The sequence below is a fragment of the Augochlora pura genome, chromosome 7 (assembly GCF_028453695.1).
Source record: "Augochlora pura isolate Apur16 chromosome 7, APUR_v2.2.1, whole genome shotgun sequence".
NCBI classification, from domain to species: Eukaryota; Metazoa; Arthropoda; class Insecta; order Hymenoptera; family Halictidae; genus Augochlora; species Augochlora pura.
Genome location: NC_135778.1, coordinates 20,055,672 through 20,297,464, shown reverse-complemented (window position 1 = coordinate 20,297,464; position 241,793 = coordinate 20,055,672). Strand labels below are relative to the sequence as shown.

The 241,793-nt window shown below is 37.9% G+C and overlaps 8 protein-coding genes across 19 annotated transcripts; 3 read left to right on the top strand and 5 right to left on the bottom strand.

Moving 5' to 3' along the window:
• Positions 1 to 28,957: 28,957 nt before the first annotated feature.
• On the bottom strand, positions 28,958 to 114,843 carry LOC144472471 (uncharacterized). Of its 2 annotated transcripts, XR_013494423.1 has the most exons (11): positions 114,398 to 114,843; positions 101,827 to 102,135; positions 73,447 to 73,508; positions 45,053 to 45,255; positions 40,039 to 40,298; positions 36,915 to 37,361; positions 35,968 to 36,180; positions 34,616 to 34,803; positions 32,685 to 32,809; positions 29,063 to 30,589; positions 28,958 to 29,011 (listed from the first exon to the last, which is right to left on the bottom strand). XR_013494423.1 is itself a non-coding variant. In XM_078185593.1 (10 exons), exons 2-10 carry the CDS (start codon positions 101,914 to 101,916, stop codon positions 29,595 to 29,597), a joined length of 2,583 nt encoding a protein of 860 aa, XP_078041719.1. In that variant the 5' UTR covers positions 101,917 to 102,135; positions 114,398 to 114,843; the 3' UTR covers positions 28,964 to 29,594. The 2 variants fall into 2 exon arrangements, 1 of the variants encoding a protein (XP_078041719.1); XM_078185593.1 differs by having other exon boundaries at positions 28,964 to 30,589.
• A 6,265-nt stretch (positions 114,844 to 121,108) lies between these two features.
• Positions 121,109 to 141,493, bottom strand: LOC144472954 (uncharacterized). The gene is made up of 5 exons (XM_078186432.1): positions 141,060 to 141,493; positions 125,377 to 125,602; positions 124,828 to 124,995; positions 124,600 to 124,753; positions 121,109 to 123,402 (listed from the first exon to the last, which is right to left on the bottom strand). The coding sequence occupies exons 2-5, from the start codon at positions 125,562 to 125,564 to the stop codon at positions 122,776 to 122,778; spliced, it is 1,137 nt and encodes a 378-aa protein (XP_078042558.1). The 5' UTR covers positions 125,565 to 125,602; positions 141,060 to 141,493; the 3' UTR covers positions 121,109 to 122,775.
• Positions 141,494 to 158,100: 16,607 nt separating this feature from the next.
• On the top strand, positions 158,101 to 175,516 carry Phyhd1 (Phytanoyl-CoA dioxygenase domain containing 1). Of its 2 annotated transcripts, none has more exons than XM_078184684.1 (5): positions 158,101 to 158,251; positions 174,035 to 174,178; positions 174,255 to 174,368; positions 174,435 to 174,585; positions 174,918 to 175,516. In XM_078184684.1, exons 1-5 carry the CDS (start codon positions 158,231 to 158,233, stop codon positions 175,334 to 175,336), a joined length of 849 nt encoding a protein of 282 aa, XP_078040810.1. In that variant the 5' UTR covers positions 158,101 to 158,230; the 3' UTR covers positions 175,337 to 175,516. The 2 variants fall into 2 exon arrangements, with proteins under 2 accessions (XP_078040810.1, XP_078040811.1); XM_078184685.1 differs by lacking the exon at positions 158,101 to 158,251 and adding an exon at positions 158,489 to 158,565.
• Positions 175,420 to 180,372, bottom strand: Swt1 (Swt1 RNA endoribonuclease). Of its 3 annotated transcripts, XM_078184675.1 has the most exons (13): positions 180,268 to 180,372; positions 179,936 to 180,163; positions 179,229 to 179,700; positions 178,950 to 179,138; positions 177,908 to 178,131; positions 177,590 to 177,826; positions 177,264 to 177,494; positions 176,935 to 177,192; positions 176,625 to 176,817; positions 176,431 to 176,546; positions 176,187 to 176,344; positions 175,970 to 176,110; positions 175,420 to 175,895 (listed from the first exon to the last, which is right to left on the bottom strand). In XM_078184675.1, the coding sequence occupies exons 2-13, from the start codon at positions 180,062 to 180,064 to the stop codon at positions 175,655 to 175,657; spliced, it is 2,589 nt and encodes an 862-aa protein (XP_078040801.1). In that variant the 5' UTR covers positions 180,065 to 180,163; positions 180,268 to 180,372; the 3' UTR covers positions 175,420 to 175,654. The 3 variants fall into 3 exon arrangements, with proteins under 3 accessions (XP_078040801.1, XP_078040802.1, XP_078040800.1); XM_078184676.1 differs by lacking the exon at positions 179,936 to 180,163 and having other exon boundaries at positions 180,268 to 180,347; XM_078184674.1 differs by lacking the exon at positions 180,268 to 180,372 and having other exon boundaries at positions 179,936 to 180,231.
• Positions 180,373 to 180,806: 434 nt separating this feature from the next.
• On the top strand, positions 180,807 to 186,406 carry Nbr (exonuclease mut-7 homolog). 3 transcript variants are annotated; one of them, XM_078184671.1, is made up of 14 exons: positions 180,807 to 180,823; positions 181,021 to 181,260; positions 181,349 to 181,489; positions 181,747 to 181,931; positions 182,002 to 182,234; positions 182,298 to 182,479; positions 182,553 to 182,744; positions 182,809 to 183,012; positions 183,095 to 183,244; positions 183,478 to 183,744; positions 183,818 to 183,966; positions 184,423 to 184,704; positions 184,793 to 184,974; positions 185,046 to 186,406. In XM_078184671.1, exons 2-14 carry the CDS (start codon positions 181,125 to 181,127, stop codon positions 185,344 to 185,346), a joined length of 2,604 nt encoding a protein of 867 aa, XP_078040797.1. In that variant the 5' UTR covers positions 180,807 to 180,823; positions 181,021 to 181,124; the 3' UTR covers positions 185,347 to 186,406. The 3 variants fall into 3 exon arrangements, with proteins under 3 accessions (XP_078040797.1, XP_078040796.1, XP_078040798.1); XM_078184670.1 differs by having other exon boundaries at positions 180,823 to 180,951; XM_078184672.1 differs by lacking the exon at positions 181,349 to 181,489 and having other exon boundaries at positions 180,823 to 180,951.
• Positions 186,124 to 189,876, bottom strand: Spg7 (SPG7 matrix AAA peptidase subunit, paraplegin). 6 transcript variants are annotated; one of them, XM_078184680.1, is made up of 10 exons: positions 189,720 to 189,876; positions 189,112 to 189,389; positions 188,743 to 189,039; positions 188,444 to 188,666; positions 188,059 to 188,364; positions 187,826 to 187,994; positions 187,389 to 187,744; positions 186,803 to 187,299; positions 186,410 to 186,535; positions 186,124 to 186,330 (listed from the first exon to the last, which is right to left on the bottom strand). In XM_078184680.1, the coding sequence occupies exons 2-10, from the start codon at positions 189,271 to 189,273 to the stop codon at positions 186,199 to 186,201; spliced, it is 2,268 nt and encodes a 755-aa protein (XP_078040806.1). In that variant the 5' UTR covers positions 189,274 to 189,389; positions 189,720 to 189,876; the 3' UTR covers positions 186,124 to 186,198. The 6 variants fall into 6 exon arrangements, with proteins under 6 accessions (XP_078040806.1, XP_078040804.1, XP_078040805.1 ...); XM_078184678.1 differs by lacking the exon at positions 189,720 to 189,876 and adding an exon at positions 189,548 to 189,712; XM_078184679.1 differs by lacking the exon at positions 189,720 to 189,876 and adding an exon at positions 189,576 to 189,704.
• Positions 189,877 to 209,420: 19,544 nt separating this feature from the next.
• LOC144472576 (uncharacterized) lies at positions 209,421 to 210,611 on the bottom strand. The gene is made up of 2 exons (XM_078185790.1): positions 210,374 to 210,611; positions 209,421 to 210,123 (listed from the first exon to the last, which is right to left on the bottom strand). Exon 2 carries the CDS (start codon positions 210,063 to 210,065, stop codon positions 209,466 to 209,468), a length of 600 nt encoding a protein of 199 aa, XP_078041916.1. The 5' UTR covers positions 210,066 to 210,123; positions 210,374 to 210,611; the 3' UTR covers positions 209,421 to 209,465.
• An 18,273-nt stretch (positions 210,612 to 228,884) lies between these two features.
• On the top strand, positions 228,885 to 230,881 carry Croc (forkhead box protein crocodile). The gene is made up of 2 exons (XM_078186263.1): positions 228,885 to 230,245; positions 230,755 to 230,881. The coding sequence occupies exons 1-2, from the start codon at positions 228,885 to 228,887 to the stop codon at positions 230,879 to 230,881; spliced, it is 1,488 nt and encodes a 495-aa protein (XP_078042389.1).
• The last annotated feature ends 10,912 nt before the right edge of the window (positions 230,882 to 241,793 follow it).

Below are 241,793 nucleotides of genomic sequence, written 5' to 3'. Positions count from 1 at the left end.
AACGCTACAATAATATCGTGGGAATACGGAATAAAGCTATATGATCGATATTTTTTCGGATGAAATAACAGGGAAATATACTTATGTTAATTACAAATTAAGGACAGCATTCTTCAACTTTCTATGACACTCGCACATGGTTTTCTCTTTTTTTTCTCCAATTTTCTTATATATTCATTCACATTTTTGTGATAAATCACGACACTGCTTTTTCTTACTTTATTGCAAGACAAACTTTTGAAAGCACTGAATACTTTAATTAAACCTTACGGAGTCAAGAAATGGAAGTATTTTTATAAACAAATTAATACCGGATACCCGTTAAATAATTAATGAAATGTAATACGAACACAACATTTTTATTTTTTCGAAATAAGTAACAAATGTTATCTTAACTTTATTATGATTTACATTCATTTTAAGATTTATTCTAGTAAACATAAATCGTGTAATAGACGTCTCGTCGCTCTTATCAACACCTCAGCAACTGTCCTATGCCCATTCGATGCATTTAATACATCGAATGCACTTCCTTCTAATGTAGAGTTACTAAGAAGTTATATCAGTCCAAGTTTTTGCATTTTTTAATTTAGCGTTGTTGCAGCCATAAAATCTCTTTCACGGGAAATATTTGAATCATTATCTTAGTCCAAACATACATTATGATAAAAATCTTAAAAGTTCTAAATACGTTCAGTCTGGTCATCGTTATGAAGAAATACACGTTAACCTGTTTTTGCTTTCGGTAGCTATAACGCTAACAAATATATTGAAAATTGTATGCATTCTTATTAAAAAAGAGACAAGATTTAAACCGATAAAACATTCAGAAATATAAATGTGTTCAAGAATTAGAAACTGTCGATAATCTGCTATCAAAATATTAAAATTTTTTAGAAAATTTAGATAATTTATCATTAGCTACCATTAATAAGATGAATATCTATTAAGTAGAATTTTGTCGTAAATATTACTGTCCGTTGCTAAGAAGAAGTCTGTGAAAAAAGTCTCACGTTAACGTCCTCGCAGAGATAGGGCAAACTTTTCTCGTATTGGCATAAACGATTTCTTTTTATTAACCCTTTCGCTACGGGTGCCGTATATATCCGGCATCCAAATGATGTGTATACAAGTGCCATCCATAGTCAAAAATACAAAAATAATTTTGTATTTTAATAATTGTGTAGGTTCTTTCATATTAAAAATGTAAATATAGTTGTTACATTAGAGCAATGATTGTTTTATTCAGCACAGTTGTTATTTAAAACTAAGAAAAACGTATGTACAGAAATCACACGCATTATGCATTTCTGGCGTGAACTTCCGTTCAGCAACAGTACTTCGGCGGACGACACTGCCGTAGTGAAAGGGTTAATTCAAAGGAAATACAACACGGAATTTCCATGAAACGAGGGACTTGAGTATGGCCGATTAAAAACAAACAATGCCTCCTGACTCCCGTCATCGTCCTGCTCCCCGGAGATCGCCATTTTCGGTTAGAAGTACATCACAGGTGTGTGCCAGTGCTTTGTTTATATGTGTATGCGTGTGTATTATTCACGCGACCAAGGCGAGCGAGACACACGACGGAAATAAAGAGGCATAAAACAGTCGAAACAAAGTAAAACAGATGAAACAATTACAAGATGCGAGAACGTTGACTTATCCATAAAACATTAACTTGAGTTCCTTAGGATGAACACATGATTATTTGTAATTACTAACTCCTAGTTAGAATTTGACAACTTTTCATTGCATTGTGCAGCAAACGTGCTATACACTATACCCATACTTTATGTTTATATTGTATCATATGATTTTTGTAAACGGTTCTCGAACGCGTCTTAAATATGTGTTTAATATTCGTGAAGTATAAGTGAAAGTAACCGTGTTTTGCTCGTACAATATTACTCTCATGTTCGCAAGTTTGCAAATGTATTATTCGAGCACAGTCAAACCTGTTTTTGTGCGGTAGATAAGGGCCGCAGAAAAAAAATCGCACAAAAAAGATATTCAGAAACTTCATAAATAGTTGTAAGAAATAATTTTTCACGACATATTAAAGAAAATTTTTTTATGCGGTAGGGTGGGACCGCATAAAAAAAGTCTCACTTAGAAAATATGTCAAAGCTTCACGAAATAGCAAGAAAGTGCTTTCCAAACAAAATAAATACTACTACAATACTACTCGTCGTAGTTCAAATCGCGCATGTTTTTGCGATGAACTGGTTCGTAATCGCTTTCGTCACTTGAAGATACTACTACTTTTTTTTTAAATTTATTTACAATTTATTTTTTAAATCTCGCACAATAAAATCATATACGAAATAGTAATTTTCATTAAAATTGAATACAAATTCAACTTCCTTTCAAATTTATTCTTACACCTTACATTTTTACAACACTTCCTGTATAGAATAATATAATATTCTCTAATAGAATAATATTGTACATAGAAAATTCAATTTGTATTACGAACTTTTTTCTCGTCGAATTTTTTTTTGTCGATATTCATATACCGCACAAAGAAACGCATAAAAAAAGAGCGCACAAAAACAGGTTTGACTGTATATAATTTTTACGAATAACTTACGCCCTCGCGTACAACGTTAGGGACTTGAAGGTAATGTCGGAAACGAGAAAATGAAACACTACGTATACACTAACTGACGCCAAAGGCAAGAGCAATTGGTTGTTCGCTCCACCTATTTTTTCCTAATTTGTTTTGATTCCAGACTTTTGATTATTATTAGCTAAATTAAGTTAAGTCGATTAGTTTATTGGTCTTCTCATTGTGTACGCGGTTGTTGATCCGGCTTGTAAGACAAGGTTGTGTGTACGCGTTTGGTACAATGCCGTAGTGATACAGACGCTTCGTTGCTTCTATTTACACTTTATTTACAACACTGTACAGGTATAATGTTCGCGATTTCCGAATGTGTTCTGATGAATGTTTGCTTTGATCTGTCTTTCGTGTGTTCTGTCTGTTGTCACCTCGGTTTTCCGTTGATTGGTGTAGGGTAGTTTTTGGTGGAGGAAATGAAGCGTTTTTGATTGGAGGCGGGTGTGTCGCAAAAAACTTGGAACGAGGAGTGGGAAATTTGGTAGAAAGTTCTGGTTTGTGTCGTCTTCTTTGTTACAGTAAAATTGATGAATGGTTGTCCGTACAACGGTACTGTAGGTATGTTGCACGCGTTGTCCGTTCGTCGAGTCGAGTTTCGTTAAGTACCGTGGTCGTCAGGTGATTTCGTTCCTATGATTTTTTACCTATTGCCGGTCTATTCGCATGTATATGACATAATGACTAAGGGGATGGCTAGGCTCTTTCGACCTTCGGTGTTGCCGTCGCAAAGTAGGTATTACGAACAAGCAGGTTAGAGCGGAATAACCTCTTTGCCACTCTGTCGAAACGACCGACTTCTTCTGAGCAACGGCAATACTTATATTGTCTCATGTATTTCACCAACAACAGATTATACTATAATTAAATCGAAGAACCTAATAACGATCGCACGACGTTGCAACGAAATTATCGCAACGCGTTCTTGATAATCAGATGCAAAAACTGCATGGCTGCGGTTCAGTGGCTAGAATCTTCAGTCAGTAACCAGACAAAACGAGTTCTTTGTCTGATCATCGCGGAAACAGATTAGCCAAAGCCCGAAACTTCGGTTAACGCGAAGCTTCGAGGAGGTCACGGTGGAAAGAGGATCCTTCTCAGAACATTCTCAAGGACTAGTCTCGGAGACAGTCTCGCGTCGTCGAAGATTAAGCTAAATCCTGTGGACAAAGTGGCTCGTTGTCCCGTCCTTATCATAGCAATCGACTTCCTCGTGTACAAACACTAAGTCTCACGTGAACGTTTACGCTAATTTTGTCCCATTTCCAACCGGAGAGTTTTTTGGGGGGCGCGTATCTAATTATGCCGAGGCGTTGCGGCTTAGAGCCCTTTACCTATAAAGATTCTCTGCGAGATTAAGTACCGCGAGGCCTGCGGTAAAGACAATTCTAAGAGTCCTCTCTGCTTATCTAGTTTCTAATTAAAATGCGACGTTATTTGTAAATAGATAAGAAATACTCATGCATGGTCGATTTTAAAAAAATAATACAATAGAATATAAAATTGGTTTCTTTTTGTTTATTTATTTATTTATTTTTGCGTCTGTTTAATAGCGATTAGCGGACACTGGTTGGATTACAGGCTAAGAGTTATATGCGAATGTAATGTAAATAATAGTTCTCACATTGTCACCTTAATCTAGGTTCCTTTAATTACGATATAATTTTACTCAACAATTTAGTTTCTTCTAAATACAGACATAACTTTTGTTGTGTGCTTCTGGCTGCTCAATTTAGCTTTCTCCTGATACTGTCGTACTGTAAAGTCAGTGTTACAATTGTTCGAAAATTATTTAACAATTCTTCAAACCAGGCGTTCAGGGATTATTGCACCATGCTTTATCCTTAGTCGAGTTAGTACAACTTTTCTTTCTTAATAAAAATACATATATTGATAGAGATTATTTTACTTGATCAAAATATAACTTGTCAACAATGTTGTTGTTCTTTGGAATTTATGTATTTCAGTGTTTGAATAACTCGCTTTATAAATCACTGATTAGAAAGCTAAAATTGTTGACAGAAATACAGAGGTTCTCTTGTGTTATTATAATATTTTTAATTGCGAGATGAACAACGTAGGTACCATGAGATTCCTCCGCGGAGTTCAATAGCGTGTGTCCTGAGGGAATAAACTTTAGCGTTAGATATTAGAGAATATCTTTAGCGTTATTTGGAAACATCGCGAAACAATGGTAACAAATTGTTTTTCCTCTCAGATGGGTACTATATGTAAATTTATAGCGTAGAAAAAAAATTCTCGCAGCACCGATAATGCGCGGCCCGTCTCTTTATCTGGTGCGTTCTGTGTGATGTTTTAAAACCTCTGGAGGCCGCGATAACGGACAGCTCATTTATTCATTCGGAATCTCGCAATAACATTTCAAAACGGCTGCGATAAGGATAATTTTTCGACACTTTCGGTATCCGCGAACAACTATTTCGAGATCCTCGATGTGATACAAAGAAATAATTAGAAACCTAGACTATATTCATTCAGATCAAGTAGGCATTTTAAGATTTCACTGAAATATTATTATACTGTATTTCAGAAATAATTTATTTAAAACACAGGTTTTTTAACCTTCGTACTTTGATGAGTCTAACTCGCGATGGAGATTGTTAGTAATACTCTATTACGTACAAATTTCATGCCATTCTTTTAAAACGCGATTTCTCTTGTCGTCAGTTAATAAGTATTCAAACAAATATAAATATACATCTTCTTGTTTACCTAAAGAAATAATTGCAATTAGAACATTTCTGGTCATTGTAACGATGACAGTTATTGTGTATATTGTATTTCATGAATAATCTCCTCTTTAAGAGACGAATTATTTAAACAATTTGTATAAAAGTAAATATATGTATACGAAATTATATAATAACTATTCGAATTGTTAGCTCTGCCGAGTCCTGTAAGTAACTAGCATTTGTTGCTTTTTATAAATAACAAAATAGTATTTATTTAAATCTTTCCTTTCTACGCAATAATTTTCGTAATTCCATCAGTTTTGAAACAAAAATATGAAATATTTCAAGCAAAATATGTGAAACCAGACATTTTGACCGGCTTGGTAGATTCAATGTTGAAACTTTAGTTTCATTAAATACAAAAAAATAAATTACGTGGAAAAATAATACATGAATGTTGACTCAACTGGCATATAGTAAAACTTTTCTGCCTGCTTGTATTTCGTTCCCATTCTAGTGCGAAAGTTGCTTCGAACTCGCGCTCGTTATAATCGGAATAAAATTGTCCGAAACGTTTGGAAAATTGCTGTGCTCGTGCACCGATTCGAGGAGATTTAACAACGCTTCGGCAATCTTTCAGAAGCAGTGATAATAAGATTTAGGAGAGACACGGTGAAATTCCGGGGGCCGATCGGGTCCGACCACACGGCCGGATTCGACGTTATACGCGTCTCGCCAGAAGGGAAAATCGAACGGGAAGAAAAGGGACGGCGACTTCCGTTTCTCCCCTTCCACGATACTAATAGGAGTGTCACGAGCAGGCCGAACCTGTAATCCGTTCGCGCTAATTTCAGAGAATGCCGGGACCGTTGGATTTTATAAGTTTATCGGCCTTGCAGTCGATTGCTACTTCCTCCCCTTCAAAACTTTCGATTCTGGTTCGGTATGACCGAGAAATTTTTATTACGTTCATCTTGCCAAGGACAAATTTTTTTCGGTTATAGTTCGTACAGTATGGTCCATTTAGAGTGCAAGAAAAAAATTGTCTGCATCAGTTAATGAGCCTCTTAGTTGACAAGTGATGCGAGTTCCGTCTCTCACTATCGCGAAAATTGGACATTTGTGTAATGCTTTATAGAAAATTCAGAACGGTGTGTACCTTTATTGAACACGATAAAGTGAAAGAGTAATAGTTGGCATAATTAGCATAATTCATGGGAAAACCTTTTATTTGTATAAAAAAAGTGACTTACTTCATATGACAATTAACGTAGAAGTACTGCACACATTTTGAGGGTAGTACAAGAAAAGTAGATAACACCTTTCAATAAGCATAGTGTATATTATTACGTTAAGAATCTCATTGGTTACAATTTACATTAACGAAACTCAATGGTTGCTCGATTCTTTATTACTTTCTACATCTGCAGTACTTTCTTTTACTTATAAATATGTATCATGAATTAAAGGAATAAATTCCAGCAAAACCAGCATACCCTTCCTTTTAGCTACAAAAACGGGAATTTATTTAATACAATTACTTAATAGGCGCAAATGCTGTGCAAGGGAGTTCTTTAGTTAAATTCAACGGTAGTCCAAGTTTGTGTTCGGTGACGTAATGAAGCAAGTCCAAAAATTGGACTTAAGCCGCTATTCCAGACAATGTTACAGTACATTTAAAACTCACCCTTAATCGATGTCAACATAAAAGAAAATGTACACAATTTCATTTAGAAAATAAAATAATCACACTTAACATTGTCTATTCCTACAAATAACTATATTACATAGTTTTCGTTCAACTCAAATAAATTGTCAATTACAAAAATTATAAAAATTTTTAAAACACTGTCAATAAAACAGTCGTGTTGTCTCTATTCGTTTCTGTCATACATGCGTAAGATACTAGTTATTAATTAACCATAAGATCTGTCAATTGCTTTTCTCTGTACGATGATATTATTTACAAGAATAAATATTCTAACCAAGTATAAACATCAAATAATAGAAGAGAATTTAGTATTAGATCGGACAAATCTTACATTCGATTAAGTTTACTTTAACAGAATGGATTCTACTGTTAAGCATTGAAATATAACGAAGGCTTTTATTTGTCGTGAAATATAACGAATTATTATTTTACGTCGCATGAGAAATATTATGTGCTTAGATAAAATTAAACATTTCTTACCTTAAATGATTTATAACTGATTATAAAATAGAGAAGAAAAATATATCTCTATAATCTGCTTTCGATACATTCTCTTTTTCTTCCTGAAAAGATCGGAACGAGAGTGGTTTCCTTCGATTTATTTGCGTTGCTTGATTCTCTGTCGTGCTTTGTTTTCTATCGCCCTCCCTCAATTTGATGCAGGGAAATGGTAGGGCGAACAAAAACCGTCCGTTCAGCGTTCCGCTTTTATTTTATTCATACAGCATCGGTCGTGTAACCGAATTCGCTCGCTTAATTCTATAAATATTGACTTTATCGAGAATTGTTGGAGATGGAAATGACTAGGTACCGTTTGTCGGAGATCTGTAATGGACTGTACAAACTTGTATTCCAACCCCTCAGCGTCGTCAATTTCAATACTTGATCGAATGTGTGTCTTCAAATAAAGTCTCGTGTTATTATCAGTCGTATAAATCTCAAATAAACTCTGGAAATAACGCTCAGGGAAACGTAAAATGTATCGCGCCATTGTTCACAAATATTTGGTCAGTTTTCGGCGATGGAACAAACAATTTTTGGGGTGAGCTATTAGATTAATGAATATTACAAATCAGAGCGGGCAAACAGAATTTTTGGGAAATAAAGTTTGCCAACCGAATCAGCACAATTGTAATCAACGGATTCCGTCAACGAATTGCAAGTTTTCCGATTACATTGCAGTAGAAAACGTTGGTCGTCCATGTTTGGAAAATCGTCAGCGTTTGAACGGTTATCTGCCCCCTAAAAATATTTGTTTTTCATTACAGATCACAAAATTGTATAAAATAAAAGCAAAGCGAACGACGCGTTACCATTTCTATATAAATGGAACAAGAGCTATTCCGTGGTCTGAAAAAGCTTGGAGATCTAAATAGAAACGTAAATATGGTATCCGTTCGCCTTTGTTAATTGAAAAGATGGGAACGCGTACGGTAACGATAACGTATGCCAATGAAACGTACGGTAACGTAACCAAAATTCGGACAAACGAAATGAAATGAAATTTAGTAATAAAAAACGTCCACCATCTTTAACCCTTTCGTTGCTGCAGTCCGCTCCGCTAGAGTGACGCCACAGAACGGATTATTTATACTCTTGTATTACATTATATTACATAATATCATATTGTATTGTATTCTATTATATTATATATATATATCATATTTAAATAATATCATATGCCGATTATAATCGGAATCCATAACGGAAAGGTTAATTGTTTGTAGCTCATTGTTTCACGCCGCCCAATTTGGATGAAATTTGCAACATGCATATAAGCCACTAATAACTAAAAAATGTATTGTTTCGTTCCGTGTCCAGATGAAAAAAAATTGAAAAACACGAATTTAAAATTACCTTTCGGCATTCTCAGCCAATTGCAATGTTTAAAAAGATCACTCTTTGTCTAGCAATTATATCTTTCCCGTGTCTAAAAACAAATCAAATCGCTTGATCCAATTTGAAAAAACGTTATTTGATTTAAAATTGTGTGCACGTACGATGACGAGCAAAAGTGTATGCACGCGTCGCATGTATCATGAAAATGAACGTATATTTACCCACGCGACAGACGTATCAATCACAAATGTACTGTCGCGTGAAAGAAATCGCAGGCATCTCGCAAAGCGAGTGTCACGATAATTCTATTACCTACACGTGTTACCGTGCGAAAGAGGTCTGACGATTGATCGTCGAAGATTCGGGAAGCGAGAAGCGATCAGGTTCGTTCTAATGACGCGAAGCTACGACTCGAGGACCGAATAATGATGCCCGGCCATTACCACGGTGGGGGGGGGGGGGGCAGCTATTCGAGCAATTTGCAAGTTGGGACTGCTCGACGATCGACTTTTGCGGGGCCATCGATATCCGGCGACTTCGTTAGCCGAAAATTTGACGTCCTACTTGCGAGCGGGGCGCAACTTGTTCTCGGCCGTTCGCGCCGAGCCGATGAAAGCCGTTCATAGAAACGGCAATAAATTGCAATACCGTGTCGATGATACCGCTGATAGACGTTCGCGCGAGATTAAAACCGCGACCGGATAATCGCAGCCGCATTGGGGACCCGTTCCTAAGAGACGGCGCATTTAATTAACGCCGCCGATCAGCGGATTCGCGGGATTCCCGGATAAAATTGACATTTCCGGCAGAGCGGTTTTAAGGCGACAGTTGAATTTCACGTTCGCCGCGTCTCTCTGTTGATACAATCGCGAGACGAACGATAGAAAGCAAATTGAAACATCCGGGGAACGGGGGATGTTTAAATAGGGTTGGCAATTTCACGAAAATTTTCGCTCGGATCGGTGTTTAATGGTTTTTGAAGAATTCAAACAATATGGGAATATTAGATTCTGACAAAAACGTATGATCCTTAACACGTTCGACCCAGCGTGTACCACCGGTGATGCACAGACATTGCATTTTATTTGTGCATATATTTCACAATTCGTTAATAAAGTTTTATAAGTACTTTATAACAATTTCATGCAACAATGTCTGACTTCGGACTCAAGCCACTGACAATAGAAAAAATAGCGAAACAAACACGCGCAGCCAGACGAATACACAACTGATAATATCGAGCACCCCGACCGTCCGGACTTCGAAAAAATGCGCCGGATTGAACGTGTTAATACAATCGATTTGTACAGTACGGCGAACCTAGTTCTTTTTTTACCTTTATCTTTTCTAATTTTATTACTCGAATTTGTAACACATTTTTTTGGCGTTTAAAGTCGCATCGACATTCTGGTCATTAGTGACATCTCGATCCTGTTTTTAATTCAAGGTGATTATATTTGGTGATAGATGTTGGTTTCTTTTAGGCAATTTAGGATATTGTGGACATGTTTCTGTAATGTCAGGATCGCCGATGATATTATTTTATATTTTTGCCTCGGGAAATGTGATTTTTTGCATTTGAGTAGTAGATGGTCGATTGATATGACTTCATTACAGTAAGTGCATATTAGTGGTTCGGTTTTTTAAAAAAAAGTATTTGTGTGTACGTCTACAGTGTCCTGTCCTAAGTCTTGTTACAATTATCCGGTCTCTATTTTTGATGTTGTTAGTAGTCTTGAGTTATATCATGTGTTTTCGTTTTCCTGGAGATATTCCATCTTTGGTTCCATGATTGTTTTTCAGCAGGATGATGTATTGCAATAACTAGGCCTCGATATGGAAATGGTCCAACGTTGGTAGTGTTGTCTTTTTATCTACTATATCAGCTTCTTCATTACCTTTGATTTCCTGCAGGATGGGAACCCAGGCAATTATTACACGTTTGTTATTATTGGTGAGTTTCGTAGTTTTTGTGATACTTGGGGCACGGATAATATGTACTTAATTGAGAAGTAATTGGATAATCGAGATCCCTGCGGAGTTCTGTTAAAGTTTATAAAAGGTAAGGGACTTGTTTCACTTTCAAACGTAATTCTATTTGCGATATCATGAGATGTTTGTATTACTTCTAAAAACATATACGAAATCTTTAGATCTAATTTATCATTAAATACGTCGTATGTTAGGGTAGTCCATATTTTACGATTTTCTATCTTATTTAGCCTTGCCACGCTAATTTGTGACGCTTCGAGAGAAAATGCTGTGCACTAAGTTGATACGTAGAACAGAGGATGCTTTAAAGAAATAATTACAACTATCTTACAGAATAATTAATTCATTGCGCATTAAATATAATCGCAAACTAATAAAAATTAGGGAGATGCGTTGCGCGCTCTATCGATACAGTTTTTTTTTCAGAATTGTCCTGCTGTATCGAAACCGTGTTAACCGAAGCTTAGAACGAATGCAAACCAGGGGGATTTGTTTCGCGTTGTTTCGAAACCGTGTTCTCGGAATAAAAACGAAAAAGCGAGCAGCTTAGGTGTGTCTGTGTGTGTATATTTCGATACCTACGAATGCGTCAGATATTTATGAACCTCTAACACTGTAATTTCTTTTACAACTACGTTAATTATCAGTTCTTGGCCTTTACTAATCGCACTAATAAAACGAGACAATTTTCGTTTCTTCAGTATATCTCAATTCACTTTTATTCCTAAATATTAATAACAGCAGAATCAAACTTTATCTAGATTCAGGAGAAATAAGTAATATTTATATTGTTCGGATAACTGCGTTAACCGTATAATTGTTAAATTTAACATGTTTTGTGAACATTTAGACCTCAACTTCATTTAGACCTCCATTCCACCTTCTTCTCTATTACAATAAGATTATTACAACTTACATCATTTACACAAGATTATACCTACAATGGGCATTTGTTATTTTGTTAGAAGTTCATTTAACACTTTACCAACCGGGAGCTCATAAATCGACTTTTTCTCTCGACCGGTAGCCGGTGAATCGGTTGCCATGGCAACCAATAATTTGATATCTATTATTGAGACAAGTTAGATTGTACTACCGTAAACGTGAATATTATTATACAATTTTTTTAATATTAAATGTCTTTCGCGATTAATGAAACAAATAGAATCAAAATAGATAGAAAAATTTAACATTGAGCTAAATTTTTACGGCCGGATAACCAATCGGTAAGGTGTTAATTGTTTAATATTTATTCATATGTTTTTGTTTTTCTACGTATTATTTGTAAGCATCAAAGCAATAAATGCAGAATTACACCAAGAAAAAATTAGCCACGTTGCTTGGGTATTGCCAGAGCACCTTAACTGCCCGAGTTAGGAGAAGCACCCGCCCGAGAGAACAAACGTGTTCCTGATCGCGGATCGAAACGGCGCGACAGTAGCAAAAGTAGATGTAAATTTTTATCGGCAGTCGGCGCCGGGACCCGGGATCGGGGACCCACGGGGGGGGATTTCGACTCGATTCCTAATCCGGCGTGGCGGAAGGTTTGATTTAACGGCGTCTCGGAAGAGCCCCTAAAAATAATTTCGTCGCCTGGTGAGAAGTTCCCCCGGCGCTACGGAACGATAGAACGACCGTTTCACAGCGTTATCGCGATCAGATACTCGCCGCGAATATATACGAGCCATGGAGGACGAGCCGACGTCGTCGATTCTTCGGGGTCAGCCTTTGGAATTCAGGAAGCAGCTTGTTCGAAGAAAAAGCGAAACGTGATTGGACCAGCAGGAAGACGAAGTTTCTCGCCGCCGTGGGATGGCTGACGTCGTGGGATGGTCGAAAGGTGGGAGTAGCGGGGGGCCTTTGGTCGAACCCTCGGGCGAGATTAATCTTGTTGTCGCTCGGAGAAGCTAAGTGCTCGTGACACGCCGCGCCTACAATCTTCCGACCACCGGAGGATGGCTTCTCTAATCATTCGTTGTCCGGCTGCCGAAAACTAAACGCATCGGGTATCCTTGAAAGCTGTTATGCTGTTGCGATACAACGGCAGAGTTTCCTAAATGAGGTTCGGTTTTTGCCCCAATCGCAGCCACTAACTCTTTGAGGCACGGTGGGATTAAAAATGTCCCACCTTTTTCATGTACGGTAATGCATGGTGGGACATTTTTAAACCCACCTCGTAGTATTATAATAGCTGCATTTTTACTATGTTCATTTATAAAACCACCGGACATGGTAGGACTATTGTTGGGGCGTCACGGCGTCGATCAGAAATAGCGACGAAGTATGACACTATAGGTGTGGACTGTATAAAATGTTGACTTGGAATTTCACTCACTTTTCTTATTTAGCCTACTATATTACACTTTGATCTTAGGTTTTAGAATTCTACTCTATTCGATTCTATATTCCATTTGATTCTATGGTTTTTGATTCTGTGGTCTACTCGATTCTGCTATTTTGATGTCGTACGAGCTTTTACGAAAGCTCGGTCGCAGGATGAATTTGGTGGAAGTGGAAAAAATGTCTAAAGTGGGGATCGGAAGAAACTCTGTGGTAGGGGGTGGTTTCGCAACGTTTGACAGGGATTTCCTCCAAGTCTGAATGAACCGTAAAAATAGTTGCTCGCGGAACGGTCGCGAGCCTGCCTTGGGCCTTCAGGCCTCTGTCCGCGGAGCCCTTTGGAAATCCCCGAGGTTTATGATGCCAGCGTTCGCTATTGAGACCGAGAACAAGAGATTGTAAACCGATTACCATTTACCATTACTAATGGTAAATGGTAAAATTAACCTTTTACCAATACTAACATCATAAACTGTAAATTGTCTTCATTGTTTGAAGATCGTCCTTGGGGCCCTATGCCCAGGACTCAACAACTATTTAAATCTCATTCTATAAGAAATTCAGTTGAATTTATTGGTATTATTTGTTTAAACTTTTATATGCTTTCAATAAGAATATACTAATTTTGTTTAATTAAAAACGCGACAAAATTCCTGTGCAATATGGATCTATTTATGCTTTGAAATCCTGTGCCTCGAAAAGTTAACATGTTAGTACATTCACGCTGGCGCGGCGCTGCTATTTGAGTCTATCGATACTGGGTAATTACTTTGAGTTTGTTTCCTTTATCTAGCGATTTTTAATCGATTTTGAAAATATGTATACCCTGGAAACGGATGTTAATAAACATTTTCAAAATAATCATTATTATTCACGACATGGCAATAAATAAATACATACTTGGTGGTACTCATTGTCTGATGAGAAATTTAACTGTGAGTGAAAAAAAAACAATTATTTTGAATACAGCGAAATATTATTTTGAATAACTGAAACAGTTATTCCGGATACAGTAATTCAATGGAACATTACAGATTTTAGTTTACGTCCAGGTTATTTGCATGTAACATGTTCAATGCCAGTTGTTTCGGCGCGAGGGAAATATGAGTTGCTCTAAGGCAACTTAATTGAAAGCTACTTTCGATTATCGCTGGCCTTCGTGTTGGGAAATTAATCACAAGTGAATATTTAATGAAATCAGTCAAGTTAAAATATAAATTGCTTTAATATAAATGTTGGACTAGCAAGGTAATTCTCCGATAGACAGCGGTTATGCCTTGTACAGTTGTAGTTGATCGAGTACCTGTTTCTTTTCCTTTTTTTTGGTTGTGTAGTGATATAGGGAGACCCGTGTCTGCCAGAAGTTACCGGTTTACCGGGAAAAATGAAGTAGGTGTTGTTAACTAAATAGGTAGGTTCTGTACAGATAAAGTATGTTCAAATAAAATTTTCAAAAAACTTTGACGGTTGATGAGGAATAATTAATATAATGATAGGGAATACAACATGCGTATCCACACAGCATAAAGGGATTGAAGTTAAAATTAACATAAGAAGTAAGAGTTAGAAATGACATTGAAGAGGTCTCCTTGCAAGTGCATGGGTGACATTTGTGTACAAGAAACATGAAGCTTCAAGGAGAAAAGGTGGATATGAGAGATACAGGTTGAAGCAAATTCTGTACGCCTTGCATTCGAGCCCTGCAACTAAAATGAGATAAGAGGTTAGTAATTATAACGGGGAATAGAATAAACCCATGCATAGGCCCAGGAAATAACACCAAACTACTGCTTGCCAGAACCCCATGGGGTAAAATGAAGCCAGCATGTCAGGCGCGGATGTTCTTAGTATTCTGCTTAAATGTGGGCTGTCCATTGATTTTCAATGGCAAACATCTTTTTTGCCTGTGGGTCCTGTAGGTGGGAGAAGGAAAACTCAACTTTGACTATGTAAAGCATTTTAAGGTGGTCAGAGGTTCCGGTGGCCGAGATCAGTGGGTTGGAGTGATGGAGCACTTGTATTCTTGATGTGGTTTCATAAAGAAAAACATGAATATTGCGTATTTTAGTAAATTTTAGGAGCTCTTCGGTCGGGTGACGCTTATCAAAACCGGTTATGATTTTTAAGATTTTGTTCTGGGTAGCAGTTAAAAGACTATAAAGACGCTTTTTGGGAAACGGGCTTCACCAAATGGCAGCGCCATATGCAAGAACAGGCCGAAGGTAGGTCTTATAAATAAGAAGTCTTAATTTGAGGGTCAGGTTGGATTTGGGACTTATCGCATGGAAGATCCCAAAGGCAGCCTTTAGCATTCTAGAGTTCCCATCTTTTGCTGTATCCAACCAGTTAAGTTTGTGATTCAGTGCCAAGCCTAGGTATGTAACTGTTTCTACCCAGGGAATCGATTGCTGTTGCAAGGTTAGGAGAGGTAAGCTCTTGAACTGGGTTAGTTTCCTAAGCGAGAATATGATGGCCTTAGTTTTGAAGGGATTCAGTTGAAGTCTCCAGTCAGCAAAGAATTCCTCAACCAGATTTAAGTAGCTCTGCATCCGATTCAGCAGAGTCCTGAGTTGCCACGACGAAGTTATTAGGGCAGTGGGAAGAGCGCTAAGTCACAGAATTCCATTGTTGGAATGTCATTGATGAATAAATTAAAGAAGACAGGCCCCAGGACAGAACCCTGGGAGATCCCAGCCACAACAGGATGCTCCTCCGAGTAGTGTCCGCCCAGAAAGGTAGGACCCGATCATTCTAGTCAGGTACGAATGAAATCCAAGGTGATGAAGTTTGTAGAGTAAGGCTCCATGCCAGACCGTGTCAAACGCCTTGGTAAGGTCGAGCAAAATCATGGCTGCATATCTGTTAGCTTTTACCTGGTGTGCAAGGCGCTGGGTGATTCCAATAACCTGGTGAACAGTCGAGTGGGGTCTCCTAAATCCAAATTGCTGGTTAATAATAATATTATGAGAATCAATAGTTTGTTGAAGCAATCTGAGGATGCATTTCTCCAATAATTTGCCACAAATAGGCAGAAGACTAATTGGTCGGTAAGCACTCAACTGGTTAGAAGGTTCTCCAGATTTGTGAATCGGTACCACCATAGCCACTTTCCATTGGGAGGAGAAGTAGCCAAGATGGAATGGGGATCTGAAAATGTAATATATAATAGTTTCAAGGCAACGTTGCGCGATGCATGCCTAAGCATCAGGACCGAGACCCGGTCTGGCCCTGGAGCCTTCCTTGGCTTCATCGCTCTAATATCAGATTCTATTTGTTGAGGGTTTACCTACATATAAGAAAGGCTATTGTTGGATTCAAGATCATGTAAATTTGAAAGGAAAGTATGAATCAGGGGCTTCCTGCCAGAAGACAGACTGAGGGTTTGCGAATGTCCCGTTCAAAAGCAGAAGCCAGAGCCTCTGCCTTGTCATGAGGATCAGAGTAGGTGACCGGGCCATCCACGAGCGGAGGCATCTGAATAGGTTTACCTCGGACCAGAGATGCGTAGGTGGCCCAGTAGGCAGGGTTTCCCGCTTGAAGGCACTCACGGTGTCCATCCAGTCCTTATTTCTGAGTCCGTAGATTCTAGCTTTAATTTTTGAAGTTAAAATCTCGATGGATTGCCTAGCACTCGTGCTACCAGAACTCTGCTAAATCTTTCGATGGGAACGACGAAGGCGAATCAACGCAACCAGGAGATGATCCCTCGAAAACTCAGAATTTCTTAGATTAGGCTTGGAGGAAGAGACTGTAGTCTCTCGCTGGCAAGAGAGCAAGTGGGCGTCTAACCTCATGATCGTATTATCAATGTCGTCGCGGGTGGTCAAGAATCTATCGAAAACCCAGTTATTCTTCTTCAACCCAGTTGACTACGGTATACAGGGGGGGGGGGCTGCTGCTATAGCACTGGGTGTGTTGGGTTTTAGGCATAAATTTACCCACTAGACCCGAGCACAGAATAAATATCTTATTTTATTTACCTGCGCAATGGAGGTACCCATTGGGAAGTTTACTCGATACATTGAAGTATCTTTGATTGAGTAACAGGCTAGAGGTGTCAATCCCTGTTGCTTGATTTCTTCTAAGACCTCCTCAGCAGAACACTGGGGGAGCCCTTTTAACACCATGGGAAGAGTTCTTTCATTTTTTACCGTGAAAAAAAGTGCTGGATACCACGGGTTTTGAGCTCTTCCTTGAAATGCTTGAAGTCACGAACCGAATTTAATTGTATCCTCATGTTATTTTTGATGAATTATGGTGTGAAATTTTTTCCAAAAGCAACCGTTAATTCTCGTTCGAATTTAGGCAAAGGATATTTATAATTATTGACATAAATGGGTGGCGGTTTGATTACCAGGGCTTCTTTGTGTGTGTTTACCGAGGAGTCAGTGGCCATGTAAAAGTAATTTAATTCATAAGACCGGAACTAAAAAGTTAACATTTATTGTAGTCGACTGTATTTTAACTCTTTAATGTCCTAAACATTCTAGTGTAACGTTCTGGTGTGTATTCTGGATCCCACGTTGAGTGCCGGTTCTAGGAGGGTAGTCCTGGGCTCCACTTAGAATGTTCGTTTGCACAGGAAGGGTTCGGTCAAGACGAACGTTTTGGCGCACAAGATGTTCTGCAGTCAGGTCGTCCTCATCGAAAGTCTGGCTTCTGTAGGAGTGTCACGTCGCAAGGACACGTCTTCTCCTGAGTTTTCCTTAGTACTCTCCATTTTTTATTTTTTTTATTTAAACTTATTAATAATGAGATGGGGGAGGCCCGTAGCTGCCAGAACAAACCGGCTTACCGGGCAAACAATGTAGTTGTCAACAACATGAAGTCATATTATCTATTAAGGATTGATGTCTTTGAAGAAAAGTTGCAAAAAACTTCGTGGTGGAGGGCATGTGGCTGGTATAATGCGAGAACAATACAACGAGGGACTTGTTTACAGAGGAGAAGGGGGTAATATTTTAAGCTATGTCAGCAGACATGAGGTTATTGTGATGAGCAGGAAGTAATGACCAATGAGGTAAACAGTACGAGACAAGTGTAGGGAAGGGGAACAGGAACGTTGACGTGTGGGGATTTGAACAAAGGAAAACATAAACACAGAACAGTTATCACGATTTTAATGCAGGGCAAAGTTCACAGTGACAAGAGGTTTCCAATTAAGGGGGCCAGACGTAACGGGCACAGTCCTCCAGGTGCCACCGCTATAAGGGTAATAATTGCTGCACAGTGAGGAATAGCTGAGGATGTGTGCGCGTCGAAGCAGCTATCACAACGTACAGGAGAGTCCCTAATATTGAGGGCCAAGCTGAAACATTTCCACATTTAGAGTCACTAGATCAAAAAATTAAGGTTTGCCAACCGCTGAGGAGGAGACAACACCATGGAAAAAAAAATTTGGTATCTACAATCCTGACCTCGGCAAGCTTCTGGGTTAAACATATGCAGCCCATTGATTATCCATTATTATCCATTATATTATAGGGCATTTTTAACCTATCGTAGGTGCTTGTTAGAGAAATGAGAGGGTTCCGATGACCCGTAATTTGCATTTTGTTTATACTATTGAATATATATATGTTAATATTTGGAACATTCGTGCGGCGATAGAGTTCGCTGGTAGGAAACCTTGCTCCACAACCAGTGATAATTTTAAGTATTTTATTCTGGGTAGCTTTTAGCCTTTGAAATAAGGCTTGTGAACTTGGATAAGCCGACCACCATACGGCTGCTCCATACAGTAGTATTGGGGGGAGACAGACTTTAAAAAGAGTAATTCTTAGGCTTTGTGAGAGGTGTGATTTAGGCGAAAGAATATGGTGAATGGCAAAAGCTGCCTTGAGAGTTTTTTGAATTCTATCCTCGGCCGATACGTTCCAATTCAGTCTGGTATTGAGTTTGATCCCGAGGTAGGTCTCCGAGTCAGACCACTGGATAGGTGATTGGTTAATGTGAAGTGGAGGAAGTTGGGTGTAAGGACATCCTACTCTGTGAGTGAATAAAATTGCTTGTGTTTTGGTTGGATTTAACTGGAGCTTCCAAGAGAGAAAGTATTGGACAATGATATTAAGGTACGCCTGTATTCTAGCCATGAGAGTACGAAGTTGCCATGAGGAGGATAGGAGAGCAGTATCATCGGCAAATAGGACTATGGTGCAACTAGGATGAGAAGGTATGTCATTAATGAAAATACCGAAAAGCACCGGACCAAGTACTGAGCCTTGGGGGACTCCTGCAGCTACGGGATGCATCTCAGAATGAGACTCATTAAGGTTGACGAAGAACTGACGTTTATGTAGGTAAGATTGTATTAGGCGTATGATATGGGAATGGAAGCCGTAGCTGTGCAGCTTGAAGAGGAGTGCATCATGCCACACCGAATCGAAGGCCTTGGCCAGATTGAGCAGAACCATGGCGGTGAGTCTCCTGGTGTTAATTTCCTGAGATATTTGTTGGGAGATGCGTTGGTTTTGGAGAGTGGTGGAGTGGCCCCTTCGACAACCAAACTGCTGATTAATAATTATGTCCCTTGATTCAATATGATTCAGTATAAGCAGTAAGAGACGCTTCTCCATGATCTTGCCACAGATCGGGAGGAGACTTATCGGCCTGTAACTGGTCGGGAGATCTGTTGGTTTACCAGTTTTGTGAATCCGGAACCACCTTAGCTATTTTCCAGTCTGCGGGAAAGTAGGAGAGGAAATAAGCTGATTTAATTATATGGAAAATTTGGAGAATGACCTTGGGAGCTGCGAATTTCAGCATAGGAACTGATACGCGATCCGGGCCAGGAGCCTTCTTATTTTTCATTCCCTTTATGCTGTTATAAATGAATTCGGGTTTTATGGCGGAAAAGAAGGATTTATCAACCTCGTTCATACCCTCGAAGCTGAGGACGTAACGGGAAATATCATTGTCTCTAGGAGAGTTGAGAGTCGAGGTGTGGGCGTGTATCCTTTCGAAGACGTTGGCTAGCGCCTCGGTATTGACACGATCATCATTAGTGTATGATGACCCGTCCACCTCGTCCAAATGTAGGATCCGCTTTTTTAAACTCGGCAATTTTTCTTTTCCAGGCGGAGTTTCTAAGTAAGTGAATCCGGGCTTTTATTTCTAAGGTCAGGTACTTGATTTGATTGCGGAAGGTGACGCATCCAGTGGTCTGCCAGCTTCTCTTACAGGCTCGTCGCTGTTTGATTAAAGCTTGTAGGAGCTAATCTGAGGACAAGTCAGGGTTGCGCCTACAAGGTTTTGTGAATGCCACCGTGGCCTTTTTGCGACAGGCGTGCAAGAAGGCGTTTAAGGCCTCTAGGGTCGAGCTCTATTGAAGGACGGGTGGTCAGAGCTGTTCCCAGGACCAATTTGGACGTAAGGCCGAGGTATAATTTCCAGTCGACCTCAGAGATGTAGGGGGTCGCATGTTGAGCTGCGGTGGGATAAATTATCATCGGTCTGTGGATAGTGGAGAAATGATCCGTAGTATAACTAGCCAAGTCAAGGCTGCAGTTAGTGAGCAGCATGTCGATGGTGGATGGTCTCGAACGGTTCGAGGCATAGCAGGTTGGATTAGGCGGGGTTATGATCCTGTAGGATGACCCAAGCATGTGCCTGAATAGGCTGTTTCCTGTAGGATTGGCCTTGAAGTTATTCCAAAAGCGGTGCCGGGCATTTAGGTCTCCGCCGATTGCGTAGGTTCCGCCGCGCCGGCCCCAATCGTGACTAGTCGATCCAAGTCAGCCGAATCTAGTTCAGTTGTGGAAGGTGGGCAGTAAACTGCACAGCAGGTAATATTTAAGTCAGGGATAGTAACAGCCACTGACTCTATATTATATATTTGGGACGTGTCCAAGACATGGTAGAAGTAAGGATGTTTTATAAGAATAGCTGCTCCCCCTCCCCGTGTGAGTCGATCTTTGCGAACTATATGGTAATCAGGAATAGAGAAGTTAATGTTCCTGTTCAGCCACGTTTCTGCTAAAAGGGCAATATGAATTCTTTCGGTTTGAAGAAGGTGAATTAGCTCAGCTCTTTTTTGGACAACTGGCCCTGCGCTCCAGACAAAGATCCTTGGGAAGGCTTAGTCAAGAGTGGACAGAACTTGAAGGTAAGCCTGAAATCTTTCCGAGTCAGATGTACAGGATCTGAGCGCTTTGTTCAACCTTAAGAAAGTTGAAATCATGAGTTGAATATTGGATAGCTGTTTGAGCTCCCAGATAGCAGATATTAAGCTGGTTAGGTAGGTCACCTAATTCGCTATTGCTCGGCTGTGGAGGCCGGGACAAGAGTTCGGCCTGAGATGAAGCGGCACGAGCGTATGACATCGCTCCAGGGGGAGGGATATTTAATGGTTCCTCGATACGTATGTTTGAGATTCGACCTGTGTTTAGACCAGCCCACCGTGTCTGGGGACGCCTGGGGAGCATGGTGTTGGGATGTAGTCAACGGAGAGTGGGTCCTTCAGGCCCGGACGGTTTACGTTGTTTCTGCGATTCAAATATCTTTTCAAAGCAGGGCAAGCATGGTAATTAGCTGTGTGCGAACCTTTACAGTTCGCACATTTAGGAGTGACATTGAAGGGCTTGGTGCAGTCACTGGAGCTGTGAGCCCCCGCGCATTTAACACAATTCGGAGGTAAATTGCAGTTTGCAGAGGAATGACCAAATGCCTGGCACCGGTAACACTGAGTGTGTCGAGTTCTCGACATGAACTTATCCCAGTATATTTTGGTATTAAATAAGAATCTGATTTTATTGACCTCAGATATGGTGGTACCTGAGGGAAAGTTTACGCTAAATAGACTAGTCTCCTTGATGGAGAAGCAGGAAACAGGATCCAGGCCGCACGCCCGGATCTCAGATAGGACTTCATCGGAAATAACCTGGACTAAGCCCTTAAGAACCATTGACAATGTCTTTTCCTCTTTAAGGGAAAAGCTGTAATGAGGTATGTTTTTGGCGACCAATTCAGCTTTGAGCTCCATAAAATCAGTTGAATTGAATAACTGAATCCGTACATAGTTATTGTTGAATTTAAGTTGGAAGCGGTTTCCATAGGTAGCTGCGAGTTCCCTTTGGAACTTAGGTAAGGAATATTTGAAGTGGTGAATGTATTTGATAGGCAATGGATCATTGACCTGTACGGTGTCAACGACCGGATTGTTTACACCAGCAGTGGGGACTATTTTACCCGTCGCGCTAATGCCTGGAGTGACCACGGGAGCGGTCTCTGGCAAGGGGACTTTTGTCTTGGTTGAGGGGTCAACGGTATCAACCGTGAAGGCCGAACAAAAATCAAAACGATTTCTTGTGGGAAGAACAGAAAGAGCCGGAAATTCGTTGGAATCATTTGTAGTAGCAATATCGGCTGCAGCCATTTTTGCAATCTTGGTGGATTTAAGAGATTTATTTTCAGGGCTAGCGGAAATTTTCGCTCGTTTGGCTTTTGGTTTCTTTTCTTGGACAACGTCGGACGTGATTTTAGGTTTCGCGCGAGTTTTACTTGACCCAGCTGGAGGTCCCAGTTTGGGAGTTTTTAACGGTTTTAACCCTAGCGAGACTGCAGGTCTTGCAGGCAAGGTAGCTGGGCCGAGGTCCGGCATGCTCATCCTAACCGGAAAATTTAAATTAAGCTCAGTGGACAAGCATGTCAGTCACGCTTGTCTCAGTCGTCACGCATGAACGCTTGACAGCGAATGTGAAACCCACTGAATATCTTGTCTTAGTATTCTCCTTTTTTTAGAGAAAGCGGCCCGTATTTATACCCCATGCAACTCGGTACCTGAGCGAGTTCTGTACCTAGCGTGTAGGGGGTTTACTCTAGCTCGCGGGCCACGACTACAACGTTTGTCCGAATACGTTGTTTTGCTTAAAATTATTATTATGCTACAACTAAAATTATTGTTACGCTACATTAGTGAATTTTAGTTTTTTTTAGTATGTTATAAGAAACTGTAAATTAGTCGCAAAGTGTCACTAATATTTACCATGTCGGACTCAACGTGATAAATACTTTAACCAATGTTTAAAGCTTAGTTACACAAAAATTAATTTAAGCTTTTAATAACGTTAATAAGTCAAAAATAGTACAGCATTATTCGTAATATTGCCTATTATCTTCACACTTTTGTATTGCACCTACTTACCTTTGTCATAAATGCATAGAGTTCGCAGTTTAGTAATTATGTTCTGGTGACGAAACAATGGACTTTTCAAAGAAATGTAGCAGCCAAATTACGTTGAAAGTAAAGTGCATTGTCCGGACTACCGCAATATGATGTCCTGGCGGCGATATGCGATACACTTTGTTGCATTATTGTTTGCTATCCACAATTTTAAGATAGAAGTAAAAAACTAAAGAAGTAAAAAAAGTAAGAAAGTAATAAAAGTAAAGAAGTAAAGTAAAAGATACCAAAAAGACCAAATTATTAATAGATTATGATAATATGGTTGGTATACAATTAGACAATTAGAATTTGGAAAGATTCTATTCAGGCACGATTATTGCTCAAACAAGACCACTCTTTATATTCTCATAATGCTCTTAAATGTTTCTATAAATTTGTCTTAGAAGATCGTGTTGATTTACAGTGTAAATATTTTTGAAATTTTAAATCTCTAAGATTTGTAGATAACCAGTAGGAACATTCTCTGTGAAGCAATAAGCACAATGAGAAACTCGTCTATGGTTTCTTGCAACTATATCAGACAATATTAACGTATAATACGACAACAAATAATACATCAATTACTATTTACACTTACTCATTTACGTATCCAGTAACAACATCGACAATTTGCCATTGAGAATGCAACAATTAAAAATTTCCATGAAAACTTTAAAATATACCTGAAAAATTGTTTCACAGAGGTGCGAAGACCATCACTGGTTGAAAAAAATAATTGAGCTCAATAATTAATTAACACGGAGTGCCGTAAGTGACTTGTTACCGCGGAAAAACTCGGTTGTAGCCATTTATCCGTGCGATCCGGTCATAAAGCAAGCTTAAGCGAGAGTTCCAACGAGGACCGGCGTATACCCCTCATTATAACCGAAACATGGTCGCCGGAACGTGTCGTTGAAGGCGGTTCGCGGCGGACAGGTTTCGGCTTACCCATTACTTTTTTAATTATCTCTCCCCGTTCTATCATTACAGGCTCAACGGGCCGATCTTAATCGCCTTAAGGGCCGGCGTAGCGACCAGGGAAAACGATCTGGACCCGTGGCTCCTCCGACTGGAATATAGCAATCCGCGAGAGAACGTGCGAGCGCGATCGCTATATAGAAGTTGCTCGGTCTAATTATTTCGTGTTTCATTAACCAGGCCCCCCTCTTTCTCTCTCTCTCTCTCTCTCTCTCTCTCTCTCTCTCTCTCTCACTCTCACTCTCACTCTCTATCTCTTTATCTCTCTCTCCCGTTCTCTGCCGTCTTCGGCGCGCGCGGCGATCGAGCCTGGAAAACTTTCGAGATTACAGGGCTGCCAAGCCATCCCGCGCCAACCCTTGTCAGCCGAGGACGGCGCGAGGTGACTCGTAGGAACCTCTGCGACTGGAGGTTGTTGTCCCACTTTCGAACTCGACCCTCGAAGACGCGGATATTTGGATAGGTAAATTAGAAACTCGGACATGGGCTCTTCGGTTGATGTATGGGGCCTGACAAGCTTGCCTGTATAACGGGTGCAGTAGAAAGTACGTGGCGCCATCAAAAAGAAACCAGGGTCCACCAATTTTCACGCGTCTCATAATATTCGAATTGTTTCGAATAAATATTTATCCAAGACAATTGAAATATTTATCTAATAAATGATAATTTAAATTTAAATATTTATCTAACGTAAGCATTAATAGATACGTGCTCTTTAAATTCTGCTCTAAAATGAGACGTTCCTTTGAACAATTTCATCCCTTATAAGGCAGTGACTGAGTTAATTTCGTCCCAGAATATAAAAATCGTTCACTTGATTATTTTATTACATTAAATGAAATAAAGTTAAATAAAATGCTATGAATAAATGAAATGAAATAAAATGTTGTGACATTAGAAGCAATAGAAAGAATATTAACACTTGTAGAAATATCTTTGTGAACACTGTCAACAGTAATGTCGTGAAAATGGTGCGCCAAACATGCTTATTTATTATTAATAGCATTTGTATTTTCTTCTTGCCACGAGTAGTCATTCAATTCAGAAAACAAATTTTTCTCTAATTCCAATTCGTATAAAAAGGCGTAATGACAATGGAAAAGAAGATCCGTAGAATTTTATTTCAGCTTGCAAAGAACGGAATATAATTCGTACTTAATTGGTTATTACTAATAATCTCCATCGCGAATCAGATCGTGAAAAATATGTTTCCAGAGGAACGCGATTGCAAAAATTATATCAATACAACTAATTAAAATTTCTGCCATAGAGTTCAAAATTATAGCTTCGCTTGTACAACTATTACCCTAGGTACTGAAATTGATTTTTTAAAGAGTATGTTCCTAACTAAAAAGTAGGAAATCAAAGAATGGAAACTAAATAGAACGAATATGGAAACAACCGAAATAATGGCGCATTCTTGTCGCCCTTTTCTCGTATCCAATGCAATTAATTCATACGTCTCTAATGACCAGGTCCCTTTTATTCGTTTTAATGTATTCTGTGTAGGGCGACGTGCTGAAGTAACGACCGGCGAAGCGTTTTACAATTTGTTTTAATAAACATCTCGTGGCACAGTTTCGTAGGGAATCGGTCTTTCGTACCGCTGCAACTATGCATTTCACGCCAGGGTCATTAACACCGGTGTTGCACGCGATTAATGTATATTTAGAGCATCAGATAAAATCGATTCAAGCTAGAAATTAATTAGCTCGAAATAGGTACTACGCGAAGTTTTAGAAAGTTATGAACTAATGATTTTTCCTGACATTAACAAGTTACGCAAACGACTCTGTATTTATATAGTATGATGGATTATGTTTGCTTTATTCAATTTTCGCGATTGCATATCTTTTTATAGCTTATTAAGTATGGAAACTGAGTGGCCATCCTTATAATTAATTTACCATTTTTAATCAAAGCAATCGTTTCTGCACGTTATATTCGTTCATTTTGTTATAGTCTACTTAACTAGAAAAAGGTGAATGTAAGAGTAATAAGAAAAGAGCTTCTTTCGACATAATAAATCATTTTCTTTACTGTAATTTAATAAATAATAAAGCAATGGTGAAGGGGTCATTTTGTGCACCTCACAGGACGCTTGTGAATTCCAAACCTGTAAAATTCTGAATTACAGCTCAAAAGAGTAATTTAATTATACTGTTACGTGAGCGCAGTCTCGGCATATTGAATAATAACGTCACAACTTTTGTAACAACAGAACTCTTTATTCGGGAAAGGGGGAACCTAATATTCGATCGTTTACCACGACATCTCTCCCAACTCTGAGTCGTTCTTGTTACATCGTTGCTCAGGAGATATTTACCAAGCAACGATGCCACAAGGAACTCTCGATATCTCGATATCAAAAGATATCGATCCATATTTGTAACAATACGTTATACAGTACATTCAAAGTTCCTTGTGAACACATTTGTAAATTTCATAAATATTGTCTACGTCAAAATGATTTTCACATATTCTACGCCTTCACCGCCAACATAAACGATTCCATAAAATCAAACTGATTTGCAATATCGTGATGTACGATGTTACATGTTTCGATGTCCATGTGTTCATGTATATTTCATTAAACGCTAACCGATATACTTAAACCTCCAACCGCGGGCAACGTGGTATTCGTGGTCTAAATATTTTATAACCTTTAGAAATATTCTGTAAATATTACAAAGATTTTCATAATTTTTGTTTCTCCTTTCATATCCTCTTTAATGTAATTCTCAGGAGGCATCTGCATAGCCAATGAAACTCACCTGCGTTATTAATTCCGCTCCTCAAACACGTTACACGGTAACGAACATGGTTTATTAGGATCAAGGTTGCCAAAGAGCTGTGTAAGACGGTTATTGGGCAGGGCCCGCGTCGAACAACAATTCCTGCCAGAAATTTGTATCGAGGTCAAACATCGTGACGCGCCATTGAACAAGAACGACGCGCGAACACCTGCGATCCGTTCGATCGGAAACTTTCCCAACGAAGTTCCGCGATTTTCGTAGGATGCGCGTCCTCCCTTCTCCAGGAGCAGCAAGTTCGTTAGGAAGTTCTTGCGCGCAGAAGAAAGCCTCGGTCGAGAGACGGAGAGATTCTCACGAGCACTCCGATATCCTTTCTAGTACTGCGGAACGAACTTAGCGTCGCACACTCGTCCAGAATTGTATGTAGCTTTGTATGTAGCCGAACGGAGAATAAAAAAAAAATTACAGCGGTTTAAAACGTTTAAGTTCTATTCCTTATTGGCACACGTGTTTCTAAAGACAATTCTGAAACAAAGACGCTCATATTTTGATTTTTATCTGCTTTTATATCCAGATTATTCTAACTCTAGCTCTGAGGACACGAAATAGAAAATCGTCTACTTTGATAAACGGTTTTAATTAAATAATTCCTTATCTGATTTATTTTGAGTTATAATTATTAGCCATCATTAACCCTTTGACTACTGTTGGCGCCTATTGGCGTCCGAAACATGTGGCTTCCCGGTACTGTAGGCGCCAATAGGCGTCAAGATCAAATTTCGCCCCCGGTTATTATTAAATTTGATTAATTATATATCGTGTAATATTTATGTTATATATTGTAGTTAAAGCTTAAAATTATTGTTCACTTCAAGTAATATCGGTTTAATGTAATAGAATTCATTATATTGAATATTTTAATATTCAAAAACAATATTCGGAAAACTACGGCTATGCCAAAGTCTGCCGTAGCCAAAGGGTTAATTGAAACGAAACAATGACATTGAAATGGATTTAATAACATTTTTGTTTTGTATCCAAATATTGTATCAAAATTGTGTCTTTTTGTCAGGTTATTTCAAATTGGACTTCGTCTGCTCTTTGGAAACACGTTGGCTATTTTTCAATCTGCGAGTCGCATTAATTTTTGAAAAATGTCTAAACATGTCTGGTTCATAGAATTTAAATGCTTTCAAAGCTGAAATGTAGTATGCAGAACATAGCACGAGGAATGCTTGAAATTCGGATCATCCTGCTTTATTCTAGTTCTATTAAAACGTGAACAACGGCGTACGTCTACATTGTATCCGTATTTAAATTCTTGATTAAAACAATGCAACTGAATGCTACGAGGTGGGAATTGCGTAAATGCATACTGTGCTTCATGAAATACTGTATTTAGTTCGTGAAATGGTATTCTTCTTACACGAAACGTTAGTTCCTTACAATGGTGTCCGGAAAGGTTATCTAGAGGTTACAACATGGCAGCCTCGTAACGTAGATAACGTGGAATAATTTATACGTTTCTTCTTGCGGATCTCGTTAACTGTATCTGTTAGTTACTGTGCATATTATTTGAATATCTAAATCGTTTAAGGATGGAATGATGAAGAGGTAGTGATAATGGAGATCACAATGAAGCTCTCGCGATTGATGCAACGGAGACACGAGTGAGGGCTTCCTTCTAATCTTATGTAAAACCTTGAAAACTACAAGTACATTAAATAAGACCTCATTTAGTGAACAAAAAGTCTGAACGTTATCTTATTTAAATTAATATATATTTCACCTCTAGTATTCTTTTCCTCCAAAAGCTCCTAGATACGTCACAAGCCGTTGCAAGCCTATGTGATCATCACCTTCCTTATTCGCTCTTAATTCTCTAAATCCTTTACCGATGAAAATCAGATTTTACACGCTCTGTATCGTAGCTCATGAAAATTACAATTGTAAAAAACATATGTATTGAACCTAGCGATACACCAAACAATGACAACGGTAGGCTGTACAAAGATTTTAACGACTGACTCTCGTAATAACAAATAAAATATATTGTCAGGTAACACATACCGGCACAACGACGTAAACGATAACCAAAATCGATCGCCTTCTCTCCGTTTCCCCTGCAATCCTATACAGTCCAAGATAACAAACAGACTGACAAACAAACATTTAACGTCTTCCAATCCCAACAAAAATTCTATCATTGAAAAAAAAGAGAAACCGTTCGAGCAATCAATGCGGACAATGTTTATTTCGCACAAAGCTTCGCAGTCTAGTCTAACAATGAACGAGCACGACCGGAAGCGCACCAAAGGCACAAGTGTCCATCAGGATCGAAGAAGTCGATCTTGGACCATTAAATTACACATTCCTCAGTCACTAGAAAGATCCATGGATCCCGAGGATCACAGAACGACGCTCGAAAACTGTGTCCAGAATTTTGGGTGAGACCAGGACGCAGCGTCTAAAGTACTTAGAGGATGGGGCTTGTAGAATACGATCAGATGAGTCTGTCGTTGAGGTAAGCTTCGGCTACCGCGGAGCCATTTCGTGCGACTTCCTCCTCCCTCTTCCCTAGACTCCTGTGTCTCCTGCGGGGCGGTGTGGGTACGTTTTCCGAGTCCTCCATCAAGTCCTCGAGGCTCCTGTTCAGCCTGGTGGGCTTCTCGGGCGGTTGATCGGTGGGACACGCCATCGTCCCCTCCCCGGTGTCCCTGTGGCGGCCCTCGTTCCGATGAGAAACGGTGTTCTTATCTAAATCCGTCGGACGTTCAGTGAATTCCCGATCGTCCCGATCATCCGTCTCCAGCAGCGTCTCCTCCCAGGCGCAGAACGAGACCTTCCTGCTAGTAATCGGCTTCCTGTTCTCCAGGATCTGTCCGAGAGACACGGGAGCTTGGTCCGTGGATCCCTGGACTGGATGATCCGCGACATCGATCAACGGGTTCCGGTTTATATTCGCATCGTCAATCTTCGAGACCTGTGCGAGCTGCTTCGTCGGCCAGTTGTCCATCTTGGACTCGTCCTTCAGAAATTCCTGGGTCTCCTCTTTCTCCAGCATGTCGGACAGCGCAGCCTCCAGCTCGGTCAAGCTCGGCGTCATCGAGCTCAGGTTGCTCTCCTCCGGGTTTTCATCCTTGAGCACCTTTAGCAGTGCCGAGTGATCGTTGTCCAGCAGCTCCGACTTGATCCCGGGTTCGGGACTAGGCGGCGGCGTGATCGTCATTTGGCCCAGGTTTCTCCTCAGCTTGTTGTGCGTATCCTTCGCTAGCTTCTCGTCGAAGAAGTCCTCCAGTTCCTGCTGCTCCAGCATCTCGCGCGGCAACGACTCTTCGGAGATCGTTCTGATCAGGCTCGCAGGACGACCCGACAACTCCTTAGACTCGTATGTATCCTCCTCCGGCTCGCTCTCCGTCGTCAGGCTGCTCCGAAAGATCATCCCAGGCTGGTCCGATCGATCCGCCTCCATCTTGCCTCGGCTGCCAGCGATCGTATCTGCGAAATGGAACGTCCGCGGTTTAACTAGTCACGTACGGGGATAGTTGGGTCCTTTCTGCTCGACCGGGACGATTACCCGTGTCAGAAGCGAACCCCTCACGGGATATCTACTCGCCGTGTTGCCATGCTGCACCGATCGGCCCTTCCTAATTTCACTCCTCTAAGGATCGAATCGGGATTTATGAGCGATCGTGTACTGGTCGAGGAAAAGCTCGGAGGTAATGGAAGAAAACAACAACGCGGAAAATGTTCTGAAGCGTGACCTGCTTTATATAATCCTATTTTTTCCTTTTTTTGCGGCAATATTTTAATTAACCTTTCGTTGGTAAATGCTTGGTGCTCGAAATTAATCCTTTCGTTGGTTTTTACTTTTTGTTAAATAAATTAATCCTATCGTAGAATATACTTATATCACCGCAAATCAACGAATTCACCCTTTTGCAAATTAAATTCACTTACTCATAGTTATTGGTAATAGATCTCATCTTATACTTAAATGTGAATGACATTATGCAAATAATTACTTATCAGGAAATTTATACTACTTTATAAATAACAATAAATTCATATTAAATCTATTATCCGTGCAATGGCCAATTTGTATGGATATTATAAGAGAATCAACAAAAGGAAAGAATATTTGGAGAGTAAAATGTAAATATGATCTATCAAAATTATTAATTTCGAGTATAGAACTTGTATAGTGTATCACAAAGTTCTGAATAATATTCCAACAAATTTTGATCTTTATTCGAATAAGATTCGTACGTTTTAAATTTAACCTTTATCTGGAACAATAATTTTCGCAAAAATAACTGGTGTACTAGAGTCAAGATAAAATAATAAAAACATGGGGACGTGCATTTTTACTGCATAAAGAATTTTCACGTTCAGAAATGCTTTGCTTCTAAATATTTCATGTGCTTCCAAGCAGGGTTTCTTAAATTCTGACGAGAAAAGTGGCACAAGCTGTCCCAGTTGCGAGGACCGAACCGTAGGTATACTTAGCCGGATGGAATGATTAATCATAGCGAAAATAAGATGTTCGCGTGGTATAAACAGCAAAAAGGTGAGTACGCGTGAGGGAAGTGAATGTCTAGTTGAGGTCGTACCACAAGAATATCAGGCCGAAGTTATAGAAGCTGAACGTTGTAAAATGTGCCCCGGGAAACGTTAAAAAGGATTATATGATAGGAATATAGTAGATCCGCCTGACGTATTTATGATTGAATCTTTGATACATCTGAATACGTGAGTCTGCGTAACCGGAAGCGGCGATTTTTCTCTATTTTCCTTCCAATTTAGACTAAAAACATAATTTCCTTGACAATTGTAACGCGGATACTTGTTACTTGCGACATGTTATCATAATAAAGAAGCATTGCAAGAAAAACAATTGGAAATCGCGTTCATAACGCCGAATTTACCGAGAAGATTCCAACTTCTTTCTTTTGAAGTTGTTGAAATTATAAGAACTCTTTAAAAAATCATTGAATGAATTTCTTGATCCAAGCATGCATGTGGAAATGAGAACGGTGACAGGCGACTGAGCGCGACAGAAACGTATGCGGGGAGTGAGTGGGTGTGTGCATGTGCGTGTGTTTATTGAATGTGTCTGCGATATGGAAAAGATGAAGATCGGAAGGGCGAGGCCCAAACGATCGAGACGGAAAAAAGGCAGTCCTAGCCGTATCGTCGAGCACGTCACATGACTTTTCTTACATTCGTATTCACCATTGTTATATTTGTTCGTTATTAAATTCAATTTTCCGTTAAAGCGCGTCACTTATTTCCGCTTCCTGGTAACCCATCCTACATACATTACAATAAAAATTCTAAATAAATTCAATCTTGTCATCATTACGAAGTGACACACGTCAGTCACTCTTAGGACACGGTAAGTTATGCATTAATCGGTTCCACGGGTTTCGACGAATGAAAGTTAACGAAGGAAAATGGGTGACAACGCGACGACGTCGCACAAATGCGACAATGTTATTCAAGGTGAAACGGTGGTCTGGGAACGGAGGACGAAGGGAAACGTCAACGGCGACGAGAGCATTGAAGCATTCCGACTTTCGGATCTATTTACCAAGAGCTGAACGATGTTTCGCCTCGTCCAGGTAAAACGGCTCTTTGGAAGCGGAAGTCTCACAGGCGGTCGAATTTCTGCAGCTGTCCTCGAGCGTGGGTGGGTTGAAGTACCTCAAGTGAGTCCTATGGAAACAATGCATGCACCTAAACTAGAAAAAAGGTGAAGACGACAAACACGCGAACTAAAAACAAATATATATCACGCTCTCTATCCTCTTTCGAAAATACAATACAATACAATATTCATAAAATTCATTAGAATTTAACGCTCGTGATACTCCATAAATTGTATCAGGTAATAAGAGTCCAAAGACAGTACAAAAATTTAACAAACCTCATAAGGTCTTTTCTTCAATAAAGCAAATTTTATTCAATCTGTTTACAAACATTTATTGTAAATATTTCGAATCTATTAAATAAGAAAATGAAGCGCAAGGGGAGTTATAATTTTGAACCCTTAACGATCAAGATTTATTTTTATAGTAACCTATAGAATAGTATAATAATTTTATAATCACTAACGGAATGACTTGGTTTCGTTAAATTATTACGATATGCTTATAGTATGGATGAAAGTGAAATCCCTGCAAACTGCAGTAGCGTAGTAGTAGTAGTACCGCGATATTCGTTGTAGAACAAAATTGCGACATTCAATGAGACGTTACTATAGTCATAGTAGTTTTAATAAATTCTAAATATCTCGAAATGAAATATATCCTACTGTGATCAAAAAGTAAGATGAAACTGTCATTTAAAACCCCTGGGCATTAGGAAGGCAGGTAAATTTTTTTCCTAGGTTAGTAGGACTGTCTATAACATTTGCCAAGCGTCTGTGTGTCAAAAGGTTTAATTATTTCCAAGTTACACGTTTTTTTGTAAACAACCAAAAGTGAATTTTTCGATTTTTACAATGGGTGTTTTTGTTGAGCAAAGAACTTGCATCAAATTTTGTTTGCGGAACGAATATTCTTGTGCGGGCACATTGAAAATGTTGCGGAAGGCCTTTGGTAATCAAACTATGGCAGAAAAAACGTTTATAAGTAGTACAACGAGTTGAAAGCGGGCCGAAAACGCGTTGAAGACGAACCGCGCTCTGGACGACCATCAACGTCTACCGACGAGGGCCACGTCCAAAAAATCAAAGATTTGGTGCTTGAAAATCGTCGATTGACAATTAGAGACAATTAAGAATATTATTTGAGCGTTATGCGTCGTTTGCGTGAAGCTATTCGTCTGAAACAGCCGGAATTATGGGCGAACAACTCTTGGTTCCTTCATCACGATAGTGCACCATGTCATACTGCATTGGTTCTTCGCGATTTTTTTGCCAAAAACTCGACTCATATCGTTCCGCAACCACCGTATACACCTGATTTGGCTCCGTGCGACTTTTGGCTATTCAGCAAACTCGAAAGGCCAATGCGGGGACGCCGTTTTGACACGATTGACGAGATAAAAGACGAATCGAAGAAGGTCTTGAAGGCTATACCGAAAAAAGACTATTCCGACTGTTTCGAGGACTGGAAAAGCTTTGGCAAAAGTGTGTTTTATCGGACGGGGAATACTTTAAAGGGGATGAAATTGATTTGTAAGAATAAATAAAAAATTTACATTTTATAAACAAATTCACCTTACTTTTTGATCGCAGTAGTATATATATGATTTGCACCATTTTCAAAATCACCGGCACAAATGTCTCCATAGCGGATCCTTCCGATTTCTATAACGTTACCATATAAGGCAGCGAGGCATTTCGATCGTTAAGAGTTGATTAGGGGTATCATAAATTGTGCGGCATATTTAATAAAAATTCCTCGGGCAAGGGTCACCCTAAGCATCAGAATATGGGCTTACACCACTTGGCATCGGCGCGGCCCAATTAAATCCAGTTAATCTCCCGAACACCGACCGTGGATTATCTCTACCGACCTATTTGGATCCACTTCAGAATATTCAGGCTCGCCAACTGCCAGGGATGGTGTTTTTCCAAAAGACTCGGGTTTCTGCATGTACACCGGCGACGGAACATCCTCAGGATCGACCGGCGATCTCCGTCCGAAATCGATGACGTCCACGTCATCGCCGAAGTTGTTACCACTACCAATCCGCCGAGAATCCTGATAAAGAAAGTCGTTCACTCTTTAATCTCACCACTGGGGCATCGATCCATTTTAATTCGTGCAATCCCCAAGAAAGTCGCTAACGATAACGTGGCCATCATTCGAACGACGCGACGCTGTAAATACTGGATTGTCCGGAAAGCTTTAAACCCTTTTAAAGTGTCGCGCATTTTACGGTGTCGTCACAAACAGTAATGTGCGCTTACTTCGCGCTTTGATTACAAATCTTTACTCGATCTTCATCATTTCTGTCTCGTGTTTATGTGGCAGCGATTGCGGACCAATCGAAATCGAAACATGCATCTTAAGGATTGGTAACGCACGATATGTAAAAGAATGTTCGCATTTGAGGTTCAGCCTTGTGGGATGTTTCCTCAACCCTTAATTGATCAAGCTAAACTGAATATACAACTTGCTCTTTCTGTAGGTAATATCATTGCGATATTTTCATAAAAGAAGTCGGTTTAACAGTTGTACGTACAATAAGTATTGACAATATTTCAAGCTTGGTTATCTGATATATTTTACGTAAATTGTCTATCGTAAATTGTTGATTGACGTAATAGTGTACAGGGAATCGGGAATCGGCATGGTTATGCGATATTTTGTTAAATATTACTGAAAATTACTAGAGAAAAATAGTAACGAATACTTGGATACCGTTTGTACATAAAACAAACCTATATGTAAGAAAAAGAAAATAAATTAAATAATAAAATGCAAAAGAAAAAGTGGTGCTATTTCTACGAATGTAAAATTATTAACCACTATAAACTATATGTATTTACTAGATTAAAGAAATTTTGTATAATCTACTGTTATCTCATAGGATAAACATCGAAGTATTCGACTTCAATTTATTTTTATTGCGTATTCTTTTCCACTTATAACGCAATGTTATGTTACACAAGAGGCTGTAAGAACTCGCTCGAAAATTAAAAATATAACAGCTTAAACCAATAAAATACTAATTGAAACAATTATGTGATTCTGTTACAGTCTGGCTCGTGTAGCCCCGAAACACCGTAGAAGGGTTAATCAGAAACAAATTGAAGTCAAGTAGAATATTTGGGAAGGACAAAGTAGTAATGATGGGATCCGTTTTTGCCAGAATTATTTTCCATAGTATAAGAAACAAGGGAACAGAGATGGATCGCTTACCTCGATCGAGAGCCGGGGCTGGTGACTCAATTCGCAATTACCGATGCCACCACCGAGTTCCCAATCCTCCGATTTACTCGGGTCGTACTTCAGGAACCCGACGTCGACCACTGGCTCGCCCCCACACTCGAGTTTCTCCAGGTCCAGCTCCTCCGATAGGTTATCGGGGCTGCCGCGGCTCGGTATGTAGTCCTCGAGCCGCACGCTCGTTTTCTGGGGATTAGAATAAATTCGTCGTATATATCCGGACGCGATCAGGCTTCTTACGGCGGATTAATCCTTTCGCCAGGACTTCCGGCTCTAGCTGCATATACTAGGACCGTTTGCAGCCCCAGCAGTTTCTCATAGGCTGTCTTCGTGGATTCGCTGAACGTGTTTTCTAGATTTCGTGACGTCCACGGAAACTGACATTTTTCAGCACCAACGACTTTGGCTTTACACCATAATTGTATTATAGTTTATACGAAAGAAGTCGTTGCGCAACGATGATTATTTTAATTGAAACGTGTTTAATTATAAACGACTTTTTGCAAAATTTATGGAACAAGAAACTTCGTGTATTTGCGCACTATCGTATAGTTTATGTAATTTGTTTGCAAACAACAATATTAAATACGATCTTTTTCGATAGAATTACTTGCTCAGATTCGATAATTACTTTCTACACTAATCTATTTACATATTCCTAATTTCATTAGAATCTGTTGCACGCGAGAACGATGAAGAAGCAACAAATGCGATACGACTCACGTTTCAAATTTAAATTTGTTCACATAAATATTTAAATTTTATTAAACAAAATATTTATGTGAATATGATTACGTCTGCAGTTTAAAGCACTCGTTTATCAAATCTTGGTATCTACCATGAAGTATCAAGAAAACAGCATCGCCAGCATCGCCTCCGCAATTTCGAGTAGGCGAAAACAAAAAAGGGGGATCGTATACCTCGGAGAAGGGCGCGAGAAAGGATTCAGCCGGAAGCGAGCCAGTGCTGCTCCTGACGGGTCTCCGAGACTTTGTTCTGTCCCCAGCAGGCTGCTGTTCATTCATCCCCTTCGTTTGATGCCTGGCCACGTCCAGCTCGTCGTAATTTGGCAGACTGACGGTACTGTAGTTCTTGGTCCTCGCATGACCATTCGATTTCCCGGCGTCCCTCGAGGTATCCTTGATCTGCTTCTCGGGCTCCAGCAGCCCCCTTTTGTCCTCCCGATTAGGCGTCGATGAGTCCTTCCCCGTCCTGCTTCTCGCGAACCTCTCGTACTCGTCGGTCTCATGAGCCTTCCGATGATTCTGGTTGATCTCGTGTGTCTTGCCGGTTTTCCTGTCATCGGTGTACGATGTTCTCTTGCCAGACACCATGTCGCTCGATATTATCTTCCCGGTCCCGTTAACCTGCTCACGAAAATCGTTTGATTCGTTAAAACAATCGTGAAGTACGTTTAACACGTTCGTCGACCACAATTAGACACTAAAATCCCCACATAATTAAAACAATTTAATTAATTTAAATAAAACTAAAAAGTTCACATGTATCATAGATGATGGCATTAGAACTCTTTCGCATTCGAAAAATCATAGTCGAATTCATTTTGCTCGAATATATTGCAATAAAAATAAATTTTCAAAATTGATCAGAAACTAGTGTCGACCAGATATGGGTGATGCGGCGACGAACGTGTTAAGTATTATTTATTAAGTATTTTAAGTATTGTTTATGAGAACAAATTAATGTTTTACGTGATTACTATTTATTGAGCCTTTACTATACGAACTAAGAGTATATTCCTAGATATAAAATGCGTATTCTTACACGCATTTTAGATATTCGAGCATATAATTGAACAAAGGAATATAATTGCCGAAACAATTAACACTTTGTAACATAAAAATATAATTTTTAAGAACAACGGATGAATCGTTTTATCTTCATCTGTATCAGTTTTATCGCTTCTTAAACAAGCGAAAACAAATAAATGAAATGAAATTTGGAACTCTGTGAAGTACGCAGAATATAGTAGCTTTGCTTAAGACGTAAAAGGCATGTGATGTTCCAAATATTTTTAAATATTTTCGTTATCTGAATTAACTTGCATTTCGACCTATTTGCATAAACAAGGTTTTACTGGAATTGTTTTTCAGAAATCTGATGAATTTTGTTATCCGAAACCATTTAGTTGAATTCTTCCTAGCAATTCCCTTTGAAAAAGGGAAGTCATAATGTAGAGAGAACAGCGACTTGTTAAATAAGACAGTAGCTCTCGACGTGTTGTGTTTTCAAGATGAAGCTATTCAAGTTATTCGTTCTTAATTGTCGGAAATGTTTAATTACTTGTTTCTATCCGATAACTACATGTTCTACGACGAAATTCCATTCGATTCGAAGTTAATGAGCCCATAGAGCATAGCAGAACCTGTCAACTAGGGCGTAATTGTCTTGGAATTAACAATTATTTATTTAACAATATCCTCTTCCTTAATCCAGACCGGAGCACGAAAACCTCGCTGGATGCGCCAAGCAATTTGCATAGAAATGCATTTCCTCGGTTCCGTTCCGCCGGTCGAATTCAACACGCCCGCGCCGGCGCGGCGCGGCGGGGTGCAGCGTAATAGTTGAACAGCCGGCAACGATCGAACGGACAAACGAGCGAACGTTGCACAATGTTTAAACAGCTGGTAAACATTCTATTAAGCGGAACATCTATCAACATTGCCTTTCTTCGATGCAAAACGTCGCAACTTTCCGGAATCGTTCCCGGCAACGTTCAACCCTTGTATACTATTCCATACATTTATGCTTTGAAAATTATATTCAACCATGGCTGACATGTAATATTTTATAAGAGACCTTTCGTATAGATATAGTATAGTATAGATCTATATATTGATCTTAGTAGGCTATATAGAAAGTACTAATTTTAAATTAATTTTTTATTCCAGGACGTCGAATGAAAAACGAAAGTTTGTTGTTCGATGAATATTCTCGAACACACATGCTAGAGTTGGACATTATGCGAATTATTTCGAGTAAGTATTTATTTGTTTGTAATTATTTTCACTTATTTCAATAAATTATTCGAATAGAGATTTTATAATTATACATCAATATTTTTTTATAGTTCCTTAGTTTTTTAATCATTGTATACACGTTACATTTTCTGTACACACAATGAAACATGTTAAAATCTATTGTTTACTGACCAAACTTATTGTCAAGATAATTTAGAATTAAGTTACTTTATTGTAACTTTAAAATGTATTGCACTTCTCTTTAATATTTGGCATGTAGAGATTACATTCGAAGACAGTCAACATTATTGAAAACTATAATTCTGACCCACTCAATAGCCAGAAACTATTAGTTTTAGTGTTAACACTCTGTTCTGTAATTAGATTAGCAGTTTTGTGAATAGTTTCTGGCTATATATATATATATACTGGCTTAGTTTGTTTCATTCAGAATATTAACCCTTATCACTCTAAGATTTTACAGAACGCAGAAACGCTGAAACGCTGGCTTAGCCTCGACAGTATTTACTGCCGATTAGAATGGTAAGAGTTAAGGCTGAATTTATTTAGACATTTCATCATTTTTATTATATTGTATACTTGAATGGAAAAGTTTATTCAACTATTTCTTGCAAAGAGGTCTTTCTAATGCCATCAATCCCCTCCAACCCTAAAAAATATGAAACTGACAGCAAAAATGGGCGACATTGCAGAGTTTTGAAATTGCCAAGTTTTGCAACCTTTACCAAAAAGATTGTTCAGCAACAAGAAGAGTAGATGCCCAATAATAATACTAATCTCACTTTACCGCGAGCAACGGCAAACGAACAGCAATTCCGCGTCGGTATTCGCGCGCGGCGTACGTAGCGGATTCGTAAATAATTTTTAATGTCGCGGATATTTGTTTCGCAAATTCAGTCGCGGTCGTAACTTCTATTTGCCTAATCGGGGCGCGTTTTACACGAGTGTAAATATTCTCGTAAATATCGAATTCGAATTTACAATGGAAATACCGGCCCCCGCCGACGCCTCCGCCGTCGACGACGAACGTTGTTCCACTTGCCTTGTGTTCATAAATCTCCTTCGTCTTTTTCCCATCCCGATGTTTGTCGAGTTTCATCTCCTCTTCGGCATCCTGCTCGTCTCCGCTGCTTTTCGGCGATTTCACCGACGAGTACAAAGGCTCGTCCCCTGTCTCCGTACGCTTCAAATTCGCAGCTGCATTTTCGGTGACCTCGTCCGGCTTCGGTGGCAACGGTCTGCCTTTGTTCCTCTTCTTCCGACGCGGTGGAGGAACCGGCGCCGATTCCTTCAGGTTCGAACCTGTTCACATAGTTGACGAATTAATTTATCAATATGGAACGTTGACTATGTGGCATCGATTGCTATAAAGCTGATTAGTAAACTGTGGATCGTCCTGATCACTAAAAAACGTCGATCGCAATAGGAAAGAATGATATAACATGTGAAACAAGTCGAAAATAAGGGAACAGTATTGTTCAATTTATTTTCTCTAATTACTATTTCGTATTCCATCTAGCAATTTTTCCTATAAATTTAGGAGGCAATTATTAAGTGAATAATATGCGTTTTCTTATCAAAAATGGAGTTAGGCCACTTTCAAAATTGACATCCAGATTCGTTATAAAATTTGAAGGTACCCAAGTTCATTCAACATAATTAAAGATGCTTCAAATTGAAAAAACAATACTTAATTTATTTTACATATCTTCAAAACACGTCGGAAACTTAATTTATGCGATTCAAAACATTTTTTTAACTACATAACGTAGAAAACAAGAAAAACATAAATTTATTACAAAACAATTTACTACTCATCTATATTATGTGTGTGTGTGAAAGGGATTTGAAGAAATCATGATGTTCCGGTGGTATATATCGTAATAGATTAATTATGTCCTTGAATTTTGCTGTTGTAATTTATCTGATATTTTTATACAGTGGTGTCAATACAATATTTTCGAACTTTCTTGGTCTACCCCGACGTGGTAATAAATCCAGGACTTTAAAATTTGCATTCTCATTCATTCCTAACAAAACGCATCCAACATATTTTCAACCAGTTTATTGATTCTCCATCAGAATTCTTTACCCTTTTAAAAATTGTGTCTTCTAATAATTTTGTTGATACAAAATCTTCTTGTCTCATTTCATTTACAATAAAGTTATTACCTTTCCGACACTTTTTAATAATCTTGTAATAATCCTGGGAGACGAACAGTAAATTATTTTTTTTTAATGACATTTCTACTACGCCAAAATCTCTATCATTTGGTAAAAACGAATATCCTGATATTAAAAATTTGTGATCTATGATTTCCACATTATTCTCCAAAGTTTGGATAAAAATAAAAAGAAAGAAAAGTTTGGAAGACCAATATTGTTCTATTATTCTGTTCCTTTTCCGATTATTTTTTTAAATTATTAGTTACTATTTCTTCTTCAGTATCTGAACTAAAACGTGAACTTAAACGTACTGGTTATTCAACTAATGCAATTGTCCAAAAACAGAGGTTAACTTGTTAAATACTAATTAATTAAAACAGCTTTCATCACTGCCTTCAGACGTTAACAATTGTAAATATATTATCATGATTTAAGTATAAATGGAGTTATGCCACTTTCAAATTACACGGTTCAATTATTGAACTAACTCTGAAAACTTATGTGTCAAGAATTATCGTATTTGCTCGGAATATAAACAACCTGAAATGTTTTACTGATAAATAACATGAAGTTTTACATGTAACCATGGCATCCGGAAAAAATTGATAAATAGAGTTAGTCCACTTTCAAAATAAACGGCTCAAATACATTGGTAACATCTGCAGTCAACTGATGACACTGGTGAGAGGAAGGAAATTTTGTTAGGTCTTTAGGATACTGGAATTACCAAATCTACAATTTTGACGAATTTTAGAGCTTTCATATTATAGTTACTTAAATCATAAAGAGCTTTCATGATGACTATTCGTTCAGACTTATTAATTTGTAAAATTTCAATCACTAATTTTATATTTTGCACATGCAGATTGATATTCTTTTCTGTCAAAAAGTCTAATAACGCTATGATAAATAAATCCACTTTAATTATTTTTAAGCATAAACTTGGTAATTCTGTTATTTAAACCTTTCAGGGATGAATTTTATGGTGGGGAACAATCTGTTTGATTATTTCTTTTTTATTTATCATTCATTTCATTTAATTCGATGAGGTTTTGTTGGCATTGAAGAGCGATTCCGTAGCGAATAGTTTTTCAACTGATTCTCATTTTCTTTACACTTAGAATAATCATAATTTTACGAAAACTAAACGTGCACATACGTGACAGAATCCCTGAAGAGGTTAAATAATACGATTTTTAAAATGAATAAAATATTAAATACACTTTTAATATGGAATATCGATGTAATATTTTTAATTTACTAGAGTGACTGATATTGAATCCATGGAATACTAAAAGTGCGATATCTTGTTTTATAAACTTAGCGGATTGAGTTTGCAATTGTCGAAGAAGTAATTTACCAGTGCAGGCAGATTTTGCTTTGACAAGTGGAGCCTGACCAGTAAATTCCCAAACACATTTTAGATAGTCCTATGCTATGATCAGATCCGGTGCGATGCTAATAATCTGTCGATTAGGCTTCGAGAGGCTAGGGTTGTGTTGAACAACGTGGCTTGTGTTTGACAGTGTCTACATCAAGTATTGGGAATTTGAAGCGCTCTACGTGAGGTCTCGTGAACCTGAATCTTAGTTTGAAGTCGATCTACCCTAATTATCCAGAACCTGAACCGTTTAACATTGCCTACATTAAGATTCGAACTCTATGGAAGTGTCTAGTAATAACCTGTCAAATACGAACATTATTTCGTTCTTTTAAATCAGAATCAAACTGTGATATCCTCGCGTTAATAAATATTACACTCGCGTTAATAAATGTTACACTGGTGCATTATAAATTGACCATGAAATTGAATTCGCCTATATTCACAACAATATGACCGAAAAACCTTAACACCGAACCTACGGAAAACTAAAAGTGCGGAACAACGCAAATGCGCGTTGTTCTATAGGAATGACAATAGAATTAAAAAATTTATTTAAGCATATCCTATGCAACAGTCTTTTTTATGTCAACAATTTTAATATTAAAAACATGGAAGCGGTGAAAGTGACCGATATGGTAGGTTTAATGTTATTTACAAGCACAAAATGAATATAGATTTTCTGTTTCATTCAAGAAATGATTATAATTCAGAAAGAATATTATTATAATTATTGTAACTGTGAAGAAAATGGCACAGCACGAGGTTAAATAGCGTCCACTAAATATCGAAACCTTTAATTCGTCATTAAAATTAGACACGTTTATAATAAATACCTGTAAACATAACATGTATCACGAATGTCTGCGACACTAAAATTAGTTTGTCGTAGTTTTCCACATCTAGTAAGAAATTCCCAAAAATGACCCAACTTTCTATCTCTAAACCGGAAGGAAAAGGCATCATGGACACACGTGCTTGCCAAAAATGTCGCTCAACGGCCTATTTCGTGCAGCAATTATCCGAAACACGTAGTCGACGGATATAATAATCTAATGAGGTTGCGGTCTCGCGTTTCGCCGACGAGAAAACGTGCCAACTGAAGACATACAGTGCTGAACCCAAATATTAGCACAGTATAGTTTTACGGTATAAACGGTATAAGTATAAGTGGGGAGCAAAATTGAGTCAACACTTTTAGAATGGTATAACTTTTTTAAAACTGGTCTAAATAACTTGAATTTTTTTTGTAAATGTTAGAAGATTGAGATACTTTGTGAAATGTTACATGATTCAAATACTTTCTTTTCTTAAATTTTACTATTACTTCGAATAAAAAGAATGTTAAAGCCGACAGGTTTCTCACGTTTTTATCTGAGCCTATAATGAAAATTTAAAAAATGCATTTGATATTTCATGGTAACTCATATGCATGCTGAAAATTTCAAGAAGCAATCAGTGCGATGAGATCGAACCCTGCACGTCTTAAACGAAACTTTAGAAAATGGAAACACGGTCCACAGTATCCAAAAAAGTTTTACAATTATCCACGTGATCTGTTTATTTGTAAAAAGTTATCAGTATAGATCACTTATTCTATTTGCAGTGCGAGAAATACTTTATTAGCAAGTATTATTATGAGAAAGCATTATTTACTATTTTGTTATATTGTTTTGTAATTTTCTATGCGCTAGTATAAAGATGAGATCGATTACATATATCGTTATGCGTTCTTAATATTAATTGTGCTTGTTTACGCATACACCAGATGTATACTCAGATGTATAACCAAATAGCTACTTTTGACGACCATACATGTCATGTAAAAATATCAATATTTCCTGCCATGACGAGTATAGTATAGTTCCTTAAGGTGTTTCGAATATTTGATGACCAAGACAAAATGAAACGAACGAATAAAAAATATAAATAGTTATTATGAAAAAACTGGATATACTGTTTCAGTTAGCTAGTATATACCCCTAGTATATTATAGATGCACACTTTCGAAAAGATTGCAACAGCTAGCTAATTAATATAATTATTAATTTAGTGCATTGTGTTCATTCGATAATTCTTTCACTCACAATTCCTCCGAGTTGTCACTAGACTTCTACGCTCTACATACGACGTGATCGATATACTGTGAAGAAGACTGACAAAATCTATAGCAACGCTGAAACTTTGAAAAATTAACACGCAAATAGTTGTATCATAAAAATCCGCACGATGGGGAGCACCATAGATCTCCAGCCGCGTCAACTCGAAAGTTTTCCGGCTAGTTGACGATCCGGCCGCGTTTCCCGCTGCTCGTCTTTTTTTTTCCGGCTGCCGGTAAAGCCGTGGCAACCGCTTATTTACAAAACACGGACAAATACCGGGCTATCCTAGCGGTGGTGGCTCGCGCGAGTATCACGGCGGGTCCTTATCAGCTGGCACGTCGCGGCGAGGCATGTTCTCGTTAAGGATACAGCTTGCAGTACGAGCTAACGATAAATTGTGAGCTTACAGCTGGACGTCGGCGTGGTGGCTGGATAGAGGCTCGTGTCGACAGTTAAATTCGTGAGGGCCGAGCTCGGCCTCGGTGTGCTCGGTACTTCGAGGTTCACGTCAACCCAGTCGCTCGGATGAAAAGGCCTGTCCACGGAGTCTATGCTCCTGCCCCTCGTGAGCACCTCCCTTGGCGGCGAACCAGCGTACCCAATCTCCGAACTGAAAGTAAATCGGGAAAGGCCCGCATAAATAACCATCCCATAAACTCCACGGGAACCCTGTCCAGGAGCCCCCCAGATATCGCTCAACCATTTTTCATTCCCTTTTTTCCCGCACAGTCGTTACACGCTGCTGCGAATCATCGATCTAGCTAGACAAAATTCGATTTTTACCGTAATTAATCGCTGGCTTTCGAAGCTAGATAACTTCATGGCTGAAGCTTCTTTGAAATGCTGGAACGACTAATTTACTACATAACGGGTACAAACAAACTTAGGGGAAAACTACCATAAATGGGGCACGTATTGAATGAGATATTACCATTATCTCGAAGATTATGAATCTTTCTATTATAAAATTATATTTGTTTTATAACTATTATAAGGATTTAATAACACCCAAGACGATTATTTCTTTTTATTTTTGAAAGCAATATTTTTCCTTCTTTCTCGTAATGACGTATAATGTACTGTTCACTTTTGTTTGCGTCTTTTTATTTATCGCGTGAACTGCGAAGACGGTTTCCACTGTACTATTGACGTGGCACTTGAAGTTTTAATCTATTGCATTGAAAGAATAGATCGTGAATAGAATATCTACATTTTCTAAGGTTGCTTTTATTTCACTATAACGTTCCCAGAATTTGTTAATGCGAAAATTGCCGTGAAGTTAATCGACGTAAAAAAAATATGTGCACATGGTATGGAATTCTTATTTTCGAAATCCCACTTTTCCACAGTTACAAAATCGAGTTCGAGCATGTTCCGCGGAGATTTATGCAAACACAGATGTATTCGACAAATATTCAAATGAGATTTCCCCGAAAACAACGTTTGAAACGAAAAAATATTGCATTTTTTTATCTGTTCCAGCATGTAGAATAACCTACTGCCGCCGTATCACTTTCGAAATTGGTTTTCGTCGAAAACAGGGGGTTCAAAGGGAAAAGATTCTATGCTTTTCGCTCTCCTTTTTTTCTAAAGAATTTGAAACATCACCTGTCGACTGTTGTAATTCTATTCCATTTTCTCTTGAGTGTAGAAGGTGTATCGATAATATCTAAGATTGTACGCAGGATAAAGTTTACAGCGGATTTAAAAAAAGACGAAATCTTTCGATAGAGCATACATTTTAAAAATATAACATAAATATAGAATTACTTTTTTTTATTTAATCAGTTAGCTGCGTCGATCTATTTTTGAGATCAATTTTGTACGTGTTTTATCGATCATATTTGGTGCAATTTCTTTTGACAAGTTGTTCTAGAATTATCCTAAAAGATGCGAAATTTATGAATATGTTGCACAATATTGTTCGCTAAAGTTGTAAAGCGAAGTGTATTTTTTAGGAAGGCAATGACCTGGGAAATTCCTTTGTTGTTGTTGTTACGGTTATTCTGTAAGGTGTCTTTTAGTTGGAATTGTTCTCAACCTTATGAGTACTTTGTGCAGTGTAGGTGGATATGTTTTATTGTGATTAAGAAAATGCAGATAGTGCATATTTGTGGTTCAGTTTTGGAGATTAGCTAGGAGTGTGTTAGTTCCGGATGATCAATTCTGAGTCTACTCACAACTACTTGTTGTTTTCGATCGTATTAACATCTATTAAAAATAAAAAATGAATAACATAAATAATGACATTAAAGACAAATTTCTTTTTTAACATAAACATATCCATTCGCCATAACGTGTTTGCAGCACATAACCGCGAATTCAGATTAAAATAAATATGCAAAAAAATGACTGGAACAATGTATTTAAACGTTAATCAGTTGAACCACACAAATGCCACAGATATAAATATTTCAGCAATTGAACAGTTAATTTAATTATGACGCACGTACCCTTTGATCATGTTTAACTACCTCACTTTATTCTATTTATTTTGAAAACCGTTGGAGGATCCAGTTCGAATCGTAAAGTTCCCGTCTCTCATGAACCTCAGTTATGGGTTTGATACGCAACTTTTAATTGGCCTCGCTCGCAAAGAATCCTTCCGTTGACCCAATTCGCCGAACTTTTAAGATAAAAAGAGCCCTGCGAACCATGGAGTTCCGCGTGTTTTATTAACGTCGATAAAAGAAACGCTCCCATTGATCCTCCTAGAAAATGGTAGAGTAAAAGCAGAGAAGAGACAATTCTCAAGATCCTGTTACACACGCGCTCGGCACGACATCATAGCAAACTCGGAGCAATTTTCTTTCGGGTACGCTTTCATTACGTCCCCGGGGCGGGTTCACGGCTGCCACTTCCGGCTTGATTCAGACGCAATTTCTGTGTTTCGAAAATTTCGGCTTGACCCACCGAAAATTATTTGGCATCGCTACAATGCAGCTCTATTATACGGTTACTCGCAAATGCATGCCGTGTTTCTTCGTGTCCCCCGAGCCATAACTCTTCGGGGACGCGGAACGTTGCTGGAATTTCTCCCGCTACCGTGCAGTCTCCTCCTTTTATACGAAAGTTCCTTTTAGCTTCTTGCAGAACGCTCTGACGCACGCGAACGATTCGGGAATATCGACGAAAATCGTGGAATTCCATCGATTAACTCTTTTTTCGTCTTTTATCTATCCTCGGGCCCGTGTCCTGCCATTCTGTCCTTCCGCGCTCGAGAAATTCTCTTTCCATCCGTAGGATCGGATTGTGCCGCGAAAAAGACGATCAAAATAAAAACCCGGCTAAATTCCTTGTCTTTGTGCTCCTCCCTCCCTCCCCTCCCTCCCTCCTTCCTCTCTCTATCTCTTCCGCCACGTTGTCTCTCCGTCACACCTTTTTTCCCACCTCTTCGACCCTTCTTCTTTCCGCGGCCCATTCATCTTTTAATCCTCCGCGTTTTATTATTTATTTCTTCCGCGAATTGTTTAACACGCTGAACCGTCGCCCATAAACGTCCCATAAAACCCGTGTAATTTATTTAACCCCTTGCATCGTGATTTATCCACGGACTTGCCTCGCGGGAGTTTCTTCATTGGTGATAATTCCACAGTACTGGAAAAAATTGTATACATAGTATGTGCTCTCGTTAGCACATCACTGCCGTGAAGCTATAGTATTTCGTGTTCAGAGGACGCGTATTTTCCGACATTAACGTCAATTTGTCTTTACTTCTTCCTTACAGAAGAAGTTGAAATCGATATAAAGGTAATTCCTTATCTCACTTCTTAAACAAGTATCAAGTTGTTTTGACTCTATTGCGTTGTAGGCAATGTCAAGGCGATCTCCATGACCTCAGATGAATTTGAGTCGACATTTATCTTTCTATAAGGTGTTCGTAGCAACGCTGCCTAAGAAATGAGAACTAAAAATGTATAGACAGTCCCATAAGTATTCGTACCCTCATTGCTTATAAGAGAAATTAGTTGAAAACAAGGGACGCATTTAAGATTTTGCAATAAACTTTTTATTATCAATGAATACATGTATAAATTTTATTTATACCAAGTTATAACAAAATTTATTAATTAATTACAAAAATATATTGATTCTAATCCTCGCAGTAAGTATTAACAGTCCACAAAAGTATTCGTACCAGTGTAGATTTTGTCAGAAAATCGCATATTAGAGTAGCTTTTTTACTTTATATTAATTTTCTAGTACTTAGTGGGTCCACCTTTATGCCTTATTATATCGTTTAATCGATTTGGCATATTTTATACCAGTTTTAATGTGATATTTGGTTCAATGCTATTCCAAACTTCCAAAATTTTAAAAACGGGGATTGTGGTAAAGTATTCACTCACGAACAATCTGAGCAGTATGCTTCGGGTCATTGTCATGTTGAAAATAGTAGTCATCTTGCAGACCAAGCTTAATCGCAGTTGAGTGCAGATTTTCTTCGAGTATATTTTTATACTTCATTTGATCCAAAATTCCATCGATAAAGACAAGTTTGCCCACTCCGGATGCCACCATACAGCCCCACACCATCGCGGAGCCTCCGCTGTGCATTACAGTTGATTATAGATTTTTTAATTTTAGTTCTGTATTAGGCTTTCTGCAAACATTTCCTCCTCCGTCACATTCAGAAATATTAAATTTCGACTCATCTGAGAAAAAAAACTTTCTTCCAAAAGGTATTACTTTAATTTCTGTACTCCTTCGCAAATGCTAATCTCTTTGTCTTATTAATTTTACTAATGAAAGGCTTCTTCCTCGGTGTTCGACCATGAAAATTTTCACTTCTCAATATTCTTCGACAAGTTTCAGCAGAGACCTTCTTATTGAACATGTCGTTACACATTGTAGCTAACTTAGACGCACTAATTCGAGGATTTTTTTGCACTTCACGTATAACAGTATTTCTTTCTCGAACTGTTAAAATCTTTAATCTTTCAGTACGATTGTTATTTAACAAACTATCACTTGTTTTTATCTGTTTAATGATAAATTAAATCGTCGATTTACTTCTATCTACTACTTTTGCTATCTCAACATAACTTTTACCTTCTTGGTAAAATTTAAAAATTATTTTACGCTCTTCTAGAGTAGTCTCGAACTTTTTCGACTGATTTCGGATTATTTATGTTATTCTGACAAAGTTTTGAACTAGACTGCTTTGTTGGCATTCAACCAACCAACTGTCAACTGTGGAAATATTATTACGTTTCGTGGACTGTTATTACGTACTACGAGAAGTGAAATCAATATATTTTTGTTACTAGTTAATTAATTTTGTTCTAATTTGGTATAAATAAACTTTATGCATGTGTTCATTGATAATAAAAAGTTTATTGCAAAATCTGACATGCATCCCTTGATTTCAGCAGATTTCTTTTATAAGAAATGTATATTTCTATCAACTCGACATGCTTTGTTGTCCGAATCACGCATCTTAAAATGTACTATAAAAGTTCTAAAGAAGAAACTAAATATTACTCTATGTTATATTGGCGATTATTATTATTACATCAAGGACTTAAATTGTACGTAGATCTATACTGTACATAAATAATAGAAAATACAAGGTGTCTCATAATTCATGGTACAAATTGGATCTAATCGAGGACCTAATCTAATCAAGAATAACAAAATTGTGTGGTCTCCTTTTTTGAGAAAATTGAATTTGCATGCATTTTGTACAATATCTTGACCAAAAATAACGAACCAAATTCAATAAAAAATACACTTATTTTTGAGTAATAAATATTACAGTAGCGCGTACTCGATTGTTATTTGAATTTATTTTTCTCGAAACTTAAAGTCTCGTCGTAAGATTTCCGTTTCACTTTCAGCCATAGAATCTACCTGGTAAAATTAGTATCATGTACCATGAGACACCCTGTGTTTGAGAACAGTATATCAGTCGCATTTTATTGAAATTGTTGTAGAGTTTTCGAGTTATCAGAATCCTTAAACGAAGTAGTACTGTTATCACGAGTTTCCGCGACTGGAATTCGGGGGTTTTGTTCAGTCAGCGTGCAGCATTTAGAGCACTGTGAGACGGTTGCACCTGGTTGCATCGGCTGTCGGTGCAACGAAATAGTTTGACAGTTCCCCAGTGTCCCGGTCCGTGCGACTCGGAGAGGACAACAGGAATGATGCACCGCCGGTGATCCTATGTAGGGGTGGGCCTCCGCCTCCGCGCATTGCATCGCTTCGCGACGCACAGTGATCTCTTTTCCGGAAAAATTGGCCAAATTCCATAATTTAGCACGGTATTTTTATGAATATCGGCATTCTTATATTTCCGAGATTGCCAAGTTTCAATATGTCATCAGTAATCTACGGATTTTATGAATCTACGGCAAAATTGGGTAGATGCAATTTAAAATGGTAAAACGATTACAAGAATTTTTAAATTACAATGTGTTATACTCGTGGGACTAATTTATTATTCAGTTTCTATATCTTGTCAATTGATGTAGACAATTTTTATTTTGCGTAAAAATTTTCAGTCTGGTTATCACCAGGCAAAATTAAAACTGAAAAATCATGCACTGTTGACATAAGCACTGTTTTGAATTTACTTCTGTGAAAATCAATAATTTTTTTAATTTGACCACAATATTAAATATGATGGGCTTAGTTGTTAATGTGACCAATTATTCACAATATGACTATAAATAATGTAATAATAAACAACATAATCAATCCTAAATAAACTACACATTTCATACGTTTACGGCAAAAATAAGAGACTGAAATATAAAATTGTATTTCATTACTTTCTATTTCTTACAATCGTCTTCGAATAAATATTGTTTCAATTTCGAAATACTATCCCATCATTCGCGGCTAAGCTGATTATACCATAAAGTCTTAAATCACAAAATCCGCAATGTAATTACAAGATATTATCATAAAAAAATAGGGGACTCTAATTTTGTTTAACGGAGTTGTATTTTCTAGATAATTTGTTGTGCCAGTGGTTTAATTTCAGAAGAAGCTGCTCAGTCCTGCTCCAATTATTATGAAAGCGATACATTAAATCATAATCCCTTTTCGCAGTGTTTCATCGTTTCGTGTTAAAGGTAGCAGTATATTTTTCACGACTTCACCGATAATTACCCAGTTTTTTTACGCTTCCATAACCGCATTTCAATGAACAATTTACTCTGACATGCTAGCTCTTTTTGCTGGATTCAAGCGATAACAAGTTTCGAGGGATTGCGAAATTGAAATGACGACCGGCATTTTCGTTCGGTTCCGGATCTTGTACGAGATTGCAATGGAAAATGAATAGACCGGTCGGAAAACGGCAATATGGTAACTGTTGCCCCAAATCCTGCGCATGATACACCGTTGATCCCGGTAATGCCTCCTAACCGATTATTATGCTGCCCCATGCGCATAAACGATCCCTGTTTGGTGTATCAATATGTAGAAGGCTCTGATTGGTGGATCGACGCCTACACAGATGCGCAACAACCGCCGTCGACATGTGCGCTCTATTTATGCACTCCGTTAAGTCGGGCTCATACGGACCGTCGCGACCTAATTTACATGGCATCTGCACAGTAGTCCCTTTCCCCAAAAACCTGGCCGAATTGCAACTCACGAGAACAGTTTCTATAGCACCTCTGTTAATATTACGTTGTCCCATAAGTTTCTTCCGCGCTACGCTATGAGTGACTCTACGTGGCTGTATTTATATAAATATGCAGATTTATCTCTTAGTCGTTTATGTCATCGGTGTCAGTCGTCCCAGAGTTCTTTCAAAGTACGTTTCGTTGCTGTCGAAAGCCTCTTTTAAAATTTGTTCTGCACCGTTCAACATGGAGAGCCAAAAGAAGCATTTGCGACATGTTATGCTTCATTGCTTTAAAAATGGCAATAGTGCAAAGGACACTGCCGACGAGATTTGCACCGTTTACGGGACTGGTACACTACGACTATTAGGATCCTCCGCAATTGGTTTAACAAATTTAGAGCTGGCAATTTCGAGGTGAAAGATGAAGACTGCAGTGGCCACCTAGCAACGACGGATACGGACATTATCAAGACTGTGCTCACTGAAAATCCGCGATACAGTGGATGCCACTAATATTCCAAAGACAACGGTACATAATCATTTAATCAAGATGGGATATACGAATCGATATGAAGTTTCGGTTCCACACCTATTAACGAAGACCGGCCTTATGAACCGCATCTCTACGTGCGATTTGCTTCGCCAGCGACATGAAAGGGATCCTTTCTTAAAGAAGCTTGTCACTGTAGATGATACGTGGATTTTACACCAAATTGTGCATCGAAAACGCACTTGGTCTAAGGAAAATAGACCTTGAACTGTTGCGAAGCCTGGTCTTCGTCCGAAGAAGATTTTTTTGTACATTTGGTGGGGCTGAAAAGGTGTAGCGTACTACGAGCTCCTTCCTCAAGGTGATACGATCAATGCTGACAAATATTGCAATCAACTGAATCAATTTAAAGCCGCCATAGCAGAAAAACGGCCAAAATTGACGAACCGACGAGGCGTCGCTTTCCATCGCGACAACGCAAGACCGCATGTTGCGTTGGTCCTAAGGCAAAAATTATTATAGTTTGATTGGGACGTTCTACCTCATCCTCCGTACTCCCGAGACCTTGCTCCATCCGATTGTCACTTGTACCTCTTCTTAAAAAATTCTCTCCGTGGTAAATCTTTCAAATCCATAAACGAAATAAAAACGCACCTAGATGAATATTTTGCAAACAGGCTTCAACAATTTTGGAAAGAGGGCATAATGAGGCTTCCTGAGAGATGGAAGAAGGTTACAGAACAAAACGGTTCATATATAACATAATAAATCCACCTTAAACAACAAATATCGTGTATTCATTTCGCATCAAAAAAAGGGACGAAACTTTTGGGACAGTCTAATACATTATGTAAAAATAATTTTCCGGGCTTTCACATTTCAAAATGCCGCAGTGCACATATTGTAACGTTTTTGTACGTAGTTACGTGTCACTATAGTCATTGTCAATTGTGATGCTGAGTTCGAAAGCGATGCTTCATCCATTGTGTTAACAGCAGCTGTTTTTGTCAGTCGACCTCAAGTGTGCTCTGCTGCTTTTACTATGAAGAAAGCTGACGAACAAAGAATTTGTTTTAATATTCGAACACTTTCTATTGAATACTGATTTTAGGAGTAAATTTGAACAACATTAACACGTTCTGCGATCGAATAATTTGACAGATCTTCTCATTCGATATTTTAAAGGTACTTTTGGATGTGAGTAGTGATGAATATTTCGAAAATGTTTATTGAAGTCTGCTTTTAGGGTTTATGTACTGCTAAAACTGATTGAAAATCGTCTGATAAAAAAACGCGGTCAAAGCAATCAATCAATGCCGAAAAACTCAAATAGCTACACCGATGTGATTGTGTTAAAGTGTTAAGTAATGCGTATGACATTCCCCCTGAACAATGTTATAAAAATACTATTTATTGCCAAATTGTATACAATTGATTATATTCTTTAATATTACATTAGAGACCATATTTGCAGAAATTTTCAGAGAGATTTGGCTAAAAAAACATTTTCACCAGGTTCACAAAATTCATTCGAAATTAATTTGAATTATAAATCGAGTTATGTTAAATTCGATATTTTAATTATTATAAATACCAAATGTTGGAAAATTATTAATATTCGCAAGAAATAAGAACAAGTACAATGCTTCTGTCATTATATCTGATTTAAAAGAATGATAAAAATTGTTTCCATCAGTTACAAAAGGCATTAGCCAAATACAGATTTCATTCTCCCTTTAACAATCTTAGTAAGCTTCAACCAAAATATCAATGTTCTGAACACTTATATGACCGTTCACGAGATTTCTCGTTTTTCGATGCATAAGGGAACTTACTTTAAAAAATATCATACCCTGTGGAATTGCTAAACTTATTTTAAAAGCTACCTTTATAATATATTAGTTACAAGGTTTAAAAAAAAGGGAATCTTTAATTTCCTATATATAATTGTTTTTTTTTCTCAGTCAAGAAAATCACCGCTCTTAGAATAAGCTTACGGGGAATAATATGCGGTCATTTAAGTGTTAAATTCGTTTAATCTGTTTACTACTTTAAAAGCACTTAACAACATAAAAGTACCGACTATCCCAAAAATTGTAAAAAACTACCACAATTTTCAACCACTTGAGAAAAGTGCGCAAACACAAGAACTTTTGGCATCACTGCGCAACGGGTCATCTGAGTAAAAGTTCGGAAAATCCTAGAGTGGCTTCGGATCCGTGAAATTGATCGGAGCACCCGGTTGGTTATGAACCTGTCTCGCCTGGAGAGCTTTCAAAAATTACGGTGCCCTATAAACACGGGTGCGTCGCAACAATTTCAATTCCGCGGTAGACGGAGCGTTCATTCGAGGCGTAACGTTACTCTCCTGCATATCGTGACACGTAACGAGACACCGGAGGAATGTCGGTGTAATAACTGCGCGAAAGATCTATGCGAAGATAACAGCTTGCTTGTAGATCGTTTTCTGGCCGCACACGCGAGCGTGCCGTTCGCGAGCGAGATTATTCGACATGCGTCGAAAATCCATACACGGCTTTAACGGGGGATTAACGGCGGAGACCGGAAACGAGGATATACCTTCCGCGAAATGCGAGCCGAAGGTGTTCAATGCCGACGTGACACACCATCGTGCTCGGTTTCATAATATTTCGACGTACGCATCGATCGCGCGAAAATTCCTGTCTACTTCTTTCACTATTGATCTCGGTGACTTCGTCTTTCTCGTTTTTTCAACCGATGTTGTTGAACATTTTTAACCGTGGCTTCACGCCAAATTAAGGGGGTGTTTCGATTTAGAATTTCAAAAGAACCGGTTTCGTTCCATTTCACTTTTATTCGAGAGAAAGCCTTCTAGATACCAAATATAATCGACACCAATAGCTTGAAACACGTTTTTCTCGAATCCATATTTCTTTAGCTCGCTGGTATAATACTTGAAGATATATTAGGAATATAAATAAGTTTCCGCCGTTTCACAATAAATAGCGCCACTAGTACGTTACGGTTGAAATTGTATTTTGTAAAACGTTACACATATCGTAAGGTTGGACATCTGGCAACAACATAACCTTAAAATATTAGCGATTTTGTATCAGCATCATATAACTTTTTTCGTGCGAAAATGTCGAGTTTTGAGCCGAATAAGCGTCATTTGCGGGAGCTTTCGATTTACTTCTTTAATTTGAAGAAATCTGCAGCCGAGGTGCATCGATTGCTTGTAGAAGCATATGACGAGGCTGCCTTAAGTGAGAGATGTTGCCGTGATTGGTTTCACAAGTTTAAGAACGGTGAATTTGTCGTCGAAGACAAAGAACGTAGCGGAATAATCACTGGTGATTGAAAAAGGATCCATTACGATAACCCAAAGAAGAAGAAATCATGGGGACCACCTGGCTATGCTTCAACATCGACAGCCAAGCCGAACATTCATGGAAAAAAGCTCATGTTGTGTATTTGGTGGGATCAGCTTGGTGTCGCGTATTATGAATTGCTCAAACCGAATGAAACCATTACTGGGGCTCTCTACCGAACACAATTGATGAGATTGAGCCGAGTACTCAAGGAAAAACGTGCCCACTACTACTCCAGACACGACAAAGTTATTCTTCTGCATGATAATGCTTGTCCACATGTTGCGGCGCCGGTCAAAACCTACCTGGAAACACTCAATTGGGAAGTTTTACCCCACCCGCTGTATTCACCAGACATTGCTCCTTCTGATTACTACCTGTTTCATTTGATGGCGCATGGTCTGTCTGAGCAACACTTCACATCATATGAAGATACAAAAAATTGGGTCGATTTGTGGATAGCTTCAAAAGACGAAGCCTTCTTCCGACGCGGTATCCGTATGCTGCCAGAAAGATGGGAAAAAGTAGTGGCTAGCGATGGACAATACTTCGAGTAAAACATTCGGTACCGTTCTTTCACAATAAATGCCCAATTTTTTATCAAAAACGGTGGAAACTTATTTATACTCCTAATAGTTAATTGATCGACCTTGAATTTACAAAGAATGTTGATCAAACATACTTTTATAGTCCAAACCAGAAGAATAAGAAATATTGATCTTTGCTATTTTATTAACTTTGCACTTGAAGTTACTTCAACTCTAAATTCGAGCATTTTTAGTGATCTATAATATTTTCGTTTGACATGATTTATTGTACATTATGCGTATTAAATTGAGACTATTGACTTGCGCAATAATTACTCTTTTAACAGTTTTTGAAATGCGAACAAATTGGAAATTTTTAGTGGCGCCCCGGAGCAATTATTCGAGTACAGATGGTTAACACCCTAAACGTGGAAATAGTGCTTTGAAGTGCTGCCATCTGCCTTTCTTCGTTATTCTAGTTATAACTACATACTTTGTAATATGCGCACATATTTCCCTGTCTTTTCAAATTAACCCCTTGCCGTACCATTCTCTTCACAGTTACTACGATTAGGAATTTTTCAGTTGATATAATTTTTTAGAAGCGACGAACACTTAAATATTAATAACAAGGGATTAGAATTTTATTCCAATTTTAAAGAACAGAATAACATCCATACTTAATAATTTATTACTAGCAATTTCCATCGCGAGTCGGACTCGTAAAAATACGGTAAGGGGTTAAATGAACGACTGGAACCATGAAATATGAAAGAAATATAAGTAAATATGAAACAGTCTACGGTTTGTTAAAAAAAAATCAGAAAAATGCTTTAAAAACGCGTGTCTAAATACGCGATCGGTTAAAAAAGTGAAAGATGAAAACAGTGAAAAATTGTAATATTGGTCTCGCTATAATATAATAATAATAAAAAAGTATTTTTTTAATAAGAGAAAATGGTTTTTAGTCTCACTGACAAGGAAAAATAATTAATAAACCTGTATAAGGCATTTGAATATAATGTGAGCGAAATGTTGCAGAATTTGTTATAAACTGAACTAACACGTTCATTTATCTTGTATTGACAGTCTAAAAGTCGTTCAAAAATTCCATAAATGACCAGGAAACTTGTCAATGAAATAGTCTTGCATGCTACTGGCGAAACTTTATTTATTCACTTATTTATTCATTTATATTGGTGCTATAAATTCCAGTCTTAGTGCCCAGTTCCATTCATAAAATATTTCCCTTGTACCCAATAAGACAAACGTTCATTTCGTTGTAGTATGTGCGTGTAATATAAAAATATGTCGGACAACATCGTACTGCGTAAAAGTTGAAATCACATGGAAGTAAATTAAGTGTGCGCGTGCAGTAATACCGCGTAATTAAATTCGTAGTCTTAAACAGCGTAACGGATAATCACGCTGGAGCAACAAATAACGCTTAGCTGCCGTGGAAGCGTAAGAAACGCCGGAAAGCCTCGATAACAGAAGTCCTTTCTTTTCTCTCCGAAGGGAAACACGCAAATCGTATTGGCGGCAATCGAATAAAACGACGGCTAGGCAAAAAGAAGTACGGCAAAATAAAATGCGGAGGCAAAGAGAAAGTCGAGCGTGGGCGAGGCATAGCGATCGATGGAATTAGAAAAATCGAGGTTTTCCTCGAAGGGGAAAACGACGGTGAAAAATTGAAAGGTGTCGATCAAAGAAAAACGTCCGCGACTTGCTTATGCGTGCGAACGAAACGTCGAATGTTTCACGCGAGAGTTCGAATTTTTGGAATTCACCAGCGCAGAGGCACGAGCTCGACTTTTCCCATGGCAGCGAAAACGGATTTGAATGTTCGAAACTCTATTCGGAGTTGTGCTGATTCGATTTTGCAATTTAATTACATTTTGTTTCAATTATATTATGTTTTAATTTCACTGTATTTCAATTGCATTATATTTTCATTACATTGTATTTTAATTACATAGTAATTCAACTACACCGTAACTCAATGACGTAATTCAAGGGTTCATTCAATTGCTAATTGTTTTAATTACTATTGCGATTGAAGTGAAATGTAATTGAAGTACGGTTCTTCAAATTACAGCCGAGAACTCTGCCGAAGTGAGACACATTTTCATGTTTTTCTTTCGTATACTCGTTTCTTGTCTCTTCTGCGCATTTTATTTTTTTATTAGCTATTAATACATTATTCTGTAATTCGTAATTTTAAATCCATTGTATTTCGTAGTTAATGCAACTTAATTACTTAGTATTTTATAATTGTAGTCCAATTACAATTACGAATGATATTAAATGAAGATCTGAATTACGAACTATAAAGTGTTCGAAATGTAATGTATTTTACCTATTTCGATTGTCTTTTATAAAGTTTTTAAGGCGGATTACAATCTAGAGAAGGCAAAAACAGTCGAGAGATTCTAGAATGCCATTAATTAATTTCGAAAGTGATTGCAATTCCCGAAGACGCTCCAAGACACCACTTAATTTGCGATCTACGAATTAAGCAGAGAAAATAATTGCTTAATTGCTAATTCGCGCGAGTACTTTGCCCGTTCGGGCAGTAATTCTCAACTTTCGTCGCGTTGCAGAGGCAAATTGCCAGTTTGTTGCAAACGCGAAAGAAAGATGACAGCCTCTTACGAGAAAAAAAACCGGGAAACGTTCTCCACTTGTACCGGTGCAACGAGGTTAACGCGTTTTTAAATACACCGTCATCTTTCTAACGAGCGTGGAATGAAAATTACACCTGGTTCCTACAATCGGATAGCGAGACATGACGAAGGGTAACGCGTTCCGACACTTTTCCATTAGAAAAAGAAATATTTTATTTATTAGAAATATTTGAAACGCACCGTGATCTTTCTAACGAGCGTCGAATGAAAATTACGCCTGATTCCTGCAATCGGATAGCGAGGCATAACAAAGGGTAACGCGTTCCGACGCTTTTCGATCGGAAAAAAGAAAGAATCGCCATTTCCGCAACAAAAATAAAGTAAAAATTGTAGATTCCTGTAAGAGAAACGAAAACACGCGGTCGCGCTTCGGGAATCGTTTTCGTCGAATGCTAAATAAAACGCCATGGAGAAAGAAGATGGCGGCCGAGGATTGCCGTTCGGCAAAGGTCGTCGACAAAAAACGAGAAAGGTGGAAAGTTCACCGAAAATAGCTCGATGGTCGTAACGTTCGTGTATAAACATGTTACTGTACACCTGTGCTTACACGAGATGAGATTCGCGTTCGGAATATAAAACAACTGCATCGTAAATGCGCGTACGCGGAGACGAGGCAGATTACCAAGCAGCCCGATACGCTTTGAATCCGAAAGCGTATCATTTATAATGCGCGGATTTCCAAATCGAATTACATCGTTTCGACAAATCCTCGGATAGAAGAAAATCCTGCCTCACAGTCGGTCGTTATTCGCATTTTCGAACCGCCTCGTCGCCAATTTTCTTCTGCAATCAGTTCAGTTCGCGCTACTCTCTATTCGCAGAACCTGATTTTTATTGTAAGCAATTCCATTAATTCTTAATAAATTCGTATCGTTATTTAATTTTACTTTGCAATACTCTTGTTCTCTTTCTTGAATTTTCAATGGAATTTTCAAATTGAACAAAATATATGTATATATATCTCGAACTGTTTTTAAAAACTGTAACCAGAATGCGGCATTGTTAGAATTGTTCCGAATAAATATTTATCTAAGATAATTAATGCCCGAATAATTAACATTCATTAAACGTTATCAATTATTCTATCTATTTGTTCGAATAAATTCTTATTCGCATCAAATTTCATTCGGATAAATCTTTATCCAGATAAATTTGTATTCGTCTGGACATTTATTCAATAGCGCCGTATAAAATTTTACATTTTATTCTTTAGCTGTTATCCGTCGTCAAAATAAAATTATTATATTTAAAAAACTTGGATGATATTGAAATCGCGAAAGATATGACTTTGTTTCGTCCATCATAGTATTTACTCCTCTGAACCAACCTATGTTTTTCTCTGACATTTTTTTCTGCAATAACAAAGAGAGATATTTTAGATGCCCGAGTTAGGTGGGAAATCCTGTATGTATGAACGCGCTATAGTTTATATTTATTTAATATGATGTTTTCAATTCATTTTTATATTTAACAATAATGTGGAAAAAGTATACTGTACTATGTATTGCATTCGTAAAAATCGTGAATTCGTCGCTAGCTTACATTTAGAAATTGACATATTCTAGTTTCGATTTTATATAAATGTAAATTTATACGAAAAAGCTTTTCGAAATTAGTCCAAGTGGCACGAACGTTTGTAAGCTATTAGTTTTTAATTTAAATCAATTTTAACTTAATTTTATTTCATTTCATTTCATTCCACTTAATTTCATTCAACTTGATTTAATTTAATTTTAATTCAACGTTAATTGATTATTAATCCTACAAGTGAATTTAACAAGAAATTATCTAATAATAAGTATCGCTAAATGAAGCATGGAAAAAAACAGTCGCCGCAGCGTGTACAATTTTTTCAATCCTTGTTTAACCTCATTGGAATGGAAAAGACAATCGCTGATTGTTCGTGCGCAGTGTACGGAGCTGAAGAACCGCGAGCTGTTACGTCAGAGAAATTACTGGCGCAAAAGTATAAATCAGAATTGTCGACCGCAAGGATAAAGGCGCCAGTAAAGGATAAGAGCCGGGACAGGTCCGCGTTATCGTGAATGAAGATCTCGATCGCGTGACAGCTTTTGTTGCCATATAGAGACGTGTTTTAGGTCTGGCTGCTCCGAATCCGCGGCACGGTTGCTGCGTGGGCCATGTTTAGGCTGGGTTTTACGCCCACGCCGCGCGGTCCCAAGGCGATTCCTTTTTAAGGTCAGTGAAACGAGTGTGCGCCCGCAGGTGTTCAAAAATAAGGTGGTCGCGAGAAGCTACTGTTCTCCATTTCGGGAGTTCCTGTTTCCATCGTGATCATTGTATTTATTGCCAAATGTATTCCCAAAATTCTATCATACAGTGTGTTTGCTTGAAAACTTAATAAATATTTCGAAAGCAACGCATGTTTGGGAAAAATGTGAAATACAAAAGTTACTCGACTTCAAGGGAGCAATAAAATTACTTTATTTAGCTTTTTTTATTGACTATTTTCAAGGTTATTTGAACGGTAATTATTTTAATTTTAATTATTTATTTAAATGGAAACCAGTTTCTTGATTTACAGATTTTCATTCCACGCGAGAAAAAGAATAAGCTTTTATATAAAACATTATTCAATCAGATTTTATCTTATAAGGATGTTTAATGACATGAAAGATAGTCTACATATGTACCTTTTCTATTCTTTTCTATAAAAAATACGATCCAAGTATCGACTAAATAACCTCCAAAGCAATTTACAAAAGCAATTAATGATTAAAAAATAGTGGTATTTTCTCTTCGAAATAGGAAATCTTTTCTACTTAACATTTACTTGAGAAATGTGTTGTTTTCCTAATATTTAGATTTATAGTTTTCAAAAGAACATACTGTTTAATATAATGTAACCGGTCCATTTTGTATGTTTAATATTTTGTGGCTTTTGTAAGTTCTTAACGTGTTTTAATAACTCTCTGTTTATTAATAAATCTAAAAAAGAAAACTAAAAGAAAAAATAGTTCTCTAATTTGAATTTACATCTAGTTGATAGTTCCAATATTTTAATACAGTGGAAATTATTGTTTGAATACGTGAATAATCTTCCTATTTATCATCCGAATTTGTACAACATAAAGATCTAATAGTATTTATATTTTCGATTTAGATAAAATTTTTATTTTATTTCACATAAAAAATTGCTATAAGTAGTAGAATATATAGACAACTCAGAATCTAATCAGTGTAAGTCCACTTTTATTTGAAAGTTAACTACTAATTATTTACTTAATTGCTGTACAAATTAGACAAATGAATATATTCGATTTATTCATAAACAAAGAATAGATAACAGCAATTACATCGTCAAAGGAATTCATAAACAAAATTGTTCAGAAGGAACTGTTTTTCCTAAAAAGAACATTCACATTTTTCTTGGGCTTCTCTTTTGGTTATGTTCATTTCTATGTCATCTTATAATAAAAATTATGCTTTGCAGCGTTTGTTTTTAAAGCTAGTTCGCAAAATCCTTATATATCTCATTATTAAAGAAAATTGACTAAATACTGGCTTCTACGGCGTCGATATATGAGCCGTTTATTTTGAAAGTGGCCTAACTCCATTTGTCAGTTTTTTCCTGTTTTCATGGTTACATGTGCAACTTCGTGTTATTTATCCGTAAAGCATTTCAGGTTGCTCATATTCCGAACTAATACGATCATTCTTGACACATAAGTTTTCAGAGTTAGTTCAATAATTGAACCGTGTAGTTTGAAAGTGGCCTAACTCCATTTATACTTAAATCAAGATAATATATTTGCTATTGATAATGTCTGACGGCAGTGATGAAAGCCGTTTTAATTAATTAGTATTTAACAAGCTAACCTCTGTTTTTGGACAAATGCGTTAGTTGAATAACCAGTACATTTAATTAATATAAAACTTAAAATTTAATATTAAATTTTAGAAATTATTTCGCCCATGGGGAAGAACAGAACAAGACCATTTAGTACAGATAGTGAAGAAGAGAATAATAGAACAATATTCGTCTTCCAAACTTTTCTTTTTATTTTTGTCCAAACTTTGGAGAATAATGTGGAAATCATAGATCACAAATTTTTAATATCAGGACATTTGTTTCTACCAAATGATAGAGATTTTGGCATGGTAGAAATATCATTAAAAAAAAATAATTTACTGTTCGTTCCCCGAGATTATTACAAGATTATTAAAAAGTGTCGGAAAGGTAATAACTTTATTGTAAATGAAATGAGACAAGAAGATTTTGTATCAACAAAATTATTAGAAGACACAATTTTTAAAAGGATATAGAATTCTGATGGAGAATCAATAAACTGGTTGAAAATATGTTGGATGCGTTTTGTTAGTAATGAATGAGAATGCAAATTTTAAAGTCCTGGATTTATTATCACGTCGGGGTAGACCAAGAAAGTTCGAAAATATTGTATTGACACCACTGTATAAAAATATCAGATAAATTACAACAGCAAAATTCAAGGACATAATTAATCTATTACGATATATACCACCGGTACATCATGATTTCTTCAAATTCCTATCACACATAAAATGTAGACGAGTACATTGTTTTGTAATAAATTTATGTTTCTTATGTTTGGTACGTTATGTAATTAAAAAAATGTTTTGAATCGCATAAATTAAGTTTCCGACGTGTTTTGAAGATATGTAAAATAAATTAAGTATTGTTTTTTCAGTTTGAAGCATCTTTAATTATGTTGAATGAACTTGGGTACCTTCAAATTTTATAACGAATCTGGATGTTAATTTTGAAAGTGGCCTAACTCCATTTTTGATAAGTAACTTCATACTTGCCTCTATTTGAATGATAGGTACTATAAATTGAACACCCTTAACTACACTTAAGCAGTATGACTCATTAGTATCCTATACGTATATTTTTAAATTCATTGAAACGCAAACCCTTAAATATCTCGATTTGAAGGTAAATGGAGTTAGGCGATTTTCAAAATAAACGGCTCATATACTCCCAAGCAAGTTAGTTGTTTAAACGAAAGGTTTATCAATATTTTCAAAAAGGAATTGCTAAATACAGCATAATTCGTAATATATTCTGGAAGCTGAGTGGTTCCTGAAGCTATCTCTCAAGCTTGTCAGGCTGATTTTCCTCAGGCGTTCTCGCCGCAAAAAAACAATACGTCGCCGAGCTCTTAAGATTTCGACGGGCGATGACGTTTCGCTATCGGTTCGCACGGCGGGGCTCTTAGCGCTCCATTCAAATTTGCTCGGTGTTATTCTAGTTTCCCGGGGAAACATCAAATATTGACCAATTAGCCGCGCTCGGCGCTACATCTTAAATTAGCTTCCACTCGGCGTGGTGCAACCCGGAGAAATTACATGCTCGCGAGGAGCGCCACACGTTTTCGCGTAATTGGGACCGCGGCGGTGGTTCTTATCGATCGGACCGGATGATAATTCGCGTGCGGAACTAATTCGTGTCTGGCAAAAGGAGAGCCGCCCACCGCTCCGTCGGAACGTTTTCTTCGTTAGCTCGAGTGTCCTTTCGTCCCGGAAAGAAACTCGAAACGCGCGGCGGATCGGTTCGTTGCCGTTCCGAGCAAAATCGCAAATGAGGCTAATGGTCGCCGTTTCACGGCTGTCTGGCTCCTGCCAGCTCGGCGAAATGTGCAACAATTATGGATCCACGGCGAAACGGAGACAATTTTTGCTAAAATACTAAGTTTCTCTTTTATTTCGTGCAATAATTCGTTCCCGTTCAGATTTCATATGGACTACTGATTGCTACTCTCAACGGGACATTCTTCGTTCTTTTTCCTAATTATTCTTCTACCAGTGGTGATATTAACGGTAGTGTCCCTTTAAATCGACTGATCTAGATCTTTCCATAAATATATTTTAATATCGTTAAATTTAAACAGTTTATTAATAGTTCTCTTAAAATCGAAGAACAAGTTATGAATTTCTTCGAAAATTATTCAGAAACTAAAATAAACTGATAGGTGATTAATTAGATTATTAGACGATAACAAATTTGTTTACAATTATTGCATGAAAAAAAATTTTCGATTTTCTTAATCTTCCGGTAGGTACAGCGTTATTATCTAGTTGAATTAGATAGAGATTTAGATACATTTCTTTATTCTCTAGTTTTGTAAAGGGCTATTAGAGCACAGTAAGAAATTTTGTTACAATTGATATCAACGACGATGGTCAAAGGTTGCCTACATAATAGAATAATAATTTTCTACCTTATTATTTGTAGAAACATTTGATCTGTAGTTTAGAGAATTCATGGCACGTGAAACAGTAGAATGAGGTTTTCTTGCAAGAGAAAGAATAACAGAAGCTGACACTCAAGATTCATGATACGCTAGACATGTTATGGCCCAAAATGGCTTCCACGTACCATCTTTATTTTAGACAAAATACGTATTAAACGCTTATAATAAAGAATTTAACCGTGAACTCGTTATTCAAACAATTCCATGACTGGAATCTTCGATCACACATTTTTAACCTCCATCAAAATTTTTCCAACGTAAAATCCTCCTCGCATTTATAAATCTGTATACAATTCCATTCATTCCTGCTGCGCAGAAAAGTACGACAAAGGCTCGGGAGGTGGTCTAAAATTGCATTGATATTTCTCGCTGATTGTACGGAAAAGGTAGTTATCGTGTCCAGCAAAAAGTCCGCGCGGAAAGAGGCCAAATATCCTAAAAATTAAACGCGCCGCGATAATAGCGCGGTCTGCGCAGGATTGTGCATAAATGGAAGCGGGATTTCCGTGTAGCCCGCGGACAGATTAAATATATAAAACGAAAGCTTTCGTTCCGATTGAGAATCCTCGTTTTCCCGGCGGATCGAAGCTCGTGGGAATTTTTGCGCAGGCAAAGGGACCGCTCTGATTGGATCTGTTTCCCTATTGTTTCCGGACGCAGGCTCCGTGAGGTCTCGCAGCCGGAAACCGAAGGGATCCTTTAAGGAGTATCCTTGTCCGGGATCTCCTCGTACGTGAATCCAATCTAAACAATGACTCGAGGTCGGCGAACGTCGGCGAACGTCGGTCAGCCGCGAAGTCGACCTTAAATGGTCACATTCTGGTGCGGCTAGGTGCGACGTGCCACACGGACCACGTAATTTCTGCCGCGTTTCGGTCATTCGTGTCCTCGTCGCCACGAATTCGATCGCCGTAGGACTAATGGCGTTTCGTGGCGACACGCGAAATAACTTTTGATCAACGGGCATGACGAGACATCCTATCGGTTCTACGATATTGGCCGTGCTCCACACCGACATCCGTAATTAGAGCGCCGGGCACGGTCAAAGAAGTCGATGCGCTCACGCTCCGATCGGCGAACAATTTCGTAATTGACCTCTCGCCGCGGCTTTTCAATACCAACTAGGGCAAGCGGATTTTTAAAATCCTGGATAGACTCGCAAAATTCGATAATCGACTTTTAAGTTCTTAAAATCGATCATAAACATTGGCGCTTTTGATTAGAAACGCATTTCCAAGAATCCTATCCGCTTTAACACGTTCGTCGCCCACAATTAGACACTAAAATGCCCACATAATTAAAGCAATTTAATTAATTGAAATAAAAGTAAAAAGTTCACCTTTATCATAGGGGATGACATTAGAACTCTTTCGCATTCGAAAAATCATAGTCGAATTCATTTTGTTCAAATATATTGCAATCAAAATAAATTTTTAAAATTCATCAGAAATTAGTGTCACCCAGATATGCGTGACGCGGCGACGAACGTGTTAATATATTTACCGCATATCTCTATGGTATTTACAATTTTATATGGTATTTACACTATACTATAGTGTATTTATAATATATATTTGTTGTATGCATATATGTATATTACATTTATAAAGAAGATTTATATTAAACACATATTTATAGGATGCATTTATAGCAAACTTTCCCAAGTGCTGTCACCTTCTACAGTAATAAACCTATTAAAAATAATCAACAATGTTTCGGCTCTTGTTGCCTACAATTTGTACATATAATTTTTACTCCGTACAATGACTCGCAATCTGGTTACCAAAAATCAGACAGATCTATCACTTTAATCCTCTCGAGGTTTAAAAAGGGTGTCGCGAAATATCTTGGGATTTTTATACCATCATATTCACAGAACAGTAGATTTTTATGTAATATAAGTTTCGTTTGCAATAAGTCGTGATTTTCAAAATTATTTTACAACATATTTATCATATAATTTTTCAACAGGTAGAGAACATGTGTTCATAGTTTGTTTATAAATATCGCTTTTTTATACTGAATTTATATTTATAATAATGTCACACCGAGATTGTTTTCAATATGAATTACAAAGCCAATTTCGTTTCATGTCATTATCACAAACAAAACAGAACATTTTCTCTGAAAATTAAAATTAATCAATAAATTGGATTTCCTCACAAAGATGGGAATTTCGATGCACCAGTGGGCCGAGGCGCGCTGACGGAGCTCATTAAGTTGCGCCCCGAAAAGACGTTTCAGAAAGACTTCGGCCGAAATCATTCCTTGGTGCCGAGAAAATAATGGCTCGATGACAAGCCGAGCACCGACGCCGAGAGGACCGTTTCCCCGAGAAAGCCATCCGCGCGTTTCAAGAATTTCAGAGCTGGACGGCTCTCTTTTTTCCATCGGCGCGTCAACTTTTTCGTGAAAATCGCTGGCGAACGAACCCCCGCGCAAGTCGCTCGTGGGATTTCAAATCCCCGTGTCGCCGGTTACGTCGTGAACGTCGCTTCCTCTTTTCAGCCTTTCTATTTCACCGCTTGTTCCACGTCCCGCCCGCGCTCGATAGGGGTGTCTTCCGTGACATCCTCAAAAAAATCAAATTTCTAGCCGCAACTTCGTTTGGCAATCCCAAAGTATTGCAAACAAATCTGCCAGTATTATTCGAATACTTCGAACGAGTCTCCAGGAATGAAAATCCTCAATCAAACTCAATGTTTAAGAAACAAGAAATGTTCGTATGAATTCTTGTCTCCCGGTGATTATTTATTAAAATGGAAATGAAGACCTAGTGATGCTTTATAATATTATGAATATACACTCATACACGAAAGTATTCGAGCACTTACATTTCTATCATTCAACTAATGAAATACATATGTTAAGCTGAAGCATTTGAGATCGTATTATACACATAACAAGAGATGAATTTTAAAATTGCATAAGTGAAAGCAGAAAATAATTCAACAACATATACCGTTTATACAGTGTATTTATCGTAAACACGTACCAGAAGTGGCTCACAAAAGTATTAGGTCTACCGGAAAATTCTATCTGTTCTTAATCAGAAAGAAAACAATAAATCTTGTATGCACCTAATATTTATTGTATTATTATAATAATTTAATATAATCGTAACTTGTGTCCTGTTGCCAGCTTGATGGCGATTTATGAACATTGAGAAGTATATGTCGCAAATATAATAAAATGACATTAATTTTCCGGTAGACCTAATATTTGAACGGAACATTTTAATAGTCATTTAAATGAAACGATTAAAGATTTTAATAGGAAGTTGATTTATCGTTTACTTTTATAAAGACCCTAAGCCTGTTTTTCATTCAGTGAACTAACTTAACCCTTTGCACTCGGAGCCATTTTAACTGTAAATGTGAAATAATTTTTCTGGTTCGTGGTATTTCCATTCTATTTAATAAAATAAATTTGTATGCATACAAAATTTATTCTTGTGACTCCTGCCAACAATTTTACTACTTGATAATTTCTTAAATCTAAACCTTATTGTTACAAAAATTATTTTGCAACGTAATAGAATAATTTTAGTGGTGCCTCAGAGTCACCACTCGAGTGCAAAGGGTTAAAAGTAACATTTGCATCTATTGATTGCCATATTTCAATAATATTTCGTTTTAACGCTTCTTTCGAAGTAATAACCGAAGTAATAACAACGGTGGATGTGATAACACGCGTGGAACATTATATAGTATACATTCTTTGACTATTTCAGCGGAACCCTTCGGATCATTGTCCGATTGAAATCAATAATTGTTTGGTAAATTCAATTTTGATACACTGTTTCTTTCCCTGCAAAATTTGTATGTACCTCTGTTTGTCCATTATGTCAGCGATAAACACAAAATTTCAACATTCCACTAGATACCGCGCAGTCCCAAACCAGTATAAATCCATCATTATGTTTTATAGTCAGTCGTAGATTTCGCGGTTCTATTTCTGTGGTTTGTTACCTCCAGAAACTTTTACGTCCATCGCTATAAAGATGTTAAATTTACTCTATTCTTATCTTCTTATCTTCATTACCCAGAACGAATTATTTTTATAAATCAATTTTTCGACGAATCTTAAGCGTACAATTTTATTTTTAGTTGAATTTTAGAAGCGTAAGCGTTTGAATACTTTCGTGTACGAGTGTCTATAATTCAAGAAATCTTCCTGGATTTTCTCTCGAATATAACAGAAACTGTTTCTTTACAATTTCCAAGTTAAACCTTTTTTATGCCATTTTCACAAAGAATGTAGTCTTCGATTTTTGTTTCTCAATCATTCTTTATTTAAGCTTGACTCTCCACATCAAATTCGACAAATCTTTCCGAGCTTGTGATTCTTTAACACGTTCGTCGCCGACAATTAGACACTATAATCCCCACATAATTATAGCAATTTAATTAATTGAAATAAAACTAAAAAGTTCACATTTATCATAGGGGATGACATTAGACCTCTTTCGCGTTCGAAAAATCATAGTCGAATTCATTTTGCTCGAATATATTGGAATAAAAATAAATTTTCAAAATTGGTCCGAAATTAATGTCACCCAGATGTGGGTGACGCGGCGACGAACGCGTTTAAAGACAAGCGAGTTTAAAACAAATTCGAGAAATCCGCTTGAATTTGCTGCTGCATAAAATTACGGTTGGTTCCCTCGAAACTTTTCAGCCGCGGCACAATAATCTTGGCCGCAACGAGTGCCGGCGCGTGCAAAGGTATTTCGGTTTTGTTTAAAGGGTAAAAGTAATTAGTTTCGTCTGACAAATTGTGAAAACTGGAATAATCTCTCCAGCATCAAAGTAAGGAGACCACTTAAAGCGGAACGAACCGAGCGTCGGCGGTCCGATTACGCGCGCGGAAATACTTGCGGAAATTATGATGGCCGGGAAAAGCCGACCTGTTAAACGCCGATGAAAAGCGATTTCCGAAGCTCGAACGAATTGCCTCCGTCGAGTACGTCCTCTGATTAGACCTCTCCGAGTTTCTTGCACACCGTGGAAAATCAATTTTGCGGATGGAAGAGTGTCTTTCAGATGTTGATTATACGTATTTTAATGCTCGCGTCTATTTTGCGAGAGCCCGATAAGAATTTTTCTGCAAAGTAAGCTGGTTCCTCGATGGAAGACACGGGAGCTGAGCAATTTTATAAGAACACGTTCACGAGATTTATAGATCATGAAGATTTTATACGCGAAAGAAGACTACGTATTGGAAAAGTGGCTCGCGTGGAACGGAATGAGTTCCGACATTTTTGTACACAGGAAATTTGATTCTTGTCTTTATAGAGAAGTCTCTGTGAAAGTTTTCGCTAAAATATTTTATGCTGTTATTTCGATTCCTGCATTCTACTATTTTTTTTTGTTACCGATTTTTCGAAGTAAAAATTCTTTCACGCAGTAATTTCTTTCTGTTCTTGTTCTTTGCACGATTTTATAATCAGAAATCTGCTTAATCTACCAATGAAATATAATTGGACATACAGTGATGGGCAAATGCATGTGGACACCCTTTAATATAGTGAAACTTTTTTAATAATTTTTGAGTTATTACGGGGACGAGTTTGTAGGAAGTCGCCGCCATAAATAAGACACTTTTATTTACATAACAATCTAAACGACTTATCTAATTCTAGATTGAAACGTTCGAAAGTTCAGTTCTTACACCATGAGAAATATAGTATTAATGATTTCTTTTATGTCTGCTTGCTCTATTTTTAATTCTTCTACAAAGTGCATCTTGTCCCGTTTATTAAGTGGTTGCATTGAATGGATTAGAATAATACAATAAAGTAATATTGATACTGATCTTATAAGTACTATCTTTTTATTCATACATTTCATTAATTTTATTCATCAATATTATATACTAATCTCAAATTACATAAATCTTCTGTACATCTTCGGATTAATATCATATTTTATTATTACATGACAAAAAATAAAAAGAATCCAAAAGAAATGAATAAAAATTTCTTCCTTAATAACATAATAATTTCGGTAAAATTTTCAGTATGCGTATCAGTTACAGAGATCTGCGTAACGCATGTTCGAAATTGTCGTTACAGGCTCGGATAAAACAGTTAAAGAACATGAGTTACAAAAAAAAAACACGATTTTGAAAAAGTTCTACTTTATACTATACATTTGAAAAGTTGTGAAAAAGGTGTTGACATGTATTTGTATACTAAAGTAAACGGGATAATTCTTCGAGGTTCCGATAGATTTTACGCGGCATCCGTCAGCGGTGATAAATCATGCATGCTAACGTTTTCAATCGAATTCTCCGTGTTGCATCTGTTGCACGAGAGACATAGAATCCGCTCTTTCAATCAAGTACGTACGTGTGAGGTATGCGACCAATTCTCACTCGACCAATTCCCTCCGACCATAAAATCTTCGACATCGATCGACGACAGAGGCAGAGCGAGACTCGCGGGAAGTAAACAATCGCGAGCGAAACGAACCTCTCAGTGGCCATAAAGAGGACCGAAAGCAGGAATAAAAGTGTGCAATTAATGGACAGCCGAGCCAAGCTATTTCGAATTCTTATTATCTCCGCTTGTACTCGTCCTCGGGTGTTATTAACAGCGGTGCAATTCCAGCACGGTGGTGCGGGCAACTTTCCAGCGGCGGGGCTCTTAAAAACGACACTTAAATCCTGTTTCGCGTCGCCGATAAAGCTCTCGTACAAGCCACCGATCCACTTAATTGTCTACGTATCCGCGATATTTTAAACGGACACGGGGAACGCGTGAGAAAACACCGGAGCCCCGAGTGATTCATATCGGGTGCGGGGGCGAGGGCCGGCGAAAACTGTATGTTAATAAAACGCTAAACCGACCGAATAAAAAGCGGGACGAGACTACGTCTGTCACAACACACGTTTCTCGGGCTCATTGTTCTTTTAAGCGCGCTAGCTATGCGCTGCGCGTCTCTCGGACACGGGCGTTTCGCCGTTAATTTTTAATCGTGTCGCTTAATTAAAAATTATACGTACGACGACGCTGCTCAGAAATGTTCAGACGTTCACTGTTCGCGCGGTTCTAAATTCGAAAAATAATGACGGGCAGCTCGTGTAACAAAATTTTGCGTCGATTGCAGGAGGTAGAAGTCGACTAGGATTTTCAATAATTGATGAATTGATTTCGACCTAGTTTTTTAATGTTTACAATCGTTTTAACTCGGCTATTTCTTGAATGGCGTTATACTTGATTTCAAGTATCCATTCCCACTCTGTTCGTGAATAAATAATTGAAGTGTGATAAAATACATTGTTCCTTATCTTTCCTTCACGTTAATGTATTTAATGATTAAGTTTTCAATTTACTTGCTAAATTAATGAAAGGGAAAAAGTAATGAAAATTATGAATTTCCAAACTTCACTGTAATTTTTAATACACACTTATTTGATGTTGATAAACTTTTATTTTACCACCTAAAAATGTAAGATGCGGTAAATAAAATAATATAGAAAGGAAACTGAATAAGAGCAATTGTAAAATCTTTGAATATATCATTACTATTTAATTATTGAATAATTAAGAAATTATGCTATAGCTGAGTCCCTGTATTAGTCCGTCCGATTTATAAGTATCAATATCCCTTTCAATACCATCGATTTATAAAAGTGACGTAGTATTGTACACTTCTTAGAAACTCGCATAGCTAAGGTGGAACTGTAGAAATGGGTTAATAGTTTATAGTTGTCCTTTCCAATGATACTGAGTAGTAGTAAAATGGTTATTTAGTTTATTTTATATAGTGTTCGATACGAAAGTGTTTCTCTTATGCCATCTCTCTCCCATCACACATTTATGACATGCAAAAGAATATTCAGAATAGAATCCTGACAGCATTTTTCAGAGAACGTTTCACTACATCATCGGCCATTACGTACCTAGTTACCCTTTGCGTTGCGCCCCCAAGGACTGACCCTTCTTCCTTCAGGCTTGGATAGATCTGAAACAAACGAGCAGACTGCGTCAGAACATTTGTTTTCAACGCCTCATCTACTGGTAGTTTTCTAATAGTACTTTTAATAGTATAGTTCTGCTACATCTACCAAGTTGGTCAAACTGGCCATTTCTTATTTTAAAAGTTGGAAAGCAGACGAATTAGTGTAACTCAGACATTGTGAAAAAAAAGTAAAAGGTTTTGTTGTAAGAAATGGCCCGACGCCGCTGACGAATTGTTAAACATGTTGAAATTATAACGACTTCTTCATAGAAACTAATTGAATAAAAGCAGGCATGTATTTTAAGTTAGTGACTTTTGGAACTCGGTAAGTTTAGTCTGAAATAGTTTATTTAAAACTTACAGCTAGACGGCGGATCTTTAAGCAAACACAAATATTGATTAGATATTTTACGGAAAGCAGAATGGAAAATACACTTTCTCTATTTAAAAATTGTACAGTAACCAATGTCGAGCATCAATCGATTCAAATGTATAATTCCATTACATAGTCGATGAAAAATTTTAATAAGTCTTAAATTTCTTTCCCTAGTTAATTTCGCTTAACGATTCTATTAAAATTTCAATCGTTAATTAGGATTAACAATTAAAATGAATGTAACCGTCAATTGGAATTAACGATTAACTATAATTAACAGTAATTAGTTATCAAATATATCTTTAGTCATTGTTATTATATTATTAACTATTTATAAAAGAGTTTAAGGTACGTTAGACTCTCTAAAACATTTCTCTACGCTGGCCTGCTAAAAGATCTGAAGCGCCATAAATCCGCTGACTATCCATAAAAGAATTGTTAAAGTTAGCAACGCCGACGAAAGGACGCGCTCTTGACAGGCTCCTGGAAAAATTCCGCAGCGGAATAATCGCGTGGAGAACGAGGGACGAAGCGTAGAATGAAACGAGGGGATGAAACGCAGTGGGAATGATAGTCACTGGCCAATTCCGCTCGAATTTCGCGACAGCCACGCGGGTCCACTTTAAAATTTAAATTATCCGTGTCCGTCCGTCAATGCCACCTGTAAGTCCAATTTAATTTGAGCGTGTGCCCGGGGATTCGGCCCCGGGGGATTTAATTTTTCATGTTTGTTAGGGGGTGGGTTGGGACACGCCGGCACGCGTGAAAGAATCAATTTTTGTGGAACAATACTTGGAATTATATTCATATCGGAGCGGAGACCGCGGCGATGCCGACCGCTGAATATTTCAAAGTTCCCAGACCGCGGCCAATAACCGTATCTTTTACGCAACGTCGACGGTGAACTATCGAACTGCTTTTTGTCTTTATGGCGACCGATCAACTTTATGATCGGCTTCGAATACTCGGCCGTCCTCTCCTGATGCGCTCCCACCGGTCATGTTTAATAAACGCGGCGATCGCTCCGCGCCGCTGTTCCGCGCTTGTGTTTATTATCAACTTGTTCATTCTGCCGCCGTTGTTCGTTTATAACTGCACCACGGATGTTTACGCGGAAGGCGGGAAAAAGAACAAAGCCCGAAGCTCCATGAATTCCATTTTACTTCGCACTCGCTTTCACGTGTAAGTCATTTTTGTGCCATAACTACGGATGTATATGCTTGGGTGGGAGTTCCGGTATATCGATTCTCAGCATCCGTCAGTTCGGGAACGATTAAAACGGTGCCCGATAGTTAATGTGTGATACGTATATGTTAAAACTTAGTAACTGTACAATGAAGAGATGCGTGGATGTAATATTGATGTTGCCGGTGGTACAAAAAGTCGTGTTTGCCTACGCGATGTCGAAGTATCGTGCTCATGGTTACTTTGTGATAATAATGCTCTCGCTCGCTCCCTTTCGGGCCTTTTATTTGTGATCTGGTAGGAAGGTGGAAAGAGAAGTGGCAGAGGAAGAGGAAAGTGAAAATGTAAAATAACAAGGAAGCATAAAATCTGTATACGGAAAATGGTTTGGCCTTAATGGCTGAAGGTTTTCGGTTCTAATTGCTTTATGAGCTCAGATGTGCTTCTCGCTAGGATGATCGAGGAATCGGGACCAGGCCCATAAAATGGTTGGACCATGTTGTGTCCAGACAACAGACTCGAATGTAAAATGGGAAATATTTAGCGGAAGTGCTCCATCGTAGCAGCGAATACATGAGCCGTTTATTTTGAAAGTGGCCTAACTCCATTCTTGATAAGAAAACGCATATTATTCACTTAGTAGTTGCCACTATTTTAATAGAAACTATAAATTAAACATCCTTACATACACTTAAGCAGTATGACTCATTAGTATCCTGTACGTATATTTTTAAATTCATTGAAACGCAAACCCTTAAATATCTCGATTTGAAAATAGATGGAGTTGGGCCACTTTCAAAATAAACGGCTCACATATATTAACACATTAAAGGCGGGGGATCTTGACGAAAGTATGCTAGGTAATGCTTCAAACCACAAAACATACTAAATACAAATGTAAAGTGAGCATGGATTGCGCATGGATTGTGCAATGAGGTTGCAAACCGTACTAATACGACTCCCGCCTTTAAGCTACAGTCGAGATAAATCGTATTACTACGACTCCCACCTTTAAGCTACAGTCGAGATAAATCGTATTACTACGACACCCACCTTTAAGCTACCGTCGAGATAAATCGTAGTACTACGACTCCCGCCTTTAATGTGTTAACGTGATCATTTGGTTCTTCGAACGAACAATTCTTCTTTCGGTTGCAATTTTTCTATTGTTTGCAAGTATTCAGTTGGAAACAAAATCTTCTCCGTTACTTTTCTCAATGCACTGATCGCACTGTGTGTGGAAAATCAATTTCATAACGGGTTTTCTGCGATGAATAGAAATCGTATAAATAACATTCCGAAACTTCAGGAATAGATGCAAAAATTAGTTTTCGGAACGAAAAAACAGATCCTTTTTATGCGGTGAAGAGAGACAGCACACGAAAAGCCCTCATACGAAGTAACTGATTAGAAATTGTTTTCCCTAGCAAAATACAAAAATTAATTTTCATTTTTAGTCACTTCATTTGCATACGCGCATACTTTTTCTACATATAGAAAATGTTCAAAATGTAATTTGGTCATGTATCGCGTACAAAAAATCGTACAAAAGGTATTTCAAAACAACGATATTTGAGTGTACTCTGAGAAATTTAATTCAGTAAAGGAAAAACTTTCACTATAATTATTCTAACTATCCTTTCATAACGGACTTCGTTGAGTTGAAACGGTTCTTATTATTATTTTGTACGCTCGATCGTCGATAAACAGGAGCATCAAACACGGCTGACATGTGGTAATTCATATATTACGGAATTAAGAAATTTATCCCATCAATTGCTACAAAAAGGTATTCATAATTTCGTCAATTTTAAAACGAAATTCACGAGTGCGGTCATTTCCATCGACGTTTAAACGAATAAATTACTTTGGACAAGCATTATGACAAAAGTTGCGTAAAATCTAAGTGGATGCAGTTTCGTCATTTTTGTGTGGCAATGCATGTTGTTAGTCGCTTTAGCTGGTCGGTGGGTTAAGTGTGAATGCAAATAGCTACACGGTCGTTCCTTCGATTCTTCGCGATAGAAACATTAACTCTGCGGTAAAGTTCGGCGAAACCGCGTGTACAGGAAGCAGAACATAGTTGCGTCTGATCCCCGACGGTCTTGTTGAAGGATTGCGCAATCACCGGCCACGTAGCCGGTGCAAGTTGCATAATTCCCTTTTGTATGTCCGCGAGCACGAAAACGCTGTTACACACGCGGACCGTAGCCGGCATGGTACCGAGTTCGCGTCGCTCTCGACTCGACAGGATTTCAGCGTCCTCGCGATCGACCTTTAAACCATTTTCACCTTCGATTACGCCGCGAGGAACGTGACTGTTCTCTCCCTAGTCGGGGCGCAACGAGAGACTTTAACAGAGGCGAAACTCCGGCGTCCCCGAGAAACCAATTTTCTAAAGCCGAATTTACACCTTTTCGGTTTCGATGATCGTCGCGGATTGTTCAGTCAAGCTTTGTGCGAATGGTAGGTCGAAAAGAATGGAATCGATGTATTGTTTAATCATCTCTACCTAGGGCTGATTCGTGCAACGCGATGCGACTATGTCTACCCTGTAGCAATTTCGAACTTAATATGATTGGTTAATTTACAGTCGATACTTCAAACTGTAAGTTGGAAAGATTTGCATGTTTATCCCCTTTGGTGTTGGGTGAACTCGAAAAGTATAGTAGAAGGAATAGCTGTTTTTTGTATTATTTTTCTAAACGCGTTGCATGAATGTCATTCGAATTATTCAGAGCGAGACATTTAGGTCTTTAATATCTATTTGTCAACTACGCATTGTATGAAAAAAATCTTTCAAACAAACATTGTTTGGTATAAGAAGAAACATGTATGCAACAATTAATTATTTGCTATTTTTCTTCTTTAGCCAAATTACATTGAATTACTTATACTTGTATTACAATAAATCATATAAATATTATAATATACATCAAATTTTTTTATAAATACCACAAATTACATAATGTGGACCTTTGTACAGGCTAAAATTAAAAGGGTTATATATAGACAGTGGATACTGTAAATCGGTCATCTACGGGTTTTAAACAGATGCTATCTAGATAAATATCGACAAGGTTAACAGTGAAGTAAAGATCTTCGTGCATTAAGGTATTACGAACATGTATCGTCGCCATCTTGAAGTCGCTGAAGGAAGTCTTTTCTGTTGTATACAAAGTACGTCACGGCTCAAGATTTCCCGCAATTATTGCTTAATTGGACCAGAGATACGCCGCAATTAAATCCATTTTTATTCTCGAGAACCGATGGAAAGATAACGGACTGGTTTATGGACAGGTTCAACGAAATTATGGCACCACATTGATGCGTGCAAACTGGCTTTCTTGGAAATCGCAGTCGTGAGAAAAACACGTTCTCCGAACCTTCTATTACAGATTTCGTATTTTCAGAATGTTCCTGTTGCCACTGAGTCGATCAAATTGTTTAAACAATCCGCTTTTTCATAGAAAAAAATCATGAAATAATACTTTACACTTCGTGATTCGAGTACCTAATAATTTATACTCAAAACGTCGTAGTGCTTTTTACTGGCTATCATTATTTCTTAAAGTTTAAGTGTGTATAATGTTATGTCAAAGCGATATTTCAAAATTCGAACATCTGGGAACTAAAGGAGAAGCTTTAAAAATATTTCTATATCAGAGAGAAGAGTTATCTTAAAACTGCTTTTATGTTTTCCTCGAAACTTGGCCAATAAGTCACTGCACTTTCTGTATTGCTTTTTATTGGAAAAAACACGATGACTTATTGGCAATACATTTTTCAACCCGAACGTCACAAAATCTCCGGAACTCAAGGTCCCAGTTTTTTCAGCCAAATGTTATCAGAATAACAAAAATAAGAAAAAATTATCATATAAACATAGACTCGAAAATGCTTCAATAAAAAACTATAAAAAAGTATGAAACAACAACGGGCTGATTGGAAATGTTTATCTACTGCTCGCCTCGTCTCTAAGTGTCTCTCGTTTTTAAAAATACAGCCCTGACACCTGCGAACATTTGAACTATTTAGTAAACATGGATAAATAAATACAGATAAAAAAATATCACCAATACATGTATTTTTTACATCGAACGGAAATCAACATTTTTGAACCTATGTTTATGTCATATTTTTCCCTTCGCTCGTAAAATATGCTGACACCATTTGCTCAAAAAAAAAAAAAAATCGGGGACACATTGTATACGGTCGATTTGCTTGAAATTTTACGGCGATATTCTGCATAGGATATTCAACAATGCAGGATACGATTTTTTTATGTGCCAATTATGTCAACAAATATGTCAAACATGCGACGGCTAGTAAACAATGTTTTATGTGAAGGGCTTTCGTACTTGCATCTATATTCTTTCAAAAAGCCTAAATCCTTTATTTGGTAGTTACTTATAAAGAAGATCCGCCAACTTTACCTATTTCTTAACATCTCAGGGTGGTATTTTCCCTCAAGAAGTTCAACAACTAAAAAGATTTATAAGAAAATAATCATTGCAGTTTTGACTTGGTGGAATATATGACAATTATGTGATCTAATCTCTTTAACAAAACTTCACTTAGTTTCTTTCAAACATCAACCTTTACTGTTCTACGTTGAACCAAACTCAAATGTCTTTCGCTCTGGCGGCTACCTCTTTTGCTGATTTAGATTGTATTCACGAGTAACGTCGCAATTACACGATACACAAAGTCGCATCAAATTACATATTATTACAACAAAAGCGTGGGATAATAGACAAATGAAGTTCAACGAAATACTGTATAAATTATCTCGTACGCAGGCGCGAATCTCGCCGCAGCTAAGAAACACTGCTGCAAACGCAGTCCCCGTAGATGCGAGAAATAAATCTTTCATGTTCTCATTAAACCGAACAACTTTTAATCAACAGAACCGGAAAGCCCAAGAACGCCGTTCCTCCGGTGGACTTTTCGGCGAGCTATAAAAACCGGACGATGCTCGTGTCGCGAGAGCATACTCCCACGACAAATCGTCCGTGACAAAATCCAGAGTGGAAAGTTCCCGAGGCGAAAGACAACGCACCAGAAGCTGGACAGACGCATTGAATCGTTCCCGTGGCGCAAGAATTTTTATCGACACCCCTGTACACATAATCGCGGGCCCTGTGTACGAACCTCCCCGTCGAATCGTACACGTGTCGCTCCGGAGAGCATACGGTTTACATTGCAAATTCGTCGGGAAAGTTGTCGTTGGCGACACGTTGTCCAGCGCAGAACGCAAAACTTGCTCCGTCGATTAAATTACCGCACCGGTTCCGGCTGCGCCCAGATTAGAGACATTGTTTTGATACGTTGCTGGGAATTCTCATTCTTACCCTTCTCGGTATGATCGATCAGTCGACTGTCCGCGAAGTTGAAGGAAGCCGAGCACAAAAGTTGTGCCGTTTCTATCTCATCGGTGGAAACTTTTGTCTGGCACTGTGGACTGCGGATCTCTGCCACAAGAATCACAGTTTAGTTCAATTCTACTGCAACGTATCTTTCGATCGAGGAGAATCGATTCATTTCAAACCGTTATGAATTTGTCTGTGATAAGTGTTATCGAATGAAAACAGAAACAAGTGTTATAGAATAGAAAATGGTGTCTTCCTTCTGTAGTTGTAATGAACAAGAAATTATTGAAGAAATGAAGTGATTTTAAATCGTTGTAAACTTGTCTATGCTAACTGGTGTGTGAATCTCATCGCGTACAATGACATTCGACAATCTCGTCGAAGTATAATGTATAACTTCTGTATCAGTTGGAGGAAACAAGTATTATAAAATAGAAAATGATGATTTCTTTCAATAATTGTAATAGACAAGAAATGATTGAAGAGAGGAACAGATTTTTACGAACATTTTGTTAACCAACTGTGTAAGGAACGAGGCTAAATCTTTACGGTATATACAGTACAAAAATAATTATTTTCATGAAACTAGTACGCAACCCTTACAATCCTCTTTGAAGATAAAATCATTCTTGGCGTATGACAGGGAGAATCATAACGACGTCAGACACATTTTTGACAATTTTTATGTATATCTAAAAATATATGCCAAAATGTTAAAAATGAAAATTATACAAATTACAAAGTTACTATCAATTACTATTTCCTCTAAATTATCTTAACGATAAACTTGATCAGTAAAGAATACACACGATAACGCTTCTTGTTTTTCTTTATCACGAAAGTCGTCTCTTAATTTTAACAAAAGATTAGCAACCTTATTATACGGGCCAAATACCGTAAGTACAATTTTATGCCAGAACCAGTCTGTTCTCTTGGACATCCTATAAATATTGGGTTGGGGAATAAGTTCGTAGCGTTTTTTTATTTTCTCTTATATTACAACGATTTGTTGCTGTTTGACAAAGTGCGTCATATTTATTCGATAGTGCTGTCTCTGCTCTACAAAACTGTGCTAATTTTTTTTTTGAGTCATATAATTTGTTATTATTTTTGAGGCTGTAGAGGTACATGTTCGGCGAGCGAAATAACAATTCGAGCCGTACGCTTGCAGATGCCAAGGTTTTGGCGAACAAAAATATTCCTTGACGTTTGCTAGTAAGGAAATTACCTTATTCCTTTATTTATTTTTTTATTACTTTCACGTGCACTGCAGAACTAGCCGATGAATGTCGCCGGCCGCGTGCCGCTACCCGGCTCAGCAGACCAGGAGGATACCTTTCTCCCCCGCCAACACTGGACACAGAGTTAGAGAAAGTCACCATCCGCAAGTCGCAAAAGATCATACCATTTTGGGAAACAATCACTAAATAACCAAAAAACGAAAGATCTCCAGCTATTTTGCCATATATCAGAACCACGCGACAACGCTGTACCGACTGTACCGACTACATATACTGTTCTCTTATTTTACAACGATTTATTGCTATTTGACAAAATGTGTGAGCTCTACAGAACGATGCTAATAGTTATAACAATTAATTAATCCATTATGTATTCGCTGTTATGGTTTACGACCTCCTCCGACATCTCGACCAATTTGTTGATATGTGGAAAAATTAAAAATAAATTAAAAATAAATAGAGGAATAAGGTAATTCCCTCACTGACAAACGTCAATTTTTTTCGCCAAAAACCTTGGCATCTGCGAGCGCACGGCACGAATTGTTATTTCGCTCGCTGAACATGTACCGCTACAGCCTCAAAAATAATAACAAATTAAATGACTAAAAAAAAGATTAGCACAGTTTTGTAGAGCAGAAACAGCTCTATCGAATAAATATGACGCACTTTGTCAAACAGCAACAAATCGTTGTAAAATAAAAGAAAATAAAAAAACGCTACGAACTTATTCCCCAACCCAATAAATTGTTGGAGAAAACCGAGCCTGCAGAATGGCATCGCCCTGCATTTCGGTCACGAAGGAAAGAGTCGGACGCCGTGTCGAACGCGGAATATAATAAGATCGAGGTAATAACCAGTCGGGAAAGGTGTCGCGAAAAGACGGCAATAAAATGGCGGACGACATAGCGCCGGATTAACGTGGAACGTTTACGTTCGATGATCGTGGAGGGGTAGTTTCACGCGTTCCGACCGCGTTATTGTAGCAGCGCATGATCCCCGTTTGCCGACCGACCGGAAGCTGAATTCCTTCTCGAGCGTTATTCCACGTTTCACTTAGTGCTGTGCTGCACAATTCCGAGAGAACTGACAGTATTCTACGGCACGGTTCGATGGAATTCGAGTTCCCGCCCGGTGTGAAAGTACTTACACGACAGAATGCACAAAAGCGATAAGTCCCTCCACCATAAAACTTTATTATTTACCGGGGAACGTGAAGAAATTTCGAAGGACGTGAGAACACCGAGCTGTAAAATTTTCATAGAATGCCAGCTAGACGTTCCCCGATCATCGGAGTTTGCCCTTTAACGCGCCGCAGAATGTAGAAACACGGTGAGATGTGCTCTTATTAAACAACTTCGATGCTGGTTGAGAAACGGCTGATCGTTGATGTATGTATAGAATGCAAAAAAAGGATTGCGGTCATTATAAAGTATCAACGAAAGCACATACATACTACTGTGATCAAAAAGTACGGTGAAATTGTCATTTAAAACTCCTGGGCATTAGGAAGGCAAGTAAATTTTTTTCCTAGGTTGGTAGGACTGTCTATAACATTCGCCAAGCGTCTGTTTGTCAAAAGGTTTAATTATCTCCGAGTTACACGTGTTTTTGTAAACAAAAAAAAAGTTTGTAAGTGGTACAACGAGTTGGAAGCGGACTGAGAACGCGTTGAAGACGAACCGCGCTCTGGACGACTATCAACGTCTACCGACAAGGGCCACGTCCAAAAAATCAAAGATTTGGTGCTTGAAAATCGTCGATTGACAATTAGAGACAATTAAGAATATTATTTGAGCGTTATGCGTCGTTTGCGTGAAGCTATTCGTCTGAAACAGCCGGAATTATGGGCGAACAACTCTTGGTTCCTTCATCACGATAATGCACCATGTCATACTGTATTGGTTCATCGCGACTTTTTTGCCAAAAACTCGACTCATATCGTTCCGCAACCACCGTATTCGCCTAATTTGGCTCCGCGCAACTTCTGGCTATTCAGCAAACTCAAAAGGTCAATGCGGGGACGCCGTTTTGACACGATTGAGGAGATAAAAACCGAATCGAAGAAGGTCTTGAAGGCTATACCGGAAGAAGACTATTCCGACTGTTTCGAGGACTGGAAAAAGCGTTGGCAAAAGTACGTTTTATCGGACGGGGATTACTTTGAAGGGGATGAAATTCATTTGTAAGAATAAATAAAGAATTTACATTTTATAAAGAAATTCACCTTACTTTTTGATCACAGTACTATGTCTCTTTTTTCAAGTTTGCTCCTTTCGATTAGTAAAACAGGTATTAATTATCGACAAATTTAACTTTGAAGAAGATAGTGAAGGACAAACAGAGAGTCTGAAAAGAGTGATTTCCTTCTTCAGATACTTCTAAGTACAGTATGGTAAGGCATTCCTGACCATAATACCTTGCTAGGTTGCCTTATTGTTAAACATATTTATCTCTGCCATTTTATGGAGCATTCCAATATAGCGCATCTTGTCTCAGCAGTGAATCGTCTGCCAATAAGAAAAGAGCAATTTCTGTACGTGCCCCTATATTACTGAGGGTTTTTGGGCCCGTATGAAGGTACTATGACGAGTCATTACTGGATATTGAACATACTTCTCATATATCAAAGACATTTTTAACCCTCTATGGTCCGAATTTATTTCTTAAATATTTATCTGCAGACAACTTGAAAGGCATTTACTTTGATATTTCTGGTTGATGGCGCTGCAAACTGTCATGAATATTATAATTATTTACCTGGGAGACCTTATATAATCAAGAGGTACGCATCTTGTGAAAAATCTAAACTTATTTGGTGGGATGCCGATATATTATATTATGTAACCTGAAAGCTACATGGGCTCTTAGAGGGTTAAGTATGTCCAAGACAGTTTTAAATGTGTAAACGAGTCCTCAAAAAATCGGATAGTGTCAAATGTTTGTAACAGCGTCGGTAGATCGTTGATTGACAAGATGCTTCGATCAAATCGTAGAATGGTTCTCGTCGGATGGGTAATTGAATCGTTACCGAAAGGTGTAAAGTGCAGCAGACGCCGATGTAAGGAGTCCCTCGATCAACCCACGTCGCTGTATTATTAATAGCCAGTGAAAGTTCCATTGTAACTTTCCGTGGAAACACGGCGAACGGCTCGCCAACACGGAAGAACGTAAAAGCGTTAATGATTACCGAGCGGGTCGTAATACGCGAGATTGATTTAAGCTGCTTAGGTGGCTTTATTGATACTAAACACAGCATCCGGGAAGATCAGCTGCTTGTCGCAGGTTAAACATCACGGTAGAACGACGTAACTAGTGTCCCAAGGAACGTTCGTGCCGGTAATGTTCATAAGCGCTGGGCTCTTTCCATAAATAAACAAATACTTCCTCGAACACATTCGCTGAACGGTGTCATCTCTTTCGGTTTTGTAGCGTCACTGTTCGCAGGTTTCTATTTCCACCACTTGGAAATCGCTATGTTCGATAGTATTTCCCTCGATAAATAAAGATCTAAAACTCGCGGTGAGGAATCTTCTAATTTTCCTGTCGCACAACATTAGAAACGAAGCGTGATTTCATAAGTTTTATTGAAACATGTCAATTTCTTGTTCAAATCGAGCCGCGATTGCTTATCATAGTAATCGATACAATATAATGACAAATCGTTTATTTGGTCTCTATTAAAAATCCATTAACTTCGAAATAATTCTTTCCAAGTCTCTGTAAATTAGTTTTGGATGCCTTAAATTTTACGTTGACATCAAATTCAATCATCCGTACATACAACAGTTGTAATAATTGTCTCAACAATATTATTATCATTATAACAACAAATTATGTTAACAAAAATTTTCAAACAATTTTATATAACCATAGTTTATTTTTATAAAGTCATATTTCTTTTTGCACAACTCAATGCATCTTTTTATTTTTTTCTCGAAAAAGTATTATTATGATCACGTTTAAAATTCATTAGTTTAGAAATTAAAAAACTGTTTATCTCCCTTTTTATATAAAGATCAGTAGCTCACATACGCCTGCATTATCTCCTCCCGACTCTTTAAAAATATTTCAAATTAAAATGCTTACATTAAAATTTTTAATATCTACGTCGCGAGACTATAGTACTCCACGCTAAATTTCTGGTTCCGCCAATTTCGTTTAATTCTGCCGCGTCCGGCGGAAAAATGCGATCCACGCCAGAATTTACAGTACGTGATTTAATAGTGGTTAAAAGTTTAATGCAAGAGTAACGAGCATGCTAATGAGCCAACACACGCGTAACGATCGCCATTACGTAACCCGTCATGCGAAATGCAGAGCGGAATAATGGGCCCCGTTGCAAATGAAAAGTAATTAATTATCACGTGTATCGGTTTGATTAGCGGCTCTAAGGAGTTCGAGCACGCCTCGCTCTGTATACAGCGCATGCGATACACGCCGGCTGCCTCCCTTTACCGCGCCGCAACCCCCTCTTCTCCATCCATTACCGATCCATTTCGTTATTTTTCTGGTTCCACGTCGGGTAACGAGAGGGAAAAGGAGGGGGGAGGGTGTCGGACGATTTTTTGCCCGGTTACGTGAAATACAATTCGTGTACATTTTGCACAGTCCGCTGGTTGTTTCACGCCCGACTCGTTCCGATTCAATGGCATTCCGTTCGCGGTTTCTTTATCCGCCGTTAAATATATGCGCGCACACGATCGCGCGAATAGTAATCACGTTTTTATTCCCACACCCCCGGCGTATTTATTTTTGACAGCGGGGGTGCGTTCTGGTATTCGGGAATTTCGCCACTGTCCGAAAATTGGGGGTTCTCGCATAGCATAATCTTTGCCCATCCATAGGATAGAAACAGAGACCTTTTTGTGCAATATAGAGAGATATTTTGTAACGATTTTAAAAAATATTCGTAATTTTTAGTAAGTTGAAAGTGACGTATCGATTGCTCGTTGTATTGTTCGACTGTTTTAACATGTAACGTGCCGAAAATCAATACCCAAAAATCTCTCAAACTCAAAATTATTTCATTAACAAACTGCAATAATGTTAATGCAAATAAATATTTCTTTATAGAAAATAGATAGACCAGTGCGACCTCTCTACAGAGATTTATCAGGTGATTCTAAAAATATATTTTATATGTGGCGCATGTTTTGCATATTTATGTTTAAAAACGTATGCAATAATATATTGCATATGTTATTTCACGTGTACATTCATGTATCCGTTACAACGGAATCATCTATCTTGTTAAATTAATTTAGTCTATTAGTCAACATTTATAGTATAACCGTTCTGGTAACAGTCATATATCAATATCATACTGAAGACACGTCATAGCAAATTTTCAAAACGCTGAGTTGATAATTGAACATTACGCGCAGCTATTAATATTTCGATATCGAACAGTTCAGTCTTATTATTGAAACAGCAAGATGAATTTTGTGCGAATGCGTTGTAATATATTTAAAATATCGAAATTTCGTGAATGTAGAATTTCATAAATGCAAAGCTGAGTCGAGGAAGATCACGGTTTCATCACTGATGAAAATAATAATGAAAATATTTATTATCAAACATACAGTAAACGCATAAAGTCCAACCGTAAATTACAATTAGTCCAATGCATGTGCTACAATGGTAGTCGAGTAAATAAATTGTAATATTATGCGATGTAGAGCGGTAATTTTCGGTATTTTAATTCATTTTTACCAACAAATGTCATGTAATATACTATAGTTCGAAGTATAATACATCAGTATAATTCTAACTTCGAAATACATGAAAATAAATAAATTACATTTCGAACTCTATTGTACAAAAGTATTGTATTTAAACAAGATATGAAGGAAGACGAACATATACAGTATAATTACAGAAACTTGCACCCTTGTCACAGAGATTGCAACAGTTATAAAATATTGATAGCTAAAAGATTTTAACTAAGAACTACTGTACCCACATGAAACTGAAACTAAAAAGTTAAAATTTATTGTAGTGGATAGTATTCTAATCCTTATGCATCCTAAATATCCTAAAAAAATTCAGTTTTTTAATGTATATTACAGTAAAAATGAATTCTAAGAACAAGACATAAGTTAGTATGACTAATATCAGTGTTGCTATCGAATTAGGTATAAGATGGCTGGATTAACGGAACAAAAATGATTCGCTTGTGGTTTTAACGTGAACGAGATTGTAATTGCACAATATTTCCTGCTTGTGTATTCACCCATAATACGGTTCCACCGTATCAGGGACTAATTAACGATAGTTGGATCCTCTTTCATTTCTGACAAAGGGAGCCGGGGAAGCAGAAGCTGACCGGCCAATGGAACGATGCATAATCGCATCTCTAATTGCATTACCGGTATTATATCGTATATCATATTCGATCAACGGGACTTCGGGGATTTGTACGAGGAACGTTGTTGTGACGTGAAGAATTGGGAGAAATATTACAGAAGGTAACAATACATTTCAAGATTATTGCAATTGTCGCGTAGATTGTTAATTTTGTGAATTCGTGACAAAAAGTATTGTGAACTCTTTCGTAGTTAAAGAAATAATGCCTGTGACAAATCGTAATTTTCCGGTTTCGATTTTACGTGGTACAGTTAGCGGATGAATGATTGAAGCAAAAAAGGGAAGGAGAGAAAGTGATAAAATGCTCTGTGGTTGCGGATCTTCTCCAGTACGATGTATCACTTACCGCTGTCCATCAGAGGATATCTGTGTTCATAACTTTCATAAGTTTGGACTTATGTAACAATGTCTCAATACTCTCTCGATGTTTCTATCGTTTCTTATTTGATGCATTATCTTCATTACACGGTTCTATAATCAATGTCTTCCGACCAATATATTAAAATTGTGAAAATATGTAACGATCGAAATGACTGATTACACGTTTTATTTGAAAGTTGTTAAAATTAGAGAAGCTTTCTTAGAAAATGGTTGAATAAATTTCTTGACCCAAACATGCATTACAATAAAAATGACGAGACATCTACTTTGAAGGCTCGGTAGTGTTGGCAAAACTAAATGAACTAAATAAATGAGTAACAACAGATCCGCAATACGCGTACAATTCAAATTAATATCCATCGTCTTCGTTTATGGCCGTTACTGTACTTTCGGGCGACAGTAAACGCGTTAATTAAACCATTAGGCTGCCGTCGCTACGTTGAAGAGAACGCTGGAAAAAATGTTTGTAACAGCCGGTGATCGATAGATCGCGGTTCGAACGGCAAAGGTAAACTCGTGTTCCGCAGGTTGGGCGCAGGATCAATTAGACGCGGCGCGATAAGTTCGCTGCTAAATGAGAAAACGCGGCAGCGCGCCGCGTCAAGGATTTACGATTGTGCAAGACCCGACGAAGGAGGAAAAATCGAGCCCGAGGCCGGCACATGTTTATTAACTGTTCAACCCCTTCCCCTTCTCGTCCTTTTTATCTTGCCATGCAGGAAAACACGGCAGCAACCGCGCGCGATTTTTCTTCACGGCGATACGTTTATTTACGGGTTTGCATTCCCCGTTGGCTAATTCAGTGAATTTTACGGTTCCGCGATTCCACGCCGCCGCCGGCTTACTCTGGATGCAGAAGTATCGGGCTGTTCTATAAATAATTTCGTTCCTTGTTTATCGCCCTCGGCGAGCACGCTTGTCGCGTTTCTTAATATTATCTATCGCTCCGCTAGACAACTGGCAACCCTTGAGCCGTCTTATCCTTACCTAATCAACAATGCGTCCGTGAATATGCAATCTTTCATTCCGCTGTTCTCATTTCACAGATTTATATGCATTTTGAATTTCTGCTCTGTCCATGTTATTGATTCAAATTTTTAAAACTGGCATTTATGATTTATAGTCATTATTTTATTTATGGTCAATATCTTTTTACCTCCTATTGGACTTTTATTTGAAGGAGGCATTGATGATAAAATATAAACTTTACCGTAATGCTTTGACACATATCAAACGTAAAGCCAGAATGAACACAAAAGCATACAGGCTGGTTCACTTAACACATTTGTCGCCGACAATTAGACACTAAAATCCCCACATAATCAAAGCAATTTAATTAATTGAAATAAAACTAAAAAGTTCACCTTTACCATAGGGGATGACATTAGAACTCTTTCGCATTCGAAAAATCATAGTCGAATTCATTTTGCTCGAATATATAGTATTGCAATCAAAATAAATTTTCAAAATTGATCAGAAATTAATGTTACCCAGATATGGGTATGCTTTTGTGGGGGCCCCGTCACCCAAATATGGGTGACGCTCTCCTTACTCAAGATTTTATTTATTTAATTTATGAAAATCCCATTTGTAGCCCAGAAATTTAATGGAATAAGCACCGACAAATGCGACATATACAAAATAAAAATACTAAAAATTCATACATTATTATATTTTTTATTCGTTAATTTATATTTAATGTGTAAAATATAACGTTTTCATATGCGTTCTAACTACCGAATTTGGGCCTGGTAAAAAACTGGAGCGATTCGCACTGGGCGACGAACGTGTTAAATAAGAGCACCTACATTTCAACAGCGATGTTGGAGAAGAATAGTTAACATGAAATTTCATTGGTATTCCGAGAGAAATACGATGCAAAAATATAATAGTTTCTTGCTAAAATAAATTTTTTCGGAGAATCGACGCTAATTTGTATATAGGATGTGTCAAAATAATGGTAACTCCGGGAAAGAAGGGGTTCCTCAGGTGATTTGAAGTAACTTTTTCCTCAGGAAAAATGCAATAAATGCATATTGTTCTTATTGCATTGTACAAGTCACGTTAAAATGCATTGAGACAAATATACAAGTAAATCTTTGGATACTGTCAGGCAATAAATAAGTCAAGTTTTAATTATTGCATGAATAAAAGAAGAAGAAATTATTGCATGTATAATGTGTGGGCCATTGTATTTACCTATTGAGTGTTTCCCTTATTTGCTTTGATTATGAGTGCAGTTTGCAACCGATAATAAAGAGCATCGAAGCATTTCAAGTGCAGAGCGCATCGCGTCGTTTGGCCGGCGATTAATCAAATTTACAATCGCGTATTTTGACCGCGTATCGGCTCCCGTCTGCGAGTCGCCACAAGCTGCCGCGGCCATTACTCATTCTTATATAATTCGCACTTAACGCCACTCGCAGATGTTGTGAGGAGAGCGTAGGAAAAAGTGCTCGCCGCGTTAAAGGTTAATTACGCGTTGATGCGCGCTACAAAACAAACTTTAATGTTGCAGTTTTTAATCGGATTTCGCGACGCTTTTCCAGCCGGTGTCCGGGAATTCTCGTCGCGGGAAATGCGGAGTAGGGGGTAACCGTGGCGGTAGGGTGAGAGAGGAAAGGGAGGATTGCGCGCGAGCTTCTTAGGCGATTTATGGAGCGTTCATTAACGCAATTCGTTGCAGCTCAGAAAATGTTGCGCGAACTTAAGCCAGGCGAATACTTCGCCGCCGGGACACTCTTCGAACCGTCCTTCTTCTTTCGTTCGCTTAAATCATTTTCGCTGCGATTCCTGCTCCGCTGCCGAGAACTGTCCCCCGATGTATAGTCTTAATGGGGACAGCGACGCGATGTAAACGAAGGGGAAATGGGCGCCGTAAAATTCCTCCTGTCTGTTCGACTAATTTTCTTAATTACGTGTTCGAGGAACTGGAACGAACTGGTGTCCCTGTAATTCATTGTTTCTTAGTTTCTTTGATCCTGTTTCGTGATTAAGAGGCGCTTTCCATTTGGGAAATGAATTTAACGGACTCGCGGAATATTCTTCTCGATCATCTTTTTCTGTTTGATCGCGAGTTTCGCTGTTTCGTCGATTCGAGGAGTTTTCTTTTCCGATTCTCTCCCTAGAAGCTCCGCTCCTTTGTCGTTGACTGGTTTATTAGCTATCGACTTGCCGATATAATAACTATATATTATTACTATGATGTAACAAAGTAGTCGGACGCGAATAATGGAACCGGTTTGGAGACTGGGACAGCTCAACTGGTATTTTGCAATGGCCAGAGTTGATTCACTTTTCCGAGAGGAAATTGCGGCGACGCGTAATGAACCTCAAACCCGATTTATAATGATGTATTTCAGTATGTACGCAGTAGTATGTATTTAGATGTGATTCGGTTCGTAAGCATGCACATTTTCCTCTAAGTTCGAAGAATTCTGAATAAATCGCGTAAACAAACAATACAAACATGATTGATAATGACATTTAAAATGATATTTAACGTTCAAACCCAATCCCACTCGCAAGCGTATCCACTGATTTACATTGCGAAGTTACCAACGACTCTTCATACTGATACATAAATAAAGCGTTTCAAAGAATCGACGATTAAACAGAAAATCACATTGCACGAACATGAGAATATCATAATTAATGGATAAAATTACAACGAGTGAGATGCATGCGGAGCACGTTTAAAAAATAACGAAACTTTTCGTATATAATTAATCTTCTTTGACTGGATAAAATCAGCTTTAGTGCTCATAAAGCTTATGGGCACCTATTATTAGAATTGTTTTCCTGAAGGATAATACTGAAATTACTGATCATTTTCAGTAATTAACCAGTATGACAGAATTACATTTAGTCAATATTTAGCGATCCTATAAATATTTTCCTAGTGATTTCCTGCGGTATTTTCGCAAGTAAGATAAAAATATTTGAAATGATTGCATGCATTTTATGCCTTGGCCCAGAAGACACGCGAAATTTATCGCAGGAAGTAGAGGACGACACAAAAGGCGTTAGTTCATCAAACATGCCTCAATTGTCCGGGATAGATACCACTTATCGACGCTGTTGTCGTGGCCGGCTTTAATTCTCCGTTATCTTCGCCGAGGACGCTTTCAGATTACTCGAAATCTACAACCGCTGATCGCTCCAGGGCGCGGCCATTTCCGGTCTTCGCCAACCATCTTATCGCGTCCGCACTTTACTGACACAGGTTACGCGCAAGAAACATTGCACGCTCTACGCCCTACGCGACGCTGATTCACGCGAGCAAATCGCGATGTGGGTCAAAGAATAAGTATAAATCTCTTGGAATTTATCTCCGGCGTTCCTCGCACTCGTCAGAGGCAACTGCACCGAATGTCCCGCAGTTTTCACTTTACCGCTAAATCTACTGTGCCAGTCACAGAGCCCAGTTACGCGTTTTTCTCTATTAGAGTTGTTGCAAATTTTAAAAACACTTTAAACTATTCAATACATTTTCTCATTTGAGCACGTATTATGATAACAATGGTGGCAATCTTGTCGATCATATAAAAAAATACACGTTAGTCATTTTTTAGAGCTCGTTTTTATCGCAAAATTTATCGCTTTATTTTTTATTACAAGAACGCTTGCTCGATATGCAAAGTGAATCTTGGTAATCATTTTTCATCGAAAATCGTAACACTTTGTTCAAGAAAAGCCTTCGAACTCTTTCCGTGCTTTATTCCCGCGAAAATAAAGCAAACCGTATAAAAGCAGATGCATACAATTTTAAAATTACGAAAAAAGTTTTCAAGCTTTACGAGAGAAAGCAGAACAGCAAAAAGATCGAATTTACAATTTTAAATTACTGGCAAATTAGACAAAACTTAGGAATAATCAAAATCACAGCCATTAAAAATACTCAAGACAGAGTCACCATAGGGAGTCGACTATTTCCAACAATTCGATCAATAGGCGTAGATCAATCTGTAATAATCTCTCTCACTTGCTGAAATAGGTATTACAATTGACGGTAAATATTATTCGTTATTCGAAAGTCATAACCACTCTCATCAAAAAATTATATTAAAATACGACTGATTTTCCGGAGACATTCACTGCTGTGAAGAACTTTCTCGTCCGAAATGAAAAATTTGGCTTTCGAATTTGCAACAGAAACTGTCGCCTTGAATGTCAATTATTTCAGGGTATACATATTTATGAGAAAGCCTAGGTTTTCTAACGACAAGAATCAATAGCGAGGAACTCTGAACCTGCACGACAGTCCGAACGATTGAGACATGTCGCAAACCTGCATCACTTAACGCTGACAAGATTCAGTGTCAATTGCAGGCCTCCGAGCAATTGTTCCATCGGACTGTGCATACAGTCAGGTAGCTATATTTACATTCAATCGAACACAATAGAATAGTATACATTTTGAATATTTATAGGAACGCAAGTGGTCTCTGTTCGCGCGCCACAATGCATTTACGATTGTTCCGTTGATTGCGTGCAACTTTTTCCGCGTTGTTCTTTCTTTCGCTGCCATCAGGCTATCGTTGATCTATCCATCGATTGACATTAATAGACTGCGGAGATTTGTGCAATCTCCAGCTCCGTAAAGCTGGAACATTGTTTTCGCGTTACGCGGTTACAATACCTTCGAAGTTGCGTCTACAACAGCATACCTCTGTGGAAGGGTATTTGCGAATAACGGTTACGTAAAATCTCCTAAACGTTCGAGGATGTTTTGAACGTTATCTAGTGTATAATTGATAGGTGCCAAAGCGTCGCCAATATGTCGGACGCTAAATAATAACATTTGCAACTGCACAACGCGTTAACGTGTTAACATAGCACCGCTAATCAGCTTCGAAGAAGGTCGGATCTAGATAGATCTTCCACTGACGATGAGAGTTTCATGCCGTTCGACAGGTGCGTTACACTACATGGAAACGGCGGTGACATCAGCGAACTATTCACACCGAAGTTTATAATCGTAAAAGTCTGGCTCTAAAGATGAATTGACGGAATTTCAACTGCTGAAGCGAAGCTTCAAACTAAGAAGATTTAAATTTATATACCAGTTCAGTGGTAATTACTGTCTGATTGTTAACCAGTTATCTGTTACAATCTCTTTGGAAAGTGTACAAGTTAATGTAATTGTACTCTATACGTTTAATTTTCTTCACATACAACACTTTTATCAAATATACAAATCAAGAATATGATAGTACATATGCGTGTTCTTAGCCAGATAGCTGTTTTTGGCGAGTCTTCTCGTTATGGCGGAATGGCAACACTTTGTGTCATGACGAACATACTCGCCGAAAAGATTAAACGTAGAAAGACCTTTGGGAACGGAAATATTAGAAACTAAAGCACAAACTAAGCATATTGTCACGACAAAAAAGCCCAAGGATGTAACGCGTATTAGGTTATGGCTGTTTCCTTTCTAGTTCCCTAACTTTGTCAACAGCTGTTAAACGAAACAAGAATATTAGCGTGGTAAGTTGTACATGTCCTTAACGTGGCCACAACCGGCACGTCTACCCTAATACGAGTTATAAAAACTTCAAAAAAACTCCAGCTCTTTTGACATCGTCTGTATAAGGATTGAAATCGTAAGGATTCCAAGATTGAAGCGATTTCCAAAGTTTCGACAAGGATCCGGTGCAAAGGACACGATAACAATAACAATGGCGATGTCTTTCTCAACGTCGCCTTGACATCGGCGTTCCGGCACCAATTTTCTAAGAAGGCCCGTCGCAGCAAGTGTAAGAAACGAATCAGCTATGGGCATACGTTTCAAGAACGAGCTTCTTGTTACACAAGAGCGTGTGCCGTAAGCGACGTCTTGACCCAGGCCTAGCCTCAAAGACCGCTCCAGAGGTGCAACGCAGTGGAAAACATAGGAGATGCCTTCATTCAAATTTAATTCGTCATACCCGACGAACGGGAACTGATTAGGATCGGATAGCTGAAGGAAATGTTTCTGCCAGCTGCTTGTACTCGACATAATATAGTGGACAGACATCCTGCACCATGCATTTTAATGCGTTAATATGGATATTAGAAGCTAACATGTGGACAAGATTCTTTCTGAAACTTGTTCTTGAAGACCCTCGTTGCTCGATTGAACTGTCTTTGACGTACTGTCGACTCTTGCAGCATCCGTTGATATTTAACAGTATTTTTACATTCTCCAAATTTATTTATTATGTCATAAGCAATGGATCTCCATGTATTTACGATAAAGTCATTGTCTTAAAATGTAAAAGAATGTATAAATTGACTAGGTGTAATAGCAGCTCTATTTCCTCTTTACAATGATCTTTTACTTGTCGAAAAATGCTGTTCCTATGTCCTGATACATATTTGTAGAATCATGATTGAGAACAAGAATTTGCTTATTAATTTATAAATCCATATCACTGAACGGGAAAGTGACCTAACGTTGCGATCATCCAAGACTTTGCACAGGCATTGTCATTTCAATTGAAATACTATGTATATAGGGTGTCACAAAAGTCGAAAATACAATCCGCGGCTTTGTTCGAGAGTTATTAACGAAAAATAGTGGCCAATGAGAGGCGAGCTCGGCAAGTGCCAGATGCCTGAGCGGAACTATGCTCTGACCGCTGCGACTGCCTAGCACCAGTCGTGCTCGCCTCTCATTTGTCAACGTTTTGTCATTAATAACTCTGGAACAAAGCCGTGGATTGTATTTTCGCTAAGGAAAAAATTGCTTAAAATGACCTCAGGAATCCACCGTTTCTCAACTGCAAGTGACTTTTGGAATACCTTATCTAAATGACAATACCAATGCATGCTGGTGCATTGTATAAACTTCTCCCACGCATTTAAAAAAACAATACCAACTCCTTTGTTCGAAAGAACCAAAAGGAATAGAAGTAAACATCGAGTTATTCAAAATGGCGGCGGCAATGTTGGTTATATTGAGGACTACGAACAGTTCGCTGCTCATTCTTTTTTATGGAATATTTCGCATTGGGAACCCGTTAAGTACACACGACGGCCGGAAACATGTTAATATATCTCGAGACCAGGACACCGGGTCGAAGAGGAGAGGATTGCAGAGAGAAAGAGAAGAGAAACGCGTGCACGCGTGCGACTGACGTGTCCTCTGCTTATTGCCCAGTTACATAGAGATTGCGTAAACACGTACGCCAGGTATCTCTGGACAGGTAAGTAACGAGACTCTTTTTTTTATGCCGAGGAGACACGGCAGTGCATCTTTTCTATCGGCGACTGTTTGCCGCGAGTTAAAATTTCCGTCTCGTTCGTACGTGACGTAGGATCTCCGTAATATGGTATCGGATACTAAAATTAATCGGTTCCAGAGAAATTCGCTGAGAAGAATTGATGGGATTGAGGAAACATTAGCCCGAGGCCAACTACAACGAAAAGTACTATAAATTGTGAATGTTCATGCTAATTCACAGCATCAAAGGTGGACTTTCTTTTCTGTTCTATTTTCGGACGTGCCTGACTTTCATTACGAACATCTGCATACCGTATTTGTTGTTATTAGACTGCGGATTTTTATGCGAAATAAAAATTGTCTGCGCCAATTACGAAGCGCAGGTACTGCATATATATTTATTTCGTTTCTTTACCATTCAGGTCAACAGTACTTGGAAGTTTTTTCAATGTTTTTACAGTTTTGTATTTGATCAATTCGTTTTTGTTATAAATGCACGCAGTCCCCAATCTCGCTATTATAAATTATGTTTATTATCATTTTTGTGTTTAACCTTTTGAATACCATAAAAATGTTATTCAACTTTTGAACACCGAAAATGCTTGAGATTTCTAATACGACTTCAGATCATATTGTAGTTGAAACTGCCTTTTTACATATTTAAATGTATGTAATTTCCTATATGTCGAATACTATAAATATTTTTATCAGAAGTTCTTGTAACTTGGAATGTTTTTTTTTTAACAAAGTAAACGACGAATCGCTTTTGTCACTTTATATTGAAATAGCGTTTCTTGAACATTTGTAATGAATAACTTCCTGAAAAAAATCAGAGGAATTCATATTTGTAATTACATATTTTACAATACATTACTCGTGAACAATGTACCAAAAATATTCGGATATAATTAGTGAATCCCAAGGGGAATGAAAGTTGTTCTGTAAGATCTGGCATCGGTTTCACCGAACCCAACAGCGATTAATTAAATGAAACGACTATCCAAGACACGACCGCGTAACAAATTTTCATTTTCTGCCGTTTGGCCCTGTCCATAATGGTAATAGATGATTGTTGATCGACAAATTTTCAATTTCCACGGTTATTAATATTCGCAAGCCAGTTTGCGAGACAGCCGGTAGCTTCGTATGTATACCTTCCGTTAAATGGCGATTACGTAACGTGAAAATTATACGCTCGCAGAAACATAGAGAGGTCGGTAAATGTTCTTTCCGTTGCTAATAAGAAAATTGTTCACTGCGCAATGAACAAGCGCATACTATAATAAAAATCGCGGAAAATCTAGACGCAACTCCATTATTTTTATAAGACCCATATCAACTTGGTAGTTTTATTGTTGGTGATTTTAAAAATTCGTATCCTCTGCAAATATTTTATGTTCTCCTACAAATATTTCATGTTCTCCTACAAATATATCACGTTCCTTTACAAATGTTAATTGCACCAGCTACACAACTTTTTGTCTGCAATTAATTAATACAATATATAGCGCCCGCTGAAAAATAACCGGTCGGTGTGTTCAAACCTCGACCGATGACACATGTTTTCGCGAGTTCGGCTACTTTTTGCGGACGGTCGCGTCACGCGCTCGTGTGCATCATGCAACGGCCGAGGGGACCCCGTCACTTGGTTAATTAGCAATTACACGCATATCTGCGTGTCTCGGATTCCAAATTAGAGCGGCGTTCGTGTCCGATGCACAATGATAAATCCATGGGACACGAACGCGCACGCGCACACGCGCGTAAGTGCCCGACGAGTGTACAATAATGAGTTATTTAAATTTTCCTTGCAACACGCGACGCTAATATGCAGAATTGCTCGGTAAATTCCGGCTTTTGTGGCGCGACGACGGGATATAACTGATAAAATCGATGATAATGTGGTAATCGATGTAAATGTTGTCCGCCAACGCGCGCACCTACTTGATATTTGTGCCGCATTCGCGTATAAAACGCAACGAAAAGTTCCATAGAAACGTTGTTTAAAATTCGAAATATTGTAGACGATTCATTCGTTACATCGGTTCGAAACCCGTTCTACGATCTGTACCAAGTATCGTAAACTGGTACGCCAACGAGGAAACTATTTATTTATACCCATTTGGTATACCGAGGCGTCAGCCTTTATTTTTACGCCGATGTGTCAGCCGTGCTGCTGCATAATGTTTCTATTCACAAAACAAAACGTTTTACAGCGATACAAATTATTTGCATTAATAATGAGGAGACCTAGTCAATGATTCAAAGAACAAAACTAATTGTAAATATAATTTATAATTTTTAATGCCTATCGCTGATTCAGCAATTTCAGAAATCTTTAATTTCATTAGTTCAATTTATATATTCATTAAAGAGTACAAGTCAATTACACAGAATTAACAAAAGACTGTTATTTAACCGGTTTTTCAAGATTTTGAACGTCAGATGTATATTTAAAAAAAGAGTACACTAGTTTTTTCAGGAAAAGTTCCTGAAACATAGTTTCGAAGTAAACAACTTCAAAGTTTTTAATAATGATTTCTATAATTTAGATAGTATGCAATATGATATGTAATTCATACGATTTAATTAATTACATCATTGCAATCCAAAGAGTTTAACCCTCTGCACTCGAAGCAGTTTTAATATAAAAACTTAAAAACAGGACCCAAAAATTTAAATCAGTTCAAAACATTTTACACGCAAAATAAATGATAATGACATACATTTTCAACAATTTGCTACATACGAATAAATTTTACTATGTCAAAGTTTTTTTCAAATTGTAATTATTTTTACTAACAGGTGAGAATTTCCATTGAAGTGCCAAAATGTATTTCAAAAAGAGTGCTCGAAAAGAATGCAATTTTAAAACCAAATCGTCAACCTGCAGCATCCTTTCGAATTAAAATAATCGGATCCACCTAAATAATCCACATCTTAATTAATCAAATGTAAACTACACTAAAAAATTGCACAGACTCCGGATAGATTCAATTTTATTACAGAAGAACCTCGATTATTCGACCCAATCAAAGTAATACAACAATACAATGGAAAGGGTATAAATATTTCTAAATTTCAAATGTAATAGAATAAATAACAGATTAGTTACTTAAACACAATCCTCTAATCAAATCCAACTTTAAACTTATATTCCGCTATTTACATTTAACACGATAACTGCAAAAAAATCAAGTCGAAAACTCCCGCAAAATCTGACTTCGATTAACAAAACTGAAACTGGAAAGTTAAAATTAACCACAGAAAAACCTAGGGGAATTCAGTTTCTTCAAATATATTACAATAAAAATAAACGTTGATAGCTGGTTATAAAGCGCCATAAACTGTGTCTCTCATTATTGACAAAACATTACAACGTACGATGTACTGACTCGTTCTAACCGGAATCGTAATTATTGGGAAACATGTAGATGAAGGTGTTTGATCTCTGCAGGTCAATAAAATACAGGAGAAATAAAAAGCAGCAATCGACGTCTCTCGTTATTCATGCTCAAAGAATGAGTAACACCTTGTTGCATTATTTACTGATGATATTCTAATCCAAAGAATTCTAATTGCAACAGTGTTATAAAATCTGTTCGTAAATATTAGGTCTACCGGAAAATTCTATCTCTTCTTAAAAAGAAAGAAAACATTAAATTTTGTATGCACCTAATATTTATTGTATTATTATAATGATTAACATAATCGTAACTTATGCCTGTTGCCAGCGTGATGGCGATTTATGAACATCATTTTTGAGAAATACATGTCACAAATAAAATGACAGTAGCGGACATAATATTCCCGTAGACCTAATACAATAGCGAATTCAAATATCAGAGGTTCGGATAATCGGAGTTCTATTAGATTGTCCCATAAGTTCCTTCCGCGCCACGTTATAAATGACTCTAAGTGTCTGTGTTTATATAAACATTGCAGGCTTCTCTCTTAGCCAAAGAGCCAAAAGAAGCATCTTATACATGTTATGCTTCATTGCTTTAAAAAAGACAATAGTGCAAAGGACACTGCAGACGAGATTTGCACCGTTTACGGGACTGGTACTACGACTATTATGATCATCCGCAATTGGTTTAAAAAATTTAGAGCTGGCAATTTCGAGGTGAAAGATGAAGACTGCAGCGACCGCCTAGCAACGACGGATACGGACATTATCAGGACTGTACTCACTGAAAATTCGCGATATAGTGGATGCCACTAATATTCCCAAGACAACGGTACATAATCATTTAATCAAGATGGGATATGCGAATCGATATGAAGTTTGGGTTCCACATCTATCGACGGAGACCGGCCTTATGAACCGCGTCTCTAAGTGCAATTTGCTTCTCCAGCGACATGAAAGGGATCCTTTCTTAAAGAGGTTTGTCACTGAAGACGAGACTTGGATTTTATACCAAAATATGCACTGAAAACGCACTTGGTCTAAGGAAAATAGACCTTCAACTGTTGCGAAGCCTGGTCTTCGTCCGAAGAAGGTTTTTTTGTGCATTTGGTGGGGCTGAAAAGGTGTAGTGTACTACGAGCTCCTTCCTCAAAGTGATACGATCAATGCTGACAAATATTGCAATCAACTGGATCAATTAAAAAGCCGCCATAGCAAAAAAACGGCCAGAATTGGCGAACCGACAAGGCGTCGTTTTCCATCGCGACAACGCAAGACCGTATGTTGCGTTGGCCGTAATGCAAAAATTATTCCAGTTTGATTGGGACGTTCTACCTCATCCTCCTAGCTCCCCAGACCTTGCTCCATCCGATTATCACTTGTACCACTCCTTAAAAAATTCTCTCCGTGGTAAATCTTTCAAATCCATAAGCGAAATAAAAACGCACCTAGATGAATATTTTGCAAATAAGCTTCAACAATTTTGGAAAGAGGGGATAATGAGGCTTCCTAAGAGTTGGAAGAAGGTTATAGAACAGAACGGTTCTTATATAACATAATAAATCCACCTTAAACAACAAATATCGTGTATTCATTTCGCATCAAGAAAATGGAAGGAACTTATGGGACACCCTAATAGCTCCCTATGATAAAGGAATACGAATTAACCACTTTTAGTACGCGATAGGTTCCATTGGCGAACGCGACAGAGAAGTAGTGCATCAACCGAGTCGAATCCCGGTTCTCGATCGCAGATAAAGAAAGACAAGATGAGTGTTCGCATACCCGGTGTGCACATCGCACGAAGACCCGGTCCAAGGGGGACTTGGAGTCCTCAGCCTTCGTGGTCTTCTCCTTGCACCAGGCTTGCCCCATTTTTCTTCCTGTCCCGCTATTATCTCGGCCGGTCCTCTCACCTCTTTGTTACCTCCTCTCCTCTCCTCGCCGAGTTCTCTCACCGATAAGACCGGATAATGTAGGCCATTCTGAATACCCGTTCCTCGTGACCTGCCGCAACCGGAGCAACTCTGTTCTCCACTGCTCGAAAACAACCGACCGAATGTTCGCCGTTGACCTCTTCACGGCCACCTGGTGCTGAGGACGCAAAACAAAAAGAAGAATTTCAGAAAGATCGACGACAACTCGATGCGATAAATCGATAGATAGACAGGAAACCCACCCGGTCGCCCTTCGCGTGATTTAGGGAACCGGGGGATTCCAAAGGACAGGTATCGAACGCCACTCCAGGTTTTATGGTCCTACAGAATAGCCACTATTTGAAGCGAACTGTCGGACATTCGTTTATTACCCGTGAGTATTTATGGATTTTGATTGTGGAACTTATGCGAGTTATAGTAGAATGTATTCGATCATTCTTGACCCAGGGGGATGAAATAGATTTCGATGCACGCCGCGCGAGGTGTGGAAGTTTAATCGCTGTCTGTGCTGTGAATGATGACTGTTTTCCTTGACGTGCATTTCTCAGAATAGTCTAAACTCTGAATTGTATTACGTTACGTTAGCTAAATTCTGCTACGTACGGCCGCTGCAATCACTTCTGCTAAGCCGCCGATAGTTTTCGCGGAGCAATGTAACGTCAGCCTCTCACGTGCACACGTCAACCGAACTCTGCGATGACAGGTGGAAAAGTGGAGTAAAAGTAAATATTCAAAACTGTATACGTCACTCATTTCTTTCTAACATAGTGTACCTTTCGAATGTAGGATCGTTGGAATTTATTAACGTTAAATAGGCATTCCTGTCGCGTGAATCACATATTTGAAAACATTTTTAGGCCATTGAATTAATTATTAGAAATATCGTCGAAAAACTTTTTGGGGGTCTAGTAAAAATAAAAAATATTATTGCTGAAATTGTTGTAATTAGAGGACGTTGTAATTACCTATATGTAAGAATTAATGCCGGTCATGTATTATTAGTAATAACTTGTGAATGTTATCGGACGACATTAAACTACTCGTTAAAGCATCGTCGATAACAGAGGTGCTATAAATGCGCACGCTCATGTATATTTCATACATTCGCGTCAAATTATGCATATCCGTTAAAATAACGGTTTCCCAAATGCAATTAATATAAATCTTTGGCGCATTTACTAATCCTCACTTTTTCGAAACGATACAGAAATATATATATTTCCAATATATTCGAACTAAACATGATTAATTATTGACAACGTTGCGAAGAACAAATTTATTTGGAAATTCTACTATGTTCAACGTTTTAGTGTTTCATAGACTTGTTTCAGTAATATATTTTAATCATTTCGTCCAGTGACTCGATAATTTCATCGAAGAATTCTGAAAATGTTTGTACGATAAAACTAAAATTGCTCTTACACCTACGTTTTAGGCTGTCTTGAAAACTGTTTTTAAGAAGCGATTAGGCACGTTGTAAATGGTTAATCGACTGTTTAAGTGCGCGTTATGTTGGAAGAGGAGCAATAAATCGATGAGTCCTCCATTTAAGGGGAGAACGTTCTCGAACGTCTTATCAGAGTTTGACCAGTCAATTAGTCGCAGACCCTGGCACACAGTATTAATCGGAAACATATCGTTTCTACACCGAACTGTAGTGTTTCGCAACAAGCAACACCTTGTCGAGAAGTCGATTTAGCACTTAGAGACAATAAAATAAATTGTTCCGAACGTATGGTCCGTTCGTCCTTGCCTCTGAGTTATTGCTGCTTTTCTGCTATAGCGAACTATGCCGTAACCTTCTCAAGGGTTACAATGGCTACCTTGACATCGTCTATCTCTTAGTCTTTCACAGTATTAATCAACATGTTGCAGGCAGACCATAGACATTTATGCATAAGACAACGGTCAGACATTTATTTCCCACTGACATCAATAATTCAAGAAAAATTACCGTTTGTTCTCTGATCAAATTATATGCCTAGCAATTGGGTATATCAATTAGTAATTTAAACAAGAAGCAAATTATGTTACACAAAAATATCAATTGTATAAAAAATAGTGCACTATTTTGTAGAATACATTTTTCAAGCACTTGAAATCACAAGTGCAATTTACGGATTGCTCCGATTTCGATTTGTAACGAGTGTACACGGATAACGGACTGTACGAGAAATGAAATCATTTATTAAATCATGTTTATGCAGAGTAAAATAAATCTTTGCGCAAAATAAAGAATATCCTCGTCGACTGTAATAAACATGAATTAAATAGTTTCGTTATTTCCTCAATAATTTCAGCGAGTTGGAACTAGTACATAGTCGTGCTTAAATTATGCTAATATTCTCATCGTTTTAAACTTCGTCTATTCATTTTTATTGTACATGCATAAAATCTGCGGTCTAGTTATTGCGCTCGTTCCATTGGCAGGCTAAGGAGAGCTTCTTATCGGCGTTAACACTATTGCCATGAATTTCCACATAGCACACTCCCAGTTATTCAACCATGCCGCACGTCATATCTTTTCCTCGGGCAGGTGACCTTCTATCCAATGATCATCCAAAGAATGCCGGGAACACACCCTTTAACGGTGCATTGCGCGTAACGTCATCGCTCGCCCACAGTATCCAACGATTTCCGCATCGAACGACCGCAAGCGAATTAATGGGTCTCTTCCTTAGCCGCTTATACGCAAAGTATTAGCAGCATAACTTCGATAAAAATAATATTCGATATTTAATAAAATCCAATATTCAACACGAATTTTCAAGTTTTAATCAACTATTATTAGACTGCGAATCTTTATTGCAAAATAAAAATTTCCCGAATCAGTAGCACAGGACAGATCAAAATGTATTTTTTCTTTCGAAGATTTTAATCAATTGAGGAGAATGTATTGAATCATTAAGTACGAAATGCATACTTTATAAATTTATAAAATAATAATATATTATGTTATATATATATTGTTATATATTATGATAAAGTTATAAATTTATATAATAATAAATAATAACTTTATAAATCTATCTATTTCGTGCCTACTGATCTAACAAGAATGTGCTTAATTTCTTCTTCTTTGCTTGCCATATTACCTAATCGTTTTTATCAGAAATACATGAAAAGCCAATTATTACAAGATCGGTAACTGCAGTTTTTTCATATTCCAATTTTTATGAATATTCGTCCTATGCAAAACTAGAATTAGCATAATGGTGGTCTAATAATAGGTATTCGTTCATGCACATTTTCCTCGGTTCGCGGAAAAAGGTGTCCAGATTATTCCACTTTTTTCATGAATCCTTTAATCCGTTGATCATTTATTCGTGATTGCGCGAGCATGTATTACTTCCGCGACACTTTTTTAATTGAAGCATCGCGTACCGTGCCGCTTCAGTTTAAATTCGTAGACGGGATTCGAAATTTGAAATAATCTTGGCAAAAATCGGGAGAGGGCGATTTAACCGGAACAACAACCGTAAAATCACAACGGCGATGCTCTGTCGATCGAACGGTGTAAATCATCCGAGCGCATTTGAAAGTCGTACTCTCGTTACCGTGAACCGTGTTCCACCGCGACGAAACGGAACGCGAATTTGCAATGCCAGATCCGAAGCGTAACACTGAAAAATATGCGAGCCCGCGAGTTAAGCTATTCCTGCATCGCGATAAGACGTTCGCTGACGCCGATCTCTGCTGCTGCATCCGGAATAGCCAGGTTGCGGATTTCGATGAATTCAAAACGTGATTCCCCGGTGCTCGCGAGAACCGTGATATTTTTTCTCGGTCCGCGCGTATCTGCGCGACTGTGGGTCCTAAATAAACCCCGGAATATCTTTCTTGTGCTCAATCCGATCCGCGCTCCGAAACGTTGTTTTCAGTTGTGGACCTCGATGGAAAGAATGAGATAACTTCGTGCAATTTTATGCGAAGATTATCACGGATAATTCCAGAATATAACATTATCCACGTTTGCTTTACGCTTTAAATGAACAAACATCGTTTCATATACGATCTTTTAAATATTAGATACCATGGGAGGATTTATTAAGATTAGATTTATTTATTTAGATTAAAGATTTATTTAGATTAAAACGACAGTAATTCAAATATGAAATTAAATTATCTCGGGTGTCGTCGTGAGACTACGTATTTGATACGTTTATGATAAAAATGAGCAGTTTCAGTTTAAAGTAGTAGCGAGATTAAAATAATTAAAGAACGCCACTGTATTCTTTTAAGTCTAATAACATTATTTTAAAAAGGAACAAATTTTTTACTTAGCTCCCATCTCTTGCAACGGATATAGATAGTTTTAATATTGCATAAAAATCTACCGTCTAGTCACAAATTAATAGTTTTTTGCTCGAAAGAATATTATTAAATTGTTACTGGAAACAGCAAAATTATTAAGCATTCTATTAACGGGATTCACAAATTCAAGATTCCAGTTTATTTTCGCAGTGATTTTTCAATATTTCAAATAACAAATTGCCTAGTACTTTAGGGATGAGTTATCGTTGTGAAGTTGACAGGAAATTTTGCAATAGCTTATGGAGCTTTAACGTTGCTAATAAAACTACGAAAAATATCGATCATACATTTTTATGAAGATACGGAGCTAGTGTTTCTGGGCTTCATAAGGCGGAACGAAGGAACAGAAATTTATGGGGTTCGATCTTTTCAGAGAAAAGGAAAAGTATGAAATAGGTTGGCAGAAATTTAAAAGCCAGAATTTCCCATTTTCTGCATGGAGATCCTTTTTTTCCCCTCGCACACAAATTGCCCAACTTGGTTGAAATTTAGGAGCACCGGATTTTTCTGTTCCGAGGCTGGCGTGCGAACAATTCGGATCGCGGTGATTTTTCATTTTCCGCACAATCGAGTTTACCATGCGCGAAATTTTTCGTTGAAGAGGGGCCAAGTGACACTGCAATATTTCCTCCGCTAAATTAATTAAACCGTGAGCATTCCACCGTCAAAAATGCAGATTACCTGTTGAAGCAGGTTTCGAAGATTTATTGTCGAATTTCTTAATCTCGCATTTGTGGCACTGGCGTGCTGCATGCTTGACATTTGAACCGCCCGTGCGCTGTTTCATACTGCGAATGTTTACTCGAATAACATAGAAAATTGCGTCGAATAAATTAAAGAGCTCTTTCAAGTTTGTCAAGTTTTTACGCCATACTCAACTTTCGAAAATTGTGCAACAGTTTTCTTGGTAAGTTGAGATTAGATTACAAATGCATCATGTATTATGCAGTATTTGGATATTTTTAAAACAATTTTAGCAGATTTTAGAAAATGTATTTTCTCGTTTCGGTCCACTCTGACGAGTCCGTTCTAATTTTGTACAGTCGTCTCCTTAGAAAAAATTTAGCATAAACCGGAAGGATTTCCGGCAAATTCGCGAGCTTTTAAATGGTTTGCTTAGTCACGAAAAATTTCGAAAAAACACCTAATTTTTGCGGCAAGACCCCCTGAAAACCGGAGAATAAATTCAGGATCGTGTGGTTCTGTCGTCGCAACGTCCTCGCCATGAATGGACAGGTATGTGAGCCCCCGGTATTCGTAATGGGAACGCACACGTGTAGCGGCACCTACGACAGTGTGGTCACGTCATCGCAGTCGCGGGAATTGGTGAACACACGCGATTGTGTGCAACGCATAATCATGTTATTACACGTGACTCTTGTTCATCGTGTACTTGCGTTGCTTTGTATATGAGCGGTTCTCTTCATCTGGCGTTTATCGATGCCACCGGATCTGCATAGACGCTTCTGTCACGTGAGAAGAACCTTCGCCAGTTGTCATTGGTCTATGTATAAATGTTTATACGAATAGAAATTCTCTCTAGCCATCGACAGGCATCGCGTAACTGTAGCATGCTGATTCCAATGAAGTCTACGTATGATATACAAAGCTAATGTTTCAAACGGGTTTTTCTACAAGCAGAATCTACAATGACTCTATCAAATATTCAAGCACTTTTTTTCTTTCAATTTCATCCATGACCTGGTCCCATTTTGGAGCGTCGAGACTATGTTAAATTATTGTTGGGTAATGCAGAAGTTCAAAACATTGCTTGAATATGGTACAAATTGAAACGTCTCTACAAACATTGGGACATCTACTGTATGTATGAAGCTTTCTCTTTTTAGAATGTCTACTTGAAAATTGATGTAGGATTTCGCAGTACTGTTTGTTTTTTGTTTCGCGTATTTGCAAACTCTACGTTATAGATTTCTCAGAAACTCCTGAGTAGAAGGGTGCAGCTGTTGTCAAAGTGTTAAGGGTAGACTCGTGCGAGTTTCATTCTAGAGTGTAGAAACGACAGCTATTGGATCACGGTACATGCCGAGTTGAAAGTGATTTGTTGTGTAGTGGGCACCGACTTGGAAATAATTCTTCGACAGATCGCACTTTAATCCACACACGCGCGTAAAAGCATCAAAATTTTATACTCACGACTCGCTTCTCGAGTATAAAAATAACTACATGTATTTCGGAGGCTGTTTTGTTAATAAATTCAGCTCTCTCGTATAGAGTCTTGAATGACCATCGCGATTCGTTAATAATGTGAAGAGTCGCTAAGCTTTTGTGAACTGAACTGTGTACTTAATTGTAAGCTGAAAGATTCAAACCATGTTGTTTGTCATTATAAACCTCGAGAGGCGAGGATGATTCGAATTTCATCGGATAGATATTTATCTAAGATAATTATCTGAAAGAATTCGTTTTAGTCTAATATTTTATTCGAATAACGATTATTCGTCACAAATTTTTCGAACAGAGATTACAATTTTGTAGAAATAATAATACCAATAATTATTCTTTGTATTCGTTTTTACGTTATTTTATAAAAAATATTTCATAAATAGTCAACTTGTGGAATTGTAAAATTTTCTTTCTCCGAACTCCTAAAAGATTATTTAATCATACATCAATGATCAACGTTTCTACAAATAACAATCTCTTAACTGATAAACTATAAAAATAGCACTATATATTCTATCATTTGTATTCAAAACGATGATATGATTAAAGTTTTATTCAATTGAATTCTTACTGGAACGAAACATTGCTCGAACGAATTCTTATTTAAATGGATTCGTAATCGAATGAATTTAGTTGTGTAAAATTCTACTCGCATAAAATTGAATTCCTTCATTATTTTTATTTTTGCGTTGGCCTTTATCTCTTATCCGTCGTCCGAATAATATTTTACCTAACTCTGGTTTCGATAGCTACAACTAAACTCGTTAGCACATATTTTAACATCCCAACGTCGTCGGCCGTTAACGATGGTTCCTCTATTCTGGAGGTCGTCAACGTCTTTAAATCTAACGACGAGCATCGCAACATTCTGGCTGACGTATATTACGTAATTTTCCTCGTTCCAGTTTTTCCAAGTCGGGTTTATTGTCGAGACCACGTGAAGTAACGTTCCAGCCAGTAAATAGAGAGCTCGAGGTTGCGTAAATAGTATGTTAGCTTAGCGTAGCTGGCAGCATGACCATGCAAATTATTCGGTATCACCTTGTCTACAGCCGTTGACAATTATTTCTGGATGTACTCTAGTTTTCAGAACAACGTGAAACACGTTTGTTTCACTCAATTGTAGCGATAATATTCGCTGAATGGCATTGGAGTTGCGTATCTAGTTCCTAAACATGTGCGTATCAGACGTTAATGAAATAACGGAGGATCAGTATTTTTTACAAATGATCTAATTTTTGTAGGAGATGTTTAACCCTTGACGATCTAACGCTGCCTTATACGATGCAGAAATAAATGCAACCGTGATAACTGCCAAGAAACTTTGAAAGAGTAGATGAAAATATATCACTGATTTTTTATAAAATAAATTTTGTTTTCTTACACTTGATTCACAAATCTTTAGTACGTAATTTCACTCAGTATGAAAAACAGTTCGGACTTGGTGGTATGTATTCATGAAATATATCTGGTATACTAAGAATTAATCTTTAATGTTTCAAAAAATACTCATTCGCAAAGCATCGCATGACGAACGAATTATATTAACCTCTACACTCGTGTATGTCTCTGAGACATCACTAAAATTGTTCTATCACGTTCCAAAATAATCTTTACATTAACATAGTTTAGGTTTAGAAAATTGTTAATTTTTCATTTTTGCATAAATTCATTTTGTCACATAAAGTGGAAATACTATAAGCCAGGACAATTATTTCAGATTTGCAGTTAAAATAGCTTCGAGTGCAAAGTGTTAACATGGTACACTGAAAAATACATCAAACAAAATTGGTAGGAAGGATTTTAAGTGTTTCTAGCCACGTATACCATAAAATCGTGAAAAGTATTCTCGCAAGGATCAGAATAATTTTCCCTAAAAGTATTTACAAGAATATGCGATTCACTTGCAAGTAATTAGAATGAACAATTAATTTTGGAAGCAATCGAACGGCGCAGCTAAACAAACCGAAGTTTAGGAAATAGTAACAAGCTAGCAAAAAGATAACAACGGCCGTTGCACATGCTCGTTTGCCCAACCCAAGATCACGCGTTACGAAATGAACTTTTGAAACAGCAAAATGCAAACGCTCGCGAACGGCGCGCGCCTTAGATTGAAAATTTCTAGGACCGCTTGAAGCAGCTTTGACTTTCTATAATCCCGTGCCGCGTTCACTCCAATTACGCTCTGTTCCCGCTTGGCCCATGATTCTAAAAGCAATTCCGTCCTCGATCTCTGTTCCGCGGGGAGATGACGGGCAAAAACAGAAAAACAAACAGACATTAACCGCACGCGAGCGGTTTAATCAAAAACACGCGTCGTTTCCGCCACACGTGGGTGCGCCCGCGGTGGAAACAAGGAGAAAAGACGAGAGAAACAACGAAGCACCGTCGCACTTTCTAACTCCTCTAAATCGTGCATCGAAAGTTGCACCTGCGAGAGCACCGCTTGGCCCCAACACTGCATCGAATCCTGCAGAGAGAGAGAGAGAGAGAGAGAGAGAGACAAAGAGAGAAAGAGAGAGAGAAAAATCGGGAATATTTTTGGCGTGCAACAATGGTCGGCTTATGCAATCGCAGCCCCAGAAGCGTTCAACCGTGATCTCGTGATCGGAGGATCTGTGAGAAAATCGTAAATCTTTTATGGAGGCTGTTCCAGAGGCCAGATGGCCGTCAAAGACGCTCCCGAGTATTTGAATGTGATTACGAGAAGACGTTATACCTTCGAGGTTGCACCCGGGCAAATTTACAGTCCAATATGGTGAAATTAAGATCACGAACGATAACGCCCCGCTAATTACATACAGAGTCGAAGATCGTTTTGTGTTCGAGGAACTATTTAACGTTGTCAGCAATCGCCGAAATGATGAATTCAACGCGGTTTGAAGAATCGATGCGCTCTCTCCGAATTTTAGGGCTCCTTGGAATTAACGGAGGGGATGATGAATCTTTCATGTGAAAATTTTTAGCGGGTTCAACAATTCGTTCCGTGGATAGACGGCGGATGTTTATACAAAATAAAAGTTGTCTACATCTAGGGCACTTAGCCACTTCGGTATAACGCAAGTGTCGATGCTTTTAAAGCCTTTTAATGTTTCTACTGTTTCCGATTGCAGGCATTCATTTTTATTATAATACTGGAAATCAGCAGTCTGCTTATGAGTCAGAGTAAAATTCGACTGTTTCTTCGTCGATGTACGCTTATCAGCAAAAGCTAAGAAACTTTACATATCGTTGATATTTTAAATTTAACTTGCTATTTCAACGAGAATGCATCTCGTTAATGTTAAGTGCGACGTCAGTCTATAAGAGCTGACAGTGAACTCTCTGTTCAGCGACGTTCTTGCGACCAGTTAGAAGAAGGCCATGCAAGTGTAAAAATTTGTTTGAGTTGACAGAATGTAGATTTTACAGTGATTATTTTCGAAAAGAGTGTAAAGTGCAAATGTAAAAGACCTATTTGAGTAGAAAGAATTTACATCATCATCAAAATGTTTAATTCTATTGCGCATTTCATTTAACAATAAAATCCGTTAATTTCCTTTAAGAAGAAAATATTTTTTAATTAAAATTACATTTAATTTTTAACCTTGATACTTCCAAAAGCTGAGCACTGACTTCGCTTGAACGAAGAATCAAGCAAAATTAGCTTCGCGCTTGAATGAATGAATATTATAGTGAAGCATAAACACATATTTTCTACTGTAAAATGATTTATTCAGTACATACATTCTACAAATGAACAAAATTTTAAAGAATTAAAAACAAGATTTTTTGAAATAAATGAAAATAAAGAGTTGAAAGGTTAAAAAAGAATATAGTCAATGTCTTCGTTGAAACAATACAAATCCTTATCCCATGCAAGAAGGTTTGTCGGCAAGTGTGTGTACATAGTCGTTTATTATAGGGGCACGGTAGTCTCCCCTTTCCTTGGAAGAAATTGTTCACGACAAAATGATTCTGTTCACGAAAGCTATGAAAGAAATTGTAGGGTGTCCGTGTCTGAAAAGTGAACGTTTGAGAAATAGAAAACTATTGTTCTGCTGGAAATAATTATAGAAAGTGCGGAAACTTATCAGACTGGAGGAACTCAACCAGAGTCGCATTTTAATGTCCTGATTACGAGAGTAAATAACTGTAAGTCTGAGTAACTCTGAGTAACTCTGAAGAAGTTAAACGGGTCGATAATCGAAAATACTGTTAAACTCTCTAGCAACACTTGTCTCGGCATGTTCTGCATGGTCATGCACGTTAGAAGCGTGCGGAGCTGACAGTTTTGTCATCTCATACCTGTATCATTTTCTTAGATACCGGCAATTATAGATATTGATAGAATGGAAGTTTTATGTCTCCGATGATAGGAGGGAAACTTGAGAAGCTCGCTCGTTTTTTCCACGAGTGTGAGTGCGTGAAGAAATTAATTTAAATTCAGTTTGTACGATTCGATATATGCGGATCATTCTACTTAATCTGTTGTCCCGAGAACTCGGTAAGAAATCGTCGTTCGCTTCGAATCAGTGATTTCATCTTCTAGCGAACTAACGCGCAACATTTTGTGACTCAGGTCTTGTTCATTTAGACTATTTTTAGCATTACTTTAGTAAGAGTTTTTCACATGATTTCCTTTTGCTGTTTTAGATGCGAATGATTGAATATCTTTGCAATAAGATTCTATTCGAAAGATATTCGAGACGCTGTCCCCAAAAGTCTTATTTACTGGCTTTATTTTATTTAAGTACCCTGTAGTTTATTTAAGTACCCTTTAGTTTATTTAAGTACTCTTTAATTTATTTAAGTACTATTTAGTTTATTTAACTATTCTTCTCTACCATAAACTTACATGAAAAGTTATAATTAGATTGCGGATTTAATGCATTTATGACTAAGAAGCCTAGATGTACTATAAATCAATAAAAAGATTAAATGAATTCAAGAATGTCGATGTATTACATTCACCTTAATAGAATCATTAAAGAGAGAACATAATTTCTACGTGATTTATGTTCCTATAAATGAAGACAATTTTTCCTTTGCATCAAACTCCGCGATCTAGTTATGATCATGTCTCCCTCTTCTCTAAAAATACTCGTTTGTATAAATCTATTCAATCCTTATCAATCATATTGTAATTTTTATTGGAAAATATTTAAAATAACAATGCCGAAAGAAATGGTAACTTTAGGTTGTCGATGACAACTTATTGGTTCAAGATTAATATCGAATGAGAAAATTAAAATCGAAAACCCAGCCTAACCTTCAAAGGTCAACTATAGCCCCTTCGAAAGATCTTGTACAGCCAAAAAAGACTATACATCTACAAAGTTCCATAATTGTTTGGAGATAACTTGTTGATTTACAATTACCATTAAACCACAAAATGAGACAGAGTCAAGTTTAAACCCTTGGAAAGTACTTTCAACTTTCTTTGGAAAGTTTCAAAATTCTATGTTACTGAGGATGATTTGTTGGTCCACAACTAATACTGGATCACAAAACGAAACCGAAGACTCGGCTCAACTTTCAAGGATCAATTTGGTGATGTATAGCAAAGAAAAATTACATATTCCTAAAAGTTCCACAATCCTCTAAGCTCTCCGATAGGAAATCTTCGATCACCGAGCAGACAGCGTACCCTCACAGAAACCCCGCACTTTTTTAACAATCCGCCGATCCAGAGGCGGTATCAGTCCCGCAGCATCCCGAGAGCAGCCTGTGGAGCAGCAGTTCACAGGTAAACAGTTCCTTGTCCACGGCAGCACAAGGCAGGAACCACGGGGAATGCGAGCCGGAATTCAAGTTCACCGGGTCGGTCGGGCATAAAATCGAGGAGGCGTCAACGTTGCTTGACGAGGCAGAAATTACGTCTCGGAAACGAGCTCGGAGCCGGCGCGAGACACCGGCTCTCTAGGTCTCTGACCACGTACCTCTAGCTGGACGTCCTTAGACGTCCCGCAGGAATCCTGGGAATGTCCCCGTCCGATCGGTCGGCCCGTTGGTTCGGCGAGTGGACCATTTGTCAGGAGATCAGTAACCGAGACGGAGACGATGAAACGTGCTGCGTTTTTCGACTATTTTCGAAGCGATTTCGGAGCGGACACGCACGCGGCTCACGCGGCAGCTGCCAGGTCTGGCAACTGGTACCGTACTGGTACCAGTCGGTCAAGCGTACGGCACTGTTAGTACGCGAGGACCGTGCATGCTGGACAGGTTGCGTGGTATCGTTCAGCGTAGACGGTCAGGTGGTATGCGGCCGTAGCGTCCCGCACCGTCGCGTCGCGTTCCGTCCCGACCCGTCCCTCCGTATCGTCACGGACATCGCCGCAACACTGTGCACACGGCTTAAGGCTTTCTAACCGCAGCCTCCGCACACGATATCCACCGCGGGCCCGTCCGCGTTCGTCCGGCTCGAAGAAATCGCTCCTCCACCTCCACCTCCAGGCCCCACGGCCTCCGTCCTCTCCTTCCACGGCCTCCCATCCTGTACCCTCCTCTTCGCTGCTTCTACCCCCTCTTCGCGCTCATCTTCGCGCTCTCTCTCTCTTCGTCTCTCTCTCTCCCTCTCTCTCCCTCTCTCTCTCCCTCTCTTGCTCTCCGAGGGCCCAGTTAATACCTAGCAAGAATCCAGCCTCTCCCGCGGCTTCTTTCTGGACACGACCGTTCACCAGCCGACCCTCTACGGGACTTGACGGTCTTCTGGGTGAATTGTCGAACTTTTGGCTGTACAGGGTGATTCAGCCAATTTAGGCAGTTTACATTAGACCTAAGAGATCGGTGGAGAGATTATAAATTCGTTGGTTAGCGATTGACGAGACCGTACAGATGCATTTACAGATACACTAAAATAATAGTTCGTTTCAGGTTCGTCAAGCTCCTGGGTGAGTAGCCAAATCTTTCGAAAATGACTTGATGGGCATGCATTCGATAAAAGAATAGTTCTCTTGAGACTTTGTCTGGTTCCCAAATTCCTTATTGCACAGAATATTCCATTCATCTTGGACAGTCTACGTGATCTATTGACATGATAAGTTTCAACTCTTCTATATTTCACTCTATATTTATATTTGAGACTGTGAAAGGCTTATTTAAAAGGACTTATTCGATATGCGTTTTGATTTATTCAAGATGGTAAAACATAGATTAATCGACTCATTAATTTCATTCGTAACAACATCCATTACTGCTCAGAAGAATTATGAGTTACCTGGTAATCAAATTCTCATCTAACACTTTAACCTAGTTAATTCCTGTATTCAAATAATTATATTCAGTGACATTCATTTTATCACTGCCACTTTCAAACAGTTTATAATATCAACAAGCAATCAAGAGATTTTATTGACAATACTTTAATCTTAAAATGCTTAACTTGACCTATGCCAGAGAGTATTTCATCATTCTTTTTATCTAGAAATATTTTTTAATTACAAAGTTGTAGCAAATTGCTGAGGCAGTCATCGAAAAACTCGTTGCTATTTCTACCGAGTTGATCCGAAATGAGAGCTTTGATAAGACAAGCAAGTATTTTATCTAGTGCTAATTAACGTGTCTCTCATCAGGCGAGTTTCTAGTATTTTTCCAGAGACTGTCCTGTCCCATCCTTTCCTGTTCGTTATTCCCAGTCGAGGCGATCGTTTTGTTCATATCGAGATTTTCGGTGACTCGGCCATCTCGGAAGTGTATAAAACCGGTTACTCCATGAGTGCATCGGGCTCTCATGGGGGGAATGGAGATTAGATGGAATTTAAATGGACCGGTTGCCGGTACCTTTTTCTTCGTTCGTATGGCTAGCCCCTTCCGTAGATGCAGTTTTCTACCTGCAATATATTTTTGTAATTATACTTTGGATTCGGCTAAGTCTGCAAGCTATGCTTTCGTATCTAATTTTCGACTGTCCTAAATCAAATGATAGCAGAGGTCGATCTTCAGCTTTCTATAACGGTGCACGCTTACACAAAAGAAGTAATTTATCGCAGTTGCACTTATCGAATCACGAGATAATTCGTGACCAAATTAATGATCAACAAAGAGTTATTTATATAATTTCATGGTAATCTACAATTAATTAACTCGGTTGTTATCGGCGCAAACACTCTGGATTATTTTAGAACGAATTCTTTCGGAATTTATGACCTCCAGCGTGCAATATTTTCTTAATATAAAAGAGACGTGATATTCTCATATGGTACTCTTTAAATAGAACATTTATGACATATCTGGGATGGCTCGTGTTACCTCATTTTAATTACTTCCATACACATCGCTCAAAACACGCAAAGCCGTCCTGAATATTAAAATGCTCGCAAGAATGTACCATCCAACAAGGCGTTATTATAAACTACAACGCTCTCAACATTTATTAACTAACATATAATTTTCAAATGCAGAAAACAGTTCTGATACTAAAAAAAACGATCGTTTTTATTGTACTGAAATTAGCGAGCGCAGATTTCGTAGCACCCTGGAAACACACAATGTGAAAGCACAAGGCTCGGCGGTGTTGCGTGCCAACAGGCACTTTGGCAGTAACGTTAACCATCGTAACATTACTTAATAGCATTAACACTTTCCTGTGACCCTGTTAAGATACTGCCCCAATTAATGAACCAAAAACCCGAACACGAATGCATGCGTTTCCGTAATCGCTCTTGCAAGTTATCTATACATTTGCAATAATTACCAGACTGATGAACTGAAACGTAGTCGTTACATATTGAACTTTATAACCGTGTATAATGATTTATCGAAATACTGAATACATGAACTAAAAAATGATGAAAACAAAATAGAGATTTAAAGAAGACTGTTTTATTATTTCGACTGTGTAAAAGTGATAAAACAATAAGTATCTATTTAACTTCTGCTCCTTGCAATCAACGAAGACAATCCTTATTTTGCAGAAGAAAAAATGTCGATGTTGAGTAAATTCATCGCAGAAAAATCATTTCCATTCCGTAGTTTACATTAAAATCTCAGTAAAGCCAAAATAGTTTTGTAAACTCTGGACACTTTAGAATACTTTGGAATAAATACGAAATGAATGGAACATGCAGTTGACTATCTTTAGCTGCTTCACAACTCTGACAAGATACTATTTATTTAAATCCCTCGCTATCGTTACGATTTATTCATTAATCTTCTACGAAGGAATCTATGAATTTCAACCGCTTCGAAATAAACATTGTGATACAAGTCATTTTGACTAGCTCGATAGGATTAGCGTTAAACAATGAAATGACAAAATGAAACAGCAAAGAGAATAAAGGCACCAACGAAAGGAGTAATTTCGGATCCTTTGAAGCATCGTTATCGGCAAAATCCTTCGAAAATGCAGTTTCGACAATTGTGTCGCCGCTCCGCGCCGCGTCGTCGGTCCAGTACATAAACGCTGCACCCCCCAAAGGGTAATTAACGCAACGCTAGCGGCGGCAGTTAAAGTGCCCTAAAATTGGTTTCAACTCGAACGTGTTCTCGGACTCGCCTAATCGGCGGCCAGGTTTTCGTCAGTCTCTGAAAAGGTGCTCGGTTTATCCAGCAGGGGAGCGAACCCCTCGAAATTCCACATATTTTCCACTCCAGCTAACGCTGGTCATTTTCCGACTATAAATGCACCTGCCTCTCTATGGATCCCTTTAGTCTGCCTCCCATCGTCTCCGAGATCTCCTCCGAAATCAGTAGAATTTTTAGAAGCAGGCTCGAACCATCGAACCTCGAAGTTTTCAATCGGAGCAAGAACGCGCAGAGATCTCTGACAAAATTACTCTTCGATCATGAAGATCGCGGGCAGCATCGTAATATTTCTGACGCTGGTTTCCAGCATATTAACGTTGGACCTGAGCAAATTCTGGCTTGCCAATCAGACACCGACGGTGACGGAACCTGCACGACCGATCGAAATTGTCAGGTGGCGTCAACCTGTCTGCCTGATGGCAGCTAAAGGCGTGAAACCTTGCTACTTAGCTCTTAGAAAACTTGAAAATGATTACGAAAGTGCGAGTGCTAAAGGTGTCTATCGGGAAACCAGTGATCACCACTTGCAACAAACAAACTTGAGATCGGCTGTTCCATCGCGAGAAGAAGAAGATGCATCAACATCCTTAACACCTCTCCTACAGTCGTCCGAAATCTCGGCAGAGGCTCCGGTAAGCAGATCGCTGAATACACCGGAGTTGACGAGAACCATGGAAGAGAACATCGAAGAAAGAATATACCTTGGCATAAGAGGCGAAACCACAGAGAAACCGCAGCAAATCTACTTCACGAAGGTCTTGAACGCGCCGATGACTGCCACCCTAGTGGCCCACAACTGCCTACCTGACATCGGGATCCCATTGTGCGACGACTACCAAGCCGTTCCACCCTCGGAACCAGTTTTCGAGCCGAAGCCGACCGTCCATCCGACAGAAACTGGGAAACCGAACAATAAACCAGGCAATTGTCAGAATCCCGTCAATCATGTACTCGACGGCAACCAGAATTCTGGGGGCAGCGCGAATCTGGGTTTCAACGAGCCAGCCGTCAGACCTATCCCGGCTAAGAAGCCAGTTGTGCTGGCGAAACCCGACTTCGACCAGACGGTCTGCCATTCCTGTGTCCAGAGTGCTCCCGCCAAGGAGAAACTCGAGCACATTGTGATATCGTTGAAACCGGGTGCTGGAGTTGTTGAAGAGAGGCCTTACCCCATTCCCAGTGGCTCTCCGTTCCACTATTTTGACTCGACTCAAAGACTGACACCGGATCAGCAGATAAAAACCGAGTTTGATATTCATCTGTCGAGGAACTCCGGATCCGAAATCGAGGGTCAAGGAACCGAAGAGGAGGCTTCGACGGTAAAGCCAAACAAAAATAGAATATTCCAAACGATTCATAATATTATGAACAAAACGGAGAAGTTGGCGATCGTGCAGAAGGTTCAAAGTTTTTTCCAGAGACCGAACATTAGTCATCAGGAGTCCGAGGGATCTACGAGTGTTCTAAGCAATCTTTTCAGACCTTTAAATTTATTTAATCGCAGAAAGGGTACCAGCACCACTACTAGGCCGGAAACTTCCATTCAAGATAGTTCGACGGTTTCTGCAACGGTTGCAGAAGCGTCCGAAAAAACAGCGGAGATAGAGGTCGCAGGGAAGCCGGCGATCATGGATATTCTACATAAGCCGGAGGACAATATATCAAACAGCTCGGGATTGCTTGATATTTTCGAGAGCGAGCGGGATAACCTGGACGCGGAATCCTTGGTAAAGCCCACGGAAAAGCTGGGATTGCCGGGTGACCTGTTCGCGAATCCTGTCAGGCCGATCGAAGCTGAAAATGGAAAAGTAGACTCTGGCCGGCGAGAGAAATTGACAGGGTGACGGCGCCCGGGTAAATGATTATGAGCGATGCAGATATCGATGTGCGAACAAAAAATGTTACGCCTCCAAACGGAGGAACTAATAATCTCTGTAATTTGTCACTGAAGCGCGAAACGTGTGAATAAACGCGCCAGCCTGAAGTTTGCGGCGCCTGTTGCTACCCATTCATCATTTTCTTTGCTAATTGAGTTTTCGCGAAAGGTCAATGCTCTCTGAGAATACATGTACTCGTGTCGTATTCGAGTTTCGCAGTATTCGCAATTTTTGTAAATATTTTAATCATTACAAATTATTTTGTTTAATTCATTACAATTACAAATTCATTGCAATCTTAATGTGTGAGTCTTCAAAAGTGTGCGTAATACAACAACTGAAGTAGTAATCAACAATCGTTACAACCAGATAGCAAATCTTTGGGTATTTTTGTTATCTGTGAATTTAACGCTTTGGGGACGAGTGTCGACAAATAGCCGCCCAATTCTCGCGCTGCTGCTGTACGTCTCGCGTATTAATTCTCGCGTACGTCTGTCATCCTAACCGATAAGATACGCATGGGGATACTAGCCTAAGAAGTATAGTTGCCTCTCAATGAAATTAGAGACTTTTAGCAATGAAGTCGTATCTTCCGTATAATGTAAACTTTCGATGCGAGACCATGGTAGGGTCAGAACGAATTTCAGTTTGTCAAGTCAGTCTTTCAGTGTCACTGCCAGAGAAATCAGCAAAGTTGTACACGTTTTTCATATTTTATAACATCCTACACACGACTAAATTTGTTTGTTTATGACTTTGTTGGACTTTATGAAAAAGTCATTTGAATAAAGCTTTAGTTTTTATAACGCAAACGTGCGACGTGAATATTTTCTTTACTGTGCGCACCAATACCTGTCGTCCACAGCGACGATCGCCCGTCGAGCGGCTCCGTCCCCAAAGGGTTAAGAAATACGAGTGATGCGATACGAATCCTGCGATAAATCAGCAAAACAGCTCTCATCTGGGTTCTTGTAAGCATTTCTGCTACTTTAACATTTGACAAATTACGTAGAATTAATTATATTAAATGCTAAACTAAACGCTCCTCCGTAGGAGTTTCTTCTTAATTCAAACACACGCTACAATAAATATAATAAATTGTAATAAATATAGTAAGATAGTATATACATTAAGCTTTTTTAGAAAGCAACATACCTTTAGTGTTCGATAGCTTAAAGGCTTTTGTTCCGCCACTTTAATTTTGTATAATAACGACGTGGGAATGATGGAACTATAGAAACGATTCCGAGATTTTGTAAAATAAGTTCAACATTTATTAAAATTTTAGCAGGAACGCAATCCGATGATATCGGCAGATGTATTCCAATAATCCTGAACTTAACATTACGCCTAATATACACCTAACAATAGTTATCTACAATCTAGCTACATCTTAACGTACGTATCACATATGGAATTTACGTTCGCGATTCAAATGAAGTCCCTCCAGACGACGCGAGTCTCGAAAGGAAAATCTTACGTCTATAAACGTTGAAATTCATGTAAACGTCCCTGCCTCCTATGATCAATGCAAACACCCGAGCTGAACGTTTCCGAGCATCGAGAACAGAAATTGTTGCCACAAGGCAACCGCATTTAATAACATTAACACGTCGACCATCGTTCCTCCAAGTCTAAAAGTTCATTTACCTAATTACTTCATGCTTCAAAGCTTAGAATCCGCGAGATGCAAGATTCTGATATGATTTGCGATAAAAAAAATCAAATTATCTCGTTAAAATATGTGACACATGTCCATATGATTGCCATTTTGTACAATTGACGCAGACAATTTTCAGTTTGCGTAACGATCCGTAATCTGGTTAGTATAAATACGTTAAGGGGCAATGTTAATATTATATTCATTCGGGAAGGAAGTTTGCACGATTTGTCAGAATAAAGTATCGGGTCTGACTGAATTTTCCGTGGCTCGGCAAGATTCGGTGACGAAGCGACGATGAAAAGAGGGGATACAGTGGGAGAAGAGGCGGGGAAGAAACGAACGCACCGGGTCCTCGCGATCGGTTCGAATCCCGCCACTTTTTAATCTGTCGGCTTCCCTCCGCTGACAAATTTCATTCCAAATTTCAAACGGGATTGATGTCGCCTCGAACCCGTACAAATTCTCCGGCTCTAGTCGCTACATTATTTCCGTGCATCGCGAAGGCACGTGCTATTAATTTTGTACGCGGTTTAGTCTCTAAATCGAAGTGAAAGAATCTTTTTATCGGCTGAGCGTTATTCAAACCTTAGATGTCAAACTAAATCTATGGGACGCAATTTTCTTTAGCATATATCATCTACCGTATTCTCGCCATAATCGTCAAAAAAGTCACTACCGTAATTGAGAACCCCCTCGGAACCAGTCTCACTACAACTTTTCTAACTTTTGATCCTTTTTTAGGAAACTTTAGTCATCGCAGTCACCTTGTTTTTCCGATGAAATTCACACAAACTGAATTTATTGCACGAGTGGTTACAATCGAGACAAATACGATGGTAAAAGTTTCATTGACGAGAAACCAAGGATAAGGAATCTTGATTTCTGAGTTTAAGAGACTGAGCTCGCACAAGTCCGTGGATATTTGTCGATCGCCTGGACTCTCGGTTCCTCTTTCTTTCTTCCATCGCTATTCTTCCCTACATTCGGATTACCGCAAAAATTGTAATATCACTGCGATAACTGTCGCTCGGCGGACACGAAGTTGGGGGAGTTACGGAGAGAACATCGTACTCTTCAAAATGAAAGATTGAAGCACTTCGATTTTAAAGGCGCGACTTTTTCTGACAGGGGCATTTACCTCAACGTTCCCTCGTCCGTCTTAATCGGAATCGGTATCGCATTCGCAAACCGGTGGAAGAAACGATCTCTCCAGCGGCGCCAATGAAAATTGTTCATCGGCGCCCACGAGAAATATCTAATGGCCGGTTACTTTGGCTCCCCCCTTCCTCCTCAACTTCTCCGCGATTATTTCCGGCAAGGTCAGCGGATCGTTCGGCTCTCTCGTAATCCCATTGATATTCTCCTCTCTTTGCGCAGCGGATCCAAGAAAATCGTTGGGATTGCCACGATTTGCCAGCTTGTTAGCCGAATTCCTTAAGACGAACTTTCCGGTCAATTTCGGCACATTCGGCGGGCTCGGCGTTGCCGGGAATGCGCGCGAAGCCTCTACTTCCTCTGGGATCCGCCTTCTTCTGTCGACAACGATCATTTTCCAGCGGCGACCCGCGGCGTCGAAAAATTTCAGGCTCAAACCAAGCGACGTTTCACCCCGCGATTCCGCTTTACGCCAATCTTGGACGCTCGTCCTGCGGACCGTATTTTCGGCACTCGCCGAGGCAGGAGGCGATTTCCGCTCGGTGGACGCCACGATTATTTGTCCCTCCGTGTCCATTGTTTCCGCAGGTTTCGTCCGACTGCGGGGAACGAGCGTGTTCGAGGACGAGACGATCGTGCCGGCAGCTATCGGCATCCTTTCCTTCGACAGTTTCGCAGGATCGTTCGCAGGGCTCTGATCCTTTTCTGCGGGGATGCGACGCCTCCTCTGAAACGGAAACGCAACGATGAAAAGAAAATTCTGGGAAAAGTTTCTGTTTGGTGGACAACTTCTTCTACCGGATCTTAGAGTCTGATTGTTTGGAAATGTATGATATTGATTTTTATGTGTTTCTGTTTTTAGAAAGATATTCAGGATAGTGGATGATCTTTCTTGATTTGCATGTATACATGATCCTTGAACCCTTTACAACGGACATCCGAATTTGTGACGTTTCAGGCACAGGATTTGTTAGACTTTCACTAAAATATATATATTGTTTATAAAATTAATTATAAAATTCAGTTTAATATTAATTAAATGAAATATGCATAATATACGCTGTTTTTATTGCAAAATATGTCATGTGCTCGTAGTTGAGGATTAAATTACAAGAAAATGTTTTGTAAGCTGCCTTTGTTTGCTTGTTTATTACACAAGCGTTATGGAAATTGAAGAAATGTTTATTTAACTCTTCGCACTATAACTTGTTCGACCAGTGTTGGAAAAGTTTCTTTTAAATAGAAAATGTCATTTCTCCTATTAAGGAAATTATTGAGGCTGAGAAAGTGCTAATCAATGCATATTATTATTTTCTCTATTATTGTAAAATTGTATAAGAATCATTTATAATTAAGCAAATTTTATATATAAATATAAATATAAACTATATATTACATATATAAATATCATAGGATAGTGTTGAATATATGTCAGGTTTTATTATTTATATTTATTATTTTTATTATTTATATATGTATGTTTTATATTAATATGTTTATATTAATATAAAATTTTATAAAAATTCTTTGCAGTTGAATAAATTTCATAGATGTATAATAGTTTATAATATCGTCACTTGCATCAAGTGTTTATTAAATAATATAAAGATTCTAGAAAATTTCTTTCACCAGCTCTGAAAGAAATCGTAGTGTAATGATCTAATATTATTATGCGTAGACATAAAAATATCATATATTTTATATGATATCATCATATAAAATTGTTATATAAAAATGAGTAGATCCTAGCCTGGGTATTTAAACATATTGTTATTTTCAATTTAGTATAACTGTTCAAAGAGAAGGGACATTTCCGTCTAACTTACGATTCGCAGAATTAGTATAGACAATTGAACAATTTGAATAAAAATCCGCAATCTACGTATGTGAAAAGAAAGGTTTATCCGACTGGATTCTTACATACGTTTGCCCTGGGACGCTTCGGTCGACGGGGGAATATGTACGGCGAGTCGTCCGTGCCCTCTATAACAAACGGTTCAAACAGCTCTACACGGTCGATTTGATCGAAGTCACGAGGTTGAATAACGTCCTGGCAGAACGGCATCAAGAAGCGCAATCTGTCGAAAAGTTCAACTATGTACATACATGAATTAAGATTTAATTGAACGGAATAGAAGAATTGGAAATGTACCTTTCAGGCTCCATGAGAAGACAATCTTTGAATGCGTAGACCACGATGCGCATGTCTGCTGTTATCTTGGTGACGCTTCTCTTCTGTATCACGTTATTTTTTTTAACGAATGATTCGAATTTGCTTTTTGTTCGATCGTTCTCAGAATTTGCATTCGAATTCGATCGCCTGTAGATAGAACACACAGTTGAGTAATTTATATAGGGTTGGTGATTCTATAATTTTGCAACTTGCAACGACTGATTTGTTAATCGATTTTGAATATATCAGTTTGCAAATTGCATCTAGTATCACGCTGCGACAATTCTTTTTGAAATTATTACTCAATTCTAAGTCGATACAAACAAAGATATACTTAATTATTAAATTGCTGCATATGGAACGTCTAATTTTTAAATAAATAGTAAAAACTTCATATTTAAGGAGAAATGTTTTATACAAATATAGTGAATATTTGTGTAAATTTTGATTTTGAAATATTTCTAAAAAAAATTGTACAAGCGTAACATTGACTTTTAAAGTATAAGAGGCTAGAGAGAATAGTGTTACCGTTCTGAACCGCAAATCGGTAGTTCATTGTCTACGAAAAGACAGTGGAACTCTTTGAATTCCGATTCGTCGGTCGAATTATTTCTATTCGAGGAATTTTCCTTATTGCGTGGGAAAGCTTGAGTTGTTGAGAGCATCAGGATAAACAGCACAAATGCCCCGACAAAGTGGCCCCTGCTCATTTCCATTGTCTGGTGAATGAGTGCCCTTACATCCACAAAAACGTCTGCAATAATGACGATCTTTCGTTAGATATTATGCTAGACCTGCGTCGAAAATTTTCGAACTGAAAATATTCTAAATAGTATTATTCTATCAAATGTGTTCCAAAAAGACTAAAATTTCAAGTACAGTTGTGTGCAAAATTATGGCCCCGGAAAAACTTTTACCTTGTCAATAACATGCAAATGAAACCTTAACAAAACACGATAGTTCTACATTTCTATGATTATGTCTAATACGATAATATACAAATATTTATTTATTTTTAAATGTCAAGGTGTCTCAGCTAAAAGAGATCACCTACAGTGTTATGAATAATTTGTAAGTTCAAAGTAATTTCACCATTTTTACTGTTATTCAAACAAAAAGAACTCTGTTTATACATTTCTATTTGATATTATTTCTAATATAGAGATATACAAACACGATCCTTTAATGTAATCCTAAAAAAAGGAAAAGTTACTTTCGCAATCTTCGTTAATTACAGTTACTCGAAGGCAGAGAGGTTCATTCGAACGAAGGAAATGAAAATTGTAATAGTTCACGAATCGTTAGAAACACGAAAAATTCAAAGGCTCCCAAAGATTCGGGGAAAACTGAACGCTCGCCGCGCTGATTACGAATTTAAGATCACTTCCTGCAGCAAGTTTCGCCGTCTTGACGCTTAATTTCACAGTTTCTTAATTGTAGTAAAATTACGGTACACTTTCATAACGAGAACAGTAATTGGAGCGTTTCCAGAGATGTTTCCATCAGTAATAATTCAGTTTTGTAATAAATTTCGTTATTAAGCAAGCGAATTTGAATCTTTGGAATTCGCGTGGAACTGCCGGGCTATAAATACGAATTAACATATCAAATACCAGATTTCTATAACGAGATTTTATCTTCTTTCGAAGCGAAGCTACTTTCTACAGTGCTCGGAAAAAAAAGAGCAACAATTTTACTACTTCAATAAGTACAATTTTCTTAAAATTTCTTGCGTTAAAACCAAAAACCGTGCAAAAGCTAATATTGTTATAGAAGATCATTTTCAATTAATACCTGCAGTTTGGCGCGTTACTTGTTGGATGCAAACTCCAAAAATACCCACAATATCAAACTATTTTAATTAATAAAACCGAAGTTAAGCGCGTAAGATTTACTATTATTAAACTGTGAATTTTATGACGAAAATGAATAAATCAAACACAAAACTGTAAAAGTATTTCAAGAATTCAAGAACGCGGGCTCATTATTTTCAACTCATTAAAACGATTAAGGAATCAAATAAATTTTTTATTGAACTCCAGTATCTTACAATCAATGAAAATAATTTCTATTTTGCATAAAAATGCACGGTTTAACGGTCTTCAGAATCTAATTAAAAGCTAGTATCACCCAGCGCGGTAAGAGCAAGTAATACAATCATGAAACAGCAAACTAAAAAAAACGCACCAGCACAAGATTCCGCGTCCGTTCCTTATTTTGAATTGTACTAGAATTTCGAAGCAGATTCTTCGCTCCGCGAGGACGAAGTTTCGCGAAGTCGTAGCACACGGAGTCGCGCGAGGACGAAGACTACACTGAGGAAAACTGTAACGCTGATTTTAATTCCATCTCGAAATTGAAAGGCGGAGTTTCTTCCGGTGACGGGGTCGGAGCCGGCAATCTTTTCGAGATCAAAGAACCTCGAAGATCCGAAAGGACCTCGTTACGGGAAGATGACGCGTTTCGCGAGAATTCCCTCATAAACCGTGACGGCCGAGTGAATGGTGACGAAGCCAGGGTCAAATGCAGGCCAACGAATTCCGAAGAAATCCACGGCGCTTGCCGCGACCCGACGACGGGAAACGTTTTTGAATGCCGGTAACACCCGGTCCTTTCAATGGCCTTTGCGCCACTTTCTTAGCCCAGTCCCGCACCAAGAAAATTCAAACTTTGCGCTCGCAATTCGCTTCTATTACCTGCACGCATCGGATCGCGGAAAAAAGAACTTATTTAATCCGCGACGACATTCTAATGAAAAGATTCTATAGACGATCAAACTGTAGATCGTCCAAATTTCACTTCGCATTTCCAATTTTGTATAAAACATCTGAAAAGCAGAGCTCGAACGTAACTGTAAACATTTTTTGATTGGTTCCGATGTACCAAGTGCTTTTTGACTATTAACTTTTCTGTTCTAAGAAAATAATTGTAAAAATTCTGGACTGTTTTCATAAGCTACATTGGAATTTACTTATTGCGTGTGTCAATGTTTGAAAAAGGTTTTCATATTACAAGCTTCAATGAGAACAGACACGAACAAATTCTTGAGATTAAAAGTTTCGTTTCGGCTGGGATTAATTAAAGTTTGGTTCGCTCGTAATTAATGAAGTTTAAAAATAAAAGTTCCTCTACATATCAGGAACAGATATTTCATTAGTTAAAATGAAAGAAGTTCTCAAACGATACTCCAAGTGCTAATTATTATTTAATGAACAGTGTTAAATCGTTATTCTGCTTATAAACCAAAAGTTATAATATTGTTGAAAAAATTGATATTGAATATGATAATTCAGTGGTCAATAGACCATTTGAAATAATAAATATATCGTACAGTGATCTTCTGAAAAAAAGATTCCAAAAGGATTCGTTCTCATGAAACTGTGTTAACGTGCGTAAAACATCTGTTCCACGAAAACATTTATTACTACCTAGAAAATTAACCTCTTAGAAACGAAACGTACATGTTCAAACAAACTTTTCTCCGCAACAGAAAGTAGACAAAACAAGTACAACTTCTTTCTGAAACTTTACGAAACTGCGTCGATATTGTTTGGTATTTCTCGTTTGGTCGACACTAAAAGGTTAAAAATCATTTAAACATACTGAAATGTTTTTGTCGCAACTTAAAAGTACACCGTTCTACTTGGGAGAGTCTACAGAATCGTTCTACACATGAATCATCCGCACAGCATTGCCGGCGAAAGCGGAAAAAATTGCCAAAGTTTGTAAAAATTGTCCGCCAGCTCGAATACCGAAAAGTATTCGACATGAATAGAATTGATGTTGGACAGCGCAATCTGAAATAATATCAAGCGAAATTCGGTCGCAACGGGATGTTCGGAGTCGCGAAAATGGATCTGTCAGTGTCCGGGCTACAAATCGTTAGATCGGGAGCCATTAATCAAACTTTCAAGCCTATAATGCAGCAAAAATTCACGAGCCGGTGGTCGCGGCTAATTCTCCATGGAAAATCGGTTAACCGTCGATTAAACGGCGCCGGATTACACACACGGGATTATTTAACGTTCCGCCGTTTATAATAAACAGAAATCGGGCGCGCAGAACCGGAAAATGAATTCAGGCTCGCGCCGCGCCACCGCGCCGATTAGTTTCGCCGGGCTGTTTGAGCGATTTTTAATCGACAGTTTGGCGAACGGGCCGCCGCGTCACCGCCGCTCCACTTATATAATAAATAATTAAAGTCGAGCGAGGCGGGGGCGTTGGAGGAGGGCAGCCGGGCCGTTCGTTCTGTACCGATGGTTTATTAATTCCGGCAATTAAACGACGCGACGGCCGGCCAGTGTTTAAATAAACGCGGGCTAGACGATACGGGAATGTAACGACACCGCTAATAGCGAGTTAACAATGATAATTCGCCCGTTATCGCGGCCAAAGTGGTACAGCGCAGATAGATCGTAGGAAAATGGGTGGAAAACAAACCGTTCCATCGACACGCAACGCTGACCCCTTTTAAATGTTAAATGGGGTAAATACGATTGATTTCGAGCGCGACCGACGCGATGGATAGAGAACAAATATATCAGCGTGGATCCGCGATTTTTCCAACCGTTGTACCATCGTTAAACTCCCGCTGTTTCGGCGACCTCCGATATTATTTGGTTGGCGCGAGGGTGATTTCCTTTTGGTCTACGTTCTATAAGCAACTTTACAAACACATTCGCTTGCCCTCGAACAGAGAGATCTTACAAAGATTTCAGTAGAAAACTCTTCGCAGTATATACAATGCTTCGTGGTATGTTTCTAATGGCATAATACACAACTGTCTGGTAATAATTACTGTCAAACAAGAAACATCAAACTACAGTAAAAATCTCATGTCATAAATCTATATAGCTCGTTCTAACTTTCTGTCATAGGTGACCGTACCAACAGGAATATTAACCCTTTCGCTACTACGGGCCACCATAGTGGCCTTTCATAAGATGTCACTGAGGTACTACGGGCCACTATAGTAGCTCTCCGCAAGATGTCACTGAGGTACTACGGGCCACTTTAGTGGCTCTCCGCAAGAGCGCATACTAAGACGTTAGAAATACCCTGGAATACTCTTTACTTATAAATACCCTTTGGAGTATTTGGATTCTCCGCCGCGGCATTCTCACTGACGATCGGAGTTGCGTAGCGTGCAGTGATGTCGCGGCGCTCCGTTCAGCAGAAGTACCGCGGCGGAGAACCCGCCCGTAGCGAAAGGGTTAATTACAATCTAGAATATATATATCTTTACATATAGTTCATTGTAAATTAATTTCATTAATTAACAGTTATCACAACGCAAAGAAAACATCAGCTGTTGAATTAACCTTCGCCAATAATAACAATTTTAGATTAAAAAGATATAAATTGTTTTAAATATAATAATTAGATTCCTTAAATGAATCTAATACTAATGTAAATAGTACGACAATTACGCACAAGTTATTACGCTATAATGTAAAATGGCCTAATATATCTATATAATTTGCAAATATTCTAAGTCAATAATATAAACAAAAAACATTTGATTGTTATGCATTTTACTGAGAAGATTATTATAATTGTTCTAATACACCATATACCACAAAATTGATTAGAAAAATTATTTATTGAACATCGCTTCCTGTGGAATTATGGATCTGCTTCAAGATCTCAAATTGCACATAAATATTTTACATTGATCAGTTCGAGAATACATGGTTGAATAATATATTATATTATACATATAAATTAGTAATTGCCCAATGGAGCAGACTGACAGACACGAAATTCCAACTCTAATTAGCTATTTGCTTTTACAACATGATAATTAGAAGTTAATTCGACCAAAAATTAAAGCGGTCATCTTGCTCGCAACATTGACTGAGCTACCGTAATTACCAATTACAGCGATCTATAATCAGGAATAACACTACAGTCAGCCATAAAACCACAACACCGTAGCAAATGGAACAATCTACATTCAATTACGATCGGCGATTTGCTGCTCACACGTCGTAATCGAATTCGGATCAATCTAGCCCGCAAAATCTATTGCATTGCAGCATTGCGCAGTTCCAATAATTTGTCAATTTTGAACTTTTATCATCGTCGACAATGTAAAGGTTTGAAAACATCATTCGTTTTTTCTTTCTTCTCCGTTCCGTCATATATTTCTCAACGTAAAAATTACTACATATTCCTCGAATACAAGAAAAACTATAGTTTCTTTCAAAAAAAAACATCGTGAACATCGCATAATTTTAATTAGGTGATTAATGTTAATAAAATTAATTTTTATTTTCAGTTGAATTATAATAAATTTTTATAGAAATTTTAGATTATAATGGACTGTTAAAAAGGATTTAGATTGTAATTAATTTGAAATCGGAAGGAAATTGATTGTTGCATATGTTTAATAAGGAAAATAATAATTAAATCATAAAAGCTCGTTATATTAATTTTAGTTAAACGATGTTTACCCCTTTTTCCATTTCTAATCTCGAATTTCGAAGAAATGTAACAAAACTACGCCGCGAGCTTACTGATATACAAGAATGTCGCAGTATCCGAGGGTAGAAAATCGTCGAATTTCAACGTTCGAGGGTTGCAAAAACTTTGCACATTCTACTTGCAGAATCGTCGCGGCGACGCGCTCGAAACACGAGCGCACAAGATATTTTGCATGAGCGATTTTATTGAAAGTCTGCGCGACGCCCATTCTTCATACTTTGCCCCTAAAAATGCGAGTTTGCATAAACACCCGCAGATACGGCTTGTCCCAGTTTCGTGGCTGTCGCTGTAACGCGATAATAAATTCAGGTTCAGGTTTCACCGAATCGCTCGCACATTTTCCGCATGTTCCTTCGTCGCGCGGAAATCCGCCACGATTTATTTACGGCAGAACGATGCCCGGCTTATTTATGAGCCGACGTCATGGACAACGGAGAAACCTGTTGACCGTCGACCTGTGCAGGAATAATTCGCACGTGACCAGGGAAACGCCGACACGTGACTCGGCCAACGGTATCGTTGTCACGCTGACTGTTCTAGATGACATAATGATTCTGCTCGCACGGCTGCCGGGCTGAACAATCCGCAGCTCCGATTACAAGTCGATCGGTTCCTTGTCAACAACTATAAAAACGAGCCACGAGACTCGAATCGTGACCTCTCCTCCCAAGTTGTCGGTGAGAATTATTTCACTTCATTTGTTATTTCGCTTACTTTATTTCGTGTTTCCAGACATTAGAACATCTTCGTTTACTTTTCGTTTAAACTATGAGAACTTTCGACTTTAAACTGTGGGATTACAAACAAAACTAGTTGACTCAAAGTGTGGATACCATCGTAGGATCTTTCAAGGTACAATTTCGAAAAACTGTACGAGAAAAAACGGAGGTCGCGTTTAGTACACTTGTTACAAGAAAAAGTTCATAAATGAATGAATGAATGAAAGCTCACAACACATGTAAAATGACAAATCTGTAAAAACGTTGAAAGAATTCAAGGATATCTTTTTATCATCTGTAACTTATGAAAATAACTACGAGAGAAATATTATTTACGGTTCTTACAATTGATTTGGACAATTTTTCTTTTGCATTAAAATCTATAATCTAGCTGTACAGCTGCCAGGAGGTATATTGGAGCGTTAATCGAAATTGTTGCCAGAAAAATTATCTAGCGGAGGCTGCGGGCACCAGTTTGAAACAATCGCTGTCGTGGGAATAACGGATAATGCAACCAAGTATTCCCGAAGGTTTATTCTTAACAACTGGTGGCAACGTAGAGAGTTGGTCGACAAGGGAATTAAAGCTAGCAAATTGTTTACAAAGTCCATTGAGTGGAAGGCTTTGCAGTAACACTGTAGCAATACTATAGAGAATTCAGGGGAGAATGTTGCAATTCAAAGGCAACCTTCGCACGCAATTTTGCCGAAAGTTTCACAATTTAATCACGAATTGTCCGACACGGTGCATGCTAGAGGAGCTGAGCCCTTCTAGTGAAAACGAGATGTTTTGGTCAAGCTTTGGGATTCTTTTTACTAGATAACTGCGAAACCTTTTACTGCTCAACTTCTGTGTACGCATATACCGGTGATTTAACAATATGCGCAAATTTTCTGTCGCAAATAATGCGAACATTACTTTAACCCTTTGCACTCGAGTGGCGACTCTAGGACACCACTAAGATTATTCTATCACGTCCCAAAATAATTTTTATGCTAACAAAGTTTAAATTAGAAAAATTCTTAATAGTAAAAGTATTAGTAAGAGTCACGAGAAACAATTTCGTATGTATAAAATATACATACTTTGTCACATAAAATGGAAATATTATAAGCCAGAAAATTTATTTTAGATTTAGAGTTAAAATAGCTTCGAGTGCAAAGGGTTAAACGTGCATCTCGTTCGCTAGAAAATACAATCAATTGTTACTAGTATTATAAGTTTATTTATTTTAGCTTGACCGCGTAAACTGCGTGGTCATTAACGACCACGTGTCACTCAACTGTAACATAAATAACATGTAACTTATTTTCTAGAATATAATCAACATTTATATTGACACGAGTAACTATAATAGAAAACTATCACGAGTTATATAGATCAATGGTTACCCAAGACTGATAACTATACAAAGTCCTCCCGAATGCATTTTATGCGACGAGCTAATCAGTATCAATCATAGATTACACGAATGCCACAGATTTTCCGTAGAACGAAGAATATAAATTTTAATGAGCTGCAGAAATAGACAGACGATTTATTCTTAAACCGATCGTGATATTGAAATTTAGATTGAATCGACTACGATCTGAATCGACGATCGGAGCCTATTCAAATCGAGGAAACCTTTTTCCCCGAGTAAAACAACGATGTAATTAACGCGGCGCCACGATCAATGGGAAAAATCGGCAACGACTCGGAAGAACGACCTGCCGTCCTATCTGACGGGGATATTCCTCGAATAACAAGCTCGTGTTTACCCGGGAGCTCGAGGAGGAAGCGTCGACGCCATGATAAAACGTGGAATCGTATTAATAGGTCTGCATTGTTTAGATACAAACGGTCCCCGATATGAACGCGGCCGCTGAAACGCTCGAATTCGATTCCGTTCTTAATTGTCGCGCTGCGCTGCCGCGAAATTTCGAAGCAACGGACCACCTCTTGAATGGACCACCTATTTTTAGCATTTACGGCAAAATTGGATAGCCGTGATTCGAAGCAGAACAAGAGCTACAAAAATCGAAAAGCATCTGCGATTTTACTTTCGACCTACTGAAACTATTAACATAGATTGAGTTTTACTCGCACGCCTAGTTCAAGAAAATCAGTGAAATTTGAAAGAGTCCACTTTTCGAAAAATATTGAACATTTTCAAAACTAATAAGATTTTGATAGCATGCAACGAGAATTTTTAGGATTGCAAAAGGAATTTCTTTCAAGTGGATAATTCCTTAAAAAATTAAATTTTTTAAAAGGTATTAACGTCTCGCCCACGTATAATGTGCTGAGAAGGAAAAGAATTAAGATTAAAAATTTAATACTCCTGAATACTTTCCACTGAATGCCGCACACTTCTAATTACCTTTTAAATTAGGTATATCATAAAGAAAAGCTTCGATGAATTACAAACACAATCAAGAAATAAATGTAAGATATATTTATTTATATATTTATTATAATATATATTTCTATGGAATAAGTGTTTCATTTAAGATTGCATATCCCTATACTATAAACTATACTATAAAGTCAGTTAAATAAAATAATCAGAAAACCTTACAAAACTGATTATTTAATTTATCATTTCTGACTGTTAAAATATTTCCAAGGTAGTTATTTACAACTAAGATAAAATCACATTACAAATTACTTTTCCTTGTCCGGACGTGCTACAAACTCGTGTAAATTTTTATTCGCTTAAAAACACAGTGTTATGGAACTAATTCATCCGTATTCAAAATGTGATGGTGATTTATATCTTCCCATTTTTCCGGAATAAAATGTCGAGCCGGCTTTACTTTGGATTTGCATTATGAAGATTGAATTGGTGAAAGGATTTTTAAAAAATCAGGTTCTCCCATTTAATAAAGATGAATTCGGGTTACGTTTCGAGTTTATTATGCCAATGGACTCGGAAGGCTTTGCTCGAACCGAGGAACACGCTCGAACGCGGTGGTCGCCATTGGAAATTGAAACTCGATCGATTACTTCCTCAAAGGTATACTCTGCGGGAGTATATTACTCGCGAACCCGTGAACCGAGATTGGTTCGCCATTTTTAACCCCGCTGTGATCCCTGGTTGGGCCATACGTTCGAAATAATATTGAAAATTTCAGACACCCTTCGTATCTCAATTTCTTATTTATTTCTTAACCTATCGCAAACTTTCGCTCTTTCTTAAACCGTTCATTTATCTTGAAAACCGCTAATTTTTCATACGCATAGACTATTATGTGTTCTTAACACTATTAAGAACATCGACACTGATCGTTCCAGATCTACCATTTTCAATTATTTGTATCGTAACAGTACTGATGCTATTCCACAAATAACAACAAACATACTCAAGTAATTTTCGCAAAAGATCGAAATAAATCGCTTTGACTGTCCGGTGCTTCTGGTGCTAAGAAATGGCCTCTGTTTCTATTGTACACTGTTGTAAAGCCGACGCCGTAAATGCGACACAATGTACCTACCCTCTGGTGACCATTGTAAACTCGAGGAAACATAACTTGGAAATAAAGACGCTTTTGAAACGAGAAAGCTCGTGATTATACCAGCAACACGTCATTAGTAGTATTCCAAAACGTTAAAAACCTTTACTGAACTGTGCCAGCTGTTTAGACGAAAAAAAAAATTTAGGTTGATCAAATAAACGTTTCATAGAAATATATGCTTCAAATAATTCTGTAAAACGACTTTTCAAATGATTCACTGGAACGATCTACGTTTACGCGTGCTACATCTTCGGAAATATCGAAAAGTAGAATATCAAAATTCAAATTCTTCATGAATTTTCATAGTGACCTTTCTATTCACCTAAAAACATAGATCCAGAAATCAGATGCATTAACAAATTAAGACAACAAATTATAGTTACACCTGTCTTATGCATAATTGTGAATCTTCATAATACAAGTTGCAACAAAAAGATACGTACTATAAATAAGTCACAAAATCGCAAAATGAAGAGATCAAACATCGATCGTATATAAATAATTGTTTGAAAAATGCCAAATTTCTTAGTTACCTTATGTTAATCCGAATAATTTGTTAGATTATAGATAAATATTTCTATTTTGAACAATGTTTTATAAGGATTGTCAATTGTTCTTCGATTTTAAAAGGATTACAAGAAAACTGTTAATAGATAAAGTGCTGGGATAACTTTTATAAAATTGAGTCAAACGATTTAATATCTTTGTTAATGCCAGAGGGACTAGTTTATTTGACAATGTCAAAATAAATTGTGAACGAGAAAAAAAATAAAAATCTCGCGTTTCCTACTATTTATAATCTGAGTTTGAGTGATTACAATTCTGATCGATCAAGGTTTGATTGATAACTCTAGAAAATCTCGAGATTTTGATATATTTTAATAAATTGACAAGATCTGCGTAACACATTCTTTAAATTATTTATTCTCGGCTCACTCCCGCTAATCTTAATATTCGTAAAAATTTGTTCAACCATTTTCTAAGAAACTAATGTGTCCAACATGTGAAAGAACTTTTGATTGTTCGACCGGATTATAAAATAGTCTCTTCGTTTTAAGAGATATTTTAACAGGCGCACATACGCACGCAGAAAAGTGAAACAAGATTGCTTGGAGTTCCCAAAATAGTAGCAAAGCAAAATTCGTGAGATGCTTATACATATATTTCCACAGTAAGCCATGCGAAGCTTCCGACGAAGTAAGTAAGTACACACAGACATCGGGAGCGCAATCATCTCGAAAAATCAATCATCCGTTGATCCGATACACTCTATCAAGCGGCGAACACCGTAAAAAAGGAGGATAGAACGCGGAGCGGAGATTCTCTCGGCAGACACCTACGATCCAAGCGATTCATCAAAGGGTGTCACCATTCCCGGTTGCATTATCTCGGGAAATCTCGGCTGGGTGCCGGTGCGGGAACAATATCACGGCATTCAAGCGCGTCGCGACGACGACAGATCCTCCTTAAATCAGTGCTTTCGGATTTCGTCAGCTGTTGAACGGGGCTGCCACCCTCCCTGTTCCCGTGGAATCGTCATCGTTTAATCGTTCAGCGTCTCAACGTGCCGACGTCTTCGTCGCCGTCGGTATGCCAAGCCTTCCGTGTACATACAACCATACTCGGAGGCGTTTTCGCTCGCTCGCTCGCTCGCTCGCTCACGGAATGGAACACATCCCGCGTCTCCTCTGACAGATTGCCACACGTCACCTTACATCATTGCCACCGTGTTACCGTAATAATGGCATTATTAACGGCGACAACTATATCGGGGGACCGGGCAACCTCCGTCGACGGATCGATTATTGTAATTGCGTTAATAATACGGCCACCACTTATTGGCAGCTCGGAGGACGTCGCCGCGAGCTCCGTTCGTCGCCGTTGTCGCCGCCTTCGTCGACGGAATTCCTAGCCATCCTCGGACTATTAATCACCTTTAATTATTAACCGTTGTCTATTAATCATCGCCGCCACGGCTAATTGATATTTTATCTGTTTTCGGGGGATTCGAAGAGGGTGGCTGCCATCAAGATAGAGGCTCGATGCGAGTTTTTGCCGCGGACCGACTAATTTGTTGTCTACGGAACCATTTGACACTTTGACTGGCTACCTCGGAAGTTCCATAAAATCCAAGTTATTTATTTGATGAAACTAGGAAGTTAAGATATACGCGTTTTCTTATGAAACGAGTAGGGATCCGTTACGTTCAGAATATTCGGAAACGTATTCATGTGTCCAATTTGTCGAACAGTACTTCAGTTCTCTATTGATTGAATTTTAATTCGCGAGAATATTTAGATTATAGAGACTAATTATTGTAGGATTTATCGATATTAGCAGCGCCGATGAATAATTCATCGGGTTTGTTAATAACGCTGAAATGTAGGTTGAATTTTGAATACAGATAACGGAGATTATTATCATGCTGGTTCTCCATTAATAGGAGGCAAATTAGGCGAGCTTTAATTGGAAGATTTGCGCGATGCGCGCTACTGTTTCTATAATTACAGAGTGTTTTGAGTATACTGTGGACATTAATGAATTCGATTTTTGTCTCCGAAGCTACGTTTTCTTTCAGCATCATAACAATATTGTATTTTAAAACAAACTTTGAAAGGTATAGGAATTGACTCGATCAAATTGTGTTCAACTATACAGTGAAGTATATAACATCATTTATAAGGATATTTAATGTTGATTGTGTAATGATAGTTAGAAATTATATTCCCTCGCTTAACCAAATGTCAATTTTAATCTAGCTCAATCACCAAAAAGTGAACATTATTTACGATTCTGTATACAAGGTGTCCTAAAACTATGTCAGCTTCGTTAAAGAGTTATTAATGAAAAACAATGACCAATGAAAGGCGAGATCGATTGGAGCAAGGCGCCAAGCAATCTTGCGATCGAAGCCCAGTTTCACACATTGGATCGGTCACCTAGCGTCAGCGGATCTCGTCTCTCATTAGTCACCGTTTTCTTATTAATAATTCGTAAACAAAGCCGCTGATTGCATTATCTCTACGGGAAAAATCAGTTCAAATTATCTCAGGTATCGATGATCAGAATTTCATTTCCTAAACGTAACATAATTTTGAAACAGCCTGTATATCGATGCTCCGAGTCATTTGGACAATTGTTTAGCGATCTTTTGAAAAATATTTCATCTAGATTCGATCACCTGATTAAACCCAATTGAAATAATCAGAAGCTGAGTCAGTAGACGATACCTTTGAGTCGTATGAAATCTTGTTGACTGTTACATTGTACTGACTGTTAACTATACCGATGATTTTAATCATTTTTACTCGAACCGATTGAAAAGTTCAGTTAGCTCGTCTATGTTTAAAGACCACGCATCGTCGTATTAAATTAAAGAGAATCGACACAGTCGAGAAAAGTGGTTTTAAAAGTGACTGGCATGCGTTGCTGTGTAAAAATAACAGGATTGAATTTAGTTGAACTAATTGCCAGTTTTATTACAATGCATATATAGCCGAAGAAATTCGTTATATCATTTCCTACGAAAGAGTGTTTATAACTTCAAGAATTTGAAAACAGAACTTCTGAAAATGTCGCAAGCGTCGAAGGTTGGATTTTCGGATCGCGAGTGGTAAGAAGCGGAGGATCTGGAATAGGGGTTAATAAGCAACCCCAGTAATAGCAACAAGACGAGTGAGTGGCGGTAGTAATAACACCGATAGGACGTAGTAGGGTCACGGGAGTGCGATCAGAACGCGGACAAGACGGCCGGCCCGAGAAAAGAGAAAGAGAGGACGGGTTATCGGCACGACATACTATTTATAAGCACGCCCACGGACCATTAAAAATACGTCGCGACGCGATGCAGCTATATCGGACGACCATTCGGATATAAACAATTAGTGGCCGCGAGCGCCGTGAGACCGGTAATCAGAGACCGGCCGGGCAATTAAGAAGAAAAAGATCGAATCGCGTGCGATTCTTTGCTTTCTCCGGCGGCCGATGAAAGATTGTATAATTTTGCAACGACGGATATCTTTCAAGCACCGATTATTCGCGAGGAGTTTCGAACGTGTTGGAAATGTCAAGCGAAGATCGACTTCGCGGCGTGAAGATCGATTACACGGCACGCGGATCGACGACGTCCGGCATCGGTAACCTTTCGAGACACCGGGATATTTTTCTGACCCCAAAGTGACAAGCTCCGATTAAAAAAAAGCACTCGATAAGACTCGTGGAAAAGTTCGTGTTCCTTAACCTCTCCACTCCGTTTCTATTAAGAGGTGCACCGGCGACGCCCCGCTGATCCAATTTAGTTCTCATTCATCGTGGAACCAAGAGCAATTTGAAAAAATTCCTGCAGCGCGGTCCGCGTTCAATCAAACAACAATTTACTCGGTTTCGTTCGCGCTCTCCACGCACCACATCCCCCTTCTCTTTTTCCCCCTTCGGTCGTTCGGTGTCTTTGAAAAATAATAAACGGACCCGATCGCGTAAAACGGAGAGCGTTTTGCGTTATGAAAATAATTCCATCGGGACCGATCGATGTTTACCGTAAATGTTGCGCGAGGTCATTCGTGAAACTTATTAACTTGTCGTGAAACATCGCGGAGATAAAAAGATTAACAATGATTTATAGTTTCTGCCGCGCTTTTCGTGTTACTTTGAAAAATTGTATGGGCGTTCTCCTTAATGCACTTTCGGTGTCACGTGAGTTTACACCTGCTCATCATAATACTCACTGGAATTATGATGATACAAAAATGTCGGCTAATTTCTTTCGCTGGTAGCTTTGAAAATTTATTGTGTACCATATATTTCTTTTCAAATGTAATTAATTCGTTCATCTACATAGGTTAAAATCATTTTTCCAAGCAGAGAAAATAAATAAGAATAATGTGAAATACAAAGCAAATAATTTCGGCCACCATTTTCGTATTAGGTTGTTATTGCCGTAAATGATAGAGAAACATGTCTGACGATTCGACTTATGATCTTTGTAATATAGTTCAGATACCGAACTAGCTTCCTGGAATTCAGAGTATCGGAATGTGTATGGTTGCTAGCAGAAGCGATATTGGAAACATGCTGCGAAAAATTGCTTCGGGGAAAAAAGACCGCTGTGCTTCGTAGGTAGAAACTTGTAAAATCCATTTATAGTGAAGCTTCTTCTTTGGACTCGACGCTCAACAATTTTCTAACATTTATTCCACAAGTATTACGAAAATTTTCGTAAAGATTTGAAACTTCTAACAAGCATGCATGACACATTTTTCAATCGTAAATAAAGTTATTAAATCTCAATTGAATTTTACGTAAATTCAACGTTGGCATACTCGTGCAATGCGCATCTTGAAATCACGTTTCACTTTCTCGCGATGCCTAATTTATTGTAATTTCTGAATAAAACTAACGTCGTTGAAATGAAACGCACCGTAGAATCTCTGGATTGAAAATCACAAAACGAACATCCGTGGTCTAGCAATTAAAAACGACCAAACAAACGAGGTATCACAGAGACATTTACCTTACGAGATCTTTCGGGAACACGCACAGACGATCACGTTAATTCACTGGACACAAACGTTCCTCCGCTTATTCGAGTCACTGTCCATGCTCGAGAGGTTTGGTTAAATCGTCCGACGGTACAGATTAATCGGGAAAACAATGCTTGTCCACCAGGTAAACAATGAAACACCAATTAACGGAAACGTTCCATACTTTCGCAATGTGCGTCGAACGTACGGTACGATCGGGAGCCGTGCGCGATTTACCAAAGGTTTCCGGTGTATCAAAGGGTTGCGTGGTGCAGAAGGGTGAAAAGAAAAGAGAACGGAAGTCAGAGGAAGAGGAGGTGGTGGCTGGGAAGACAACGTCGCACGTCCACGCTGTCATCGAGCGTACTACTACTGCGGTTGAACTCGCGATATGCCAATCGAAAGAGATTAGAACAACTGGTTCCAGTTCCCTACCACGAGGTTCCTCGGCTTTTGCACCGCGTCACGTCAACACCGTCGAAAATAACATACGTGCGTGTCGTAAATTTTCTTCGGCATTCTCGTTGCTTTGGTAGGAAACGAATCCGTTGATTTAGCATACAGCGGCCTGGGAAATTCGCTTTCTCTTGCCAAAATTTAATTTATTAAGTTGAATGTGTTGCGGTACAAAAGTTTGTTTTGCGATACACTGAGAAATCTTTAAGACTACCGAATGGAAAATATTATTCGTTTCGGATGATTCTGTGCCGAGATACGCCATTGTAAAATCAAACCTTTTAAACATCGGTTTGTAGGATATTAGAAAAAAGAATTTAACAATCGTAAAAGAAGATATAAATGTTGAATGTTGGATCCCAACAAATTGCAATTGTACGAAATTTTTTTTGAATCGCTGCAAGTGAAAATTTGTTAATGGTTGTAGTGATACCACATCTACTGAACAACAAATTGATTAATTTATATTACTTTATGGATGCCAAACGAATACATTTGTTGACGGCAATAAAATTGAATAATTGCTCTTGATTGCATCTATGCAGTCTCAATAATTGAAAATTTAATCCGTAGTTTAGTGCTACGTCCTTCTTTTAATTTAAAAGCTTGAAACGAGAACTCAAAAACAGCTACCTGGTTCATGCAAAAGCAACATCGAAATCCTCGTTTCGGATACTTTTCTGAGCGTCTTGCAATTTTTTCATCCAATAGACAGATTTTCCCCGAAATCATCGAAGAATGGTTGTTAAATCTCGATGCTGCAAATTGATTTTGAGAATCGGGGCATACAGCCTCGTGTAAAACATTGGACAAACATGTTTTTATTTTTTCAGTTTTCCGCTGCATTGCAGTTCGCCGCTTGTAAACAAGCTTCGCCTGACCGAATGTTGTTTTGCAGAGATTTTAAGAGGCAAGAAAAATATTTTGCGCGATCGTTTTTGCGGGCAGCACGGTTTCGTGAATCGCAACTGCGAAGTTTCGTGGAGTTCGCGCGGCATCGGGCTGAAATCGTTGATTACAATTAAGATGGATGCAGTTTTCTTATTGCTTCTATAGATACAGCTTCTATAGATAAAATGTTGGTACATAAGATAGACAGGTTTCATATCAGGAATAGTCTCGCAGCTGATTCTATGACGATGCGAATGTTTGAATACCAATATTTTGAACCGAAGGAAAAGGAAAACAACATTTAATTTGTAAATTTAATTATCTACTGCCAAGAATGTAATATATTTAATATATTATACATTAGAACATAATATGTTAACATAAAGTAGGCAAAGTAAAGTTTAACATTGCCAGAAAATATTTTCTAGCGAGCAATGAAAAATAAATGAACAAATACTTCATAGCTTGTTATAAACGATAGTCATGTCGATAATGTGTAAGGAGTGATTATTCAAGTGAAATGTCAACACCGTGACCTCTATTACCATGTAATTTCCTACATTAGATATTTTTAAAAAAATCTGCGCGTGTGAAGTTCGTTAGAATGTAAAGACTACCAGACAGCTAGAAGAAGTCATTTTATTATCGATGAATTTAATGGATCAGCAAAATCCCAAGGCTGCTAGCATAAATGTGATAATATGTAAATATTTAATGGTAAAATGGTGAAGATAGTGATAAAATGGGCGTGAACAGTTCTTTTTTGCAGCCCACTCTTCATATTATCTTTCATTAAGAACCTTCTTGCTGCGTAATGTTTTTAATATAAGCATTATATGCATATTTTTATAGAAACATGATGCGGAAGTCAGCAAGAAGTTTGATTCGTCATTAGACGATTAAAAAAAATAATGTTTTTATTCTATATATAGTGTATATTTCATATGTATAACCTTGACATAATAATATGACATTTCTTATTAATTTCATTCAAAAATGCATTGCATATATTTGTATCATGATTAAAATATTCAAATAGCATGGAATTTAGAATACATTTATCTTAAACACAAGTATGTCTAGGATAAAAGCATTATTTTTTTAATCGTTTAATGATGAATCAAAATTTTTTCTGACTTCCGCATCATGTTTCTGTAAAAATATGCATTTGTCGAAAAGTCCACGGTATATACAGGGTGTTTAAAAAATGTCTAACAATCTGGAAATGGTGCATTCCTACCTAAGGTTATTTGAAATAACCTTTTGCTTCGCAAAGATTCAATCCGCGGCTTTGTTTACGAGTTGTTAACAAGAAACATTGATCAGTCGGCGCCCGTGTACAATGAACAATGTTTGTCATTAATATCTTGTTAACGACAACGTGGAGAAAATGCTTATAAAAGAAAAAGTTGCTTCAAATGATCTCAGGAGTTCCTCATTTCCCGATTTCGAGTGAATTTCGGGACACTCTGTGTACAATAATTAAATCTGCTTCCGAATCTTAATTAGCTAACTGTTGTAAACTCTTTAAAAAGCATGAGGAATTATATTATATTATATATGTTCAACTTTCTTCATATTCTATTTAAATACAATACTTTTACAAAATATATAATTGAATAAAGAATATCGAAGTGCATATCCTTCTTAACCACCTAGCTATTTTCGACGAGTTTACTCGTCGTGATAAAATGGCAACATGTTGTATTATGACGAGTATGTTTATCAAAAACAGCTAACTAGTTAATAACGTCTGCGATTAAAATGACGAAGCGAAATTCTCGTGATCATTCGGCTACTGTTGAGGATTGCTGAGCCGGGGTTTTATGGCAGGGGGCCATGTGCTTGGGACCCTTGAAATCGGCTAGGGTATGGGCCTGTCACCCGCTCCGTTAGAAGATAGCTTTTCCGATCGTCCCAACCCTCTTGGCCATTGCCAGTATTACCCTGCCATAATCGCGAGACCCGAGACCGGGCAATTAAGGGAATGATATTCAGACGTCGGGGATTTTTCCAGGCCCATGCGCGGCCTAGTATGTACTCCCTTGCAAACGTTACGGTGCTGCCCCTTCTTAGGTCCCAGACGTTGTCTTTCGCGCTCGTCGCGATTGGCCGGCTTTCCCCAGCACCCACCCCTAATTTGTAAGACTAGGGAGGTGTCGTTATCGGCGAATTTTGGTCCTCAGCTCAGATACAATTCGGAACTATTATCAACAAGTCGGAACTCTTAGATATACTCGGAGCTACGTTCCATGTATCTCCACCGGAGAGTGTAAATATAATTGTTGATTCCATTTACGGTGTAAATTTGTTACTCCTGGTAGGGGAGGTGATCCATCGACCCTAAGTAACTAGTCGACACAACACGTGTAAATTTCACAAAGCTCGACCAATATGTTATAATCGACCGCGAGCATCAACAGCTACGTCACCGCGGATTTCCGCGATACTGTAAGAACGAAAAAGAAAAAGTTGCAAAAGACCGTGGTAAACGCGACAACGTAAAAGTAGTTTACACGTGCTCACCCGTATCGAAACAACGAACTCGAAGGTCAGTTTCAGCCGAGAAGAAGAGGCGTTGATTTAATCTGAGGTCAAGATAGACCGTGTAATGTTTTGATTTCGAAATTTTCAGCATCAGCAATGTATCATAAGACGCGTGTCACGAGCATTCCTAATGCATCGTTTTGTTGCAGACTGGCCTGAAATCGTTCACAAATGAAACCGCAAATTTTCTGTAGTTCGAAGTTCGATGAAATTTGCCGACGAGGTGGCAGAGTCGGATAATGTTAATCCGACACCGCCATTTCTCGTAATAAACGATCCGAGAACCAATCGCGGCGTTGCTCGATATGCAGGTGCAGGCTGCTGCATATTTAGCATGTCGTCCGGTAAAAAAAAAGACCTTCGAAGATCGGATCTTTTTTCTAGGCAGTTGCAAATTTTCTTGTTAATGCATTCATCGACCGATTCGAGCGTAATTTGCCTATTGCAGAATACTATAGCGTTTCCCGTGTAACCAGTTTGAAAAAGTGAAAGCATTGAAGCGACGAACAATCGTGAGCGTTCCGTTTTAGTAATATTTCTTACTTCAATTTTATTAATTTAATAGTTTGATTTTACTAATTTAAACGACCCAGCAAATTCATTGAACATAATGGAAGATGCCGCGGTACCAAATGTGATTTTTAATGTATAGAAAGTGGTTATTAAACTGAGGACTTATATGTAAAATAAGAAATTTCTAAATAAATCGTTTTGAACGTGAATTAAATAGAGATATGTTTCTTTTATTAATAACTTGAATAAATTTCGAAGGATATACGAGCATTCTTCCTCTGGCCATATTTACGCCTAAAATGCGGAGTGTAATTGTAGACAACAAAAAAGTAAGAAATTATAGTCTTTCTTTTAGTGAAATAAAGAAGTCAAATATTATGAGTTTGTTACGAATAAACTGCGGATTCGATGAGTCTACGATAAAAGAAATTTTTATTTTGACTCATGTGTGTTGCAATTGACGAGGATAAATTTTATTTTGCATACAAATATATAAAATCTAGTTGTGACTGCACAAAGCTTACAGGCTAGTGATTGTTACTTGATTAAGAGCTTTCTTAATCGAACTGATTAAACCACATGGAGAACATAATTAGGACAGAGTTATCGCTGCTTGGAAAGGCGTATTCTACTAAATAGAAATTCGTAAAGCGCAAACGTAATTTTAGAAACTAATTGGCCACGAGCTCGCGACAGAATATACCAGGGTATTTTATAGCGCGTCAACATAACTTTTGGAAACGTGTATAAGGCATCGATATGCGCACAGGTATAACGCCAGCACGCAGGCTATTTTATAATTCGTAATCAAAACCTTCGCGAACTGGTCGGCAACGCGGCTGCTGCGAATAAATTGATTATACAAATGTAATGAATTTACCGCGAGGAATTACGACCGCAAGTTACTTTACGACCGGCACAATTTATCGGAACGCAAGATACTGCCTGGATATCGATAAACTGCATCGAGAACTTACAATGCACTCCCGGAGTAGCGATTGCAAACAGAAACTGTCCGCGTGTTGCTAATAAATATTTGTGCAACTTTGGAAAATGGAAATAATGTTACTGGTGTACTTTAACTCGTTATTGGGGCGCCTTATTATTTTTCAGGAAGGGTTGTTGGTCCATTCATTCATTGACTTTTGCTATTATAATTCAGACGTGTCTGTCTCTAAATTGAATTACCACGTGAAAGTATTATTAGACTATGTCGACCGTGTATCTTGTACTTCCATCAATTTGACATTTTGATTCCTCTTATTATACATACGAATATTATCATGTAAATAGACAAACACTAAACCTATGATTATTATAGTACGTGTAGCACAACTTGCAATCTATATACAATTCACACACTTACGATTTCTTTCACAGCTACGTTAACTAACACCTTTTCTTACTAATTAATTTACCTGATGAGACAAGACAATTTTTGTTTGTTTTACGTTTCGATTCGCTATCATTTCCAAATTTTGATAACAAGAGAATCAAATTTTGTTTTCATTTCGAAGAAAGTCATATCTAGAGTACATTACCAATGGAAATGTTGCTTCCCAAGTGATGTTTTCCATTGTGGTAATTATCGAGGCTGTATATTGAACTACGATGTTATCAGAAATGCTTGTCAGATAATTATCGTTAGCGTGTACTGTAAAATCTCGGTGACTGATATTCTACCTGCTTTAATTCTGTCTAATTCTAGGTCTATGCCAATTGCGTAATTTCTCACGGAAACCTGCTTATCGAGGTTGATGCAATGTTTCCAGAATAGAGGAAGGGATAACAACCCTCGCTGGGAATAAATTTTTTAATCGCCGGGGCATCGTGATACCTCGGTTGACACAATTCCTCAAGATTATCAGGCTTAATCAGCCGGCTAACGAACAATCAGTGCCGCTTTTACTTCGCACGTGATCCACGGCGGGCGCACGTGCGTCCAGCACGTGGTTATGGATGCAAAAGCCCGGTTCACGTGTGTCAGACACGCAAGCGAGCCCAGAAAACCCCGGCAGGCTGCACACGGGAAATGAACGTCGCCATGCGACGCATAATCGTGATTAATCAACGGCCGACGGGATCGCGAATTATTACTTGGATCATTAACCCTCCGCCGCGACGAAGGAAATTGAAATTGTGTCGCTGCGGACACGACTTCCGCTCTCTCACCCTGCTCGGAACAATCTGATCATCCGAATCCAAGTAATATTTTAGCAAATCGTCGCACTTAAAAGCTCAGCAGTAAAACCACCGAACTCTGAAAGTAACTAATGTGCGTTGCTTTATATGTATTTATTTGTACACTTCGCCAATTTTATTATAACGTATGCTTGGAAGAATAATTTGATTAATGAAGGAATCTTTATTATTTCAGCAGCTTTAAAGCGAAACATGTGGTGGAACCTTTTCACCGGCTTGATAGGCTTAGTGTCAAGAAATACAGAAAAACGACAGACTTTCTGATTGCACATATGGTAATGTGATATATTTTATATTTGGTCAATAGATATTTTCCTCAATTTAAAATATACTGTTATAATAATTAATATTTATTACGGTGAGATATTTAGTAAAAAGGAAAAATTCAGTGTTTATTGGCAGCTTTATTAGATTGTTCGAAAATGTTGCATGAAATTAAATCGAACTTGTCATCTTTAACACTCGTACGACGAGGTTCAAGTTTATTTGTTATGAATTATCTCATATTGTTATTTGACTAACTGTTTTAATTGTTTACATATTTCATTAAAGTCGTTAAAAGAAATAATATATCTCTATGGAATTTAGAAGGTGATACTTCGAATTGAGAAATGAAATTATAGATGTTAGTAATTATTCTCGGTTATATATGTATGCTGCAGAACTGTCACAATACTTCACGAATCAAAGAATCATTTTTTAATCAAGATTCGCAGTCTATTAATAATTGTATTAATTATTTGACGATGTAGGATGATGCCCTGTCATTTAACCAATACAGTATTGGCAAGTGCAATTTCCAAGGAAAATTAAGTGATTTGTTAAGGGAATTGTTCAGGTCGACAGACGTCGGGCACTTTTATGTACACTTTTGGAACGATTAAGGAACGCCAGCTTTATCTCGCGCTCTCTCCACGATTGTTTCTATGGAAACTATAGCGACGACAGCTCTCAAAGACCTCATGTTTGTTCCGGCTGACTCGATTGTTTGAAGAAGATGCGGAAGGTCGGATTTTACCAGAGACAAGGAACCATCTTCCGCTTGAATAGCGACATTTCGGAGTAGCAAAGATAGCGGATGCAAATAACGTTAGCTATGTCACGTTTCCTTCAGCTAGTATGCCCGTCGACTCGCGCTGCCAACTGGCCGTTGTTTATTTTATGATGTGAAACAGAAGATAAATTTTCGACCCCGACATTGTGATAAATCCGGACGCGATGATGCACACACGGTGCTACCAGCGACGTTTCTCTTTATTTCCGTAATACACTGCTCCGAACCACGTTCCGTGACGTTTAACCATTTTTAAACGTCATTCTCGGAGCACGATTACATGCTAGATAATTATCCGCAAATACATTCTCGTGTTTCATTTAATAAGTTTGATTTAATGAATGCGCGTTATTCATTGATATATCCATCGTCGAAAGGAGTACCACACCTGAAACTGTTTGCTTTAAAAGTTACATTAACTTCCGTTCCTCTTCCTTGGATATAAATATCATTTTTAGATATAATATATAATTTTAAATAAATGAAATTCCACCCTGGTCTGTCCAAATGTTATTTTCATAAACTCTTTGGCGGCTAAAAAATTACTTGGGGCAATTTGAGGAAATTGAAAACACTGCAAAAATGAAAAGAAGCAAGATTGTTGGTGTACTAATTTCGAATTTATTAAAATAAAGAAAGAAGAAACGAAAATTATATTGAACTCGTCTTTCTTGTAATCAATGCAGTAAATGTTATTAAACTAATAATATATAAATATATTATTAAACTTCCTTCGTTTTCGATAGAAAAGTAACAAGTCACATGAAAGAAATCAGGGGCTTTACTCGTAGCTGAAAGTAATCCAAATGAAAATCTCTCCGTGACACGACTGCCTGTTTCCCATATAAATTGCTCAAAAATTTCCAGTGATTTCGTGCTGGCCTATACACACCGTATTCCGAAAAGCCTGCAAAATGGCAACCAACTGAGCTCACGACACACGTGTAAGCCGGTTGCCTGCGCGCAGGAGCATTTTTCAGCGGAATCGTGAATTTTTCGAGCACAATCAGTCGCCGATGTTCAATTCCATTGCCCGTGAAATGCGCCGGCCAGCAATTCCGCTCGGCGTGCAAACAAGGATCACTTCCGATCGCCAGCCATTAAATCCCGCCAAAATTTCACTCCGTCCCTCCCCCATCGTTCTCGATCCCGGCCGATTCAGCGAATCGCTCCCCAAAAATCGCAAATCTATTTACAGAAAAATTGCGAATGGAACCTCGTCAAATAAAAACTCGCGCGGCAACATGTAATTTGCTTAAGCTGCGACAGAACGCTTCCGCGCATTATATTTTCAGTGTCGATTTTAATTCGACGTCGTTTAATCCGTTTCCGGCGAATCTGCGTTGTCATCGTAGTAACACCGTTCACCGTGAAATACGATAGGTATCATTGAATTTATAGGGCAGTAAATATTATAATTCGGAGATCGTGTTATTAGCCGCTGCATTAATCCGCGTAATTATTTCAACGTCGCCGATTCGCACCCTCCGACACTCCCTTGTCGTAGGAAATTTATATTAGGCTATGTTATTGCCGCCTGTACGTAATGTTTCATAATCTGTACATGTATATTGCGCGTTGCATTATAATAATCATTCGCGTGCCGTAACAATTTATTCGGGACTCTCTTTTATTTATTTGCGACACATTTTTCACGCGTTAATTTGTACGAGAGATTAATACGTAGCTTTCGCGAAGTAATTGCATCGTGGTTCCGTTTCGCCTGCCATGTAAATAGGACGTAACAGCATAAATCATTGGATGATGTTCCAGAAACGTGGAAGAATATTCAAGAATTTTCTGGGGTTTCTTGACGCACCAAGAAATACGAATACGACATGCGTGTACTTGAAAGACCCAGGATGCAGATGACATCATGACCTAGAAAAATGAATGCAGATGGTATCGGTAAAAATAAAGATGGTGAGGCAAGATTTTCCGCATAAATTGTTATTTGTAACAGTAAATCTACCGAGCAGTGTAATCGAATTTATTTCGATTCTCTGTTATTTTTATTATATTAATTACTCGAATAATGTCATCCGTTCAATCATTTCGCACGAAAGGTCTCTTTAATTTATATATTTGTAAAATATGAAATCGATCAATTTTCCGTGCCAAATATTAGTGAAAATTATAACCAGACCGCGAATTTTCTGTATTTACAACAAAAATGTATAAATCAAATACAAAGTTTTAAAGCAATTAGCAGAATTTTAGGACGCTGATTATTTACAACTTATTACAACTATTAAAAGGGGGAAGACTAAAGCTATAACTTCAAGAACAATGTCTGCCAATCAGACGGCAAATAAAGACAAAGCCGTACTTTACTAATCGATGTCGATGAAACGAAGGCGTATTTTACTACTCGTAGCCGAAAAACCAATCGTCCCAGCGAAGAAAATAATTATTTTAAATGACTAGATTAAGATTCGCGTTGGGTGCGGCTGGCATTCCACCAAGAACAGATTTTACAGCGTCTATCGCGCGTCAGGTTATCCAGATTCGCCGGAAACACGCGCAACTTCCGGATGCATCATGAGGGAGGGTTGGTGGCGTTCCGTTTCGAGGCGCGTAGAGCAACGTCCGGAATTACTAGCGCAATAACGATGCACCGGGTAAGCCTTACAGTCTAAAAAGAAACTAAGTCGACGTCTGGTTTGGCCAGCAGTCAAATGGCAACCGAGCCACCATTCCCGCGGACTTTATTCCCGTCGATTCTCAGCCCGCGAGCGTCCGCCTAAACGGCCTTCCTCGTGTCGCAACGAGGCCCGTTCGTTTCTGGTGCGAGAGGTCACGGTGAGAAATGATTATAGTGATAGTCCGGCTGTACCGGACCTACCTCGGGCCGAGAGGTTGCCATTAGACGACCCAGGGGTTGGACTCGAACCTTCTTCGGCCGAGGAAACGTAATAAAGCCGAAAGACTTCAATTAGACCTTTGTATACTTCGGTATCAAAAAATAGAATACTTTAAAATTAACGTAATTTTTATTCATTTCACATTACAACAAGTTTTGTATATATTATTGTATGAGATCAATCGATTGCGATTTGCGAAAAGGGAGATTTAACTTATATGAAAGGTTTGCCAGATGTCCAATTAGTTTTGAGAAATTAACGATTAGGAGTTATCGTATCCCACCTTTTACTAAGTAATAGGACTGTCATAAAAATGTGATATTTGTTAGAAAAAGTCTATTTGGCTATGGTAAACTATCTTGTTTTCCTACATCGGTCAGAGAAATTGGAAATGCATTAACTTACATTTTAATATGTACGTGAAGTAACTGTTCAATGTAGTTTACATGCACATAACAATGTATATTAAAACTGTATAATGAGTAAGAAAATGATTTTTGTCCGTACCTACACAAGTGTATTATGTCCAAACGCAATTCGAACTCCAAGAGGGATAGAGGAAAAAATGTTCAATATACATCATTATAATCGAGACCCAAGCTTTCCTTCTAAAAAAAAACTCGAAAAATAAGCAAAATGTACGGAAAAATAGTAGTTTAAAACCATTTTCGCAGCTGCTTATGACGAATTTTAACTCCAATTTTTTTAATGAATATCGATATTTTTCAAAACTAGTTGGACATCTGAAAAATCTCCCTTTTTAGATGGACCTGATAGACTGAGTTACTATTTTCACAACATGCAGTTTGTCAGGCAATATTAAAATGTGTTATCTGTTTATGCCAAAATGTAGGATCAAAATCTACTAAACTATCCTAAACGACACTAGTCCAACTGCCATTAGTTTTAGAAACTCCTATTGGATCATCCAATAATTGAAAAACCTTGATTGGAGTGACCCTGAAATTAGAGACCTCATAACCTGAACTTTTTGAGTCTACAAGACGCAAATCGAATCAAACCAGTATACATAAATTCAAATCAGATCTTTCTGACACCAATTGAAATATTCCAAAACTAGAAGATTCGAATTTGCTCATCGCAAATATGAAAGAATTGATTTGGATCATAATAGGTACAATAAAGTCCAAATCTGGACTGTGTTAGAACCTGAACACTTAAAATGGACCAGTTTGAGCCGAGAGCTTCGGATCTTTCTACTATAAACGTATTACATTTCAATACATCTAAACTTAATACCCTATGAAATATTAGACCATTTGCTACACCATTTACTTAAAAAATCGCACTACTAATCCCTAAACCATTAAGTGTACCCAAAAAATTCAATAAGCGTACGTGCTCGAATCTTTAATCCTTTGCACTCAAAGTTATTTTCATTGCATTTTAGACATATTCTCTGGTCTCCTGTATTTTTATTTTATATAATTGATTGCGATTTATGCATATGAAATTGAGCTTATTTTCAAGTACAATACTTGTTACTTTAACAATTTCTAAATATAAACGAGAAATTTTGAGAAATAGTGTAACAATTTTTAGTGGCGCCTCAGAGTCGCCACTCGAATGCAAAGGGTTAATCTTGTGTTATATTCATAACTATTATAACCTGGCATGATTTATCCTGGTATCATTCTAATAGTGAAATGAATTTGAATGCGAAGAGACTGATCGAAATTGTTCGGACAACGTGGTCTTTCCTTAATCCAGGAATTGATCGATCGCAGGTTCCACAAGAAATCTGTTCGACTCAAGATAGTTCAATTAATTTAGACACGGTGCTTGCTTATCGGAATAACGATTAAAGCCCATCTAAAGGAGCTATGCGGCCTAATCGAATAAGATTCTATTAACCGTGTTGCAGCCCCGAGTTTTAGAGTATCCATTATACAAGATATATCGATGCTAAATATGCGAAATTCAATGGAATAGAATCACCTCCGCAGACGCTCCAACAATTCACGTCAGACTCGAAGTATTTTCGGAGCTGATTGCTCGAAGCGGATATTCGAGGATGCTCTCCCCATGATTGAGGCTCTCCTTTGAGATTCAAGCGAACTCGATGTTGATAATCGCGACGGTCGAATTGCGAGCCGATGACGACGACAAACCCACGCGAAAAAGTCCCGGCAAATGATTCGATCTTCCATCCGCATTCAGATCATCTTCAGGCTGATCGGTGAAGTACGCTAACTGGACGAGTGCTGTAAACAGAGTTTGAAAAACTAACGAGCAATCGCGAACATCCAGAATCGCTTTGCCTCAAAGAACAGCACACTTTACTGGTCAAATTGGAACCTCGTTTCTACAATCTATTTCAATGCGGCCATTTCTTATTTGACCTCTGTCGCTTTTTAATGGGCGATTATAATTTTATTGACAGACAAAGAACTTTCTTTTGCACAACATACAGCGATACACATTAATTTTCTTGCCACTTTTCAAACAGAATAACTTTATTAAAAATAGACTCTAGTTTGCTACAGAATAAGTAAACAACAATTTATTTATGTTGGTTGAAATGAGACAAAACTTAAAAAATTATGTTTTTCTAACTTTTTTATCCGAGCCTATAACGAAAATAAAAAATGCGTTTTATAGATCTCGAGAATTATTTGCAGGAAAATTTTATCCAAATCCAACGCCACAAGCATTGAGAAATGTAAAAATCTCTAGATTTCCCACAGGTTTCAGCTGAGTGTTGTGCAAAATTCCGATTTTCGCTATTTTTAATCGCTTGTAACAGATAACAACGTTAACCAATTTTAATAAAACTTCCAACATGTACATAAGTTACCGAGATCTATACAAGGCATTGTTTAAATTTTCCATTTTTAAAACATTTATTCTGTTCTAAAAGATGTCCGACTATTAATGCCAGTCACTGTATGCAAATTAAATTAACTCTTCTGAAATTAGCTTCTTTTAAATACGACTAGAAACCTGCTAACAATTAGTAACATTTAGATCTAATTAGACTGCTTTTTATTGATATTTATAAATGTAATACTTTACCTAAAATCTTCGGACTTTTTATCGAATTAATTTCAATAAATTTACATAAATATATATTAGAAACATATCACCGTAAAGTTTGAGCAGAAAAAGCCAGTCAAACAACATTGAACACTTTGCGAAAATCAGACAGATAGATTCATTAATGATGCCGAATGTTAAAAGTCCTCGGACTTGTGATGATAAAATGTTTTGTTAAATTCGTCAAATATTTTCTAAATGATACGAGGAAGAATGGAGAAGTTGAAAACCCGTGAGCTTTATGGTTCCCTGTCCTTGTCTTCTCGCAACAATCGTTTAGATTCGTCCTTCGAACGGCGTAACGTCCCGCTCGAATTTGCCAATAAAATAAGATTTTCTTTTCTGAGATTAACATATTAACGAGTTACGCGAAACAAAGTTTCTGGCTCGGTTTTCCTCCCTTCGCTCGCTCCCTACGGATTCTCATCGAAGAAATCGTAGACTGAAAGAACGCTCCCGGTATTATTTCCGTTCGCTGCGAGAAAGAAAAGTGGAAGCACACCATTAAATCAGTTTTTAATTAAAAACACATTCGCAGGAGTTAATGAAAACTCATTTCTCATCCTCCCTTTTGACAACGGGAAAAGTTGCAAATCACTTTATTCGAGTCCAATTACATTCATTTCTTTAATAGAACGAAGCTCCGCAGTTCCAATTAACATGAAATCCTTGCACTAGTCACGTGTAAAAAATTAATTGCGCGTCGTATTTTGAATTTATTCGAGTTCGTGACTCCGGCTGCATCCGTTACAAATTACGAATTACGAACACCAGTTTCTGTTTACAGGATTTCAATATTCTACTTTATTTAAACGCCACGCCGATTCGCTTTATATAGTAATTCGCGCGCGAAACAAATTAAACAAGATTACATTTACGAGACACCGGCAATCATTGCTGATATGCAACGGCTGCCAAAAATTTCCGACCGGACCAAGGCTATATCATGCTTTCATCGACTCGGCTTTTATTTAAAGTTTTAATCTAGATCAGATTTTCTTGTGAGAGCTACGGTAAACGTATCCATTACTGCGAGTGTACGATTGAGTAATTCTTTCTCTCTGAGATCAAAATGCATCAAAATGAATTCTTCGTTCTTAATAAATTCTGAGAGAACATTATTCGTAAGAGGTAAAAATAAAATAATTTTACGCTCATTAGATTGCTTTAAATTAGGTGAAAGTTTGTTTTCATTATTTAGACATCTATGTTGTTACTTAACGTAACTGATATATAATAATAATAATAATAATTAATAAAATATACAAATTCTTTCAAAACAGCTATTGACAATATGGAAATAAACTTTCTTTAATTGAATTTTTTCAATAGTTTTACAATATTTTTCAAATTTGTTGTTTCCACTTCAATTCACGGACGTTTTCCGCTCAGTTTCAGCGAAATGAAAATTTTCGACGTTTACGGATTAAATGTTTTTTGAGAATTGAATTCCCACGACTACCGTATATGTTGTAGACAGTTTTTTCTGTTTTTGGAAGAATTTTACGAAGTCGAGCCTGCAGTTGGTTTCCAAAGGTGAATTAGAACGTCCCGGCGGCGCGTGGCGCTGATTTCCCCGGAAGAAATAATTTATCCGAGTCAAATCGCGCAGAACGGCGATTTATCTATCCCCTGACGCGGACTTTCCGCGCCGGAAAAATATTACGTCGCTTATCGCGGTATTACTATATTGCCAGCGTGTAGTATATCAGTACAGGTGACGCGTCACTGCGCCCCTTATATCATCTACGTTCCTCCGACAACGCGAATATTCGCGCAGTCACGTCGGTTCGCGATTAATTAGGCACCATGAATCAACCCCTGCGAAAATGACGACTGAAGCAGCAGCCCCGCTGTCTAAAACTCGTTACGAATTTCTTCGGTTGTATCAGTGATGATTCGCACGCTCATACATCTATTCGTGGCATCGGGCGTAAAGTCAAATTTGTTTACAGTCATTTTCGGTGTAAAGAAGCGGCTCTTAAGAGAGAACGGGAACAATATCGAAACGTTGATGACGAATTGCTATAGAACTCGGCGATTATTGATCGCAATGTGTATAAATTCTAATAAACATGCTAGTGACACTTGTAAAAAGAAAATGAATTTCCTAATTTGTGTACGGGAAATACAAAAAAAATTGTTTTTGTATTAGAGAATTCACGGTGTCGCGATTAATTGCAATTCATTCCGAAACATTTTAATCTTTTTTTACGTAACTGTAATATCTACTGAAGTAAAGTAAAAATAAATTAACATCTGTTATATCGAACACGATATTAGAAATTAAATTCCAAGCATGTACGTCTCTCTGTTGACGTCGGTAAAGGATATTGCGATAAAACAGTATCATCATATCGTGGAATATTTTAAGAACACGTCAACGCATCCGAAATTGAATAAGACCTAAAAACCTACATTGTACGTTGTAAACCGAAGCGATATCCCAATCGTATTATGATAAATCATACCTGCTGGATTGGTTCCATCATCGCTTAACAACTTCGGCATCAAACTGTAATTAAGAATGGTGCACTTAAATTCTGTCAATTTGCACGAAAAAATGAATTTACCTCTAGATTACAGTAACCGCTTTCTTGTTCTTAATTCGTACTTTTCTCGGGAATTAATGTACGTTATTTGAAATTAAATATAGATATTATATAAGTTGAAGAAATGTTCTTGCTGTAAAATCATTTCGCATGTTACACGTCCAAGAAATTGTGGTCTCGTTCGGGAAAACAAGCATGTTACAAAATTCAAAAACGAAAAGATATTGAAAACTGTGTAACATATGAAACATTCGAAATAAGATTTGAGAAAAAGACCAAGCAATTTTCTCGGAAATAACTGCCGAAGATCAGATTTTTGTCGGCAGCTGAACACCTTACTTTCAACGAAGAGATTTCCTATGTAACGCCTATGCAACCCGTTGCAACCAAAGCGTGCAACGTCGTTTTGCCTGAGGACACAAAAAGAACTACTTATCGTCTCGGGAATCAGCTAATCGGGGTTAGTCAATTGAAGCAAATATCCGCAACCCGGCACGTCCGCACACGGTCGTAATGTCGCGATTTTTCTGACAATGCAACGCGCAAAAATCCGAATTTTTCCAGCTCTCGATAGCGATTATCTGTCTAAAAAAATCGTCCGTCGAGTGGCCGGCGAGGAGCACGCGGATCCATTCGGTCAGCTGACGGACGATTACTCAACGGTGTCGAAACTTTCCAACGAAGCCGAAAGCGAGACGGTTCCGAAGGCGCGGGAAAGTCGCGGGTGGGCAAGCAGGGCGAATCCCGCGGCTGCGCGTTACACGGACGACCCGACTTCTCGACCCTGTCCCGAACCTGACCCGCGTCCCGTCCCGGACCGTCCGACGCCGTACGACTCGGCTCGGCTCGGCCCGACCCGGCCCGGCCCGAGGTTTCGTGTACAGCTCGAGCCGGCTCACCTAGTCATTTCGTAGGAGCAGTCGTCGGCCACGGACGTATTCGCCGCAAGAAACTCGCTCGGCCAGCGTGCAACGGACCCAGAGACCAACAGAACGCGAAACCGGCTCTTCGACAGACGTAACAAGATGAAGGACATCCGGTCACAGGTGAGCCAGCTACCCACACTCATCCGCCGACCCCGTTACGTCGCGCCGCTCGCCGACCCCCTGTAAAGTCAAGGCCCACGGCCGTCATGCATCACCTGCCCTCGAGGTCCACGTGGAAACGCCGAAACCACGGAATCTTGACAGCCGAGACCCGGGCTCCCCGGTTTTCTTGGACCCGGACCAAGTCTGCCCGCTGCCCGCTTTCTGGCATTTCCCGACGCGAAGCTTTTCCGACGCAGTTCTCGTCAGATCTTCTTCGCGAGCCCGCGAGCTGCGCGAGCATCCGTTCGCGTTTCTCCTGAATGTTTGCTTTGGTCAGTTTGCTAAATGTTTCATAATTCTGCTAGTGAACGGCCCTTCTCGAGGTCACTTTCCGCGATTCCCAGTTTAATTTCAATATTCTGGACAAGTAATATATGTATGTTCGGTATTTAGGGAGTTGCGAGAGTGGATTTTTGTTAGCAGGATGAACGATATCTTCCTCGGCTACATTTTCGTTGAAAATGACTCAGACAAATTGATGACATAGTTTTCTGACGTTCTTCCAACAGTGGTTTGGACGATGTTCTTTTCAATTATGATTTATAATGATATTAAAGCTATTCTCTCCGAATCCATTTTCGTTACAAGTGTTAGAAAAATTCATAAAATTGCGGATTTCTATAGAAAATAAAAATTTCCTGCATAGATTGTGTTATACAGGAGCGACATAAGCGTTGATTTTTATTCCAAATAATTTTAGTCAGACTGAAATAAAACCACAGCATCTTCTGATTCCTTAAATGTTTGCCTATGCGTTCGAAAAACAGTGTTTTTCGTTATGAATGCATAAAGTTCGCTGTATAGTTATGGCATCAATAGCAAAAATTTCAGAGGTCGTCAAATTGTCTGATTGTCCTAGTAACAATGAATTTTTATGCTCATGCAACACGAAACTGTAAAGGGTTTATTTCTGTCACGATCAACGATATTTTCTCGTTGAAAAACAAATTGTTCACAGCGGTGATTTCGATCGTAGTCTGACTCAAAAATCAAGCATGATTTTTACTTGCAATTTCTTCCCATTCTAGAATAAATACGTTTCCAGAACGATTTACGCTACAGCAACAAATTGTTCACTTCAAATGCAACTATTATAGTTATCCGTATATAAGAAGCAATCTGAACTTAATTTCTTTGCATTTGCAATTTCTTCACCGCTTGAAAACAGTCCAACAAATATCACGCAATTCTGGAGTGCAGCGAGCGATCCATTGTAGTTCCTTGACCTTGTCACGGCCAAATAATTTCATTGCCAACGTTGTACGCACTGATTATCTTCTCTCTATTACAAAACTTTCATCGATCAATTTTTCAATGACTCTTCCGACCGTGTACTTTTGTTGCTGTGCGAAATATTTCACCGAGCCAAATGATCAATCTTTTGACGAAGCAATATTGATGAATATGGAGCGAATATCGTTCTGGTTGAAACCCTGTGCTTTTGTTGCAATCCGATTGAAATATGCTGCAGGGGATTACACTTGCAAGGCGTCGCTTCTCGTTGGCACCATAAATGAAAGTCCTAATTGCGATGCACCCGAAACAGCTAATTTTCTAGATGACCTAATAAGATACATTGTCGAGAACGCACGTACGTAGATAGACTCGAGTGTTCAAAGTTTTATCTATTGCACGCTGCTGCACGTTGACAACCGGCATTGCGATGTGGACGGTAAACAATATCGCTGTTATTCAAACTGTCGAATTTTTGAGTTATGAAAACGTTTTGTCAAAACTTGCGCGTGATTTATTTGATTTTTAAGTCATTCGTTTACGTTCGGAACGTGATTTGTCTTCACCGCGCAATATACCATTAGTCACGGCACTGTTGCTGTAATTCTCCTTCATGAGAAAATCGTTGCTGTCTTGTTAATTGATAACTAAAGCATACCCTCGTCGTATAGTTATCGCACGATTCAAAAACGTAATAAATTCCTTAATAGTTACACAAAGTATAACGTTCGTGCGTTTTAATAATTGTTCATTTCTCCATGTTGGAAGATTGGGATAAATAAACCATCGACAGCGATCATTCCTGACTTAATGATTCATTTAAAGCTGAAGTATCGCAGTAAATTGATTGTAGTATGGCAAAAGTAGAACAAGATTTTCGAAATGTTGGTTTGCAAGTGTCCCAATCGATGCAATAAATTGAGTCCACTTGTCACGTACATGACGGAATATCGAAACATGCAAATACAAACGAAACGTGATGAAACGATTCGCGAGCTGCAAAAACTTTGCGGATCACGGTGCAGTCGCTCATTGTATTTTTAATAAAGCACATATCAAGGCGATACGTGTTGACGCAAATACGAATATCGATGTCTAAGTGCACGACTAATTAAAGTTTCGCTTTGGAGTGTATTAATTCGAACAGTTCTGCGAACCCGGTAATTAAATTATACACCGTGAAAACAGTAATTGAATGGAAATTTGTTTTTTATTTCGAGTGGCACGAAAGCGAACGAAATTTATAAAATGATTTTGCTAAATCTCTATTAGGACCTCGTCAAATTAAATTAATTTCGCAATTACCTAACATCAATCGGTGCAACAGAATTTTCCTTTGCATTTATATAGTCAAACGTAAATATGTAATTGTTTGTATGAAAATGACAATCTGGAAATTATCATTATAAGATTGCGACATATATCCTCCCTTGCAAAATATTGATATTATTATTTAAAAGTAAGATCTCTTATCGAGATTGAAGCAAAACATTTGTTACATTATTTTTCGCATCCACTATCAAAATATTGATAACGTTATTTAAAAATAACAGCTCGATTGACGCAAACAGTGAGTATCTTATAAAATCTGTTTCCACCGTGTTCAAAATACTGATATTATGATTTAAAAATAGCATCTGTTATCATTAGATCGCGGATTTTTATGCGAAATAAAAATGTTCCATACCAATGTCAAGACAATTAAGCTAGAAATATAATTTCATTCGTTTCTGTAACACTTTGAACAAGTCAATTAGAATTTGTATACACATTTGTAGAACGTACTACGCAATTAATTAAATCATTGATTTCCTTTGCTTCAACATACTATTTTCTATGGAATACTCGCAGGATCACATCGCTATGCAAAGAAATACTGTCTCTGATAATTGGCTGATGTCACTATCAAAACATTGATATCTCTGTTTACAAAGAAAAGTTTGGCGGAAAAGTTTTGAAACTGAATGATCCAGTGGCATGATCGAGAAGGTCAGTTCTTCTGTAAACGTCTTTTATGCAATTTTCTCTAAGAATTATTTACTTAATTGTATATCCGTCGACGAATTCCAGCAAAAATGGCTTTGCTCGATTATGTCAAGGCGCGATTAAACCTCCGAACCTAAGTTAAAGCTGCGTTAAAACATTGTTAGAAGATTGCAATAACATTGATACAAAGCTGCTGAATACCGTCGTGGAAATTGTTAAATTTTGCAACGTTCACAAAAGGATGGCCCCCTTAAACGAGCCGAGGATCGATCGCGGCGCTATATACGGTCTCGCTAAAAGCGAATCGCGTCGAACAGTACGTCGCTCGAGCAGGTGACGAAATCAGAGACGAGAGAGACCAATGGACTGTTCGCCGTTCGATGCCCGACCGCGTCTGTGTCGTCATCGAAGAAGACTGACATAATCGAGCCCGACCTCACGATTCGTGGGGGTCAGCATCCTACCGTCGTGGACCGCTTCCCAAACATGTTTATATAGACGCCTAGCCACGTTAATTGCCTTTGAATTGTCTCGTGAGGATCGCTTAATTAACACCAGAACCACCTGACTGGTTACTATGTACCCGTTTCCATTCCGTGTCTTAACAAATGAGTGCATTTATACGAACGCTGAGCTCAAAGTCAATAGACGCGGCGACTTCTAGCTTGCCGCAATTTATGTTGAAGAATATGTGACTTGTTAGTTTAACTTTTTCAGTAGATCGAATTTTTAATCGAACTAGTAAACTTTGTCCTAATGGCATTAATTGCCTTGGAGTGGTCTGAAAATTAGTTACGTGACAACTGTTTAACTATTAGGTCATTAAGTATGAAATGTATTGATTTTATGGTAAAATTATAGAGCTAAGTTAATAACCTAATACTTTTCTTAATAGAAAGAAGAAATTCGTACTTAGGTTTCACGAATGTTTTATTAGGTCGTTCTGAAAGTTGTTTTACTCTTTTACTACGATTTTTTAATGTTCACAGTAAATAAAATAACTTTCCGGTACTTTTCTGAGCTTTAAAATCTTATACTTGTAGAAGTCCTGTTTCTTGTTGGAGAAAACGAAAAAGAAATAGCTCCCCGAACGACCGTGTAATTTAACCAAGTGTTGCAAGCTTACTGATAAACTGTCGACTGAAACTAAACTTTAAAGTCCTAAACGCGTCGATTACTTTGCCCAAGTCCATTGATTCGCGGAAACCGCAGAAATTATTATCGACTTACCGGGCCGAATTCAGCAGCAACGTCAGCTGTCGTCCGATGCAACATGTCGGCGATAACATTATCGCCATTTTATTTGCTCCTCTATTAAGCAAAGTGTTACTAATTCGCTCATTATCCGCGCACGATCCGATCACGGTATTTTCAATATTTGCGATACCTGCGGATCACTGTCATTTTATCCGTCGTTTTATTAACTGGAATTATCGACGGTCCGATTAGCATCTCATTAATTACACCCATATTTTCATACGACCGATACGTGCACCGATATAACACCGTCCTTTACCTTTATTCCATCGCGTCACAGTCAGCCAGGATTTTGCGAAATTGCAGAAGTTTCGAACTACAACATTCCGATCGAACGATCCGATAATTTCCTCGAACGATCTGATAATTTCCTCGAACGTCAATCCGTGTTTTGCAGAGCGGCAATAACGTGTTGTCGCGACACGAAAAGGAAGATAAAAATGCCATATCGATTTTTGGGAGTCGCGAAGAGGAGAAAGAAAGGCGATCGAGAAGAATGGCGACATCGAGATGTCGGAAATCGTTGATTTCATCGATGATCTGCCGGGATAGCAGGTCGAAAACGATGCAAGTAATCGGCTACACGTGGTACAACACAGGCTCATCTTTTCGACAGTGTCGGCGGCAGCGTGGTTCCATTTTTAGATTCCGGTTAAGGTGACGATTAGAAGGCCAAGGGAGGCCAACGCACATTATCTATATATTTCGACGGCAAAAGACAGTTTTGAACACTCCCACGCAACCTTAAAATAAACACGACCCTATGAGTCCCGCGAGAAAACGTATGAATTCGATTTCTTTTTACGGGGAACTGGGCCACTATCTGTGCGATAGATGCGATATGGCTGCTTTATATCCAGCATGCTCATTGGCCTCACATTTTATATTTTAATATAACATATTTAGTAGAACTGCTGACAATTACGATACTGTCGACATAAAACATTTTTATTTCCAGAGTTCGGTCGAAATTTCATTCGGATGACGGATAAGAGATAACGAATAAAATTTTATTTCACATTATCGAATAAATATCGAATCGAATAAAAGTTTATTATGGATATAAAAATATCCGAATAATGTTTTATTCGAATTTGAATTTATTCGTACAGAAATATTGTCAGTATTAATAAAAATGACAGAAGATAAAGTGTTTTTTCACAGCCTGTCGATTTATTTCTTCTTATTCCATTTGTTAACTTTTTTTTCTTGTCGAAAATTATGTCGAATTTTTATAAATTCCAAAATATTCGAATAAAATATTCGAATAATCATCTTATAATAATCGTGATATTCAGATAGTGATTTTAGATAAATATTTCTTCGAAGGCACTTGAATAGTGCCTAACTCGGTTTATTTTACAAAATATTTGTCGATACACTTTTACGCTAAATTCTACATAAATAGAGTAATCATTTCCAACATTGTATCACTTTATATTTAACTTGATACTTACTACTTCGCGATTGAATACGTATGACGTGCTGGCTTGATGATTTTTTTTTAAACTGGTGAAATGTTTGCTGTATTGAAACTGAATTATACTTAATTATATCCTTAGAATGATTTGTATTGGAATTGGGGAACATGTAATAATTTTTTCATTGACAAATGTGTGGTAGCAATGTTGCAATCAGCAATCCAAAAATCGAATGCTTTTTGTCAATCCTCTGTATTATAGTATTTAGCGAGAAAAAAAATGACGAAACGATATCTATATTTCTTTCTGCAGTCCCACTTTCTTTCAAATTTCACTCGGATGCAAACGAGAGACGAACGAACGGGAGACTAATTAAATTTCAATTCTTTTGATCCTTAATTGAAAAAGTTGTCTCGCACAACAAGCGAAGAAAGCGAACCAGCCCGATACCATAAAAGAGAAGTAACTTTTAATAAACCGAAAGAAGTTCGATATTTCTTGAAACTTCTCCTGGCCACGGAAGGAAACTGCTGTGTACGGTTTATTTGTGGCAACTATCGAATATACTTTAATGTAACCAGAGCTATCTGTTACAATCAGATAAAAACAATCTCCGTTTCTGTTTAATAAATCGAGCCTGCTACATTTAGGAATGAATTATCAGTCCACTCTAATTATCGCTAATTATCGACTACCTTTCTACTCGATTCTGTTTCATATGTGACTTTAGAACCAAGACGCACTAATCATTATAAAAAATAATACTATTTTCTGCTTGTTTCTTATGAAAATTCAGACAAAATTTCAAGTTGGCCGGCAACATTCCCTTCGTAACAGATTAACTACCACGCATTGAACATTTCATAAAATTAAAGTACCTGTTTAATTTAGTCAAATTAAAGTTGAAACGTTAGCAGTGTGAGAAGAGTTGAGCTTCGTTCGAATTATTTCCAATAAATATTAATCTAACATAATTATCTGAATGAATCCTTTTCAATAAAATATTTTGTTCGAATAATCTTTCATTCATTGTGCAATTCTTTATTCGAATAGAGATTGTAAAATTATTTGAACAATAATGCAAATAATAGTTAACTGTGTCGAATAAAATTTAATTTGTTAGTCTTTCTCTCTTATCCGTCATTCAAATAAAATTTGTCCCAATTTTGGTTGTACGATATTAATTATTGCACTTTGTCAACGTTCTTATGTTTCGCGAATCTTAATAAAATTATGAAGATATAACACTGTGAACAAAAAGTAAGGTGAATTTGTTTATAAAATGTCAATTCTTCATTATCTCAGAGAATAATTCGTTTGCCCACGTATGGCATTATAACTATATCAGATTCCTCTCTGTAGCTTTAGGAATACAATCTCCACGTACACTGTGATTAAACAGAATGAAAAGACTCCAACTTCCTGAAGTTGATATACCGAGCTCTGGTACTACGGTACCGACATGTCGATCGGCAAATTCCACATTCCGCCACAAAAAAAAAGCTCAACACTCCCATCCTTGGAAACATTTCTAATTATGATGCAGCATCGAGAAGCAATTAAAACGACGCGCACTTTCCACCGGGAAAGATTAATACGCGTATTCTCTGCACTACACACGGCTCTTCATTAAAAGTTCTCTCCCCGTCGTTGTAGCTCGCGTTCAAACACTTGCAGAGGCCCCCCTCGTTTCTCTTTTATTCACGCGAACATATAAAAATCCACTTGAGAGCGAGCGGAACAATGCGTTGTAACCCGATCTACACTGCAGTCTTTCTACCTACTACCCTCCCCCACCCTCGCCACTCTCCAGTAGAAGCAAATTTTCATGTAACGAGAACGAAGTCAGGTGCCGCGCGACACGATGGTTCGAGACACTTTTTATTGGAACAATCCCGCGGCCGTTTTGTAATAAACGAAATTAAAACGAAAAAGGCACGCAGCGGTTCGCTGCGTCGGCCCATTGTTGCTGCGAATATTTATTGACGGCTCGAAAAACTTTGATTACTCGAGATACATGCTGCCGCACGAAACGGTTCGCTCGGTGTATGGCGTGGTTATAGTGGATCACTTCCCCATAAATCGTGTTGGAATCGTTATTCGCTCTTCAACAAGATATCGACCAATTTTTTTCTTCCGTTCCTGATCCTCGTTCACCCTCTGAAAATGTATTTTTACAAAAGCGCCAGTGTTGCGTACCCTCTAAAGAGAAACGTTGACCTCAATTGCGTTTACAAAAGTACAAGTTTCCGTTCGTTCAAATTTGAATATATCGTTTATTAACCTTTTGTGTACGGCTGGATTTTGCGCAAATAAAGTTATTCATAACTAAATTACCATTTCTTCTTAATATATATTTTTTCCATATATGTATATATGTATAGTATTAATTACATACATTCTTTTCTTAGTGTATTGTACATACACACTTTCACTTTAATTGTTTGCTTTAATAATTAATAAAACAATTGAGTAAAGCACGAAACATTCGCGAAAGTTACTATAGTGGCGCGTCGTGCCTAAGAGGTTAATCATGTATTTGAAGGCAACGAATTTAGGTAGAGTAGATGTCGTGAATGGTCCGTTGATATAAGATTCCGTTCTTTAACCATAACATTCCCGACTTTTGAGAACAATGTCTGTAACAGCACATATGTTCCTGCAACGGGTAAATATTGTCCACTCGGCGATGGATAAATTAACACATGCGTCTCTTAATTTCAATATCTAATAAAAGGTAACGGGCGAAGAGAAACTCCGATTTCTTCAAATTCTGGACATTACTGATCCAGGATGAGCACTATATTGTTCGTTAATTGCGCATGACCGCAGTACATACATAGAGCGTATTCTATTCAGGTCTGTTCTACGATTAACCCCTTGCCGTACCATTTTCTTTACAATTGCTACGGACTAGTACTATTTCGATCGCACTAATTTTTTAGAAGAAAAAGGAATTTTATATTTATTGAATTTGATTTCTACTTAAAGGAACGGATAAACATTCCTATATAACTGCTTATTATTATAAATCTCCATCACGAGTCTGACTCGCTAAAGTACGGCAAGGGATTAACGTCACTACGGTGACCTTAAATCGGTTGCTAAATGAAACAATCGATTCGTTTTGAAATCAAATACCGAAAAAGCAATTTAAGGAAAGGTCGAATATCGCATTTAAAAAATCGATTCAGTATCGCCTATCCTTAGTTGAGCGGTTCCCGAACAGTGTGAAATGAGATCTGACTCGCTGATCCGGTTAAAGCGAATCTAGAATCGGCACTCCGCGTGCTGAATAAACAAGTATCCGACGGAGGAAAAGTCGAAGGAACGTAGATTATCGCGGGGCCATAGATCAGTGCGCGAAACGTTTCGTAGTGATAATATATCACCGGGTCCCCGTTCTTAGTAAACAGTGTTCGCCTAAAAATACAGCACGTCCTAGTCTCGTCGTCATCTTCACCGATTGCCTCCCAGGGGGTGTCGCGAGCCTCCCCGGTTTATCCATCGACTGGAATTCGTGGTCGTTTTCCGGGTTACTCGGCCGCCTTGCCATAAATACCTATTCCATTTCCGCAAACAGGACAATCGAAGAAATCCTGGGCGAAAAAATCTTACGCGACGCATATTCCGAGCAACTTATGTTTAATTCGCGTTTAATTCGCGGTCTACAAGTTCGATAATGTTGCGACTACGATCTTCGTGCGAAATAAAATTTATTACGTCAACAGCGAGAACCGAACGAAAATGTGTTCCTTTAACTATCTTGACGCTTGCGCAGTCATTGTCATAATATTATCAATCAAGGGAAAAAAGTGTATGGGCTAGATGATTTTAAGAAAACAAACAGTTTCAGTCTACTAATCGAATTTTCAATTACTGTGCTAAATTACGGCATAATTGACATTATATATATTTAGATTATTAAATTTTTTAAGTCGAAAATAAACAAAATAAAAGATTAAATTCTGTAAGAAAGATCTAAAGCATCCTTTTTTTAACAATCTGTTTTACAACAACAACAACATATTGTTATACGATTAAAATAGTTAATATCACTGAACAAATAATTAAACAGTTTTTAACTATAATTTATAGAATTTCGAAAATTATGAAATCGCCGACGCTAGATTGTGTTAATAAATAAATACCACCTAGGCATAATTCAATTCTTCGAACCTTCCCGAGATTGTTGGTCAAAAAAAAGTTCGTCAAAAATGCATAAAACACGCAGTCTAGTCACGACTGTAAAGAAATAAATGAAACGCCACGGTCACGTTATTTGTCGCGATTAAAGATTTCATTGTCGCGACGAAGATACTGCTCGGGTACGGTCCCTCGCGAAAGAACAATCGGTTCCGAGATCTGGTCGTTACTTTCTTCTAACGAGCACGTGAAACTCGGGCTCGCAGACCCATGAAAACGCGAAAGACGGCGCCGTGTCCATTCACGAAGAAGAATGAACGCCCACGCGCGCCTTTCTATTCTGGACCGGCCGATTCACACTCGCTTACCTGAGTCATCCACGAATATCGGGAGAATTTTTTCAAAAAGCCACCGTATACAGTGCCTATGGACGCCTTTGTGAATACACAGGAGCGTCAAATCGACGAACGTTGGCTATCTTTTGTTGTTTTACTAATGGAAAACAAGGAAAACTTCTTCTTCTACTTATATTCTTTTACTTCCACTTATTCGTATATCTCCAAGTTCTATCGAATTCAGGTGTCTATAAAAATATCCGCTACTAGGGTTCCAAATCTTTTCATTTCTGCAAATTCGTCAACGATTCGGGCTAAATTCCTAGCCTGCAATTATTAAACTCAGATATAAATATAATATATTCTCTACATCTCATTGTCTTTAAATTTTCCCTACAATTTTCATATCTGCATGCTATCGTAGGACCTCGGGGAAAAACAAAAAGCAGCACACGGGTATCAAACCCGGAACCTCTGCTCGGTAGCCGATCGACGATCCAATTGTCCCAATCTTCGTACACGTTGTTCTTGGAGGGTCCTGATCCCTACTCTCGGCCATCCTGACAGACCCATTTGCTCCGAAATGGTCTGCCGACAATGTCTCTCTGTCTGTGCAACGCGCACAGCGCATCCTCGTTTTGGAGACACCGCCTAAGGCAGAGCTGTTCAACAGCTTGCCCGTACGGACAGCGATTTTCGGTCCAGGGCAAACACCGATCGGCGGACTTCAGGTCCCACAAGCCAGGTCAACGGTGTCCCTTCCTCAGCTATTAGTAAATTATTTGGCTGAAGACGATGACAAAGATCGACCGTGCGTAGGCTACGTCGAGATTCAGCATATAATGGCAATACGTAAAAGTGGGAGAAAAAGGATGGCATGGAAACGCAAACACTTCGCTCTTTCTTTTCTCACTCCGCAAGGCGGTTGCCCGTAGCTTTTCCCTTGCTCGCCGCGAGGCCTGTTGAACAGCTCTAAAGATGCTGCCACACTCCCGGCATTCTCGCGTGTTTGAAGCTCCGTTGGTTTACTGAGGCGCGAGTGTTTATACAGTGATCAAAAATGGCTAAAAATGACAAAAAGAAAATTGAGAATAAGTCACTTGGGGAGTCGAAAATGAAATTCAAGTTTGAAACTGAACCTTTTCATACGGTCATAAAGATGGAACACAGAGATTAGCCCCTTCTATCTAAGAACTTCCATAAGTTACTAACACGAGCAAAACATTATTTTCCTTTAATGTGTGGTTCAACTTCTCTGAATAGGGATATATCAGAGTACATAAAATCCGAGTGTATTAACTTAGACAAACCATGCAATCCGTAGTCACATGAAGTTGTTTTGGCACATTGTACAGTAAAGTATTTGATTGCCTTATAGCGTACATTGACAAAGCAACAAGACTACCCAAATCACAATAATCAGCTGGTAAAAAATACGTTTCGGGTTTTAAGTTGCACTTTGCTCTTAAACGTGTACTAAAGGTACGCCAACCGGACGAGAGATTACAGAACGCATTGTTTCAATTTCTTCAAACTTGTTTAATTGTGACCCACGACTCTTCATTTCAATTGCGCACAATCTCTCTTTCAATTGTGCCAAACCACTGTTACCGTCCATCGACATTTAAACGCACCGCTCTCTCCCTTACACACTTACGCGCGCATTCGTACGACACCGTATGTTTGATAACGCGTGATTCTGATTTCCTAATGGACCTAACGGATTATTTTGATCACTGTAATTGTCTTCTGTATAATGTCCTTACCGGAATTACCTACTAATTAGATTTACCAGTCTCTGAGCTGCATGTAAAATCAGCTCGGTATTTTTCATTTATATTAATAACTTGGAAATATTGTTATATTATGTGAATTCAAAGTGATTATTAAACTATGACCGAAATGTCTGCTTGCTTTTAGTATTATTTAAACCAAGGACGCTTAAGATATTAGAAAGTTCAAGATCTGCTTAAGACACGGTGACTTTGTATTCATGTAATCAACACTATTATGAATATTATTTGTTCTATTCGAAGTATATTTATTCGTACAATATTGTTATCCTTCTTAGTGCCGAACTACGACACATCGTTGTTGGCTGCTCTTGAACAAATATTGTTTTCTTAATATTTTCACTAAATAACAATTTCATTTCTTATTTCTCTTCTCTTTTTGAATTTGATAAGTACCAGATTTTACAAAATTCTTGCAATTCCTTTCCGAAACTTTGCCAAACTACGTCAAACGAGTTTTCTATAGTTCGCTCGAGTACACACGACTCTTTTGATCAGCTCTAAGAGGGTTAAATAATATATGTAGGTACCTTAATGAATAAAATATAAAAAGTTTATAAAAGGACACCGTTAGAACAAAAATATATGTTTCATATTGTTTAACTATTAAATTTTAAGTTTAGAAAAAGGAATCGAATTTATGTTGTTTGGCCTAATAGTATTGTAGACAGGAGCATGATTTCCTTGACGGTTTAGGTTTTCGTTTATTTTGGCACCCGTGACTAAGTGTCTTTTCTACCCACCTGTCAAATGATTATGCGCTTATTTTCGGGGATGAAGTTACCAAACAAAAGCTTGTCCTCGGCCTTCAACTTCCGGTTCCGTTACAGACTCGTCTCTTATTTTGACATCTTGGAATAATCTTTTTTCCTCACCGCACATTGATTTCAGGAAGGAAAAATCATATTTTAAAAAATGATTAATGCTTGATTAGCATTGCTCACTTAGCGAACAAATAGATCAACATTAAAGATTCTTCGACAGTCATACACTCGGCCAACATCGGACGAGGTTCGGGATCAAAATCAATAATTAAAACGAGTTGAAGCCAAGTAAAATCTAATGTACAGTCGGGCTCGATGTATTTATAGCTCGATTCATTATATGCATCTTGTCAAATTCAGCAACCGTTCTTCGGATAACAATACGAATTTCGCACGCTGATGCTTTTAAAGAAGAAATGTTACCATTTGTTGAAACGGTGAATTCCTTTATTTAACATAAGTAGTTCAGTTTTTAAATCGAAATTTCCGATTAGAACAACTTTTATTAAAACTGAAATTTGTATTCTTTTACTATTTTATTTATATTTATATTTTATTATTTAAAGGAGAAACTAAAAATTGATACGAGAAATGGGTTCCTAATATAAGACCGAGTTTTGCTTTATGGGAAATCTATTTTCTTTCTTCACAAGTTGGATATAGGAAATTTCTTAATCATGAACTTTATTCAGTATTTACTATACATAAATACAATAACATTTTCTAAAGCAATTATACACTTACCACAAATTTGATCAATTTGCTAATTAATGGCTGAAAATGTCAAAATAGTCAAACCAAAATAACAGGTAGGGACCTTTCCGCAACTATAAAGATTTACAAAGGGATGTGTTCAAGTTCTCCATGATACAGATTCTCTATCATTCTGTCAATTTGACGCCAAGAGACAATTAAATTACGGAGAGGTGAGAGTTAGTAGAGTCTTTACTTTTCGGGAAACAGTACTCGGGCCATATTAACAACCGGTCAGGAAGATTTACCATCGAGCATTACCGTTACTCACTGTATCCTTATCTATCGTGTTTAATGATGGTCATGAACGAGGAATTAGACTTCATCGCGCAGTAAATACGAACGGCGACGGGCGTGTAATCAACTCTCACACCGACAGAAAGCATAAGTAGATAAACAGAAAAAAGCCATCATTCCATGAGTATTGTATTTAGATATTACTGTAACTTTTTAAGCAATATCATTATAACCACTCTTCACAACTTTCATCGACGAAACACAAATCCGTTTATATTATTTAGATATTCTTAAAAGATCTTCACTTCCGTGGTTACTGTGTTCATAAATGCCAATATATCCTCACAACATTTTACGCGGACTTACATTAGGACACACTCAGTAAATAAAGTCTGTGTACATCTATTTAAAGTAGAACAATAATCTGTTCAAATTGGACCAAACGACTTGAACTTAGTTTATTAAGCAATATAGAACATTTTTGTAAACATTACAAATGATTGACATGATAACAAAGTTAAATTAACTTTTTTATTTGACATTGAAATTGTTATGAGTTACAGGCATTGAAAGTTTTAACAAGTCTCCAGATTTCTTACAGATTTCTGGCTACTAGCGATATTTACACATACATTGTATGAATGAATTTTCGTTATAGGCTCAGATGAAATGTTGGGAAAACGTCGTTTTATTATTTCTTATTTGTCATCTCAACCAATTGCAATTATTGTAAAAATGTTACACTCATTGTCCAGTAAACTGGTGCTTTTAACATCCCAGATAGTTTCGAAGTTATTTTATTGTAAAAAGAGTGTACGAAAACTTTTACTACTGGGTATATGTACTATAAAGCGATTAAAAATATAATCTATGTAAGGTTCAATAACATTTTCAAAAATTCGCTAAAGGTTGTCTTTTCCTACCCTGGCTTTTCCCTCGATTAGCGTGGTAGCCAGCCCTTGCACGTGGTATTTTTACGATTCTGGGACAAAGTACTGTTCAAAGAGTGGACAAAGGGGGGGGGGGGGGAGAGAACTGCTCCGCCTCGAACTGGAGACGATAAGTATCGAGTTCCCATGACAATAGCATATAACTTTCCGTCTGTTTACGGCTGAACGTCGACGACGTGTTCGCTAAATACGTATACCACGTGTTCCGCACATTTTTCCAAACACGTAACCAGCATTAATTACAATCGGACTGAAACCTGTTCTGTCGTTCTTTTTCCACTGCAAGGCCAGGTTTCCGCGATCCATCCGCATGCGATTACTTGATTAGAGATCTTAATGCGATCGAAGAGTGGTCTAAATCAATCGCAGCAATCGCTTCGTTCAACAATTTCGATGAATTCCAGAAAACTTGACAATAGCTTTAGATTTATTCAATGGTCAGTCGATAAACTAATTGCATCCTCTTTACTGAAGATACATATGTACATAACATGCAAGATGGCTCTCGTATTGAGTTCGAAAACAAAGATTTGTTTATCACGCTCCGACAAACACGTGGCGCGGTATAAGCATAGTATATGTTCCGTGAAATTTTAATTAAACGACTTCTTGGTACGCTGGAAAAAGAGGATGAATATTATTCATCCCCGGAGATATTTCGTATATTAAGATTTCGGGTAAACAAGTTTTAATACGCTTCTACGGATAGGTACATAGAAAACAAAAAAAAAGAAGCTTCATGGATCCTGTTTATCCCACGAAGCATCTATTCTGATCAGAAATCAATATATAATTATAGTATTATTACCCAACCAATCGTGTACAATGTATTAATAATTCTAACAAGCAAATTCAATTTGGTACAGTACGAGCGAGATGGCTTCGTCGTCCTGGAAGATTTCTTCAAACCGGAAGAGATCGACGAAATGAAGACTTGCGTTCAACAATTCCCGAAAAATATGCCACCAGAAAATGAACGATGCATTTTCAACACGGAGACGTCGCAACAGGTATGAACCGATTACCACGAATTTCCTTTGTTGGTAGTTAATTCGAATACAAAATTGAAAATATTCATTATTTCAGAGTAAAGACAAGTATTTCCTCGAAAGCGCCAATATAGTCAGGATGTTCTATGAAAAGGATGCGTTAGACAATAACGGCAAGTTGAAGGTGGACCCTGAAATTGCTTTGCACAAGGTAACATAATCGAACATTGCCGCCTGATGATCTTAAACTTTAACTATTAATTTAAAATCAAAATAGGTTGGTCATGCGCTTCATTGGCTCAACCCCACGTTGAAGAAATATTCGTTCGACGAAAGGATAAAAGAATTAATGTTCCAATTGGATTACAAAGAACCAGCCATTTGTCAATCAATGATCCTTTACAAGAACCCGGAAATAGGAACAGAAAGTAAGACAAGACCAGTATGAATTCACAATTACTTGTACTACACTTATACTATACTATATGATATGTATACAAGATACTAACTTCCAAGAGCTATCAAAAAAATTTATGTATTAAATATTGAAGGCAGTTATGTTTTTACTTCATAAATTAGTGGATTTTGTACAATTTTTCATACTTGTATTTTCTCTAATATTTTATATGTATAATCATATAACGTAATATAATATAGAAAATTGTTCTGAACATTTCTGTAGCCTGAAAATATACTTTTAGCTCCTCGAATTGCATATGATAGCCCATTTTTCATATTGTATAAATTCATTTGTTAACAGTAAGCATGCACCAAGATGCGACGTACTTGTACACAGAACCAGTCTCGGTGGTCGGTGTATGGATCGCTTTGGACGATGCTACTCAGGAGAACGGGTGCCTATGGTTCGCAGCAGGGTCTCATAAAAGTGGTGTCCACCGTCGTTACATCAGGAACAAAGACCCAGACTCAAAAGAACTGTTGGTCTACGATGGCGGACTACCATGCTACCAACTGAGCAGTTTCCGACCAGTGCCAGTGAAGAAAGGCACGTGCGTCCTCATACATGGACAGGTGGTGCATTTCTCAACACCAAATAAGAGCGGGGAGTCGCGAAATGCTTACACTTTCCATGTCATCGAGACACAAGACACAGTCTATCCAAAAGAGAACTGGTTGCAACCACCACCGGAAGGATTTCCAAAATTATACAGGAACTGAACTTCTTTCGAACGATTCTTGATCAAAATAAACGCTGTTCGAGTGCTCGAAAATATCATGGGGGTATAACGATGAAGCATCACTTGTTACTGTGGCTGTGGCCATTTTTATTTTTCACATTATACAAAAGTTATTTCTTGTAATATATAGAACTGTTAATAAAAAAGCTGTTAATTTCAATATGCCGTTCCTGCCTCTTGTTACATGTACGCGGTTCTCTATGTACATAATCTATGTACACACATACACATGTATATACTGTTATTAAGATACGCGAAGCTTCAACATACCTTCATCAATTTTATATACAACTCACTCTTATATACATTTATAGCTTGCTAATCTACAGAAATGCGTGCTGAGTTCCTGCAACTGGCGTAAACCTGTTGTTAGCATTTCCTTCTTTTCCTTCAGGCAACAATATATGTCTAAAGGCAATAACTTTTCGTCAGGTAACTCAATTTTTATAGGCAACATATCCGGGAAAAACATCACCAATGCTTGATGCAGTCTATACAATGTTTCGTAATTGGAAGAATCTTCTGCTTGTTCTAGTACACTGTAATAAAACGTTGAATGTGTAGTAACATGCAGTAGGAGAGGTATCGAATAATTTTGATTTCAATTACATACGCGCTAAGAGTATGTAATAATCGGTTAACGTTTGCCGCGAGCTCCGGCTGTATCCGCTTAACATAATCCTCAGGTGGAAGTGGGTATGGAAAATTGTAGTTGAAACTACATGGCATTGCTACCGTACTGGCTGCCAACCCACTATATAAAAAAAATAAGCTCTGTACAAGTTGCATTACATAGTTGATAAGATATAATAATTAATTTTAAAACTTACCATATATCACGAGCAAAAGTGTATGCTGCTTCAAAATACTGGAAAGCTTTCTCCGCTTTTCTCTCTCGTAGTACTTTATCGGGATCCGATCCAATCGCGTGTTGTAAGTTTTGATAGTTTAACTGATTCTCGAAAATACGGCATTGTTGTTTCAACTCCTAAAAATATTACGTTCTGAATAATATTTGTTTCGACTTGGTTCGATTTAAAATTCGTAAAAATCATTTTGATGCAAAGTAATTACATCAATCTTCTGGATGGCACGTAACATTAAATCTGGATATTTGACTACATTAACCATCTGAATCAATTTGGTACATTCATTCAGGACATAATCAATTTGTGATAAATTTTTGTCGCCTAAAAAAATACGTTTTTATAATAATTTACTTTTATTTTATATTTTATTTTATTACTACAACAGAAATGGATTATTACCGGATTTATCTCGAAATATTTGCAATAGCTCCTTTAAAATAGTTTCTGCTTTCCTCATAAATGATTCGCTGACAGCAGCTATCCAATGTTTTATGGCACATTGTAAAACAGTTACAACGGTCCATGGTGGTTTCATAATAACATATTCCTCCCATGATGCTCCATATAATTCGTGCATTTCTTTGCTGACTATCTGGAGTAGAATAATTTGTAAATATTATATATGTTAATTAATAACTTATTTTTATTATATTATATTTTATTTTATTTTTTATTATATGTTAATTAAATATTCATATTATATACTCACCACTGTTAAAAAATCTCTCATAACATTTTTCGTCTCATCGAATATTTCATTTAGTATGTATTGTTTTGAATTTAAAGTTGAAACAGCATCTAAACTCAATCTATCCTTACTTTGTTCATTAAGACTGAAAGACAAATTGTTTGTATAATTTAATGCATTAAGATAATCGATTTTTTCAAAAGGATCGTTCCTTCCAAGCGCTGTTATGTCGTAAATCATTGCTTTGGTGCAAAGATTAGTATCATACGACAGTAACACCTACGTTTAAAGAGAAGAATTAACATTGAAACTGTTGTAAACAGATTTATAGTGTAAAATTGGGTACATACTACAGATTTTTCGAATTCACGAATTTGCAAACATGTTTGCAGAATTTCATCATCTGGACAATCAATAGAATATTTTTCTTTGTTTCTTGAAGCATCTTCTCGCGTTTGACCAATAATATATGGATATTTAGAAGAAAACAATGCATTAATGTATTTGACAGCTTTCCTTGCTTTCATGCTCAATGCAGCTGATTTGGTTTTACTATTGCTGTTTTTAATATAATCAAGTTCCTATCAAGAAAATGATCTCATAAAATTTTCAAGAAACAAATTTTATCATTTAATAGTGAAAGTATGTTAAATAGTATTAAAATCGTAATACTTACGCGTATAACGGTCCATGGAATTACAATGAATGGATGATCGAAAGTCTTAAACTTAGTTTCTTTCATTAATTCAATAGCATTAATGTTTGACAAAAACACGTTTGTATCGACGACGACGTACAACTGTTTTTTTTCTTGCATCTCTGATATTAGCGGATAACTTAAACTCTGATTTGGTACACTGCATGATACATCTTCGTTATTTACTGTACAAAGTTCTGTTCTAACAGCCTTGACCTAAGTAATGTCAATACAAAGTATCTTAAGAAACTACTTAAAACAAATTTTCAAAATGTTCAGCAAAATATGTAATATTACCTCAACTGTAATTTTATCATCTTCTAATGGCTCCCAATCCATTTCCTCGTAAACTGAATCATCATTGGATGGTTTTATCACACCAAACACTGTTTCTACAGACAATATTTTCGGTTTTTTGTTATTAGAAGCTGTATCACCTGGTTCCTTATTCTTTGGAACTTCGTCCCTTAAACGTGTCAGTCTAACTTCTATATTTTTGAAAATGCCAGCTAATTTATCTCCTACAAAAGTAATATTTTTAAAAAAATATATTAAATGTCACTGTCAAGAGGGTTATTTTGAATTTTGTCCTATACATGTACCCATCGCTCTGGTTTGATTGTATGTGAAGCGACTTTTTCAAAATAATGAACGAGTTTCTAGTTTATTCAGTATTTCATTGTTCTAACAGTTACCACAATCTCATTATATCAACAAAAACGACAATACAAACATGAAAATCGTATGTTTTTTTTTAAATAAAAATTCTACAATGTAATGAGTAAAATGCTAGTCGCAGATGCCAAATTGTGAGTCATGTAAATAATTTCAAATAATCGTATTTTCGAACTTCACGAAATACTTCGTTTTAGTCTTTCCTGATAAACTCTCAGATTACACAAAAAACTGCTTATTGCGATGAAATCGAATAATATTTAAAGTAAAAATCTCTACATAAGAAATAAAAAAAAATATGATTTGCATATAAATATTATGAGCAATATACAAGATTTTAATGAGAAGGTATAAATCAATTTGATTGGAGTTGTGTATGTATGGTAAAGACAACCTATCTGCTCCATCACTTAACTAACCCCAATCAACTCCAAATTAGTGAAATTGTAACTTTTTGACAAGTTAATTTTATATTACTTTATCAATAAAGTGTGCTCTATCTTTAAAAACTATTTTGCTGATAATTTTTTAAGAAACTTTTAGTGATAGCTAAAATCTTTCTTAATAACAACACGTGTCAAGAACATAATCATCAAAGCTGAATCCGTAAAACCTAATATTTGTCCATTAATTCATAACACTAGTAAGATAATAAAAGTATTACCATGTTTTTGAACCATACTTTGTTCAAGTGGTAAGGAATTATTAGTAGTATTTTCCATTGTTAAGCTTTTTCTTAATTTTTCCATACGTTCTTTCCCCATATTTTTTTTTAGAGATTTTCGATTTTTCTTTGTGGTTGTCAGTGCAATTAAACTTGGATCACACGTCTTTCTTCTTTGATCCTTTCTCCCTACAATTTAAAACAGAAATATATGAATATAACATTTACATTTAGTAAAAGAAATTAATTCATAAATTCGTTACAAATAAATAAAATTACTTTTGTTTCTTAATTGCTGCTTAGTTGGAAGATTCTCAGAGCTTTTATTATTATTATCTTCAATTACTTCAACTTTTTGTACTTTAGATTTACTTTTTGATTTTTTCATTCCTATTTTTTCTAATAAGATTTGCATTTGTGGTGTACAACTTGTCTTCGCACTTCCATCAATTTCATTCTGCGGAACTTTTTTATTTGTTAGTGTTGATGATCTTGTATTATTTTTTGGAGAATTTGAAGTTTGCGTTTTAGACGTTTTCTCTTTTCCTTTCTTTGCAAGAATCTTTTCACGAATAGCTTGCATTTGTGGAGTTTCTTTCTCTTCATTAGTTTTTTTTTCTGATTCTTTAAGCGATCTCTTAGCAACAAGTTTTCTCGGTTCTTTAATTTCTTGTCCAGGAACATTATGTTCAGGTGTGGTAGGTTGCACATTTTTGCGTCTCCTAGATGACCCTTCCATTTTTTTTGAAATCTAAAATTCGATGAATACATAATTACGTTTTTACTATTACAGCTCTTGAAAATACAACTCAGTTTTCAATTCAAATAAGGCAGTTAATCTTAAAGATTATTTCCCAATTATTTGAAATACGATGTATCAGACACAACCAAACATAACAATTTCGTAAGGTTATAACGTATATTCGTGTTGTAAAATACGAAAATTTTATATAATTAATACCAGCGATTAAAAGATTATGACATACTTCTTTGAACCGTTCTGATGCTGGATGCTCCCAAGAAGATTGTTTCGTTTTAATATTGAAATAATATACTCGATCCGGATTTGTTTTTGAATCAAGGATAATCCAATCTTTTGGTAAATTTTTTGCCATAATTTTCACAGTTTTTTCTCAGTTCTATCACAAATCAATTCAAATTCACAAAATATGACCTCCTTACTACGCGTCATCACAATTCAGATGTCATATTCTCTAAAATAAACAGTGCCATCACAAACAAAACATTTTTCTTACCACGCGTTCCGAAATACATTCGATTTCAATAAAAACAAAGAAATTGGCAAAATAATAATTACCTGAAGTTATCTGAATTTCATTTATTTGCTAAACATTTTATATTTAGGTACGTTTGTTTACTTCCTAAATATCCTATTCAAGAAAATGGTCAGTAATGGGTCCTATTCCTACGCATCTCCAGGTCACAAGTTGATTCGTTAGCGAGAGTCGATTTAGAAATTTTCTTTGCTCTGATCGGCTAATGTTTTACTGCTGAGGCAGGATCTACTTTGGATTGGATGCGCAATAAAGTGATGGGGATATGCACGTCAGCTTAGAGAGTAAGAAAAGCGTACAGAAGTGAGTCCCATTACTGTAGCAATGTTGAAGTAAATGAAAAATGTGAACTAGGATCTAGTCACTAGAAAATAGAGACATTTCTAGAGGATTTGAGACATTGTTTCTTGTCATATGATGTCTTAAATATTGCCAAATTTTGTAATTCCCTTACAATTAATCACTATTGAAATATCTCCAATCTTTCATGTACAGCTGCTTTTACCTATTTTATTTAGTGATACAAAGAAAGAGATGAGCATAGAAGACTTAGAGAAGTGGCAACATTGTCTGTATGTGGTAAGTTAAGGTCATCCAATTCAAGCGCATGTAGATTAAAAATTTCGACAAGAATTTCATCTCTAATATACTTCACGTCCTTGCTTTGAAAACACAAATCGATGGCTTTTTCTGTTTCCTTATGAAGAGTATGTACATATGTAGTATTGTATTTCGCCGAAAGATATTTACACTTATATGCTCTTTCATGTCCCCAGTAATCATCCAAAAAAAAACACGACCATTGGACATATGAAATCATAGGTGACGGCATTTCAATTGTTTTCAACATTCCTAGCATATACATATTATTATACAAGCGATGGAAAGTCAAGTAGAAAAACCAATGTACAAAATAGTAAATTATCATGACCAGGATGACGATTTAGTATTTTTTAGAACTATTGATGAAGCTACAAAAGAATGGATCCAACATTTGGAACAAATATGGACATTGTGTAAGTATAAAATGTGTACAAAAAAATGTTAATATTACAACATCATTCTAATATTTTTGGTTCCTATTCTTCATATAATTTTGTACAGGGAAAGCGTGTGATGGCATAAAAACAACACTGGTGGAGTATTTTTCAACTGCTCCTAATCCATACTTAAGTGCATTAAGAGTCGTAATAAATATCACAAACTTTAAAAAAGCAGCACGAAGACCATCTCTAGTATATACAGGTTCATTTTTGTATGAAATTAATTACATATATATATTCGTTTTGTATACATAAAATTTGCCATTTATCACTGTAATTAGACTACAGATATTTGTATGAATTTGAATATTATGGAACTAGTTTGGTTTCACATACGATAAAACATTCATCAAACTTTTATATATGTGTACATATGCACATCTATAGTCCAATAACTGCCATTAGATTATTTGAGTGTTATATAGAAATAATGGTAACAATTAATTTTTTGTATTATAGTTCTGGAAGAATTTGCAAGTTGGCTGAAACCTGAAAAGGAAAAATATAAAGAATTTTTAGTACCAGATTTAAAAATAGCTGCATTTCGACTAATAGTTGAGCAAACAAGTATAGAATTATTCCAATTGTTTGCAGATACATATGAATTTCCTGAGCATAAAGAAATTTTTATTACTTTTATTGAGGTACAATTGTAACATACATAATATACTTTGAATAATTAAACAATTATAACGTATTTATACATTCTTCTAGAAAATGATTGCAGAAAAAAAGTTCAAGACAGCTGCACAATATGTAACTGTACTAAAGTTACAGAAGAATTTTAAGGATATAGAGGTTTTACTGTTACCACTTATCTTACAAAATAAGTTATCACTTGTTGATGAATTTATAGCTGAGGAGCCAGAACTTCAAATATCTTTGGTCCAGTACTTGGACAGTTTAATCACTACAGATATGAATCTGAAACTAAATAAATTTATCTCGTAAGTATAAATTATTTAATATAAATTAGTATTAAGCACAATAATGTTTTTAATATATTACAGAGAATACAACATACCAGATATAAAAATATCAACTGTAAATACCAAACCAATAGTTAAGTTGGTCGCACGTTTTGTCAAATTACACAATTTGCCACAAAATATTTGTCAAAACGTAAATAATAAACGAAACGAAGGTGCTTTGCACTTTCTCATTCACAAACGTTATGATGATTATAGTTTAAGTATGTTCATTCTCTAAGAAATGTTAAGATTATTGGAAGATGTAAATATAATTTTGATCATTCTTAAATCAAGGTCAAGCAAGTTGGAGGGAAATGGCTCAAGAAGCAATAGGAGAGAACAAAAAGTTGCAGCTTGATCTATTGAGATTATTAATAAATGTAAAAGATGCTAGAGAAGGTTTATATTGGGCTAAAAAATTTGATATACCTAAACAACAATGGCCGTGGGCCATTGTATATGAAGCTGAACAAATGGAAGCTAATGGTAATCAGGTGTTTTGCTGTATTTTCCAAATAGAGTATCATAGTTATAGAATATTTCTCTTCAGAAATGAATAAAGGTGCTTCTACTAGCAAAGAAGAGACACGTGATTGGTATAACTTTGGTGATACTACAAATTATCACGAACTATGCTTAGCAAGGGACTGTATCACTCTGGTAGATAATTCACAAAAATTTGAAGACTTTCTTGATAATGGTTTAATAGGTGTTTCTGTAGTAGGAATTGATACTGAATGGAAACCAAATTTCGGTAATATACTAATATAAGCATTTAAGTTTCTGATTTGAGCATTCTGTGAAAAGAAGATTCTAACATTTTTACTGTTTGTCAGGTTCATCACAAACTGAGTTGGCACTCATACAAATTGCAACTGAGTCGAAGGTTTATATTTTAGACATAACTGTCATGGCAAATAATGCAAACGATTTGTGGTCAGAGCTGGAATTAACATTGTTTGGGAATCCAAATATAATTAAACTTGGTAAATGTCGTGTAATTGAAAACATTTCATTATGGTATCATTCTGAAAGTAAATTTTAAAGTAACATTCCTCGTTAACATATAAACTAATCATAAGTTGATTTTTTTTTAAATATGTTTTTATGCACAATATTGATTGATAGTATATAATTTTTTATTTAATTCGTATATTTCTCTCATATTTCTATACAATCACGATGTGTTACATATGGTATATATAATTACATGATACAGGTTTTGGCATAAATCATGATTTGGACATGATACGTACTCATTTGCCGTGTTGTACAAATGTACGAAGCTACCTCGACATCGTACACTTATGGCAAAAGTTAGTAGACGAGTATAAGTTTGTATTTCCGCACGAAACAGATGGTACATTATTCAGAAAAAGTCTTAGTAAGCTTGTAGAGCTCTGCTTTGGGCAAGGTCTGAATAAATCGGATCAATTCTCTAATTGGGAACAACGACCCTTAAGAGAAGGACAAATCATATATGCAGGTTATTTTATCATTTTATCTATTATTTAAGCATATAGCAATTAGTGATAATATAATTATATTTTTTATTACAGCACTTGATGCATACTGTTTATTGGAAGTATATAAGGTTTTCGAAACTCAATGTGCTCGACTAGATATACCATTTAAGAATATTTGCTTGGAAATACAAAACATTTCGTACAAACCTTTAAGAAAAAATGCAAAGTCACATACGGATAAGGCAAGTTTTAGTAAATTGTAACAGTTAATTATTTAAGAAGGTACAATACTACTGACATTAACCCATCAAGGATGACGCAAAAGCTGTGAACGCTTACCGTTTATTATTATTTTCTTCTTTCTTAACTATTTGTTTTTTATGCACTGCGATATATTCGGAGAGGCTTTACACAATTTGTGCCATTTGTTTAGCCAACTTTTATGAAATTTTATGGGTTATTATAAAAATTACATAGGGGGACAGCACGAGAGTTCACAAAAGTCGTCCTTTGAAGGGTTAAAAAAATTAATTCTCTTACTGTTCTTTCTGAAAAACTCTGCGAAATTTTAAAAACGCTATATAAAATTAAAATAATATTTTTGAGCCTAGAACGGGTTTTTAAAAGATAAGCTTCCTTTTTTAATGTACATGTAATAAGTAGAGGTTTTGTATATAATTGTATATATTTTAATGCAGCCGCGTGTACCATCAATTAAAATGGAGGAGTATAATTGTCGAGATTCTAGACAGAAATTTTCTATCAATAGTATGTTATCTGCACAAGCAAATCCGTCATGGAAGTTGAAGAAAACAAAAATATCAATCCACGAGTGGAAAGTGATATGTGATCCAACGTTATCTGCACTCTGTACTAAATTACGAACTTGTGGTTGTGACTGCATTCGTTTACCTATCGATACTGCCATACGTAAAGCACAAACTGGGCGCAGATTACTGTTACTAAGTAGTGCCAATAAGGTTCGATTTATTTGTTCAATGTTCTCTATAAACTTACTTTATGTAATATTCAAATATTAACATTCAAATAGAAAACTGTTTTATACAGGCTGTACTTCCATTACGTCATGTAAAATGTTTTGTTGTGAATGGTAATATGCAATTGCAACAATTATTATCTTATCATGGTGTTTTTGTTACACAAAGGGATATTTTTTCTCGTTGCAAAGTTTGCAATAGCTCTGAATTCACAAGAGTTTATGGCACTATAATGAAGCGACTTTTTGAAAGGTTCGTCGTAAATTTTCTTTTAAACATTTTTATAATTTCAATAATAATGCTAATAAATTTGATTTAACTAGGTATAATGGAAGGGATGGCGAGAGAATTAATAAAAATAATTGTGATACACCAATTTTGTCGAACTATTATGTCCATTGTATGATTAAAGAACGGCGATGGACATTAACTAACAATGACATACAAGAGAATATATGTGCGACCAAATATGACGTACCTATTAAGTTGAGAGAACTAACGGCGGATTTCTTGAAAACGGAACCATACTTTTACGTTTGTCAAAGATGTGGAAAAGTATACGATTTAGGAAAGGTTTTTGAAAAAACCCTACATTTCTTCAAAGATGTTATTGTTGAAACCTAAGTCTTATTTACATGTAACATACTGTCAAGACTGTACTCAAAATCGAAGAATGCACAAGTCAAAAATGATATTCAATGATTTGAGTCAGTGACAACTGTTCCTATCGTGTTAAGACGTTGATCATTAGCGTATTATCATATTTATTCATGATAATTACTACCTTTTTTAAAAACATTTTTGGTATTTACACTTCGTATAAATAGGAAACAAAATTCTTCAACTTTCTTCCTTTTTCGTATCTTTATTGTTACGGATAGTATTATTTTTTATGTTGTTCTTAACAAGAATTGTTTGTTTATTATATAATAGGATGTTAATATCGTACAAAAAAATTGATGTTGCGTAATAAGTGAAAGTGTAGTTAATACATTGTGTGAGAAATGATAAAATATGAATATACAAGGATGTTATTTGTTTATTTAATAATATATTTATTTATGTGCAGCTTTAAAATCTCTTTCGAAAATATTGAAATTATAATATAATTTATTGTTTACGCAACACATTCTTTTTGTATAATATATAGTAGTATTGTACAAAATACATAAATATATTCAACAAGTATAAAAACATATTACTAGTATTTTATATAATTTTTAATGAAAAAAATACTTAATTTTGTTATACGGAAGCAAACTAATTTATGCTTTCAAAATTTCTTGTTTTGTTTTTTTCACAAAGTACTTTGTCAAATTTTAATTTTTATTAAACCTGAAAATAATGTTGTAAGTCATTTTATCTTTTTAAAAATATGTTGTGGAAAATAATACAATTAGATCTGTGTTAAAATCATTTTTCTTTTAATGGATTCACAAATTATAAATATCTCTTCTAATATGTTACGTAGTTAGCTTAAGTGCTTGCAGTATCTGCAAGAAACTCCGCAGGCTCTACAAGTCGTTTCTTTCCGTATGGTGGAGGTCCTAGTAATTTTTCAACATCTTTGTATGTTAATGTTTCCTTTTTCAAAAGCTCTTCAGCTAACTATAAATATTTACAAGAGAAAAAAATCATTTAAAATAAGTACAAGTAAAAAATAAAATTACACAATGGTTGTACACACCAGTTTTAATTTATCTTCATTATCCATTAGCAGCTTCTCCGTTACTTTAACCGCTTCTCCAATTATCCTTCGTACTTCAGCGTCCATTAAATTTCCCAACTTTTTACTATACATCTTTTCAGTATTCTGTGAAAAAGTCACAAACCTTTACATATTATTACAAAATTAAAATATTGAAGCTAATAAGATATGAATAAGTTTATTCAATAGTAAATATTCTTGTATTAAATCATATGTTATAACATTAATATTTTTAATGAAGTTTATGTGTAACAGCTTGAACACCTTCTCCTTTTATGACTTGAAACATATTTTAACGCACAACATCTAATTTTTACGTAATTAGCAAAACCTAGTAACAATATATTTAGATATCACATATATCAATCTTACCGGGCTTGTTTCTTCTTTAGGAAAAGAAATTAAACCTACTACAGGACTCATGCCAAATTGCTGTACTTGTGAATATGCTATTTTCGTCACTTTTTTTAAATCGTTCTCTGCTCCGGTTGAAATTTTATTAAATTTCAAACGTTCTGCAATTCTACCACCCAACATCATACATATCTTTTGAAACAGTTCTTCTTTACTATGAAGTTTTTGATTCGACGGAGTATACTGAGCAAAACCTAAACTCATGTTTGTTCTTGGTATTATGGTTACTTTCAGTAGAGCATCAGTATGCTCCAATAACCAACCCACTAAGGCATGTCCCGCTTCATGATAAGCAACTACCTCCTTCATATCGGGTGTTAGCGTCTTGCTTTTCTTAGCAACGCCGCCTATTGTTCTATCAATTGCATATAGAAGATCTTTGCTATTGATTGAAGTTTTTTTGTATCTTGCTGCATGTAACGCTGCTTCATTACAAACGTTTGCAATATCAGCACCTGGAAATATATTACTTATTCAAAGAGGAGAAAGAGAGATGAAAGTACAGTAATATAAAATATATATTGATAATAATTCCATACAATACCACTAAAACCCGGTGAAAGATATGCTAAATATCCGGAATATTGATTTGGCTTCCCATCCAGAGATAATGATTTCAGATGATATTCAAAAATTTGTTTTCTTTCATCTGAAGTAGGAAGATCAATTAAAATATGTCTGTCAAATCTACCAGGTCTCAGTAATGCTTTATCTAGAACACCAGCTCTGTTTGTTGATGCTAAAATAATAACATCTTCTAAAGTTGTCATTCCATCCATTTCTACTAACAATTGATTTAATGTTCGTTCAGATTCATTATTGCCAAACTCGGCGCCCCTTCCTCCTGATCGTTTTTTGCCGATGGCATCTATTTCATCTATATATATAATGCTGGGAGCTCTATTAAAATAGGTAAAATCAAAATGAATTGGTAAGTACCTCTAAATATTTTACTAAACGCAAAATTGAGAACGGTCAAACCTTTTCTTGGCCTCTGCAAATAAATCTCTTACACGTGCAGCACCTAGTCCACCTAACATTTCAATAAATTCAGAACCATTCATCGACAAAAATGGAACATTTGATTCTGTTGCAACAGCTTTAGCTAAAAGTGTTTTGCCGCATCCTGGTGGTCCTAACAGCAGTGCACCTAACAATAACATCAATTAACGAAAGATAGTAGGAAGAAGTAGAGTTTGTAAAATTTGAAATACCTTTCGGTACCTTAGCACCAAGTTTCTTATACCGCTCAGGATGCTTAAGATAATCAACAAATTCCATAACTTCTGTCTTTGCTTCCTTCAATCCAGCTACATCTTTGAAATGTACACCTTTACTAGAAAATGGTTCTACTAGTGTATATTTTGCTCTTGTTTTTTGTGTAATAAAATCCATTGGATTTGGAAAGTTTTGAGAACGAATTAAACGTACTAAGAAATAGAAACATACTCCAAGGATGAGCAGAGAAATAACGGAGCTTTCAGTTTCTTTTCTAACATATCTGATTGGAACTCCATTTTCTAAATAATTAACATATAATTTCAATATCTACCCTAATAAATGTATAATATTAATATATAGGATATGTGTACATTATACCTGCTGAGATACCCATTTTCTTTTCCAAATCTCTAATTTTATCCTCCATAATTTTAGCGTAATTAGAATCAATCACAGTAAACATTCTATTCATTGCTATATTTCCTTTATACACAGCACCAGGGTGAAGGAATACAGTTATAACAGGCCCAGCAATCTGAATTTCTTTAACTTCCCCTTTTAGAAGCATCTCATTTACGAAATCATTCCAATCTAACTCATTCTGGTATGCATTAGTAAAACATGATTAAATGAATGACGATAAACAATTTTTAAATGTGTACATCATAAAAACACACCTTATAAGTTTGTGAGCCAAATTTGTACCCGAGGACTAATAGTGCACAAACAAACATTAGAAGCAACAGTTTGTTTGCCAACATATCAAAATTTGGATCTCTGTCGGGTTTTTCATTAGGATCTTTAGGAGGTTTGTCGGGAGGTCTTTCATCTGTTTTATTTTTATTCGACCATTTCGGAGATGTGCTAAAATACCTTGCACTACCCATCCATGGAAAACAATAAATTCTAACCGGTTCATTTTTATAAAGTAATAGTCGTATCGAATTGAATTCTCTACATGCACCTATGTAAAGCTGAAATAATAATTTCTTTATAATCATATTATGAAATCATGTCGAAAATAAGTCAACAAGTTAGTTACTTACCCGATGTGGTGCCGGAAAATATAACCTTTTCGCTCTATTATTGATATTTGATAACACAGCATTGCTAATGTCACGCTTCTTCCAATTGTATTTAAATATTGTGCTAACAAGTCTTTGCGAAACGACATATTGTCGTTTCGGACAGTTTATTAAATTTTGCATATCTTAATTGTATAAACTAAAATAGTATAAACGCATTGTTTAACTCAGTGAAACTAAAAGAGGTTACGCAGTTGTGTCATCTATTGCAATCAGATTACATACATATTTTGATGAATCTAGAATATAAATAATTATATATATATAGAGAGAGAGAGAGAGAAAGAGAGAGAGAGAGAGATGAATTCTATTGATAGATGAAAAGTAAAACAAATCGTATAAATGTAATCGTAAATTATGGTAATGAAAGACGAAGAAGTAAATGAAGAAAATTTACTATGCACGAATCATTCAAATGCACGAACTTATATATAATACATTTAAAACTTCCACTTGTCAAAATATGAAAATGAGCCTAATATTTTTTAAGTTCACGAACTGTGTTGAAGCTACAAATGTGCACAGCATTATGTATACGCCGTCGACGGTAGCGAGGCCGATAATCTCACCATATTACGCCTTTTTATCCCCACCGTTTTAAGGCGCATGCATTGGTTTAGAAAGAGAACGGTAGATGACCAATAGAGACAGAACGAAAGCAGCGGGTCTACGTGTAAGTGTCTACACGGACTAAACCTAGCTGTCTTATCCGTATTTGCGATTTCTTTAAAATATATATTTATATTATCCTTCAAAAAAAAGATATGAAGATATACTATATAATATTCTATAGAATAATAATACATGGTGTACGAACTCAGAGGCCAAGTTATCAAATATTCATCATTCTATCGTCGACGGCAGTTTTCTTCAAATCTAATAATACTGGTATACAGATGTGAAAATCTGATCCAAGATTTTGTCATGAACTTAAGAATAGATAGAAGGATGGTGCACAAATCAGAGGTCACGTACATAATCAGTGCAATCATGTAAAGTCGCCATGCATGGAGTGAGGTGGCGACGCCGGCTTCTACTAGATGAACATTATAATTAGGGGTGGGCGAGTGTCCGACATTTCAGGTTTGAGTCGAAACGAGAATTTTTCTCGGACTCGAGTCGGGACCCGAAAGTTTGATATTCGAAAATTTCGGGTAGCCGACTTCGAAATCGGGTCAAGTAGTGTGCGAAGTGTCGGTAACTTACCGACTTGTCCTAAGCACTACTTAATCTCATTTCGAGGTAGGGTATCCGAAATTTTCAACGCGATGCAAAGCCACTGTTCTTTTCGTGACTATACTGGTGTGGCCATTATTTCCATGCATTCTCTCAAATGTCGCGTGACTCTGTCCATCACGGATGAATAATATAATAATTTATGATTGGTTTCGTCGATCAACTACGCTGCATTCTATCTCTACTTTGCTGAACTGCTAATGTCATGGATGAAGTCATGTGACATTTGAAGAAATTCGCGGCAACGTTGGTTGTGACACAATGTTACAACTATCATTCATGAGTCTAAAGTCGAAGCACTCAAACTATTCCCCAAAATTATCTACAGATAGTAACTGTAAGAGCGCAGTATTGTGATTTTGGCACAAGTGGTGACACTGCAATCAACCTGTGACAGATGTAGATAATGAAATCTTCTATTTTATCAACAATTTTAATATTGATACAGATCACAGGCTTAGGATCCATACAGATATGGTATGTATAATGCTGTAAAAAAATGCTGTGGTATGATAGCAACTACGTCTGACTATAACAGAGAGAAATGCGCGTCTCAGATACCTGTGTGAAGCTAGTTCACCATATTAAACGATTTTAATGCAACATAGTTCAAAAAATTGTTCTTTAATTGTCCAAAATAGCTCGATAATTAGTTTTAATTGTTGACATATATCTTTCGAGAAATATTGAAACAAATTTTTGAAACATCTAGTGACTTTTAAAAATACGAAATTTTTTAAATAATGCATAATGTATGACCTAGCTGTATGACCTACTAAAAATTACTCTTTTCATCTAAACAATTGCTCAACCTTCCACGGACTATAATTTTATGAATAAACAATAAATGAGAAATATTAAATGCAATCATAAGTGAATTTAAAAACTATAATTAATTAGTTTATTCATACGAATTCCAACAAATTAAAAAAATTTTAATTTAGCGCCCTTGTATGTAGTGGCATAATATTGAAATAGCTATACAAGTGATCGACAGTCAATTTTGGATAACAGTTTGAATGTTTTGTCATCTGATATAGTGGCGCCACTTTTGCCTTTAAAGGAGGAAATGATTCGGATCTTACATTGTATCTTATGACAAAAGCAGCAAGATTATTTGTGAACAGTATTTAAAATAACAAATACACGTTTCTTGCATGATATAGATGCTGAAGAATCTTTTGAATATTTCTATACCTTCAAAATGTTTTTCCACCTTCGAAATGGGAAGTTTTGGAAAGAATCATCTATAACTGTAACAAATATTCAAATTTCGCTATATTTGCTTCAATAAGTTACATATTATATTATAGTAGTAGCTGTATATAAATTCTTCGAAGGGAACAGGTTTAATTTAAGTTTAATTTAAACAGATTTAATCAATTATAGATCATAATATACTTTCTTAAATTCAAAAGAAAAGACGAAAGAGAAGAGAAATAGAACTAGAGTAATATTGGAATCACATAGTGCCAAATAACCGAATCCCTACTGTCATTTAAAATTGGAATGTTAACGATTCTTGGATTTTTACTCTTTTTAAAATAATTTTATAAATGTCGAAAGAAATGTTTCTATATCTTTATTTAACCCCCTGCCGTACTTTAACGAGTCAAACTCGCGATGGAGATTTTTAGTAATAAATTGTTAGGTATGAATGTTCATCCGCTCCTTTAACACGTTGACGACGGCTTGACCCATCGGTAGGTCATACGTGTCAGATCTGTGAGCTGCGTACATTTGTTTATTTTGCTTGCAATTCACAAAATAGATACTACAAAATAGGTTTATGTTATTTTATCTGAACATTATAAACAGATATTCAATAGTAAAAAACATAGAAATTCAATAATATAAACTTAACATAATTATTTAATTTTTGTAAATTTCGGGCGCCGACTCACAGAGAAAATCGTGAATATCGGCGCCAGCGTCAAAGTGTTACGTAAGAATTAAATATTACTTTTTTGTTAGCGATATTTAAATATTAGAGCAGATGTAAGAAAATAATGAATATAAAATTCTTTTATCTTCGAAGAAATTAGTGTAATCAAGAAGATTCTAATCATAGTAATTGTAACGAAAATGGTACGACATGGGGTTAATCTACATAGACCTGATTTTCAAAAAGATTGTTCTAATGGAAATAAATATTATAATGGAAGAAGGAATGCAAGGTAGAAAGGGACTGAAAGGGTAATGGTGGGGGTGGTGATGACGAAGGCAGGGGTAGGGGGAGATGAAAGCTAGCGTGAATATTTTTACCCAAGCCTGTTAACTACACTCTGTTATTTTATCTCACATACACAGTTTTTCCAGCACTAGCACATCGCCGTGCAGGAATATAAGTTTTAAGGCGTGTTTTGATAGCGTCAGGGTGTGTCAGCTGGGGCTTCCTACCTAATGGATCACTTCTTCGTTTATTCGTACATACTTTTTGAAGTGTATGACCCCATGATACCTACAGTTTTTTCAGTACCATGAACAATTATACTGAACCATGAACAATTCGTTTTTATTACAACGAATACACGACTCTCTTCATCTTTGTTGTAGATTTCACTGCACCATTGTATTAATATTCGCTTCTAGTTGTTCTACATCTTTCCTAATTTGATATCTTCTCCTTAATTACCTTACCTCACCGCGCTCTTCGGAAGTACCCTCGAACGACAGAACGATGACAATTTCAGGTTTACCGCCTAAAAGGTGTGAAAACGACGAGATGAAAGTGGCTGGTCGCGGACGCGTATTTACGCGAAACAATATTTTTGTTGGCTTTAAAAAGGCGGCGACAGAGGACCAACCTCTGCCTCCGTTCCTCTTCCCGCGCAGTTCAACTACGCTGCGCGAGGAAAATACGTGAGGACACTGTCATTCGTCGTCTTCTTGTCTGCCGTCTCTTTCGACATAAGCCTGATATTACGGCGATCAGTCAATAAGTTACTTACGTTAGTTCTATTACTCAAAAAGTACGTTTATTTCTCAATCTTGGGACAATAGCGCAGCCCAGCGTTCCCTAAACTGCTTGCACTATCGAGTCAGACTCGCGATGGTGATTTTATATATAATTTATTGAACATGTATATTTCTTATTTTTTCGAAATAAATAAAATATGATTCTCTCGTTATGAAAATCTTAGAATGTAGATGAATGGAAATAAAAATATAAGAAACAAAAATAGCTGATTCAGAAAATTATTAACACTAAACTAAGACTTTTAGTAAAGACCTTTCGATAAAAAATGATTGTGTGAATTTCTCAATTCGTGTATACGTCGTAAAGAAAAAGCGACAAGCCTAAATAAATTCATTCTTATCTTTCTTACAAAACGGTACACAATAGTCGTTTCGGTAGGTTTAATGTCAAGGATGAACAATTACTAAAGGATAAAGAAATCCATTTTTCATACGTTCATTCTCACCTCATCCGATGTTATTGCAAACATACTGGTCACGAGAAGACGGTACTTAATCTTTCTGTTCCATGGAACGAAAGTTCAGGTTTGCTGTTCGATCGGCGTCGTTCCATTACAAGGCCCGACCAGTGACAATGGGAACCGCGTTGTTAACCCATTCGGGACTCTGACCCGAGATAAACAAACGAAATCGTATAATTTGTTTTTGTACGCCACCTAAGTAGTCAACTATCTGGCATGCGAGCCTTACATCGCGGCACATAGTAGTCGAAAGACAGCGAGTGAAAGAGAACGAACGGAGACAAGGCACACAGCGAGGATGAGCGAGACAAAGAACGAGGCAGAGGCCGCGAAAGAGGAAGGCAGAGGACTGCTGCGTAGTTCAAAGACTAGGCGACAAAATCAATTATTTTGTTAAACAACAAGTGATGTTGTGTTAGGTTTGCCAAAATAACCAAAACAATACCGTGGCTCATGGTGGGTCGTGCGTACGCCGCGCCTCACCGGTTTCATTCAGCTTGCACAGTTTCCATTCATTCGGTAAACGTGGGATTCATCGACGGTCATTAGGCTCCAGGACAAACTTAAACAGGGGGCTCGCCGTCTCGCGAGTCAATCTTTGAGTGCGCAAAACATTGACACAGCTACTACAACGGCGATACGTACCGTTCCTTCCATTGGGAACTTTAAGACTTTATTTATCGGGTGATTGAAGAAAACAGAACGAATCAGAATTATTAGTTGCGTAAAAAAGCACATTTAAAGCGAAATCTTAGTTTACAGATAGGTCCTTGTTTCTTGAAATCGGTGACTTACGTTTTTTTATTTGAAATTCGTCGTGTGTATTTATGACTGCAAAATCATCGGTTTCACTTTGTTCATTGTAAACTTATTGTAATTATGGAGACTCTCTGATAGCACGCAATTTGTAAACTGGTTAATTAAAGCATACACTATAATGAAAACAGCGAAAGGTTTTAATAAATTTTGATTGCAGTACGCGTAAGTCACAATTAGATTTCGGTAGGCTAAGTTTTAATGTAGCCATTCTGGATTTCAGATTTGCTTGGTTGACCACCAACAGGAGTGGTTCAGTCTGCTTTTATTATTGCTATTATTATTATTGACTTGTCTTCCTTCTAAAGGCAGACAATTGTAGAGCATCATATAGTTTCGAATCATTTAACTTACAGCACGTAAGATCGAATATTCTAAAATTTTCTTAATTAAGATTGCAACTTATATCAATGTTGCCGTGTTCACAGGCTATCGTCTGCAATAGATGTTCTCGATTACCAGCTGATCGGACTCTCGGAAGCCCATTGCACGTAGCGTTCACGTAGCAGCGAGTACACGTAGAGGGAGAGCCACAAGAGCGAACGTTGTTATTACAGATGCCACTCGTTCGGGATCCTGGCGTATATTTCAGGCACAAAGAAGCCTCCTTCCAATCCGGAAGAGTGACGCCTAATTTTCGAGATCGCGTGTTCACGATTTTCTGAAAACCGCCGAGGAATCTGCGGTACCGATGCGGCAACGGTTCCCATGTTGAGAAAGTCGCGACTTTGTGACGACGATTTTTCGGTATACAGATAAATGTAAGACGATTAATAAGAAACGCGATTGTCGTGCCCTCCGAAAGTCGCTGATCGCGAAACAAAAGTTTACGCGGCGTTATGACGAAAGAAAACTTGAGTAAGAAATTTAAAAAATTGTATAAAACCGGATAATTAAAAAATTCAAAAAGGAGGTAGCGTTATTAATTATAATAACTATATAATAATATTATAATTTCCTTAAGCGGCTGAGATAATGTTTGTAATATTTGTTTCTTATATGTTTCCATTCATTTCCATTTCTAGATTTAGATGTAGAAAGAATGAATAACATTTCTATTTTTAGTAGATTACGTCGTCAAATTACAACGAGAGGTAATTCTCTGCAAAAAAAGTCGGTCACCAATCTATGGAGCACTTAAAATGCTAATGTTAACCTTGCAAATTAGTTTTAAAGTTTCAAATTCAAACTAGCTAATTTCAGACTATTTTAAATGGCAAGAATTTCGTCGCTCCGCAGGATTCAATTAAAAATCTATGTCAAAAGTATCTGTGTACGTCTGCAGGACCAAAAGCAACGTCCTGGCGCGGAGGCGTTCTCCGTGCGATCGCGTGGGTGTACGAGGATTACCGGTGTCGGGAATCTCAGCGCGCCGGTGAATGGTCCCTCATTATTTATTCAACGCTTATTCCCGTAATTTTCTCCTGCCGGTGGACAATAAAAAGACAAACAGCGGACGGAGGTGGCGAACAGTTGTCAGCGCCATGAATGGTCGTCGAGAGGAGGGGCTTGGAGGGGAGGGATTTTTCACGAGCCGTAGAAACGAGACAGCCACTGAATCGGCCAATTGTTCGATCGTTTCGCACTGTTATTTTTATAATTCACTGTATCCTCGATCTTTCTGCCGGCGCTCTCGTGGCGTAGCGGTGCGGCGTGTTGTTTTTATTGGCCGCGTTTAGGGAACGGATCGGGAGACAGCGAGTTGAAGGGACCAAGCTAGAGTGTGACGGCACTGTACTGCTGGTCTGTCGAAGAGAAAGAGAGAGAAAGGAGAGATAGATGGAGAAAGAGAGAGAGAGAGAGAGAGAGAGAGAGAGAGAGAAAGAGAGAGAGAGAGATAGGGAGAGAAAGAGAGATATGAAACGGTGGGAACGGGGTGTTGTTTCATCCCTCCTGGCAGCTCCGTCTGTTCCGTCCCGGAGCACCTACATTCTAGCGCCTAAACTAAGCCAGAGCTAGGATAGGTCGGTCTAGGGGAAGAATGATACGATTTCGGCGGACGGAGAGGCGAAAGAGAAGCCGGAGAAGAAAGAGACACAGACACGGAGGTGCGCGAGTTAGGGGGTTGACAATACCACAGTCATCCAATGTTATTTCAGCACGAATTCCGTCCCTCCTCTTCTTCCCTCCCCCTTTATCTCGCTCCTTTTCTTATACTCTCCCTTTCCTTCTTCTCTACTCTCCCGCTTCCTTCTCTTCCCTTGCTGTCACCGTTCCATCTACATCGTTGTCTTTCTCCCTCTCTCTCTCTCTCTCTCTCTCTCTCTCTCTCTCTCTCTCTCCATGTATCTATCTATCTATCTATCTCTTTTCAGCAAGACGTCCCCGATACCGGCCTGTTTCGTCCAATGCGAAAGAAAACATCCCTGGCCCTGCAATTATTACTTTCCCGGATTCTCTGCGAGCATTATCGTCGCGCCACGATGACAACCATGGGGCCATCCCGAGCGATAGTTTGATAGACACGTCTGAACGACGGCTGACAACTCACAGCTGTATTCGTAGCCACCCTTATCGAAAGCGACGAGGCGGTGGCTATTAGCAGACTGCGGATCTCTATATGAGATAAAAAGTGTCTACGGTAGTAGAGTCGGTTATTGTGAGGTAGAGGTGAACTATCAATAATATTATCGAGAATATATTTATTGAAATACCTCCACTAAATAGTATATTTATAAATACAAGTGAATAGAATTAGCCGAAAGTCTTTGCAGGAGTTATACAGAAAATATATTTACGTAACATCTTCGGTCGAAAAAGAAAGAATATTTAGCAAAGCAAACTGAAGCCAAAAAATGTGGACACCCTTATTTTTTAAAATAGAAACCAGTGGTTGTTGTCATAACTTGTAAAGTCTATTACAGTCATTCTTATTATTATATAGCATTTCATTATTGTATTTTTACCATATTGTAGAAAGAGTATAGTATAAAACAAATATTTTTCAAACTGGTAGCTATCTTCAAATTCGCGTGTATCTGAAACTTTCTATTATACTTATTTCTCGCGGTACTTCGAAAGATATAGAATTATCGATAGTCATTGATCATTTTTGTGATTCATCAAAAACTATCGACAGTTCACCACTTTCACCAATGTTGCGATCAATTGCCGTGCCTTTGGTTTGTTTTCGAGTAAGGCTAACTTTATATTCTTAGTTACGATAGAATCTAATGCTCCGTGCAACACTGATGCCTCGGTTGTTAAAAGGTTGAGAGTCGACCCGACTCCGACGCATTACCAATCAGGCTACCAGAATTTAACGAAATTCCCCACCTCGGATCTCGATGTTTTCCTTCTTTACGACGGCATACCTCAAATTTCCTCCTGCTTTTCGCGGCATCCTCCCCGCCCTTTTCCCCGAGCCTCCCTTCGCGCTGCACGCGAGTACACGAACGCCTACTCGCCTCGGCGTTCAGTCAAAGAGAGATAAAATCTATAAATATGTGGGAGGCGCACGCGACCCATTCCAGTGTTTGTTCAACCAGGAATAACCTCCGTTTCTTCATCGTGCGCCGAACCCCGAGAAGAGGCTGGTTTTGTGGCTTGACGCAAGCCTAATCCGGGGTGATGTTTCGTTAACCACCTCCGGCCGAGCGGCTGTCGAATCTTCTCGCTCTACTTATTGGCCTTACCTCGCGAAATTCATTTCGTGTAACCAGTCAAAAATAAGGGGAAAATCGTCCTTGCAACTGCGTTTGGTTTCCGTCGATCGTATTCCTAATCGGCCAGCTCTGATATGAAATTTGAGAAGGTCGTTTCTTAAACGGTATAGTTTCTGATCATTGCAAAATCGATGCTAATTCGCAATTTTCAAGATCGAATTTCTGCGAGAATTTTATGGGATCAATTGAATAATAAAAGTAAAAGTTCATTCTAAAGAGGAGACATAGGTGGAGACCTCAAATGTCAAACATTGCAAAACGATGCTTACAGTGTCTACGTACAAGCATCGCATAGTGGAGTATCCAGCTTCGTAAACTGGTAAAAGATTGATTTAAAAAATCTTGTTAATTACAAATTAATTTTTACTCACTGTTCACTTGTTACTGCTTCTTTCACGGCGTAAAGGAATCTTACCAACTTGTTTCTTTGCAGAAACTTTTTAGACAAGCGTGCGTGTTACTTTCTATGAAATATTATGTTACGCGTTACCTGTATTTTTATGATTAAAAAAGTTGAAAAATTACCAATAATATAGAATTATATTATACTCCAGTTAGAAATATTATACCCCAGTTACTTTTCAGTTAAATCACAGGGACGTGGACACATGTAGAGACAGGGTAGACGTCTCAGGCGCAAATGAGATTTAAATCTATAATTACAAGAGAAGATTTACATTAAAGTGAAACAATATAAACAAGCAAATAATATTCGCAAACATTTATTAATTTATTTGTAACTTTGACATTTTGTGTATTTTTTGCCTGTCCTAGTTAGCAATGTCACTATGTCATTCCCAAGTATAGTCAATTCTCTTCAGTTATCCCCCAGCTTATAAACAGAAATGGACAATTTAGAAAGAGAAGATACAAATAGTCGAGCCTCGCGGTTCGTTTTTAATAACTGTTGATAATCGGCAACTGTAACAACGAGCCGCGAGACTTCTCCTCCCAAATCGTCCATATCTGTTTGCAAATTGCGGGATAATTTGAGAGAATTTACGTCTATTCTCATAAAGGGGAATAAAATAATTTCGGCCATCTTTTAGCTCCTTAGCTCCAAGTACTCTATTGCTGGTCGTTTAGCTAAAAATTGATAAACAAGATTTTGAAGTTAAATCTAGCATTTCATTTCTCGATAGTTTAGAATCGATACCGCATCAAGACCGCTAGTTTCCGACAAACGGAACATTATCCGCGCAGCTCGTCGCTGCTATAATTGTTTTCAACGAAGATTCGTTCATTCAGATTCGCGTTCGTCGGTGGTCGTTCTTCTCGGGTGCCCGCTCAGCCGTTCGCGTTTCACCGCCGTGAAATTCAAACAATTTGTCGGGTCCCGAGTTCGGGGTAAGTTGTCTCGCTCTTTCCCTCTCCGGCGAAGCTCGTTCCGCCGTTGGCAAAAGTTAGTTAGGTAGACGGGAGAAGCCGGGAGCAGACGGGAATTAGTTAGCGGTAAACACACCTCATCAATCTTCCTCGAACGTCGTCGTTCTCTTCATCATCGTGCCACCGACGATCTAAAATACCCGCGGACACGTGTCTCCATTAAAGTGGTGCTTGCTAGGAACCCCGGGCGTACGTCATTCCCCGGCCGAATCATCGTTTATACCGGGAACCTTGATCGCCGTCACGCTGAAAATATATTTTTTCGGAAAGACACGCGCGACCCGCTCCGCACGATGACCGGATTTCCGCGGCTCTTCGAGGAATACGCCCCGCCGTCCGCCTTCGACCGGCAGATACCACTTCCTAAAGAATCCTCGTGACAGTGGTGGAGGCACGCTGCTAGCAAATTCAGGGCGAACTCCGCAGGGGAGGGTGGAGTAATTGCGATTTGTCCTAATTTTTCATGTAGCTTCTGTAGCGAGATTCTGTAACAAGACTTTCGTGTTCGAAACTTGTTTGTTTCACGTTTCGAACATTTTCAAATTAATTATGCTTTATTCTTTACGAGTCGTGAGGTAATCTCGAATGGATTGGATAGAGAAATCTCGAAGTTTTCTATTATAATAAAACGTGTATCACTTTCTTGAGTGCCTTACTAATTTGTTTAGTTGCTTTTAGATGCCACGAAATTATACAAGAGAGACAGAAATGAAGTAGAAACTATAAAAAACATAAGAACACTGGAACAGAAAGATTAAGCAAGAAGGGAGTCAGAAATCTGAAATTCGATAATAATAATATAGGAAAAACGAAAGAGCTACTAAGGAAGATGAGAAAAAACACCGAAGCAAGTAATAAGGAAAATAAATATTATTGTATTTATTGCAATGAAAAGTACGAAAGCCTATGCGTCAAAAATGTAATTTCCGAGCACATGAAAACTGAAGTGGTAATGAAAGCACATCTAAGACAATATTAACTTGCTCGAGATTACCACATACACCGTTCGTAAAATTAACAGTTGGGTAAGTAATGAACTTTAACGATTTCCTTACAAATTACAGGTGAGCAGTCGGGTAATTACAAACACTAAAGCTTTTGTTTTTACTTTTAAAAGTACATTTTATAGTAAAGTTTCATCAATATTGATTATTGTAGTTTATAAGTGAATAGTTTAGCTATAATTATAAACAACAAATACACATCTTTCTTACACAGCTTTTGTTTCATCTGAATCCTTGTTTTAGTGTTGGCAATTAATAGATGCAATAAAATATTTTCCAAATGGAACCATGGCTATAAACAACTGCTTAAATGACGGTTGCTTCCAAAGTTATACAAACGAATGATAAGACAGGATTTATTTAAACTTTTCTACATTTTAATATCGAAGGCTGCGTTCACAAATTATAACCAACAGAACGAACAAATAAAATACTAGAAGATATAATATACGCGTGGCAATTAAGCTTTCAAACATAACAAAATATTTCGATTTCGTCGGAAAGTATAATTTGCGCACATATCTAGTTGGTCACGGCCAGAAAAATCTGAAAAATCGACGACGCGGCGGATTTTCTCGCGGCGCGAAAGAGTGGTCAAACTGTGCGGGACTTAGGCCAACGGTAGAATAAGCATGGGAATCGAGTGCGCGAGCAAGTTATCCTTTCGAGCGTACACGGGGACCCACTTTCGCCGGGTGTCGGTCGCGAAATCCGAAAGCGGCGATTCGCCACTCCCCGTCGCGGCGCAATTAAACAGAAAATCTTTCGCTGGCGCGCGGCTCCCAAGGAGCTGAAGTGCTGTTAAAAGCATAGGAGGGCCGACGCCAGAAAGATCCGCCATTCCCCGACACCTGGCAACAGCCAATGGTAGGATAAAGCAGACAGGAGGCGCAGAGAGAGTGGGATAGACAGCTTTTGGTCCTCGAATGCCACACCCTTCACTCTGACCACATATCGACCGAGTCTCTCACAGCTTCGGGCTGCGTTCGCTGTACTAATTGTAAGTACTCTTGTCGCACTTGTGCGCGCATGTGTGCAAGACCACGGTTCTCGTCGCACGCATACACCCTCTGCACCACTCTCTCTCTCTCTCTCTCTCTTTCTCTTTCTCTTTTTCTTTGTTATTGCCGAGTCTCGGCGCGAATCGACTATGTAGAACCGGTTACATCTTATTTTAGTCCATTTTGAAAGAGCCGAAGAGCTCGAATACTACAAACATGTTCCTTGAGTACTGATTTTTCGGATTTTGTTCTTTATTATTTTTGCTCAAAAAAAGCTACCGCGTTGCGTTCTTCGTTTCACGGATTTCTCTGTAGTACTTTATATATTATACTCGATTTACGGGAACGTTATTTAACAGGGTTACCATTTGACTTCGTTTTGGTGAGCAAGCCCTTCTTTTTTCATTTTGACCTCGTTTTTATAATGCCCATTTAGAAATAAATATTTTATATTTTATTCGGAGATTTTAAGAGAGCAGCGAACAATTTTCCTGCCAAGTATAATCGTAAAACATTGTTGCCCGGTGATTGAACAATGCCTAGGTATAAGAACACAGGTTGATTCGTGACCGGACGAATATGTGTTAAGCATTTCAGTTGCTTTGACTTTCATGAATATTTCATGTTTAACACGTTGAGCGACGCGTTACCCAAATATGGGTGTCACTAATTTTTGACCAATCTTGAACATTCATTTTTATTGTAATATATTTGAATGAATTGAATTTGACTAAAATGTTTCGAATGCGAAAGAGTTCTAATGCCAACCCTTATGATAAATATTAACTTTCTATGCTTCGCTTTAATTAATTAAATTGTTTTAACTGTGTGAGTATTTTAGTGGTCGATTGTCGGCAGTCAACGTGTTAAACCATATTTAGTAACAAAAGATATCTTCAAGCGAAAAGTATTCTGTTTAAAATGAATATGGAACGCCGGCGAATACAATTGATCAACTCAGACGTGCTAAAGATCAGGCAAACCTGTTCTAAATAATACATCATTGATTATTTGCAATAAATAATCATAAGAAATCAACATACTCTTGTTGTTATAAATAGCAATAAACATTTTGCAAACGTCCTCCCGTTTATACCACTCTCATCCTCTTTTGTAAGTGAACCTTTAGGAAGAAAAGTCGTCCTTTAATTCTGTATTTATGAACCTGAGAAAGAAAATGATATTCCGAGATGGGGTGACTTTTGTTATTGGGATAGTAACACTGAATGTTATTGGTCGCTTTGCGCACAGGAAACATATTTTCTTCTGCAGTGTAATGAGGGATCTGAGGATATTAAACGAAAAAGTATTGTATAAAATTACTGTAGGAACAAGTAACTTTTATCATACCTTCTTCGTATTAAAAACTATACGATATTACATCATACATATGCAGACATCTTGCAGATATTAATACACAAATGTACGCTCTTAATACACACTTTTGATACTAACAAGATATTTCTTATAAACTATTAACTTGCAAAAATAAAATAGTTTCTTTCGTGCGGTATACATCATGTTCACGTTTTACGATCTTCATTCACCGGTAACTTTCGGTCACGTTCGGGTCACCCTTTTTCTCACATATGTACATATACATATACAGAGATTAATTATTCTAATTCCGATTATAAAATAAAAGCGATTCATTTATTTTACCACTCGTGTTCCCCCGAGATCAGATTGCTTTTCCGGGGGTGGGTAGAACAATTTCGCCTTGCTTGTTCACTAACATTTAATAAAATATAAAATGGAATGATTTAAAATAAAATACTAAAAAAATAAAATATATACAGAAGCATTGGCTAATAATATTAATAATGAATGAAAATAATACTTGTAAAATAGTCGAATAATAATAAAGCGCTATAGGTTAAAATATATTGTAATAATAATAATAATAATAGATAATGCATTACTAAATTTACTAGGACTAGATTATTTAGGCAACGATTAAACATGCGTTTATATTTTTACGTGGAAGCCACTTTCGAAAGACTAAATTTTTCAATTCGTCATATTACCTCACATATGTTACAGATTTACAGGTTATTGCCTCATATTTGTAACTCTAGCATTAGGATAATTGACTTAAGGTCTGGTTTAAAAGGCAGCTAATAAATGCCAAAGGAAAAAAGGATTGTAATAGATTCCAGTATGCAACGTGTTCGTTCAAAGAATCCCTACTTACGCGGGGGTGGCGAGAGGGCAAGGTTTCTTTCTCTCCCTTCGGGAAGAACAACATTACAATTTCGAGGCAGCGGAGGCGAAGGATATGGGAGTGTGAAAAATAATTTCCTGCCGCTGATATGTGGCGGATCAGAGGAGGAGAAAAGTCTTCCGCGCGGGAGAAGGGGGATATCAAAATATTATTCGAGGGTTGCCTAGGGTAGCTCCGCATTTCTCGCGCCATATAGGAGCCATGTTGGAGCTAAAGTGAATGGTTATTGCCCTCAACCTGACCGCAGGAGGCTGGTACAATCGCATACCTCATGGCGGTACACGAGTTTCGTATTTACCGCCGACTTAATCCGGCGAGCGTATTTTATCAACCGGAATCATATAAATTCTATCTGTACACTACAGGTTCCGCACTAAAAATGGATTCTGTAGTAGATCAGATCTTATACATCATTTTATACTATAATCCTTTTGTAGATCATATTCAACTTTTTACAAAACAACTTTTTACAAGTTAATCCTATTATATTCACCTTTTGCAAATGAAATTCGCTTATTTGTAATTACGTGCAATAAAATTCATATAAAATTTAAAATTAATAGAAAAAGTATTATTTCTGTAAAAAGAATTTATTATTTGTATTATTGTATATATAAAGGCATGTTAAAATTAAAAGTTGAATAAAAAGCGACCAATTTTGATCTGTAAAAAGAATAATTTGATATGAAATAAGATGAACATAATCTACTAATATACTAAATTCTTAGTAAAGAACCTGCATTACAAATTCATCCACTAATGAATTAAAAGTAAAGTGAAACTCTATAATGCATTAAATAATAGTGAATTGAAGGGCACATTATTTTCTCCGATTTTTAAACTATAATTCATCGAATTCTATTTAATTGATGATTTCAAGATTTCTATTACACTTTTAAAGATTATGAGTCGTTGAAATATAAATGCCAAGAGATTGGAAGAATTGAAATATGTTATCGTAATTTCCCATGTATCAAAATTTTTGGGAGATTAATTCGTTGTTTATCCAACCAATAATTCCCACAATTGGGAATATTATGAATAGTATTAGTATTAACATTGGTATTGGTATTTGTACGTGTTTCATACCATCTAAAAAATGTTAGTACGTTACAAGGATTTGCATTCTAGCGATCTCTTCAATTGAAACATGAAAAAACGCAAGACTGATCCAGCAATGATATCCTACCTGATTAAGTCGATCTTCGAAGAAGAAATGGCGCAGCCACCCTAGAATCGGTACACCCTCAAATTTACAGCAATGGGTCGAGGTTATGTTCAAGGCTATTATAACCGCGTAACGCCGAGTTCAGGTAGAAACAGGGTTACGGTGGACCAAACAGACTGGCCTAAATGTTATTCCATGCGACAGAGATTGCTTCTTCAGGTAACACGCTCCCGCCGACCTAGAGGTTTGACCTGCGCGCGAGAGGAGTTCGTCAAATATGTATGCGGATAAACACGGGGAGGGTTGACAGAAATAATATCCGCAGGTGAAGGCGATCGCACCTGTCGGATGGGATACGAAAGGAATTTTTTTGTTAGCTCGCTAAGGATGGATAATTCACTTTCAATACTATCGGCGCTATCTGTCCTATCGTGGTGCGGAGGCTAATTAATGAAGAGTGTGCGGAAACGTTCTAAATACAAATGGCCGCGGTCAGAATTTTATATTATTTAAATACGTTTCACTTTTAATCAGTTGAATCGTAGGCGAAACATATGTGAAACGATTTACTGTACAAATTAACCCCTTGAAATATCATTCTCTACTTAGTTATAATAATTGGTTATAATAATCTTTTATACGGAGAAGAAAATGCATATTGATAAATATAATGCATCATATTAATAATCATATCAAATAATAATAATTAAATAAATAAATAATATGAAGCTTGTACAAAGAGTTAATTAAAATGAAATCATACAATTTATCATACACGTTACGATAGCAGCTATTATAAGTAACTGTTCTGTTATCGGAACATTCATGTCACTCTTCTTAGAAAAACGAAAGCAATGTATATAACAAGTGAATCACGTTGCATCCACCAAACTCTAATGAAACATTTGCTCAATTAGGATTAAGTTTGTTTTAGAAAATTAAGAAATAGCGTCCACGATGAAATACAAGGAAAGAAATCTTATTTCAGAAGAACCGATCACAAAGAACGAATCAATCTCTTTCGACCTACGAAGGGTAGAAGCAATTTAAGGAACTCGCGCGGAAAAGTCTCCGCACGGTTACACGAATTATCCACACCGATTCATCGGCATCGAAATCCACTGACCTGTTTACACAACCACGTCACTGGTCCGCGCCCGATCACAAAGGGAATCAAGCTCGTGTCGCGTTCACCGCATCGAATCGAGCAAATCCGACAGTGGAATTTCTTTGGGCGCCTACCATCGAAGGGAAAATTGCGTAGGCACAGGTAGCCTCTTGGGTTGTCTTTAGAACGCTCCTCAACTAATTTTTCAAACGCAAAGGTGGACACAGAAATTTGTTGTTTCTCTTCGACTTGAATCGACCCGAGAAACCTGCACACAGTACACGTATAACAATATTCTAATCTATTTACTCAACACTTTTTGCGCCGGTGATTTTTTAAATCGATAATTGTATGTAATCGACCGCTTTCTTGCATGTCCAATATTTTATAATCTTTGCGAGGTTATAACGTATAATGTATCAATTGTATACATTACGTGTTAAAGTTTTATATGAGATTTCAATGCTTAAGAAAAACAAGAATTAAAAGAAATTTTAAGAGAAAAATGTCGAGCTTTTTTTACATAGCATGCAGTCATTGAACCAATTGATAGATTAGTAAAATGATAAACAATAAAACAATAATTCTTCTTAGAACTGTAAAAATTGGGCACATAGTTTGTCAGCATTTCCACCATTTCTAATTTCAAACGCGAATGAACATAAACTTTGACTAATTCCTTGCCGTATAAATGTTATTTAATTCTTTTAAGTCGGAATTAAATTCTGTCATCTTGTAATCAATATTTAATAAGTGTTCGGTATATGTTGGCACACAATGATCACAAATCTTTTTCTCTTAACAAATTATTACAATCGAATATTTATTCGTTATGGCTGTAAATAATATATTATTCTGAACATATCAATATGATTATTAATATGACGTAATGTACTTATTAAAATGAAGTTTCTTTTCCAGCTAAGAGATTATTATATTGGAAACAGTTCGTATTATTGTAAATATGAAGAAAATGTCAAAACAAGGGGTAAAAATATTGAATAATCAGCTCCAATCTCAGGACCGACATATGGAATACAATAACTGCTATTATAAATCAGTTTTCGAATACAGTCCGCAAGAATTTGGTGGCCTATTCTATCCGGTAAATGGAATTGAATCAAGCCAAAGTCCTCGAAAAGATCTCGTAACCAAAATGGCCATCGTCTGGCACAAGGTGTCTCGATATTGGATCGAACCGAGATTTCCTTTTCTTGCGAAAGAACGATGAAATGACCGAGAAATCGTGGTCTGACGTCTCCTCACGGAATTTCGAGCATAATGCCGGGGATTTTGATCCTTTTCACCGAGATCGCGTGGATCCGACGCGAAGATTTCTTGTGTGGACCACCGGAAAGCTGGCCGATACTAGTCGATTCGAAACCGTCCGGCATTTACCACGCATTGTCGTGATCCTGAAAGGATATAGATCTTTCCGTCGAATTCTCCACCACGGTGGTCCTCCGGCTTTCTTTCCTCCTGTTACGATCTTGTAGCAATTTGAAGGAATTACACGGTGAACTCGCTAAAAGGAACAAATAGAACCCAATTTATGAGACTAGCTCAGAATCATTTCAACCCGGAATCTCATGAACATATGCGCGTAACAGATCAGTTAGGAAAAGGCTTATTGAATTTAGAAAATTTTGGTTTCCTTTATTATTTTCAAATATTATTGAAACAGGGTATAAACAATTCAAATCAATCTCAATTTCATTGTAGACTTTTATTCTCTGCTCGTTCCCTATACAATTTTCTTCGCAATTCTTCGCTCGACATGTGCGTTGCATTTTAGAATCATTTGCATAGTCTACAGATTGTAGATGGTTCAGGCACGCTGCTCTCATCGATTACCATTAAACTCGAATCAAGAATTTCTGTGCCAGATTCTGTGCTAAATCTACTTCTGGATTGTTCAGTACGTTTCTCTGCTAGATCTGCAGAATTTATTTTCGATTGATCTACGGTTAGCAGCAGACGTTATGAAACAAATTACACAAATGCTTATTGTTTGGTGCAGAAAACCTTAACATAGGATAACGATTTGTATTGTGTCAATGAAAATATTAATTTAACTTTACGATAACTATTTTTATTATTTTCTATTTGTCGTACCAATGGAATGAAACAATATTGCAACATGAACAACGCGTTATATGCTGCATTATAACATGTACTTTTACTTTAACACTAAACTTACCAAATCGGTCAGAATGATCGATTCCACACTATTTCTATTTTAAAATTGTTCAAAGTATAGAGTCTTTTACATACGAAATTATTAAATAGGTGTCACGTTTGAAGCATAAATTATAATATAAATGGCAGAAAGTCTACATAAATCCAGTCTTGCCATTCTTCTAAAGCAAAACGCGTAGCCACTGTTCGAGCTTGGTAGGTTTAGTGTTAACGAAACTTATATTTATTAAAATATCAAATTTTACACAAGTGTCAGCGATAAGTAAAGTTGCTTAATTTTTGTCGATAAATGTATGATTAATAAAAATTGGTCACCGATCATTTGTATTTTTCTCTTGTATATTTTTCTACTCGATTTGCAGATTTAAACAAAAAGATCTATGCAGACGGTGCGGTGATTGTTCCAATCTATCAGCACTGTTCCGATGAAGAATGCAGCCGCAAAACGGATCGCTTGCATTCGACGCGTCGGAGCAGGCGCGTCGCGAGCGATTTTAATAAATTTGGCGCAGGCTAAGCTGCAACAACACCGCGTATGAATTAAGAGGGCCGAAACACCGCTTGGATAAACATCTCGAATTAGGCACCGAATTCTTTTCCGTCCGTCCGCGTGCACGCTCTAGGCTTTACGACTTCGCCGTGTTTTTCGGAGCAGCGTGGCCCCCGTGATATGTATATGAGCGGTTAGCACCGCCGCAATGTTGCGGTAATGGACGGGCTATTTTACAGCTGAGGGATTCCGGTTCGATGTTCCGGGGATTAGCCTCGTCCTTAACTGCGCTCCTTAATCCGTGAAACGTGTCAGCTGATTGATCGTGTCAATAATGATCCCAGCTTCTTCTCGGAAAACTTTTGAGGAGCTCGTCGCACAGTGGGCCCAAGAGCGAATCTAGCTAATAAAAAATCATAATCACCAAGGACAGCTTCCTATGTCAATTTTTATGGTGTCGTTATAAAGAGGAGACTTCAATCTTCAAGTTCATGTTAATATTTATTATATTAACAATAATATTTATTATATTAATAATATTTATTATAGTAACAAAAAACTATTTATTATACTAACACTTAATAACAAAAAATAGAATATACAAATGCTGTTGATTCTGTGAATACAATAAGTTGACTGCGATACTGCGAATAACTAACAGAGTAGAGTAATGGATAGGCTAATGCTAACGCTTCTTCTGGCGTGTATTTTATTGGAGCTGTTACTATCGACGTTGAAAGCAGTTTTTTCATGTTATTAGCTGTCACTGAAGGTCCTGACGTAATAACTTTCACCATTGAAGCAGCATCCCTTTTGCCAGATTGTCGTAAACTCGTACTAACCGCAAACGACAATTCCTCTGGCGTGTAATTTTCTGTCAAAGGCAAAATTTTTTGCCTTTTGGATTGATCGGCAACTTCCGAAAAATCTTTTGACGGTCGGTCTTTCCCCTGTCCTTTTCGGAATTCGTGAGATATAAAAACTACAGACTCATTTAGCCATTTCTCATGTCGACATAGAAACAGTTCTACTGACCGGTTACAGTTCTTCCACTTATCGGCAAAATTGCTATTTAAGTTTTTCACCTTGATTTTTACACTTGCGTAAGCATTGTCCTCTTCACTTAATTGATACTTCTCCAAAACGTATGTTAAAACACCAGCATTTTTGCCTTCCATGTTATCTCCTTGACGCCAAATCTCGAAAAGCTCTTGTCTCGATCGACGGACATCGTAACTAAAAAATGCAGTATATTAGTTAATTGCAGGCCATTGCAGTTAATTTTAGTCAAAAACGAATTGATGTGAACTATAGAAGAAATGCTATGAAAAATTTTAGCAGATCCGCGCAGATCTGTGAATTGCGAGACTTTTATATTCTTAAAAATACTAGAATTGCTGCCACATGTCTGATGAAAATTAAGTTACTGCTACTCACAGCTTACAAAATTAATTTATAAATGAAATACAGTCAAATCTTTACGTACCTTTCGATAATTTCATTACCAAATTATTCCACAATATCTTGAATACGAATATATTTACTGAAATGCACAGCACGACGCACTACCGCAGGCAGGCAAATAATGCCGATTTTTCTTGACTTTCATGGTGCCTACGGAAAAACCCTTACGCCAGGTCACTATTTTATGATAGTCATGTAGTTGTCAACTCCCTGGGAGGCACGGGACACCAATATTTATCGATTCTGGCAACATTGGATTTTGAATTTTTATTAGCTAGAATCGCTGTTGGGCCCACTGTGCGTCGCGTCAAACACGCGAATCCAGAGCTGTTACTTACGCGGGAATGACTAAATAGACCTAGAACCTCGTAAAGTAAACTTATTAGCTTGTACGGTGGACGTACAAATTTTGGATCATGTTGTAATTTATGAACAGTTTCCATTTAACGAAGTATTTATAAGTACTCGGTTTATACAGCACTCGTTCAAAAATATCTTTGAAGTAATTGGGACATTTACCTTGCAGTGGATTTAGAAAATTGCAGCAATTATTGTCGCAATGGCGGTAGAATCGTTTACGATAAATTAAAAATTCCTGATTGTTCGTTGCTTAAGTAGAAACACCTTTCATTAAATTCAATATCTTCGTTTCGCTCGGGCATAATATTATTCATCTTGCAGACTTTGATGAAGACTGCAACTCTTTTCTTCCCCGTCTACGAATTTTTTTTGACCTCTTGCTTCATTCTCCTCCGTACCGTTTTATTGCCATCGTAAACGTTCTACCGTTAACAATTGTTGTTTCCTTTAACTCTCTCTGGCTCAACTTCCTCGTTTTCTCGCTGGGGATTTTTTTAGTGTACCTACTCTCTTCGTATACGGATGATAAAAGTCTATCTACAATCAACGGGTTAGAACAATTCGTTGTCTATTCTAAAAGCGTACAGCTGTCTATAAATCACTAATTTATATAAAAAAATTGTGAGAATCAATGAGATTTGTCTTTGAACCATGTTTGAACCTTGTCTTATCAGGATTGTGATCGTTTAATCAACTAATCTTCTCGTGAACACTGAAACTTTCTTCGTCTGCTAGAACCATACGAAGTTAAATATAATACTTTTATGTGTACTTATGTGTACTTATAATTAGACTACGGATCCTTGTGCTAAATAATTATTAATACGCGTATTTCTTTTCTCAATAAACGTAACGAACTGATAATAATGCAATAATATTTTCAAATTGTTTCAATGCTTTTGCTATATGCATTCTATCTATTTGCTTTTGTTATAAACGCATAATATCTACAGGTCAAATGATTGTAGTCCAAGGAACTGCAGACTTCGAGCTAAATTATTTCAACTGGAATGTCCAGAATAATTCGGTGAAAGATGTTCGAAACTGACAAAGTAGCACGTTGCTGGACCCCGGAAAGTCTCTCGCGAAGCCTCGGCTGTCTAGCGACGAAGAAAACGATTTAATGGCCGCCGACTGGTGTTCAGAGGGTGACGTGACGTCCGAATGCAAGCTGCACCGTGTCAGCGCGAAAGAGAAGCCTGCACTCAACTAGACGAGCAAATGAACCACTGCTTTCCCTGTTCGCGATGGAACACACACGGGTCGCCTGAATTTCGATGTTTCGTGAATGAAATATGTTTCGTTATTTCAATGCCTCTTGATGGATCCCGCGAGAGCTTGAACTTCGGCTAGAATACTCTCAGGACCTTCTGCGACAACGCGCGAATATGCTCGGCAACGCCCCAGGGTTCTTAACGCAAGACATATGTACATACCTTCAAGCCAGTAGACGTTGCTCTATTTAAAAAATATTGAAGCTCCGATTTTTCATTGGAGATTTAATTAACCCGATTTTGGCTTAATGGCGAGTGTAATAGATTACAGATTTTTATGCGAAATAGTAACTTTTTTGATTAATTAGAAGATACAGGAATTAAAAATATATCCCTTTTTACAGTGATTCCGATAAATTCAGGAGATTCTAATGATCACTCTGTAATTTTTCTACTACCATTATTGTTTGGTATCTTACCTGGTCAATTTTAGCATAAGTGCTAGAAATAAAAAGAAGTACATTGTTCCTCGTGGCTGACTCGTGTAAAACGTTTAAATAAAATCATTTCTTTTAATATTAACACGTTCGCGCCGGCTTGACAAAAAATAAAATAAAAAATAGATACTACAAAATAGGTCTATGTTATTTTATCTGAACATTATAAACATATATTCAATAGTAAAAACATAGAAATTCGATATTATAAACTTAACATAGTTATTTAATTTTTGTAACTTTCGGGCGCCGAATTGCAGAGAAAATCGTGAATATCGGCGCCGGCGTCAACGTGTTAATTTGAAATCACCGTTACAATTCCGTTGTATATAGTTTGAAAGTAACATTAGTTCGGAGACAATTAAACCAAAGCGAAAAGTGAACGGTAACTTATTTCTTGCATTAATGAAACTATTAGATCAGAGCGCGTCTTTAAACGATGCGTAAATCTGTAATACATGAAATCGTAGAACAAAGTACATATATATTTTCTTCCAGTTTTATCTTGGTAACTTGACATTACCTAATAAAATCGGCGAGGCAAGAATAGAATTTTCATTTAATTCTCGTTTCATTAACTCTGCCCCGAAAACTGCGATTTCGAACGCCGTACGATTAATCGGCAGTGAATAAATTCCAATCTATATTCTTTCGTATCTGAAGGGATGAAGGGGTTGGCGTAACGGAAAGCAGATCAGGCCAATATATTTGCGGGAAAGAGGAAAATACGTAAACGAGTGGGGTAGGACGGCGGCAGTGGCAGGCAGCAGCGGCAGCGGCAGCGTAAATACAGCCCTGTGAAATTGTCCGCTGTTCGAGGAATCGAGAGTGCATCCGATGTGCAAATCGGTTTAACGAGAGATCCCCCCGCTGGCCCGGTATTCCGCCCCCGTAAAATAACAACAGGCATCGTTTCCATGCGTCGCGTTTTCACCGCGACGCCATTATCTCTGTCGGCTGTCGCTCTCCGTGGCTTCTCTGGATCCATGGAACGCTGAAACTATTATTCAACCATACGCTGCAAATAATTACGAAAATTAATAGTTCGATCGTCACGCATTTATTATTCCACGTCGCTGACAGATACAATTTTAACATAATTCGTATACAGGTTCACGCTTTTTACACGAACACTTCAATTTATTCCGACAAAGTCTGCGGTACTTCCACGCATTTCAAATATTATTGACTAGAATTTCCTAAAATTTCCATTTTACTTTATTTTATAATTGTAATATAATTTTCATCTTCTGCTTATTATTACATTACTTTTATCATCTTATTATACATATTACTATTTTTCATTTCACACTAGATAATACGATATCACATTCTACGTTAACTAATGTTGCTCATAGAGAGAGAGACAATTTTTATTTCTTATATCAATTTCGTTTCGATTTAGACAAAACGAATAACATTCACATTTACGCACGTAGTAGATTGCAAATAAAATCATCATCTCGAGTCGATTTCGTTATTATAACGCAAGGGGTGAAATTATGCTAAAATAAATCCTGGATATTGTATTACATCAAACAAACTCAGTTTCCAGAAGAAATAAATAAATTGAAAAATTATTTAACAACTTCATACCATGCCCTCCATTTCGCTGCTGGTGTCTGAAGAATTTAACCACTCCAGAAGGATTTTGTTTAGTAAAGCGACTTGAAAAATTGCCCGATTTCCGGAACGCCGCGGGTGAAAAAGCTATCCGTTTCCATCGAGCCAAAAGCTCGCGGTACCTGAGCGCTCTGAGTAGACACATAGGTACCTCGGACACATATGTAACCGCGTGTACACGAGACAACCGCAACCCTCCGCTTGCTGCACAAAAGATTTAGAGAAGTTGCGGCTGAACAAACACCGTCGGCATCAGCGCACGTTCCTCCCTTCGGCTTTTCCTGGGCCGCCGTACTATAGCACCCGTAAATGCCTGCCGGTTCTGTACGAGGTTCCCTGATAACGCTTTTCTTAACAGCGAGCTACCCTCTCTGCACAGTAATTCGTCCGTCGCGTCGCTCGTTTCCGGTGTAATTCTTGCATGGACCAGCTACGACCGCCAAATAACTCGGATTTCGTTTATCCCGTCTTGTGTTCTTCCTTCACATTCCCAGGAAATTGGTTTCGTTCACGATCTTATTCGTATCTTTGTGAATTTATTGAGATTAGTTCGACATTCTAAACTGCCAGTAGAAATGAACTTTAAAATGATCGAGAATCACATTTCCACCTATGCACAGTGTCTTTTACCAAAAAATTAGAATAAATAGAAGCACTAATTTTGGGGTATTTATTTAGATCGATAGAAATAATTTATATATTGACAGACTGGCAGCAGCAATGTGTAAAACTAAAAATTATAATAAATAGGATTATGGCTATTTTAAGCTTGCAAGGGTGGGATCTTAGCTAAATGTAAAACAAGTTATTTTGCTTGTACATTAAAAACTATAATATAATCATTTAGCTTAATATTAATTGTACAGCAAGTGCGAAAGTTGTGCTGAATGTGGTAACATTGTCAGGTGAAGTTCATTTTCTTGGCTGCAGAAATAAAAAAATAAAGTTACTTAGCTCCTACATATACTAATGGATTTCTGCCCGCATTTCGAATAAATAAATAAATAAATAGTATAATTATTACGAACAATATTACAGAATGTGTTATTTGATAAAAATCGACGACATAAACATACACATTACACAGGATCTGCAAGTAAGCACCCTGATGTTTGCTTCACCTCTCGGTTACACAGCTGCCAAATTGAGGAACCGCGTAGCTCAACGGACAATCTAGCACGCGAAGATCGTCACGAGTCCGCGATAACAGCGGGAAACAGGCTTTCCCGATCTTCCGGAGCCGGGCCGACGGGAGACCGACGGATCCCTCGGACTCGATCGAGTTAATCAGACACGTCCGCGAAAGGAGCGGAACGCCGGACGACGAAGTCGTCGGCTCGTCACCTCGTCAGGAGCGTTTAGCTTCCGTTTCGTTTGGTCGGAACACAGATCGGCTGTCTAAAAGACACGAAGCAACAGCCAAGACAAACCTTAAATGCTTGCTAACCAAACAGTCGGAATTAGCCGCGTTACCCGCCCACGAGGAACCCGGTGCTCTCGCCGTTTACTCCTCTCTATGGCTATTATCTTCTTCGTTGCCGCGGCCCTATAGTTATTCCGACATCGTCTACTTTTCTAGAACGCCAGACACGAATAGTTGCTGCCAACGTTTCCGGCGACGCTGAATTTTAGGTGGTTTCCGTGATTCCTGGATCCTGCACTCTTGAATCGCACAGCTATGGGCGAGGCTGGCAATCGATGCATCCTCGATGATGATTGTTGCGTATGCGTAACTGTGAGACACGTGAACGAATTGTCTTTGTCGATAATATCGAGTAAGATGAGGAATAAATATGCACTTATTCAGATTTAAGGAAAATCTTCGATGTGCAAACGATTTCAGCTTGAGTGACGTTGATCTTGTAATCCATAATAAAAGTCTATGTGGAAGTGCGATCCACTGCACAGTAATATAACATATAACAATGATGGCACTGCAAGTGGTTCCTTGAAATCAAACGAAGTATTTTGAAACGTTTTGTTCTCCGTCTAGTGTTTTAAAACTGCAGGATTAAAAACGTGAAATGTGAAACTCGAAAGTGGGTGAATCTTTCGAAAATTTCTATCTCTTTAGTAGTGGATGCAATATCCTGTTAAACTCATTGCGAAGATTCACTTATTTCTTTCACTATTTCACTTCTTTTAAGTGAAAATAAAATTCCATTTTTGTGATAAAAATATTTAGCTTTAAAATGACTATATACAAATACAATAGATAGAGATTTTCTGCCTCGGGTTGAAATTGATTAGCGACAATGAAGTGCCGATCGATGTAGTCGTGAAAGAAACCATAGTGAAAGGGTTCACTTTTACACGAGTGTATGTACTGTTACTTGACTAATTGGGTACGTGAAAACTTAATCACTTTGTTGCCAATCTTCAAAATGATATTAAAACGTCTCGAATGATCTCAAAGAATTTCTATCATGACCGAATCTATCATATTATAGATGTAAGTCTCTTGTTTAGTAATTTCATTCATTAATGGAGGACTTATTTATTTTAATCAGACATTGAAAGATTAATATATCTTGAATACAAAACGGCGAAACGATTTAAAGACCGTCAGACATTGGTTACATTATTTTCAATTCTCTAAAGCTATCAAGAGAGGACACACGTTTCTATTTAACTCTTATTCCTTGTTATTAATACAGACAATTTCTATTTTCTTTAAGAATTTTAAATTAACCAAGTAAATTAATCAGATGAATATAAACCATGAGCAATTCTATTAATATATCCACCAAAAATTACCTATTTCATAAAATGATAATATACTTTTAATTAATACTGTCATTGTGTAATTGCTATCGAGGAATATGCCAAGAGTTTTATATTAAATTGTCGTAAACGTAATAATCCTATAATAGTACAATCGATTAATCCATAAACAATGAATTCTAAAGGATAATTATAGAAAATAATAGATACCTGTTTCGAATAAAATCGAAGGTAAAACTATTGAATTAGTGCAACCACTGTGCCACGTGTTCCAGGACTGAAAGAGTTAAGATTGCTGTGGTGGAAGAGAAACAATCGGAAGTATGATTGAATAGCAGGATTTCGGCGACTCGCCCCCATCGCATCGGTCGCGGAGCCATCAAGCTGATCAATAACCGCGTTCGAACGAATCGCGGTCCGCGGAATCGACGCGACGGTTTTCCTCGCTAAAACGAGAAACCTGTCTGGCGCCGATAGGATTGAATCTGGCCGGGACGAGGGTGAGAAGTTGAAAAGGGCCCAGCCGGAATTCAGCCGAACAATGCGTGCCGGGTGGCAATTTCACGCGACACGTCTCACCATCAGCATATCAATAGGCCACCGGGATTATCTGGATGTGCAGTGATATTCTGCGGTTGGCTCCGGTAGATAGGGTTGCGCAGTTTCGCCTGCTCGTACACGCGGAGTACCTACATACTCTGACAGTGTGTATTGGTAACCGCCACGGTTCTCCGCGTATTCCGTCCAGGATTTAGCCCCGCGCATTATGCGACCGTTTATGCGGGACGAGGAGCACTCCGGTTCATTATTGACTTGTTTGACACTAGTACTGCGGCGGTGCCGGGTCTTTTTGATCCCATCCTTCGCCGATACGTTCCGATTCTATCCAGAAAAAACAAACAAGCGATATCGCAGAACGACGATATCGATATTCTCTGATGGTGATGGATCGGATAGTTACGAGATAGGTATTGACGACGTTCACCATTCACCGATTACCAGTTCCCATATGATAATGCATATGGAATTGTACGCGTACTGTTCAGCTACTTACAGAGACAGGCATATGAACGTAACACACACGCTGAACCAAAGTGCAAAATCGAGTTTAAAGTCTGGCTTCAGGCGTGACCCGTTGGCCAATTTTGCTCTATCTGTGCAAGGATTACCTTTTCCAGCTTGCAATGTTCTTGTTAACAATATATGCTTTTATATTATTTTAATTATTGCTGGACTGCAAATTTTATAGATATTTGAGAAAAATGTGCGAAACGCACAACAGCGACTATAAATTTAAAGAATTTAAAAATGCTGTTGCATTATTTTCAGCTTTGTAAAATAATTAAAGAATGAAAGATGTGTCTATGTAGATTCTGTATCTTGCAGTTATACAAGTTATTTTTATTTTGCATAAAAATCCTCAGTCTTATTATTATAATTTTCTGGTGTTGCTGATTTAATCTCAACGCGAATGGTCTTCTTGCTCTTGGATATCTTCTTCTAGTGTCTTCGAAAATATTGTCAGAATTATTGTCGAAATTATTTGCACCGAGGTTACAGTTCATTTTTACGCAAATGTCGTATGATCTTTTAATTTTCTGAAAAAATAATCGATGTCATACAACTTTACAATTTTAATTTGATTCGATAATGCATTTTAATTTGACAAATTTGTTAAAGTTGTTGGCATGGCGGACACAGTGTTAACACGTTGAATGCCACGCCCATTTTACAGGAATTGTCCGTGGCGCCACGATGAATTTTCTATTATGACACATCGGAACGTACGCACATAATAAAACTATATTTCATGTAGAAATAAAACTATTTTCAGATGTTTTATAAGGCATTCATTTCCTCACACCACTACATCAACGAAGATAATAATAAAAAAATTATAAGTATTGTCATTTGTTTAAATTATATATATTTTCATCAATCTGAGCGCGCCGGTCACCGGTGGCCCCCATGGCGTCACTGCTAAGTTCAGTGCTGGTCACCGGTGACTCCCGTGGCATTCAACGTGTTAAAATAGCTTAGTGTGCAAACGATTAATGGTTTACGCGGGATAATTGCTGCCCAAGTGCAAAGTATCATGCCAAATAGAACGCGAGCGACAAGGATAGCATAAAAGTATTCAACGGCGGTGTCAAACAGGAAAATCCAGTTGTATCGAAAATAATTTCTCAAATGTAATTTTTTATTACTCTATTTGTATGATAATAATGTTATGCCGATGTTATAAAAGTAACGTCATAATGTTGATGTTATTAAGATTGTAACGTTATTTTTGTATCATTCTATAAAAGCTACAGGTTCGTATTTCGTGGGTATGCCGTCGTCGAGGGGTTAGAGTTTAGCAACATTATAATGCGACCAATAAGCCCGTGGTAAAAACAAACGCCGCGAAGTCCAAGTTTGTCCCCTTCCTCTCGGGCCCGGCCGCGAGACGTTTATTTTTCTTGAAAACGTATCAGCCGCATTTCCTTCCTCATTGTCTGCCTTAAGGAAATAAATCTACTGCCAGACTGTCCCGGGCCAGGTCGTTTCCTCTTTACCCCTGTCAGTCGACGCGCCACCATCTTCCTACGTTCGGATACGAATTCTGTGTAAATAATTTACTGGTATTTATCAAATGGGACCGAAGGACGGGCCGTGTTTAACAAAACGTAATCGTTTGTGCGAGACAAGAGATATGGAAGGATTTTCGAGCGTTACGTAAACGATTCTATTCTTACAATGCAGGAAAACAAATAGTGGAACGGAGAGCGACTGAAGTGGTTTAATTAGCAGAGAATGTTAATGCAATGAAATAGCTGCGTCCTGCGCAATGACGTTATTTGATTCCACGGCTGCCTTGGGCTAAACCTTTTCTAGATTGTCAATTTCTTTTTACATATTTTTTGCGAAGCTTGTTATTCGAGATAAACGTTGACCTCGTTAGATTTCATACAATAAATGACGACGGATTTCTATGCAAAATGAAAACCACCCGAACGATTAGGAACTATAATGAAACAAAAATCTATAACCTCTTTTCTTAATTTTAATAAATGGAAGAGAAGACAAGAATGGACTTAAATTTGTTCAACGTGATTACACTTTAGTGTCTCATTTAGTCATTTTGATCATAAATGTATCCGCAGTCTACATTGCCATTAAGATGAGACGTTTGTGTCTAAAGAGTAGATTTGAATGTCTCTGTAGAGAACTCTAACCTCGAAAAGATCAATAGAAAGAAGGTAAAGTGGACTGTACAATTAACACAGTAAAGATTAATCAAGTAATGATTAAAATTATAACTAGATAAGCAAAGGTTGAATATAAGCGAAATATAACAACAATGAACAGGATGATGGATATGGGATAAATCAGATCGAGCGATCAGTAGTACTTATAAGGTTGGTAACGGTAGCGCAAACACGGAGATTATTGATAACGTTAGCTGCAAGCGCAATTTTATCGCGAACACTAGCGCGATCATGAATTGAGGCCATGTTTATACGACCGTGGGCCATCGGACAGGATAGGGACAGGAGTCGGATTTTTTGAAAATTATACGGTTAGACAGCACCGAACGTTCAATACCGCTAAGGGAATGATACCCTAATGAAAGGTACTGCACGAGAAATGGAAAATAGAAAACTTATATTAGAATTATTGGAAAGATAGCCCAAGTGACAAGTACACAATGACTGTATAAACAGACGTCTGTTTGTTGTGTATTATGGCTGGTCGTTGATTTGCTAGAGTTGAGAGAAAAGTTATGTCATAATTTTAAACAATCTCATATTTATAGTTTTTTTATTAATCAGACAAGAGTATAAGAATTTTGTAAACGAAACTCAAATTGCATACTTCGAATTCGTGATACCTAATTAGTCTTTTAACTCCTCCAGATCGATAAAACTGTGACTACACTTTCAGTTCTTGTTACATAGGAGTCCTACGTCGCAGACGAATAACGCCTTAGATCTTTCTATCATTCTTTCAAACAAAGACGAGATATTCTTGCACGGATATTCTGCGAACGAGATTCTCGTCGGCCATTTTGGTGACCGAGAAGCCTAGCGAAAGGATCTCGCGGTTGCCGCGCAAATCGGCGACGACGGGTGTTCTGCCAAAAGTTCCCTCGCTGTTTGTCTTTGGAGGAGCCAGCAATTCTGCATCGTATCTCCTGCGTGCCTGTAATTCGTCCGCGTTTACGTAGCGCCGTTTCCACGCGTTTTCATGCAAGACTATGACGCGCTCGCCGCAGCCGATGCGATCCCGCATAAAGATAACAAACACGTCGATGCAGCCGGTCTGCTGTTTCTCAAATCTGCTAAGAGAAAAAGCTAATCTGGTTAGCATTACCACTTTCCCAAGGGATCCCGGGGGCCGGACTTTTTTCGCCCGTGCCCGAGTGACGTGGACGCGTCAACAATCGCCGCGCCGAAACCACAGGAACTGAAAATAAACTTCGTTACGGTGGTTCGTAATCGAGATCACCTTCGATTGACTCGGCCCTCGGTATAAAGTCGGCCGTTTAGTCAGCTTTTTTAAAACGGCGGACGGCGGACGGCGGACGGGACGCGCCGCCATTTTGGTGGCAGCGGAGGAGCTGTAAAAAAATGCATTGCCCAGAGATTCGGAGAACTAAGCAACGAAACTAATAAAGAACGGTCTACCAGTTCATGGTTTCAGAATGTTCAGATACTTTGCGATTGCATGGAAACAAATCCGACTTCGCCATTTTGATGAGCAAGCAGAAACTATGGATAATAGTTATTTTTAAGAGATTCGAAGATTCGACGCGTCCTTAAATAATTTTTCTTAGCAAAAATAGATTTGTAGATCAGAGTCCGAAATCGATGAGGGTGTAATCGAATAAATTGGAGGTGTGTCCGCCATTTTGGTGGGCAACGGGAAAGAACAGATGAACGTTATTTAATGTAACAATTTTCTTCTCTCTTAACGAGATGGCAAAGGGGAATTTGTCTACACGAAACCACAAAAATTTGAAACCTAATTGAATATTAGACACTCCTCAGTAGACTAAGCATTTTTGTACAAAGTAAAAATGATCTAACTTAATCATAAGAAGTATACACGCAAATATCTTTTTGCCTTCGGCAACGGCGGTGGATTGAAAATAATGTAAAAATATCCTCAAATTCGTCCAATGTATTTTATGTTTTACATTCGACCTAACCATTTTCGTCATAAATGCATAAAATCATCGGTCTACTCGTTGTACCCATTGTCTTATAATTTCCTTTATCACTATATGTACAAGAATTTCTTCGTTCTATGTCATTCTATACCATTAAATTTATTTATATTACAGGAATCGTTGAAAGCGTAAATGTTGTGGGAAAATATACTCAATATTACACGCACGAAATTGAAACAATTATCACAAAATGAAAATACTGTAGGTTATATTAAATTCGAGTACAAATGGCAAATACACGTGTCTAACAAAAATAGAATTTTGGAATTCGTGGTATTTTAATGTCTAATGTATTCATCAGCAGAAATTAGACAAAGATATGTAACATACAATTCGATGACTGCAAAGCTGTCTAATTCTGTATTTTTCCGGGGTAATCTCAAAGAAGAACTTGAAGATCTAGGACTTGGGGTTAGTAAAATCAAATGCCATCAGTCGTAGCTCTCATTAGGTTAATTAAGGTTCGATTAGTCGCCTTTGGGTTCCATCAGTCAAACTGTCAAACGAATCAGCACGCGTCCCGCGGGGACGGCGGCCGTGGATCCAAGATGATGGGACGTCGAACGATTTTCACTCGGTTTTTCTCTGGCGTTTTTGCGGCGGAACCGTCATTCCGACTGGCGGGCTACTCGTATTGGTTTACACGAGTTCCTCAGTTCGGTGGTCCCGAGAATTAAATTTCATCGTTGTGTAAACAGCGGGGCCGGGAGCAGACGAGAAGCATACGGAATCCGAAGAGACTTCCACGGGTTAATCCAATCGGGCGATACGGGTGCTCGACGTGGTCCCGTTTCTTTCACGCGAGCTTCTTCGCACGGTAAAAATATCTGCGTCCTCGTAGATATTTTACTACGGACCTGTGTTCGCGATTTCGGGGAAATTCGGCCGCCATTTTCACTATTGGACGCGATCAGTCGAAGATTACTCATAACTTATACCACCGATTTTATGCATATATCACACAAATCGGTGGCAGTGTTTAAAACAGTGGATATATTCAAAAAAACTAACCTGTTGTTGCGCTAATTAATAACATATAAAAATTGTTAAAGGAAATTATACTTCGCTCCTAAACCTGGCAATTGATGTAGACATTTTTAATTTGTAGTTCATTCTAATTACGTTGATTATTAAATTATTATGAAGAAATACAAATAATGTTCTCCTGTTTGTTATAAAAATTTACAGTAACAAATGCGATTAAGATTGATTAGAATATTGATTAATTACAACGAAGCTATTTCGCTGTTATAGTAAAAAATTGTACATATATTCTACAATCAATAAAATCTAGTTTCTTGGTTTTAATTGTATAATACATGATGTACATAAACATTTACTTTCACTTTTAATTATTTCTTTAATTATTTTAAAATTATTTGACGCTATCCATGGATTCTTTAAACATCTTTGCTGTCTCGGATTCAGTGTACAAAATAATTTATGCAACTTAAAATTCAATCTTCAGATATGGAGTCAACAACGAATTTATGATTTTTAAAAGAGAATGTATTTGCTCTGATGTGTGCAGTAAAACTATTAAGAATTGAAATGTATAACCTTCTTGATTATGAAGGAGAAACAGCATATGTAACAAGTAGGCAACAAGAATTAAAAACTGTAAATAACTCAAAAGAATCTGAAGATATTGTGACATTATCTTCAAGTTATTGCAATGATAAAAAATGGATTAATATTTTTGTCGAATTTAGATTCCAATAATACAAAATTAAATTATAAAACATCGATAAATCGAGACATCAAAATTTACAGATCTCTATCAAATGCATACAATTTTGCAACGACATCAAATATTGGTATACAATGTTGCGTTGACGCTTGGGTAATGGTATCCGACTCGGTTGGCGTAAATTCGCAGCGAGTGCATTCGAGCGGGAGATTTCAATTCCCGGCCTTGGCGCAGTAGCCTTTGAACGGCACTTAACGCAACGATTGTTTTCAGAAGCGAAGCACCACGTAACGGCCGCTTTTTCTGCGATTCGCGGACAGCATGCGTCAGAAAGAAAATCGACTTTCTTCTGCCGGTCGATTGACGCAACGCGTACCCCGCGGAGACCTCGAAATTCCGCGTTTATTGTTTCTGTCCGGCATAAAAGAGCGGTCCGCGTCCTATAGGATAGGTCAAGGCGGCCGTTTATTTGGAAACGGCTCCAAAATTTCTCGAACGACCCGCGAGGGAAGCTTGTCGGCGTGCCGATGTGTTGTGGCCCAGAAAACAAATGATTGAGAAAAATTTTGATCTGTCTGAATCGAGATTCAACTTTTGTGAAATAAATACTAAAAGAAGCATCTATCTTCGCAAAATTTGATATCGAAATGATTCACGTACTGTATTATTTAGATATGTTGTCGTTTATTAGAGGATTTGAATGAAATTTTTAGATGAGATGTTTTAGTACGAGAATATTTCTACTGTTCTACAATGTGGCAGGCATTCTAACATTTTTCTGAAGTTAATGATTATATCTGTATTTTTGGTTTTAATTGGTGAATATCAATATCAAAAATGCTCGCTACATCGATGTGTTATGACGAGTATACATGCCAAGAACAGTTGACTGGTTACGACGGATGTACACTTTGATGTTCTATATTAAATTATATGTTTTATAAAAGCTTTACATCTAAACAAAATATGAAGAGAATGAAATATATACAATTGAAGCTAACTGGTGAATTAATGAAACTGTAACACGAAAGTTCAACTTTAACATAGGAAATGATGGTTGAACCCTTTCGTATTCTAAAAATCCTAGTATCTGTTAATTTGTTCAATTTATTACAATAAAAATAAATTTTCAGAATAAGTTAAAAATTGTCGAAAGGTATTAAACTTTGTATTCGTTTTCTTTTAAAGAATACCGCAGATTGGTTGAGCGCCATCTTTTTTCCAATTTTTTTAGCGTAACAATTTTGTTAGGATTATTATACTACGTTTTCGAATTATATACGATTGTATACAACCGAGGGTGGTCCTTTCAATAAATATGCAAATCGTCTGTACGTATATAATATTAACACGCGCTCTGGTATCGGTCCTAATCCCGATTAAAAGGAAACTTCGCCTTGCCACTCGATCTTATTAAACCGAACACGGCTGCGTGTATCCTGTCTATGTAAGTGTCGCAGGAACAAGCGACTTATCAGATTTTATTAAACAATAAGCCTGCGGTGATGAGTCACTTCGCTAATACGTGGTCTCATTTCGTCCGGCGAGGTCGTGCGAACAGAATTATACAACAGAACGCTTCGTGCTCATCTTTAAAACTATGTTTAGAGAACAAAGTGTAATTCTTCGTCGAATTAATGAATATTTCAGATGCAAGAAATACAAGTAAAATGGAGGAAGCTGTATCGTCGGGGGATCGCGAAAAATTCGCGAACACGAGACGGTCTTATCAAATGGATTAGCCACTAGAGAAGCGTCGGTATTCCAGCCGACGACGAATTTGGATAGAACGCGAGCAGAAGCCAATTAAACTTTGGCCGGAAGTTCGAAAGCGTTTCGCGTAGCCCGCGGCTGCGGCGGCAGGTACGAAGGGACTGGAATAGAGAAATATCTACAGCGACGTCGTTTCATTTAAATGAAAATTAGACGTCGCGTACTCGCGTCATCGGCACTCCCTGTGCCTTTCGCGAAGCGGAAAATGAGCGACGATAGCGACCATTAACTTCGCCGAGCAGCATCAATAAATTGAAGCGTTGACCTTCTTATAGAAGGCGTTAAAAGGTTCCCCAACATTCGGTCTCTTCGCTCGAAATGTTCACTGAATTTACCTTCTATAATCAATTTCTTCGTTTTGAAAAGCGAATGATTTTTTATTTCAAAATTTCAACTCGTACGATGATTTTCACGAATTCGATACAAATCTATAAAATCTGATGCATCAAATTGTAAGAATATGACATGTAAATTCTTACTAGAAAAGAAGCACGGTAATTAAACAATCTTTTTGAAAAGTGTAGCTGTTATGAACTATAACTATGTTGTAATGAAAAGATTGTTTCATCTTTTTTCATTGATTTGCTTGACACGATTGTTTAGCTCTCTCTTGTACGAGTATACTAGTCAAATACAGGTGTTCATTTGATAAAATTAGAATTAACTTCCTATCATTCTTAACAGATTTGTTATCAGCGACGGGAATGGTGATAATGGTGAAATGTGCGCACATTTGAAAGAATATGTGCACTGAAACTGGCATAACGCGCTTTTCGTTAAATTCTAAAAGAACGGAACGTCTTGAAAGATCTTTACATTTTTAAAGGATCGCGAACTTATTAGAAATGAAATTTGACGTATGAAAAGGTGAAAAAAATTAGAAATATTTTAAATTAGATTTCATTTTCGACTGGATTCCAGTTCAATTGCTGGAACGGTAAACAATGACTAATGGCGGATAATGATAAGATTCGACGGTGCGAGCAAAGCGTCGGGGAATTGGAAACGGAAAAAGTGGAACATGCCTTCGATCGAAGATATTTTGAGAACCTGGATAGAAGTTCGGATGATTCGTGAGGTGCCGAGAAACGGCAAGATGGAAGCCGAGGTGTCCTCTCGAGTGTTTTCGCAAGGCTGGAGTCGAACCCTTGGAAAAACAGACGCCAAATTGAATCCCTCGTCTATAAGAACGTGATGTCTCCCCCCTTATCTATATAACTCTACCACTCGAGCCTTTTCCGTCAGGGTTTCTCGAGTTTCTTCGGCAACGGATTACACACCTATCCGTATTCCTCGGGTGAAAAGTATTGCCGCGTTTTCCTAGACGCCTTCCGGCGAATAATTTCTGCACCTTAATTGCGTGCGCCATTGTCGGGGCCATTACTGTTCCGAAGCGACCAACGACAGTCGACTATGACGATATACACGGTGTTTATCAAGTGTGAATATCCGTGACCGAATAAGATATCGATAACTGGATTGCTGGTCTTTTTATGCAAATGCCCATTTTACGTGAATAAGAGTAAAATGGAAGTATCTTCGTGCGATCGAAAGTTTAACGATGGAACGATTCTTTAAAAACAACGTTAGTGATATTCATCAGGCTGTTTAGTCATTTCTGGTCCGTATTTATGAATACTATAAAGTTAGAAACTAGAATTTGGTTATTTCCAAATTTATGTAATAATTATACCGTACGTTTTGTGCAGTGATGACAAAAATGATTAGGTGAAATAGAAAACTGTAAAGACATTACAAGATTATGAGAATATTTTTATAGTATATAAAAATAATTGAAATTATTAAAAGATAAAAAGACACTTTGAACAGGCTTACCTACATTTCTTACGATTAAATCATAATTTAATTTCCGAAGAGTAATTAGATAATTGTTAAATTACACAATTAGACTATTGTTAAACAATGGTATATTTAAAATACTTACGTAAAACTATTTAGTTTACAAACGAAAATAGCTGTAACGATGAGGAATTGTCTTACAGAACGATTTTGTAATATTTACAGAAACCATGAAATATTGTTAAAGAAAATCGAACAATTATTTATTTGATTAAACAACGAAGCTAAATTGGTTTCCAATGTATTTCCAATTTACGCAAAAAGTGAAACCAATAAACCAAGCCGATGGTTTAAAGTCGATGCATAATCTGACACAGCCTGTCAGGGGTGGGGATGACTCTACACTGTTTTTCTTCCAACAAGATAAGTATCCACCCACCGCCAGCAATAAAACGTACGAAAGCAAATAAATTACCACAACAGCGTCCGTGTAACTCCAAAATTGCACCGTGAGAACAAGAGACCTGTCACTGGACCCCCGAAAGCGAGCACTGCGATGGTCATAACCGGCGGAAACGCGAATCGATCGGTTCGTAAGTAGCACCACGTGGTCGCGACACTTCCTGATTCCCTGGATCCTGGATCACCGGGGTCCTTCGACCCGAATTTTCTGATCTCAAGGTCTCCGGTACGCATTCGAAGCGCGCGAAAAATCCTTGGGATCGAAATCGTTGCGTAGAAAAGTGTCCGACGGTAGCGTCGGCGTCGACACACGCGCGCGTAAAAATTTCGCGAGCTCTCACACCACGCGGGGCGACGCTCGTTGTCTCGCTTTTGTTGCGTCGGCCCTGTGGTGGCCGCGAGGGCGTGACTAGATTAGGGTCGTCGCTCGGTCGTTGGCAACGCGGGCCACATAGGCGTCCACGCCGGCCGGGACGAGGCCAGCGGTCCTATTGGTTGGCCGCCGTGGGGTGGAGTCACATGATCCGCATCAGGGCGCGCCGATTGGCTGTTTGAGCGACGGTCGGCAGGTCCCGAGTCGCTCTTGTGATTTTTCGACGAGAGGCGCCACGCCACGAGCCGCGCAGCCGTGCTCAGCCGACTCGGGACACTTCGGTCGCTCGCGAGGCCGAGGCCCCAGTGTGTTTTTACTCGGGGTTGAGTAAACTCCGGCCTGTTGTGTATCATAATACGCGTGCACGCGGGTTTACGGGTTAGCCTGGCATCGACCACCGGATCGCAGCCTCGATTCGCGCCACGCCGCCTGATCTTCGGCCGCGTCGTGACAAACTTCCTAACCGGACACAGAGAGTCGTCAACAAAACACCAAACGAACGAACGACGGCGTTCCGCCGAGCCGACGGGATCGACCCTGTTACCGATCATCGATCGGATATATACGAGTGAGTGACCGACGGACCCCGGTGAAAGTTCCGAAACACGCTTCTTGTGAAAAAAAAAGTGCGATCGGACCCGACCAGTGAGTGAACTAAAATTCGAACCACTCGGTGATGTCAACTGTCGCGACCTCGGAGGATTGAAGTTCTGTATTGTGTCTCGGCTGGAGCCGCCGAATCTCTCTCGAGGGAGCGTGTTCCTGGTTGTTTGTTTCAGTCGGTGTCGGAGTGTCAGCGAAGATGCACACTCTGTTCGGAGAGCAAAATGCTTACTATCGCCACGCGCCCGCCGTTCCCGTTGGAATGGGCACGCCGTCGTACCCGGGCGTTGGTGCAACCCCCGGGTACTACGAGCCGTACCGGTACACTGGGTACGCGACCGCGTCCGGCTATCCAGTGTCGGGTATCGCCCAACAGCACATTCACCACCCGGGTAAGGATATGGTGAAGCCACCGTACTCGTACATCGCCCTCATCGCAATGGCGATACAAAACGCCCCTGATAAAAAGATCACGCTGAACGGTATCTACCAGTTCATCATGGAGCGGTTCCCGTATTATCGCGAGAACAAACAGGGCTGGCAGAACTCTATCAGGCACAATCTCAGTCTGAACGAGTGTTTCGTGAAGGTTCCTCGCGACGACAAGAAGCCAGGAAAAGGAAGCTACTGGTCGCTGGACCCGGACAGCTACAATATGTTCGATAACGGTTCTTATCTGCGGCGCCGTAGACGTTTCAAGAAGAAGGACGCGTTGAAGGAGAAAGAGGAGGCGCTGAAAAGACAGGGCTTGGTGCCGGAGAAGCGAAGCCAAGAGGAGGCCAAGTCCAACGGTATAGTGATCCCGCCGCCGTCGGACTCCGTGACCAAGAAGCTCGGAGTCCTGGAGACGACGCTTTGCAAACCGAAGCGAGAGCCGGTCAACGACACCGGAAGCCATTGCATGGCGGTGCAGGCCAAGTACGGTCTGCATAGTCCGATCCAGGATACGAAAACCGCGGCAGCCACGACGACGGCGGCTGTCGCGATATCCGGTCAGAGTGTGATACAGAGCGCTCTGGGTCATCAGGTGCACCAGGTTCATCAGACCCATCAGGACGCCATTCAGGACGTCTCCATGGGCTTGGACCCCACCAGCTTCAGCGTCGACGCTCTGATGACCACGCGGGAGAATAACGCCGGTCTGATGACCAGGGACAATCAGCACCATACGCACCACCCTCACGGCCTCCAGCACCCGCACCCTCACTCACACTCGATCATGACGAGCAGAGAGTCGATGGGTACCGGGGTGGTGTCCAGGGACCACTTAGCCGCAGTTTGCACCACCACGACCACCACCACCGCTGCCGTCGCCGCGATGATGGCCACCACTGGCTACGGACACGGCAGCACCGTGTCCAGGAGCAACGGATCACCGCCAGGAAGCATGTACGCGCCTTACTGCACACCTACGGCCGGTTACATAATGGATCACGCGGAATACAACTCTAGGAACCACAACAACACCGCCGCACATTCACAGTGGTACCAGGAGGCGGCCAGCCCCGATACCGCCGCCATTTATCAGGACACCCAATCGCCGAGCTGTCAGCTTTATAGGTTAGCAGAAAAATCCTTTGGTGCCATTGGTCCGATCACGACGCAACACTCTGTTGCGTCATCGGTCCGTTTAGCCCGTTATAAAAATTACCAACGATTTTTAATCTCAATCCCTTTGACGTACTTGTCTCTCTCTCTCTCTCTCTCTCTCTCTCTCTCTCTCTTGCAGTAACTCCTTGTTTTTGTATTTTCTATTAACCTGCTTTCACTGGATTTTTAAAGTTGTTTTTATAAAATACTGTCGTGCGAGGCGATATTCATCGCTTATAAAATCTTATGAATTTTCGAGGGTTGTTTAAATGATTGATCGAGATTACTTGATCCAAATCAAGTCAGTTCGTAACTGGCAAAACTACGAGTTTCACGAATGTACAAGGATTAGTATTGTATTTAGGAACGTTTATAGTGTCCTTTATTGTTCTATCCGTGATCAGAAACGTTCTAACGAGTTTGCAGAATCTATGAGTATTCTCGGAGTGATTAACGGGTGCAATCGTTACGATTTTCAGATCCAGCCCACCCACGCCGCATTCGTCGAGTGCAGCCCCGTCCCCGCCCCTGTACCACAGATACTACCAAGACTGCAACACCGTCAACACCAGTGGCAATCTACCGATCACGTTGCACAAATACTGAGAATACCGGAATTCAAGGCCTCACCACCGAGGCCTTGAAGAACACCACAGCGACCACTACGACCCGAGTCTAGTGTTCGTGAAGCAGGAATGGCCAACTTCCACGGAGGAGCTGTCCAAAGAGTGGAACTAGATAAGTCCCTAGAAATTCGAAGGAGAATAATCGCGTTCGAACTAACGCGACACGTAAACTGTAGATAGTTCGTTCACGGAACAAGAGTTGTGAACGTGTATTTAAAAACGTTATAGGCGCAGCAGTGGATGTTAACAAATAGGAAAAATTTCATAGCAATCCCGATGGCAGACCTGGGCGGGAGCCGTTTGCAAAATCGAGAACATTAATTGTCCATTACAAGCATACGATTGTGCTACTAGCATCGTAAAACGGTCTTATTTCACAGATACAGCGTAACATCATTTTATTCGATACAATTTGTTTTGAATCTCGATTTTCATCTTGAACGCTCGCACGAGGAAAGATTGTCAGACCGGGAGTAGGTATCAGCATGTTCGAATTTTGTTAAGGCGAATGCTTATATTTATTAAAACTTAAGGTGACGAGTGAAAAAACTTGTGCTACCATGGTAGGAGAAGCAATTGGACAAAGTGTATAATCGAAAAGATGATTATTCGATAGGTTGCGTGAAAGTAGAAATTGCAGTTTAATATTGGGGGTGGTATGGATATGTCGGGAAGGGATGATTAATTGTTGGAACGATGCCCAGGGCTGCTCCGTCGCGGGAAGTGTTTACCGTAAAGTATTCAGTAACTCAACGTAATTATACTAGCTGATTTCTACTTTGATTACCGGTGACTCGAACGAACGAGCCCGACGATACCGAACGAGGTTGGCGAATAAGGGAAAGAAACGAGCCTCCTCGGTCCATGGCACAAGCCCGTCGAAGCTGTTGGCACTTTGGAAATCGTTATCGCCAGCGAAACACGTGTTTTCGGTTACGAAAAAAAAACCGGTACACGTGTCGTATTTGTGCGCGGTCGAGGGATCCGTGGATTGACAAATAACCCCGTATCGGTGGTAGCAGGAACAACAAATCTTCCTCCGGTTTCGAATCACGGAACAGGCGTGAGCATGATAAGCGAACACGCTTGGTCAAAACTACGAATAATTATCATTTCGTCATGTTTCGAACTGCGACGCGTCTCCTTTCATTCGACGAGACTTTCGCACCCCTTGTCTGGCGAGTTTCACGCACATAATCATCAGTTAAACTGTACTTTAAAATTAAAATTAAAAGATTAAAATCCAACCCTCTCAAGAGCATAAAGCCATGCTCGCTCCTATACGGGTCTCAAAAACAGATCAATTATCGGAGCAAAATGAATTCTTCTCTCAGCAAATTGCAACAGTGAGAATTACGATGATTGTGAAAGGAATCGGGAGACAAGGGGTTGGTTTAAACGATTTTCCCGGAGGATCTTCAGCGAATATGGAGGATTCTTGAAATGATGATCTCATCGTCCCGACGGGGTCTAATCGCTGTTATCTCGGCGACGGTTGTTCGTTAATGAATCTGAGCGAGACGAGCCGGGAGAACAGCCGTGAATATCGATGACGATGATCGTCACCTGAACAAACAAAGGCAGCTCTTCCCTGACCTATCGTTTCCCCGAGACGACGCACTCGCTGCGATCGACGTCTCGTCGCGCGATTCGTGCGCGCGGATCAATCATCGAATAGAAAAGTAATGTCGTTCGAATACTTGCGTTGCTATACCGTGCCTACTTTTGCTGTGCAGCCTTCGTTGGAACGAGTTGTTCCGCGGCAAAAAGCGTTTACAACCGTGGACAACCGACGATTCTATTATCGTGTGATTTTTTTGCGCCATCGAAACTCACTTCTGCGACAACCATTTCCGATCATTTTTTTTTACGACAATTTTCACCGAAGCGTTGAACGAAATTGAACTTCTCCCATTAATCACTGCTTTTTAAATCTTTCCCGATATCTGAATTTGTTGAGTAAATTGTTTGCTGTACAGGAACTTCCTCGAAATACGAAAAATTGTAAATGATATAGTTACAAGGAAATGCAATATACAACTAGGTGAATTGTGGAAAATGTGAAATCGAAGAACGAACTGGTAAATGTCTCGTCTGGTTAACGATCGGAATTATTTAACGGTCTTTCCAGATCAAGGATCAAGAAGATTCACCGCAATGGCGGCAATCATAGTACGTTTTTGTCGCAAGAACAATGGAATCATGAAAGTTTCTTCTTAGGCAATTTTCACGGGGTGAAATTAAGTATGTGTCGGTGTAAAAAAAAAATGAGCGATCATGTTTCCCAAGGATCACGAGTCTCGTCCTTGTGCATTTATTCGTGACGTCATTCCTCGCGACGTTCGACGAGAGCTGCGATAATATATATTTATTTGATATACCGATCATGTGAATAATAGGAACGATCGAAACGACATCGTATCGTAGATAGATCTCTGCGTGTATATTAAAAAAAAAGAGTATAAATATATATATATATAAATACATAAATAGTTATAGACATTGTATAGATGAAGGTATATATGTATAAATAGACAGATATATATATATATATATATGTATACAAAAACGTATTGGTATTATCGATTAATTAATAATATCACCTATTATCGTAGGATGAGTCGTGCGGATGCGATAACTTACGAAATAAACGTAATGAATCAGACGAAATGAAATTTTGTGTTCTTTCTAATCCCTGAAACTCTGCTCAATATCTTACTTTTGTAAGTTTCATTGTGGTTTAATGACGTAAATAAATTATTAATTGCACTAAATTGGAATCAGTTCGCCCAATTTCGTAATGGTGCCATAGATTTCTACATGAAATAGAAAGCCATTAGAATTTCACGTAACACAAGTCGGTAACATATAAATGACAATGATCTCTGACTAGAATCCAAAATTCATATTTACTGTATAAAATTCAAACTTAGCAATTTTAATTTTCCTATGATATTCAGAATGCAGAAGAGTTCAAATACTATCCATTGTGTAAATTTATTTATATATCTATTCAAACGGGCAGAATAAACCCAATAATGCAATGAAGATTTCGGAACAGTCGAAAGTTGACGACGCATAACAAAATTAATTGCTGTTTAATACTTTTTTAATGTTTGCCTGCAATCGTCTTGAACAATGTCAGTCTTTTGGCCTGAAAATAGACTTTGTTCTTCGCATTATTATTTGTATTTCTCGCTCCATCTTTCGACTCGCTTCGTTTGTAAGCCAGTGATTCGTTAACCCCTTGAACGGAAATGACGAGTCCAGCTCGTCATAAATTTTCCTGAACAAACTGACAATGACGAGCTGGACTCGCCAGAAATGATTGAGGTTTGATGCTTTTTATGAGAGCAGTATCTGTAAGTCATATCGAGCCTATTGCTTTGATATACTTGTGTGCATGCTTCTAGTTACCGTTAGAATGTAATTTGTATAAATTATTTAAATCAATTTCGTCGAAATTAGTTTTCCCGGTTTATGGTAGGGTCGCCAGATGGACCGCGCCGGCCGCTCGCTTAGGTTTCGGAGTCCTAAAAAACTAAGAAAATTAAATCGTCTGCAAGAGCAGTGCTGACTGAAAATAAATTGTCGTTCAAGGGGTTAATTTCATGTGCCTTTGTACGACTGCTATTGCACATCGAAACTAGTATAAACAATCGAAAACAGTCGCCAAGGCAATTGCGAAAACTCCTAATGACCGAATCGCAACAAGTTCGCTACCTTTTACGCGCTTCGAACGTTTCATCGTTACACTTGTAAAACTATTATCCGGCGTAAACGGTTCCAGCGTGTTTATTGGTCTTGCGTAGAGAAGTGCTTGGAAAAAAAATATTTCGTTTGATTTCTCTCTCTCTCTCTCTCTTTCTCTCTCGCCCTTTCTCTCTACGTTTTTCCCCGTTTCAAGCGACGCGTGCGACTACTTACAAAAATATATTGGTGCAGGCAGGGGCGTGATATCAACGGTATCGCGAGCGCGATGCGACTTTTTAATTAGCCGCGGCCAAATCGATCGCGCCCCGAAAAATTGAGCTCGGCGCTGGTGGAACGGGCGACCGTGTGTACCGGGGATCGGCTTAATAAACCGACCGAAATTTCTCGATGAAAAATTTCGCAGAGGGACACAAAAAACATCGGCCGGTTCGAAATCGCGATAACAATAATACGGAAAGGGGACGCAGAAATTTTATGTTTCCGGCTACGCTTTAAAAAGCCGATCGTAAACCCGATTTCTCGATATTTAATTACAGAATGGGGAATAGCGATGGAGTAGAAATTTCTGACGGAAGTCTGCGTTTTTTCGTTACACAAAAGATAATCAATTAGTATGCTGGCCAACATTTTTCTTTTTAAGTGTAATGTTTCAAATACTTCTTTCGTGTCATTGATCCTAACAGACAAACAAATAAGAGCGAACACGAACGAAATTGTTCACTTATTCGTGTTGGCATAAGCTTAAGTAGAATTGTTCGAATGGTGAGTTTTGCGAAACAATCTTGCGGTAGACATTTTATATGAAAATACATTCGCGTTTGCATAAGAAGCACTGCGCAACGTGCGATAGAATTTTCCGAAATTCTCTATTAACACATTTGCATCGGGAAACGAGAATTCTCGTTTTGCGAGAAACGTTACATTGCTAAAATACCACGATTTATATGAAAATTTAAGGAAATTAGCCCGATGCGAATGTGTTAAATTGAATAATGCGACGCGCGGAAGAATGAAGAGTTTCTTTATCTACTTTTAGTAATAAATGCAACACCTTTGCTTACGATGATGAAACTCGATTTACCGAAACGCTATTAATAGACTTTCAAACGACTATAAACTGTGACTAATTGTAATACTGCTATTTGACAAAATAACTTGTACATTATTTACATTCTTTTCAATCTAGCATTATTTTGAGAACCGAAGCTACGTTTTCTTTTTTTCTTTTTCCATTAGATGATCGACTGGGATCATGTAAACAATGTACAACTTATTTCGTCGATATGTAAGTGTTAATTATCAATAACGTTAGAATTAAAAGAGTTGACGATTACTGATCATCCAGAAAAAAGGTTCGGTGTCAATACATCCTGGTCAACAGTAATAAACAAATTTATCTGCTATTCATAATGGTTATTGAACAACCAAAATTAATTCTGGCCGTCAGTAAGGATTATTAATAGTCAAACAAATTCCGGTCATTTAAATTACTTTAATCAAACTATATTTCTTTCAAAGAACAATTTTAATCATTTTTAATAGTTATTCCTAATAAAATCGGTAGGTTTAACGTGGGACTAATTGTTGCTATTATTCGTATATAATATATACTAATTATTGTTTAATCTTCACTGGCATGGATCAATCCATTTACACGGGACACCCTAGAAAACCGACCACGTCGCTCCAAACGTTTCGCGAATCATTCGGACGAACTGTTCGCGGCCATCTGTGGCATTCCGATCCGGCCACTTCCTCGCTAGCAGATCGATTCCCGATTATTTCTAGTCGCAATCTGCGAAACATTATTCCGCATCGGCGGGGTTCGCGTGGGCGGTAATAGAAAGGTAAGAATATCTCGCAACGTCCGCTCGGTGGCCCGTTCGTTTCTTGATGTTTGCGCGATCGAACGACATCCGGACCGTGCGTAACACCGGTGGAATCCCGTACGATAACAATAACGCCTGCGAAACTGATTCACAGTAAATGTCATCTCCTGAAAACACATAAAAGCGTCGAGATTTACCGTGCCGTCGGAACACTCTGGGGTTACTTCGCCTCCTGTTCCACGTTACTAACAGAGGATTCGCGTTTTTAAACAGTCGGATAGCTTCTCGCCTCGTGTTTCAATCCCCGATTACCGAATTTAGTGGGCAACAAGTTGTCTGCGCCGCATTCGGAGTCCATTTTTGTCTTTCAATCCCGCCGAACGCTGCGTGAACGCGTGTTTTTAATACGATGGTGAATTAGACTAGTAACGGAGCTACGATAGAATTGAAATTGGAGCTTGACTCACTGCACGACAACTTTTTTCAAGACTACGACCATTCACTTCTTCGTCTCTCAATAAATTCCTATGCGAACACGAAAATTTGTTTTTAGTGTACGACAATCTTTAGTTTGATATTCGATTGTGAATAACGTCCGCGTTTAGTAGATTATGTTTGTCGTTTTTGTAGAGAATCTAACACATTATAAAAAAAAACAGAGTTAGTAACTTCTCTAATAGAACGAGACACATTTTGCTTCTATTAGTCGTTCGGAAAGTAATTTCTGTTCTCAAGAAATATTCAATTCAGTGTTTCGCCAGTAAAGAGCTCGACTAATATGAGTTTGAGATTTCACAGTTTGTAGAAAGATAGCAAAATGAATGATAATCTTTTAAATTTCAACTATTTAAATTTAAATAATCAAGTGTGTTCACTTGAAAAACGAAATTTCCTTTGCAGAGCCAATAATATGTTTTCATTTGCTTTCATTTCTAAACTTTGATAACAGAAGAATCAAGTTTTGTTTCAATGTCGACAAAATAACATTCGTATTTGGTAGATCACGTTCCAGATCTTCATAACGAGTATAACTGGTTGTTACAGCGCAATGATTTAAATGCGAGGCGAACAGCAATCGTGCGGCTTGTAATTGAGCAATTCGTGTTTAACGTTACGTACAGTGACACTTCTCGGAGTAAATCTATTCTAATAATAAGCAGGAAATTCCTTCTTCTTGTAGCAGATTAATGTCCTTAACAATATAGAGATCGCAGTGAAAAAAGATTGCAGGAAGTACAAACGAGAAGGTTGAAATGTACACAGCCCGCAGAGAAAACAAATGTTTTGATTAATCCGAAAGTTCTTGGGTGTTCCCAGCGAGTTGTAGTTGAAATTATAAACGAGATACGAAATAAATGCGGGATACACTGCTGGAAATTGGCGGGCAGAAATTAGAGGCGTAGCCGCATCAAGTATTCCAGAACAGGGCACACGTTTACCTACCAGAGATCCTCGACCCTGGGTTTTCCATAAACTGGAGACCCTAAGGCGAGAGGAACGGAATAGACTGACGCGTGCTCGAAGGGATTCTGCTAACTGGTCGATAGGTATATACTCTATCTTTCGGCGAACTAACGGATTGGCGGCACGGAACGTTCCAAAGCCCGGCTTTATCCGGAGCACGTGTTTCGGCAGATGCAGCCAAATCCTGCCTCGGGCGAAAACCACCGACGTCCCAAACTTTGTTCGTACCTGAACACGGGTCCGGCGGTGGCCATTCTTTTTTTTTTAAACAATTATTCCAATCTGCCCCGGGAATTGAAATTCTACCCTCGAAACCACCGCGGAAAGATCTGCGAAACTATTACGGAAACTTTTATATAAATAACATTCTATGTTATACGTTATATATTATATAGTATTTATTTTCAAATTTGAAGACAAATTAAAAATCCAACCAACGACAACCAACGGGGGTCGCTGTAAGGTTTATTTTCCAAATGAGGTTTTTGAAGTGTGTGTCATTAATGAATTGAATTATTGCTAGTAAGTGTTCCTTGTTCAGTTTTTTAAACATTCTTTAGCAATTGAAGTTCTGCAGTTTGCGAAATAGATATTATACTTAGATACGCCGCTTATTGCGAAGATTATTAAGCTTCGATTAGTAGCTTCATCTAGTAGCTAAATCATTGCTAATGAAATCAAGTAAATTTTATTTGTGACAATAATGAGTACCTGTATTTCGAAACACAATGATATATAATTATATAAATATAAATTATTAATGAAGTAAGGATTTTTCCAAGCGATTTCTACTTCTTGCAATAGATAAAGTAAATGTTTATTTCGCGCGAAGATCCGTAATCTAGCCATGACAGCCTCTCGCACGGCAGAACAATTGCAGCGAGCGCCGAATACGCAACTCGCCGATGCCATAAGTAACAAAAGCATGTGGTTGGGTCGACAATGAATTACGGTTGCCGGGGCGTTTATTAATTGGTTGTGGCAGCCACTCTATCAAAAGCGGGATTAAATTAGTGATCGACGAGCGAAAGTGACGGGCGTCAGAAGTGGTATTTGCGCGGAATGTAAACTCTCGGGATGGTGGCTCGGCATTAGCCTCTAAACCGTGCAAACACACGCGGTTCTCGCGGTCCGCGAGAGCGCGGGGCAATTTTAGAGCAGCGAAAACGAAGGGTGGCAAAAGTCATCCGGTCTACCTCACTCCCTCGTCCTTCATCTCCACGGCAAACACTTAAAAATTATCCGGCCTGCGGCGTGCAAATAGGACACGCCGTCGAGGATGCGTGGCCCCTTCGTTCCACCAAAATGACCGTATATTGCTGGTTAGCGGAACCTGCCGGGAAAACCCATACGCATCCCGTGAAATTTGATCCCCACTCCATCTTTCATGTAAGACGCTTTTCGATGCCGAATGGACTACCGGACACCGGAGATTTCCTTACCAGTTCTGCTGGGACGATGACAAGGTGTTGCCAGAATAGGACATCCTATAGATTACGGATGCACAGTGTAATATTTCGATGATCTAGGAACGTTTAATACCGAAATTTAGAAGTTTTTAGAAAATATCCGAGTGATTGTCCGGTTAACTGCCGCTGTTTCATAGCGAGTACGTTTGCATTCGAATCGTCATTTTATTTCATTCAACTTTTTGAACGGTGGTTCAAATACTTTTCATTTAAAATTTGTCCAGCTGGGAAGTTAATTCATACATATATATATTTTTCATATTTTTATTTCAAATATATATATATTTTTTTTTTCAGTTAAAATTACTATACCATGTCAAAAATATTTGTAAATGTTTAGTAATTATAATCGAGAGTTACGTTGCGATCCACCGGTCGGTGTTCAGAGATCTTGCGCGTTCCGAATTTTAGTTTCTGTTTTTGTTTGAGTCACAGTTTCCGTTTGTACTTAATTCCTTTCATCCACTATTTAATTTGCTATAGAATAATTTTTACTTCTGCTTGGATTTAAATTTTCGTTTCCACTTTCGTTCGACTCGAAATTTTAGTTTCTGTTTCTGTTAGGATCCAAACTAAAGCTTCCGTACTTGGTTTGAAATTTTAGTTCTCATTTAGTTTGAAATTTTAGTTTCCATTCGGTTCAGTTGCGAATTATTTCCAACTGCAATATATAATATTATCATTGCATAAACAGACGAAACGATAGGTTCAAGATCGTTTACTATGCATTCATGTGGAATTACTTCTTCGTAAATCATTCATTCAGGTTCTCCAGCAACGTTGTCTTCGTGTCTGATTTTTCCTCACCAAGTTTACGTTAATCTCCAAACTGTGACCGCAACGCGCCGTTTCGTTAGAAAGACAGCTGGTAGCAAGGTTGAAAAACCTAGCTTCCGAAAGAAGAATCTTCGTGGTAAAAAGCTGCTGGAAAGTTTGATGACATCGCGGCGAGGTTCCCACGTGTGGCGTAAACATCGCCGACGGAAAAACTGTCTAAATGACGATCATTCCGAGAGAACCTGCTCGTCGCGCGTTGCAGCGGGGAACATCGTTCGTATCATCTCACAATACGATCAATACTTTGACCTTTACAATATAAAAAGATTCGATACAAGGCCCGACATTGAATAAATGTTTGAAATACCATTCGAAATTCAATATTAACGAAATTCGGAAAAAAAGCAAATACACCGTCGCAGAATGTTTTATTTGCACTGAGATTATGTTAACATTCAATAGCTTAATATACGTAACTTTCAACATTAATAAACGATGAATACCTTCACTTATAAAATAATTCACCACGGTTTAAACCTTCTCACGCTAGATTAATAATACCTACAGTACTTTCATCTCTGTGATTGTTGTTATGCAGTGTATAAAAAATTCATTCTGTTCCTGGCAATGTATTTTTAATAATTCAATGAATGCAAACGAATTTAATAATGTGGAAATTCTCTTGAAAAATAGTATTATAATATTTACGAGCCTGAAAGTCGCCACTCGAGTGTAAAGGGTTGAGAAGCGAAAAACTGTAAATCATGCTGACAAAGTATACGTAATCCTTTGATGCCCCAAGTCAAATTCTAATTCAAACAAAACCACGACGAAGTTTTAACGAACCAGCCCAAAGTAAGAAAGAATTACAGAGAATAACGTAACTTGCCAATATTTTGCATTGATTTTCAGCCTTCAAGAACGATATCGCTAAGTTGCAGATTTTCTGTAATTATTTAAAAAAAAAGATTAAACTTTTATATTTAACTCGTGATAAATGAATTTAGAAAATTTGTATTCGCTTAAAAATACCATCGTTGGGACATTCCTGAGCGAAACGGGCTTAACGAGAAAATGTTTTCCACGGGAAAATGAACTCGGTCCCGTCAGCCTTCGTACAGCCTGATTTCCTTCGGCGTACGTTCCACTTCTCTTGTTTCTACCCGCGCAGCCATTGCGGCCGTATTAGCGGTTCGCGCAATCATCAATTTCAAACAGAAGAACGAACCGGCGAAAAAAGAGGAAAAAATCTTGGCCGACGGCTTACTTAAACAAACAGCTCGCTCCACGAAATGGACGGAGAGCGACGGAGAATCGAACGCGTAAACCTCCTTTCGTTTCTGTCTTGCGGGGATACACCGCACCCCCTGCCTCTCTCTCTCTCTCTCTCTCTCTTTCTTTCTTTTCTAAGCAACGAGACATGATGTTGAAACTTTTGCGGGCGAAAGCTTACAAAATCGTGTCTCGATCGCGAAAGAAGAGAGCAGCGCTGCGGCTCGTATATTTAAATACAAATATACGCGGGCTTTTTATTCTCCTTTTTGTGGTTCCTCTGTGGTGGTTAATTCTAAACCGCGCGAGTCCTTTCGACGGCCTTTTTTAGCTGTTTAATGGTCGTTTAAATTTCGGATAACATTAA

Excerpts from the sequence above, each read along its gene's own strand:
- LOC144472471 (XM_078185593.1), bottom strand. The coding sequence starts at position 101,916 with ATGGGGCAAGCCTGGTGCAAGGAGAAGACCACGAAGGCTGAGGACTCC. Across the intron at positions 37,362-40,038 it reads AGGAGATTTATGAACACAAG|GTTAACGGGACCGGGAAGAT; the intron begins GCAAGTGGAACA and ends TTTCGTGAGCAG. Across the intron at positions 36,181-36,914 it reads TTCTCGCGCCCTTCTCCGAG|AAAACGAGCGTGCGGCTCGA; the intron begins GTATACGATCCC and ends TCTAATCCCCAG.
- LOC144472954 (XM_078186432.1), bottom strand. The coding sequence starts at position 125,564 with ATGGAAATGAGCAGGGGCCACTTTGTCGGGGCATTTGTGCTGTTTATC. Across the intron at positions 124,996-125,376 it reads CCGATTTGCGGTTCAGAACG|GCGATCGAATTCGAATGCAA; the intron begins GTAACACTATTC and ends TTCTATCTACAG. Across the intron at positions 124,754-124,827 it reads CTTCTCATGGAGCCTGAAAG|ATTGCGCTTCTTGATGCCGT; the intron begins GTACATTTCCAA and ends ACTTTTCGACAG.
- Phyhd1 (XM_078184684.1), top strand. The coding sequence starts at position 158,231 with ATGAAGGACATCCGGTCACAG. Across the intron at positions 174,369-174,434 it reads CTGAAATTGCTTTGCACAAG|GTTGGTCATGCGCTTCATTG; the intron begins GTAACATAATCG and ends AAATCAAAATAG. Across the intron at positions 174,586-174,917 it reads CCCGGAAATAGGAACAGAAA|TAAGCATGCACCAAGATGCG; the intron begins GTAAGACAAGAC and ends ATTTGTTAACAG.
- Swt1 (XM_078184675.1), bottom strand. The coding sequence starts at position 180,064 with ATGGCAAAAAATTTACCAAAAGATTGGATTATCCTTGATTCAAAAACA. Across the intron at positions 176,345-176,430 it reads GTGCCATCCAGAAGATTGAT|GAGTTGAAACAACAATGCCG; the intron begins GTAATTACTTTG and ends TAATATTTTTAG. Across the intron at positions 175,896-175,969 it reads TTATTACATACTCTTAGCGC|TGTACTAGAACAAGCAGAAG; the intron begins GTATGTAATTGA and ends GTTTTATTACAG.
- Nbr (XM_078184671.1), top strand. The coding sequence starts at position 181,125 with ATGGAAAGTCAAGTAGAAAAACCAATGTACAAAATAGTAAATTATCAT. Across the intron at positions 182,480-182,552 it reads TTATGATGATTATAGTTTAA|GTCAAGCAAGTTGGAGGGAA; the intron begins GTATGTTCATTC and ends TCTTAAATCAAG. Across the intron at positions 184,705-184,792 it reads TACTAAGTAGTGCCAATAAG|GCTGTACTTCCATTACGTCA; the intron begins GTTCGATTTATT and ends TGTTTTATACAG.
- Spg7 (XM_078184680.1), bottom strand. The coding sequence starts at position 189,273 with ATGCAAAATTTAATAAACTGTCCGAAACGACAATATGTCGTTTCGCAA. Across the intron at positions 188,667-188,742 it reads TTGGCTCACAAACTTATAAG|AATGAGTTAGATTGGAATGA; the intron begins GTGTGTTTTTAT and ends AATGCATACCAG. Across the intron at positions 186,536-186,802 it reads CTAAAGAAGAAACAAGCCCG|AATACTGAAAAGATGTATAG; the intron begins GTAAGATTGATA and ends ACTTTTTCACAG.
- LOC144472576 (XM_078185790.1), bottom strand. The coding sequence starts at position 210,065 with ATGGAAGGCAAAAATGCTGGTGTTTTAACATACGTTTTGGAGAAGTAT.
- Croc (XM_078186263.1), top strand. The coding sequence starts at position 228,885 with ATGCACACTCTGTTCGGAGAGCAAAATGCTTACTATCGCCACGCGCCC. Across the intron at positions 230,246-230,754 it reads CCGAGCTGTCAGCTTTATAG|ATCCAGCCCACCCACGCCGC; the intron begins GTTAGCAGAAAA and ends TACGATTTTCAG.